General features: G+C 42.7%; 2 protein-coding genes across 2 annotated transcripts; both read left to right on the top strand.

Annotated features, from left to right (window-relative positions):
- The first annotated feature begins 77,578 nt into the window (after window positions 1–77,578).
- LOC115134707 (C-type lectin domain family 4 member M-like) lies at window positions 77,579–82,060 on the top strand. Its single transcript, XM_029668897.2, has 7 exons — window positions 77,579–77,761; window positions 78,076–78,169; window positions 78,947–79,048; window positions 79,138–79,464; window positions 79,587–79,729; window positions 79,814–79,923; window positions 80,026–82,060. Exons 1-7 carry the CDS (start codon window positions 77,630–77,632, stop codon window positions 80,162–80,164), a joined length of 1,047 nt encoding a protein of 348 aa, XP_029524757.1. The 5' UTR covers window positions 77,579–77,629; the 3' UTR covers window positions 80,165–82,060.
- Window positions 82,061–91,545: 9,485 nt separating this feature from the next.
- Window positions 91,546–257,320, top strand: LOC115134069 (protein O-mannosyl-transferase TMTC2-like). The gene is made up of 12 exons (XM_029667654.2): window positions 91,546–91,956; window positions 176,237–176,816; window positions 216,781–217,627; window positions 219,862–219,976; window positions 220,510–220,595; window positions 223,143–223,327; window positions 223,950–224,028; window positions 226,664–226,785; window positions 234,334–234,415; window positions 235,856–235,970; window positions 239,979–240,042; window positions 254,144–257,320. Exons 1-12 carry the CDS (start codon window positions 91,874–91,876, stop codon window positions 254,321–254,323), a joined length of 2,538 nt encoding a protein of 845 aa, XP_029523514.1. The 5' UTR covers window positions 91,546–91,873; the 3' UTR covers window positions 254,324–257,320.
- Window positions 257,321–288,358: the final 31,038 nt, after the last annotated feature.

Below are 288,358 nucleotides of genomic sequence, written 5' to 3'. Positions count from 1 at the left end.
ATGATTAACATGGTGACTTGTGAATGAAGTACCGTTGTGAACTTTTGACATGGAAATATTTTTATTGCCAAATATAATGTTTGATCTCTCACCCTCAATGTTGAGATGCTGCTGTACCCTGGCACTGTCTGCTTGTTGACCTGACTTGGATTTGGAATATGCCCAGTTTAATAGGTCTGCAGACAGTATCCCAACTCCCACAAAGTGCCCCTCAATGACATGCAGTTTGCCAGGATATACAGTATGCCAAGATGGAAGACCTAAGAAGTCAGATGATCCATTGATGGCGTGTTTAGTGTGTATAAAATGGAAATAGCTGAAATCAAGTACAGATTAATGAGAAATAACTGTAGCTATGTATCCCTCCTCCTGGACTATACAACTTGAAATGATTGTGTTTTTCCCTTGGAGTCAGCAGTATGTCAGTGTCTCTGTGCAGTTGACTTGGTTAACCAACCAAGATCTGAAAACCTCCCTCCTTAATAGGGTGTGGGTAAACACAGCTTTTAAAGCTTGTCATCTTTTGGTATTCAACGGTAAGAAATGAAAGGATGATTTATTCTACAGCCTTTAGCCCAAATAAGTAGTTTATTAGTTCCCCCAGATCTCAGTCTAAAATGTCCTGGGAACAGAATGGAGTGAACAGCGAAGCTCCGCTTCAGTGTTCCTGTGTGAGTGTAAAACATTTCCAGCATCAAAAGTACTGATTAAATAGTTTCGCTGGAAATACTGCACATGTAGAATTCTGTATGTGGATTTATCCTGTGTCAAGGTCTCGGGTCTGTTTAGGTATGCTTGAGAGGCCACGGAGCTATCCACTCAGAACAACATCTACTGATTTGAAATTGAGCTTGATTCAATTCACTCAAATGAAGACTGGAAAAAGCTACACAACAATTTCAAAATAGCTGTCCCATGTGCTAACTGGTTCTTATTTGTTATAGCCACATAATCCTCATATTCAAAGGATAAGTATATTGGAGATCAAACTACTTTCTGGCACTATAAATACTTCCTCCTGGAGCTATGGACCACCGTAACTCTCAAACACAGAGTTTTGTAACCAATTCCAAGTGCTTCAGTGTTCTTAACGACCTGGACTCTTTCTTTGCCTCACTATTCTTTCATAATGGAGCAGAGGAATGAATAGTAACTGCTGTTGAAGGAATCAATGCAGGGTAAGAGCACAAATGGTTATGAAAGCACCATTAGAAACTCTGGACTTACTCAGCCTTTAAGCCCTGTGGCTCCTTGTGGTGGAGGGGCCACAGACGACACTTATCCTCCACACAGGGTTTCAGGCTGCTTACTCCACCGGTTCCTGTCTCCTAGGCTCTCTCCACACCAGGTGTTTACTTACTCCACCGGTTCCTGTCTCCTAGGCTCTCTCCACACCAGGTGTTTACTTACTCCACCGGTTCCTGTCTCCTAGGCTCTCTCCACACTAGGTGTTTACTTACTCCACCGGTTCCTGTCTCCTAGGCTCTCTCCACACCAGGTGTTTACTTACTCCACCCGTTCCTGTCTCCTAGGCTCTCTCCACACCAGGTGTTTACTTACTCCACCGGTTCCTGTCTCCTAGGCTCTCTCCACACCAGGTGTTTACTTACTCCACCGGTTCCTGTCTCCTAGGTTCTCTCCACACCAGGTGTTTACTTACTCCACCGGTTCCTGTCTCCTAGGCTCTCTCCACACCAGGTGTTTACTTACTCCACCGGTTCCTGTCTCCTAGGTTCTCTCCACACCAGGTGTTTACTTACTCCACCGGTTCCTGTCTCCTAGGCTCTCTCCACACCAGGTGTTTACTTACTCCACCGGTTCCTGTCTCCTAGGCTCTCTCCACACCAGGTGTTTACTTACTCCACCGGTTCCTGTCTCCTAGGCTCTCTCCACACCAGGTTACTTAGTCCACCGGTTCCTGTCTCCTAGGCTGTCTCCACACCAGGTGTTTACTTACTCCACCGGTTCCTGTCTCCTAGGCTCTCTCCACACCAGATGTTTACTTACTCCACCGGTTCCTGTCTCCTAGGCTCTCTCCACACCAGGTGTTTACTTACTCCACCGGTTCCTGTCTCCTAGGCTCTCTCCACACCAGGTGTTTACTTACTCCACCGGTTCCTGTCTCCTAGGCTCTCTCCACACCAGGTGTTTACTTACTCCACCGGTTCCTGTCTCCTAGGCTCTCTCCACACCAGGTGTTTACTTACTCCACCGGTTCCTGTCTCCTAGGCTCTCTCCACACCAGGTGTTTACTTACTCCACCGGTTCCTGTCTCCTAGGCTCTCTCCACACCAGATGTTTACTTACTCCACCGGTTCCTGTCTCCTAGGCTCTCTCCACACCAGGTGTTTACTTACTCCACCGGTTCCTGTCTCCTAGGCTCTCTCCACACCAGGTGTTTACTTACTCCACCGGTTCCTGTCTCCTAGGCTCTCTCCACACCAGGTGTTTACTTACTCTACCGGTTCCTGTCTCCTAGGCTCTCTCCACACCAGGTGTTTACTTACTCCACCGGTTCCTGTCTCCTAGGCTCTCTCCACACCAGGTGTTTACTTACTCCACCGGTTCCTGTCTCCTAGGCTCTCTCCACACCAGATGTTTACTTACTCCACCGGTTCCTGTCTCCTAGGTTCTCTCCACACCAGGTGTTTACTTACTCCACCGGTTCCTGTCTCCTAGGCTCTCTCCACACCAGGTGTTTACTTACTCCACCGGTTCCTGTCTCCTAGGTTCTCTCCACACCAGGTGTTTACTTACTCCACCGGTTCCTGTCTCCTAGGCTCTCTCCACACCAGGTGTTTACTTACTCCACCGGTTCCTGTCTCCTAGGCTCTCTCCACACCAGGTGTTTACTTACTCCACCGGTTCCTGTCTCCTAGGCTCTCTCCACACCAGATGTTTACTTACTCCACCGGTTCCTGTCTCCTAGGTTCTCTCCACACCAGGTGTTTACTTACTCCACCGGTTCCTGTCTCCTAGGCTCTCTCCACACCAGGTGTTTACTTACTCCACCGGTTCCTGTCTCCTAGGTTCTCTCCACACCAGGTGTTTACTTACTCCACCGGTTCCTGTCTCCTAGGCTCTCTCCACACCAGGTGTTTACTTACTCCACCGGTTCCTGTCTCCTAGGCTCTCTCCACACCAGGTGTTTACTTACTCCACCGGTTCCTGTCTCCTAGGCTCTCTCCACACCAGGTTACTTAGTCCACCGGTTCCTGTCTCCTAGGCTCTCTCCACACCAGGTGTTTACTTACTCCACCGGTTCCTGTCTCCTAGGCTCTCTCCACACCAGATGTTTACTTACTCCACCGGTTCCTGTCTCCTAGGCTCTCTCCACACCAGGTGTTTACTTACTCCACCGGTTCCTGTCTCCTAGGCTCTCTCCACACCAGGTGTTTACTTACTCCACCGGTTCCTGTCTCTCCTAGGCTCTCTCCACACCAGGTGTTTACTTACTCCACCGGTTCCTGTCTCCTAGGCTCTCTCCACACCAGGTGTTTACTTACTCCACCGGTTCCTGTCTCCTAGGCTCTCTCCACACCAGGTGTTTACTTACTCCACCGGTTCCTGTCTCCTAGGCTCTCTCCACACCAGGTGTTTACTTACTCCACCGGTTCCTGTCTCCTAGGCTCTCTCCACACCAGGTGTTTACTTACTCCACCGGTTCCTGTCTCCTAGGCTCTCTCCACACCAGGTGTTTACTTACTCCACCGGTTCCTGTCTCCTAGGCTCTCTCCACACCAGGTGTTTACTTACTCCACCGGTTCCTGTCTCCTAGGCTCTCTCCACACCAGGTGTTTACTTACTCCACCGGTTCCTGTCTCCTAGGCTCTCTCCACACCAGGTGTTTACTTACTCCACCGGTTCCTGTCTCCTAGGCTCTCTCCACACCAGATGTTTACTTACTCCACCGGTTCCACCGGTTCCTGTCTCCTAGGCTCTCTCCACACCAGGTGTTTACTTACTCCACCGGTTCCTGTCTCCTAGGCTCTCTCCACACCAGGTGTTTACTTACTCCACCGGTTCCTGTCTCCTAGGTTCTCTCCACACCAGGTGTTTACTTACTCCACCGGTTCCTGTCTCCTAGGCGGTTCCTCTCCACACCAGGTGTTTACTTACTCCACCGGTTCCTGTCTCCTAGGCTCTCTCCACACCAGGTGTTTACTTACTCCACCGGTTCCTGTCTCCTAGGCTCTCTCCACACCAGGTGTTTACTTACTCCACCGGTTCCTGTCTCCTAGGCTCTCTCCACACCAGGTGTTTACTTACTCCACCGGTTCCTGTCTCCTAGGCTCTCTCCACACCAGGTGTTTACTTACTCCACCGGTTCCTGTCTCCTAGGTTCTCTCTCCACACCAGGTGTTTACTTACTCCACCGGTTCCTGTCTCCTAGGCTCTCTCCACACCAGGTGTTTACTTACTCCACCGGTTCCTGTCTCCTAGGCTCTCTCCACACCAGGTGTTTACTTACTCCACCGGTTCCTGTCTCCTAGGCTCTCTCCACACCAGGTGTTTACTTACTCCACCGGTTCCTGTCTCCTAGGCTCTCTCCACACCAGGTGTTTACTTACTCCACCGGTTCCTGTCTCCTAGGCTCTCTCCACACCAGGTGTTTACTTAATCCACCGGTTCCTGTCTCCTAGGCTCTCTCCACACCAGGTGTTTACTTACTCCACCGGTTCCTGTCTCCTAGGCTCTCTCCAGGTGTTTACTTACCAGGTGTTCCTAGGCTCTCTCCACACCCGGTTCGGTTCCTGTCTCCTAGGCTCTCTCCACACCAGTGTTTACTTACTCCACCGGTTCCTGTCTCCTAGGCTCTCTCCACACCAGGTGTTTACTTACTCCACCGGTTCCTGTCTCCTAGGCTCTCTCCACACCAGGTGTTTACTTACTCCACCGGTTCCTGTCTCCTAGGCTCTCTCCACACCAGGTGTTTACTTACTCCACCGGTTCCTGTCTCCTAGGCTCTCTCCACACCAGGTGTTTACTTACTCCACCGGTTCCTGTCTCCTAGGCTCTCTCCACACCACACTTACTCCACCGGTTCCTGTCTCCTAGTGCTTTCCACACCAGGTGTTTACTTACTCCACCGGTTCCTGTCTCCTAGGCTCTCTCCACACCAGGTGTTTACTTACTCCACCGGTTCCTGTCTCCTAGGCTCTCTCCACACCAGGTTACTTAGTCCACCGGTTCCTGTCTCCTAGGCTCTCTCCACCACCAGGTGTTTACCTTACTCCACCGGTTCCTGTCTCCTAGGCTCTCTCCACACCAGATGTTTACTTACTCCACCGGTTCCTGTCTCCTAGGCTCTCTCCACACCAGGTGTTTACTTACTCCACCGGTTCCTGTCTCCTAGGCTCTCTCCACACCAGATGTTTACTTACTCCACCGGTTCCTGTCTCCTAGGCTCTCTCCACACCAGGTGTTTACTTACTCCACCGGTTCCTGTCTCCTAGGCTCTCTCCACACCAGGTGTTTACTTACTCCACTGGTTCCTGTCTCCTAGGCTCTCTCCACACCAGATGTTTACTTACTCCACCGGTTCCTGTCTCCTAGGCTCTCTCCACACCAGGTGTTTACTTACTCCACCGGTTCCTGTCTCCTAGGCTCTCTCCACACCAGGTGTTTACTTACTCCACCGGTTCCTGTCTCCTAGGCTCTCTCCACACCAGATGTTTACTTACTCCACCGGTTCCTGTCTCCTAGGCTCTCTCCACACCAGATGTTTACTTACTCCACCGGTTCCTGTCTCCTAGGCTCTCTCCACACCAGGTGTTTACTTACTCCACCGGTTCCTGTCTCCTAGGCTCTCTCCACACCAGATGTTAACTTTCTCATTGGCAGTGGTTTCTCAGTTTCAACCTCACACTTACTGTAGGCTATTGACAATGACAGATTTGTTTATATAATGTAAATGATAAAGCTAACTCCTATACCATATGATGTTGGGAGAGGCCATATCTTATAGCGATAACAACTTCATTCATCAGTCATATGGGGGTGGGGAGGGTGAAACACTAAAGAAGTGATACAAGGTCATGGATACTGTTTTGGGGGATCTCCTGAATGTCTCATGTCTCTATAATGCATGAGTAAGTACAGGGTCAGGGAAGATGGCTTGTGCTGTTGAATTGTATACAATTACATAGATGATATGGTATCACGCTAAATAGGTATTTAGGCCTATGTTTTCTGATTTTAGAGAAGGCAGTCTATGTTGCCCTCAGCCTTGTTCTCTGGCTAGGCTGTATCATCAAAGTGGTTGCTTGCTTTGTTGGTATGTTAACATTAGCTTCATTAAAAGGGTTATGATGCTTTAGTACATTATTCACCTGGTATACACTTCAAAATGGCATTGTATGTCCATTTCAAAGTGTAATTCACCTGTGCAGCTGCACAGGCCTGTCAAATGATAGGCAACAGACTATAAATAACAGAAGGGTCTGTGGAAAATATTGTACATACCTTGAGTTGCACAATGAGATTTCTCTTTTAGTTTCCATGGTCCAAGTTCTAATGTAATCTGCCTCCTGTTGACCAGCAATAGCAGAGATGTCAGGGTATCAGAAGTTTAAAGGGTACTTTGGGTCAACGGTTTACTGTTTGGCTTGATAAGGGTTTTAGTTTCCATGGCAGTAGGGTTCAATGCAGTTCTGTATGCTACAGGCTGAGCAATTTTTTCAAAGTTATAACAGACAGAGACACCCTCTATAAAAAGATGGATGTAGGATCTTCATTTACTGTATGGTTTTTGTTACAATCCACTCACAATAGTTGTGCATGTCCCCAGTTCATAGGCATTTTTTTTGTGTTGTCATTGACCTTCACGATCGTGAAGACAATTGATGAATTTCCTACTTTTCTTCCTCATGGCAACCTATTGATGCCATTTTCCTTCACTGGTAAATCCCACTTTTGTTCTCCTCATGGAGATATAAAATGTTAGCTGGATTCCTTTTAGTCACAATAGGTTTAGTGTCAGGCTGAAAGCTAACAGAATGAGAGTATGGTGAGAACCATATCTCCCTCTGGGGAGCACAGGGCTTCGGTTCAAAACTACAGCTTCTTTTCTACAGCCAGCTTCAACTGATTATTTCCATTCCAGCCCACAGTCGCCACCTCTGCCAAAACACCAGCTTTTTCACATAGCGTATACTTACTGCACAGTGAATACTGCTCACATAGCACCCTCAGGGACCTTCAGTCTGTTGGAGGACAAAACAGCAACGTATTTAATGTTAGGGGTTGTTAGTTACTGGTAGATGGCTTATAGAGTGTAACGGTAAAGCATAGAGTGCTTTTTGAAAGTCATTTTACAGAGTGATAGGCAATGTATCTCTCAACACATTTACTGTGGGCATGACGGGCAGCCCCAAACTGCTCTCTCAACCACAATGGTGCCCTGCTTGGGTAAAGAGACCACCCACTGGTACGCTGAGTGGGCATTGCTGTCTCTATGGGTGGCATCCCTTGTAAGAATCGTTGACCTCACAGACAGACAGACCCACGTAACCCGGCCAATACTGTGTTTTGGTTGGTTAAGGCTCATGAAGGCCGAGACATCAGTCAGACAGGAACTTGAGAACACTCCCTATGATACAGTTCCAAACTAAATGGGAGGAGACCTAACCCAAGGCCAAATTGCTTAAAGGTTGATGTACAGGACTGCATAATGAGGGAAGACAGGGCATTTTCAACACCCTGTGTTCTGTTGAAAGATGTGAGGGTGCATAATTTTCTTGTTGGGTCTGTCAGCATGGATTGATGGGAGAATGGAGCTTTGTCATGCTGTTTATAAAACAGCAGGGTCGTTCCACCAATTCGGTGCCTTTTTAGATGTGTAACTTGGTGAACACATTTTAACATTCTGTCATAAAGAGCAAATGTTCAACAATAATAAAAAAACACATATCAAGAGGTAAAAAAAAATGACTATAGTAAGTTTCTGGGGGAATACCAACCTGTGTTAGTATATTTTACTAACTAATAGGGCTTTTGCTTTGAGTCTGAAATGGGAAATTGAATTTCAATGGTTTGAATAAGAATCTTAGTGATCTGTGTCCCCGCCACGGGACGGTTGGGCTAACGTAGGCTAATGTGATGACCATGAGGTTGTAAGTAACAAGAACATTTCCCAGGACATAGACACATCTGATATGGGCAGAAAGCTTAAATTCTTGTTAATGTAACTGCACTGTCCAATTTACAGTAGCTATTACAGTGAAATAATACCATGCTATTGTTTGAGGAGCTTGCACAGTTATTATCTTGAACATGTATTAATAAACCAATTAGGCACATTTGGGCAGTCTTGATACAATATTTTGAACAGAAATACAATGGTTCATTGAATCAGTCTAAAACTTTGCATATACACTGTTGCCATCTAGTGGCCAAAATCTAAATTGCGCCTAATTATAGCCTTTCTCTTGCATTTCAAAGATTATATATTTTACCATATCTAATGTGTTGTATTCTCCTACATTAATTTCACATTTCCACAAACTTCAAAGTGTTTCCTTTCAAATTGTATCAGGAATATGCATATCCTTGCTTCAGGTCCTGAGCTACAGGCAGTTTGATTTGGGTATGTCATTTTAGGCGAAAATGGAAGAAAAAAATGTCCGATTCCTAAAGAAAAGTCAAACTGAAAAAATGTATTGTGTGTCCTTTTTCTCCTGGTTAGCCTATTGTCTGCAAAGGTTGTCAGGTTGTAACTACAAAGTCATTTAAATGTCACTTGATTTCACATTAAGTTGCTTGCTCCTGGGTAAGTACATTGTAAATACATGTATATCCCTTGTAACAACATTGTAATTACAGAGTTGGTTGATAAAGATTGTTACATTGTAAGAAAAAGGTTTATACCTGTTGTCCTTTCTCATAATTTCTCCTCATTAACCTATTGTCTGCAAAGGTTGTTACATTGTAACTGCATAGTAATTACAAAGATTATACTCTACTGGGATTCACTTTATATCAAGTTGCTTGCTTCTGGGTAGGTACATGATAACTTCAAGTATTTCCTATGTAACTATATTGTTCTTACATTACATTTGATTTGGTATAGCCTTTGAGCCAGGTCATAGCATAGTAATAAATTAACTGAACATGGCTGGTAGTTAATGACAGGGTGTTCCTTGTTTTAATTGTTGTTAACCGGTCTAAGCCTATTTATAAACTCTGGTATTACATGTGGATTCAATGGTAGTGGCACCTTGTAGTAACATGTAACAAGGTCAGATTTTGGTTCAAGTTCAAGTTAATAACTGTAACCTGTAACCTGTGAATAACTGTAGTATTCACAGGTGACTTTATAATGTATAATTACAAAACATTATTAAATAGTGGAACAAGAAATATGTAGTAATATTAAGCAAGTGGATATGTAATTACACATTCCTTGTTACAATTGTGTAAAAACTGAAACAGCTACAACCGTATTAGTATGTAATTCCACTACTATGTCATTACTACAGTTATTACTTTGTAAATAAATAGTAATAGGGGCAACTTAATGTAAAGCATTTCCTAAAAAAAAATCAAGCATATCTAGCCTGTATATTTTTGGGTAACAGGGTTGTTATGCTCGACCCGTTCAGATTTCCACCCCCAAACACCAGAAAAAGGCCAAAACAGCTCAACTGCTTTTATGCTATGACTTGGCAATTCGATGTTCTTTGAAAAAATACATTTGAAAGTGAATGGTTTCACCATATTAAAACGAGAGTTCAGTTCATGTAACCGGGTTGACCTTAAAATGAAGGACAGGTTGTTGTTTTTACCTGAAAAGAATCACTAATAACATGAGCATTACAATAATGGTGAAAACCTGGATATATTTTGGTGGGTTAAAATCTTCCTGGAAGTCACAGAGGATGCACGGAGGGACATAACAAAATTAAGGATTTTGGCACTTTAGAAAGTCTTTATTAACATGGAAAATCTACATGTGGTCTGCAGTGCATTCGGAAAGTTCAGACCCCTTGACCTTTTCCAAATTTTGTTACGTTATTGCCTTATTCTAAAATTGATTAAATTGTCAATCTACACACAATACCCCATAATGACAAAGCAAAAACTGTTTTTAATAGATTTGAGCAAATGTATTAAAAATAAAGAACTGAAATATTGCATTTACATAAATAAGTATTTAGACGCTTTACTCCGTAATTCGTTGAAGCACCTTTGGCAGCAATTACTGCCTCGAGACTTCTTGGGTGTGACGCTACAAGCTTGGCACACTTGTATTTGGGGAGTTCTCCCATTTTTCTCTGCAGATCATCTCAAGCTTTGCCAGGTTGGATGGGGAGCATCCTTGCACATCTATTATCAGGTCTTTCCAAAGATGTTAGATTGTGTTCAAGTCTGGCCTCTGGCTGGGCATCTCAAGGATTCAGAGACTTGTACCGAAGCCACTCCTGTGCTGTCTTGGCTGTGTGCTTAGGGTCGTTATCCTGTTGGAAGGTGAACTTTTGTCCCAGTCTGAGGTCCTAAGCGCTCTGGAGCAGGTTTTCTTCAAGGATCTCTCTGTACTTTGCTGCTTTCATCTTTTCCCTCGATCCTGAATGGTCAAAAAAGTCTATGCAGCTGAAAAAGTTCCCCGCAGCATGATGCTGCCACCACCCTGCTTCACCGTAGGGATAGTGCCAGGTTGCCTCCAGACGTGACTAGGCATTCAGGCCAAAGAATTCAATCTTAGTTTCATTAGACCAGAGAATCTTGTTTCTCATAGTCTGAGAGTCCTTTAGGTGCCTTTCGGCAAACTCGAAGTGGGCTGTCATGAGCCATTTACTGAGGAGTGGCTTCCATCTGGCCACTCTACCATGAATCCCTGATTGGAGGGGTGCTGCAGAGATGGTTGTTCTTCTGGAAGGTTCTCCCATCTCCGCAGAGGAACTCTGGAGCTCTGTCAGAGTGACAATTGGGTTCGTGTTCACCTCCCTGACCAAGGCCCTTCTCCCCCGATTGCTCAGTTTGGCCGGACGGCCAGCTCTAGGAAGATTATTGGTGGTTCCGAACTTCTTCCATTTAAGAATGATGGAGGCCACTGTATTCTTGGGGACCTTCAATGCAGCAAAAATGTTTTGGTACCCTTCCTTAGATCTGTGCCTCGACACAATCCTGTCTCTGAGCTCTACGGACAATCTCTTCAACCTCATGGCTTGGTTTTTGCTCTGACAACTGTGAGACCTTGTATAGACAGATGTGTGCCATTCCAAATCATGTTCAATCAATTAAATTTACCACAGGTGGACTCCAATCAAGTTGTAGAAACATCTCAAGGATGATCAAGGGAGACAGGATGTACCTGAGCTCAATATCAAGTCTCATAGCAAAGAGTCTGAGTACTTATGTACAGTTGAAATCGGAAATGTACATACACTTAGGTTGGAGTCATTAAAACTCGTTTCTCAACCACTCCACAAATTTCTTGTCAACAAACTGTAGTTTTGGCAAGTCGGTTAGGACTTCTACTTTGCGCATGACACAAGTAATTTTTCCAACAATTATTTACAGACATTATTTCACAATAATTCACTGTATCACAATTCCAGTGGGTCAGAAGTTTACATACACCAAGTTGACTGTGCCTTTAAACAGCTTGGAAAATTCCAGAAAATGATTTTATGGCTTTAGAAGCTTCTGATAGGCTAATTGACATCATTTGAGTCAATTGGAGGTGTACTTGTGGATGTATTTCAAGGCCTACCTTCAAACTCAGTGCCTCTTTGCTTGACATCATGGGAAAATCAAAAGAAATCAGCCAAAACCTCAGAAAATAATTGTAGACCTCCACAAGTCTGGTTAATCCTTGGGAGCAATTTCCAAATGCCTGAAAGTACCACATTTATCTGTACAAACAATAGTACGCAAGTATAAACACCATGGGACCACACAGCCGTCATACCACTCAGGAAGGAGACACGCTCTGTCTTCTAGAGATGAACATACTTTGGTGCGAAAAGTGCAAATCAATCCCAGAACAACAGCAAAGGACCTTGTGAAGATACTGGAGGAAACACGTACAAAGGTATCAATATCTTTTTTGTTATGTCCTATATCGACATAACCTGAAAGGCCGCTCAGCAAGGAAGAAGACACTGCTCCAAAACCGCCATAAAAAAAACAGACTACAGTTTTCAACTGCACATGGGGACAAAGATCGTACATTTTGGAGAAATGTCTTCTGGTCTGATGAAACAAAAATAGAACTGTTTGGCCATAATGACCATCATTATGTTTGGAGGAAAAAGGGGGAGGCTTGCAAGCCAAAGAACACCATCCCAACCTTGAAGCACGGGGGTGGCTGCATTATGTTGTGGGGGTGCTTGGCTGCAAGAGGGACTGGTGCACTTCATAACATAGATGGCATCATGAGGAGGAAAATTATGTGGATATGTTGAAGCAACATCTCAAAACATCAGTCAGGAAGTTAAAGCTTGGTCGCAAATCTGTCTTCCAAATGGACAATGACCCCAAGCATACTTCCAAAGTTGTGGCAAAATGCCTTAAGGACAACAAAGTCAAAGTATTGGAGTGGCCATCACAAAGCCCTGACCTCAATTCCATAGAAAATGTGTGGGCAGAACTGAAAAAGCGTGTGCGAGCAAGGAGGCCTACAAACCTGACTCAGTTACATCAGCTCTGTCAGGAAGAATGTGCCAAAATTCACCCAACTTATTGTGGGAAGCTTGTGGAAGACAACCCGAAAAGTTTGACCCAAGTTATACAATCTAAAGGCAATGCTATCAAATACTAATTGAGTGCATGTAAACTTCTGACCCACTGGGAATGTGATGAAAGAAATCAAATCTGAAATAAATCATTCTCTTGTCACGTTCTGACCTTAGTTCTTTTGTTATGTCTTTGTTTTAGTATGGTCAGGGCGTGAGTTGGGTGGGTTGTCTATGTTCCTTTTTCTATGTTGTGTTTTTGTGTTTGGCCTGGTATGGTTCTCAATCAGAGGCAGGTGTCGTTCGTTGTCTCTGATTGAGAATCATACTTAGGTAGCCTTTTCCCACCTGTGTTTTGTGAGTGTTTGTTTTTTGTTGAGTGTTTGTATCTGCACCAGACAGAACTGTTTCGGTTTCATTCATTCACTTTGTTGTTTTTGTTCAGTGTTCTATTACTTTATTAAAAATATGGACACTTACCACCCTGCGCATTGGTCCTCACCTTCTTCCACCGCCAACGGCCATTACATCTCTCTACTATTATTCTGACATTTCACATTTTTAAAATAAAGTGTTTATCCTAACTGACCTAAGACAGGGAGTTTTAACTAGGATTAAAAGTCAGGAATTGTGAAAAACGGAGTTTAAATGTATTTGGCTAAGGTGTATGTAAACTTCCGACTTCAACTGTAAATGAGGTATTTCTGTAAAATAAATTGTAATTTTGCTTTGTCATTATGGGATATTGTGTGTGGATTAATGAGGTTGTAACGTAACATAATTTGGAAAAGGGAAGGGGCTGAATACTTTCTGAATGCACTGCATATTAAAGGGCACTTCATTGAATATAACATGCTTTTAAAATTCAATGCTGGTGCAAAATTTCTACTTAAAATATCAAATGGACGCAAAAGGCACTCATTTGGTGGAACGACCTAGCAGCTCAACCAGCAGATAAAGCCATTGTAATAATTCAATGCATTGAAAGAGTTTCGATTTAAGCATGCATTCACGTATGTAACTGTGCTTCATATTTCAGAAGTAGATTTGATATCACTATGATGCATATACAGTATCTATCAACCTCAGCAGTCCATGATATCCCTCTTTGTGGAAATGTCCTTCACCATGATCTTTCTGTTATTCACGTCAGTCATGATTTGTTACTGCCTCTTTGTCCTACTGAGAACTTTTAAGATAATTTAAATCAATTGGATCTATTAACTTTTGGCTTCCGGCGATACATTTTAATGTTGACCAATATGCCATAACTCACTAGATTTTCTGGATGAGCTTTGTGAAATCAGTATGTCATTTTATAGAGGAGAGAATTATACTGAATCCTACTCAGTTCTTACTGCGCCTTGGAGACACTGGCCATGAGATACTGGCTCTTCTCCTAGCTACCTTTGTGAGGTTACGGTAGTGGTTTGAGTTGGAAGTAGTAATGTGGTGATACTGTAGGAATGCCAGAGGGTGGCATACTTTTACTCCTCACAATCAACTGCTTCTCTGCCCTAGAAATAAGTCATATCAGAGTGGTGTCTTACCACTGGAAGAATTACAGTATATTTTAATATCAACTTTATTTGGCTTATTTGGTCATTTTAGTATTCAAGGCAGGTAGCCTAATGTGGTAGCTGTAACCTATAAATACCTAGTTGGTTGGTTGGACAACACGCTTTGGTGGTGTTTATATCCTTGATGATAAAAAAAAGATAAATATACTGTCACTAACTCTGTTAAATGGCTTTAACTGGAGTTGCAGTTGGCTGCAGGGCAGGATTACCGAACGGGCACGCAAGGCACGTGCCCCAGGGTCCCTAACCTCCATGGAGGTCGGAGAGGCCGCAGATAGTATATGAAAGGAAAATGTGTAGAATTGCAGGGATTTCGCTTTAAAACTGTTACATTTTCTCTCATGTTTATGGCAAAATCTGTAGAATAGCGGTAAATGACCTTTAAATCTGCTACATTTTCTCTCAGCCTCATGGCCAAATGTGAACAAAAGCATCAGATGAGCTATAAACCAGCAACAATAAAAAATATCTGCCCCATGGCAAAAAGTGTAAATTGCAGGAAATTAGCTTTAAATCTGCAACATTTTCTCTTAGCCTTGTAAAAAATCTTGAGAATATCATTACAAAACACATTTTTCTCACTGCACCATAGCAAAATGTTTTGAAATGCAATAACTTAATTGATTAGTCCAGACGTGGTTGGCTGAGGAGTATAGTTATTGGCAGACATGAATATTAGGAATATAAAAGTGGCTGCCTTCATGCCATGTAAGAGCCAATTCATGTACTGCTACAGGAGTTACATTGGAGTTACATTACTTCTGCGAGTTGTTTCGACCTATTTAACTTTATCAGATTTTCTTATAAATGATTTATGCTTCAATGACTTGAGCTCTCGACATTGGGCATCTCACTGCCATAATGAAAACATGTATATGCCACAGCACTGTAACCGTGCCACAGCTAGCGTAATATGTTTGAAATTTGGTCAATCAAGATATTTTATTGTTCCAGACATGTCAGGAATGACCAATTGTGACTCTTGGTCAAAACATGAGAAGTGCACTGGGAGCTGTCACAACTATATTTTTACAAACTAGGACACCGACCCTACATTTCAGTGTACCCAAACATAAATCTGTCCAAAGTGCCTAACAATGATGAGTATGTGGTATACTGTGGTACTGGTTTTGGAGCATTTGCTGTATAGCATTACATAACGTCAGTGTTGCAAGTGCGACAAGACAGTGTAAACAGATCAGGATATTATGTTCCATATTTTTTCATAAGCACATTTCAGTTGTCAGTGTCACACTCAAATGCAACGCATTGGGTTGAAACTCATTACAGTGAGTATGAGGATGCAGGATGCAGCCGAGTCTCCACTGTACAGTATGTATTCCCTCACGACGCCAGGACAGCGGAGTCAATCACCACCTTCCGGAGACACCTGAAACCCCACCTCTTTAAGGAATACCTAGGATAGGATAAAGTAATCCCTCTCACCCCTCCCTGAAAAGATTTGAGTATGTTCCACTGGAGGTCATAAGGTGAATGCACCAATTTGTAAGTCGCTCTGGATAAGAGCGTCTGCTAAATGACTTAAATGTAAATGTAAATGTAAATCACTCACACAGTGAACAATGAATATCTCTGACAATGACCTTTTCATCAGCACAAATGTATACATGTTTTCTGTTTAATGAAACCATAGGAACTTGTTCAGTCATAATAGATATGTTTTCTCTGCACAATATATTTTTAAGAGAACCACATCCTGCATTGCAGCCATCCACCCAACAGTAAAAACAAAGCAAGGACTTTCAGCTTTGGTTTATATGGATGCTCTATCCTGCATTCTGAGGAGCGTTGCAGCAAACACTTCTCGTTTAGCTTCAAAACAAGCTGCCACCATGTGTATATCATGAAGACCTACAACAACAACAACTAAAACGATTACACTGGCTGGATGTTACGCTTCCATTGACACGATTTTTAAAACATTGATTTGGACAGGCCACGGTTTATGTGATGTTGTCTTAAATATATAGATCAAACTGTGATTACATTTGCCCTAAAAATCTCACAGGAATTTAACATCGTTAACCTTGTTTCAAAATGGCCTTATGCTACCACTCAGCAGCAGTGGCAGCTATGACATTTGCTTTGGTTGATTTGTTTGCCAATCCGTCTGGTTCAATTATCCAGTGTTAGCAACAGCAAATTAAGTGCATTAAGTACCGTAACTGAGTTACCGTATCACAGTCATCATCTGTTGCCAATTGCATTTCCATGATTTTCTATGCTATGGTTTCACCTGCAGTTCTGCTGATGCATTCCTTAACTCAAGCAACCGCTCCAGAGTCTAGAGTACGAAAGGAGGCATTCAAAAACATACATCTGACCTTGAAATTCTATTAATGGAGTGAATCTAATGCATGTACTTGGGCAACTCAAAGAAATATGACAAACTATGCATATGTGAGCGGCGTGCACAACCTCCCAAGTAATCACCTTATATGAATTCAATTTTAATCTATGATGGATGGCATGTTCTTGACCGCAATTTCTGGTCCAGAAGTTGTGTTAAGGGCAGAGATGTGTGAGCGTTCTCTCTGTGTATTAATCATGTTGAGTGCTGTATGGAACAGCCTTTAAACAGGCTCTAGTCTTGGCAGATGAAGCACAAACTCCACAAGGAAGTACATCACAAGCAAAGCTCTGTTATTGGAGCTGGTGCAGAAGTCCTTTTGGACTCAATCAGCAGAAATAGGTTGTTTATATCAGAATCAGACTGCCAGACTGTTATTTGAAAAGCCACCATGACATCTTGGATGTGTGCAGGGTTCTGTCTTGGAATGGACTGAACTGACAGTACAGTGGTTTATATCTTATGCCTCATGCATTCCTTGAATTCCTCAGACATGGGTTTAGTGTACTCTGAGGCAGCACACTCTATTGTTCTCATTTATCTTCGTCACTGTTAACACTAACTGGACTTGTCCATTCATTCTCAATCTGATTGGCTTTGGATCCTTGTTTTCTCTCTTAGCATCCCAGAAGGCCCTGATACTAATGTGTAGGGAAACAAGGCTATTCCAAAGAGCATGTACTCTCTGTCTTAAGTTGAAAGCCAAATATTTGATAAAAATGTAAGCGGTAACATCCATTTCCTGCTGGATCTAGATTTTTAGTCAAGAGTGTTTTCTATCTGGCCCTGATGATACAAGCTAAGCTGTGAGTCGACATCGAATACATAATACGTGTGGTCTCTCAGACTATGTGAGTGACCACATTCAAGCACTTATGTCTAAGTGTTTGCAGTTGGACAGACTTGAGACATTTTCTACAGGTTTTTATTTGCCAATGATGTCACCACACCTGTTAAACTTCCCATGAAATCCTCCAGGCCTGGTACTCTGCACCTCACAAATGGTGTTTCCTGCCTGCCTCCGCATCACCATACATTCAGATGCCCCAGAGCAGAACAAAGCCTCCTCATATACTAAAACTTTCCATTTGCCTGTTTTAAAAGTTGTACCGTAAGCATCCAGATCTACTGGTCATTCAGGCATCTTCTACGGTGTTGCTGATATTAAATTCCTCTCCTTCGTCTTGCTTTTAGCCTCATATGCCTCGCCTCGATCATGGTAATGACTGTGCTGATTAAATTAAGAAAAGCGTACATTTTAAAACATATTCTCTTTGTGCTAGAGCTTGGAGAGCTCAGGCCATCTTGGTCGTGTTCCAGCCCACCATATGCTTCCAGTCTTTATGTTTTTGTCTTCAGTTTTATAAAATGAGGAATTCTGTAGAAAAAGATAAGACCCATCAAGGGCACTGAATAATCATGAATCAAGTTTCCTCCTCTCTAAGGTAGAAATGTGCGTTCCACATGGTCCATAAATTCCCCCTGTATGTACCTGGCTGGAGAGACCTTGGGTGACCTTACCTTTCTGCTGTCTCCTAATCCTTCTTTCTCCAGAAGAACAGGACAGCTGCCTCCCAAAAATGGTGTTCAATTGATTATTATTTCTTGAATGCTGTTTTTGTCCCTCGTTTTATATAATTCAGTGTATTCATCTTGCACAATGCACAATGCCAACACCCCCATGACCATACTATGCTTTATGTCTGGTATTTTTTATCTTTGCCAGACATAATTCTTCCTATTGTAGAATCCTTTCTATGTGATGTGATGAGTTCTGATACAGCACATGACGCTGTACCATGCATAGAGGACAATGCAAGTTTGTTATGCCATGGCTCAAATCACCTCATTAATGTTTGGTTGCTTTTGGAAGAACAAGTCACTATCCGTGTTGGTTTGCCAAGTTATTCAGTAAGTGAGTGAGGAAAAATCACTGATACTGTATGTTTGCTTTTTGATTAAGCTTCCCCAAATGAATCTCCACTTTGAATCTTTTTGAATCTCCTGCAGAGCTGTAATGGATTGGTCTTTGTCCTTTTGTTCTTTATCACAACGCAAGTAGTTTCAGAACTTTAACATTCTGACCCATCCCCACAATTTCTGCTTCTAGTTTATTTTTGCCCAAAGTGACCTCACCCAAGTCTCATGTCTGGAACATATGTAGGGATGTAGTACCTCGCCAAACATGTGCAAACATTGCTCTCTGATACTGTTTTTATTTCTTTCCAGAGACAACCTCCTGCTTTCTCCCCTGACTTCAGAAGTCCATTCATCACAGCAGTCTCTGTTTGTTTGATTTAGGTAACTATCCTGGTGTGAACACAATGTGCATTTATTAACGTTGGAGTGAATGCTTTAATCACATATTCCCAGTGCAATACTCCATTTAATCATTAAGCTACGTGTTTTAAACTACTTGTCACTCCTTGGTCTTAGTATTTTGTGTTTTCTTTAATTATTTGTTCAGGCCAGGGTGTGACATGGGGTTATTGTATTGTCTTATTGGGGTTTTTGTAGGCATTGGGATTGTGGTTGATTAGGGGTGTGTCTAGTATAGGCTTGGCTGCCTGAGGCGGTTCTCAATCAGAGTCAGGTGATTCTCGTTGTCTCGGATTGGGAACCGTATTTAGGTAGCCTGAGTTTCACTTTGTATTTCGTTGGTGATTGTTCCTGTCTCTGTGTAGTGTTCACCAGATAGGCTGTAATTATGTTTCATGTTCCGTTTGTTATTTTGTATCAGTTATTTCATGTATCGCGATCCTTCATTAAAGATCATGAGTAACCACCACGCTGCATTTCGGTCCTCTCTTTCGACAAACGAAGAACGCCGTTACACTACTCCAATAACAAGTGATAACTCTGAGAATACAGCATTGTTGGAGTAGTACTACGTTTGATTCTATAGCACGGTATCTATTGACTATGTACTCTTTTCAGTAAGATCTCAATTATTGTTTTTTTTTGTACAATTTAAAGGGAGCGTTGGCTGAAACAATTCCAGGTTGAACTCATCCATCAGCACACATATTATAGGAGAGGGGAAAGAATGTATTTGCCTAACTCCAAGTGACCTATGGAATGTCGAGCTTAAGCATGCTGTGCTTTATGCTGTTGAGCATTAAGGGCTGAAGATGTATTTGAAATGCGTCCAGAAAGACGTGATGAATGAGTGGTGAAAACATAAATCAAAATAGAACACTTGTATCCACTTAGAGAAATGCTTACCGCTACACAAGTTCAACTTACTGGCCTGAAGTGGTGTTTATTTTTTCCATGCCAACTGTATTAATGACCCAACTGGTACTTGGGAGACTTGACTAGGAAAAGTGTCTCTCTCGCTCTCTCTCTCTCTCTCTCAAAAAAAGTATTTGATCCCCTGCTGATTTTGTACGTTTGCCTACTGACAAAGAAATGATCAGTTCATAATTTTAATGGTAGGTTTATTTGAACAGTGAGAGACAGAATAACAACAAAATATATTTTTTTAAAGCATGTCAAAAATGTTATAAATTGATTTGCATTTTAATGAGGGAAATAAGTATTTGACCCCCTCTCAATCAGAAAGATTTCTGGCTCCCAGGTGACTTTTATACAGGTAACGAGCTGAGATTAGGAGCACACTCTTAAAGGGAGTGCTCCTAAGCTCAGTTGTTACCTGTATAAAAGACACCTGTCCACAGAAGCAAACAATCAGATTCCAAACTCTCCACCATGGCCAAGACCAAAGAGCTCTCCAAGGATGTCAGAGACAAGATTGTAGACCTACACAGGGCTGGAATGGGCTACAAGACCATCACCAAGCAGCTTGGTGAGAAGGTGACAACAGTTGGTGCGATTATTCGCAAATGGAAGAAACACAAAATAACTGTCAATCTCCCTCGGCCTGGGGCTCCATGCTAGATCTCACCTCGTGGAGTTGCAATGATCATGAGAACGGTGAGGAATCAGCCCAGAACTACACGGTAAGATATTGTCAATGATCTCAAGGCAGCTGGGACCATAGTCACCAAGAAAACAATTGGTAACACATTACGCCTTGAAGGACTGAAATCCTGCAGCGCCCGCAAGGTCCCCCTGCTCAGGCCTCCCGGGTGGCGCAGTGGTTAAGGGCTGTACTGCAGCGCCAGCTGTGCCATCAGAGTCCCTGGGTTTGCGCCCAGGCTCTGTCGTAACCGGCCGCAACCGGGAGGTCCGTGGGGCGACGCACAATTGGCCTAGCGTCGTCCGGGTTAGGGAGGGCTTGGTCGGTAGGGATGTCCTTGTCTCATCGCGCACCAGCGTCTCCTGTGGCGGGCCGGGCGCAGTGCGCGCTAACCAAGGTTGCCAGGTGCACGGTGTATCCTCCGACACATTGGTGCGGCTGGCTTCCGGGTTGGATGCGCGCTGTGTTAAGAAGCAGTACGGCTGGTTGGGTTGTGTATCGGAGGACGCATGACTTTCAACCTTCGTCTCTCCTGAGCTTGTACGGGAATTGTAGCGATGAGACAAGATAGTAGCTACTACAACAATTGGATACCACGCCACCAATTGGGGAGAAAAAGCGGTAAAATCCACCCCCCCCCAAAAAAGGTCCCCCTGCTCAAGAAAGCACATATACATGCCCGTCTGAAGTTTGCCAATGAACATCTGAATGATTCAGAGGATGACTGAGTGAAAGTGCTGTGGTCAGATGAGACCAAAATGGAGCTCTTTGGCATCAACTCAACTCACCGTGTTTGGAGGAGGAGGAATGCTGCTTATGACCCCAAGAACACCATCCCCACCATCAAACATGGAGGTGGAAACATTATGCTTTGGGTGTGTTTTTCTGCTAAGGGGACAGGACAACTTCACCGCATCAAAGGGACGATGGACAGGGCCATGTACCGTCAAATCTTGGGTGAGGACATCCTCCCCTCAGCCAGGGCATTGAAAATGGGTAGTGGATGTGTATTCCAGCATGACAATGACCCAAAACACACGGCCAAGGCAACAAAAGAGTGGCTCAAGAAGAAGCACATTAAGGTCCTGGAGTGGCCTAGGCAGTCTCCAGACCTTAATCCCATAGAAAAGGGGGGAGCTGAAGGTTTGAGTTGCCAAACGTCAGACTCGAAACCTTAATGGTTTGGAGAAGATCTGCAAAGAGGAGTGGGACAAAATCCCTTCTGATATGTGTGCAAACCTGGTGGCCAACTACAGGAAACGTCTGACCTCTGTGATTGCCAACAAGGGTTTTGCCACCAAGTTCTAAGTCATGTTTTGCCAAGGCGTGATGAGAATACATTCCTCTTTATTAAAGGAAGAACAGCTATAAACACTGGTGCTGACATAGGCAACTAATACATAGACACTAACCCACAAAATATGGCTACCTAAATATGGTCCCCAATCAGAGACAACGATTGATTGAGAACCTATTTTTTTTATTTTTTATTTTACCTTTATTTAACTAGGCAAGTCAGTTAAGAACAAATTCTTATTTTCAATGACGGCCTGGGTGGGTTAACTGCCTGTTCAGGGGCAGAAGGACAGATTTCTACCTTGTCAGCTCGGGGATTTGAACTTGCAACCTTTCGGTTACTAGTCCAACGCTCTAACCACTAGGCTACCCTGCCACCCCGGGGTCTGAGTTCCTCAATACAGGAACATAGACATCAAAACACCTAGACTAGACACAACCCCATAAACATACAAAAACCCTAGACAGGGCAAAACACATATATCACCCGTCACACCCTGACCTAACCAAAATAATAAAGAAAACAAAGAATACTAAGGTCAGGGCGTGACAGTACCCCCCCCCCCCACAAAGGTGCGGACTCCCAGCCGCAAACCTAAACATATGTGGGAGGGTATGGGTGGGCATCTAACCTTGGTGGCGGCTTAGGATCTGGACACCGCCCCCTTCTTTACACTGAGAGCTGGGGACCCTCGATGGAGACCCCGGGCTGGGGACCGTCGCTGGAGACCCCGGGCTGGGGACCGTCCCGGGGGTTTCCGATCTGTGGCCCGTCGTTGGAGGTTCCGGTCTGGGTACTGTCGCCGGACACTGTGGCCGGACACTCCTGACCCCTCCTGTCTCAGCCTCCAGTATTTATGCTGCATTAGTTTATGTGTCGGGGGGCTAGGGTCAGTTTGTTATATCTGGAGTACTTCTCCTGTCCTATTCGGTGTCCTGTGTGAATCTAAGTGTGCGTTCTCTAATTCTCTCCTTCTCTCTTTCTTTCTCTCTCTCGGAGGACCTGAGCCCTAGGACCATGCCCCAGGACTACCTGACATGATGACTCCTTGCTGTCCCCAGTCCACCTGGCCATGCTGCTGCTCCAGTTTCAACTGGCCTGGGCCCTAGGACCATGTCCCAGGACTACCTGACATGATGACTCCTTGCTGTCCCCAGTCCACCTGGCCATGCTGCTGCTCCAGTTTCAACTGTTCTGCCTTACTATTATTCAACCATGCTGGTCATTTATGAACATTTGAACATCTTGGCCACGTTCTGTTATAATCTCCACCCGGCACAGCCAGAAGAGGACTGGCCACCCCACATAGCCTGGTTCCTCTCTAGGTTTCTTCCTAGGTTTTGGCCTTTCTAGGGAGTTTTTCCTAGCCACCGTGCTTTTACACCTGCATTGTTTGCTGTTTGGGGTTTTAGGCTGGGTTTCTGTACAGCACTTTGAGATATCAGCTGATGTACGAAGGGCTATATAAATAAATTTGATTTGATTTGATTTGATTTGGTACTGTCACCGGATGCTCTGGACTAGGGACTGTCACCGGACGCTCTGGACTGGGTACTGTTGCCGGACGCCCTGGACTGGCGAGGCGCACTGTAGGCCTGGTGCGTGGTGCCGGCACTGGTGGTACCGGGCTGGGGACATGCACCTCATGGCGAGTGCGGGGAGGAGGAACAGGGAGTACTGGACCCTGGAGGCGCACTGGAGGCCTGGTGCGTGGTGCCGGAACTGGTGGTACCGGGCTGGGGACACGCACCTCAGGGCGAGTGCTGGGAAGAGGAACAGGATGTACTGGACTCTGGAGGCGAAGGTCATGTGGTCTGATGAGACAAAAATAGAGCTTTTTGGTCCAAACTCCACTCGCCGTGTTTGGAGGAAGAAGAAAGATGACTACAACCCCAAGAATCCCATCACAACCGTGAAGCATGGAGGTGGAAACATCATTCTTTGGGGATGCTTTTCTGCAAAGGGGACAGGACGACTGCACCGTATTAAGGGGGGGATAGATGGGGCCATGTATCGCGAGATCTTGGCCAACAACCTCCTTCCCTCAGTAAGAGCATTGAAGATGGGTCATGGCTGGGTCTTCCAGCATGACAATGACCCGAAACACACAGCCAGGGCAACTAAGGAGTGACTCCGTAAGAAGCTTCTCAAGGTCCTGGAGTGGCCTAGCCAGTCTCCAGACCTGAACCCAATAGAAAATCTTTGGAGGGAGCTGAAAGTCCGTATTGCCCAGCGACAGCCCCGAAACCTGAAGGATCTGGAGAAGGTCTGTATGGAGGAGTAGGCCAAAATCCCTGCTGCAGTGTGTGAATACCTGGTCAAGAACTACAGGAAACGTATGATCTCTGTAATTGCAAACAAAGGTTTCTGTACCAAATATTAAAGTCTGCTTTTCTGATGTATCAAATACTAATGTCATGCATTAAAATGCAAATGAATTACTTAAAATCATACAATGTGATTTTCTGGATTTTTGTTTTAGATTCCGTCTCTCATAGTTGAAGTGTACCTATGATAAAACCTGCAAAATCGGCAGTGTATCAAATACTTGTTCTCCCCACTGTATATACACACATATATAGTATAGCCCTAACTTTGGGAATCTTGTTAAGATTCAAAATCCATTATGTACCTAAGTAGATATGTATACTTACCTAGACTTATACTGAATTATACTGTACTTAGACTTCCAGACACAGATTATGAACTGTAAACAACGAAGTGTCTCAAAATGTCTGCTATAAAGGGAAAAATACAGAGGCAAAGACAGGAGCGTTTCGGTTAACAATGCTGAAACGCTGTGGCTTCCGCTGTGGCTTCCCCATTGCCGGTTCCTGTCATCTCCGCAGCCGGCAATGTTTAGGCTGGGTTTTATGCTCTTATGGCCCCGCTATGTGAACGACAACCAGGTGTTGTTGTTGTCTTGTCTTAAGGCTGTCATTACATGTTGCACAGATCATGTCTTACCCTGTCTTAAAGTCAAAAGCCACTGTATTATGACAGACTGTATACGTGTCTCCTGTGATATGTGTCCCAGTTCTGGTATTGATCCCAGCTGTAAGCATACATTATGTATCTTGATCAAAAGTTAAGTTTGGGATTATAAACTGCATGGTAGTAGAATATTTTAGGAATCTGTGTCTGTGTCAGCATTTCTCTTAAATTGCTGCCTGATTATATCACCAATGGCAACAATTTGATTTATTGTAGACGTATTCTTTCATCTATATAGAGGCCACTGCAGCCATGCTATTTGTCTTTGGTGCTCAGTGGCATTCAGTTTGATATAGCGTTGCCCATCAATTAGAACATTCTAACAGGTGTAGTCGATAGGCTTGCTGATGTGCATTAATGTAAAGTCCTTCGGTTGTGTTTGACTTTGGAATCTGATCTGTTTGCAAAGGTCCGCAAACCTTGGTACAGTGAAATGCTTAAAATGCAAGCCCTACCCAACAGTGCAGTATTCAATACCAAAATAGTATAACTAATAAATAAATAAAACAAACAAACATGAGAAATATGAAATAAGAGAAGAAGCTGAAAGGGTCAGTGCCATTACTAAATGTTCAATGTGCAGGGATACTGGAGTATTTGACGTAGATATGTACATGTAGGCAGGGATTAGGAGAAAGTGACTGGTAGCAGAATAATAATAGTAAACAGTATACTAATGGTAATGTATACATGCAAATAGGAGTAATAGTGACCAATCACAGAATAAATAGATAGATTAAGGTTAATGGTAATCAATAATCAATGAACAGCAGCATAGTGATAGTAATAAATCTAATCATTAATCATTTTAGCAGCAGAGAAGGTGTGAGGGGGAGCCGTTTTCTGACCTACTCTCTGTCTCCTCGCTGTTGGTGATTAGGCCTAGCACCGTCGTGTCGTCAGCAAACTTGATAATGGAGTTGGAGTTGTGCACGGCCACACAGTCATGGTTTAACAGGGAGTACAGGAGGGCTCTAAGCCACACCCCTGAGGGGCCCCCGTGTTGAGGGTCAGGGTGGCGGAGGTGTTGTTGCCTACTCTTACCACCTGGGTGTCGGCCCGTCAGGAAGTTCAGGATCCAGTTGCAGAGGGTGGTGTTCAGTCCCAGAGTGTTGATGTGTGCCATGGTCAACCATTCAAAGCACCTCATTTTTACAAATGTGAGTTCTTCAAGGGTGGTAGTCATTGTGGCAGGAATGATGGTAGCTTGAAATGTGGGGATTTACAGGCTGGGACATGGAGAGTTTGAAAATGTCAGTGAACGCCAACCAGCTGGTCTGCACATGCCCTGAGGACACGCCCTTGAATATAGTCTGGCCCTGCGACCTTACGAGTGTTGACCTTACTCACGTCAGCCTCAGAGAGCGAGATCACCCAGTCCTCCGGATCAGCGGGGGCCCTCATGCAGGGCTCTGTGTTGTTTTTGTCGAAGCGTGCATAAAAGGCATTGAGTTCCTCTAGTAGAGAGGCATCGTTGGGCAGATCACGCCTAGGGCTTCTTTTGTAATCCGTAATGTGCTGTAGCCCCTGTCACATGCATCGAGAGTCAGAGCCAGTATAATGTGATTCCGAAATTGTCCTTTTGACGGTTTGATGGCTCTATGGAGGTCATAGCGGGACTTCTTGTATGCATTCATGTCCGCTACGATAGCCTTGTGAGCGGTATCTCTGTCCTTTAGTTTAGTGTGCAACTCGTTTTAATCCAGGGCTTTTGATTGGGGAAGCAGCGAACCATCACTGTGGGGACGAAGTCGACGATGCTTTTCCCAATCAAGCCAGTGACGGTGGTTAGCTCGTCGGTGCTATCTACAGTAATTTTGTGTCTACCTACAGTATTTATATACATATATATATATATATATATATATATATATATATATATATCTGTCTATCTAGTGAGGTTCTGAAACAAAATATGATTTTCTGAGACCTACATGCCTGTTGAGATGATATAAGTTAGATATAAGATAGTAAGTGATTTGGTTATAATGAAAGATGAAAGGCAGATGGACTGAGTCAATGTCTTTACGTATCTGCCTATAATTTTTTTGCCATATTTTTTCAACTGTGTTCATTTCAAAGAGGTAGATTAATGATCATGCATAGCTACATGGTTTCTCGTGTCACTCAGTGATAGCCTCAGGACCAAGTGTTCTACCTCCTCTGCAGCTCTTTGACAACCTCATTCAGAGACACAGGACAATGATGAGGAAGATAGAAGACCTCCGTGTAATGCTATTCTCTCTCTGAATACTAACCTGTAAAGTCATTCCTTAGGGGTAAACCATCTGATACTGCCTTTGAAAGTAATCTCATAATTTGTAAAACCGGTATGTGCCTCAGTCTTTCTTAACTTTCTTAACCCTGCTTGCAGTCCAGTAGATAACAAAGCCTCAACTGATGTAGATAAATGCACATATTCCATATTCCTAGTTCAGACTCAGCCAAAGTAGTCTGTATTGATTGATCACATGCACACAGTTCTTTATGTTTCCTGGACAATGTTTATGGTTACAGGACTGTTATGGGTAAACAGTAAGATTAACGCAAGGGGAAAGATCTGTGTTACATCAAGATATGCGCTTTGGAAACGTGTGGAGCCAAAAGCACTAATCCTGTTCATGAGATCCATCAGCTGCTGATCTTTCAGATGAATACACTGTGTGGAGATGGATAGACTTACTGGAGAGCTCCAGATAACACACAGCCAGCTGTTTAGACAGTCTAGTGCATCTGTCAAGCTCCCCCAGTAACAGCGCTCTCCTCCAACGGGGCTATAATGCAAATGCAGATACAGTACTGGATTACGGTATGCATGCTCTTTGGGGTGATCTCACTACTTATGCAGCTTTTCACTGTGCCATTTGTAATTTGTTAGATGAAAGAATCGGCACCGTAAAGAAATAAGAGAAGAACACATGCAGATACATAATACTGTATAAGCCCCTAAGGCACTTGTGTTGGAAGAATTTCTTCTAAACACAGGAAATTGTGTTATTCGAGCTAGATTTAATACACACCAATCTACCGTGATTTATTGCACATAGCTAATGAGCTTTGGAACTAATGAATAAAATGAATATGTATTGCTCAGATGTAGGTGCAATAATCAGTGTTACACTATAGATTTGGACTGTACTGTATACTGACCTGTCTGCCTGCCTTTGTTAAAAGATTATGGGCCAAGTTCAATTTGTGGTAAGTTTAAGCAAAAATGTGAAAGGTTTGACCGCCCTTGTTTTCAATCGTCCCCTATTCTCAGAGGTAACCAGCTCCACATGCCCTTGGCTTGATTTAAAGTTAGATTACCTTGACTTTAAACATATCCCTCTGCCTTTGAAGATACAGTGCCTTCAGAAAGTATTCAGACCCCTTGATTTTTTTCTACATTTTGTTACGTTACAGCCTTATTCAAACATTTATTCAACCTACATACAATAATACCCCATAATGACAAAGCAAACACAGATTTTTAGAAATGTTTGCTAAATTATTAAAATTAATCAACTGAAATATCACATTTACATAAGTATTCAGACCCTTTACTGAGTACTTTGTTGAAGCCCCTTTGGCAGCGATTACAGCCTCGAGACTGGAGTATGACTACAAGCTTGGCACATCTATATTTGGGGAGTTTCTCCCATTCTTCTCTGCAGATCCTCTCAAGCTCTGTCAGGTTGGATGGGGAGCATTGCTGCACAGCTATTTCAAATCAAATGAAATCAAATGAAATTGTATTTGTCAGATGCACCGTATACAACAGGTGTTGATCTTATAGTGAAATGCTTACTTACAAGCCCTTAACCAACAGTGTAGACCTTACAGTGAAATGCTTACTTACAAGCCCTTAACCAACAACAAAGTTTTAAGAAGAAAAAAAAATGAATAAGTAAGAGATAAGACTAACAAATGTATTTATTTTATTTATTTATTTCACCTTTATTAAACCAGGTAGGCAAGTTGAGAACAAGTTCTCATTTACAATTGCGACCTGGCCAAGATAAAGCAAAGCAGTTCTACACATACAACAACACAGAGTTACACATGGAATAAACAAACATACAGTCAATAATATAGCAGAAAAATAAGTTTATATACAATGTGAGCAAATGAGGTGAGATAAGGGAGGTAAAGGCAAAAAAGGCCATGGTGGCGATGTAACTACAATATAGCAAGTAAAACACTGGAATGGTAGATTTGCAGTGAAAGAATGTGCAAAGTAGAGATAGAATAATATATTAAAGAGCAGCAGTAAATAACAATATAGTGGGGCTATATACAGGGGGTACCGGTACAGAGTCAATGTGTCGAGGTAATTGAGGTAATTATGTACATGTAGGTAGAGTTAGTGGCTATGCATAGATAATAACAATAGGGGGGGCAATGCAAATAGTCTGGGTAGCCATTTGATTAGTTGTTCAGCAGTCTTATGGTTTGGGGGTAGAAGCTGTTTAGAAGCCTCTTGGACCTAGACGTTGCACTCAGGTACTGCTTGCCATGTGGTAGCAGAAAGAACAGTCTATGACTAGGGTGGCTGGAGTCTTTGACAATTTGTGTGGCCTTCCTCTGACACTGCCTGGTATAGAGGTCCTGGGTGGCAGGAAGCTTGGCCCCAGTGATGTACTGGGCCGTACGCACTACCCTCTGCACTGCCTTGCAGTTGGAGGCTGAGCAGTTACCATACCAGGCAGTGATGCAACCGGTCAGGATGCTCTCGATGGTTCAGCTGGAAAACCTTTTGAGGATCTGAGGACCCATGCCAAATATTTTCAGTCTCCTGGAGGGGAAAGGTTTTGTTGTGTCCTTTTCACGACTGTCTTGGTGTGCTTGGACCATGTTAGTTTGTTGGTGATGTGGACGCCAAGGAACTTGAAGCTCTCAACTTTCCCCACTACAGCCTCGTCGATGAGAATGGGGGTGTGCTCGGTCCTCATTTTCCTGTAGTCCACAATCATCTCCTTTTTCTTGATCACGTTGAGGGAGAGGTTGTTGTCTTTGCATCACACGGTCAGGTCTCTGACCTCCTCCCTATAGGCTGTCTCATCATTGTCGGTGATCAGGCCTACCACTTTTGTGTCATCAGCAAATTTAATGATGGTGTTGGAGTCTTGCCTGGCCATGCAGTCATGAGTGAACAGGGAGTACAGGAGAGGACTGAGCACACACCCCTGAGGGGCCCCCGTGTTGAGCATCAGTATGGCGGATGTTGTTACTTACCCTTACCACCTGGGGGCGGCCCGTCAGGAAGTGCAAGATCCAGTTGCAGATGGAGATATTTAGTCCCAGGGTCCTTAGCTTAGTGATGAGCTTTGAGGTTACTATGGTGTTGAACGCTGAGGTGTAGTCAATGAATAGCATTCTGACATAGGTGTTCCTTTTGTCGAGGTAGGAAAGGGCAATGTGGAGTGCAATAGGGATTGCATAATCTGTGGATCTGTCGGTGCGGTATGCAAATTTGGGTTGGGTCTAGGGTTTCTGTGATAATTGTGTTGATGTGAGCCATGACCAGCCTTTCAAAGCATTTCATGGCTACAGACATGAGTGCTACGGGTCAGTAGTCATTTAGGCAGGTTACCTTAGTGTTCTTGGGCACAGCGACTATGGTGGTCTGCTTGAAACATGTTGGTATTACAGAATTTTGACCTGTTTAAAGATCTTATTCATATCAGCTGCTGAGATCGTGATCACATGGTCGTCCGGAACGGCTGATTCTCTCGTGGATATTTCAGTGTTACTTGCCTCGAAGCAAGCTTAGAAGTTATTTAGCTCGTCTGGTAGGCTCGTGTCACTGGGCAGCTCTCGGCTGTGCTTCCCTTTGTAGTCTGTAGTAGTTTGCAAGCCCTGCCACATCCAACGAGTGTCAGAGCCGGTGTAGTACGTTTCTATTTTAGTCCTGTATTGACGCTTTGCCTGTTTGATGGTTCGTTGGAGGGCATAGCGGGATTTCCTATTAGCTTACGGGTTAGAGTCCCGCTCCTTGAAAGCAGCAGCTCTACCATTTAGCTCAGTGCGAATGTTGCATGTAATCCATGGCTTCTGGTTAGGGTATGTACTACAGTCACTGTGGGGATAATGTCCTCGATGCACTTAAAACCAGTGACTGATGTGGTGTACTCATCAATGCCATTGGGAGGATCCTGGAACATATTCCAGTCTGTGCTAGCAAAACAGTCCTGTAGTTTAGCATCTGTTTCATCTGACCACTTTTTTATAGACAGAGTCACTGGTACTTCCTGTTTTAATTTTAGCTTGTAACGGGAATCAGGAGGATAGAGTTATGGTCAGATTTGCCAAATGGAGGGCTTTGTACACGTCTCTGTGTGTGGAGTAAAGGTGGTCTAGAATTTTTTTCCCTCTGGTTGCCCATTTAACATGCTGATAGAAATTAGGTAAAACTGATTTAAGTTTCTCTGCCACCTCTGGATCAGCGTGTTCCTGTTTGCTTATGGCAGAATACAGCTCCTTGAGTGTTTTTTTATTTATTTTACCTTTATTTAACTAGGCAAGTCAGTTAAGAACAAATTCTTATTTTCAATGACAGCCTAGGAACAGTGGGTGAACTGCCTGTTCAGGAGCAGAACGACAGATTTGTACCTTGTCAGCTCGGGGGTTTGAACTTGCAACCTTCCGGTTACTAGTCCAACGCTCTAACCACTAGTGTAGTTTTAGTGCCGTCCTCTTTCTGTGGTGGTATGTAGACAGCTATGAAAAAAAACAGATGAAAACTCTCTAGGTAGATAGTGTGATCTATCTTGGCCATGTTCTGTTATAATCTCCACCCGGCACCGCCAGAAGAGGACTGGCCACCCCTCATAGCCTGGTTCCTCTCTAGGTTTCTTCCTAGGGAGTTTTTCCTAGCCACTGTGCTTCTACACCTGCATTGTTTGGGGTTTTAGGCTGGGTTTCTGTACAGCACTTTGAGATATCAGCTGATGTACGAAGGGCTATATAAATAAATTTGATTTGATTTGATCTACAGCTTATCATGAGATACTCTACCTTAGGCGAGCAAAACCAAGATTTACTTAGATATCGTGCACCAGCTATTGTTTACAAATATGCAAAGGCCCCCGCCCTGCTGTTCTGTCCTGTCAATAGAGTTTATAACCCACCATCTGTATGGTCTTAATGTCATCGTTCAGCCACGACTCGGTGAAGAATAAGATATTACAGTTTTTAATGTCCCGTTGGCAGGAAACACTTGCTTTCAGTTTGTCCCATTTATTTTCCCAGCGATTGAACGTTAGCTAGCAGAACGGAAGACAAGGGCAGATTAGCCACTCGTCGCCTGATCCTCACAAGGCATCCTGATCTCTTTCCACGAAACCTATATTTCCTTTTCCAGCAAATCACGGGGATCTGGGCCTGGTTGGGAGTCTGTAGTATATCCCTCGCGTCCGACTCATTGAAGAAGAACTCCTCATCCAATTTGAGGTGAGTAAGCCCAGTTATAATGTTCAGAAACTCTTTTCAGTCATAAGAGACGTTAGCAGCCACATGAACAAAACAAGTTACGAACAACGAGAAAAACAAAAACAAAATAGCATGGTTGGTTAAGAGCCAATAAGACAGCAGAATTTCCCTCTTGCGCCATCTTGATACAAGATGCAATTTTCAGTTCTCTCCAAGTCCGGGCTCTGGCTGGGCCACTCAAGGACATTCAGAGAATTGTCCCGAAGCCACTACTGTATTGTCTTGACTGTGTGCTTAGGGTCATTGTCCTGTTGGAAGGTGAACCCTAGCCCCAGTCTGAGGTCCTGAGTGCTCTGCGAGCAGGTTTTCATCAAAGATCTCTCTGTACTTTTCTCCGTTCATCTTTGTCTCGATCCTGAATAGTCTCCCAGTCTCTACCACTGAAAAACATTCCCACAGCATGATGCTGCCACCACCATGCTTCACCGTAGGGATGGTGCCAGGTTTCCTCCAGACTTGATGCTTTGCATTCAGGCCAAAGAGTCCAATCAATTGAATTTACCACAAGTGGACTCCAATCAAGTTGTAGAAACATCTCAAGGATGGTCAATGGAAACAGGATGCACCTGAGCTCAATTTTGAGTCTCATAGAAAAGGGTCTGAATACTTATGTAAAAGGTATTTATGTTAAAAAATATATACAAATTAGCAAAAATGTCTAAAAACCTGTTTTCACTTTGTCATTATGGAGTATTATGTGTAGATTGCTGAGGAAAATGTGTTATTTAATCCATTTTAGAATAAGGCTGTAACGTAACAAAACCTGGAAAAAGTCAAGGGGTCTGAATACTTTCCGATGGCACTGTACATTACCATTACGCTACATCTTTGATCCTTACATTTAGATTGAATTCATATACTCTATCTGGATGCAGTCAGACACCAGGATCATGTATTCTGTTAACGATGGCAATAGGTACCTTTTTTTTAAATTTTATATTATGAACGTGCCATTATTTCTATTACAGTATATTGGATGACTGTCATTCATATTCCTTTCACCCAGCTCAATGTAACATCAATAGGTTTAGGCTACTACATGATTCTCAAATTTTCCCTGTACCCATCATGAGGTTGCTACAACCTAGCCTACGAATGAAAGTTTACAACGTATGTAGGTGCACAGGAGAGATTTTTTTTTGTCACATTCAATACCAGGTTGCACACTCTTGCCTGCATCTAGCTGATCTAGGGTGTAATCATTAGTCCAACAGTTGCAAACAATAGTTTCTATTGGACAATTTCAGATAAGTTTATTCCCATTTCGTTACGTTTAAGATATTCTTTTCAAAACAATCAGCACAATGAATACACCACTGATCGCATGCAAACACAGTTCACTTTCATAGCTCATTGTATATCTAGTATAATTCCTTCTCACATCTATCTATGTGGTCTCCTCCTCTCACCTTTCCCTTCGCTTGTAGACTTCAGTGCACAACACATCAGCTGTCTGTGACCAGGCGGGAAAATAAATCCAAGCCATACCTTAATTTCATGACTGCTAACGCTACACACAGCCTACATCGTTGTCATGTCATAGCCAACATAGCTACTAGAATGTGGATGTCGATTAAGGCAGGTGCGGGGGGCACCTCTCTAATTTAGAGGGGTTGGGTTAAATGCAGAAGACACATTTCAGTTGAAGGCATTCAGTTGTACAACTGACTAGGTAGCCCGCTTTACCTTAACACGTTAGTTAAGTAAACCCACAACAATCATACAGTACAGTGTATACACTGTACTGTATGCAGCAAGCAGTTTAGCTAACATAGCATCTCTCTCTGTTTGAGCCGGATGTATCAGGCTCAAACAGGCTAAACTAGCTAGCTACATTATATTATCTAAGTAAGTGAAAGTGAAAAAAGTAATATACATATAATATATATATATATATATATATATATCTTTCTCTCTCTCTCTTGCTTCTCTTGCTTCCTTTTCATTTTGGAAGAAATGTATTTGTTCTGAAAAAGTTCAACTATTGTGTTTCTCTCTTTGAGTCTCTCTTTGAGTCTTTGAGTCAACTACTCACCACATGTTATGCACTGCAGTGCTAGGTAACTGTAGCTTATGCTTTCAGTACTAGATTCCTTCCCATATCCTTTGATGTCAATTCATGTTGCAAGAGCTCTGATAGGTTGGAAGACATCCTCTGGAGGTTTTCATAATTACTGTGTAAGTATATGGAAAGGAGTGAGAACCATGATCCTCCTAGATTTTGTATTGAAGTCAACGTACCAAGAGGAGGACAGAAGCTAGCTGTCCTCAGGCTACACCATGGTGATACCCTACGGAGTGCTGATGAGGCTACGGTAGACCTTCATGGCGAAACAGTGTGTTTTAATCAATTATTTGGTGACATGAGAAAATATTTATGCTGAACAAAAATATAAATGCAACATGTAAAATGTTGGTCCCATCTTTCATGAGGTGAAATACAAGATCCCGGAAATGTTCCATACACACAACAAGCTTATTTCTCTTAAATTTCGTACAAATTTGTTTACATCCCTGTTAGTGAGCATTTCTCCATTGCCAAGATAATCCATTCACCTGACAGGTGTGGCATATCAAGAAGCTTAAACAGCATGATCATGACACAGGTGGTCCTTGTACTGGGGACATTAAAAGGTCACTCTAAATTGTGCAGTTTTGTCACACAACACAATGCCACAGATGTCTCAAGTTTTAGGGAGTGTGCAATTGTCATGCTGATGCAGGACTGTCCACCAGAGCTGTTGACAGAGAATTGAATGTTCATTTCTCTACCATAAGCCTCCTCCAACATTGTTTTAGGGAACTTGTCAGTACGTCCAACCGGCCTTACAACCGCAGACCACGTGTAACCACACCAGCTCAGGACCTCCACATTGTCTGAGACCAGCCACCCAGACATCTGGGGTTTACACAACCAAAGAATTTCTGCACAAACTGTCAGAAACCATTTCAGGGAAGCTCATCTGCATGCCCATCGTCCTCAACAGAGACTTGACCTGACCGTAGTTCACCGTATTCCAACTTCAGTGGGCAAACACTCACGGATGAATCCCGATTTCAACTGTACTGGGCAAATGGCAGACAGCGTTATTAAAAAACAACAACATTTATTTCACCTTTATTTAACCAGGTAGGCCAGTTGAGAACAAGTTCTCATTTACATCTGCGACCTGGCCAAAAAAAAGCAAAGCAGTGTGACAAAAACAACAACACGGAGTTACACATGGAATAAACAAACATACAGTCAATAACAGAATAGAACAATCTATATACAGTGTGTGCAAATGTAGAAAGGCAATAAATAGGCCATTGTGGTGAAATAATTTAAATTTAGCATTAACACTGGAGTGATAGATGTGCAGATGTTGATGTGCAAGTAGAGATACTAGGGTGCAAAAAAAAGAATAATAATAACAATATGGGGATGAGGTAGCTGGATGGGCTATTTACAGATGGGCTGTGTTCAGGTGCAGTGATCGGTAAGCTGCTCTGACAACTGATGCTTATAGTTAATTGCGCCTTCTTCACCACGCTGTCTGTGTGGGTGGAACATTTCAGTTTGTCTGTGACGGCTCAAAGCCCGTAACAAAGGGAGACAACGTGGAGATAAGGAGTAGCAAAACATATATTTATTAACTAAATAACTAAGTATAATATACAATGGTGTGTGTAATCAGTAATCAGTAGTGTAAGTGAGTGTTTTGCATGCATGAATGTGATAAAGCAGGGTGTTGAAAGGTGCCAAAGCAAACAAACAAAAGGCCACCAAGAACCACAACACAATCTACAAAGGTGTCTGCATGGAGAGAGTCTCCTCCATGAATGTGGAAGAGGTCTATTTATCCTGGGAGTCACCTGGCCCAGGTGTTTCCCATGTAGCTGACGACCCTCTGCACTCCGCCCACCGGCATCCTAATAAGGAAACAAGAACAAAGACAGACTACGGCAGACAAGAGTGGGAGGGTCGTCACATTCCCCCCCATAAAACCGGGGACCAACAAGGACCCCGGAACAACATACCAGCCTCCCGCGTCCCAAATTGACACAGGCCCCTGCGTCCCAAATTGACACAGGCCTCTGCGTCCCAAATTGACGAGGGGTTATGTGTTCACACCTCCACCTGCACCAACCAACCTCCTCCTCCCCAGACCTCAGCAACCTTTATGCATAGGAAGCAATATTTTAAGAGGAAAGAAGAACACAAGACCAGGAGGGAACAGACAGGAAAGATAGAACATGACAACCCGAAACAATGGTCAGTCACGTAAACATTCAGGAACATGGCACAAAAGACCAACAGCTACAAGCTCCAACGAAAAGAACATCAGGGTCCTTCTTAATTTTTACAACTCACAACGATTCATAGTCACTTCCAACGATTCATAGATTTCACGTGCCCTACTCGTCAGTGGCACCTGCCAATAGCCTTTTAACAGGTCAAATTTGCTCACAAACTTAGCTGCACCGACTTGATCAACACAGTCCTCCATCCGAGGAAGAGGAAATGAATCTGGCTTTGTGACACTGTTTACCTTACGGTAGTCCGTACAAAACGGTTTGTTCCATCCGGTTTCCTGATCAAGATACAGGAGAAGCCCAACTGGAGAAAGAAGGCTCTGCTATCTTACTCTCCAGCATGTACTTGACCTCAGCATCCAGACAACGTAGTTTCTCTGAAGAAACTCTATAGAACCGCTGACGAATGGGGTCAGCACCTCCAATGTCAATATCATGTTCTATTAAGTTTGTACGTGTAGGTGTATCAGAAAACAAACCTGGAAATCTCTGAATCAGACCAACCATCTCTTTCCGCCCATCAACAGGTAGGTGAGTGAGAAGACTGTCTAAAATATCCAGTGTTTCTGAATTTTTCAATCTACCCTGCAATATACAATCGTCAGGACCAGGAACATCTTCCTCCTCATGCACAGATCTAGCACGACAAGAACCCAAGGAAACAACGGTATCAGCCAAAAGAACAGGTTTACCGTCCTCTGTAGAATCCCACTGTTCAGTCTCAGAGGAACGTGCATAATAGGGTTTTAACAGATTTACATGGCACAGCTGGTGTGCTTTCCTCCGTTCTGGAGTGGCAACTAGATAATTTTGCTCAGTGTACTGGCGCACCACTGTATATGGACCTTGAAACTTGGCTTGAAAAGGAGAACCAACAATTGGCAGCAGAGCAAGAACCTGGTCACCTGGACTAAAGTGACGAGGCTCAGTTCGGCGATCAAATATGCCCTTCATCCTCTCCTGTGAAGATGATACCTTCTCTTTAGCCATTTCAGCGGCGTACAGCCGTCGCCGGAAATCACACACATATGATAACAGGGACTGAGGAGGCTCGGGAAACTTCCAGTCATCCTGGAGAACAGATAAAAGTCCACGCACCCTATGTCCAAACACAAGGTCATTTGGACTGAAACCTGTGCTCTCCTGTGAAACTTCCCTAGCGGCTAACAGTAAACAAGGCAACCCCTCCTCCCAATCCTTATCCATCTCAGTACAATAAGCTCTCAACAAAGACTTAAGTGTTTGATGGAAACGTTCCAGTGCTCCTTGACTTTGCGCGTGATAGGCGCTAGACAAATTGTGTTTAATATGGAGCTGTTGAAGAACCTGACCAAACAGATTAGAGGTAAAATTAGATCCTTGATCACTCTGAATGACCTTTGGGATTCCAAACAATGAGAGAAACTGAGTCAAAGCTTTTAACACCGATTTAGTCGTGATAGATCGGAGAGGATAGGCAGCAGGAAACCTAGTGGTCTGACACATCACAGTGAACAGGTAACTGCTACCCTTTTTAGAACGAGGCAGAGGACCCACACAGTCAATAATCAGATACTCAAAAGGTTGGCTGAGTACAGGAATAGGAAACAATGGTACTGTTTTAATAGCTTGATTAGGCTTACCAGTTAATTGACAGGTGTGACAAGTTTTGATAAAATCAGAAACATCCCTCTTTAATCTAGGCCAAAAGAAATGTCTTAATATGCGATTGTAGGTTTTCCTCACCCCCATATGTCCAGCAACGTCGCTGTGAGAAGTTTCCAACACCAACTCATGAAGCTTAACTGGTACAACAACCTGACTAATTGCCTCCCCCAGAAAAACACTATCATGAGACACCCACTTGTCACGAACCGGCTCAAAGCCCGTAACAAAGGGAGACAACGTGGAGATAAGGAGTAGCAAAACATATATTTATTAACTAAATAACTAAGTATAATATACAATGGTGTGTGTAATCAGTAATCAGTAGTGTAAGTGAGTGTTTTGCATGCATGAATGTGATAAAGCAGGGTGTTGAAAGGTGCCAAAGCAAACAAACAAAAGGCCACCAAGAACCACAACACAATCTACAAAGGTGTCTGCATGGAGAGAGTCTCCTCCATGAATGTGGAAGAGGTCTATTTATCCTGGGAGTCACCTGGCCCAGGTGTTTCCCATGTAGCTGACGACCCTCTGCACTCCGCCCACCGGCATCCTAATAAGGAAACAAGAACAAACACAGACTACGGCAGACAAGAGTGGGAGGGTCGTCACATGTACGCCGAGGAACTTAAAACTTTCCACCTTCTCCACTACTGTCCAGTCGATGTGGATAGGGGGGTGCTCCCTCTGCTGTTTCCTGAAGTCCACGATCATCTTCTTTATTTTGTTGACGTTAAGTGTGAGGTTGTTTTCCTGACACCACACTCCGAGAGCCCTCACCTCCACCCTGTAGGCCGTCTCGTCTTTGTGGGTAATCAAGCCTACCAGTGTAGTGTCGTCTGCAAACTTGATGATTGAGTTGGAGGCATGCATGGCCACGCTGTCATGGGTGACCAGGGAGTACAGGAGAGGGTTGAGAACGCACCCTTGTGGGGCCCCAGTGTTGAGGATCAGCGGGTTGGAGATGTTGTTTCCTACCCTCACCACCTGGGGGCTGCCCGTCAAAAAGTCCAGGACCCAGTTGCACAGGGCGGGGTCGAGACCCAGGGTCTCGAGCTTAATGACGAGTTTGGAGGGTACTATTGTGTTAAATGATGAACTGTAGTCAATGAACAGCATTCTTACATAGGTATTCCTCTTGTCCAGATGGGTAAGGGCAGTGTGCAGTGTGATTGCGATTGCGTCGGCTGTGGACCTGTTGGGGCGGTAAGCAAATTGGAGTTGGTCTAGGGTGTCAGGAAGGGTGGAGGTGATATGATCCTTGACTAGTCTCTCAAAGCACTTCATGATGACGGAAGTGAGTGCTACGGGGTAGTCATTTAGCTCAGTTACTTCAGCTTTCTTGAGAACAGCAACAATGGTGACCCTTTTGAAGCATGTGGGAACAGCAGACTGGGATAGGGATTGGTTGAATATGTCCGTAAACACACCAGCCAGCTGGTCTGCACATGCTCTGAGGACGCGGCTAGGGATGCCGTCTGGGCCAGCAGCCTTGCGAGGGTTAACACATTTAAATGTTCTACTCACGTTGGCTGCTGTGAAGGAGAGTCTGCTGGTTTTGGTTGCGGGCCGTGTCGGTGGCACTGTATTGTCCTCAAAGCGAGCAAAGAAGTTGTTTAGTTTGTCTGGGAACAAGACATCTGGGTCTGCGACAAGGCTGGTTTTCTTTTTGTTGTCCGTGATTGACTGTAGACATTGCCACATTCCTCTTGTGTCTGAGCTGTTGAATTGCGACTCTACCTTGTCTCTATACTGACGCTTAGCTTGTTTGATTGCCTTGCAGACGGAATAGCTACACTGTTTGTATTCGGTCATGTTTCCGGTCGCCTTGCCCTGATTAAAAGCAGTGGTTCGCGCTTTCAGTTTTGCACGAATGCTGCTATCAATCCATGGTTTCAGGTTGGGGAAGGTTTTTATAGTCGCTGTTGGTACAACGTCATCGATGCACTTGCTAATTAACTCGCTCACCGAATCAGCGAATACATCAATGTTGTTGTTCGACGCTATCCGGAACATATCTCTGTCCACGTAATCGAAGCAATCTTGAAGCGTGGAATCAGATTGGTCGGACCAGCGTTGAACAGACCTGAGCATGGGCATTTCCTGTTTTAGTTTCTGTCTATAGGCTGGGAGCAACAAAATGGAGTTGTTGTCAGATTTGCCGTAAGGAGGGCGAGGGATGGCTTTGTATGCGTCGCGGAAGTTAGAGTAATAATGATCTCAAATGGCCTCCTGTCTCAGCCTCCAGTATTTATGCTGCAGTAGTTTATGTGTCGGGGGGCTAGGGTCAGTTTGTTATATCTGGAGTACTTCTCCTGTCCTATCCTGTGTGAATCTAAGTGTGCGTTCTCTAATTCTCTCCTTCTCTCTTTCTTTCTCTCTCTCGGAGGACCAGAGCCCTAGGACCATGCCCCAGGACTACCTGACATGATGACTCCTTGCTGTCCCCAGTCCACCTGGCCATGCTGCTGCTCCAGTTTCAACTGACCTGAGCCCTAGGACCATGCCCCACGACTACCTGACATGATGACTCCTTGCTGTCCCCAGTCCACCTGGCCATGCTGCTGCTCCAGTTTCAACTGTTCTGCCTTACTATTATTCGACCATGCTGGTCATTTATTAACATTTGAACATCTTGGCCATGTTCTGTTATAAGCTCCAACCGGCACAGCCAGAAGAGGACTGGCCACCCCACATATGCTCTCTCTAATTCTCTCTTTCTTTCTCTCTCTCGGAGGACCTGAGCCCTAGGACCGTGTCCCAGGACTACCTGACATGATGACTCCTTGCTGTCCCCAGTCCACCTGACTGTGCTGCTGCTCCAGTTTCAACTGTTCTGCCTTATTATTATTCGACCATGCTGGTCATTTATGAACATTTGAACATCTTGGCCATGTTCTGTTATAATCTCCACCCGGCACAGCCAGAAGAGGACTGGCCACCCCACATAGCCTGGTTCCTCTCTAGGTTTCTTCCTAGGTTTTGGCCTTTCTAGGGAGTTTTTCCTAGCCACCGTGCTTCTACACCTGCATTGCTTGCTGTTTGGGGTTTTAGGCTGGGTTTCTGTACAGCACTTTGAGATATCTGCTGATGTACGAAGGGCTATATAAATACATTTGATTTGATTTGATCCAGAATTTTCCCAGCCCGCGTCGCACATTCTATATGCTGATAGAATTTAACGAGCCTTGTTTTCAGATTAGCCTTTTTAAAATCCCCAGCTACAATAAACACAGCCTCAGGATATGTGGTTTCTAGTTTACATGGAGTCATAACCGTCCAGGGTAGGGATGCTAGTCGGGCGGGCGGTTGCGGGCAGCAATCGGTTGAAGAGCATGCATTTAGTTTTACTTACTCTGATTTGACACACTGAACTCTATCTGAGAAGTAGTTGGTGAACCAGGCGAGGCAGTCATTTAAGAAGCCAAGGCTATTCCAAATAAAATAAAATAAAAGTTTATTTGTCACGTGCGCCGAATACAACAGGTCTACACCTTACAGTGAAATGCTTACTTACAGGCTCTAACCAATAGTGCGGAGGGGGCTAAAAAGAAAAAAGTGTGTGTGTGTGTGTGTGTGTGTGTGTGTGTGTGTGTGTGTGTGTGTGTGTGTGTGTGTGTGTGTGTGTGTGTGTGGGTAAGTAAAGAAATAAAACAACAGTAAAAAGACATTTGAAAATAAGAGTAGCAAGGCTATATACAGACACCGGTTAGTTAGGCTTATTGAGGTAGTACGAACATGTGGGTATGGTTAAAGTGACTATGCATATATGATGAACAGAGAATAGCAGAAGTGTAAAAAGAGGGGTTGGTGGGTGGTGGGACACAATGCAGATAGCCCGGTTAGCCACTGTGCAGGGGCACTGGTTGGTCGGGCCAATTGAGGTAGTATGTACATGAATGTATAGTTAAAGTAGCTATGCATATAAGATAAACAGAGAGTAGCAGCAGCGTAAAAGAGGGGTTGGGAGGGTCACACAATGCAAATAGTCTGGGTAACCATTTGGTTACCTGTTCAGGAGTCTTATGGCTTGGGGGTAAAAACTGTTGAGGAGCCTTTTTGTCCTAGACTTGGCACTCCGGTACCGCTTGCCATGCGTTTGTAGAGAGAACAGTCTATGACTAGGGTGGCTGGGGTCTTTGACAATTTTTAGGGCCTCCTTCTGACACGACCTGGTGTAGAGGTCATGGATGGCAGGCAGCTTTGCCCCAGTGATGTACTGGGCCGTACGCACTACCCTCTGTAGTGCCTTGCGATCGGAGGCCGAGCAATTGCCGTACCGGGCAGTGATGCAACTGGTCAGGATGCTCTCGATGTTGCAGCTGTAGAACCTTTTGAGGATCTCAGGACCCATGCCAAATCTTTTTAGTGTCCTGAGGGGGAATAGGCTTTGTCGTGCCCTCTTCACGACTGTCTTGGTGGGTTTGGACCATTCTAGTTTGTTGTTGATGTGGACACCAAGGGATTTTAAGCTCTCAACCTGCTCCACTACAGCCCCGTCGATGAGAATGGGGGCGTGCTCGGTCCTCCTTTTCATGTAGTAATCATCTCCTTTGTCTTGATCAAAACCCTAGTTTTAGACTGTTCTCTCTGTTACCGCACGGCAAGCGGTACCGGAGTGCCAAGTCTAGGTCCAAGAGGCTTTTAAACAGCTTCTACCCCCAAGTCATAAACATCTAAACTAATCATGAACATCTAATCAAATGGCTACCCAGACTATTTGCTTTGCCCCCCCCCCCCCACCCACTCTTTTACACCGCTGCTACTCTGTTATTATCTATGCAAAGTCATTTTAATAACTCTACCTACATGTACATATTACCTCAATTACCTCGACTAACCGGTGCCCCCACACATTGACTCTGTACATATACCACCTGTATATAGTCTCTTGTTATTTTACAGCTGCTCTTTACAGCTGCTCTTTATTCTTATTTTTTTTACTTGCTTTGTTGGTTAGGGGCTTGCAATTAAGCATTTCACCTGTTGTATTCAGCGCATGTGACTAATAACATTTGATTTGATTTGAACTCAGTAAAATCTTAGAAATTGTTGCATGTTGCTTTTATATTTTTGTTCAGTGTAGAATAGTTCTATCTAAAAAAGGATAACTTTGTTAATGGTTCACATTTTTTAAAATATATAATTCACTGAGGAGGATGGTCCTTCCCTTCCTCCTTTGAGGAGCCTTCACTGCCTGTTAAATATAAACTTGGATATGATCATTTTCTGATCACAACAGAGAAATGTTTCTCTCAGTGGGCTGGCAGGTAGCCTAGTGGTTAGAGTGTTGGGCCGGTAACTGAAAGGTTGCTGGATCGAATACCCTAGCTGACAAGGTAAAAAAAAATCTGCCCTTCTCCTCCTGAACAAGGCAGCTGACCCACTGTTCCCTGTTCTCATTGTAAAAAATATTTTTTTTCTTAATTAACTGACTTGCCAAGTTAAATAAAGGTGAAATAGAAAAATGGATGCCAGTGTTTCCTTTCACTGTGCTCATCCTTCACTGTGCTCATCCTTTCCACCACTGTTGTTAATTAATCTGGGTCATATGCAGAACAGATGTTTGGTTTAATTCGCTGTAACCACAAACAAAACATGTAATGTCTCTGTAACTTCTCCAGAATGTCTCGTGTCTGCAGCCTAAAAGCCAGCTCATATGAAAACATTACCTCAAGAATTCATATGAGAAGCTTGATTTCAGACCTGGTTTAAATATTTCAGAGCTGCTGTATATTGTGTTCATAGAAGCTAAGTCATGTCCTCTTTGAAGCTCAGAGAAAAAATGTGTCCGTTGGTGCTTTGTGTGTGCGTGCGTGTGTTTCTGTGTGTGCGGTGCCTGTGTATTCGTTGCTTTAACAGCATATATACGTATCCCTACTGCAACAAAAGGGCAAACATGCTTTTTGACAGTACAAAGATATAGAGGCAGTATTATAATTACATGTTTGTTTAAAAAAAAAAAAAAAAATAACCACATATTTGGATGTTGGCAAGTCATACTGCATGAAAAGCACAAGCCATCGTTTTTTTTTTTTTTAAGTGAACGTGTCTTTAGCTGTCCTATGGGGGTGACTTCACAGCCAGTAACTCTAAATCGAATAAACCTCTGCTCTATAACTTCATTGTATGTTTCTCCATATTTTACATGGATTTCTGGGCCTGTTAAATTGTCTTGATGAAAGATATGCAAGACAAGTCTGCTCACTGAAATCCAAGTGGACATTATGACAGTCCTCTTGGTTGCTATTTGTTATTTCTGAGCTTTTGCGGCCATCTACAGTTTTACCAGCCTGGAACATGAAACCATGATTCTACATTGCAGCCAGGAAGCTGGGTTTCATAGGCTGTTATATTGACTGGATACTATGGGACTATGCTATACTGGATCTGTGGATCTCTTATTAAGACAGGGTTCATTTGAAACTCTACTGGATGCAGGCAGCAATCAGATAGAGATGTAGGATCTTAATTTGATTACTCTTTTGTTGCTGAGAATGATCCTGCAGGAGGAAATACACATTTGGAGCAGATTCGAGGTTTAACATTGTATAATTAATTTCCTGTTGCTAAATGATTATTTTCCTGCTGTAGCAAACTGGCTCAAATTATGATCCTACATCTGAATGTCTCTGATATGATCTGAGTAATAGGCTACACTCGAAGGCCTACTGTAAAGTCGCTCTCTTCTCCCTAACATGAAGCCACTTCTTCTGTGGTAAGAAGCAATCACTATCATATTCCATTTTTTACTCAAGATGGTTGACAATGGAAATATAAAATGTACCACCACTTAAGCCTTCGCAATGTAGAGTAATTTACATTTCGATCTTTCTATTTTCATGGTATGGCATAACTATCTCCATATGCTAAAGTGGAATAGGCTGTTACAGTACTCCCCATTCAGGACTAGTGAAAAGTCAGATAAATTGACTAATGTTCATGTTCTCAAACGTTATTTTGCCAATCAAACAGAGATTGATCCATCTGTAGTGGAGGATTTGATCTGATCTGACCTCCATGTAGCCTCTTAGCGTTAGCTACATTAAACTATAAACCCTTCCCCCTGGGACACCAATGTTCCTGAAACACATTTGGATTCAATTTGCAGCAGAAATTCTTTGCTGTTAAAAAATGATGTTTTATTTTAAGGGGTTGTGCAGGGTGGTCGTGGCATTGTGGTGGAAAGTTAGCGTGGGGAGTGTTCACTGGGATCAGATAGCTGTGGATTTATGGTGCTCAGTTGCAGTGGGGCTTTGTCACAGCTCTTGTTTTAATTTCTACATCTTGTTTTGATGAATCTTGTTTTTAATGTCCCGGAAACACCACTCTCTTTTTTTGTCTTGTCACACTGCAGTAACTCATGTCTCTTCAGCCCCAGTGAGACTTTTAGGTCGTTCATTTTCAGCTGAATATTATCTTCAGCTTCATACTTTTCCGGCAATCACACAGAAATTGCAGCAGAGATGGAAAATTCTATGAAATGTTGCAGTGACATTACAGCATTGTTTCCTCGGCAGGAATATTTATATTCATATTTATTTGTTGATGCACATCACTTTTAGTGTTTCGCCTGTGTCTGCCTCATGTGTGGACACCACTGGTGTTGTATGTTGTTTCCAATCAGACATGTACAGATTACAGTATGTTACCTATACTTCAGATCCCATAACATCAGATGAGCTGTTTCGGAATATACAGTTGAAGTTGGAAGTTTACATACACCTTAACCAAATACATTTAAACTCAGTTTTTCACAATTCCTGACATGTAATCCTAGTAACAATTCCCTATCTTCGGTCAGTTAGGATCGCCACTTTATTTTAAGAATGTGAAATGTCAGAATAATAGTAGAGAGCTGTTATTTCTTTCATCACATTCTCGTGGGTCAGAAGTTTACATGAACTCAATTAGTATTTGGTAGCATTGCCTTTAAATTGTTTAACTTGGGTCAAACGTTTCAGGTAGCCTTTCACAAGCTTTCCACAACATGTTGGGTGAATTTTGTCCCATTGCTCCTGACAGAGCTGGTGTAACTGAGTCAGGTTTGTAGGCCTCCTTGCTCGCACATGCATTTTCAGTTTTGCCCAAAAATTTTCTATGGTATTGAGGTCAGGGCTTTGTCATGGCCACTCCAATACCTTGACTTTGTTGTCCTTAAGGAATTTTGCCACAACTTTGGAAGTATGCTTGGGGTCATTGACCATTTGGAAGACCCATTTGTGACCAAATTTTAACTTTTGCTGATTGATGTCTTGAGTTGCGTCAATATATCCACATCATTTTCCTACCTCATGTTGCCATCTATTTTATGAATGTGCACCAGTCCCTCTTGCAGCAAAGCACCCCCACAACATGATGCTGCCACCTGTGCTCTACGGTTGGGATGGTGTTCTTCGGCTTGCAAGCCTCCCCCTTTTTCCTCCAAATGTAACGATGGTCATTATGGACAAACAGTTCTATTTTTGTTTCATCAGACTAGAGGACATTTCTCCAAGAAATACGATCTTTGTCCCCATGTGTAGTTGCAAACTGTAATCTGGCTTTCTTTATGGCGGTTTTGGAGCAGTGGCTTCTTCCTTGCTGAGCAGCCTTTCAGGTTATGTCGATATAGGACTTGTTTTACTGTGGATATAGATACTTTTGTGCCTGTTTCCTCCAGCATCTTCACTCTGACAGCGCCGGACAGGCGGGCGACTCTGGCAGCGCCGGACAGGCGGGCGACTCTGGCAGCGCCGGACAGGCGGGCGGCTCTGGCAGCTCCTGACTGACGGGCGGCTCTGGCAGCTCCTGACTGACGGGCGGCTCTGGCAGTTCCTGACTGACGGGCGGCTCTGGCAGCTCCTGACTGAGGGGCGGCTCTGGCAGCTCCTGACTGACGGGCGGCTCTGTCAGCTCCTGACTGACGGGCGGCTCTGGCAGCTCCTGACTGACGGGCGGCTCTGGCAGCTCCTGACTGACGGGCGGCTCTGGCGGCTCCGGACAGACGGGCGGCTCTGGCGGCTCCGGACAGGAGGGAGACTCTGGAAGCGCCGGACAGGCGGGAGAACCTAGAGGGAGGAGACGGAGAGACAGCCTGGTGCATGGGGCTGCCACAGGACCCACCAGGCTGGGGAGACCTACAAGAGGCCTGGTGCGTGGAGGAGGCACCGGATGGACCGAGCTGTGGGGGAGCACTGGAGCTCTGGTGCACAGCCTTGGCACCACTCCTCCAGGCTGGATGACCACTTTAGCCCAGACCCTCCAGAGTGCAGGCTCAGGTTGCACCGGGCTGTGGGGGAGCACTGGAGAACTGGTGCATACCACTCGCACCTCTCCCTTAGGCTCAATGCCCACATTCGCCCAGCATAGGGCAAACTGCACCTTTCCAGCGCCCCGGAGACACAGCACGCAGAGCCGGCGCAGGATACCCTGGGCCGAAACGGCGTACCAGAGACCAAACACGCTGAGCTGGCACAACACGCCCTGGCTGGATGCCCACTCTTGCATGGCACTTGCGGGGGGCTGGCCTATAGCGCTCCGGGCTATGAGCGCACACTGGCAACACTGTGCGCTTCACCGCATAACACGGTGCCTGACCAGTACTACGCCTCTCCCGGTAAGCACGGGGAGTTGGCTCAGGTCTATCGCCTGACTCCGCCAATCCCCCCGTGTGCCTCCCCAAAACAATTTTGGGGGGCTGCCTCTCGTGCCTGTTGCGCTGCCTTACCTCATATCGCCGCCGCTCAGCTTTCGCTGCCTCCAGTTCTTCTTTGGGGCGGAGATATTCCCCAGCCTGACTCCAGGGTCACTTACCGTCTAGTATCTCCTCCCAAATCCAGGAGTTCAGAACCCTCTGCTCCTTGTTTTTTTTCACCTTTATTTATCCAGGTAGGCAAGTTGAGAACAAGTTCTCATTTACAATTGCGACCTGGCCAAGATAAAGCAAAGCAGTTTGACACATACAACGACACAGAGTTACACATGGAGTAAAACAAACATACAGTCAACAAGTCTATATACGATGTGAGCAACTGAGGTGAGATAAGGGAGGTAAAGGCAAAAAAAGGCCATGGTGGCAAAGTAAATACAATATAGCAAGTAAAACACTGGAATAGTAGATTTGCAGTGGAGGAATGTGCAAAGTAGAAATAAAAATAATGGGGTGCAAAGGAGCAAAATAAATATATACAATTTAAAAAATACAGTAGGGAAAGAGGTAGTTGTTTGGGCTAAATTATAGGTGGGCTATGTACAGGTGCAGTACTCTGTGAGCTGCTCTGACAGCTGGTGCTTAAAGCTAGTGAGGGAGATAAGTGTTTCCAGTTTCAGAGATGTTTGTAGTTTGTTCCAGTCATTGGCAGCAGAGAACTGGAAGGAGAGGCGGCCAAAGAAAGAATTGGTTTTGGGGGTGACCAGAGAGATATACCTTTGCTACAGGTGGGTGATGCTATGGTGACCAGCGATCTGAGATAAGGGGGGACTTTACCTAGCAGGGTCTTGTAGATGACTTGGAGCCAGTGGGTTTGGCGACGAGTATGAAGCGAGGGCCAGCCAACGAGAGCGTTCAGGTCGCAATTGTGGGTAGTATATGGGGCTTTGGTGACAAAACGGATGGCACTGTGATAGTCTGCATCCAATTTGTTGAGTAGGGTATTCCAAACGCCTGAAGGTACAACGTTCATCTGTACAAACAATAGTATGCAGGTATAAACACCATTGGTGTCACGTGCTGACCTTAGTTCCTTTTTAATGTCTCTATTTTGGGTATTGTTACCATGCTGCTTGGTCCTTTTTTGGTGGGTAGTTCTGTAACGATCTTCTTCTTCGTCTGATGAGGAGTAGGAAGGATCGGACCAAAATGCAGCGTTGTAAGTGTCCATGATAAATGTATTATATCAGAACACGAAAAATACAAAATAACAAAGTGAGGGAAAGAAATGAAAATCGAAACAGTTCTGTATGGTGAAAACACAGACACAGAAAACAACTACCCACAACCCATAGTGGGAAAACAGGCTGCCTAAGTATGGTTCTCAATCAGAGACAATGATTGACAGCTGCCTCTGATTGGGAACCCTACCAGGCCAAACACATAGAACTTTAACACACAGAACAAACATAGAATGCCCACCCCAACTCACACCCTGACCAAACTAAAATAGAGACATTAAAAAGGTACTAAGGTCAGGACGTGTTTATACCTGTGTACTATTGTTTGTACAGATGAACGTTGTACCGTCAGGCGTTTGGAAATTGCTGGATGAACCAGTCTTGTGGAGATCTACAATTTGTTTCTGAGGTCTTGGCTGATTTCTTTTGATTTTCACATCATGTCATGCAAAGGGGCACTGAGTTTGAAGGTAGGCCTTGAAATACATCCACAGGTACACCTCCAACTGACTCAAATGATGTCAATTAGCCTATCAGAAGCTTCTAAAGCCATGACATTATTTTCTGAAATGTTCTAAGCTGTTTAAAGGCACAGTCAACTTAGTGTATGTAAACTTCTGACCCACAGGAATTGTGATACAGTGAATTATAATTATATTAATTATAATTTAATCTGTCTGTAAACAATTTTTTGAAAAATTACTTGTGTCATGCAGAAGGTAGATGTCCTAACCGACTTGCCAAAACTATAGTTTGTTAACAAGAAATTTGTGGAGAGGTTGAAAAATGAGTTTTAACCAACCTAAGTGTATGAAAACTTCTGACTTCCGGCGCCGACAGAGATGGCCGCCTCGCTTCGCGTTCCTAGGAAACTATGCAGTTTTTTGTTTTTTTACGTGTTATTTCTTACATTAGTACCCCAGGTCATCTTAGGTTTCATTACATACAGTCGAGAAGAACTACTGAATATAAGATCAGCGTCAACTCACCATCAGTACGACCAAGAATATGTTTTCCGCGACGCGGATCCTGTGTTCTGCCTTACAAACAGGACAACGGAATGGATCGCATGCAGCGACCCAAGAAAACGACTCCGAAAAAGAGGGAAACGTAGCGGTCTTCTGGTCAGACTCCGGACAAGGGCACATCGCGCACCACTCCCCAGCATTCTTCTTGCCAATGTCCAGTCTCTTGACAACAAGGTTGATGAAATCCGAGCAAGGGTAGCATTCCAGAGGGACATCAGAGACTGCAATGTTCTCTGCTTCACGGAAACATGGCTTACTGGGAAGACGCTATCCGATGCGGTGCAGCCAACGGGTTTCTCCACGCATCGCGCGGACAGAAACAAACATCTTTCTGGTAAGAAGAGCGGCGGGGCGTATGCCTCATGACTAACAAGACATGGTGTGATGAAGGAAACATACAGGAACTCAAATCCTTCTGTTCACCTGATTTAGAATTCCTCACAATCAAATGTAGACCGCATTATCTTCCAAGAGAATTCTCTTCGATTATAATCACAGCCGTATATATCCCCCAAGCAGACACATCGATGGCTCTGAACGAACTTTATTTAACTCTTTGCAAACTGGAAACCATTTATCCGGAGGCTGCATTCATTGTAGCTGGGGATTTTAACAAAGCTAATCTGAAAACAAGACTCCCTAAATTTTATCAGCATATCGATTGCGCAACCAGGGGTGGTAAAACCTTGGATCATTGTTACTCTAACTTCCGCGACGCATATAAGGCCCTGCCCCGCCCCCCTTTCGGAAAAGCTGACCACGACTCCATTTTGTTGATCCCTGCCTACAGGCAGAAACTTAAACAAGAGGCTCCCACGCTGAGGTCTGTCCAACGCTGGTCAGACCAAGCTGACTCCACACTCCAAGACTGCTTCCATCACGTGGACTGGGACATGTTTCGTATTGCGTCAGATGAAAATATTGACGAATACGCTGATTCGGTGTGCGAGTTCATTAGAACGTGCGTCGAAGATGTCGTTCCCATAGCAACGATAAAAACATTCCCAAACCAGAAACCGTGGATTGATGGCAGCATTCACGTGAAACTGAAAGCGCGAACCACTGCTTTTAATCAGGGCAAGGTGTCTGGTAATATGTCCGAATATAAACAATGCAGCTATTCCCTCCGCAAGGCTATTAAACAAGCTAAGCGTCAGTACAGGGACAAAGTGGAATCTCAATTCAATGGCTCAGACACAAGAGGCATGTGGCAGGGTCTACAGTCAATCACGGACTACAAGAAGAAACCCAGCCCAGTCACGGACCAGGATGTCTTGCTCCCAGGCAGACTAAATAACTTTTTGCCCGCTTTGAGGACAATACAGTGCCACTGACACGGCCTGCAACGAAAACATGCGGTCTCTCCTTCACTGCAGCCGAGGTGAGTAAGACATTTAAACGTGTTAACCCTCGCAAGGCTGCAGGCCCAGACGGCATCCCCAGCCGCGCCCTCAGAGCATGCGCAGACCAGCTGGCCGGTGTGTTTACGGACATATTCAATCAATCCCTATACCAGTCTGCTGTTCCCACATGCTTCAAGAGGGCCACCATTGTTCCTGTTCCCAAGAAAGCTAAGGTAACTGAGCTAAACGACTACCGCCCCGTAGCACTCACTTCCGTCATCATGAAGTGCTTTGAGAGACTAGTCAAGGACCATATCACCTCCACCCTACCTGACACCCTAGACCCACTCCAATTTGCTTACCGCCCAAATAGGTCCACAGACGATGCAATCTCAACCACACTGCACACTGCCCTAACCCACCTGGACAAGAGGAATACCTATGTGAGAATGCTGTTCATCGACTACAGCTCGGCATTCAACACCATAGTACCCTCCAAGCTCGTCATCAAGCTCGAGACCCTGGGTCTCGACCCCGCCCTGTGCAACTGGGTACTGGACTTCCTGACGGGCCGCCCCCAGGTGGTGAGGGTAGGCAACAACATCTCCTCCCCGCTGATCCTCAACACGGGGGCCCCACAAGGGTGCGTTCTGAGCCCTCTCCTGTACTCCCTGTTCACCCACGACTGCGTGGCCACACACGCCTCCAACTCAATCATCAAGTTTGCGGACGACACAACAGTGGTAGGCTTGATTACCAACAACGACGAGACGGCCTACAGGGAGGAGGTGAGGGCCCTCGGAGTGTGGTGTCAGGAAAATAACCTCACACTCAACGTCAACAAAACTAAGGAGATGATTGTGGACTTCAGGAAACAGCAGAGGGAACACCCCCCTATCCACATCGATGGAACAGTAGTGGAGAGGATAGCAAGTTTTAAGTTCCTCGGCATACACATCACAGACAAACTGAATTGGTCCACTCACACTGACAGCGTCGTGAAGAAGGCGCAGCAGCGCCTCTTCAACCTCAGGAGGCTGAAGAAATTCGGCTTGTCACCAAAAGCACTCACGAACTTCTACAGATGCACAATCGAGAGCATCCTGGCGGGCTGTATCACCGCCTGGTACGGCAACTGCTCCGCCCTCAACCGTAAGGCTCTCCAGAGGGTAGTGAGGTCTGCACAACGCATCACCGGGGGCAAACTACCTGCCCTCCAGGACACCTACACCACCCGATGTTACAGGAAGGCCATAAAGATCATCAAGGACATCAACCACCGAACCACTGCCTGTTCACCCCGCTATCATCCAGAAGGCGAGGTCAGTACAGGTGCATCAAATCTGGGACTGAGAGACTGAAAAACAGCTTCTATCTCAAGGCTATCAGACTGTTAAACAGCCACCATTGAGTGGCTGCTGCCAACACTCTGTCATTGACACTGACCCAACTCCAGCCACTTTAATAATGGGAATTGATGGGAAATTATGTAAATATATCACTAGCCACTTTAAACAATGCTACCTTATATAATGTTACTTACCCTACATTATTCATCTCATATGCATACTGTACTCTACATCATCGACTGCATCCTTATGTAATACATGTATCACTAGCCACTTTAACTATGCCACTTTGTTTACTTTGTCTACATACTCATCTCATATGTATATACTGTACTCGATACCATCTACTGTATGCTGCTCTGTACCATCACTCACTCATATATCCTTATGTACATATTCTTTATCCCCTTACACTGTGTATAAGACAGTAGTTTTAGAATTGTTAGTTAGATTACTTGTTGGTTATCACTGCATTGTCGGAACTAGAAGCACAAGCATTTCGCTACACTCGCATTAACATCTGCTAACCATGTGTATGTGACAAATAAGATTTGATTTGATTTGATTTGATTTGATATACATGTTTGGCCTGAAAAGAGGGTCAGTGGTTGTTCTTTGTATTACTTATGTTGTGTAAGACACATTCAAAGTACAGTACAGTACAGTACAGTATCAGAGCGTACATTTCTGATAAGACTAGAGCTATATTGAGTTTCACCATATTATGATCAATATTGTGTTACAGTTTTATGAGTGAACAACTCCCATACTACACTACATATGCAATACAAACTAGACTGTCTTGATCCCATCAGAGCGAGGTCTCCAGCAGCGCAGGCCTCTAGTTGACTCAGGGCTATTTGGACAAGGGAGTTTCACTGTGTTTTACCATTATCGCTTCATAAACACTTACTACCCGAGAACTTACTTACCCGACAACCCATTGTACATTAATGATGATCATATGTCCTGAGATGGTCTGAGAGAAGGAGAGGGGAGGAGAGCTAGGAGGTGAAGAGCATTGTGCAACAGAGCTCCCCAGGGTATGCTTTTTAAGACGCCTCTTCAGTCTATGTTTTCAAATCCAAGAATCGTGTTACCGGAAGTGTGGCGGTTATGAATGTGGGTTGTGAACGATCATCATATTAAGAGCTAAGAGTTCTATGATGTACCACCACACACAGATAATGGCTTAATATTGATTTTCAGTCTGCTCATACTGTATATACTGAGTATACCAAACATTAGGACCACCTTTCTAATATTGAGTTGCACCCCACCCCCTGATTTTCCCCTCAGAACAGCCTCAATTTGTCAGGCATGAACTCTACAAGGTGTCGAAAGCCTTCCACAGGGATGCTGGCCCATGTTGACTCCAATGCTTCCCGCAGCTGTGTCATGTTGGCTGGATTTGGTGGACCATTCTTGATATACACTGGAAACTGTTGAGCGTGAAAAACAAACCGGTGCGCCTGGCCACCATACGTCGTTCAAAGGCACTTAAATATTTTGTCTTGCCCATTCAGCCTCTGAATGACACACCTTCACAATCCATGTCTCAATTGTCTCCAGGCTTAAAAATCGTTCTTTAACCTGTCTCCTCCCCTTCATCTACACGGATTGAAGTGGATTTATCAAGTGGCATCATTAAGGGATCATAACATTTACCAGGATTCACCTGGTCAGTCTATGTCATGGAAAGATGTTTTGTCCACTCAGTGTATATCGTAGTATAGAAGTGTGGAATTCCCGGGAATGTCCTGTAACTTTAGACCCAACAAAGTCAACACTTTCAATGATTTAAAAATATATATTTCCACAGACCACGTTTGTGCTTGACACACCTGCTAGTTAGATTTTCTGTTGTGTTTTGGTCATATATCTCTTTTACCTGCGTCCTGTGAGCACAATGGCCACACAGCTTCCAGTAATACAGTCCCACATGTTAAATTGGGCAGTACATCACTAGCATGGTGCTCCCAGAGTGAGGCCGTAGATGATAAAGTTATGTCTTACTGACACTCTATGTCCTTTCTGTCTAAACTTCAGTACTTGTATTCAGCTTACTACTAATGATCCTTTAGCTTCCGTGCTCTAATCAAGCACAGGCTACATCCTCTGCACAGCAGTCTAGTGTTTGATCTCTGCCTGATGAAAAATGTGGGGATGCTGGCTGCTGAGTCCAAGGTCGATTCATGCTCATTATTCCATACATCAGGCCACACCAATAAGCAGCACATTGGCTTCGTCTTCTTTATTGTTCACAGTTTATTCACTTTCTCATCTAATGGAGGGTAACTTCCATGCACATGTTCCTGTATGATGAGTCTATGTTATTATATACTCCTTTGTAATTGTTTAATTTCTGTGCCACCATCTGACAGAAAGGGAAGACATAGTGCTTTATAAAATGTCACAGAGAGAATGTATCTGTAAGGAAGAAACCTTTACCTGAGTAGATTTTAATGGCTTCTCTTCTGGCAATGGCCATCGTCAGGACAGTAAGGTCAGTTCACTTCAAGAGGCTTCATTCAGCCATCAACATCATTAGGATAAGCCTTGAATGGTGCAGAGCTAATCAGCACCCCCAACATATCAATGAGGAGGGAGGGTGGTGAGCTGCTAAATTAGGGATATTTATTATATACCGAAGAGAGAAGAAGAAGAAGAAGGAGGAGGAGGAGGAGAGGAGAAGAAGAAGAAGAAGGAGGAGGAGAAGAAAATTCTAAATCCAACGTTAGGGAAGGTGAATACTGTGAGGTGATGTATATTCCAGAGCCATTTTCAAAATAGCACCACCATTAACATTTTACCACAGACATCATCATATATACGATGTGAGCAAAAGCGTGGGTGTTGGAGTGATCTTTTTCTTCCTATTCGTCAGCACATACAGGTGTGAGCGGATGGAAGCCTTGATCCCGTTCGCAGTAACCTGTAAAGTAAAAGTCCAACTCATGGTTTATTTTGGTAGGGGGCCAGGAACAGCACCTGCTTTTATCTCATTGAAAATATGAGAAATTGATTTGTCGTCTTTCAAAGTGAAATCCAGTGGCAGTGTTTCCAAACCAAAATAAGCAAAGAGCTGCCTGAGACTGACAAATCCATGTCTCTTCAACACTATATTAGACCAAACTTACAAACCAACTACATCCCACTCTTCCAACATGCAGTAGGCCTAGGATAATGTTGCTCCCAGAGTCAATACTGAATAACCTTTAGAGCCCCTAGTTTAAATGCTGTTAATCTTGACAATTAAATATTCAGTCTGCCAGTTCATCAGAATAAGACTCCCTGTCATTCTGGGTCATCACCACAAGAAAGAAAGAACTCCACACAGAGGTCCCGTCCTCTGCATGTTGACATTAACATTCGTGATATAATGCACAATAGGCCTGTACATGGGCTGTGCTCGTTAGGTCAAAGTCTGTGAGGAGCCTGTATGTCAGTGTGGGGAGATGTGCGCCAGATGGCTGCAGATATATGGCCGAATGGTTGCTTTGTAATTTGAACGTGTGGGATGAGAGAGCGGGGACCTTGGAGCTGCACTGCTGTGATCCAGTCAGCCTGGCGGGCCTGCCACAGGTCTGGGCTCTATGTTAAGTGCCTGTTCCACGCAAACGTTCCAGCTTGAGCCTTAGAGGGAAAGGAGGAGGAGAGGAGCCACTGCTGGCAAGCACTCTAATCCCAATAAAAAAGCATCCTCCATATTTTCACAGGCACTCTGTTGGCTGTTATCTTCGGGGCATCTAATATCTCACTTGTGGCTGTGAGTGTTTACGTGTCAGTGTGGAACAGTGCTTCTCTCTGACCGATCCACAGGCTCACTCTCAGCCCGCAGAGCCACGGAGTCTTACTTACCTCTACATTGGAGACACACAAGCACACGTGTGCGCATACACACACACTCACAAACACACAGACACACAGAAATTCTCCAGTGCCACTCTTTTCATTCAGCAATTCATGTAGGTGGCGTCATTTCACCAGAGGTGGATGGCCTCCAGTCCTGCCCTACACATCACCTTCTATACCCGAGGGTAATGAGAGGAGTGAGCTGAGGATTAATTGGGATTTATGATGTATGGGTGGAGTATGTACAGCTGAGCCTCAGCCAGCCTGCCACTTCTGAGAGAGCGGCAACACAAATAACAGCCTTGATGAGATTAAGAGCTTCAAGATGTTCATTTAAGGCAAATAGCAAGAGAACCACTCATTGTGACTCCATTGTCACTTTTTGTTGTTTTGTCCTTGCCTCTCTCTCCCTCTCTTTTTCCCCCTCCCTTTCTCTCTCTCTCTCTCTCTCTCTCCCTCTCTTTTCCCCCTCCCTTTCTCTCTCTCTCCCTCTCTTTTCCCCCCTCCCTTTCTCTCTCTCTCTCTCTTTCTCTCTCCCTCTCTCTCCCTATCCTTTTCTGTCTCTCTCTCTCATTCATTCACTCAGTCACATCAGCAGCAGGAATGCTGTACCCACACCAACACTGCAATAAACAAACATTCAACGGAAAAGGAAAAAAGGGACATGCATGATATTGTGAAAGATGCACTTGAAGACATCTGCTGGCCTTAAAATAGAGGCTTCATGGAAAACAATTCTATCTCGCCTAGGTTCCTGGATAATCTTTTTACTGGCAGAGAGGAGCAAGTGGAGAACTCACAGCGAACATAGAGGAAAATGTGTCCTTCCTTAGAAGATTTCTGGCAGCTGTTTGTCTCACACACATTTGTTACCTATTCAAAAAAAAGTTTCCATTTGGGAAGCCAAAATGTGACAAGGCTTTGGCCTCTTCAATCCCGTTGCAAACCCTGAGTTATAACCCTAAACAAATTTTGTCTGAATAGTTAATTTTATACTTGCGCACGCACACACATCCCCGGCCCGGCTTGTCCTGGAGGAAGGCCCAGTGTCCTGATTTCTGAGCCGGAGCAGCTTTCTAATTTGGCCCCTGGTTTCCTCCATGTACACAAGTTCATCATTTTTTTTTCCAATCAAAAGGGAAAACAGTCTAATTTAAAAAGCAGCCCTGGAATAACCTTTCTGTGTTTTGTTTTTCATGGTGTTATCGCACACAGGGAGTGAAAATGGTCTGCGTTTGGAGAGCGTGCCACAGAGGGTCACAAGAACACACAGCTCTGTGAGTGGCAGGGCCTGCACAGCAGTAGAGAGCAGGGTCCACAGAGCACCGTAGTACTGATAAGACCAGAGGGAAGTGGAGGCCAGCTGATAATCAACAACCCAATGACAAACAACAGGTTAATGAAGGGCATCTGACATTGAAGCAACACCGATTTACGCTCTCTGTTACCTGTGTGAAATGATTTCACTGAGCTATTGGGTACACAGAGATCTTGCCCAAAGGGGCACATACTGGTTGAATCAAATCAATAGAAAATATTTAACAAGTAGGCTGAAATAAAAAGTAATAATAAAAAGTAACACAATAAGAAAAACTATAACGAGGCTATATACAGGGTGCACCGGTACCAAGTCAGTGTGCGGGGGTACAGACTAGTTGAGGTAGTCTGTACATGTAGGTGGGGGCGAAGTGACTATGCATAGGTAACAAACAAACAGCAAGTAGCAGCAGTGTACAAGATGGGGGTGTCAATGTAAATTGTCCTGGTGGCAATTTGTATGAATTGTTCAGCAGTCTAATGGCTAATGGGGAGCTGTTGAGGAGCTTTTTGGTCCTAGACTTGGCGCTCAAGTACCGCTTGCCGTGCGGTAGCAGAGAAAACAGTCTATAACTTGGGTGACTGGAGTCTCTGACAATTTTATGGGCTCTTCTCTGACAGATATAGGTCCTGGATGGCAGGAAGCTTGGCCCCAGTGATGTACTGGGCCGTTGGCACTACCCTCTGTAGATGTCGAGCAGTTGCCATACCAGGCGGTGATGCAACTGGTCAGGATGCTCTCGGTGGTGCAGCTGTAGAACCTTTTGAGGATCTGGGGACTCATGCCAAATCTTTTCAGTCTCCAGGGGGGAATAGGTTTTGTTGTGCCCCCTTCACGACTGTCTTGGTATGTTTGGACCATGATAGTTTGTTGGTGATGTGGACACCAAGGAACTTGAAACTCTCAACCCGCTCCACTACAGCCCTGTCGATGTCCACTACAGCCCTGCCTTTCTAAAATGAGGGTGCCACAGGGTTCAATTCTAGGGCCGACTCTTTTCTCTGTGTATATCAATGATGATTCTCTGATCCACCTCTACGCAGACAACACCATTCTGTATACATCTGGCCCTTCTTTGGACACTGTGTTAACAAACCTCCAAACTGGCTTCAATGCCATACAAAACTCCTTCCGTGGCCTCCAACTGCTTTTAAATGCAAGTAAAACTAAATACATGCTCCTCAACCGATTGCTGCCCGCACCCTCCCGCCTAGCATCACTACTCTGGACAGTTCTGACTTAGAATATGTGGACAACTACAAATACCTAGGTGTCTGGTTAGAATGTAAACTCTCCTTCCAGACTCACGTTAAGCATCTCCAATCCAAAGTTAAATCTAGAATCGGCTTCCTATTTCACAACAAAGCCTCCTTCACTCATGCTGCTAAACATACGCTTGTAAAACTGACTATCCTACAGATCCTTGACTTTGGCTATGTCATTTACAAAATAGCCTCCAACACTCTCCTCAGCAAACTGGATGTAGTCTATCACAGTGCCATCCGTTTTGTCACCAAAGCCCCATATACTACCCACCACTGCGACCTGTATGCTCTCGTTGGCTGGCTCTCACTACATATTCGTCACTCCGGGTCATCTATAAGTCTTTGCTAGGTAAAGCCCTGCCTTATCTCAGCTCAATGGTCACCATAGCAGCACCCACCTGTAGCACGCGCTCCAGCAGGTATATTTCACTGGTCATCCCCAAAGCCAACACTTCCTTTGGCCGCCTTTCCTTCCAGTTCTCCGCTGCCAATGAATTGCAAAAATCACTGAAGCTGGAGTCTTATATCACTCTCTCTAACTTTAAGCATCAGCTGTCAGAGCAGCTTATCGATCATTGCACCTGTAAACAGCCCATTTGTAAATAGCCCACCCAACTACCTCATCCCCATATTGTTAATTATTTTTTGCTCCTTTGCACCCCAGTGTCTCCACTTGCACATTCATCTTCTGCACATCTATCACTCCAGTGTTTAATTGCTAAACTGAAATTATTTCCCCACTATGGCCTATTTATTGCCTTACCTCCCTAATCTTACTACATTTGCACACACTGTATATAGATTTTTCTACTGTGTTATTGACTGTACGCTTATTTATTCCATGTGTAACTCTGTGTTGTTTGTGTCGCACTGCTTTGCTTTATCTTGGCCAGGTCGCAGTTGTAAATGAGAACTTGTTCTCAACTGGCCTACCTGGTTAAATAAAGGTGAAATAAAAATTTAAAATAAATAAATACAAATTTAAAAAACAAGAGCGGTCATGATGTGGACGATGGTCAAAATACCAATCCAAATATTTACCCTGAATCCTCCATTTCTCTCTCCACCCTATGTCCGCTGTGTTCCCAGTGTTGAAGTGCTGTCAAGATTAAGGCCTATTATAACCAGAGGGATATCTCTGATCACCAGGACTGTCTGGAAACCACAGAGCCTACAGTATGTAACCCTAGACAGTGTTATAAACAGTTTGAAATATTACCCAGAGCACAGAGGACAAAAAACATTCCTGTATGTTAGGACGTGTTTAGCTCACGGAGACCATTATTTTTTGATACAGTGCTGAACTATCTGAGGATTTCCTGTAATTTCATGCCGGGTTTTGAACTGAGCACTTTCTGCCCTTTTATCTACTTGACTTGCTGTCTCTGTAAGGGAAGGAAGCTGGGTCGCAGATAAGCAGACTCCTTTATAATGTTAAGTTGCTGATAATAAACTGTCGTTAAATGGACTCTTAGGAACCTCCTCTGTGTCTGTTAATTACATGGATACCCCTGCAAGTGTTTATAGTGCCTTATATTTCAAGAGGACATGAATGCTTAGTGGTAGAGCAGCGGTATAGAGTAAGGGCATTGGCCATGTGTGTACGAGAAGTGGGTGGATGTGACTACAGGTACTGTCTCAGCAGCACACAGAAAACTCTCATGATGTTGAATACTACCCTCCTTCAATGATAATTGAGAGGATATTGACTTTGTCTCCTTAGATGAAAAGTTCAACAGTCTTGGGTGGGCATGTCTATTAGTGGCTGCTGTATGTTTGGGTTATGTCATAAAGAAACATCCCAACATAAGCACTAAAACTGACAGGTTGTCAGGATGTTCACACTGTCCTGTCCTGACTCCTGACCATCTCCGGTGATGGAGTCCAGTTATTTCAGGGCAACAGACCCTCCTCCCCACTCCCATTATGTGCAATGGCCCAATGCACCATATTTCCCAGCAATACTGTACGTCATCATGACCTTGTCTAAATAATAGAACTGACTCAGAGACCCAATAACGGTCAATGCCCTTTGATCAATGCGTCACCTCATAGTGCAGTTCTACTGACAGCAATGTGGTGAGTTCACTCCGCTCCCCTCCACTCCTCTGGGTGGCAGGTACCCTAGTGGTTAGAGCGTTGGGCCAATAACCAAAAGGTTGCTAGATCAAATCCCCGAGCTGACAAGGTAAAAACAAGGCAGTTAACCCACTGTTCCTAGGCTGTCATTGTAAATAAGAATTTGTTCTTTACTTACTTGCCTAGATATATAAAAGTTTTAAAAAATGTTGAAGTGTCCTTACTCCAAAGTAACTGCTCTGTTGTTTTTCACAGCCATGTGGTTTCTATAGACTTTTCTGCTGGAATCACTAAGTCCCTCTCCCCAGTATTCTTTACAGTTCATTTTTTAGCAGCTTCTAGGAACTCTAGGAACTGCCGATCCTTGTGGTACTGAGTTAAACGCTACGGTATTATGGGCTCATGGGTCTTATGTCCTATCCATGTTAATTCAGTCTGATATCACAACCAACACATAGCTTCAGTGAGCCTCCTACCTGAGATGTGGCTTTCAACGTGCAATGGGAAGACAGAGGGAGGGAATCACTGGAGTCTTGATGGGAAAGACCTGTGTGTGTGTGTGTGTGTGTGTGTGTGTGTGTGTGTGTGTGTGTGTGTGTGTGTGTGTGTGTGTGTGTGTGTGTGTGTGTGTGTGTGTGTGTGTGTGTGTGTGTGTGTGTGTGTGTGTGTGTGTGTGTGTGTGTGTGTGTGTGTTGGAGGTGCCTGAACTGCCTGAACTGAACCATAATCTTAAAAATGTGACATTTGGAAGAACATAGAAATTTGACGTTTGTGGAACACGGATGAACGTCTAATTCTGACGTGAGACTGTGAGAGCTAGTTACTCTATGCATCCATAATATATGATGCTTATTGCATTTATATGCCAGAGAATATTTCTGAAATACATGTAGTCTCCACATGTATTGTAGACAAGGTGTGCACAAATACCTACAGTAAACACAGAGTGCTCTCTTGTATTACTGTTTCTTAATGATGACGATTGAATATTCATCACAATTATCACTCCTACCCTTTCAGACTTAGGCTACCTTTGTGCATGTTAACTCACTCAAATCATCTGTCCATAATTTGTAAACACGTTGCCTTTTGTCCTGGAATGCCTGACTCCAGTAGGCCACACACACCTCTTCGCTGTTAGCATAGCTGGTCCCTCAAGTCACTCTGATATAATGACATCAGCACAAAACAACATTCCTGGGAAGAAGCCTCGGACCCTGGTCTGTCCATATTCTCTACCTTCCCTCTATCAAAGGAAGGGAGGATGAGGGTAACAGGGGTAGGAATGGGAAGAGCAGTGGGTGAAGAGGATGAGGAGGATGACTCGGCTCTCCTCACGGCTCCTCTGCCGGACACATTCGCACAGATCAGCTGGGATTCTCATCAGAAGAGTTTAGAATTATTACCACATGCTATACATCAGGCCCAGTGCTGCTCAGGCATTAACACACACACCGCATTGAGATTCATCATCTGCACAGACTTCCAGGGTGGAGCTGGATAGTGTACGCTCATTAATGTAATCCCCACTCCTATCACACACAAGTACCAAGAAGTACCAAGATGGCGTAGCAGTGAAGACGTGTTTTGTTCATGTCTCGTGTACTTTTGCATTTTTCGTATTTTTTGTATATATATTTCAATTTTATTGTCAATCTCTTTTCGATTAATTATTCAATTATACCTTCCGGTAACCTGCCTCACCCAATGTGATAAGTTATCGCTATTACCTGTATCGGACTGTCTCTCCACAACAACGCCGGATTCCTGCCGTAATCCCTGGACCACTACTTCTGATCTTCACAGCTAGCTTGCAGCTAGCTAGCTCACAGCTTGCAGCTAGCTAGCTCACCGTCGCACCCAGTACCGAAGCTATCCCTGAGGCCCACCTCACGGCCTACTCAGCTGTTCACCCGAACCCCACTCATACACGGCTAGAGCCCGATACTCCACCGGATCCTTGCTATAAACTCTGGACCTTGGCACGCCACTGCCTCGAAGCTAGCACCAGTTAGCCGTGAGCCAGGAGCATCTCCCGGCCAGCAAACTAAATTCTACAATACCTCTTTCGCCATCTGGCTTGGATTCTCTGTCGACACGGCGCCCCGCCACACCACCACGACTGGTCTGTGGACGAATACTCCATCCGCTGTGCCTTCAACCGGCCTCCGTCGGAGGGCTACTAACTTTAAACGCCTTGTCGCCTGCTAACGAAGTGGCGGGTTCCCTGTTCCATCTACTGCTGCCCCCTGGACACTATGATCACCTGGCTACATAGCTGATGCCTGCTGGACTGTCCATTAATCACGGTACTCCATTCTGTTTATTTATGTTTTATCTGTCGGCCCCAGCTGCGAACTCAGGCTCTGTGTGTAGTTAATCCGATCCTCTCTGCCTAGTCATCGCCATTTTACCTGCTGTTGTTGTGTTTGCTGATTAGCTGTTGTTGTCTCACCTGTTGTTTTAGCTAGCTCTCCCAATCAACACCTGCGATTACTTTATGCCTCGCTGTATGTCTCTCTCAAATGTCAATATGCCTTGTATACTGTTGTTCAGGTTAGTTATCATTGTTTTAGTTTACAATGGAGCCCCTAGTTCCACTCTTCATACCTCTGATACCTCCTTTTGTCCCACCTCCCACACATGCCCATTACACCTCACCCATTACAACCAGCATGTCCAGAGATTCAACCTCTCTTATCATCACCCAGTGCCTGGGCTTACCTCCGCTGTACCATACCCCTGTCTGCGCATTATGCCCTGAATATATTCTACCATGCCCAGAATTCTGCTCCTTTTATTCTTTGTCCCCAACGCTCTAGGCGACCAGTTTTGATAGCCTTTAGCCGCACCCTCATACTACTCCTCCTCTGTTCCGCGGGTGATGTGGAGGTAAACCCAGGCCCTGCATGCCCCCAGGCACCCTCATTTGTTGACTTCTGTGATCGAAAAAGCCTTGGTTTCATAGATGTCAACATCAGAAGCCTTCTCCCTAAGTTTGTTACACTCACTGCTTTAGCACACTCTGCCAACCCTGATGTCCTTGCCGTGTCTGAATCCTGGCTTAGGAAGGCCACCAAAAATTCTGAGATTTCCATACCCAGCTATAACATTTTCTGTCAAGATAGAACTGCCAAAGGGGGAGGAGTTCCAGTCTACTGCAGAGATAGCCTGCAACGTAATGTCATACTTTCCAGGTCCATTCTCAAACAGTTCGAACTACTAATTTAAAAAAATATTCTCTCCAGAAATAAGTCTCTCACTGTTGCCGCCTGCTACCGACCCCCCTCAGCTCCCAGCTGTGCCCTGGACACCATTTGTAAATTGATCGCCCCCCATCTAGCTTCAGAGTTTGTTCTGTTAGGTGACCTAAACTGGGATATGCTTAATACCTCGGCAGTCCTACAATCTAAGCTAGATGCCGTCAATCTCACACAAATCATCAAGGAACCCACCAGGTACAACCCTAAATCTGTAAACAAGGGCACCCTCATAGATGTTATCCTGACCAACTGGCCCTCCAAATACACCTCCGCTGTCTTCAACCAGAATCTCAGTGATCACTGCCTCATTGCCTGTATCCGCTACGGGTCCGCAGTCAAACGACCACCCTTCATCACTGTCAAACGCTCCCTGAAACACTTTTGCGAGCAGGCCTTTCTAATCGACCTGGCCCGGGTATCCTGGAAGGATATTGACCTCATCCCGTCAGTTGAGGAAGCCTGGTCATTCTTTAAAAGTAACTTCCTCACCATCTTAGATACGCATGCTCAGTTCAAAAAATACAGAACTAAGAACAGATATAGCCCTTGGTTCACTCCAGACCTGACTGCCCTCGACCAGCACAAAAACATGCTGTGGCAGACTGCATCGAATAGTCCCCGCGATATGCAACTGTTCAGGGAATTCAGGAACCAATACACGCAGTCAGTCAGGAAAGCAAAGGCCAGCTTTTTCAAGCAGAAATTTGCATCCTGTAGCTCTAACTCCAAAAAGTTCTGGGACACTGTAAAGTCCATGGAGAACAAGAGCACCTCCTCCCAGCTGCCCAATGCACTGAGGCTAGGTAACATGGTCACCACCGATCAATCCGTTATAATCGAAAACTTCAACAAGAATTTCGTCATGCCGTCATGTCCCCCCCCTCCCCCCGCAGCTACTCGCCCAAGCCTCCCCAGCTTCTCCTTTACCCAAATCCAGTTAGCAGATGTTCTGAAAGAGCTGCAAAACCTGGACCCATACAAGTCAGTTGGGCTTGACAATCTGGACCCTCTATTTCTGAAACTATCCGCTGCCATTGTCGCAACCCCTATTACCTGCCTGTTCAACCTCTCTTTCATATCGTCTGAGATCCCCAAGGATTGGAAAGCTGCCGCAGTCCTTTTCAAAGGGGGAGAAACCTGGACCCAAACTGTTACAGACCTATATCCATCCTGCACTGCCTATCTAAGGTCTTCGAACGCCAAGTCAACAAACAGATCACTGACCATCTCGAATCCCACCGTACCTTCTCCGCTGTGCAATCTGGTTTCTGAGCCGGTCACGGGTGCACCTCAGCCACGCTCAAGGTACTAAACGATATCATAACCGCCATCGATAAAAGACAGTACTGTGCAGCCGTCTTCATCGACCTGGCCAAGGCTTTCGACTCTGTCAATCACCATATTCTTATCGGCACACTCAGTAGCCTCGGTTTTTCTAATGACTAACTTGCCTGGTTCACCAACTACTTTGCAGACAGAATTCAGTGTGTCAAATCGGAGGGCAAGTTGTCCGGTCCTCTGGCAGTCTCTATGGGGGTGCCATAGGGTTCAATTCTCAGGCCGACTCTTTTCTCTGTATATATCAATGATGTTGCTCTTGCTGCGGGCGATTCCCTGATCCACCTCTACGCAGACACCATTCTGTTTACTTCTGGCCCTTCCTTGGACACTGTGCTATTTAACCTCCAAATGAGCTTCAATGCCATACAACACTCGTTCCGTGGCCTCCAACTGCTCTTAAACGCTAGTAAAACCAAATGCATGCTTTTCAACCGTTCACTGCCTGCACCCGCACGCCCGACTAGCATCACCCTGGATGGTTCCGATCTAGAATATGTGGACATCTATAAGTACCTAGGTGTCTGGCTAGACTGTAAACTCTCCTTCCAGACTCATATCAAACATCTCCAATCTAAAATCAAATCTAGAGTCGGCTTTCTATTCCGCAACAAAGCCTCCTTCACTCACGCCACCAAACTTACCCTAGTAAAACTGACTATCCTACCTATCCTCGGCGATATCATCTACAAAATAACTTTCAATACTCTACTCAGCAAACTGGATGCAGTTTATCGCAGTGCCATCCGTTTTGTTACTAAAGCACCTTATACCACCCACTACTGCGACCTGTATGCTCTCGTCGGCTGGCCTTCGCTACACATTCGTCGCCAAACCCACTGGCTCCAGGTCATCTACAAGTCCATGCTAGGTAAATCTCCGCCTTATCTCAGTTCACTGGTCACGATGGCAACACCCACCCGTAGCACGCGCTCCAGCAGGTGTATCTCACTGATCATCCCTAAAGCCAACACCTCATTTGGCCGCCTTTCCTTCCAGTTCTCTGCTGCCTGTGACTGGAACGAATTGCAAAAATCGCTGAAGTTGGAGACTTTTATCTCCCTCATCTACTTTAAACATCTGCTATCTGAGCAGCTAACCGATCGCTGCAGCTGTACATAGTCCATCGGTAAATAGCCCACCCAATTTACCTACCTCATCCCCATATTGTTTTTATTTATTTACTTTTCTGCTCTTTTGCACACCAGTATCTCTGCTTGCACATGACCATCTGATTACATTTACATTTAAGTCATTTAGCAGACGCTCTTATCCAGAGCGACTTACAAATTGGTGCTTTCACCTTATGACATCCAGTGGAACAGCCACTTTACAATAGTGCATCTAGGTCTTTTAAGGGGGGGAGAAGGATTACTTTATCCTATCCTAGGTATTCCTTAAAGAGGTGGGGTTTCAGGTGTCTCCGGAAGGTGGTGATTGACTCCGCTGTCCTGGCGTCGTGAGGGAGTTTGTTCCACCATTGGGGGGCCAGAGCAGCGAACAGTTTTGACTGGGCTGAGCGGGAACTGTACTTCCTCAGTGGTAGGGAGGCGAGCAGGCCAGAGGTGGATGAACGCAGTGCCCTTGTTTGGGTGTAGGGCCTGATCAGAGCCTGGAGGTACTGAGGTGCCGTTCCCCTCACAGCTCCGTAGGCAAGCACCATGGTCTTGTAGCGGATGCGAGCTTCAACTGGAAGCCAGTGGAGAGAGCGGAGGAGCGGGGTGACGTGAGAGAACTTGGGAAGGTTGAACACCAGACGGGCTGCGGCGTTCTGGATGAGTTGTAGGGGTTTAATGGCACAGGCAGGGAGCCCAGCCAACAGCGAGTTGCAGTAATCCAGACGGGAGATGACAAGTGCCTGGATTAGGACCTGCGCCGCTTCCTGTGTGAGGCAGGGTCGTACTCTGCGGATGTTGTAGAGCATGAACCTACAGGAACGGGCCACCGCCTTGATGTTATTTGAGAACGACATGGTGTTGTCCAGGATCACGCCAAGGTTCTTAGCGCTCTGGGACGAGGACACAATGGAGTTGTCAACCGTGATGGCGAGATCATGGAATGGGCAGTCCTTCCCCGGGAGGAAGAGCAGCTCCGTCTTGCCGAGGTTCAGCTTGAGGTGATGATCCGTCATCCACACTGATATGTCTGACAGACATGCAGAGATGCGATTCGCCACCTGGTCGTCAGAAGGGGGAAAGGAGAAGATTAATTGTGTGTCGTCTGCATAGCAATGATAGGAGAGACCATGTGAGGTTATGACAGAGCCAAGTGACTTGGTGTATAGCGAGAATAGGAGAGGGCCTAGAACAGAGCCCTGGGGGACACCAGTGGTGAGAGCACGTGGTGAGGAGACGGATTCTCGCCATCTGATCATTTATCACTCCAGTGTTAATCTGCAAAATTGTAATTATTCGCCTACCTCCTCATGCCTTTTGCACACAATGTATATAGACTATTTTTTCTACTGTGTTATTGACTTGTTTATTGTTTACTCCATGTGTAACTGTGTTGTTGTCTGTTCACACTGCTATGCTTTATCTTGGCCAGGTCGCAGTTGTAAATGAGAACTTGTTCTCAACTAGCCTACCTGGTTAAATAAAGGTGAAATAAAAATAAAAAACTCCCATTTCCATGGCGTGGAAATATTCTTTCTGAGAAAGACATTCAAGTTGTTTTTCAATTATATCGTTAAACCACTTCAAGGATGTTGAAACATTGCAGGTGCTCAGACATTCCCCTATTTGCATGGGTATGGGGTTTGAGGGTTTTACTTTACAGAGGTTATCAACCTTCCTCTAACCATCTATATCCTGTGTGCAGCCAAACGTTCTCTCTGTCTCTCAAGCTCTATCTTCCTCCCTACACTTTCTTTCTGCTTTACCCTCTTCATTATTCCTCCTTCTCATCCCCCTCTTCTCAGTGTCCATTAAAAACCAATCTCAGCCATGTAAGCTGGTTGTGGAGGCATGTTGTGGCGGCCATGTTGGAGGCAGGATATGGCGGGCTATAGTGATCCAGTAAAACACTTCTTGTGTAACAACCTGAAATGTCTCCGCTTGAGTGGCATAATAGCTAGCTTTAGTGTGGTGCGCCTGGTTAATAAGAACGTTTTAGGAAGGCGGTCACGTGTGTTTGCGAGTTCCCGAGTTCTAGTCTCAGTGTGAGCTAGAGTAGGAGGAAGAGGTATGGCTAAGCAAGCAGGCTGATGTCCACTGTACTTACCTCAGAAGAACTGCCCCTGAGGTGGCTACGGAGGGAGTTTCAGGAGGATATGAGCAGTTACAGGAGGATATGAGGATAGTGTGAGATTTTGTTAATTCAACTAGCAGTTCCCATAGACTTCCAGGCATTGTGCTAATGCTAGTTAGCAATGGCTTGTGAAACTACCTTCGATTTCCTTCAAACTGCACACAGAGACATAAAAAATGCATCCATAAGCTGACAAAGATCTGGGTACGTAGGCAAAGGCATTAATTGCCAAAATATCGCACTATCCCTTTAAGATCAGAGTGACAAGTTACAACTATTTGTAGAAAACAGAGTGAACAGTGGAGTGAATGAGCCACTGCTTGCTCCTCATCATCTGTCACAACTTCTGCCAAAGTCGATGCCTCTCCTTGTTCGGGCGGTGATCGGCGGTCGACGTCTCTGGTCTTCTAGCCATCGCTGATCTATTTTTCATTTTCCATTTGTGTTGTCTTGTTTTCCCACACACCTGTTTTCATTTCCCTCATTATGTTTTGTGTATTTAGCCCTCTGTTTCCCACGTCTTTGTGCGTGATTGTTTATTGTTAGGTTGGTTCATTTCCAGCTGGTTTATTTCCTGGGTTCTGTTTTACCCGTGTTTAATGGCAACCGTTATTTTGTTCACACATTTGGGTTTGTTACTTTGTGCTATTGACTTTATTAAAGTGGGTTGTTTGCTTATCTCTGCTCTCCTGCGCCTGACTTCATGCACCAGCTACACCCACCGCCTGACATCCTTACAGTGCAGTGGCGTGCATCACTTATATTTCAGATGGTGTCAACCAATGTTAATTTTCATACATTTTGGAGTAGAAATTCCTCTCAAAAAGGACCCCCACCACTACCGTTGCCACCTCTTCTGAAAAAAAATCCTAGAGGAAACACTGTGAGACGTTGATTCAACCGTGGAGAAACTCTGGTGTAATTTCATTATGTAAATTAGTAAGAGTGCTCCTGTGCTTGAGTGTATGCTGAAAGGGACAGGGGCGCGTGTCTGGCAGGACGCGTGTGGACTGGCGTGCACCAACCTGACACTTGATGACTTGCAGTGATTCCCTTTCCTTGCTTTGCTTGAGAAAGAGAAAAAGGCATTTTGAGAAATCCGCAACATTCCTCCCGGAATGTCTATGTCTGTATAGAATAGATGTGAGGTATTGGCTGCATCAGTCCAGACAGATATAACCATAGGATTTCTTGTTTTACTTCTAAAAAGCAGTAGCTTTTGCAAGCTAATTCTACTAAGGATCCATTCAATCAGATGATGTTCATTGTCAGCAGTACATGCTGCTAATTATTAATTCATAATATAAATGCCTAGTTGGCAATGCATTTATATAAATAGTTTCTAAATAAATACATGCTTGTCCTTTCTGGCAGTTATTTACATTGTTCCTTGTCCTTTCTAGTTCCTCTCTGTGCTGTGTGAATAAACCGAGTGCTCCATCTTGTCCTGAAGTAACCTTGACCTCTTCTGTTGAGTTGCAAATGTGTACAGCTACCAGAGCGAAAAAGACTGATGCTTTGAGCTTCATGGGCATTGAAAACATTGCCCCCTGTCCCATAATAGGAAGTGACTCGTGGATATTGCCCAAACTGAGAATTCGTTCCCACTTTACATCACAAGTGCACATACCTGAATGGCCACGAGAACTGAGACAAGCTAAAAAAACTCAGTTCCCCAAAGAGATAGCGGAGGCAGATGCTGCAGCGTGGGTGCAGGAGAGGAAATATTAAAGTTATTTATCTGTGACTCATTCAATCCGGCTTCCACAAATTCTATCCCGGGAATATTGAGAATTAATCTCAGAACAACCCTTATGCTTGTAAAAAAAAAGGACACCTGTTACCCTCATAGCCAGAGTTCAAGACAGGCCTGCTCCCCTTAGACACGTGAAAAATACACAATGTATCCAGTGTCTTGTAGTCTGTCACAGTTAAAAGGCGAAGGCACTGAGGGCATTGACACCAGCACATGATGGACTAAGAAGAGTGAGGTTAGACTACTGGTCATCTCACTGTAGAACTGGAAGTGTGTTAACATAATGGGAGTCCATGCCCCTCTGGTTAAAGAACCTCTGACTTAGTCAAGTTCAGTCTAAGATAACATTGGAATTCCCTGATTATACAGGGAGCTTTCCACTTACTTTCCCACTCAGCATTTAATTGCTTTTTAAAATTGGATTGTCTCTCTCTCTTTGCATCATTACACTTGGCGAGAGCCGAAGTCATCGTAAATGATGGTTCCCCTAATTTTATATAGCCAGACAGCTGAAGAGTCCCAAGACGCTACTACCCTTCAGCAATGTTAAAGCCTGTACATGTTCTGAAACAGTACCACACATGCCTGTGTGAGAGACATCCACCCTCCCAGCCTCCTCATTATTAACAGGCCTGCTGCTGCTGTAGTAAAACTCTCTTCAGACTAACGCGGAGGGAAACAAATGATGTGGCACCATGGCACTGATTCTAGACCTATAATGAGTACATCGTCAATATCCTACTCCATCTAGCCATCAGCAGCCTGTCCCCCTATCAAGCCTGAAGTGACAACATTATTTATTTTGAAGACATCTATTTTGCTGCAGTGCAAGCCATGTGATAGGAGGAGTATTTTGAGCAATGATATAAAGCTAATGATCTCATGTTTTCCCTTATGGCTGTGAGGCTGCCCAATATGGAACTAGACCGCTGCACAGATTGGACAGCAGAAGGGAGGTTTGATGTCACAACAGGGAAGCACAATATGATCAACAATACAAGGTAGAGGAAATGAAGTAAAGAGAGGGAATAACATTACAGAACAAAGAACTGCTGATGGTGCTACAACAATGTTACTTTTGCCAGAGATAATGCATTCATATGCGATAATCCCACGTTTTATTTTTATTTTTTTATTTTTTTTATTTCACCTTTATTTAACCAGGTAGGCTAGTTGAGAACAAGTTCTCATTTGCAACTGCGACCTGGCCAAGATAAAGCATAGCAGTGTGAACAGACAGCAACACAGAGTTACACATGGAGTAAACAATTAACAAGTCAATAACACAGTAGAAAAAAAGGGGCAGTCTATATACATTGTGTGCAAAAGGCATGAGGAGGTAGGCGAATAATTACAATTTTGCAGATTAACACTGGAGTGATAAATGATCAGATGGTCATGTACAGGTAGAGATATTGGTGTGCAAGAGAGCAGAAAAGTAAGTAAATAAAAAACAGTATAAAAACAGTATGGGAATGAGGTAGGTGAAAATGGGTGGGCTATTTACCAATAGACTATGTACAGCTGCAGCGATCGGTTAGCTGCTCAGATAGCTGATGTTTGAAGTTGGTGAGGGAGATAAAAGTCTCCAACTTCAGCGATTTTTGCAGTTCGTTCCAGTCACAGGCAGCAGAGTACTGGAACGAAAGGCGGCCAAATGAGGTGTTGGCTTTAGGGATGATCAGTGAGATACACCTGCTGGAGCGCGTGCTACGGATGGGTGTTGCCATCGTGACCAGTGAACTGAGATAAGGCTGAGGTTTACCTAGCATGGACTTGTAGATGACCTGGAGCCAGTGGGTCTGGCGACGAATATGTAGCGAGGGCCAGCCGACTAGAGCATACAAGTCGCAGTGGATCCAGTTTGCTGAGTAGAGTGTTGGAAGCCATTTTGTAGATGACATCGCCGAAGTCGAGGATCGGTAGGATAGTCAGTTTTACTAGGGTAAGCTTGGCGGCGTGAGTGAAGGAGGCTTTGTTGCGGAATAGAAAGCCGACTCTTGATTTGATTTTCGATTGGAGATGTTTGATATGAGTCTGGAAGGAGAGTTTGCAGTCTAGCCAGACACCTAGGTACTTATAGATGTCCACATATTCAAGGTCGGAACCATCCAGGGTGGTGATGCTAGTCGGGCATGCGGGTGCAGGCAGCGATCGGTTGAAAAGCATGCATTTGGTTTTACTAGCGTTTAAGAGCAGTTGGAGGCCACGGAAGGAGTGCTGTATGGCATTGAAGCTCGTTTGAGGTTAGATAGCACAGTGTCCAATGACGGGCCGAAAGTATATAGAATGGTGTCGTCTGCGTAGAGGTGGATCAGGGAATCGCCCGCAGCAAGAGCAACATCATTGATATATACAGAGAAAAGAGTCGGCCCGAGAATTGAACCCTGTGGCACCCCATAGAGACTGCCAGAGGACCGGACAGCATGCCCTCCGATTTGACACACTGAACTCTGTCTGCAAAGTAATTGGTGAACCAGGCAAGGCAGTCATCCGAAAAACCGAGGCTACTGAGTCTGCCGATAAGAATATGGTGATTGACAGAGTCGAAAGCCTTGGCAAGGTCGATGAAGACGGCTGCACAGTACTGTCTTTTATCGATGGCGGTTATGATATCGTTTAGTACCTTGAGTGTGGCTGAGGTGCACCCGTGACCGGCTCGGAAACCAGATTGCACAGCGGAGAAGGTACGGTGGGATTCGAGATGGTCAGTGACCTGTTTGTTGACTTGGCTTTCGAAGACCTTAGATAGGCAGGGCAGGATGGATATAGGTCTATAACAGTTTGGGTCCAGGGTGTCTCCCCCTTTGAAGAGGGGGATGACTGCGGCAGCTTTCCAATCCTTAAACGTTACCTCATGCATCACCAACAGAATGATGATCTGTCTTCTGTTTCCAGCTTGTTTGTCTTTCTCCCTTTCCATTGGTATGGGTGAATGAATATACATATTCAGGTGGGCTTCATTGGGTTGCGGTAGTGTAATTGGGGAGAACGGGCTCGTGGTAATGGCTGGAGAGGAATGAGTGGAATGGTATCCAGTACATCAAAGACATGGTTCCCATTTGTTTGATGTCATTCCATTAGCTCTCTTCCAGACATTATTATGAGCCGTCCTCCCCTCAACAGCCTCCACTGATCTGGTTGGTTATCCCTGTATGTCTGTCCATCACCCTCATTATATTTTATGTGCCAGTCAAAGCGTATTACATGTGTATCCCTTCAAGAAGGGCCTGTACAGTAGATGCTACCATTGGAGTTCATACAATGTTACTCTCCACAGCCAACTTCAGTTGCTGTAAGTTCCACTTTTTACCACACTCACGTTTCTTCCACTTTTAAACTTCTTTCCAGACAGTACTTGTTTTACCCCCAGAAGTAGTCCTTAAAACCTGTTATTACCCAACAATCCCAGAGCAACGTCCCTGTACATCCTTGAATATGTAAGATCTGAGGATAGTTAGACAAAGCAAGACGGACACCTCACATGTGTCGGGGCTGAAGCTTTATGGACTCATCAACAGAATGAGAGTGCTCTGAAAGGGCAGCAGCAGGAGACTTTAGCTCAACCAAACCCAATAGCACAAGTGTTTTTCTTAGAATGGAGGGAAATGAGAAACCTTACTGTCCACCAGTCTTTAGTAGCACATCTGGAGCACAGAAAGAGTACAATGACAAAGAAAATGTCAATGGTTGGATGAATTGATTAAATCCAATTTTAGACATAAAATGACATTACCATTAAAACACTTAATTTATTGCAGTGGGCTAAATCAGGGTCAACCAGAATGATTCTTGGTAGTCTTAAACAAATCTACTTTGAAACAAAAGTATACACCTCGTGCACACATGGTTGTGGACTTAAAAAAGAAGACACCTGTACCATGTCAGATATTGAGTTGAAATATATTTAATTTTGGAGTTTGCACTCCAATATTTCATTTTACATACATCACATAAAACTGCACTATAACAAAACTGTTTGACATAGAAACATCGGATTTGTCAGGATTAAAGAAATAATCTTTATTAAATATGAAATTATGAGAAATATAAATAACATTCTACCCATGAGGCCAAAGAGGGCGCTTTTGGTCATTGACTGCAGGAAAGGGCTTACAACATACAAGAAAATCAGAAGAAGGTGTAACATTAATTTGCATAATAACAACCTGGATCAGGCAATGAATAGTGTAATAACTTCCCAATTTGTTAATTCCTATCAGAAGCACATTGAGAGACAAGTCTAGTGCATTGCATACTGAGACATTTAGTGGTCATTTAAGTGATAATGACAGAGAAACTTTTGTTTGGAGGATTTAATTGCCCGGGTGTTGTTAGGCTTCGTGGACATTATCACTTTTATGCAACCGGTTACCAACATATTCAAATAATGATTGACATATTTTCATTAAAACTTTATTTTGATGAACGTATTCATGCTATTTCATCCTTATAGTTCTGACACAGAGGTAGCGTTGCTACCCAAACCTGCTAGTCATTCGTTCTATTGGTTCAGTTGCCAGAGGTGTGACCCAGTCGTTTTGTTCTAAATCTATGGACGCGACCCAGGTGTTCGTTCTAAATGTTCCATTGCCATGATGGTGGGCAATGTTCTTATCCCTTGCTCACTAGCTAGCCAACTTTGGCTAACACAGTCACGTCAAACAGTACAGCCATAATAACAGCAAAGTACCTGCATTTGCGTTTGTTTAAACTGTTTTCTAGTGATTTTTTGGGGATACATCCATAACAATGAGCTAATGATGTGCAATTTCACCTGGCATAGAACATTTGCTCTCTCACCAGGCCACTGTTCAGAAGAGATAGCTAACACAATCACTTCAAACTGAAGCTGGAATGACACCAAACTAGCTGCCTTTTGTGCTTTTCTATTGACATTTCTTTGTAGATATCCATAACAATTATGCTGATTCATGACTTCGTCTGGCTGAGAAAAGCTGCCAGTCTGTCTCTCGTCCCGACTCCGACACGCTATAGATCCAATTTCAATATTGAAACAATGTTGCAAATGTCGGAGAGACAGACAGCAAGGTTATTTCAAATCCCTGCTGTTGAAAACTAAAGGCTAGTCTGAAGGAAATGGGAGATCTGATGACCAATTTACTCCTTTAACAAAGAGCACCTTTTATTTACCAACATCAATTATTGTGTACGAGGCAGCACTTCCCTGTCACGTTCTGACCATAGTTCTGTTATTTTATTCTTTGTTTTAGTATGGTCAGGGCGTGAGTTGGGGTGGGCAGTCTATGTTTGTTTTTCTATGTTGGTTTTTGTGTTCGGCCTAGTATGGTTCTCAATCAGAGGCAGGTGTCGCTAGTTGTCTAGCCGTTACATTCCCTTCTTTGTTCAAGAAAGTACAAATTCTTCATGATGTACAGTAAGCAGGGCGGCAGGGTAGCCTAGTGGTTAGAGCGTTGGACTAGTAACCAAAAGGTTGCAAGTTCGAATCCCTGACCTGACAAGGTACAAATCTGTCGTTCTTCCCCTGAACAGGCAGTTAACCCACTGTTCCTAGGCCGTCATTGAAAATACAAATTTGTTCTTAACTGACTTGCCCAGTAAAATGAAGATAAAAATTAAAAAAGCAAAAAGAGCAAACATAATGTATAAACATAAAACCTTATTTTATACAGTCACTTAAATTAATGTATAATTAACTCAACAGTGATTTATTGATCGCTGCTATTGAAGATATACATTATGTAAAATGTGCACACACTTTGTGTGTACGGGTGCCATTCTTCCACATCTAGTTCAGTGTATATTTCTTCAAGGGAGCATCTTTCGTCATTCCAATCCTCTGGTCTGTTGAATGGGGTACAAACTCCCCACAGTCCTGTTCTGTTTCTTTCCAGCTGTTAGGCTGTCCATCCCCCCCGCAACCTGCAGTTGAAACAACACATAGACTCAAACTATCAACTATATCAGAGCCTACTACTCCAGTCAGTGATTTCTTATAGACATATCCCTCTGATTGACCCTGATTCGGCCCACTGCAGTAAAATGTTAAACCAGAGATGTTTCTTGTCCTTCTAAACACCATGTTTTATTAACCTCACGTATCAAACCTTTTTTAAATAAATTATAGATGAAAATAGCTTATAGCAAGGAACAATTCTGAGAGGCATTTCAGGAGAGTGACTTGAGTCTGCTTATGGAGCATTTCCTTTTGATTTCACAATATCTGCATCTGCATAATAATGCAGAACGAAGAGAGAAAGAACAAGAAAGAGAGAGGGAAGTGAAACAATTAGAGTGAGAGTGAGAGAGGAGGAGAAGTGCCATTGACCAGTACAGCGCCATTGACCAGTACAGCGCCAGTACAGTAGAAAATATATCAGCTAAAGAATGTTGTTCTGTAAAATCTTCTTTCGATCATGAACTGCACCTCGTCTTCTAAAGAACTATGACCTCTCTTAAAGCCTATGCAGCACCTTTCCTGGGAAATCACATTATCTTGACTTCCACCTAACCATAAGGCCTTAGACAGATGGATAGTTTCTTACTAATCATCACATTTGATGGGTACGCCCAAATCAACCACAAGTTACAATGGTACATTATTACTTCATAACTGTTTGACCAAGTAACGGTATGATGACGTTGGCACAAAATGTACTGTACTTTGGACTATAAAACATGTTTGGTGACCAGGATGTTGCGTTTGGTGCTAGATCAATACATTTCAGTACAGTAGGTTCATCATATGACTTAAATCCACACAAGTGCAATATATTTGGATTCATCAATTTTCAAATGTCAAAGACCGTGGTAAGAATTATTTCCATTGCATTTGTTATTTTGTATTCATTGTCTGACTATTTTGTTGGCTAATGTGTCACTGAGGGTCTGAGAATCTGTCTGTTTATGTGTGCTTTTTTGGCATGCTAGTATATTTGACTTTTTTAGCTTCAGTGTTTTGGGTTATAGTGTTTTTGATAGACAAACTTTGCCAATACATACTGTACATACATACATACTGCGGCCATCAGATTTTCTGAATGTAGACCTAAAGTACTGCAAGGTACAGGCACAGTATCTGAACATATGTGTACAGATACCTGAGGAAATCTTTACAAACACAGGTAGAAGACAATGATTCCAGCACAATGAAGATATTGGATATTGATGACGACACACATAGCATGACCAGAACAAGAGATGGCGTTAAATATTCAGGTACCAACACACACACACACTAGTGGTGCGGGTCAGTTGTTTGTTCACCCGCACCCAACCGCATTTGTTAATAATCCATCTGCAACCGTCTGACTATTTGTGATAGTGAAAATCTGAGGACCGCACCCGACCGACCCTAACCCACTAATATACAAAATGTGTCATAGGCTATAGTCAGAGACAGCGGAAAGATTTTTTGACATGATTTGGATATGTTTCTGCTTATAATTTCTGACATTTTGGTAGGCTATTTCTTAGTCAACTTGTCTATAATTAGATACATGCAGCTTCTCTTCTGTCATTATACTGTATGTTGCCCTAGAACAGGGCTTCCCAAACTCGGTCATGTGGCCCCGTTGGGGGCAGGTTTTGGTTTTGCCCTAGCACTACACAGCTGATTCAAATAATCAACGCTTGATGGTGAGTTGGTTATTTAAATCAGCTGTGTAGTGCTAGGGCAAACACCAAAATGTGCACCAAGGGGAGGCCCCAGGACAGAGTTTGAGAAATCCTGTTCTAGAAGACTAAATAAACCCTTGCTCACCAGAGTAATGTCATACATCGATAGAATTAATACTTCCGTCTAGTTGGGATTGGTCAAGTTTTCTCTGTCAAACGTTTAGGGACCGGGGAGAAAATGCAATAATCGAAAAGAAGGGAAAGATTTTCTGTGCAAAAGATCCAAATGGCGTCAGTTTGACCAGTTGTAAGGAAATAGAATGCTGTGAAAATGACCCAATATGTTTCTAATAAGATTGATAATATCTTGTGATGTAGTACATTTTCAGTGGTGGAAGAGACCATACAAAGTTGCTGCATTGTGTCTGGGGCTGCTGTGTGTTCTCCTACTGGCTGGGATCATAGGCCTGGGTGTACACTGTAAGTTTAGTATGTTCTCACTAAAACATTGATCTTCTTCAGTGACATAATTATTGATAAATGTTTTCAATGTTTCACTGTTCTCCTAGTCACTGGTCAGCATTATTCTCCAGAGAGAGACCAGCTACAGACCAGTTTTAGTACTCTGACTAAAGAGAGAGACCAGCTACAGACCAGTTATAGCACCCTGACTAAAGAGAGAGACCAGCTACAGACCAATTATAGCACCCTGACTAAAGAGAGAGACCCGCTACAGACCAGTTTTAGTACTCTGACTAAAGAGAGAGACCAGCTACAGACCAGTTATAGCACCCTGACTAAAGAGAGAGACCAGCTACAGACCAATTATAGCACCCTGACTAAAGATAGAGACCAGCTACAGAGGGAGACAATCAGACTGAACAAGAAGCTCAAAGGTGAGTAAAATTACATTTGACTTCATTAGAAGTCCTTTCTGTGTCATGTTGTTTTCTTGCTACTTCATTCAATGAGAGTGGTATCAATCAATGATTGTAAATAAAGTAAGGAAAACTTCTAGGGAGACCTTGTCACGAAGGATGGATAAAGTTCGAAACCAGCTGTTACTTCTTCTCAACTGTGAATAAAACCTGGGAGGAGAGCAGAATGGACTGTATAAGGAGAGAAGCACATCTTGTGATCATAAACAACAGAGAGGAACAGGTGAGAGAGATAAAGACAGAGAGAGAGAGGTGGGAGATAGAGGATATGTATGAGCAATGTCTTTTTTCTGTGCCGCAATGACAGGTATTTATCAATGGGTTAAACGGAGCAAATAAACAAATTTGGATTGGTCTGACTGACACATTTGCTGAGGGAACCTGGAAATGGGTGGACGGCACACCACTGACTACCACGTAAGACATTTGAAGAGTTCTGTTTCTATTAGAAATCACTGACTGGAGTAGTAGGCTCTGATAGAGTTGACAGTTTGATTCTATGTGTTGTTTCTACTTCAGGTATTGGGGGGATGGACAGCCTAATAGCTGGAAAGAAACAGAGCAGGACTGTGGGGAGTTTGTACACCGTTCAACAGACCCAGGGGATTGGAATGACGATGGGTGTTCCGTTGAACAATACTGTGTCTGTGAGAAATAGGATTATCATAGATACTCTCTCTGCACTGTCATTCATTTAAAGGACCTCTCTATGTCCTATGTTACTCCTTTTAGTCTTATGTCTGAAGACAGATGTTATTTGGTGGAATGGTACTAGATGTGGGAGAATGCCACACGCTGACAAACACACACACATGTACAGTGCCAGTCAAAAGTTTGGACACACCAACTCATTCAAGGCTTTTTCTTTATTTTTACTATTTTCTACATTGTAGAGTAATCGTGAAGACATCAAAAAGATCAAATAACACATATGGAATCATATAGTAACCAAATAAGTGCTAAACAAATCTAAATATATTTTATCTTTGAGATTCTTCAAAGTAGCCACCGTTTGCCTTGATGGCAGCTTTGTACACTCTTGGCATTCTCTCAACCAGCTTCATGAGGAATGCTTTTCTGACAGTCTTGAAGGAGTTCCCACATATGCTGAGCACTTGTTGCCTGCTTTTCTTTCACTCCGCGGTCCAACTCATCCCAAACCATCTCAACTGGGTTGAGGTCGGGTGATTGTGGAGGCCAGGTCATCTGATGTAGGACTCCATCACTCTCCTTCGTAAAATATCCCTTACATGGCCTGGAGGTGTGTTGGGTCATTGTCCTGTTGAAAAACAAATGATAGTCCCATTAAGCACAAACCAGATGGGATGGTGTATCGCTGCAGAATGCTGTGGAAGCCATGCTGGTTAAGTGTGCCTTGAATTCTAAATAGATCACTGATAGTGTAACCAGCAAATCACCACCACACCATCACACCTCCTCCCCCATGCTTCACAGTGGGAATCACACATGCACAGATGGTCACGCCCTGACCGTAGATAGTCTTTTTATGTCTCTATTTGGTTTGGTCAGGGTGTGATTTGGGGTGGGCATTCTATGTTTTTGTTTTCTATGATTTTGTATTTCTATAATTTGGCCGGGTATGGTTCTCAATCAGGGACAGCTGTCTATTGTTGTCTCTGATTGGGAACCATACTTAGGTAGCCCTTTCCCTCCTTTCAGTGTGGGAAGTTAACTTTGTTTGTGGCACATAGCCCTTAAGCTTGTTTTGTATTGTTTATTGTTTTTGTCGGCGTCATCCTAAATGAAAGGAATATGTACGCTCACCATACTGCGCTTTGGTCCGCTTCTTTCGACGGCCTAGACAGAACTTCCCACCACAAAAGGACCAAGCAGCATGGTAAGGGGGACTCATGGACTTGGGAGGAAATCCTGGATGGTAAAGGACCCTGGAGGCAGGCTGGGGAATATCGCCATCCCAGGGAGGAGCTGGAGGCAGCAAAGGAGGAACGGCATCGTTACGAGGGAACATGGCTAGCAAGGAAGCCCGAGAGGCAGAAATTCGACAAATTAACTTTTAACATAGCACAACCGTTAATTGAAATGCATTCCAGGTGACTACCTAATGAAGCTGGTTGAGAGAATACCAAGAGTGTGCAAAGCTGTTATCAAGGCAAAGGGTGGCTACTTTGAAGAATCTCAAATATAAAATATATTTAGATTTGTTTAACACTTTTTTGGTTACTACATGATTCCATATGTGTTATTTCATAGTTTTGATGTCTTCACAATTACTCTACAATGTAGAAAATAGTACAATTCAAGAAAAACCCTTGAATGAGTTGGTGTGTCCAAATGTTTGACTTGTACTATACACACACAAATTGTGTACACATTTCACACAATGTACATCATTCAATAGCCACTGTCAATATGTAGTATCACTGGAAAATTTTAGTCATAGATTAAAGTGACTGTATAAAATTATGTTTCATGTTCTTACAGTATGTTTGCTGCTTTTGCTTACATTGTGCTGTACACTAGCAAGGCGTAATTTCTGCTTAGTCAATAAATCATTGAACCTCGATGACATTAAGGAGTTTAAGTCATTCCCTTATTGCTCTCTTACTCTCCTTTGTAATACAGTCGGTAGAGCATGGCGCTTGCAACTCCAGAGTTAGTGGGTTCGATTATGAAATTAAATTATGAAAAAAAGTATGAAAAAAGTATGAAAATGTATGCAATCACTATTGTAAGTCGCGCTGGATACAAGTGTCTGATAAATTACCAAAATGTGCTCCATATTGAGTTAATAGGGGGTGGCAGGTAGCCTAATGTTTACAGCATAGGACTAGTTGAATCCCCGAAGTGACAAGGTAAAAATCTGTCGTTCTTCCCCTGGCAGTTAACCCACTGTTCCTAGGCCGTCATTGAAAATAAGAATTTGTTCTTAACTGACTTGCCTAGTTAAATAAAGGTCAAATACATTTTTTAAAGAAATAGCAAGTAGAATTGGATTCTTTGGTCCCTGCCGAAAAAAGCCTTAGGTTTGAAAGTAACTATCTAGCTAACATAATTTACTACAAATACTACATATTTAAATGTCCTTGTTTTAACTATACTGCTTTCACTGTCAATGCAGAATATATTGCCTGATCACAGACATTCACTGGCAGATGGGTTACAGGCACATAAAGTTGAATTAATTCTTGAAATGTATTACATCATCGTCTCTTGCTGTTCAGTGAATGGCCACATTGATACCTTCCTTGCTAGATGGGGAACTCTATTCAAATAGCATTTCATCAATTGCCTTGGGTGCTTGACTTTGTCTGAAACTGGGATGCAAATATATATTTTTATACTGTTTCTTCACAGAGGGAATTAAATTTACTATTTTTCTGGTCCTGCTGCAATAAATTATATTGAACTTGAGTACTCCAATTAAAAAATATATGCATTTAAAAAAAAATCTAAAGCTCAGATGGTTTTTTTCTTCTTTTTTTCTCTCTTTTAATGATATGCCAACAGTGCTCAACAATGTCTAATGTATCATAACCATTACAGATAACAAATCATAATAGCTAAATTGCCCCATATATTCAGTCAATAAAAAAACAAGTGGCATTTATGATTGATGTATTGAAACTGTACTATTAACTGGTTATATTATATCGTGGAACACAATCTTCAAAAAGACAGCAACCTCAGCAGTGGCGCTTGCTTGTAGAAGCCTATGGCTGTGCAATGGCATAGCCTTATTTCATTAATGTAGCAGACAAGACCCTCTTATTTCCCAAACACTTATCACAGTCAAGACACTCCTATTTTATAGTAAAAAACATTATGTAATATAACATAATAAAATTGAAATGTTTTCTTTTTCCAAATAAAAAAAGTTGTAATTGCGAAGTGATGCGCATCTTGAGTCTAGAATAGTTATTTTCAAAGAGTGATCATTTGAAATGGGGCTCAATTTGGCAAATTGGTTACAAACCAAAATCTGTCTTCTTTTTGATACGTGGTAATGAATTATGGCCACAACATCTGTTTGGTGAGTCAGGCTTAATTATTCTGATGAAAATATGGTATTTGTCTTTATCAAAGCATATTTTCAGTGCGGAATCTGTCTATGTTCAGGGGGTGACATCCTAACCCTAGGCTAACCAATTCTTAAACGGTACTGACAGTTTGCAAAGTAGCTTAAGCGGAAAATACAGTGAATTCATAAAATCTTCACACCCCTTTGCTTTTTCAACTTACATTTTTGTTGTGTTACTGCCTGAATTTTAAATGGATTCAATTGAGATGGTTTGTCATTGGCCTACAAACAACACCCTATAATGTCAAGGTGGAATGGTGTATTTCGACATTTTTACAAATTTAGTAAAAATGAAAAGCTGAAAAGTCTTGAGTCAATAAGTATTCAAGCCCTTTGTCATGGCAGCCTAAATCAGTTCAGGTGTGAAAATGTGCTTAACAAGCCACATAATAACTTGCTATTATGTGTTTTTTCCCCGCGTTATTTGTAACTTATTTTGTACATAATGTTTCCTACATGTACATACTACCTCAATCAGCCTGACTAACCGGTGTCTGTATGTAGCCTCGCTACTTCTATAGCCTCGCTACTGTATATAGCCTGTCTTTTTACTGTTGTTTTTATTTCTTTACTTACCTATTGTTCACCTAATACATTTTTTGCACTATTGGTTAGAGCCAATAAGTAAGCATTTCACTGTAAGGTCTACCTACACCTGTTGTATTCAGCGCATGTGACGAATAAACTTTGATTTGATTTGATAACTTGAATGGGCTCATTCTGTGTGCAATAGTAATGTTAAACATGATTTTTGAATCATCTCTGTACCCCACACATACAGTTATCTGTAAGGTCTTTAAGGCAAGCAGCGGATTTCAAACAGATTCAACAAGCATTTTATTTGTCACATGCTCCGAATACAACAGGTAGACCTTACCGTGAAATGCTTGTGTGTGTGTTTTGTGTGTGTTTGTGTTGGAGTGTCAGTGTCAGTGTAGTACAGTATGTGTGAGTGTGTGGTTAGAGTTCAGTGAGTGTATATCAAGCCTGTGCCAGAGAGCCAGTTAAAAAAATTATAATAGATAAGAATAAAATAAGGGGGTAAATGTAAATAGTCCTGGTAGCCATTTGATTAACTGTTCAGCAGTCTTATGGCTTGGGGATAGAAGCTGTTAGAGAGCCTTTTGGTCCCAGACTTGGCTCTCTGGTACTGCTTGCCGTGCGGTGGCAGAGAGAACAGTGTGACTTGGGTGGCTGGAATGTTTGACCATTTTTTGTGCCTTCCTCTGATACAGCCTGCTATAGAGGTACCGTACACACTACCCTCTGTAGCTCCTTGCGGTCAGATGCCGAACAGTTGCCATACCAAACGGTGATGCTCTCAATGGTGCAGCTGTATAACTATTGTAGGATCTGAGGTCCCATTCCAAATCTTTTCAGCCTCCTAGGTGTTGTCGTGCCCTCTTCATGACTGTGTTGGTGTGTTTGGACCATGATAGGTCCTTAGTGATGTGGACACCAAGGCATTTGAAGCTCTCAACCCTCTCCACTACAGCCCCATCGATGTAAATGGGGGTATGCTCGAACCTCCTTTTCCTGTAGTCCACAATCAGCTTCTTTGTCTTGAACACATTTGAGGGAGAGGTTGTTGTCCAGGCACCACACTGCCAGGTCTTTGACCTCCTTCCTATAGACTGTCTCATCATCGTCGGTGATGAGGCCTACCAACGTCATGTCGTCGGCAAGCTTAATAGTGGTGTTTGAGTTGTGAGTGGCCACGCAGTTGTGGGTGAACAGAGAGTACAGGATGGGACTAAACACTCACACCCCTGAGGGGCCCCTGTGTTGATGGTCAGCGTGGTGAATGTGTTGTTGCCTACCCTCACCATGAGGTGTTCAGTTCCAGGTTACTTAGCTTAGAGATGAGCTTGGAGGGCACTATAGTGTAGAATGATGAGCTGTAGTCAATGAACAGCATTCTTACATATGTGTTCCTTTTCTTCAGGTGGGAAAGGGCATTGTGGAGTGCAATAGAAATTGGATCATCTGTGGATCTGTTGGGCAATATGCGAATTGGAGTAGGTCCAGGGTTTCTGGGATGATGGTGTTGATGTGAGCCATGACCAGCCTTTCAAAGCATTTCATGACTACAGATGTGAGTGCTACGGGGCGTCAGGTTATCTGGTGCTCTCAAACATGGTTCAGTGTTGCTTGCCTCGAAGCAAGCATAGAAGGCATTTAGCTCGACTGGTAGGCTCGCGTCACTGGGCAGCTCGCAGCTGGATTTCCCTTTGTAATCCGTGATGGTTTGCAAGCACTTCAACATCCGACAAGCCAGTATAGTAGGATTTGATCTTATTCCTGTATTGATGCTTTGCCTGTTTGATGGTTCATCAGAGAGCATAGCACGATTTCTTATAAGCGTCCGGATTAGTGTCCCGCTCCTATAAGTGTCCGGATTAGTGTCCCGCAGCTCTAGCCTATAGTTCAGTGCGGATTTTGCCTGTAATCGATGGCTTCTGGTTGCGATATGTACGTACGGTCACTTCCGGTAGATGGGTAAAAAAGCAGACATTACCTTTAATATCCCTTTGAGCATGGTGAAGTTATTAATTGCACTTTGGAAAGTGTATCAATACACCTAGCCACTACAAAGACAAAGGAGTCCTTCCTAACTCAATTGCCGGGGGGAGGAAACCGCTCAAGGATTTCACCATGAGGCCAATGGTGACTTTAAAACAGTTACAGAGTTGAATGGCTGTGATAGGAGAAAACAGAGGATGGATCAACAACATTGTAGTTACTCCACAATACTAACCTAATTGACAGAGTGAAAAGAAGGAAATGTACACAGAATAAAAAATATTCCAAAAGATGCATCCTGTTTGCAACAAGGTACTAAAGTAATACCGCAAAAAAATGCACTGCAAAGTAACTCGTTTTTTGTCCTGAATACAAAGTGTTATGTTTGGGGCAAATCTAATACAACACATTACTGAGTTCCACTCTCCATATTTTCAAGCATATTGGTGGCTGCATCATGTTATGGGTATGCTTGTAATCGTTAAGGACTGGGGAGATTTTTAGGATAAAAATTAAACGGAATAGAGCTAAGCACAGGGCAAATCCTAGAGGAAAACCAGGTTCAGTCTGCTTTCCACCAGACACTGGGAGATAAATGCACCTTTCAGCAGAAGAATAACCTTAAACATAAGGCCAAATCTACACTGCTTACCAAGAAGACAGTAAATGTTCCTGAGTGGTTGAGTTGCAGTTTTGACTAAAATCTGTTTGATAATCTATGGCAAGACTTGAAAATGATTGTCTAGCAATGATCAACAACTAATTTGACAGAGCTTGAAGAATTATGAAAATATGAATGGGCAAATATTGTACAATGCAGGTGTGCAAAGCTATTAGAGCTGTAATCGCTGCCAAAGGTGATTCTAACATGTATTGACTCAGGAGTGGGAATACTTATGTAAATTATTGTATTTTATTTTCACTAAATTTGCTAACATTTCTAAAAACATGTTTTCACTTTTTCGTTATGGGGTATTGTGTATAGATGGGTTATAACAATAATACATTTAATCCATTTTGAATTTAGGCTGTAACACAACAAAATGTGGAATAATTCCAGGGCTATGAATATTTTCTGATGGCACTGAACACAGGAATGCAACTATTCCAACACTGCAGCTCATTGTTGGAATATATGTGTGTTCACTCAAGAAATGTGTGTAGAGGGATCGGTAAGAATGCAGTTGAGTGAGTGAGACATGGAGGGGAAAGGGAATTTAGAGAGAAGAACTGTGTGATGCTTGGTTTGGTTTATTTTTTGTTGTGCTCCGCAAATGCCTGTCGGCAAATGCACATGTAGGCAAATGGTACACTAGAGACAAAGCAAATTAATGTTGTCTTCAAGATATAACATTTTAAAAAGTCAAAGCACATTCCACCAAATAGTTTGACAGTATTTAAAGAATAAAAATATTTCTGGTTAACACCACCCACAGTCAGTCTAAGGCACTACATCGCAGTGCTAGCTGTGTCACTACAGATCCTGGTTCGATTCCAGGCTGTGCCGCAGCCGGCCGTGACCAGAGACCCATGAGGTGGCGCACAATTGTCCCAGCATCGTCCGGGTTAGGGGAGTGTTTGGATGGCCTGGATGTCCTTGTACCATCGCGCTCTAGCGACTCCTGTGGCAGGCCGGGAGCATGCATGTTGACACAGTTGCCAGGTGTACAGTGTTTCCTCCTACAAATTGGTGTGGCTGGCTTCCGGGTTAAGTGGGAATTGTGTCAAGAAGCAGTGTGGCTTGGCGGAGTCGTGTTTCAGAGGACGCATGGCTCTCGACCTTTGACTCTCCTGAGTCCGTACGGGAGTTGCAGTGATGGTACAAGACTGTAACTACCAATTGGATACCACAAAATTGGGGAGAAAAAGAGGGGGAAAAAATATATATAATATGTATATATATATATATATATCAAAAATTATACTTTCAAAAAATAAAACACCCCCTACAGTCGATGTCCACGTCCCCGCAGAAATCAAATTACAATAATAAAAAATACCCCATCAAAATCCGTCAGTTTAAGCTAGAGATATCCGTTTTTTTTGCATTGGATGCGTCTCAATCAACCACATCCACCTATGTCACACTTCCGCATCTACTGTGAATGTTGACAGAGCTAGAGCAGTGTTTGTCAGACCATGAGACATCCCAAAAATCATTTTTCACACAAAATCATCTGCAGCATTCAAACGGTTTGGCCTAGAAACTATTTTGACCCCTCGATGGATAGTTGACTCTCACAAACAAGATGGTGTTCTCCTTTTTGCTCTACGACCCTCACAAGCATCTTGAGACTCATCTGAACTCAGTACAGCCGATCTTAAAACGTCTGTCTTCCACCTTCACACTAATATGACCCTTCTGTGCAAAGGTGAGACTCTTGTGAGGCCTGTAGGATGTAGGATGCCCACCGGCCTCACAAGATCCGTCTGAAGGTCCCCGTTACCGTTTGAAAAAGTTAATGGAAGTATATAAGGAGACTGTTCAGTGCCAAAAATAAGGGGTTAAATACATGTAACAAAATATATAATTACCTATAATAATAATTCCTTATCTTTCTTAAGAACAAACTTCCTTCAGATAATTTTTTGGTGACTATCTGTTGTTCCATGTAGTGCTTCTGTTATTCAATGCGTTTGTATGGGCTAGTAGCAGTAAGGCCAAATAACATTTTTCATCATAAAACTATTCTATATATTTTTTGATACTTCAAGGGATCTTAAAATTCCAAAATCAAATAGCAAAATATTCCTTGGTATGACCTTAAAACAATATATAGCTTAGTTATACGCATCCACTTAGCTAACTAATGTCAACATGACATCACCTACAAGTGTGATCAGAGATTTCTATTGGAGATGCAGTTCTAACCTATCTTCATACCAGTGGAGGCTACTGAGGGGAGGATGGCTCATAATAATGGCTGGAACGGAGCTTATGGAATGGCATCAAACACATGGAAGCCATATGATTGATTTATTTGATACCATTCCACCCATTCTTCTCCAGCCATTACCACAAGCTCGTCCTCCCCAATTAAGGTGCCACCAGCCTTCTGTGCTTCACACTGTACTGTCTTTGGTATATTCTTGCGAGCTACTCATTGACAGCCCGTGAGCTACCGGACATTCAGTTTTCTCCAAAGGTCCAACCTTTGGTAGGCTGATGGATGTCAGTGGCAGAATCTCAAATGCATACTCCTCGCATCCTCTCTCCTTCTCAAAACCCATTGGAGGAGAAAGCCAGATGTCCCTCCCCTCTGAGGCAAGGAGAGAGGACGCAAGCAATTGAGATTCTCCCAGAGGCTGCGATACAGTGAAGCCTAATCAGACATGCCTGTGCTCATCATGGTTCTTACAGGCAAAGTCAAATGACAAAATTTGCTTGTGGTGGACGCCTGTCAAATTATATGTAGGAACACCTTGAGTGCATTAGACATGAAACAACGATACAAATGTAACGGTACAACAAAATAGATGAACAATTTTCTTTTCCAGGTGTCTTTTCCTTTTCAACACCAATGGTACAACTAGTGCTTTTTAACTGCACTAAACCAAAACAGTGGTGTGTGGGAGGGAAGCAAAACTTTCCAGTGGGCTAAAGCATTCATCTTGAGGCGATGGGGGATGCAAAATGCAATCTGTTAATTATTATATCATATATAAAATGGACATATCAATTTTAATGCAGACTAGCTCAAAACATTACTAATCATTGAAAAGGGCAAATTACCCAATGGATCGTGATACTTTTTGGTTAAGAAAGTGGGAGTGCAAAAAAAAGACATTTGCACTTCTATTTTGAAAGTGGAGATGCTCTGTTATCTCCATTGCTCAAGCGCCTAAGTGCAGTGTACCATACTGGCCTCTTCGTCTATGGATCACACTATGGAGCACAGAGATTGATTCTGTTTTTAGTTTTTCTCATCTGTTCCCCCTACTTCATCTCAATCTTTCCATATCCAAACACTCAAATGGTTATATTATTCCAATAGTGCATATTGAAAACACTTGCTTTCGTGTAAAACACTTGATACAGTTGGAAGAATGACTGTGCTGCATTGCTTCAAAGTTTGACTCCCTGTTGCTGAGAACAGTCAGTGTTGCTCTTCTTGCTGTGTGAGCCCTCTACTGGATGTTTTCAAAGACCAATGGAAGCACTCTTCGTAGTAGCCTGCAATGGCCACAAAAGTAAATGATTGCTGTAAAGACACCCCGCCTGATTCATACTAAAGGAATGGATCTATTATAAGTGTTTTATAACCATGTTGTACATTATGGATAGTAATAGGTCATTCAGATATTACACCTACTTCCCCTGGAAATATATTCCCCCCCAGGCGGTCATATTATTTCTCTGCCGTAGATTTCTTTAACACAATTTAACTTCAAATGATCTCCTGAGGTAGCAGAATTAACTCCACTCCATGGTGAAGGACGTTTCTGATGTTGGTGGTTGTATTTGATTCATGTTTATTGAAAAAGTATGGAAATAAAGAAAGGCATGCAAATACTAAGGACGAACACAGGTACAAGGTTGGCGTTTCATAATTTACATTTTTAAAGTATTGATCTTGGGGAATCGATGTAGTCGGAGCTAGATTCCACAACGTCTTGTCTCTGCTCCACTCCGTTGGTAGAGTATTCTAATCAGAAACTTCGTTCAACATGGAGTGGAGTTTAGTCTGCTTAGAATATGGTTTGTTCTTTTTTTATTGGACTATTTTTTCTGCCTCAGGTTTATTGCAATTTAAGTGGAGTGTTTTGCCTCTGAAGACAAGCCTCAATGGAATATTTACTACAGGGTTAACGTGCCGTAACACTTTAGAGAAGACACCTGTCATTTCAGATTCTCATTTCTGACATACAATCCTTAGTCTCTAATCAAATGTCTGTTGATTGGTTATTTAAGAGTAATGAACAACAACCATTATGCCATTTCAGATTTTATAATCCAGTAATCAACAGACATTTGAAGCCTGAATAACTCATATTTTGTATCCTTGTAGGTCAGTAGTTCTATTCAATTAGTTTCAAATTATATTTATATAAAAAAAATGGTTTCAGCAGAGGGTAGATCAAACCTAGTGTTTGTATGCCTGGCGCAGTGTGGCCCTAACCAAGTACTGTTTATAGCCTACTGCTCGGTTTAAAACCAGATTATGCGACTATGCTGTGTATACAAAGAGCTCCCCAGAGGTTGGAAAAAACACGCGCGACCGGTGTCACTGTTCCTTTAAACCAAGAATGGCATATTCACACTCATAATGGGCTATATAATCACGGCTAGAATACACATAGAAGGCTACGGGGGATACCAGCGGTTCGCAATCAAGAGGTGTGCCATCACCATGCAGTCAAACCTAATCCTCAAGTCATTAGCATCCTTTCTTCTATTCACTGTTGGGAGGAGGGGCATCGCACATGCGCAGAATATCCTTTGAACCACACGCGGCTCAATCACGACGTTTATCCAGCGGACCACTCACTATGCATTATAGGAGCAGTCTTGTAGGAAAGGCGTGCAAATGCAGTTACAGAAACCGTAAATGCTGGCCGTTTTGCTCTATTTCGTGTCGGATCAAAACTGCCCTCCTCGAGCTCAAAATGGGTTAGAAGGAGGATGCCTGGATTATCCACTTTCAACACTTTGCGAGGATGGGGAATTGGAATTTCTGTTTTCGTAGAGACTTCTTGACAAAGACGGAGAGAGAGAATAGAGATCGGATTTGAGATCTATCTCCACTGTTCTTCGTTTTCTTTTCTTGTTTTCTTTTTTGAGAAATGATTGCAGAATTCGTGTGCAGCGCTGTGGCTTTGGTCCTCTATGTCAACACTCTGGGCGCTGATTTCTGCTACGATGACAGGTACATGATTGCATGACAGATGACGCCCGCCTCCGATGCCATTGCTGTTCTTGCCCATATTGTCATACAACACAATGGTTTTGCATAATGGTAGTTTATTGCTTGGCATAGTAGGAAACGTGTTCACATTTCTATACAACATTTCGCGGTAGCGTAAGGAATGGCGGGCCGAGGGAGGGTGACTTCTGTCAGCTCCGTGTTGGCGGCAAGGTCTTGGTAAACAGCAGGTATAGCTTGCCAGTACACAGTGTCACTGCATAAAGTTTGAATCCTGAGACGATAATACATTATTGCAGGCGAAATTAACCTAACGCTACAAAATGATTATGGGAGTAATTTGATACGTTGTATTCCATAATCACCATGTCCATGGCACGTCACTAAAATAAAACCGTTATCATGACCAAGTCTTTTCAAATTACGTGTGAACCAGTCGTATTTGTTAGGTGCTGTACCGTCCCGAGAAACAGGTGAATCATATTTAATGAATATCATTATTCTAACAGACAATATTGATTGATGATCCTAAACAAATTAAATAAGCCAACCCTGTTTTAAATAGGCAATAGGACGTCTTAAAAACAGCGTGCTTTATTAGGCAGATTAATACATTGATCAATTCTCAAGTGGTTCATGCTCCATTGAAAAGCAACGGTCTTAAAAGTAGAGATGCGTTCAGTTCAGTCTGGGCTGCACCGTGAAAATGTATCTGCCTCCAGGGAAACAATATTTCTCCCGGGCCTGAGAATGTATTGTGCCAAACAGATTTAAGTACCTGTAAGGAATGAAGATCTTAACACAAAACCTAAGCACTTTTCTTTTACCAACTTCTTACTGCTATAGACCTACTGCTGGGCATTTAACCCGCTATGGCCTCAGTATATTAGCTTGGTTGATTTATTAATTGATTGATTAATAATTTAAATATAATGTTTTAACTTGTAATGCCTGATGTCTAAATGTACACAAGATTTAAAACTAACCTGGTGGTCTATGATAAGCAAGTAATGCAGTGTACTACATAGGAGGCTTATACTGTAATGCGGATGCCAATGTATTACACTTCAATCATTTGGTCAATAGCCTAACTGCTTATAAAAGGTTTGATACATGCAGAATTAGAGCCATCATTGTTATGTATTTGGACAGCTATGGCCTATAGGAAATTAAGTTATTAGTATAAGTGCTACTGTTTCTATGGATGCATTGAGACCATTAAAATGTAGCCTGGGGATGCTGTTCAGTGAGCGTAAATCTACTGCACTCATGCCAAGTGGTGTGTTGATGTTTGTTTTTTAAATGTTTTTTTCCCCCACATACACCAGATAGGCCCACTGAAATGTGTTGTTTTACAGGGTCAGCCATAGTAGTGCGGCGCCACTGGAGCGAATTAGGGTTAAGTGCCTTGCTCAAGGGTACATCGGCAGATTTTTCACCTTGTTGGCTCGGGTATTCGAAACCAGCGGCCAAAGTTTCATTGTAATCTTATAGCCTACATTTTTGTGATGGAGTCATAAACTTATACAGGAGTATACGCCTTTGTACTTTGTGCTCAGGACACACCATCACTCATGTGACAGCAGTGGTGTTCAGTTTTCATAAATCTTCCTGGGAGTGGCTACAATGTGGAGAGGGTTAAGGCCACCACTGACTGCTGCAGGACCACTGAGATGTGTCAGTGTACACATTCTACATTTCAGCCTCCAGGTTGTAGTGTGTGTGTGCGTAGCACGCACCCCCATGTGAATATAATATCCTCAATTTTAAACTAATGGCCATTGTAATAATAGTCTATCTTATGACAAACCCACTCTTTTACTGTGCTGAAGCCCAAACCATATCAACTGCTATTTGTTTCTGAGATATCACATACTAACTATCCTATCTGTTTTTAGCGCTGGCGTTTTGTTCAGGCTTGTACAGTATGTAATTAGTAGTCATTAGTGAGGTGGTATCCTGACTTGTTAACATGTGATTTGCCTGGAGAAGAAGCTGATGTGGTATAATGATGGGGAAAGGGGCTTACTGATGGCTGATATCATATGTGTGAATAAGAAGCTTTATCTTTATCAAACCGTGAGCTCACTTTTTGGGGAGAACTGAATTTAAACCATAAACCTTAAAACTGTCTAATAAGGATCTTATCGGATTGGATACCACTCTTTAGAATAATATTTGAGGTAATTTCAATGCAAATTGGTTTGCACCTTCTAACATGACAATCTGTTATCTATACCTTTAGGCTACATGTAGTTGTGCACTTAACAACTGAATTTCTTAAATTCTAAATTGCAAGGAATCAAATATGGATATTTTGTCTCAATGTGTCATACATCCTCCTCTCGAAATTCAGAAAGCGATTTTGTACACGAGTTGAGAAACTGCTTTTATTTAAATATTGAATGATTAAAAGTTTAAATCCAATGTGGCAGTTGTGCATTGAGCATGATGGCCAGGAGCACCAAGGGTGGCTGACAGCATGCCACATGAGGATTTCACATCCATCTGCTCTTGGAGTCTTGTTGCTCAGGAATACATCATTATACTGTTCTTGTTACTTTCAGTTGTATTCTTGAGAAAATAGCGCCTACAAGAATGGAGTACTCTGCCTGCTTTAATGAATGTAGGGTTTTCTGAGTCAGATCTCTGTAGGAAAAACCTGATGAAAGGTCACTGGTTTTACTGGTTAATTTAAGTCACCTGCCACATACCAGTTGTTATTAATTGTAACTCGTCATGGTCTAAGTTAACAACACCGTAACTACACGTTTTGTGCAATGTGTTTGCTAGCCTAGCACCGAAGATACTTTTCTATGGAGGAATGGAGGGGCCTCACAAGGCTTTCTTCTGTCAATGCTTTCACCACCACCACCACACCCAACTCCCTGCACAAACAGCCCATCCTTGAGGAGTGGACAATTACTCTATTATGTGATGTCAGAATTACTTCTGGGAGTTCTCCATCTGGGCACGGTCATCATTATCACACAGAGCCTTGACACCTGGATGACAACATAGTGAGTCATATGTCATACGTGTTGTTCATATCTCTGTCTATCACTATAATCCTGAGACCTTTACCACCAATAGGAGTGAATAGGTTTGTGTCAGGAGAAAAATATTGCCCAATTTCATTCTCTGAATTGCTATGAACCTGTCCAGATGCGTTTGATGTATGACCCTGCAGAAAAACAAAGGGTCTGCACTCTGCAGGTTTTGTGAACATGGCTTTGGCATTAGCTGCATCATCAGCATTATTGTTGCTGATTTGGATTTATGTTGGAAAAACATCCGTGATTTTGTTTGGATGATCCTGAACTGAATCAAAGGGAAATGTGGAGGACAGGAGTAGGAAAATAAAACTGTTCTCCTGCGTCAGCCATGAGGGAGTTGATCAACTTAATGTCTTCTTAGAAAACAGATATAGAGATTTCTATTTTTCAGAAGTCCTAGGCCTACACCTACATGCTCTTCTCTGAAATATTGTTGACAATTTCATGATGAAATGAGAGCGTTGATCTGAAAGTACTATACCCTTATGGTACATAAGAGTTAGAGTATCACTATATTGTTTGAGTTACATTATCTTCGGAAAGTATTCAGACCCCGTGACTTGACCCCTTGACTTTTTCCCAAAAATTTTAACGTTACAAAACATCCTCAATCTACACACAATATCCTATAATGACTAAGAGAAAACAGGTTTTTAGACATTTCTGCAGAAAAACCTTATTTACATATACTACTGTTCAAAGGTTTGGGGTCACTTAGAATGTCTTTGGTTTTGAAAGAAAATACATTTTTTTGTCCATTAAAATAACATCAAATTGATCAGAAATACAGTGGATACATTGCTAATGTTTTAAATTACTATTGCAGCTGGAAACTAATTGAATATCTACATAGGCGTACAGAGGCCCATTATCAGCAACCATCACTCCTGTGTTCCAATGGCATGTTGTGTTAGGTAATCCAAGTTTATTATTTTAAAAGGCTAATTGATCATTAGAAAACCCTTTTGCAATTATGTTAGCACAGCTGAAAACTGTTGTTTTGATTAAAGAAGGAATAAAACTGTCCTTCTTTAGACTCGTGAGTATCTGGAGCATCAGCATTTGTGGGTTCGATTACAGGCTCAAAATGGACAGAAACGAAGAACTTTCTTCTGAAACTCGTCAGTCTATTCTTGTTCTGAGAAATGAAGGCTATTCCATGCAAGAAATTGCCAAGAAACTGAAGATCTCTTACAACGCTGTGTACTACTCCCGTCTCAGAACAGCGCAAACTGTCTCTAACCAGAATAGAAAGAGGAGTGGGAGGCCCCGGTGCACAACTGAGCAAGAGGACAAGTACATTAGAGTGTCTAGTTTGAGAACCAGACGCCTCACAAGTCCTCAACTGGCAGCTTCGTTAAATAGTACCCGCAAAACAGTGAAGAGGCGACTCCGGGATACTGGCCCAACAAAGTACTGAGCAAAGGGTCTGTTTTTCCTGTTTTTGCTTTGTCATTATGGGGTAATGTGTGCACATTGATGAGGGAAAAAAATATTTAATCAATTTAAGAATAAGGCTGTAACGTAACAAAATGTGGAAAAAGTCAAGGGGTCTGAATACTTTCCGAATGCATTGTATCTCTTGTCATGGCTAGTATGAAATGCCTTGCTCTTCTTCAACAATGCTGCATGGCACACTTCTCTTTCTCAGCTAAAATGTTATCTTGTTAGGATGGTGATGTATATAAATATGTGAATGACACACATAGTTTGTTATTGAGGACAGAGCCTTCCTGAGCGTTGCTGTGGCCTGACAGGGGGATGCAGTCAAAGCATGTAGCACTGCAGTTGGATGATGTGGTCTGGGACTTGATGGCCAGAGTGCCAAATGCTTCAGGTCATTGACACACAAGACTTCTTCGGTTGGGGAGAAGCAGTGGAATACCGAAATTCCTAGACTTTTTTATGATAAAGTAGGGATATGTGGAATATAATTAGAATCCTATTTTGACAGATATAAAGCACTGCTTAGAGGTAGGATGAATCATTTCTTCCCCCAACATGTTGTTACTTAATTAATGTTCAGAATGGATTCATGGTCCATAGTTCCTGCCTGCCTGTCCAGTAATCTGTTCTAAATAAACCTTGACATGGTTTCTTCCACGTATCGCATTAAGGAGTGGTTGAGTGGCTCAAACTATAATGAATCACTATGTTTGATGACACGTCATTATGTAGCTTTCTGTCAATTAACAACCTCTGCCTCTTATAGTGTAGTCAGAGTGCTGTGTGTATGTGTGTGTGTTTAAAGTTTTATTGTCATGTGCACAAGTACAGTGAAATGCCTTCCCAGCAATGCAGTAATCAATATCAGTAGTACTATAAAAAATGTAAAGTAGAACAAAAACACACCAGAAATAAGAAGAACACAAGTACACTATATACAGGGCCAGTAGCTACATACAGGGGCAGTTCCAGGGTCAGTAGCTATATACAGGGTCAGTTCCAGGGTCAGTTCTTTCAATGACGGCCTAGGAACAGTGGGTTAACTGCCTGTTCAGGGGCAGAATGACAGATTTGTACCTTGTCAGCTCAGGGATTTGAACTTGCAACCTTCCGGTTACTAATCCAAGACTTTAAGCACTAGGCTACCCTGCCACCCCAGCTATATACAGGGTCAGTTCCAGGGTCAGTAAACTATATACAGGGTCAGTAAGCTATATACAGGCGCAGTTCCAGGGTCAGTAAGCCATATACAGGGTCAGTAGCTAGGTTCAGTAAGCTATATACAGGTGCAGTTCCAAGTTCAGTAAGCTATATACAGGGGCAGTTCTAGGGTCAGTAAGCTATATACAGGGGCAGTTCTAGGGTCAGTAAGCTATATACAGGGGCAGTTCCAGGTTCAGTAAGCTATGTACAGGGGCAGTTCCAGGGTCAGTAAGCTATATACAGGGCCAGTTCTAGGGTCAGTAAGCTATATACAGGGGCAGTTCATGGGTCAGTAAGTTATATACAGGGTCAGTTCCAGGGTCAGTAAGCTATATACAGGGCCAGTTCTAGGGTCAGTAAGGTATATACAGGGTCAGTTCCAGGGTCAGTAAGCTATATACAGGGGCAGTTCTAGGGTCAGTAAGCTATATACAGGGTCAGTTCCAGGGTCAGTAAGCTATATAAAGGGTCAGTTCTAGGGTCAGTAAGCTATATACAGGGTCAGTTCCAGGTTCAGTAAGCTATATACAGGGTCAGTTCCAGGGTCAGTAAGCTATATACAGGGTCAGTAAGCTATATACAGACGCAGTTCCAGGGTCAGTAAGCTATATACAGACGCAGTTCCAGGGTCAGTAAGCTATATACAGGGTCAGTTCCAGGGTCAGTAAGCTATATACAGGGTCAGTTCCAGGGTCAGTAAGCTATATACAGGGTCAGTTCTAGGGTCAGTAAGCTATATACAGGGTCAGTTCCAGGGTCAGTAAGCTATATACAGGGTCAGTTCCAGGGTCAGTACGCTATATACAGGGTCAGTTCTAGGGTCAGTAAAGCTATATACAGGGTCAGTTCTAGGGTCAGTAAGCTATATACAGGTGCAGTTCCTGGTTCAGTAAGCTATATACAGGGGCAGTTCTAAGGTCAGTAAGCTGTATACAGGGGCAGAAAGCTATATACAGGTGCAGTTCCTGGTTCAGTAAGCTATATACAGGGTCAGTTCCAGGGTCAGTAAGCTATATACAGGGTCAGTTCCAGGGTCAGTAAGCTATATACAGGGTCAGTTCCAGGTTCAGTAAGCTATGTACAGGGTCAGTTCCAGGGTCAGTAAGCTATATACAGGGCCAGTTCTAGGTTCAGTAAGCTATGTACAGGGGCAGTTCTAGGGTCAGTAAGCTATATACAGGGCCAGTTCCAGGTTCTGTAAGCTATATACAGGGTCAGTTCCAGGGTCAGTAAGCTATATACAGGTGCAGTTCCAAGTTCAGTAAGCTATATACGGGGTCAGTTCTAGGGTCAGTAAGCTATATACAGGGTCAGTTCCAGGGTCAGTAAGCTATATACAGGTGCAGTTCCAAGTTCAGTAAGCTATATACGGGGTCAGTTCTAGGGTCAGTAAGCTATATACAGGTGCAGTTCCTGGTTCAGTAAGCTATATACAGGGGCAGTTCTAAGGTCAGTAAGCTGTATACAGGGGCAGAAAGCTATATACAGGTGCAGTTCCTGGTTCAGTAAGCTATATACAGGGTCAGTTCCAGGGTCAGTAAGCTATATACAGGGTCAGTTCCAGGGTCAGTAAGCTATATACAGGGTCAGTTCCAGGTTCAGTAAGCTATGTACAGGGGCAGTTCCAGGGTCAGTAAGCTATATACAGGGCCAGTTCTAGGGTCAGTAAGCTATATACAGGGTCAGTTCCAGGTTCTGTAAGCTATATACAGGGTCAGTTCCAGGGTCAGTAAGCTATATACAGGTGCAGTTCCAAGTTCAGTAAGCTATATACGGGGTCAGTTCTAGGGTCAGTAAGCTATATACAGGGTCAGTTCCAGGGTCAGTAAGCTATATATAGGGTCAGTAAGCTATATACAGGGTCAGTTCCTGGGTCAGTAAGCTATATACAGGGTCAGTTCCAGGGTCAGTAAGCTATATACAGGGTCAGTTCTAGAGTCAATAAGCTATTTACAGGTGCAGTTCCAGGTTCAGTAAGCTATATACAGGGGCAGTTCTAAGGTCAGTAAGCTGTATACAGGGGCAGTAAGCTATATACAGGTGCAGTTCCAGGGTCAGTAAGCTATATAAAGGGTCAGTTCTAGGGCCAGTAAGCTATATACAGGTGCAGTTCCAGGGTCAGTAAGCTATATACAGGTGCAGTTCCAGGGTCAGTAAGCTATATACAGGGTCAGTTCTAGGGTCAGTAAGCTATTTACAGGTGCAGTTCCAGGGTCAGTAAGCTATATACAGGGGCAGTTCTAGGGTCAGTAAGCTATATACAGGGTCAGTTCTAGGGTCAGTAAGCTATATACAGGGGCAGTTCTAGGGTCAGTAAGCTATATACAGGGTCAGTTCTAGGGTCAGTAAGCTATATACAGGTGCAGTTCCAGGGTCAGTAAGCTATATACAGGGTCAGTTCTAGAGTCAATAAGCTATTTACAGGTGCAGTTCCAGGTTCAGTAAGCTATATACAGGGGCAGTTCTAAGGTCAGTAAGCTGTATACAGGGGCAGTAAGCTATATACAGGTGCAGTTCCAGGGTCAGTAAGCTATATAAAGGGTCAGTTCTAGGGTCAGTAAGCTATATACAGGTGCAGTTCCAGGTTCAGTAAGCTATATACAGGGGCAGTTCTAAGGTCAGTAAGCTGTATACAGGGTCAGTTCTAGGGTCAGTAAGCTATATACAGGGTCAGTTCTAGGGTCAGTAAGCTATTTACAGGTGCAGTTCCAGGTTCAGTAAGCTATATACAGGGGCAGTTCTAGGGTCAGTAAGCTATATACAGGGTCAGTTCTAGGGTCAGTAAGCTATATACAGGGTCAGTTCTAGAGTCAATAAGCTATTTACAGGTGCAGTTCCAGGGTCAGTAAGCTATATACAGGGGCAGTTCTAAGGTCAGTAAGCTGTATACAGGGGCAGTAAGCTATATACAGGTGCAGTTCCAGGGTCAGTAAGCTATATACAGGTGCAGTTCCAGGGTCAGTAAGCTATATACAGAGGCAGTTCCAGAGTCAGTGCCAATACAATATTTACAATGTGCAGGGATACTGAAGTAGTAGGGGCAGATATGTATGGGGGTAAAGTGACTACTCATCAGGATATATGATAAACAGTAGCAGCAGCGTAAATTATGATTGTATGTTAGTGTGTGTGTAGACTCAGTATGAATATGTGTGCGTGTTATGTGTGTGTGAGAAAATGAAGTGTGTGTGTGTTGGTATCTGAGTGTGTGTAGTGTGCATAATGTCAGTGTAGAAATAAAAACTAAAACAGAAGGGTCAATGCAGATAGTTTTTGTAGAAATGTTGTTAGTCTGTGTGTGTGAGTATGACCTATGACCTATCTACTCTCCCCCTCTTGGGTTGTCTGTCCGTGTAAGGTTGCTTGAGCCCTGTAAATAGCCTTGGCTGGCCCTGGTTGGGTTTCTGTGGTACCGCTGTCTGGGCTCTGCTCTGCTTTGCTCCAGCCCTGCCTGTAGTGTCCATCTAGTGGGATAGAATGGACCAGCCCAACCCCAGCCCACCCCAGCCCCAGCACAGTGGTAATGTAACGAGCCCAAGAACCCAAGGGCGTCAACCTAACAGTCTGAGTATATCTCCCTCAGTCTCTCCCAGTGCCCTGTAATTAGTGGAAGCATCCAGAGTGGGGTGGATACACGGACGGCAGACAAGGCGTGCAGGACCTCCCGCTCTAATCTTCCGTTGGCCGCCGCCAGATGGTCACATTTGCGAAGCGTTGAGGGTTTTTCTCTCCTGTGCCCTCGGGTTTGAGGTGGAGTCAAGAGGAACATGTTCAGTGCAATCAGGATGGCGATGTCAGTGTTTGCCAGATGTCAGATAGTCTGAGCGATGAAGCCATCTAAGAGGTCCATGTGAGAGGAGGCCCTTGTATTGTTCACACATTGACACCTGTTATTTTTCCATGTGCTTTGAGATTTCTTTGGTCATTGAGACTGAAGAGTTTTGAAATGTTCTCTTATTTCAATGGTTTACCATACAATACAATGTCCTTCCATTCTATTATTATTACTATTATCTCTTGCGACTTCCAGTTATTGAGTTATGCAGTTATTGTTCCCTTAATGCAAATGCTTAAAGTTGGTTTCAATTGTGATCAGACATACGATTTCTCATCTACAGTCTAAAAAGATCAGCACAGTTCTGATCAAAGATACATGGGTTGACTTCACTTCATAACTGTATTTTCCAGCAGACATGAAGATGTTATTTTCACTCTCGCCACAAATGCGAGTCTAAAAAGCTTTCAATATTTGTTGCTAAAAATACTATTAATAAGAGGTTGCAGTATGTTGTGCATTGCTTCAGTTTCCCACAAACCCACATAATTACTTGAAACATTTTAGCCTTGGATACGATCAGTTCACTTTTAGGTCATGGGAAACAGTTGACTAGATACGATGCACATTTTCCTAACTGCCAATAACTTCTGAATACGATTTGAGGAGACCTTGGTATTTCACTTGACAAACTGACTTAATTTAAAGGCACTGGCCCTCAGTCCACATTTCCTGAGCTGTGGAAGCAAGAATAGCTCAAATACATGCAATGAGTTTCCATTGAAATGAACAATCGAATCGCATAACATGTGGAAACATTTGTTCAATATTCCAAGTTTGAACATGAGAATGTGTTGTGTTGATGCACTTTACAGCACATAATCAGGCTCAACGTGGAATGACAGGAAAGGAGGGAGGGTTTGGGGTTGCACGTCACACAGCAACACTGTTAACTAACTAAGGGGTATTTTTTACTGCCCTTCTTTTCTGGGTCACTGCCTCCCTCAGTGACTGTCAGCATTATTACATGTGATGGCAGCTCCCACTGGGTGATCTGGTGTGACCCTGCTGCGCTGAGGTGAACTTTCTCAGTCATAATCCCTCTGAGCTCTCACTGTCTAAGCACTGCTTCAGGTGATCAAAACTGGATTTGGTTTGAAAAATCAAGGGCGTTGTGAAGAGTAATAACCTTTTGGGGAGGTATCTGCTCTGTAATAACATATGATATATTTTTACATAACTTCAAAGTTACATATCCTTATATATCCTCTGTAACCTTACATATCCCAGTATCTCTACATTCATCTTCTGTACATATATCACTCCAGTGTTTAATTGCTAAATTGTAGATATTTCGCCACTATGGCCTATTTATTGCTTTACCTCCCTACACGTACTACATTTGCACACACTGTTTATAGACTTTTCTATTGTGTTATTGATTGTACGTTTGTTTATTCCATGTGTAACTCTGTGTTGTTTGTGTCGAACTGCTTTGCTCTATCTTGGCCAGGTCGCAGTTGTAAATGAGAACTTGTTCTCAACTGGCCTACCTGGTTAAATAAAGGTGAAATAAAATTAAAACATAAAAAAATGTATCACTGTAGGTTAATTCAAAACAGTAGTGCAACATGTCAAGTGCTTATCAATTGCAAGTAAATGATCTTTGGACTTTTAATTCATTATTGATGGCATGTAACATAATGAAGGTGTTGCAGAGATGCCAGCATATAGCCATAACCACCATGGTCCAGATGGTGTCTAGACGTAGGACTTAAGATAGAGGTCTTACCCTCCCTCTGTCTCCAGCTATTTGTGATGAGCTGCATCAGCATGGAGAAGGTGGAGAGGTTGAAGGAATCACTTTGATTGCTGGAGCTGACAGGTATCGGCCATGGGAGAAATTGGATAGACTTGGCCCATTCTGCTGCCTCTGTGATTGCCTTGGCAGATGATTGTCATGTGTGAGTTGCAGTAGGAACAGGGTGAGTGTGGGTTGGTCTGATCAGTCACTGCCCACCGGTTCATGAAAGACCCTGTGCAGAGACCGACAAAATAACAGTCAATGCTCCTAAATGAAGCAGGATGCTTTGTGATCATCCTACAGGCATCCACAGAAATGAGATGGGCCTTATGTAGTTGTCGGGTTTACTGCTCTGTGGTGGACAGCATTAAAGATGACCTTGAAACATGCTACACAAGAGTTTAATCTGCACCCTCTTTGCTTTTTTCCAATCTCTTTGCTGGCTATTTAATTATAGCCAACAGATTATCTCTCCAAATGTATCATGTGGTGCCCACACACACACACACACACACACACACACACACACACACACACACACACACACACACACACACACACACACACACACACACACACACACAGCCTACTCATAATCATTTTAGACATTTAAGATTGAACAGAAGATTTGATCAACCAACACGAAAATCCTTCACATGGGCAGCATTGCAAAAAATGCAATGGTGCGACACAGTAATGTGACATAAGTAATTAAGCTGCCAAAAGAACACATGAAGCTTGGTCAAAGAGTAGAACCCTTTTGCAGCACACTCTCCACAATATCTGAAGAGAGGCCCCCCGCATTAAAGGTTTGGTGTAGTGTAGGGATCATCAACAAGATTCAGTCGTGAGCTGATTTTTTTCTTTAGCAGATGGTAAGGGGGCCGGAACTTAATTGAAAATAATATGAAGACTGCAAATTGACCACAAGAACCTCAAACAGATATAACATTTGACTAAAACATAATCATTTTAAACCTTGCTTACATTTGTATAGAATCACATATACAGTTGAAGTCGGAAATGTACATACACTTAGATTGGAGTCATTAAAACTCGTTTTTCAAACACTCCACAAATTTCTTGATAACAAACCAAACTATAGTTTTGGCAAGTCGGTTAGGATATCTACTTTGTGCATGAAACAAGTAATTTTTCCAACAATTGTTTACAGACAGATTATTTCACTTATAATTCACTGTATCACAATTCCAGTGGGTCAGAGGTTTACATACACTAAGTTGACTTTGCCTTTAAACAGCTTGGAAAATTCCAGAAAATTATGTCATGGCTTTAGAAGCTTCTGATCGGCTAATTGACATTATATGAGTCAATTGGAGGTGTATCTGTGGATGTATTTCAAGGCCTACCTTTTCAAACTCAGTGCCTCTTTGCTTGACATCATGGGAAAATTAAAAGAAATCAGCCAAGACCTCAGAAAGAAAATGGTAGAACTCCACAAGTCTGGTTCATCCTTGGGAGCAACTTCCAAACGCCTGACGGTACCACGTTCATCTGTACAAACAATAGTACGCAAGTATAAACACTGTGGGACCACGCAGCCGCCATACCGCTCAGGAAGGACTCTGTCTCCTAGAGATTAATGTACTTTGGTGTGAAAAGTGCAAATCAATCCCAGAACAACAGCAAAGGATCTTGTGAAGATGCTGGAGGAAACAGGTACAAAAGTATCTATATCCACAGTAAAACAAGTCCTATATCGACATAATCTGAAAGGTCGCTCAGCAAGGAAGAAGCCACTGCTCCAAAACCGCCATAAAAAAGCCAGACTACGGTTTGTAACTGCACATGGGGACAAAGATCATACTTTTTGGAGAAATGTCCTCTGGTCTGATGAAACAAAAATAGAACTGTTTGGCCATAATAACCATTGTTATGTTTGGTGGAAAAAGGTGGAGGCTTGCAACCCGAAGAACACCATCCCAACTGTGAAGCACGGGGTGGCAGCATCATGTTGTGGGGGTGCTTTGCTGCAGGAGGGACTGGTGCAATTCACAAAATAGATGGCGTCATGAGGGAGGAAAATTATGTGGATGCATCTCAAGATATCAGTAAGGAAGTTAATGCTTGGTCGCAAATGGGTCTTCCAAATGGACAATGACCCCAAGCATACTTCCAAAGATGTGGCAACAACATGGCTTAAAGACAACAAAGTCAAGGTATTGGAGTGGCCATCACAAAGCCCTGGCCTCATCCTATAGACAATTTGTTGGCAGAACTGAAAAAGCGTGTGCGAGCAAGGAGGCCTACACACCTGACTTAGTTACACCAGCTCTTTCAGGAGAAATGGCCCAAAATGGCCCAAACCTATTGTGGGAAGCTTATGGAAGACTACCCGAAACATTTGACCCAAGTTAAACTATTTTAAGGCAATGCTACCAAATACTAATTGAGTGTATGTAAACTTCTGACCCACTGGGAATGTGATGAAAGAAATAAAAGTTGAAATAAATCAGTCAATCTACTATTATTCTGACATTTCACATTCTTAAAATAACGTGTTGATCCTAATTGACCTAAGACAGGGAACTTATACTGAGATTATATGTAAGGAATGGTGAAAAACTGGGTTTAAACGTGTTTGGCTAAGGTGATTGTAAACTTCCGACTTCAACTTTATCTCTCTATTATGCATAGGAATACTTCGGAACAGGTTTCCATAATTAAAATGACTTGGAGTTGATTTGAAATCTTCCTCTCTCATATACAGTGGGGCAAAAAAGTATTTAGTCAGCCACCAATTGTGCATGTTCTCCCACTTAAAAAGATGAGAGAGGCCTGTAATTTTCATCATAGGTACACTTCAAACTATGACAGACAAAATGAGAAAAATACATCCAGAAAGGATTTTTAATGAATTTATTTGCAAATTATGGTGGAAAATAAGTATTTGGTCACCTACAATCAAGCAAGATTTCTGTCTCTCACAGACCTGTAACTTCTTCTTTAAGAGGCTCCTCTGTCCTCCACTCGTTACCTGTATTAATGGCACCTGTTTGAACTTGTTATCAGTATAAAAGACACCTGTCAACATCCTCAAACAGTCACACTCCAAACTCCACTATGGCCAAGACCAAAGAGCTGTCAAAGGACACCAGAAACAAAATTGTAGACCTGCACCAGGCTGGGAAGACTGAATCTGCAATAGGTAAGCAGCTTGGTTTGAAGAAATCAACTGTGGGAGCAATTATTAGGAAATGGAAGACATACAAAACCACTGATAATCTCCCTCGATCTGGGGCTCCACGCAAGATCTCACCCCGTGGGGTCAAAATGATCACAAGAACGGTGAGCAAAAATCCCAGGGCCACACGGGGGGACCTAGTGAATGACCTGCAGAGAGCTGGGACCAAAGTAACAAAGCCTACCATCAGTAACATACTACGCCGCCAGGGACTCAAATCCTGCAGTGCCAGACGTGTCCCCCTGCTTAAGCCAGTACATGTCCAGCCCCGTCTGAAGTTTGCTAGAGAGCATTTGGATGATCCAGAAGAAGATTGGGAGAATGTCATATGGTCAGATGAAACCAAAATATAACTTTTTGGTAAAAACTCAACTCGTCGTGTTTGGAGGACAAAGAATGCTGAGTTGCATCCAAAGAACACCATACCTACTGTGAAGCATGGGGGTGGAAACATCATGCTTTGGGGCTGTTTTCCTGCAAAGGGACCAGGACGACTGATTCGTGTAAAGGAAAGAATGAATGGGGCCATGTATCATGAGATTTTGAGTGAAAACCTCCTTCCATCAGCAAGGGCATTGAAGATGAAACGTGGCTGGGTCTTTCAACATGACAATGATCCCAAACACACCACCTGGGCAACGAAGGAGTGGCTTCGTAAGAAGCATTTCAAGGTCCTGGAGTGGCCTAGCCAGTCTCCAGATCTCAACCCCATAGAAAATCTTTGGAGGGAGTTGAAAGTCCGTGTTGCCCAGCAACAGCCCCAAAACATCACTGCTCTAGAGGAGATCTGCATGGAGGAATGGGTCAAAATACCAGCAACAGTGTGTGAGAACCTTGTGAAGACTTACAGAAAACGTTTGACCTCTGTCATTGCCAACAAAGGGTATATAACAAATTATTGAGATAAACTTTTGTTATTGACAAATACTTATTTTCCACCATAATTTGCAAATAAATTCATTAAAAATCCTACAATGTGATTTTCTGGAGAAAAAAAAATCTAATTTTGTCTGTCATAGTTGAAGTGTACCTATGATGAAAATTACAGGCCTCTCTCATCTTTTTAAGTGGGAGAACTTGCACAATTGGTGGCTGACTAAATCTTTTTTTGCCCCACTGTACATATTCAGTACCAGTCAAAAGTTTGGACACACCTACTCATTCCAGTGTTTTTCTTTATTGTTACTATTTTCTACATTGTAGAGTAATGGTGAAGTCATCAAAACTATGAAATAACACATATGGAATCATGTAGTAACCAAAACAGATAGCCTAACATTCTCCTGCAAAATGTCTTGATTAACATGGAATTAATTTTTCCATCGACAATAGCAAGCTGTCCAGGCCCTGAGGCAGCAAAGCAGCCCCAAACCATGATGCTCCCTCCACCATACTTTACAGTTGGGATGAGGTTTTGATGTTGTTGTGCTGTGCCTTTTTTCCTCCACACATAGTGTTGTGTTCCTTCCAAACAACTCAACTGTAGTTTCACCTGTCCACATCCAGGTGCACTTTTGCAAACTTCAGATGTTTTTTTTGGACAGTAGTGGCTTCTGTGGTGTCCTACCATGAACACCATTCTTGTTTAGTGTTTTATGTATTGTAGACTCGTCAACAGAGATGTTAGCATATTCCAGAGATTCCTATAAGTCTTTAGCTGACACTCTAAGATTCTTATTAACCTCATTGAGCATTCTGCTCTGTGCTCTAGCAGTCATCTTTGCAGGACGGCCACTCCTAGAGAGAGTAGCAACAGTGCTGAACTTTCTCCATTTATAGACCATTTGTCTTACTGTGGACTGATGAACAGCAAGGCTTTTAGAGATACTTTTGTAACCCTTTCCAGCTGTATGCAAGTCAACAATTCTTCATCTTAGGTCTTGTGAGATCTCTTTTGTTCAAGGCGAATAGCAAACTCAAACGTTGCGAGTGTTTTTTATAGGGCAAGGCAGCTCTAACCAACATCTCCAATCTCGTCTCATTGATTGGACTCCAGGTTAGCTGACTCCTGACTCCAATTATCTTTTGGAGAAGTTATTAGCCTAGGGGTTCACATACTTTTTCCAACCTACACTGTGAATGTTTAAATTATGTATTCAATATAGACAAGAAAAATACAAAACTTTTTGTGTTATTCGTTTAAGCACACTATGTTTGTCTATTGTTGTGACAGATGAAGATCAGATTAAATTTGTTGACCAATTTATGCAGAAATCCAGGTAATTCCAAAGGGTTCACATACTTTTTTTTGCCACTGAATGTTTATATATATATATATATTGCTTAGACAACTTCGGGGGACAAATAAAGTCAACCGCGGGCCCCCAGTTGGGGAACCCTGGTGTAGTGTTCCCCCCCATCAATAGACATGGGTCTCACATCATTTGATTTCATGTGGGTGTATCAGTAATGGGTCTAGACAAGGCCTTGGATTCAGAGGGCCAGTGTTGGCTAATGGGTCTAATGCCGTGTTCCAGCACGGGTTGCCGAGCTCTCGTCATATTAATGGGATTAACGGGTTGTCGATGAAGGGGCGAGTAAAGAACCCAATCCATGAGAAACAAAAACTCCCTTGTTGCCTATATCGAACAAGGATGCTGTAGTTCGCCGTTTCAATAAAGGAGACACTTTTTTCAGTACCGCCATCTCGGTGGCCTTGTTTCCCCGTAACACGGGACATTGGCACATTGTGATAAGACTGTGACATATCCTGGTCCAGGCCTGTGCCTTTGTGCTATTGTAAAGGGACTGTGTGGGTCTCACTATTCTCCCTGGACCCAATGAAGGTCCTCATTTGTCACAGAATTAAGGCCCTGGTTGTGTCGGCTGTTGTTTTGGACGGACAGTGAAATAAGACCTCACTGTTGGGGCAGAGAAAAGATGCGGCACCTTTGTGGAACAACGGGTCAGCTCTTTGTGGGTGGATTGGGTGTACGTGCCTGGGTTAATGTAGCCTATTTAATGGGAGTTCAGTGTTGCGATGGCCAACTGAAGCTGTTCTGCTGTGTCCGCTCAGCAGTGGGTGGCATGGCTGTGGGATGGATGGGTGTCTGAAGAGTTGAGAAATAAAGTCACCTGTGATAAAATTGTAATCTATTTTACAAATCAACTTTTCTCAGTCAGTGAATGTTCTCTGTTGGAGATACACTCAGCTTTAGCCAGTGCTGCAAAATACAGGTGTTGGATTTCTTTGAGGTTCTGTTATTATTGTGGTCATTTTAAAACATGATGACTGTATCTTGTTTTTCCTAAATCTGGAGAGTGAGTCAGATGTGGGACAGGGGAAACTGCGGTTAGTTATATTTAGTTGCTGTAGTGTTGGCATACCAGGCTCTCTCCACAGATCCTTACTGTCTTACTGCTGAGGTCATATTGTTTTTTTTTCATTTTACCTGACAGATTTGTACCTTGTCAGCTTGGGGATTCGATCCAGCAACTTTTCAGTTACTGGCCCAACACTCTAACCACTAGGCTACAGACATGCATGGTTCTTTACAGCAGATGAGAAAGATCAGGCCAAGGTGTGTTTTGAATACTAAAGTCATTTGATGGTGATTTGTGGGTAGATAGGCTGTGTGGGAGGTGCCTGCACTGAGACCCAGAATATTAGTCCCAGTAGTGGGCCTGCGCTGTACCGTACTTTATGTCATCCAGGTTTGTGTGAGTACCCATCTCAGGTTGTCACAGTTCATCTCTAATTGTTACTGTAAAGGCAGAGCCCTCCCAACATAGTGCTTTGAATTCATGTCACTCTGCATCGTCTGGCAACCTTTGGGACCCTTTAGGACAGTGGCACGTATTAACATCCAGACGGTACAGTCTTTACTCTACAGTATATCATTTGTATCAAGTGGGTGAAGAACAGCTTGGAAGTGTGACCCCCAACCTTTCATCAAATTGCTACATTGAGAAAGGGGAAGTTGAATCCACTCCAACACTGTAATCTCAGCCCTCTGGGGCTTTTCACCAAGTGGTTGTGTGGGATATAGAATAATGAAACCTGAGATGTTGCAGGGTTAAGTCATGGCTATTGAAGCTGGAGTTAACTAACATCCCCCTACTTTTCATTCTTTGCTCAGTCTGACTCAAGCTGGCTGTTATTTTAACTTCTGCTGAGCAGTGAGGGTTTCATCAACCCTACTTCTGTTTTGGCAATAACTGTGTTTTTGTGTGCATGTTGGACGATTGCATATGGCATTATTTGCACAACAAGTAACAACTATGGTAATGAAATTGAGTGTGTAATGGATTTTATTCTAATTCCAGTTTTCCTGGCTCTGAGAGGAAGACAAGTCTGACATTTCTCCAGATGGAGAAAGACTCATGTTGTATTGTATTTCACATTTTCATCCAACTCTCTCTCTCTCTCTCTCTCTCGCACTCTGTCTGTCACCATCAAACTTCTTTCTGTTTAAACAGAAAGTATTTCATTAAGACTTCAACAGTGTGTCAGCGATAAACAGTGTCAGTCCACCCACTGTTGGAAACATTTCATTAAGACTTCAACAGTGAGTCAGCGATAGACAGTGTCAGTCCACCCACTGTTGGAAACATTTCATTAAGACTTCAACAGTGAGTCAGCGATAGACAGTGTCAGTCCACCCACTGTTGGAAACATTTCATTAAGACTTCAACAGTGAGTCAGCGATAGACAGTGTCAGTCCACCCACTGTTGGAAACATTTCATTAAGACTTCAACAGTGAGTCAGCGATAGACAGTGTCAGTCCACCCACTGTTGGAAACATTTCATTAAGACTTCAACAGTGAGTCAGCGATAGACAGTGTCAGTCCACCCACTGTTGGAAACATTTCATTAAGACTTCAACAGTGAGTCAGCGATAGACAGTGTCAGTCCACTTCCCACTGTTGGAAACATTTCATTAAGACTTCAACAGTGAGTCAGCGATAGACAGTGTCAGTCCACCTACTGTTGGAAACATTTCATTAAGACTTCAACAGTGAGTCAGTGATAGACAGTGTCAGTCCACCCACTGTTGGAAACATTTCATTAAGACTTCAACAGTGAGTCAGCGATAAACAGTGTCAGTCCACCCACTGTTGGAAACATTTCATTAAGACTTCAACAGTGAGTCAGCGATAGACAGTGTCAGTCCACCCACTGTTGGAAACATTTCATTAAGACTTCAACAGTGAGTCAGCGATAGACAGTGTCAGTCCACCCACTGTTGGAAACATTTTTAAGACTTCAACATTAAGACAGTGTCAGTCCACCCACTGTGAAACATTTCATTAAGACTTCAGTGAGTCGATAAACAGTGTCAGTCCACCCACTGTTGGAAACATTTCATTAAGACTTCAACAGTGAGTCAGCGATAGACAGTGTCAGTCCACCCACTGTTGGAAACATTTCATTAAGACTTCAACAGTGAGTCAGTGATAGACAGTGTAGTCCACAGTGACTTCAACAGTCCACCAGTACTGTTGGAAACATTTCATTAAGACTTCAACAGTGAGTCAGCGATAGACAGTGTCAGTCCACCTACTGTTGGAAACATTTCATTAAGACTTCAACAGTGAGTCAGCGATAGACAGTGTCAGTCCACCTACTGTTGGAAACATTTCATTAAGACTTCAACAGTGAGTCAGCGATAGACAGTGTCAGTCCACCTACTGTTGGAAACATTTCATTAAGACTTCAACAGTGAGTCAGCGATAGAGTGTCAGTCCACCCACTGTTGGAAACATTTCATTGACTTCAGTCCACCCACTGTTGGAAACATTTCATTAAGACTTCAACAGTGAGTCAGCGATAGACAGTGTCAGTCCACCCACTGTTGGAAACATTTCATTAAGACTTCAACAGTGAGTCAGCGATAGACAGTGTCAGTCCACCTACTGTTGGAAACATTTCATTAAGACTTCAACAGTGAGTCAGCGATAGACAGTGTCAGTCCACCTACTGTTGGAAACATTTCATTAAGACTTCAACAGTGAGTCAGCGATAGACAGTGTCAGTCCACCTACTGTTGGAAACATTTCATTAAGACTTCAACAGTGAGTCAGCGATAGACAGTGTCAGTCCACCCACTGTTGGAAACATTTCATTAAGACTTCAACAGTGAGTCAGCGATAGACAGTGTCAGTCCACCCACTGTTGGAAACATTTCATTAAGACTTCAACAGTGAGTCAGCGATAGACAGTGTCAGTCCACCCACTGTTGGAAACATTTCATTAAGACTTCAACAGTGAGTCAGCGATAGACAGTGTCAGTCCACCCACTGTTGGAAACATTTCATTAAGACTTCAACAGTGAGTCAGCGATAGACAGTGTCAGTCCACCCACTGTTGGAAACATTTCATTAAGACTTCAACAGTGAGTCAGCGATAGACAGTGTCAGTCCACCTGTTGGAAACATTTCATTAAGACTTCAACACTCAGTCCACCCACTGTTGGAAACATTTCATTAAGACTTCAACAGTGAGTCAGAAACATTTCATTAAGACAGTGTCAGTCCACCACTGTTGGAAACATTTCATTAAGACTTCAACAGTGAGTCAGCGATAGACAGTGTCAGTCCACCCACTGTTGGAAACATTTCATTAAGACTTCAACAGTGAGTCAGCGATAGACAGTGTCAGTCCACCTACTGTTGGAAACATTTCATTAAGACTTCAACAGTGAGTCAGCGATAGACAGTGTCAGTCCACCCACTGTTGGAAACATTTCATTAAGACTTCAACAGTGAGTCAGCGATAGACAGTGTCAGTCCACCCACTGTTGGAAACATTTCATTAAGACTGTTGGAAACCATTTCATTTTAAGACTTCAACAGTGAGTCAGCGATAGACAGTGTCAGTCCACCTACTGTTGGAAACATTTCATTAAGACTTCAACAGTGAGTCAGCGATAGACAGTGTCAGTCCACCTACTGTTGGAAACATTTCATTAAGACTTCAACAGTGAGTCAGCGATAGACAGTGTCAGTCCACCCACTGTTGGAAACATTTCATTAAGACTTCAACAGTGAGTCAGCGATAGACAGTGTCAGTCCACCCACTGTTGGAAACATTTCATTAAGACTTCAACAGTGAGTCAGCGATAGACAGTGTCAGTCCACCTACTGTTGGAAACATTTCATTAAGACTTCAACAGTGAGTCAGCGATAGACAGTGTCAGTCCACCCACTGTTGGAAACATTTCATTAAGACTTCAACAGTGAGTCAGCAGTGAGTCAGACAGTGTCAGTCCACCCACTGTTGGAAACATTTCATTAAGACTTCAACAGTGAGTCAGCGATAGACAGTGTCAGTCCACCCACTGTTGGAAACATTTCATTAAGACTTCAACAGTGAGTCAGCGATAGACAGTGTCAGTCCACCTACTGTTGGAAACATTTCATTAAGACTTCAACAGTGAGTCAGCGAGTGTCAGACACTGTAAGACTTCAACAGTGAGTCCAGTGTCCCACTGTTGGAAACATTTCATTAAGACTTCAACAGTGAGTCAGCGATAACAGTGTCAGTCCACCCACTGTTGGAAACATTTCATTAAGACTTCAACAGTGAGTCAGCGATAGACAGTGTCAGTCCACCCACTGTTGGAAACATTTCATTAAGACTTCAACAGTGAGTCAGCGATAAACAGTGTCAGTCCACCCACTGTTGGAAACATTTCATTAAGACTTCAACAGTGAGTCAGCGATAGACAGTGTCAGTCCACCTACTGTTGGAAACATTTCATTAAGACTTCAACAGTGAGTCAGCGATAGACAGTGTCAGTCCACCCACTGTTGGAAACATTTCATTAAGACTTCAACAGTGAGTGATAAACAGTGTCAGTCCACATTTCATTTCAGACTTCAACAGTGAGTCAGCGATAGACAGTGTCAGTCCACCTACTGTTGGAAACATTTCATTAAGACTTCAACAGTGAGTCAGCGATAGACAGTGTCAGTCCACCCACTGTTGGAAACATTTCATTAAGACTTCAACAGTGAGTCAGCGATAGACAGTGTCAGTCCACCTACTGTTGGAAACATTTCATTAAGACTTCAACAGTGAGTCAGCGATGTCAGACAGTGTCAGTCCACCTACTGTTGGAAACATTTCATTAAGACTTCAACAGTGAGTCAGCGATAGACAGTGTCAGTCCACCTACTGTTGGAAACATTTCATTAAGACTTCAACAGTGAGTCAGCGATAGACAGTGTCAGTCCACCCACTGTTGGAAACATTTCATTAAGACTTCAACAGTGAGTCAGCGATAGACAGTGTCAGTCCACCCACTGTTGGAAACATTTCATTAAGACTTCAACAGTGAGTCAGCGATAGACAGTGTCAGTCCACCCACTGTTGGAAACATTTCATTAAGACTTCAACAGTGAGTCAGCGATAGACAGTGTCAGTCCACCCACTGTTGGAAACATTTCATTAAGACTTCAACAGTGAGTCAGCGATAGACAGTGTCAGTCCACCCACTGTTGGAAACATTTCATTAAGACTTCAACAGTGAGTCAGCGATAAACAGTGTCAGTCCACCCACTGTTGGAAACATTTCATTAAGACTTCAACAGTGAGTCAGCGATAGACAGTGTCAGTCCACCCACTGTTGGAAACATTTCTACATTTGCTTCCCGTCGTTTATTTTGGCTGCGTGTTGACCCTTAGGATCGCAAACTTGGTATATATGATTTTCCCCCTCTGCCGATCAAGCCAAGTGAGGTCTTCCTCTCCTACGCAAGGAGGGTGCACGTGGTGTGTGACAGAGGTTATTTTTGGTCGGTGAGGAAGTTTGGGGTTCTGAGAGAGTGTGTGCAACTGTTTTTACTTCATGGGCCCTGAGGTTTGAGAAGCTGAAGTAGAGTGATGTTAGCTCATCTGACAGACTAATGAGACTTCCTAAATGTAATCTCTAGAAAAATAAAGGATTCAATCTGGAGGGGGAGAGACATTATGAAAAAGGCTGATCTCTGTCTGTTGGTTCATGCTGCTATGAAGGCATTGGGCTCTCTGTTCTGACCATAAACTCCTGCAGTCTATAAGGAATTAACTTAAAGGACTTTTACCTGATGGCGTCGACACCACCTCCATATTTAGCACAGTCAGCTCAGTCGCAAGTTAAAATCATCAGGCTGTCTAATTATGAGAAGTTTAAGTCAATTTATCCGAATACTGATTGGTGTTTTATGTTCTGCTTGTCTTTAGTGTGAGCGACTGGTGTAAAAGCCGGGGCTCCTCTTCAAGTTGTTCACATCTGAGCGAGAACTCTTGAAACAAATTGTCGCTCAAAAACTTCAAGGGCCCTTCTCTCTACCTCATCAGGGCTCATTTGGACCAACATTCCAGGATTGGTAATGTAGGGCGCCTGTCACTCTCTCTGATTGATGTGACTGAGTACTGGATGGATGCTAACTAGCGCAGCCCGGCATTCTCAGGTTGGTGCCATGTGTGCTCCCAGGCCCCCAGGCTCTTTGTTCGAACAGAATAGATTGACACCATTATCTGTCAGCTCCCTCAGGAATGCTCCCATGCAGCTCAGCTATTGTCAATTGCCTGACAATCATAGAGGCACTACAGGCTGACATTATGGGGTTATTGATTTCTGTTGATGAGTAAAATTGTAGGTCACAGTTTGGCAGTGAGACACCGATGGCTGGTCCTCTTTGGGAGATTTTTGACATTTTATTAATTCATCCCCAGTTTGACAATAAAGGGTATCCATAATGGAAAATAAAGGGTTTTAGCGTCTCTTGCCTGCAATGTCACAGAGCCATACTTTATGTATTATATATACACCCTGGGTCTGGAAACTGTCTCAAAATGGCGTGTGCACTTATTTATTGATGAATGGAGCCAAGAAGCCACTTTTTTGACTAGCACAAGGAAATGAAAATGCACTAAAAGGACTCTCCTATATCTTCTTAACGTCTGATCCATAGCATGTGGGGCCTGCTGACACACAGAGATCTGAGGTGTGTCTGGAGATGTGGTATATCTCACCCGCTGGGTGCTGTATTGGGAGAGGCGTCTGGGAGTAAACCATGGGAGTGATTGATACTGGGTGTCATGAAGAACAGATGAACTAGCAGAACCCATGCTCTGTGTTTGTCTGCTCAATGAGCTTTTAATTTTGCGGTAATGACTCAATGAACAAAGATGGGGGTCTCTGGTAATCAGAAGTCGTAGGAAATAATGCTACAAGGTTCTGTTTCCATTTCTCAGGGTGCACTGTTGTAACACGTGTCTGTTGTGTCTGATAGAATAATCTTGTGGTGAGAAAAGAGTTGAAATACGTGTTTGTTGGACATGGGTGAGACCCAATGAAATAAAAGCTTTCAAAAAGACAATCCGGTGACGTTTGTTTGTTTGTTTGTTTCAAGTTATAGTTTTTTTCATCGCAGTAGTGCCCCACCACTTTCATTTTGATGTCTTGCTTCCAGAAGTGATAGTAAGCTGTGCTTCCGAAGCGCTTGCTCTTTTCAAAAGCGAACAGAAAGTGAACACTAGGAGACATCTCGTCTGAAAATACCTAAATTACACAAGGCGAAATGACAGTCATCCTTGCTTGCTGGAACATTGGGCTCGTCTCCTTCAAAATCTAACAAAAGAAACCATGATTACAATGAATTTCTGTTACTCTGCACAACATCTCTGATTGATCAAAATCTTTCAAACAAAGCTGGGCTATATTTTAGCCCACCACTTTGTGTGATGCTATTCATGCAAATGTCACATCTGCAGCTTGATTGCGATACACTTATGTCAACTATTGTCGAGCCCAAATATTTTCTTGGTGTTTGACCAGGAGTCCGGTAGCAACTGGGTCTGTCTTTGGCAGCCTGTGTTTGAGTGAAACATTTGACTAATTACTGTTTTGGTCTCTGTATGCAGAATCTGGCCTGATGTGAAATACAACGAGGCTCAATAATGCACGGAAGACGAGTATTACGGTTGGAAGCTGCCAATGGTCGCTTGATTTAGCCACATCTGGGAAAGAGCTGTTAGACGTTAAACATTAGTTTACATGAATTATCCTCCCCTTTCTTTTTGGCCATTGCTGTTTTACCTTAGGTTTATTCTAGGACAATTGGCGGTTGGTTCCATGCAGGTTTGCATTTACACAACTTAAGATCTTGGCCCTCACCCTGCACAATTACAATCCCTCAGTTGTGTGCCGTGATTAGCTGTTCTTGCTCTCCATGACACACTCAACACTAGTCAAGGCCAGCTGTTCCATTAGCCTAAAACAATTCACTTGATCAAAAACCTTCTGTGCGAATACCACAATGCTGTTGTAGTTCTTGACCTTATGGTTCCACTGTGGATGATACCACTGTAGTGTCAGAGCTCATGCACTGATGGAGAGCATCTACAGCTCTGCTATAATCATCGTGAAGGTTCTCGTGTCAGTGAAGAGGGATTCTGCCTTGCTTCAGGAGGACTGTGCTGCTTTTCCTATTTCCGGCTTTGATTAATATTGGAAAGAGCTGTTTAAAATAACAGTTTCTCTTGGAATATATATCCTCGGAAGCCATCGGAGCTCATGGTTTTTCACAGTATAACATTTGCCCCCTTGTGGAATGGTTGTCAATGTTAAATATCAACTAGTTCAGCCCCATTACATTCCCTTTAATCATCATCTTGGGCAGGATAATCTCTTGTGTGGGACAAGGCAGTAAGGGCATGGCAGGCGGCATCTGCACTGGAAAATCGGAGCTTGGTTTGAGATTAGCCGTAGGTTCACTGCACTGCCGCATGTGCTCACTACAGTGTGTGTCTCAGCAATGATGCAGCCGCCCGTAATTAAAAGTAGATTTTGTGTGTTATGCAAGTCCTCTCCAAAACCCTTCTGATAAGGCTGGTGCCTTGTGGTGGATGTCATCTCACATGAAAGTTTTCATGTTCCTTTTTGTATTGAGCTTTTCTTCTCTCAAAGTGAAGAGCATGACACACAGACGATTTGGCATTCTGAAATGTTTTTCTCATTAAGGCATTTATTTCCTCTGTGTGCAAGTTCTGGAGATATTAAACAATGAACCCCACTGAAGCTTTAATTATTTGCAGATTTGTCTGACTTAGGAGACTTTGTGGGTAACTGTTAGGAGATTCACAGGGGATGAGGCAGCTGTTACAGAACTAGATCCCCACTAAACCAGATAAGGGGTTAAAACACTCTAGAGGCAGGGGTTGAGAAGCTCTTTATAACTCTCCTGTGGTGTGCATCTATTCTCTACAAAGGCCTATACAATACATTGGAGAACAAGGTACAGTAATTGCATTTCTATGAAACAGGAACATCACAAATCCTCATTATCATTCAACTCAGGGTTAGAATCCAGTTTTATCTGCAGGAACATGCCCATATGAATGACAGACGCCTGTTCTGCTGCCATGGCTCAAACCTGAGGATGAGCCTAAAAGGGTCAAAGAATCAATCCTCAGATCACTGGAACCAGAGGCAAAATGTTGCTCCACTTTCTAACAGTGTTCTATTTGGACACCCAGGTTGACCTAGCACAGGGAGGTGTACAAAGCTCTGACAGCGGCAGGAAAGGGCAGCCTTGACAGGTTCATCCATGGCTGTTTGAAAAATGGTCGTGGGATTTATTGAGATCACACAAAAGCAAGTCTGGCTGTACACATCTTTGCTGAGGACTTGCAAGGAGGACCATATATCAGGGCAGGTGTCCAATAAATAATAATTTTCAGGAGATTGCAGCTGCTGTCATGCTGCAAAAAAGTGAACACCTCTATAAATGGTAGGCCTAGACGCCAGGATTGTCAAACTCACTGCAAAAATAAGAAATATAGGCACCTCATAGAGCTACTGTGCTGTCGATCCAATGAACCGGTGATGATGGTGTGCATGTTGTAGGGTGAGGGGTAGCCCTTGGCTGTCTCGCTGGTTGTTGCAGGCCCAGCCAGCCCTGTGTAGCAGCCAGCTTCCTCTCTGCCCTTAGCTATGCGGTCAGCATCCACATCTACTATTATGGAAGTAACTGCTGGCAACAGTAGCAGGCATGGGCTTACACAGCTAGATGTGGCTTTATAAACATTGATACATTCAGCTAGTCTCCTCAGTATTTTTTTCTACACAAACACAAACGGCCTCTTTATGGGTGTTTCTGAGGTCTAACCAATCTTTATTAGCACAAGCATGTACAGTCGTGGCCAAAAGCTTTGAGAATGACACAAATATAAATATTCACAAAGTCTGCTGCCTCAGTTTGTATGATGACAATTTGCATATATTCCAGAATGTTATGAAGAGTGATCAGATGAATTACAATTAATTGCAAAGTCCCTCTTTGCCATGCAAATTAACTGAATCCCCCAAAAACATTTCCATTTCATTTCAGCCCTGCCACAAAAGGACCAGCTGACATCATGTCAGTGATTCTCTTGTTAACACAGGTGTGAGTTTTGACGAGGACAAGTCTGGAGGTCACTTTGTCATGCTGATTGAGTTCAAATAACAGACTGGAAGCTTCAAAAGGAGGGTGGTGCTTGGAATCATTGTTCTTCCTCTGCCAACCATGATTACCTGCAAGGAAACACGTGCCGTCATTGCTGCCAGTGAGATTGCACCTAAATCAACCATTTATCGGATCATCAAGAACTTCAAGGAGAGCGGTTCAATTGTTGTGAAGAAGGCTTCGGGGTGCCCAAGAAAGTCCAGCAAGTGCCTAAAGTTGATTCAGCTGTGGGATCGGGGCACCACCAGTACAGAGCTTGCTCAGGAATGGCAGCAGGCAGGTGTGAGTACATCTGCACGCACAGTGAGGTGAAGACTTTTGGAGGATGGCCTGGTGTCTAGAAGGGCAGCAAAGAAGCCACTTCTCTCCAGGAAAACCATCAGGGAGAGACTGATATTCTGCAAAAGGTACAGGGTTTGGACTGCTAAGGACTGGGGTAAAGTAATTCTCTCTGATTTTTTTTTTTTTCACCTTTATTTTACTAGGCAAGTCAGTTAAGAACAAATTCTTATTTTCAATGACGGCCTAGGAACAGTGGGTGAACTGCCTGTTCAGGGGCAGAACGACAGATTTGTACCTTGGCAGCTCGGGGGTTTGAACTTGCAACCTTCCGGTTACTAGTCCAACGCTCTAACCACTAGGCTACCCTGCCACCCCTGATGAATCCCCTTTCCGATTGTTTGGGGCATCCGGAAAAAAGCTTGTCCGGGGAGAAGACAAGGTGAGAGCTACCATCAGTCCTGTGTCATGCCAACATTAAAGCATCCTTAGACCATTCATGTGTGGGGTTGCTTCTCAGCCAAGGGAGTGGGCTCACTCACAATTTTGCCTAAGAACAAAGCCATTAATAAAGAATGGTACCAACACATCCTCCGAGAGCAAATTCTACCAACCATCCAGGAACAGTTTGGTGATGAACAATGCCGTTTCCAGCATGATGGAGCACCTTGCCATAAGGCAAAAGTGATAACTAAGTGGCTCGGGGAATAAAACATCAATATTTTGGATCCCATTGAGAACTTGTGGTCAATCCTCAAGAGGCGGGTGGACAAACAAAAAAAACTAAATTCTGACAAGCTCCAAGCATTGATTATGCAAGAATGGGCTGCCATCAGTGGCCCAGAAGTTAATTTACAGCATGCCAGGGCGGATTGCAGAGGTCTTGAAAAATAAGGGTCAACAATGCAAATATTGACTCTTTGCATCAACTTCATGTAATTGTCAATAAAATCCTTTGAAACAAAAAGTGACAAATTGCAGCTTTAAAGTGAAAATTGCCAAGTTTCATTTTCAAGGAAGTTTGACAGTGTGTATTTGCTTTGAGTTTACTTCAGTGTGTATTTCCATTTCAACATCAGCTGAGTTATTAGATCAGTGGTGGATGTGTTTATTTGCCTGTGTTTATTTTTCAGGGATTTAAGGCAGATTTGATTAGGATCAGAGCCTAAGATCAGTGTGTATTAGTAGTAGTAGTAGTAGTAGTAGTAGTAGTAGTAGTAGTAGTAGTAGTAGTAGTAGTAGTAGTAGTAATAGTAGTAGTAATAGTAGTAGTAGTAGTAGTAGTAGTAGTAGTAGTAGTAGTAGTAGTTACATAATACAGAGTAGTTAGATAATGCTGATATTCATGAGTTGAGTAAAAGCCCTACAGGTGCGGAAAGGGTTTTACATGGAACCCAAAAGAGTTCTACCTGGAACCAAAAAGGGTTCGACATTGAACCAAAAAGGGTTCTTCAAAGGGTCTTGGGGACCGCCGAAGAGCCCTTTTTGGAACCGTTTATGTGTAGTGTTGGAAGGTCTGCTTTAGCCTTTACATTGATGAAAGCAGGTTGTCTCTGCCCCTTTTCCCCATCGTCTAACGTTTTCTATTTGGCAGCATTGAATCAATAGCACCTGGCGTAGAATTGGCAGAAAGAGCCCTTTTCGATCCACTGTGTTTCCCTCTGATTGTAAGAGACATAAGGAGTACCACAGGCAGTCCACTAGGACTAAATCATTTAAACACTGTCTGTGTTCTAACACACTTTGGCCTAAGGCTGCCCATGGCTTGGAAAATGTTCACCACAAATGGTCCAAAAAAGACAACAGCGCATTCAGACGAGGGATACTACTGTATAACCTTCTTTGTGTGCCTTGGCAACACAATAACAAAATGGTGATAACTCAAGGATTACTGCTGTGGAAGATCAAATTAGTCTGAAGCATGACAGAACCCAACAGAAATGCATGTGATAATGTGCGCATTCAAACATACAGTATTCAAGCGTAGGTATTTTAGCTATTTTGTTTTTGTTTAATCATGTACGAATTGTGTCCTTGTTTTTTTTCTCCTCTGTGGTCCTCAACCTCTCCCTAACTCTGTGTTGCTGGCTCCTTATCAAAGGTAATGCAATCATGTTGATTTCTATATGCAATGCTGTGCTCTGCTTTGTTGTTAACATCAATGGTGTCTTTAAGTGGAAATTCCACCTATTCTAGATCAGTCCCAAACTGCCCTCTCTTCTCAATACTTTCACATTTCAAACTAAAGGATTCCAGTTTTTCTCAGTGATTTGAAGGAAAATAGGCATTCAGAGTATCTGGAAACAGGCAGCAATAGATCAGTCCAGTTCATTCCTATCAAGAGGAGAGAGCAGTGTCTGAGCTAACTAGACAGACTAAAGCCAGGATGGCTCCCCATCAGAGGCACCCAATAAGATTATGTTATTTGCTTAACTTGTCAGTGTTCCAAACAGGACATTATTCGTCTTTTTACCTAAGACAGTACTTGACTTGGGCAGGAGCTCACCGGAACTGAGTACCGGCACCTCACATGTTCTTCTGCTTGAGTTCCTGCACCTCCTGTAGAATATCAGCTCAAAAGAATTAAGGAGTTCCTGCACCTAAAAATAAATGGTACCGGCACCCAAAATGAGCACAGGAACCTATTTCAGTCCAAGTCAAGCACTGGCCTAAACATGCATACAGTACAGTGCCTTCGGGAAGTATTCAGACCCCTTGACTTTTTCCACATTTTGTTAGGTTACAGCTATACTCTAGAATTTATTAAATTGCCCCCCCCCTCATCAATCTACACACAATACCCAATAATGACAAAGCAATAACAGGTTTTTAGAAATGTTTGCTCATTTATTACAAATAAAAAACGGAAACATGACATTTCCATAAATATTCAGACCCTTCACTCAGTGCTATGTTGAAGCACCTTTGGCAGCGACTACAGCCTCGAGTCTTCTTGGGTATGATGCTACAAGCTTGACACACCTGTATTTGGGGAGTTTCTCCCATTCTCTGCAGATCCTCTCAATCTCTCAGGTTGGATGGGGAGCGTTGCTGCACAGCTATTTTCAGGTCTCTCCAGAGATGTTTGATCGGGTTCAATTCCAGGTTCTGGCTTGGTCACTCAAGGACATTCAGAGACTTGTACCGAAACCACTCCTGAGTTGTCTTGGCTGTGTGCTTAGGGTCATTGTCCTGTTGGAAGGTGAACCTTCGCCCCAGTCTGAAGTCCTATGTGCTTCAGAGCAGGTTTTCTTTAAGGATCTCTAAGTACTTTGCTCCGTTCATCTTTGCCTCAATCCTGACTAGTTTCCCAGTCCCTGCCGCTGAAAAACATGCCCACGGCATGATTCTGCCACAACCGTGCTTCACCGTAGGGATGGTGCCAGGTTTCCTCCAGACATGACTCTTTGCATTCAGGCCAAAGAGTCTTGGTTTCATCAGACAAAGAGTCTTGGTTTCATCAGACTAGAGAATCTTGTTTCTCATGGTCTGAGAGTCTTTAGGTGCCTTTTGGCAAACTATAAGCGGGCTGTCATGCACCTTTTACTGAGGAGTGTCTTCCGGAGTTGCTTCCGTCTATCCACTCTACCATAAAGGCCTGATTGGTGGAGTGCTACAGAGGTGTTTGTCCTTCTGGAAGGTTCTCCCATCTCCACAGAGGAACTCTAGAGCTCTGTCAGAGTGACCATCGGGTTCTTGGTCACCTCCCTGACCAAGGCCTTTCTCCCAACGATTGCTCAGTTTGGCCGGGCGGCCAGCTCTAGGAAGAGTCTTTGTGGTTCCAAACTTCATCGATTTAAGAATGAAGGAGGCCACTGTGTTCTTGGGGACCTTCGAAGCTGCAACAACTGACCTATTACCAGTGTTATCATATAGTCTAGCTTGAGATTCAACTTTTGAAATATAAGGGACTTTACGTTATTTATGATAAGGTGTAGGTCTACATGGAGAAAGACCTCTTATTATATATGAACATAGGCAAATGCATGAAAGAATATTTATTTTCAGTCAATGTAGTAGCCTATCACCATTGATCATTTGAATTGATATCAAACAATACATTGTCTGCGTACTTCATCTCCCGCGCCTAGCAGAGAATTACACTCTGCTTGCATTTTGACTCATGAAGTGATCTCTACTAAGAAAAGGTTGGTGACTATTGTGATTATTACTGTTATATCAAGGCATTATGTTCTAATCTCACAGTCTATTTATTATATGCCTATGGTTTGTTATGTGTAGGTTATGTAAGCGCTATGTTAAATTCTAGAGTCATGGCTTTACGTAGGCCGAGAAGACTATTTGGTCTGTAATGTTAGATGGTTTGTTGTGTGTGATTGATTACAGTAGGGCATAGGGTAGGTTATTCTTTTATGATCATTTAATGATGATTTGAGTGCCGAAATGTTGTCCCACCTACATTTTTGCTGGCCCTGCCAACAACTGATTTCTGCCTACGCCACTGCTTCCCACAGCAGTGTTACCGGTAATTGATTTGATGGAACTACCTGCTGAGGTGACAAGTCCAGAGGGGACAATGGGAGATGGGAGAGCCTGGTCAATGCTGCAGATTATAGGCTGTGCATGCTGCAGATTGTGGGCTGTGCATGCTGCAGATTGTGGGCTGTGCATGCTGCAGATTGTGGGCTGTGCATGCTACAGATTGTGGGCTGTGCATGCTGCAGATTGTGGGCTGTGCATGCTGCAGATTGTGGGCTGTGCATGCTGCAGATTGTGGGCTGTGCATGCTGCAGATTGTGGGCTGTGCATGCTGCAGATTGTGGGCTGTGCATGCTGCAGATTGTGGGCTGTGTATGCTGCAGATTGTGGGCTGTGCATGCTGCAAGGCCTTTGTTCCCAACTATCCCTCTCAGTTTTGAGATTACAAAAGGACCATATTTCTGCACAGCCCATTTGTTTTTATGGCCGTATATTGGACCCTGTGGTTTTCCATCGTACCACAGGCCAAAAATATTTATTTTTTCATTTTAAGAGATATCAAAGTCATAAAATGCAATATGAATCCCAACCAAGGGCTATTAATACGGCATGACATAGACATCCTGCTATGAAGGGATGTACACATTATTCACCCTTCTACTGAACTCAAGTGTGGTTTAATATCCCCTACAAGCCACAAGGAAGAGCAATAACCACAATTCCTTTCTATTAGAAATTTGGTGATATATAGTACAACAGCCAATGCACGACATTGAGAGTGCAGTAGATTCCAACAAAATCTGTCATTGGGGTTTGGAAGTTTGTGAGTACATTATGAATTTCACAGGGAAACATTTAATGACAAATTATTTATTTTAGTACTCCTAAACTCCAAAACCAGCTGTACCCATAGTTTAATTCATATGTTTTCATGCAACTGAACCTTACCTCACAGTACAGTACCTGCCAGCTTTGCCTTCCAGCAAAGCCTTTTGTAGCCAACAGACTTGGTCAATTGTACTGACACTTCTCAAATCGTAAAATTCCATATATGGTACATATTTTTTATTTAGGTTCACAATTCCATACTGTGAGTAGGAGAGGGGAAGAGAATAATACCCCACTTTGCACCTCATAAAAACCTGAGTGCACCCCTATTGTTGCAGCAGAGTGCTTTCTCTCCCCCTCTGGAGGGGCCTCAGTTGCACCCCTCCATGGGGGTGTCCCAGAGAAGAGTAATTTTAGGTGGTGAGGGAGGGTGTGTGAGGGCACTAACTGTCCTCATATTTAAAGTTGTGGAAATGTCTGACAATTGAGAGTGCTTCTCTGTCTCTGCTTCTCTCCCTCTCCTTATTTGCCAATGTTTGACAGTTTAGAGTGGAAGTTGATAGAACGCAGGAGGAGCCTGTGACTGGCTTCCACTTTGACCCTGCTGGCCCCTCTAGCCCACCGCGGCTGCCGGTTGACACTGCCGAGAAGTAAAATGATTATCCCCCTTTTTGTCGCAAATACAAACGTCTGGGCTGAGCTTTTGCCCACTGAGCTGAATCGAATGTATATACTGTGCGGTGTTTTAATCCAGTTTACACAATGGACATTTTTTATATCTGTTAAGATCCAGGAATGCATTCTGTTGCACTGAAATTGTTGGATGGGGGAGAACTACCCTCTCCCCAAGTGATTCAATTATTCTGCAACAGTTCACAAACACCCACCAATTAGTGCTCTCCCAAGCTCAAAATGGAGTATTGCCACAAATGTCGATGATAAAGGCAGTATCCCTTAAGGAGCAAGCCATCTTGAATGTGAATGAATGGGACGACAGGTAGCCTAGTGGTTAGAGCATTGGGCTAGTAACCGAAAGGTTGCAAGATCGAATCCCCAAGGTACACATCTGTCGTTCTGCCCCAGAACAAGGCAGTTAACCCACTGTTCCTAGGCCGTCATTGAAAATAAGTAGTTGTTCTTAACTGACTTGCTTAGTTAAATAAATGTTTAAAACATTTAAAAAATGTGTTGTTGGTTTGAAAGTAGTAACATTTCCATATCTGGAAGCTGTAGTATACAATTCTGATTCCCATGTAGTTCATTTAAAACTAAGAGAGGGGGACGAATGGGAGGGTATGCTCATAATAACACACTGGGTCATTATCCATGGAATGTCGTTATAGACTGGGAGATGGGTAGTGTTTGAGGAATGATTGATACTATCATTACAGAGGTATCACCAGAGCTTATCAAACCACTGCTCTGCTCATTACTACACAATGATTGTGATGTGTAACCTATATCAGACTGCTAGTATTTTGGAGCTGATATAATTTATTAGGCCAGAAAGATCAAGATAAAAGGACAATTATAGTCTAATTGATTGTCTGGGGGTGTCAAAAATAAGCAAGTAAATGTCTTCCCACGCTCTTCTCTGAAGTCGTTCATTATAGTATGCCACTCTGATCCAGATGAATGTGGTTCTTATGTCGGTGGATGATGTTCCACTAACTCTAAATAGCTAAACACCATTAAGAAATACTGGGGTATTTCTGTGGTAATTTGTTTCTGCACATAGAGTTAATTTGAAATGTGTCTAATTATCAGACTAGGTTGGAATATCATTTGAACTACAACTAATCAAATCAAATCAAATCAAATGTATTTATATAGCCCTTCGTACGTCAGCTGATATCTCAAAATGCTGTACAGAAACCCAGCCTAAAACCCCAAACAGCAAGCAATGCAGGTGTAGAAGCACGGTGGCTAGGAAAAACTCCCTAGAAAGGCCAAAACCTAGGAAGAAACCTAGAGAGGAACCAGGCTATGTGGGGTGGCCAGTCCTCTTCTGGCTGTGCCGGGTGGAGATTATAACAGAACATGGCCAAGATGTTCAAATGTTCATAAATGACCAGCATGGTCAAATAATAATAAGGCAGAACAGTTGAAACTGGAGCAGCAGCACGGCCAGGTGGACTGGGGACAGCAAGGAGTCATCATGTCAGGTAGTCCTGAGGCATGGTCCTAGGGTTCAGGTCCTCCGAGAGAGAGAAAGAAAGAGAGAAAGAGAGAATTAGAGAGAGGACACTTAAATTCACACAGGACACCGAATAGGACAGGAGAAGTACTCCAGATATAACAAACTGACCCTAGCCCCCCGACAGATAAACTACTGCAGCATAAATACTGGAGGCTGAGACAGGAGGGGTCAGGAGACACTGTGGCCCCATCCGAGGACACCCCCGGACAGGGCCAAACAGGAAGGATATAACCCCACCCACTTTGCCAAAGCACAGCCCCCACACCACTAGAGGGATATCTTCAACCACCAACTTACCATCCTGAGACAAGGCTGAGTATAGCCCACAAAGATCTCCGCCATGGCACAACCCAAGGTGGGGCCGCCAACCCAAACTAAGACTGTACAGTACTGTAACGTTTGAATTAATCTGTTCCTTCATTGACTTATCCCAGATAATGAGGCCTAAGCCTAACAATGGAAATTAGTGACCTGTTCTGAACTCTGTTATCAGGAAGAAGATCTCTTACTGGCAGGTTAAACCCAACCATGAGTATAATTCAACTCAATGCTTTAATGGGGGCTTTCTATCTACTATCTCTGTCTATCTCTCTCTCTCTCTCTCCCTCTCTCTCTTTCTCAGTCTCAGCATTCCTCATTTATTAAGCATACTGTTTGCTCCTAATTAAGTACATTAGTGCATTAAAGGACACACACACACACACACACACACACAGCACTCTAAGCCTGATGGAATTGATGGTGTATTATGATTTGCAGGGCACCTTTGCTCAGCATAGTGGAAGAGATTATTCATAGACATATTAGATATGTATTTTTAGAAAGTGCCATTACATACCACATTAAAAGTATGTTACCTGAATACCATTATGCTTTAGAAAATATGTTTAAATATAGGCAATGTGATCAATCAAATTCATTTCTAAAGCCCAAAATGCTTATACAGAAACCAAGCCTAAAACCCCAGAGAGCAAGCAATGCAGATGTAGAATCACCGTGGCTAGGAACAACTCCCTAGAAAATCTGGAACCTGAGAAGAAACCTAGAGAGGAACATGGCTCTGAGGGGTGGCCAGTCCTCTTCTGGCTGTGCCAGGTGGAGCTTATAAGAGTTCATGGCCATTAAGGCCAAATCGTTCTTCAAGATGTTGAAATGTTCACCAGCAGGGTCAAATAATAATCTGTGGTTATCAATTCAAATCAAACTTTATTTGTCACATGCGCCGAATACAAGAAGTGTAGACTTTAACGTGAAATGCTTACTTACAAGCCCATAACCAACAGTGCAGTTCAAGAAGAGTTAAGAAAACATTTACCAAATAGACTAAAATAAAAAGTAATCATAAAAAGTAGAACAATAAGAGTAACAATAACGAGGCCATGTACAGAGGGCACCGGAGTCAGTGTGTGGGATAACAGGTTAGTTGAGGTCATTTGTACATGTAGGTGGAAGTGAAGTGACTATGCATAGATAATAAACAGCAGTAAATTGTCAGGTGCCAATTTTATGAATTGTTCAGCAGTCTTATGGCCTGGGGGTAGAAGCTTTTGAGGAGCCTTTTGGTCCTAGACTTTGCGCTCCAGTACCGCTTACCGTGCTTTAGCATACAAAACAGTCTTTTAATGGGTGACTGGAGTCTCTGACAATTTTATGGGCTTTCCTCTGACACCGCCTATTATATAAGTCCTGGATGGCAGGAAGCTTGGCCCCAGTGGTGTACTGGGCCGTACGAACTACCCTCTCTAGCGTCTTACGGTCAGATGCCGAGCAGTTGCCATACCAGGCAGTGATGCAACCAGTCAGGAAGCTCTCGATGGTGCAGCTGTAGAACTTTTTGAGGATCTGGGGACCCATGCCAAATCTTTTCAGTCTCCTGAGGGGGAAAAGGTTTTGTCGTGCCCTCTTCACTACTGTCTTGGTGTGTTTGGACCATGTTAGTTCGTTGGTGATGTGGACACCAAGGAACTTGAAACTCTCGACCCGCTCCACTACAGCCCCATTGATGTTAATGGGGGCCTGTTCGGCCCGCCTTTTTTTGTAGTCCACGATCAGCTCCTTAGTCTTGCTCACGTTGAGGGAGAAGTTGTTGTCCTGGGCACCACACTGCCAGTACTCACACTGCCAGTACTCTCACCACACTGCCGTCTCATCGTTGTCGGTGATCAGACCTACCACTGTTGTGTCGTCAGCAAACTGAATGATGGTGTTGGATTCGTGTTAGGCCACTCAGTCGTGGGTGAACAGGGAATACAGGAGGGGACCAAGTACACACCCCTGAGTGGCCCCAGTGTTAAGGATCAGCGTGGCAGACGTCTTGTTGCCTACTCTTACCACCTGGGGTGGCCCGTCAGGAAGTCCAGGATCAAGTTGCAGAGAGAGGTGTTTAGTCCCAGAGTCCTTAGCTTAGTGATGAGCTTCGTGGGCACTATGGTGTTGAACGCTGAGCTGTAGTCGATAAACAGCATTCTCACATAGGTGTTCCTTTTGTCCAGGTGAGAAAGGGCAGTGTGGAGTGCGATTGAGATTGTGTCATCTGTGGATCTGTTGGGGTAGTATGCGAATTGGAGTGGGTCTAGGGTGTCCGGTGGGATGCTGTTGTTGTGAGCCATGACCAGTCTTTCAAAGAACTTCATGGCTACCGACATGAGTGCCACGGGGCGGTAATCATTTAGGCAGGTTACCTTCGCTTCCTTGGGCACAGACTCGGTCAGGGAGAGGTTGAAAATGTCAGTGAAGACACTTAACACTTGCTTTGAGTACACGTCCTGGTAATCCGTCTGGCCCAGCGGCTTTGTGAATGTTGACCTGTTTAAAGGTTTTGTTCGCATTGGCTTCCGAGAGCGTTATCACACAGTTATCCAGAACAGCTGGTGCTCTCATGCATGCTTCAGTGTTGCTTGCCTCGAAGTGAGCATAAAAGGCATTTAGCTCATTTGGTAGGCTCGTGTCACTGGGCAGCTCGCGTCTGGGTTTCTCTTTGTAGTCCGTAATAGTTTCAGATTTTTTTTTCTGGTTGCACATGTGACATGCTGGTAAAAAGTTGGTAAAACTGATTTAAGTTTTCCTGCATTAAAGTCCCCAGCCACTAGGAGCATTGCTTCTGGGTGAGCATTTTCTTCTTTGCTTATGGCCTTATAGAGTTGGTTGAGAGCGGTCTTAGTGCCAGATTCGTTCTGTGGTGGTAAATGGACGGCTACAAATAATATAGATGAGAACTCTCTTGGTAGATAGTGTGGTCTACAGCTTATCATAAGGTACTCTACCTCAGGCGAGCAATACCTTGAGTCTTTAATATTAAACATGGCGCACCAGCTGATATTGACAAAAAGACACACACCCCCATCCCTCGTCTTACCAGAGGCAGCGTCTCTGTTCTGCCGGAGCTTGGAAAATCCCGCTAGCTCTATATTGTCCGTATCGTTGTTCAGCCACGCCTCGGTGAAACATAAGATGTAACAGTTTTTAATGTCCCGTTGGTAGAATAATCTTAATCGTAGGTCATCAATTTTATTTTCCAATGATTGAACATTAGCAAGAAGAACAGATGGCAGTGGGAGTTTACTCACTCGCCTACGGATTCACAGAAGGCTGCCCGATCTGCGGCCCCTTTTCCTGCGTCTTTTCTTCACCCAAAAGGCAGGGATCTGGGCCTGTTCCAGTGAAAGGAAAATGTATCTTCCAGTTCTCTGTGAGTAATTGCTGTACTGATGTCCAGAATTTATTTTCGGTCATTAGAGACGGTAGCAGCAACATTATGTACACAATAAGTAAATAAATAATTTACACAAAAAGCAAAAGAACCAACAAAATAGCAAAATTGGTTGGGAGAATGTAAAACGTCAGTGACGTCAGCGCCTCAGCAGTAAATGTAATTTGGATTTTCATAGCCGAGGATTCAAAAGTTGAGACAGCAGGTGCAGTAGAGAGAGAGAGGGAGAGTCGAAACAGCAGGTCCGAGTCAAGGTAGCACGACCGGTGAACAGGTCAGGGTTCATAGCCGCAGACAGAACAGCAGAAACTGGATCAGCATTGAGAATAGATTCAAAAAAGCCTGGTACAACGTGATGCACCACTCCTGGAGATGGCATTACATTTACATTTAAGTCATTTAGCAGACGCTCTTATCCAGAGCGACTTACAAATTGGTGCGTTCACCTTATGACATCCAGTGGAACAGCCACTTTACAATAGTGCATCTAAATCTTTTAAGGGGGGGGGTGAGAAGGATTACTTTATCCTATCCTAGGTATTCCTTAAAGAGGTGGGGTTTCAGGTGTCTCCGGAAGGTGGTGATTGACTCCGCTGTCCTGGCATCGTGAGGGAGTTTGTTCCACCATTGGGGGGCCAGAGCAGCGAACAGTTTTGACTGGGCTGAGCGGGAACTGTACTTCCTCAGTGGTAGGGAGGCGAGCAGGCCAGAGGTGGATGAACGCAGTGCCCTTGTTTGGGTGTAGGGCCTGATCAGAGCCTGGAGGTACTGATCGTGTGGCATAGGAGAGTGTGTGCAAGCTAGCCCCTGAAATAGGGTCAGAAGCAGAGAGTGAGCGAGGGGAGACAGCCAGGCAGAGACAGCAAGAGTGGTTCATCACTCCAATGTCTTGCCGTTCACCTTCACAGCCCTGGGCTACACTCAATCATAGGACCCATTGAAGAGATGAAGACTTAAAGGTTGAAACAAGGCCTGCGTCTTGTGACCATAGCATACAGTACCAGTCAAAATGTTGGACAAGCCTACTCAATCCAGGGTTTTTCTTTATTTGTACTATTTTCTACATTGTAGAATAATAATGAAGACATCGAAGCTTTGAAATAAAACATATGGAATCATATAGTAACTAAAAAAGTGTTAAACAAATCAAAATATATGTTATATTTGAGATTCTTCAAAGTAGCCACCCTTTGCCTTGATAACAGCTTTGCACACTCTTGGAAAAGCATTCCTCACTGAGTTCCCTGAATTTCCATCGGAAGTCATCGGCCACTCTATCAGGTTTCAGGTAAGACCCAAGTGAGGACTGTTTTGAAGTAACAATGTTTATTGCAACAACAGGGGTAGGCAAACGACAGGTCAAAGCAGGCAGGGGTTGATAATCCAGAGTAGAGGGGCCAAGGTACAAGACGGCAGTCAGGCTCATGGTCAGGTCAGGCAGAGGTCGGTAATCCAGGCAGAGGTCGGCTACACCCCCGGGGGTCTTTTGGGGGTGTAGCCGCAGGACTATACCGGCGTGACCAGCGCATCCGGCTTAACCTCCTTGGGTAACGGTTGGTGTTTTGAAAGCAAAGTGGCCCAGGCCTTACTGAACCCTTCCCGGAGGTCCTGGTACTCCGCGGGAGTGGTGGAGAGGTTCTGGGAAATTTCCAAGCACCCGAGAAGATGTCCCAGGGCAGGCAGAGCTGATTTCAGGCCATGTGCGTGGCAGACCGGGCTCCAGCCCTCGATGCCACCAGTAGACCAGTCAATCGAGGAATTGTGTCGCTAGAGCCAAGAGAATCTCAATACCACAGGAACCTGTAGAGACTCAATTGGCAGGAATTGGATCGTCTCGCTGTTGTTCCCCAACACTTGTAGGTTGATGGGGGTGGTATGGTGGTTGACCTGGCGTATAGAGCACCCGTCCAGCACTCTAACATCCATGGGAATGGAGAGGGGTTGAGTTGGGGATGCCCAGCTCGGGCACCAGGGTAACGACCCTTGAGTCGATGAGTATCTGGAGAGACTTGGACTGGTCGCCCCACAGCAGGGTGGCATGGAGAGGGGGGCAAGTTGGGAGAGAAGCAACATTATCCTTAAGACCCACCAGAGTACTCATTCCTACCAATGAGCTAGGTCTCTTGAAGGGACAGGTAGACACAGGTAGATAATGACCGGCAGTACCGTGGTACAGACAACTCTGGGTGTTAAGTCTGTGTACGCGTTCGGCTGGAGACAGCCTAGCCCTGCCGAGCTGCATCGGCTCGGGAAGGGGCAAATTGGCAGTTTTTGGAGGCTCTTGGAGGAACTCGTGTAAGCATGGATACTCTTGGGGACTTCCGGGACGCAGAGGACTTCTGGAGTTCATCAGATGCAAGGTGGGATCCTTGAGTGAGCGATTGGGACTGCAATCAGACCACTTCTCCCTCCTACATTCCCGTAGCCGGCCATCGATTCTGCTGGTTAATGCGATAAGTGAGTCGAGATCCGTCGGTAGATCCCGGGCTGCAAGGTCGTCCTTTACTTCCTCCGATAATCCTTGAAGGAACTTGTCGAACAGCGCTTCCGGGTTCCAGGCTGCTAGCGTGCGGAAGACTACTGCATAGTCTGCCGCACTGAGGGAGTCCTGCCTAAGCTGGAGTATCTTCCGGGCAGCCTCTCTCCCGGACACCGGAGCCTCACTTTTCTCACCTCCACCACGAATACCTCCAGACTGAGGCAGATGGCGGATTGTTGCTCCCACACCACCGTGGCCCAGGTGAGTGCCCTCCCGGACATCAGCGTAATAATGTATGCTATCCTCGAGTGGTCCGATGGGAATAAAAAAGGCTGCAGCTCGAAAACGAGGTAGCACTGGGAGAGAAAGACCCGGCAGGTTCTGGAATCTCCATCGTGGCTCTCTGGGGGAGGTAAGCGGGGTTCCCAGGAAACTGGCGTGATGGCGCTGCTACCAGCTCGGTTACTGAGGGGCTGGGAGGTTACCATTGTGGTAGACTGCCTAGTAGGCAACCCACTGAATTACATCCCGCAAAGCGTACAATGCTAGCTCGTGACATTCGGCCACGTCCTGGAACCCTTCCATCAGACCATGAAGCAACTCCCCGTGTCTACCAATGAGGGCTCCTTGGGAGGAGATGGCGTTGCGGAGCTGGTCCAAGTCTGCTGGGTCAGTCAGAGCCAGATCATACTATCAGGTTTCAGGTAAGTCCAAGTGCAGACTGTGTTGAAGTAACTATTTTTATTGCAACAACAGGGGCAGGCAAACGACAGGTCAAGCAGGCAGGGGTCGATAATCCAGAGTAGTGGGGACAAGGTACAGGACGGCAGGCAGGCCCAGGGTTAGGTCAGGCAGAGGTCGGTAATCCAGAGTAGGGGCAAAAGCACAGGACGGCAGGCAGGTTCAGAGTCAGGACAGACAAGGGCCAAAACCATGAGGATGAGAAAAAGAGAGACTGGGGAAAAGCCGGAGCTGGTTGACTTGAACAAACAAGACGAACTTGCAACAGACAAACAGAGAACACAGGTATACGTACCCAGGGGATAATGGGGAAGATGGGTGACACCTGGAGGGGTGTGGAGACAAGCACAAGGACAGGTAAAACGGATCAGGGTGTGACACACTCAGGAACATTCACTGTGTTCTTGGTAAGCAACTCCAGTGTTGATTTGGCATGGTTTTAGGTTATTGTCCTGCTGAAAGGTGAATTTTAGGATTTTTCCTGTGCTTAGCTCCATTCTGTTTCTTTTTTATCCTGAAAATCTCCCCAGTCCTTAATGATTATAAGCGTACCCATGACATAATGCAGCCACCACAATGCTTAAAATATGGAGAGTGTTTCTCAGTGATGTGTTGTGTTGGATTTGCCCCAAACATAACACTTTGTATTCAGGATTTTTTAAAATCAGCATTACTTTAGTGCCCTGTTTAAACAGGATGCATGTTTTGGAATATGTTTTTTTCTTTACAAGGTCAAGGATGTGTGTTCCATCCTCAGTTTTCTTCAATCACAGCCATTAGACGTGTGTCTGTTTTAAAGTCACCATTGGCCTCATGGTGAAATCCCTGAGTGGTTTCCTTCCTCTCAAGGCAACTGAGTTAGGAAGGATGCCTGTTTCTTTGTAGTGACTGGGTGTATTGATACATCATTCAAAAAGTAATTAATGACTTCACTATGCCAAAAGGGATATTAAATGTCCGTTTTTTTTTTACCCATCTACCCATAGGTGCCTTTCTTTGCGAGGCAATGGAAAACCTCCCTGGTCTTTGTGATTGAGTCTTGTGTTTGAAATTCACTGCTCGACTGAGGGACCTTACAGATATTTGTATGTGTGGGATACAGAGATGAGGCAGTCATTCAAAAATCATGTTAAACACTATTATTGGATGCAGTGTGTCCACGCAAATTATTGTATGGCTTGTTAAGCAAATTTTTACTCCTGAACTTATTTAGGCTTGCCATAACAAATGGGTTGAATACTTATTGACTCAAGACATTTCAGCTTTTCATTTTTTATACATTTGTGAACATTTCTAAAAACATCATTCCACTTTGACATTACGGGGTATTCTGTGTAGGCCAGTGACAAAACAAATACATTGAATCAATGTTAAATCCAGGCTGTAACACAACAACAAGTCAAGTGGTGTGAAGGCACTGTATATAGTGAAAACAATAGTGGTGCTAGAACACCGAAACTTAACCATTGATTTGTCAGAGGATAAACCATCCATAGGGACAAACTGATATCTTTCCAACAAATAAGATCTAAACCACATGTGTACATCAAGTGTGTACATCAAGTACGGTTTCCAATCTGGCCAAAATAATCTGGTGACCGAAAGCGGTACTAACGTCTAGGAGCACAAGGACAGACGCAGAGCCCTGGTCTGTCGCCATTAAAAGGTAATTTACCGCTGAGTGCGGTCTCAGTACTATGATGGGGTCTAAAACCAGACTGGAGTGTTTTGTATACATTATTTGTCTTCAGGAAGACAGTGAGTTGCTAAGAAACAGCTTTTTTTTTTAATAAATCGAGAGGTATGGGAAATTCGATTTAGGCTAGTTAAAAAAACAAATCTGGGTCAAGGTTTGGCTTTTTCCGGAGAGGCTTTATTACTGCCATTTTTAGTGAGCACAGGAAGTAGCTCTTTCAGTAGTTTAGTTGGAATAGGGTTCAGTAGACAGCTGGAAGGTTTTGAGGCCATTACTATTCTTGTGAATGTGACAAGAGATACAGGATTTAAAAACTTGTGTCGCCATCGTCCTGGCAGTTCTGTACATTCAGAACATCTGAGTTTTGGAGAAATGTGCAGAGTCCGTAGTTTGTATTTTGCTGATTGTTAAAGAAGTGAAGGCCATCCTCAGTGGGAAATGCTGTTTTTTAGTTAGCCTTCCGACAGTATCAAAAATATATTTTGGATTGTTTTTAATTCTCCCCAATCAGGTTGAAACAGTAGGCTGATCGAGCAGCAGTGTGGGATTTTCAATATTGCACTGTACTGTCTTGCCAAGCTAGTCGGAAGACTTCCAATTTGGTGGAGCGCCATTTCCGTTCTAATTTTCTGGACTCTTACTGGAAGGTTTCTGTATACCAAGGAGCTACTTTCTTGTGACAAATTGTTTTTGTTTTTAGCATCTAGGCAAGATTAAGATTTTGTACTCCAACGTCCTTGGGTAGGTGGAGGGAGTCTGGAAGGGCATCTTTAGGTTGTCCAAGAATTTAAAGTGCGGCTTTTGATAATCCTTGGTTGGGGTCTAAGCATATAATTTTTTGCGATTGCAAACATAATACGATGGTGGTCTGATAGTCCATGATTATGAGCAAAAGCATTTAGATCCACAATATCTATTCTACTGGACAGAACTAGATCCAGGGTATGATTGTGGCAATGTGTAGGTACCAAGACATGTTGGACAAAACCCACTGAGTCAATGATGGCTTTGAAAGCCTTTTGGAGTAGGTCTATGGACTTCTCCATGTGAATCCCCAAAAAATGTAATATTATCTGCATGACTACAAGATGTCATGTTCTGACCTTAGTTCTTTTGTTATGTCTTTGTTTTAGTATGGTCAGGGCGTGAGTTGGGTGGGTAGTCTATGTTGTGGTTTTGTGTTTGGCCTGGTATGGTTCTCAATCAGAGGCAGGTGTCGTCCATTGTCTCTGATTGAGAATCATACTTAGGTAGCCTTTTCTCACCTGTGTGGCGTGGGGGATTATTTTCTGTTATGTGTATGTCACTTTACAGAACTGTTTCGTTTCGTTCTCCTTTGTTATTTTGTTTAGTGAACTCTGTTTAATAAATAATATGATGAACACTTACCACGCTGCGCTTTGGTCCGATCCTTGCTACTCCTCCTCAGATGAAGAGGAGGAAAGCCGTTAGACAAGATCCGATAGGAATTCAGGGAACTCAGTGAGGAACACTGTATATGACACAGGAGGCCTGTAGACAGTATCTGCTCTGTGCATCTCAAATCCTCTATACCATTTCAGATAAGACTTGTAGTCAATTCAATCAGGCTTTGAGTTTGTTTATTTGTTTGTCACTATGCTGTGTCTGCTTTTCTGATGTCAGAGATTTTGGATTTAAACCACATTATCAATATCGGTTTTAGTTCAATTTAATCTGCAGGTTGGGTCCTGTGAAATAAGAGAGCTATATGCATGCAAATATAAAATAGCATATAATTTCTTGGCATAAACCTGTTAGACTCAAGTCTCAACTCGTTAACGGTACGGTCTATCAACATGTTGTGTTTGAGGCTATATCATTTATAGTGTCCTGGTTAAAGTTTAGTTGACACAGTGAATATCAACTAATTTAATCAACTTTAATAGATAATGTTGTTTTTCTGCCTTTAGGGCCTTCAGTGCTGTACTGTTCTAGTCCATAGTAGATGATCATCACTCTTGGAAAACCTTCCATGTTAGAGAAACACTGCAGCCCATTCTCTAAGGATTCTAAACACCTTTCAACATGTGTCAAGGGAAGCAGTAGGTGTCATACCCTGCATGAGCTGGAATAGATGTAGTTTTTGTCTCCAAAGGAGATCAGGAAAGCATAGCACAACAGCAGAAGCTCAATGTCTGAAAACATCACCTCTCTTCGGGCTAATGAGAAGCATTGTGGGTCATTGAGGGAGACAGGGGGATTTAGACGATGATGTGATCAGCTCTCGAGGCTTTCTCCCCAGTAATCTGAACCAGTCTGTATGATCAGTGAAGAGAGACACTTTCTGACCTTTTGATTTACTGATACTCTGGGCCTTTGTTCAAAAAGCATCTCAGAGTCTAGGATCAGGTCCCCTCTGTCCATATAACCTTATTCGTTATGATATCAAAGAAAAAAAGTATATCAGAACTCTTTTGTCAATACGGGCCCTGAACTCAGCTCCTCTCCCCCTTCAGAGGATGGGCTTGGTGTGTGCTTACAGATGAAACCAGGAGTGAGTTCAAGTCTAAGCAGCTGTAATTTCATCACTGTTAACCAATAAACCCTGATGTCTGAGTGTTTCCAAAGGTCTTGGCTTCAAGGAATGTTTACATATCGGCCCTGTCCACATGATGAGAAAGTTATCGTTTTACACCGCAAACAGAAAGTTTATCTATCGACCCTGGAAGCCTCGACTGACATGCCGAAGCCACCAACCAGCCAACCTAACAAAAACCAAATCCCAGTCCAAGAGTGATAAATTCCTGTGAAATGATGATGATTGCCTCCATGTTCCTCCAAAAGCAGTTTACGCTTAGTCACTCACTGAGCCCAGTTTTTACGAGCTCGTATCTGTAATATCCCATAGAGAGTTTTACTACTAGATTCCTCTAGGATGAGTCCGACTGTTTCACTTCTCTACTGAACTCCAAATCTCCCAGTCTCTGGCTTCTTAATGAGCATCGCTCCTAACCGGTGGTCCCTCTGCTCTGGAAGGGCATGCGAGGAAGGATGTTTGCATGTGTAATATTTATTTGCCTTACTGAATATTATAGGCTATACTCTCATATTCCACAGTCGTCTTCTATGCAGCAAATGGTGATCCATAATGTTGGAATCACAATATACTGTATGTCCAAAGCCTAAAGAGAATGCAAGATCTTAAAGTGAATAAGTAATCATCCTGAATTTAAATATGTTGTTTTACTATGACGTAGTCATGGTGTAATAACTCCTAACATGAGGCTGCTGACGTTTCCTACACATTCTGCATTCCACAGTGAGTGAGCTGTATTGGAATCCCAATATAAAGGCGGCTCCATGTTACAGCACAGCTGGAATGAAAACAGCCATAAAACAGGTTATTGTTTCCAGTAGTTGCCTGTCCAGCATTTTGCTGGTTCACAGCAAGGAGTCTTACAACTTTTGTGAAACTGTATCTGTATATATTAAGGCCTTTATCTAGCCACTCCTTCTGCCCAGCCAATTTAGCAAGAGTTTTCATGCGGATTTTATCTCAGTATCAAATCATTTCTGGGTAACAATTAAGTACCTTACCTTTTTCAATTAAAATAATAGCAAAAATAGCTTCTTAGCAAAGAGCAAGGCCAAAACTCCATCCCACCACAAAACAGGCTGACATTTCAGGCATTCTTTTCAAACAGCTCATACACTAAAAGGGCATTATCATAATTTTCACAATTTCACAATATTTTTCCAACCTCACAGTGTCAAACTGTATATATAAAACACAGGAAAATCTTTTTTTTTAATGCACTGGGCCTTTCATCTGAAAACCTTCCCCATAACTATGTTTGTGTTTTACATATGCTGAGGGCTGAGGCAAGTTTATTTGTTTAAATGAAATACAACTTCATATTTGACTGGGAATTTAAGTACATACTCTTCCATTTACATATTTTACAAGATCCGAATTCTCTGTAATACTTTGCCATTTTTTCAAATGAGGAGAGTAGTGTTACTTTAGCTCTGCCAATTGTTACAGTCTATGGTTTTTCCATTTATATTTTAAGGTTGTACTTCAGCACGTATTGCTCGTTAATATGTAGGGTGCAACGATTGGTGTCACCTCGTTAGTCAGTATGTGTTACACCGGTGCTGGTTGACATCTCGTTAGTCAGTATGTGTTACACCGGTGCTGGTTGACATCTCGTTAGTCAGTATGTGTTACACCGGTGCTGGTTGACATCTCGTTAGTCAGTATGTGTTACACCGGTGCTGGTTGACATCTCGTTAGTCGGTGCTGGTTGACATCTCGTTAGTCAGTATGTGTTACACCGGTGCTGGTTGACATCTCGTTAGTCAGTATGTGTTACACCGGTGCTGGTTGACATCTCGTTAGTCAGTATGTGTTACACCGGTGCTGGTTGACATCTCGTTAGTCAGTATGTGTTACACCGGTGCTGGTTGACATCTCGTTAGTCAGTATGTGTTACACCGGTGCTGGTTGACATCTGCTAGTCAGTTGTGTTACACCGGTGCTGGTTGACATCTCGTTAGTCAGTATGTGTTACACGGTGCTGGTTGGTAGTCTGTGCTGGTTGACATCTCGTTAGTCAGTATGTGTTACACCGGTGCTGGTTGACATCTCGTTAGTCAGTATGTGTTACACCGGTGCTGGTTGACATCTCGTTAGTCAGTATGTGTTACACCGGTGCTGGTTGACATCTCGTTAGTCAGTATGTGTTACACCGGTGCTGGTTGACATCTCGTTAGTGGGAAGGTGTTTCACCTTGCTTGCCCTATTTTCATTTCTAGACAAGATATCCTTTTTCCGATTTCCCTGGTTGAGTTTTGCGCCACCTTTTTGTTTGCTTCCTGTCTTTAAGTTTGTTGTGGGTTTTTCTTTAGTTTTTCTCTTAGTGGGTAAATTTAGTGGGCACTCATTGTGGGTGTCTTTTAGGTCCCAGTTGTTGTTGCTATGCAACTTTCAGTGGACACCCATGAGTGTCTTTTAGAACCCCTCCTGAAACCCCACCTGTTTCATTTTGGTTGTTGTCAGTGACTCGTTGTTAGTTCCCCCTTCTGTTTGAACAACTTGCTGGGGAACGTAACACAATGCGTAACAGGAGCACTCCTGTGTTCTTCTCACTTTCATCTCTGCCTCACTTGTCACTGTGGTTTAGCCACCTGTTAGTTCCCCCTCTCCCATGCTACTCCCCCCATGGACATCCTCCACCCCACCCTCTCAACAGTCTTCACTCTGCCTCCATCCCAATGGACATTTATTTATTCATCACTGCCTCAGTTGTTATGGTGTATAAAGTGCTATTTCTATTGTTTTTTTATTGCCAATTTAATTATTTTATTTCGCTAGTACTGCATGTTGGAGCTTGAAGCCTAAATTCTTCACTGTACCCTGCAATCACACCTACAACCTGGTATATGTGACTATTAAACATTCTGAATCTCAATCCGAATCTGAAAGCTGTCCATATGAAAAGGAGTGCTGTGTTACTTGTAGTTGTCACTGCCATTAGAACATTGGAGAATGTTCTAATGAGTCACGCCAAATACATCTACTCCTGCAGTCCCATCGAACGTCTATTATTTAATGTACAAACTGTGGGTGAAAGATTAGTGGAATCTGTGTGGGTAGCTGGACAGGTAGGATGACTGACAATGAAGGTGAACAGGTGGTCACGTGTCAGGTGACAGAGGAATGGATGAGACTGAGGCAGGAATTCCTTTAACCATAAAGTGGTATATTTACTGAGTAGTCTGTGTTGCATCACAAAGGAAACAAATAACATGTATACAATCAAATTCATAATCAAAGATCAAATCATATCAGTCATTATTAACATAAGTTAGGGAATTCAACAGTCCAGTTCATTAAGAAGTCAATAGTAATCATCAGTCAAGGCTCACAACTATTTATCATAAATCATGAGAATACAAACAGTGAATGGTTATACAATCTATAATCCCCATGATCAAAGTCAATCAGTTAGCAAACAATGACGTTTCTCATTTCACGCTTTCAACAGTCTTCATGTGTACATATAATTAATTTCAATACACATGAACCATATCGATTGTGTAATTGGCCTATGAGGATCTGTAGAGCCGTGATCATTGACAATTCACATTACACAATATGTTTGAAGCTTGCGCTCCAAGCCGCGCTCCGCGTTAATAACTATTAACAGTAACTGAATGGCCCACTCTCCCGATCGCCACAGATAATTCAGAAAGGTAACATGAAAGGTAACAGAGTCGGTGGACTTACGTGGATTCATGGACGCACAGAACTTCTGGGTGAGATGGAGTTAAGGAAGAGAAAGCAGCGAGATCAGGCGATGGCAATTTCCTCCTTTTATGGAGTTGAGATCTGTCGGACATTTCCACCTGACCTAATTAAAGCGCCCCTGGCCCAGCTGAGTAAATGGCAATGAATTAAAGGAGTATTCCACCAACTCCATGGGCCTTTTCTACAGTGGGGGTGCAGTCCTAGAGAATAAAATAAACCACCTTTCATCTTTAGTCACTGGCAGTAACTTGGTTTTCATTTGATTACAAAATAAAAGTTTGACACTTGAAACAAACAAACTTTCTCACAGACTAACAACGTGCACTGTGCTCCCCAGCTGTCCTCTACGGAAACCAAATGAGTCCCACAAGACAAAACATTACTGAAGACTTATTTGATATACACTTTAATGTCAGTTTCAAAGGAACACATGTGGGTTGATACATGCTTCATCTGAACATCCCGCTGGGCACAGACATCAATTCACAATTCATTGAAATTATATGGAAACAACGTTGATTTAACCAGCTTGTGCCCAGTGCGATAAGTCTTTTTTTTTATATTGATAATTCATACTTATACAGTCTCATTGTCAGAAGAAATGAATGGTTTTGTAGTATTTTGGAACAAATGACTTATAAATGTTGCACTAATCCATTGTAAACTTTTCAGAAGATGAATAATCAGAGAACCAGTGCCGGCCGTGTGCCTGGACAGTTGTTTCCTTGGCAACCTAGACTTTTGGAAAGCTGCTTGCTTAGGCCTATGCCGACTGCCAAGTGGCGATTCCACATAAAAGCACCGATCTTCAACAATATCCGGGGAAAAAATGTGAAAATAGAGCTGTCATGGACATAGTTCAGAAAAGATTATGATGAATTAGATCAAGCTGTGTTTCTTTTTCCTTCTGGGTTGGGGATTCTTGGTCAGTGCTGAGCCGGCTAACCAGAGTGATGAAACAAAACAGGCCTGTCTGGCGAGCCCATGTCTTTGTCTCAGAAGTATAGCTCATTAGTTGATGATGGCTGCTCAGGGCATTCCTCTGCACTACAATGTTACTCCACAGGATCACTTCTGGCTGCAGCTGACTTTTAATAGAAATCGGATTTGAAGGTTGGTGAATAATTCCTTCGTGGGGGTATGGTTTTTAGGTCACTGTGCCATCGTTTGTCCCTGGTCTGTCTGAGGAGGAATGGCTTGGGGAGGGGTGACGGCCGCGGGGGAGAAGGAGAAGCCGGTGATGGTTTGTTCGCTTGTGTTGTCAAAGAATTTCAGCACGTCTTGCGCTGCACTGCTGTAGGTGGACTGGAAAATATCCCCAGCCTGATTGACCCAGAATTCCCCTCTCCACAGCAACAAAGGGATTAAAATCCAGATATAATTAATCTGTATCATGAATATACTTATTAAAAGCATTTTTAACACATGCAACTGATGAATTCCTAATCTGCATCATGAATATGCATGCATCATGAAAAGCTGCCTCTGTGGTAACTTTAATAGAACAAAGAAAAAACATTATATTGTTTACATACTAAATGTTTTTTATTCTTTAGTAGAGGTACTTTAAAGGAGGAGTGATGTTCAATAGAGTAATCTGCAATAACAAATTATTTTCCCATAAGTGATTAGAGAGCAAAACAAGAGTTGCAACGTGCATGCATTTGATTTAATTTAGATTATTTAGTAGTATATAGGTTGCACTTGAAATATTACTCATGGTGTTGCATGCAGTATTGCTCTCTATCAATGCACTTCTTTTTTATGAATAGGGTGCACAGACAAATATCTTTTCACATACCTGATATTGCAGTTCACTAATTGCAGTTCACAAATTCCTAGACAGATGTTCTCATGTCTCTATAATAAAATGGAACCAGCCAAACTAAAACAACTTTGATCTCCACTTTGTTTACATTATTGGTGTCATTCTTATCTATCTCTGTATGAATTAATGAATAAATTAAGTTGTATTTTCGTGTGAAATATCCAAGTTGCAAGCCGTCCCTTATGGGATTAATTGGCACATAAACAAACATTACAATAATTCACCATGGTTCATTAAATGATCATTCTTCTTCCGGTGTTCTCTGCATTGTGCATTGCATAAAGAGTGAAAAAGGAAGTAAGGTCAAAATCAATACATAAAAGTAAATTACATCCCCAGAGCAGTAAAATAATATACATACATACATATGTAACCGATGTGAAATGGCTAGCTAGTTAGCGGGGTGCGTGCTAATAGCGTTTCAATCGGTGACGTCACTCGCTCTGAGACGTTGAAGTAGTTGTTCCCCTTGCTCTGCAAGGGTCACGGCTTTTGTGGAGCGATGGGTAACGATGCTTCGAGGGTGGCTGATGTTGATGTGTGTAGAGGGTCCCTGGCTCGAGCCCAGGTAGGGGCGAGGAGAGGGACGGAAGCTACACTATTACATTGATGCTGTTGACCCGGATCACTGGTTGCTGAGGAAAAGGAGGAGGTCAAAAGGGTGGTGAGTGTAACCGATGTGAAATAGTTAGCGGGGTGTGCTCTAATAGCATTTCAATCTGTGACGTCACTCGCTCTAAGACCTTGAAGTAATTGTTCCCCTTGCTCTGCAAGGGTCACGGCTTTTGTGGAGCGATGGGTAACGATGCTTCGTGGGAGGCAGTTGTAGATGTGTGCAGAGGGTCCCTGGTTCGAGCCCAGGTAGGGGTGAGGAGTGTGACGGAAGCTATACTGTTACACATACATACAGTTAAAGTCGTAAGTTTACATACACTTAGGTTGGAGCCATTAAAACTCGTTTTTCAACCACTCCACAAATGTCTTGTTAACAAACTATAGTTTTGGCAAGTCGTTTAGGATTGTTGTTGTATGTGTCGAACTGCTTTGCTTTATCTTGGCCAGGTCACAGTTGTAAATGAGAACGTGTTCTCAACTAGCCTACCTGGTTAAATGAAGGTGAAATAAAAAAAATAGGACATCTGTTGTGTGCATTACACAAGTAATTTTTCAAACAATTGTTTCCAGACAGATTATTAGACAGATAATATCACTTATAATTCACTGTATCACAATTCCAGTGGGTCAGAAGTTTACATACACTAAGTTGACTGTGCCTTTAAACAGCTTGGAAAATTCCAGAAAATGATGTCATGGCTTTAGAAGCTTCTGATAGGCTAATTGACATCATTTGAGTCAAATGGAGGTGTACCTGTGGATGTATTTCAAGGCCTACCTTTAAACTCAGTGTGTCTTTGCTTGACATCATGGGAAAATTAAAAGAAATCAGCCAAGACCTCCACAAGTCTGGTTCATACTTCGGAGCAATTTCCAAATGCCTGAACGTACCATGTTCATCTGTACAAACAATAGTATGCAAGTATAAACACCATAGGACCACGCAGCCATCATACCGCTCAGGAAGGACACGCCTAGAGATGAACGTACTTTGTTGCGAAAAGTGCAAATTAAATCCCAGAACAACAACAAAGGACCTTGTGAAGATGCTGGAGGAAACAGGTACAGAAGTATCTATCACAATATCGACATAACCTGAAAGGCCACTCAGCAAGGAAGATGCCACTGCTCCAAAACGGCAATAAAAAAAGCCAGACTACGGTTTGCAACTGCACATGGGGACAAAGATCTTACTTTTTGGAGAAATGTCCTCTGGTCTGATGAAACAAAAATAGAACTGTTTGGCCATAATGACCATCGTTATGTTTGGAGGAGAAATGGGGAGGCTTGCAAGCCGAAGAACTCCACCATCCCAACCGTGAAGCATGGGGGTGGCAGCATCATGTTATGGGGGTGCTTTGCTGCAGGAGGGAATGGTGCACTTCACAAAATAAGTGGCATCATGAGGAAATAAAATTATGTGGATATATTAAAGCAACATCTCAAGACATCAGTCAGTTAAAGCTAAAGTTAAAGCTTGGTCGCAAATGGGTCTTTCAATTGGACAATGACCCCAAGCATACTTCCAAAGTTGTGACAAAATGCCTTAAGGACAACAAAGTCAAGGTATTGGAGTGGCCATCACAAAGCTCTGACCTCAATCCTATAGACAATTTGTGGGCAGAACTGAAAAAGCATTTGCGAGCAAGGAGGCCCACAAACCTGACTCAGTTACACCATCTCTCTCAGGAGGAATGGGCCAACATTTAATTTATTGTGGGAAGCTTGTGGAAGGCTACCTGAAACATTTGACCCAAGTTAAACAATTTAAAGGCAATGCTACCAAATACTAATTGAGTGTATGTAAACTTCTGACCCACTGGGAATGTGATGAAAGAAATAAAAGCTGAAATAAATAATTCTCTCTACTATTATTCTGACATTTCACATTCTTAGAATAAAGGGGTGATCCTAACTGACCTAAAACAGGGAATTTTTACTATGATTAAATGTCAGGAATTGTGAAACTGAGTTTAAATGTATTTGGCTAAGGTGTATGTAAACTTCTGACTTCAACTGTACATACACAATGTATACATACATAGATAAAATATACTGATGCATAAATACAGAAGTCACTTGAACCCAGTTTGGCACAAAGAGAAGATTCATAAAAAAACAAGCCTATACACAATCTATATACACACATGCCGTTAACCACATGTAAACTAAATATTTTTTTACAATTTAAATTATAGGTAGCCCTTTTTCTTTTTTTCCAGGCTTTATCTAAATATTCTGCAAATGGAAATACACATTGGACAAAAAAACATTTCAATTTCTCCTCATCACTCAGCCACATAATGCCAGGGTTTATCTGGTGGGCTTTCTGGAATTATAGCAAGCGTATATCATGGTAGAATGGGCAATAGAGGATAAAATGGGTTAGTTACATAGGCTTTCCTCTTCCATTTCACCACAATATGCATAATATATCTCTCACACACAAATTCACCCTTAATCAAACAGCAGGTTCTCAATTTGGGTTTATGATTAATCTCCTCCACCCATTCTTTTTCATATTGCATCAACATTTGTTTTTGAATCATATATATGTCTCCCTTAATTCGGTTTTTGTTCAGATGTTCACAGTCAGACTGTTGAAAAAAGTCAGACATTTCAGTTGCCAGGCTCCCCTTATGGATAGATTCCATTAAAAAATGTACTTTACTAGCTATTCTGTAAATGACCATGAGGTGGAGAGGTTTAGTTAGGCTGTAGTAGTCATCCTGTGTTTTCTTAGGTCACACATATGGAATAGAGCTGTGTTCCATTGTGGCTGGCTCTAGTTGTCTTGTTGAAAGTCTCTTACGTTTTGATAAGGCATATCCCAGGCTCTTACGTTTTGATAAGGCATATCCCAGGCTCATATGTTTTGATAAGGCATATCCCAGGCTCATACGTTTTGATAAGGCATATCCCAGGCTCATACGTTTTGATAAGGCATATCCCAGGCTCTTACGTTTTGATAAGGCATATCCCAGGCTCATACGTTTTGATAAGGCATATCCCAGGCTCATACGTTTTGAAAAGGCATATCACAGGCTCATACGTTTTGGTAAGGCATATCCCAGGCTCATACGTTTTGATAAGGCATATCCCAGGCTCTTACGTTTTGATAAGGCATATCCCAGGCTCATACGTTTTGATAAGGCATATCCCAGGCTCATACGTTTTGATAAGGCATATCCCAGGCTCATACGTTTTGATAAGGCATATCCCAGGCTCATACGTTTTGATAAGGCATATCCCAGGCTCTTACGTTTTGATAAGGCATATCCCAGGCTCATACGTTTTGATAAGGCATATCCCAGGCTCATACGTTTTGAAAAGGCATATCCCAGGCTCATACGTTTTGAAAAGGCATATCCCAGGCTCATACGTTTTGAAAAGGCATATCCCAGGCTCATACGTTTTATGAGATGAAGAAGGAGACAACAGATGTAGCCATTTTTCATAGAGGGTAGTTTCACAGCATGTTCATAATTCATGATAGTGATAACTACATTACTGTTTTAATTTACCAAGAGCATTTAATGATCTTCATTAATATCGGATCAATTCATCACACAATCCTTTATCAGTTTATCACACAGTCCTAATTGGTCAGATTGTGTTGCTTTGATGCCTGATGCTTCTCTGTCTCACATGGGATGTGTTTGACTTTGCATGTTGGGAGAACATGTGGGTCGTGTTACTCTGTGATGTATTGTTTGTCGTCATTTTTTCCACATTACCCCTTGATACCTGGGTGGTCATCCACCCATAATGTTGAACTATGCTGTTTTACTGCCCTTTTTTAAACTTATCCTCTTACAAGGGATCAAAGTGTTTACACAGTAGGACCGTTTTACTACAGGTACTTTTACTGGCTTACCTCACCAGCTCAGTACACATCACTCACACTTTACGTCGTGGGGGACGGATCCTAACGGGGATATTTCCAGATGTTCTCATGGTCAACTCACCACCCCTATTCTGAGACTTGTTGATTTTACATCTAGTTAAAGGGTCTAGTGAGAGCAGGGTCTTGATTTTGATTCAGTATTAAAACATTTTACTGTGTAAATTGTTAGATATTACTGTACTGTTGGAGCTAGGACAGAAGCATTTTGCTACACCTGCAATAACATCTGCTAAATATGTGTAAGATTTGATTTGATTTTGTTCCCAAAGATCTTGCATTTACTGCCACATCTTGGGACATGCACTCGCCTACAGTTGGGAGATTTTTCTCTTCTTCTGGTACAGTGTTGAGTTGCTTCTTTAACCTTATCTGAACCTTATCTGAACAATCCCATGTTCCATGGACCAGGAAATACTGTATGCCCTTCACACTTCCTCACTAAGCCCTCCGCACGTACTCCATGTGAATTCAAACGTCATGTCGTCACTCAGGCATCCGTCACCGGCTGTAACAAGTGGCTGTTCAAAGTATTTGTGTTTATGTGCTCAGCGTTGCAGGATCCTCTCTGACCCTTTAAGATACAGAATGCAGCAACATACCGCAGGCTGGGGTTGTGTGTCAGAGGGGGGTCCCCTTCGCTGACCCGCCCTCATCCTCTCTAAGCAGCAGATAAGATGGCACATAGCCTGTTGTGTAAGACCTGGCTGACTGGTCAGGGCAGGAGAGTGACGTCAGTGTCCTCCTGTTCTTTCCTGTGTTCCCTTGACCTCTTATCCTGTGCACTGGAAGAACACGGCAGACCCTATTTCCTTAAAGAAAGGTTTCCTGAAAAGAGCACTGTTAGGCTGTTACATGTCTTGGCAGGCTGATCTGGAAACAGTGAGAAGCGAGCTAATGCAGATACATCTGTATGTTTGGAGAGGCATAGACCTGGTCTGTTATGGCCGCTCCCATCCTTTGATGTGAGAAGGACATAGTTCCATCTGTTTCCTGCTGTGCTGTTATGTTCTCAGTATTTGGAGAAGACAGGATGAGGACAGATGAATGTGGAAGGGATGAGGTCTAATATTCATAGAGACACTTGAGTGCTTTAGTGTGATCGTTTAATCCGTTCAGATTATGCTTCGTAGAGATTCCAGATGGAACATGACTGAATAAACACCCGTCGTTCTCAGATGTATCCGTAGACAATAAAAACGTTTTAATGTGGTTTACCTGATAGGGTTCCATTGTTTGTCTTTTCTTAACAAGTTACACAAAATGCGAGACATCAATTCCGGCAGTGCTCTCATCAGAGAGCCAGTTGTTTTGTAGGAGTTTGCTTGTTCTGTTTGCTAACCAGTCATCTCCACACTGTGCCTTCTCTCTCTGTCCTCCTCCAGCGCCTGTCAGTGCCATTGTCCCCCCCTGAAGGAGAGGAAGCCCACGCAGTCATGCTCTTACGGCGGCCCCTAATCAATGGCCCTGGTTCTCTCTCACATTCAATGGCTGGGTGTGCTGGGTGTGGTAATGGACCACACATGGTTCTGCTCCAGTGGTTCTCTATGGCCGGGCCTCAGTGCATGGGCAATGGACCGGCTCTCCTTCTCCCTCCCTGATCGATGGACAGATCCACTCAGCTCTTTGTCTGGCTCATTCACAGAGCCAGCTTCTAGGCAGAGCTCTGCCTGTCTCTTTGTCCTCCTCGCTGGGGGCTTGTACCACTGTGTCCCCTGTCCCCTCCCTCTGCTTTATTCACTCCATCTACAATATGCCACCAGAAATTATTCCAGAAATGCAATGAATGCCAGTCCCTTTGTGAATTTGAATATGTTTAAGTGAAGTGTTGAGTAGGCCGGTCTGTGAATGTATTCGGGTATAAGGATGAACTAAATTCCAGAATTCCTTTCCTTTCTTATAAAAGCTAAAGAGGGTCCTTTACAGGGAGTCTTGCTCTTCTAAATTGGTATTTCTGCAGGGTATTTTGCTGCATAAAGGACTTCACATGTAATTGTGTAATTTTGTTAAGTCTATTTGAGTTAAAGGCAACGTGTTGCAAAATATTCCGAATGCTTTGGATTGAAACCCCATATATGGTCAACACTTCAGCAATACTGAACAGACATCACAACCACGCCACTGCTATTGAGTTGTTGAATCCCCTACAGTACTGACCACTAAACGTTTTAGTCAGTGTGGCAAGAAATGGGTGCTTGGGGTTTGATCAAGCTCAGTTCTGGAGACATTGGCTCTGCTGAAAGAAAGAGCCAAAAATGATCCTCAAAATCTGGATATCGTAAACACAAACGTCTGCAGGATAATATATTTTCCCCCGTTTCCTTCTAACATGGCTGGCATTGGACCCATAAATCCCCCTACATGTGAAATGTTGACTATGGGGCCTTTCTTTCAAGAAGGGGTGCTGTTTGATGTGTCACCCATATGTTGGAGGATTGTCTTTCTCCTTTTTCACGACGCAGGAGAGCTTGTTCATTTCAAAAACTTCTGTCGAGCCCCCCGGTGGTGCCCTACCTACTCTGATAAATTCACGAGTCACGTTTAGTAGAAATATGATGTCACCTTAATGATAACCCCAGACTTGATTAACTACAATTCATAGTAAACACACTGTAGTGATGAAAAGGAGGGGGCATTTCCAAATCCCTTGTGAAATGTTTTATATCTTGTTCACTCTCGTCGATATAACTGTCATGGCCAGAAAGACAGGGAAAAGTCAGTTCGGTGTGGCGATGGATTTTTCAGCAAATCCCATGATTTATCAAGACTGCCTTGCCGGCTGACACCAGCCATAGAAATAAACAGACTGACGTATTGCCTCTGTGGCTTGGGTTTATCCATGCTAACAGTATGTCCCCTGTTGTTCTGGTGCTAATCAGGAAAAATACTTTGTGCAGGGATTCTTTCCTTGAAAAAACACTTAAATGTTTGTTTTTTTGCTAGGCTATCTGTGCTGGGATCTGTGCTGGGATCTGTGCTGGGATCTGTGCTGGGATCTGTGCTGGGATCTGTGCTGGGATCTGTGCTGGGATCTGTGCTGGGATCTGTGCTGGGATCTGTGCTAGCAATGGCATAGTTTAATACATTGAGAGTGGATTATTTGAGCTATCATTGGGCATCCTATTATTATGCAAGGAATGGACTTGATTCTTGACTAGGTTACCAGACCCATGTGAAATTGCTGCTACTTTATTCCAACATTATTTTGCCTTTTTTTATGACTGTTTATTCTTCTCTGCTGCATCAGATCTAACTTCTGGTAAACTTTATAACCCATCATAAAGAAAATACGAGTACTTAAACCAGGAAATCCCCCCAGACCAATTGTGCGTAGTTATACAGCTCCTTCAGAAAGTATTCACACTCCTTGTCTAATACCACATTTTGATGTGTTACAGCCTGAATTTAAAAGGGATTACATTTTTTTCTCTACAAACAATACCCCATAAGTGAAAACATGTTTTTAGACATTTTTGCAAAACATTTTATACAGAAATGCCTCATTCACATACAGTACCAGTCAAAAGTTTGGACACACCGACTCATTCAAAGGTTTTCATTTTTTTAACCATTTTCTACATTGTAGAATAATAGTGAAGACATCAAAACTATGAAATAACACAGGGAATCATGTATTAACCGTGTTAAACAAATCAAAATATATTTATATGTTTCAAAATATCCACCCTTTGCCTTGATGACAGCTTTGAACATTTGGCATTCTCTCAACCAGCTTCACCTGGAATGCTTTTCCAACAGTCTTGAAGGAGTTCCCACATATGCTGAGCACTTGTTAGCTGCTTTTCCTTCACTCTGCGGTACAACTCATCCCAAACCATCTCAATTGTTTTGAGGTCTGGTGATTGTGGAGGCCAGGTCATCTGATGCAGCACATAGTACAACTAAGCGCACACCAGATGGGATGGCGTATCACTGCAGAATGGTGTGGTAGCCATGCTGGTTAAGTGTGCCTTGAATTCAAAATAAATCACTGACAGTGTCACCAGCAAAGCACCCCTTGATTCACGCAGTCTCCTCTGAACAGTTGATGTTGAAATGTGTTTGTTACTTGAACTCTGTGAATCATTAATTTGGGCTACAATTTCTGAGGCTGGTAACTAACAAACTTATCCTCTGCAGCAGAGGTAACTCTGGGTCTTCTTTTCCTGTGGTGGTCCTCTTGTGAGCCAGTTTTAACATAGTGCTTGATGGTTTTTACGACTGCACTTGAAGAAACTTTAAAAATTCTTGAAATTTTCTGAATTGATTGTCCTGGGGTGGCAGTTAGCCTAGTGGTTAGAGTGTTGGGCCAAGTTACCGAAAGGTTGCTGGGTCGAATCCACGAGCGGACAAGGTAAAAATCTGTCATTCTGTCCCTGAACAAGGCAGTTAATCCACTGTTCCCCAATAGCTGGGGAATCCACTGTTCCCCTGGCCTGGGTATCCTGGAATGATATTGACCTCATTCCCCAAAATTTTGGGACACTGTAAAGTTCATGGAGAATAAGAGCACCTCCTCCCAGCTGCCCACTGCACTGAGGCTAGGAAACACTGTCACCACCGATAAATCTATGATAATTGATAGTTTCAATAAGCATTTTTCTACGGCAGACCATGCTTTCCACCTGGCTACCCCTACCCCGGCCAACAGCACTGCACCCCATGCTGAAACTGGCCCAAGTCCCCCCCGCTTTTCCTTCACCCAAATCCAGACAGCTGATGTTATGAAAGAGCTGCAAAATCTGGATCCCTTCAAAGCAGCTGGGCTAGACAATCTGGACCCTCTCTTTCTAAAATTATCCACCCTAATTGTTGCAACCTTTCTTTCGTATCGTCTGAGATCCCCAAAGATTGGAAAGCTGCCGCGGTCATCCCCCTATTCAAAGGGGGAGACACTCTCGACCCAAACTAAAATCTTCGAAAGCCAAGTTATCAAACATATCACAGACTATTTCTAATCCCACCCTATCTTCTGGATGTAGTCTATCGCAGTGCATCCTTTTTGTCACCAAAACCCCATATACTACCCACCACTGCAACCTGTATGCTCTCATTTGCTGGCCCTCGCTACGTATTCGTCGCCAAACCCACTGGCTCCAGGTCATCTATAAGTCTTTGCTAGGTAAAGCCCCACCTTATCTCAGCTCACTGGTCATCATAGCAGCACCCACCCATAGCACGCGCTCCAGCAGGTATATTTCACTGGTCATCCCCATCCCCAACAGCTCCTTTGGCCTCTTTTCCTTCCAGTTCTCTGCTTCCAACGACTGGAACGAATTGCAAAAATCACTGAAGCTCGCTCTCTAACTTTAAGCATCAGCTGTCAGAGCAGCTTACCGATCACTGTACCTGTACACAGCCCATCTGTAAATAGCACACCCAACTACCTCAGCCCCATATTGTTATTGATTTAAAAAATATATATTTTGCACCCTAGTATCTCTACTTGCACATTATCATCTGCACATTCTATCACTCCAGTGTTAATGCTAAATTGTAATTATTTCGCCTCTATGTCCTATTTATTGCCTTACCTCCCTATTCTTACTACATTTTCACACACTGTATATAGATTTTTCTATTGTGTTATTGACTGTATGTTTGTTTATCCCATGTGTAACTCTGTGTTGTTTTTGTCGCATTGCTTTCCCTTATTTTGGCCACGTCGCAGTTGTAAATGAGAACTTGTTCTCAGCTGGCCTACCTGGTTAAATAAAGGTGAAATTAAAAATTAAAACAATTACATTTTTGGCCGATACCGATATCCAATATTTTCATTGCCCCCCAAAAATTATACCGATAACCAATATTAAATACATTTTAGCTGCCTTTAAGCATTATAGTAATAGTTAACACACACACATGGACGCAGCGGTCTAAGGCACTGCATCTCAGTGCAAGAGGCATCACCACAGTCCCTGGTTCAAATCCAGGCTGAATCACATCCGAAACGGGATTGGGAGTCCCGTAGTGCGGCGCATAATTGGCCCAGCGTCGTCCGGGTTTGGCCCGGGGTAGGCCGTCATTGTAAATAAGAATTTGTTCTTAACTGACTTGTCTAGTTATATAAAGGTTACACACACACACACACACACACACACACACACACACACACACACACACACCAAAAGTTATTTTGTTGGCATTTACATATGTCCCCATTACCATTCTCAACCAGGATTTCAGTGGAATACCGTCTGGGTCTTTCCCTGTCAAAAAGTATACTATTTAACACTCTTTGACGTGTCAAATGACACTATTTGACATGTCAAATAAGCTTGTTGACCATCAGGACCTGAATATGACTGCACGTCACATAATAAGTTAACGCATTCATTCATTTTTTACCTAGTTATTACACATTGATTACACTATCACTCGTATTTCATACATATATGTCACAACGATTCATCAATACATATGCTATGATGCAGGTAACTAGCTAGCTCATGGATGTAAACAATGTTCTTCCCCAAAGACATAGCATCCCTATTCTACAATGTAGAAAATAGTTAAAATAAAGAAAAACCCTTGAATGAGTTAGCTGTGTCCAAACTTTTGACTGGTACTGTAAGTATTCACACCCCTGAATCAATACATGTTAATCACCTTTGGCAGCGATTACAGCTGCGAGTCTTTCTGGGTACATCTCTAAGAGCTTTGCACGACTGGATTGTACAATATTTGCCCATTATTCTTTTGAAATTCTTCAAGCTCTGTCAAATTGGTTGTTGATCATTGCTAGACAACCCTTTTCAAGTCTTGCCATAGATTTTCAAGCAGATTTAAGTCAAAACTAACTTGCCCACTCAGGAACATTCACTGTCTTCTTGGTAACCAACTCCTGTGTAGATTTGGCCTTGTGTTTTAGGTTATTGTCCTGCTGAATGGTGAATTCATCTCACCGTGTGTGGTGGAATGCTGAACAAGGTTTTCCACTAGGATTTTGCCCATTATGTTTATTTTTTATCCTGAAAAACTCCCCAGTCCCTAATGATTACAAGCATACCCATAACATGATGCAGCCACCACTATGCTTGAAAATATGGAGAGTGGTACTCAGTAATAGTTTTATTCTTTACAGGCTTCCTTCTTTTCACTCTGTCAGTTAGGTTACTGTTGTTGAGTCACTACAATGTTGTTGATCCATTCAGACTGTAACACAACATGTGGAAAAAGTCAAAGGGTCGACTGAAAAGGGGTCGACCGAAAAAGTTAGAGGTCAACCGATTAATCGGCATGGCCGATTACTTAGGGCCGATTTCAAATTTTCATAGCAATCGGTAATCTGCCTTTTTGGACGCCGATTACATTACAATCCATGAGGGAACTGCGTGGCAGGCTGACCACCTGTTACGCGAGTGCAGCGTCAAAAGGACCTTGTGGCTGGAATGAGCCAAGGTAAGCTGCTAGCGAGCATTAAACATATCTTAAAGAAAACAATAAATCTTCACATAATCACTAGTTAAGTTAATCACTAGTTAACTACACATGGATGACTAGCTCATCCTGCGCTGTATATAATCAATCCGGTGCCTATTAATTTATCATCGGATCACAGCCTAATTCAACTTCGCCAAACAGGTGATGATTTAACAAAAGCGCATTTGCGAAAAAAGCACATTTGTTGTACAAATGTACCTAACCGTAAACATCAATGCCTTCTTAAAATCAATACACAGAAGTATATTTTTTTAAACCTGCATATTTAGTTCAAATAAATTCATGTTAGCAGGCAATATTAACGAGGGAAACTGTCACTTCTCTTGCGTTCAGTGCAAGCAGAGTCAGTTTGGGCCGCCTGGCTCGTTGCGAACTGTGTTTCTTCCTAACAAAGACCGTAATTAATTTGCTTGAATTTTTCATAATTATGACATAACATTGAAGGTTGTGCAATGTAACAGCAATATTTAGACATAGGGTTGCCACCCGTTCGACAAAATACAAAATGGTTCCATTTTGTTTTCTAAATGATAGATTCCGGATTTGACCACATTAATGACCAAAGGCTCGCATTTCTGTGTGTTTATTATATTATTAAGTCTATGATTTCATATTTGATAGAGCAGTCTGACTGAGCGGTTGTAGGCAGCAGCAGGCTCTAAAGAATTCATTCAAACAGCACTTTACTGCTTTTGCGAGCAGCTCTTAACATTGCTTGAAGCACAGCGCTGTTTATGACTTCAAGCCTATTAACTCCCGAGATTAGGCTGGCAATACTAAAGTGCCTATAAGAACATCCAATTGTCAAAGGTATATGAAATACAAATGGAATAGAGAGAAATAGTAGACACGGCATAATTCCTATGATAACTACAACCTAAAACTTCTTAACTTGGAATATTGAAGAACTGGGAATATTGAACCACCAGCTTTCATATGTTCTCATGTTCTGAGCAAGGAACTTAAATGTTAGCTTTTTTACATATATTGCACTTTTACTTTCTTCTCCAACACTGTGTTGTTGCATTATTTAAACCAAGTTGAACATGTTTCAATATTTATTTGAGACTAAATAGATTTTATTTATGTATTATATTAAGTTAAAATTAAAGGGTTCATTGTTCATTCAGTGTTGTTGTAATTGTAATTATTACAAATAAATATAAAAATTGTCCGGATTCGGTATTGGCTTTTTTTGGTCCTCCAATAATCGGTATCGGCGTTGAAAAATCATAATCTGTTGACCTCTAGTGTGAATACTTTCTGAAGGCACTGTATGTGCTACTCTTACAAAAGGTATTTGTATTTCTGATAGGTTTCCCTTCAGACCAGACCAGTGGCTTTTGCTTCCTGAATTGAGCTAATTTCACAGTTTGGAGTATTGAAGAGAAACACACAGTAAATCTTATTTAGGTCAAACGTGTACATTCTGGGAAAGATTGAGATGCAGAAAAGCTCCCAGCTTAAATCCCACAACACTGTTTTGGCTAGCTAATCAAGAGAAGCAGGTAGCCTAGTGGTTAGAATTTTGGACTTGTAACTGAAAGGTTGTAAGATCGAATCCCTGAGCTGACAAGGTACAAGTCTGCCATTCTGCCCCTGAACAAGGCAGCTAACCTACTGTTCCTAGGCTGTTATTGAAAATAAGAATTTGTTCTTAACCGACTTGCCTAGTGAAATAAAGATTTTTAAAAAGCAGCTGACATGTCTACCCACAGAACAGGGTTGTTTTTCCAATAATTAAATTCTCTTTCATCACAGCATGGAGAATACATCAGGCAAAGCACATTGATCATAGACTATTGATTCTGCTTAGTTTTTCCCAAGCTATTTCAATGCTAATTGGCATTTAGCTCTTCCCGTTTAAAACCCCTCAAATGGGATGTTGGCTTTCACAAGGAAAACAAGTGTGCACTACTTATGGAATGTCTTTTTTTATGGCACAAGAACCACATAGAGATAAATGAGCTGATGATTGCCTCTGTACTGTGGAATTGGTTTGCTGAATGGAATGTGCTGACTGTTGTAGTACATCTAGGTCTGTGATTCAATTGAGCCAGCTGAAGGAACTGAGGAAAAATGTTCTTTTTTTTATTCTCATGGAAGTGGATTAAAGAAAGTATCTCTTAATACCACAGTGATATAATAATGCAGACTATGTGAAGGGACCAGGAAACTGTCCGAGAGGTTGTCTTGGTTAACATCACTGTCTGTGTGGTTGCATTGAAACCGTATGACTTCTTTAGCCTGTTTGTAAGTGGCAATCCTGCTAAAAGTGTTGTTTTCCCCCAGATATCGATCGGTCTGTTTGATCAGTGGTTTTGCATGGTATGTGACCCATAATCTGACACTGTTAGACTGTGTGACGATTAAGCTCGCTTTGTTGTAGGTTTTCACCAATACTTTTCCATTATTCTATTTAAACAGCTTGTTTTTATTGGCCAGCAATCATTTGAACTAAGCCTATGGCAGACTTAAATAACCCGCCATGCCATCAACTGTCTGACCATGTTGTTTATTTGTGTTCATTTCTACATTGATGAATTCAGCGTTATGTAAATTAAAAAGTAAATGGTCAAATCTAAAGGCAGTAAAAGTACAACTGCTTACCAGGAAGTGCGGTTTTCGTTATTTGGTGGCCATAAAATTTGAAATACGTAAATGAGCTCCTTCACAGAAATGCAAATTGACACCATGTGGAAGACAAAAGCATTTCAAAACACGTAAGTGGCTGTTTGGGTTCCTCTTAGCCATGTTTATAGGATTACTAGACTCTGCAGTCTCACGCGAGAGTGGTGTCCTCGTTTGAATTGCATTAATGAAGGCCTGAAGGCCAATGAGATGGACCAGATCATGAATCCTCATTTCTTTATACATAGATTTATTTATTTTGATCTAACTGTTCATTTCAACCACACATTTCAGATTTTTTAAAATTCTATATTCTGATATTTGTGTTTATAAACCTGAACTATTACATAGTCTACTCTGGCTCACCAGTAAATACCCCATTATGTTTGATACCCGATTACTAGACCTTGACCAGATTACATTTCTCCTAGCGCATCGTGTTTGTTTTCCAGATCACAGCCTGTCATTGGTCTTGGCTATCTAAGAACAAACACTGAGTTAAAGGCTGCATTATCAGATGAAGCAGTTAGGCCGCATTGAAGACCATTGGAGAGCTACCTACTCCACTGTAGCACTGGGAGCCTTTGCTCAATATGGTCTCCTCCAATGGGGGCTCCATGCACATGTGCCTTCATTTAAGCCCGGAACCCTAATGGGGAAGTAATAAGCTGTACGGTTGGGTGGGAGGCATATGTGAACATAGGCCTGTTGTGATACTATCTAATGAGATCACACAGGGCCGCATCCTGCTCGAGACCGCCCTCATTTGAATAACGAATGTGTGCAGATGTGGATATGCAACATATGCCACCAGTCTGTGATGTTGATGCCTCGTGAAAAACAAGGGTTTCAAATGAGCAAATGTGTTAGTTAGTGTGTCATAGGATTTTGTTTTCCTTTACATAATTTAAACAGAGTTTGTATTTGAACTTGGTTATGGGCATCCATCCACATTACACTGATCATCACAATGTGCCAGCCCTGAAGTTGAAAAGGATAGCTGGGTTTTTTCACCTCTTGCTCATCTACATAAAGAGAAAATTGGGAATACAATCATGTAAAGCCCTAGTTCTCTCTCATGGCTCCTTGGCCTATTCTAATTGATTTGCTGTCATGGCTCTTATGTTGATAGATTGCACTGAGCTCTCAGAAAACGCTAGGTAATCACAATTGCTGCCGGAGTGACCAGTAGAGTGATAAGCCATGGCCTCATTATGTACTAACGCACCAGCAGAAGGACAATCGGCGGTAGTAGTACGATGAATAGAATTTAATGTTACTCCTACAGCTGTTTCGAATGTCACAGACTGAAATAAGACTTGCGCTTGCAGAGGTCAGATCACTAAAACCGTCCGCTCTTTCTTGGTCCACTGGCATTCTTTGTCAGTGGCTCTTCCTGCTACTTACGTTCCTTCTGTAAACTTCAGTGAACAGAGGAAGAGGGCGGGTCAGTGGTGGTGTGCCACGACCTAGCCCCTCCTGAGTGGGTCCACCACCCACCCACCCCACCACCCACCCCTCTTCCCTGCTACATGTGCAGCCTGCATGGGAGTCTAGAGCTCGGCATTCCACAGGCGCGCTCTCATTCATCTGGTGTCAGCCCTCTCTTTATATCTCCCGATCCCCTCCCTTTGCCCTCCTCCAGGTCAACAACCCTCAGCCAAAATGATTAAACAAACCCATGGTTAGCAGGATGGGACTCACATGCAAAAATAGCATGAGCAGATGAGTGAATGGGCCCCCATATTGATGTTCCAGTCCATGAGAGATGAGGGCTCTCCAAAACACAAGGGGAACAAAGTCGAAGGAATTGATTAAACCCTGTCCGAAAAGGTCAATGTTTGACAAAATCTCTCCTGTTGTGAGGAGCCCCCCAAAAACTAGAGAGAAACTATTGTTCCTCCGGAGCATTGGATAAAGCTTATTTGTCTGTCAGAGCTGCCTATCAGTAAAATTCTTAAGAGCTAAAAAGTTAAATGCATTTTTTTTTTTGACTAGGCAGGTCAGTAAACACTTCAAATTATCCAATTGAAAGATTGTTTGGCTTAATAGACTTAAAACTGTTTTTAAATATGTATTCCTCTGACTTCACGATCTGCACAGACGTTCAAGCCAGCAGCACATGTATGACCCCAAGACAGGCCTAGTTCCCTGTCTTGTATGACCATACTTTAGACCTGTGTACATGTCTCCCTACACCACAGTCTCATCATATGTCAACAGGGAGCTGTTTACCAGACAGGTGTTTGGGTCTGTGAGTGGAAGTCCTCACAGGAGGGCCTGCATGTTGAATTAAACCCTCAAGAAGTGGATTAACCCCTGAAAGAAACCATCTGAGACACAAAAGTGGAAACCACTGACTTTTGTCTACCCACAAAACTTCACCAAAGACAGAGGAGAGAGGTGGGATGGGATGGGGGCTATATGTAGAGGGGAAAGAAAAATAGAGAGAGAGAGGGACGGATAGAGAGTGCATGATGTTGTGTTGTCCCAACAGCCTCCTGTTTTCTATGCCGGAGTCAGGAGCTCGTTGACAGATTTATGGGATGTAATAATCTGGGTGTATATCACCCAGCCTGCTCTGCACTGGCAGGTTTGTAATTGGCTCTCACACCTTGCTGGGATTGGCTAGGCAAGGCTATAACCTACATACAACTTGAAAGTTAACCTTGGAAGAGGCACTACAAAAAAAGGATTGTTGTACTGAAGAACACCCTAACTTGGCTCAATAGAAGCAAAAGTGTTTTAGCTATAACTATCACTTTACAGAGGAAGTGCTACTGTACACTAAAAGGGTTGTTATAGCTTTCAGAAGAAGCTCAACTACACGATGCAGTTACAAAATGCAAGATTTCCATGTGTGAAAAGTTGAACTGCTCGCAGAACATGTATCGCCATCCGTGGCTCCTGTTTTACTAAACAGAGCTAAGCTGAGTACCGAACATTTCCTTAATTACTCCGTCCAACCCTGGACAGCGAAGCCAGACAGTGTTCTGTCATAGGGCTAGGGGCACTCCAACAGCCCTATCACTCACAGCCCTGCTGTGGCTCTGCTCTCGATGAGTCTGTTACAGTACCGCCAATGATGCAACAAACACCTCACCCCCAACAACCACCATTCCACCATGCATAGCTGCGTAACCAGGGCTGCCCTGTGCTTATTTCTCCATGGTTATCAGGATGCAGAGCACACCCCAATGGGACCGCCCCAGTCTAATACAAAGGACTGATCAGGATGCAGAGCACACCCCAATGGGACCGTCCCAGTCTAATACAAAGGACTGATCAGGATGCAGAGCACACCCCAATGGGACCGTCCCAGTCTAATACAAAGGACTGATCAGGATGCAGAGCACACCCCAATGGGACCGTCCCAGTCTAATACAAAGGACTGATCAGGATGCAGAGCACACCCCAATGGGACCGTCCCAGTCTAATACAAAGGACTGATCAGGATGCAGAGCACACCCCAATGGGACCGTCCCAGTCTAATACAAAGGACTGATCAGGATGCAGAGCACACCCCAATGGGACCGTCCCAGTCTAATACAAAGGACTTATCAGGATGCAGAGCACACCCCAATGGGACCGTCCCAGTCTAATACAAAGGACTGATCAGGATGCAGAGCACACCCCAATGGGACCGTCCCAGTCTAATACAAAGGACTGATCAGGATGCAGAGCACACCCCAATGGGACCATCCCAGTCTAATACAAAGGACTTATCAGGATGCAGAGCACACCCCAATGGGACCGTCCCAGTCTAATACAAAGGACTGATCAGGATGCAGAGCACACCCCAATGGGACCATCCCAGTCTAATACAAAGGACATCAGGATGCAGAGCACACCCCAATGGGACCGTCCCAGTCTAATACAAAGGACTGATCAGGATGCAGAGCACACCCCAATGGGACTGTCCCAGTCTAATACAAAGGACTGATCAGGATGCAGAGCACACCCCAATGGGACCATCCCAGTCTAATACAAAGGACTTATCAGGATGCAGAGCACACCCCAATGGGACCGTCCCAGTCTAATACAAAGGACTGATCAGGATGCAGAGCACACCCCAATGGGGCTGTCCCAGTCTAATACAAAGGACTGATCAGGATGCAGAGCACACCCCAATGGGACTGTCCCAGTCTAATACAAAGGACTGATCAGGATGCAGAGCACACCCCAATGGGACCGTCCCAGTCTAATACAAAGGACTGATCAGGATGCAGAGCACACCCCAATGGGACCATCCCAGTCTAATACAAAGGACTTATCAGGATGCAGAGCACACCCCAATGGGACTGTCCCAGTCTAATACAAAGGACTGATCAGGATGCAGAGCACACCCCAATGGGACCGTCCCAGTCTAATACAAAGGACTGATCGGGATGCTAGGGAGCAGGCGGTGTTGTCCATTGAACTAAAACAGCACAGCAATGCTGCCTGCTTGAGTCTGCTCCAGTTTCCTCCTGTTTGCTTATCTACTGTTGCATGAAATGGAGTGAGTCTGTGTTTGTACTGACGGAGCGTTGCAAATAACCCCTCGCAGGGGTAGACAGCTACTACTGTGTTAGAGCATGCTACAGTTATTAGGTACACAGTCAAAATTGTATTTGGGGTTTCTAGGAAAGAGAGGATGCTTATAAAAAAAATAATCAACCTACAGTATATTTTTCAGTTTTCTTGGAGGTTTATGCCACAGCATTGAGTTTCTGACCTAAGGATATGGAATAAGGTGAATATGAGTATATAGCCTAAATGGGAGAAGAAGGAAATTCATAGAGGTTGAGCATTGCTCTTGTTGACTTTGGCCCTGTGGTCTATAGGTGTCCATGTCCTGTATCTTGACCCTCCGGTCTCTAATCCTCCATTAATGACTTTGATGTAGGATTGCACAGGAGTCATTTACCCTTGTCTGGGGAGAGACATGTAACACCCAGCACTTAATTTGTGTAGCTGGTGGTTCTCGCTACATCGTGGTATGTAGAAGATGTCACATAAAATTGTGAGTCTTCTTTAACCTGTATTTTAGGAATTTAGCTGTGTGTAATTCATGTAAATATGTTTTTTTCCCATCAAACAATGGATGCATTGAAAGGGATCCTGATTTGTATAACACTCACGCTTCTCAAGGCTGGTTTTGTCTGAGGCTTCTATTATAATCTCACTAATCATACGTGTCAAAGAGTGGAGGAACTATTCATCCCTGACAATGGGGATTTAACGGTGGCCACAGTGGTTGTGTGCTGGCTACAATGAGCTACACCACAATAACCTTCTCTGTTTGTCCGGGGTGACTCTACTCTACTCCACTGGCTGTATAGCCTGGTGGTCCTGACTGACTGGCTGACTGGCGGGGTGACTCTACTCTACTCCACTGATTGTATAGCCTGGTGGTCTTGGCTGACTGGCGGGGTGACTCTACTCTACTCCACTGACTGTATAGCCTGGTGGTCCTGACTGACTGGCGGGGTGACTCTACTCTAGTCCACTGGCTGTATAGCCTGGTGGTCCTGACTGACTGGCGGGGTGACTCTACTCTACTCCACTGGCTGTATAGCCTGGTGGTCCTGACTGACTGGCGGGGTGACTCTACTCTAGTCCACTGGCTGTATAGCCTGGTGGTCCTGGCTGACTGCCGGGGTGACTCGATTCTACTCCACTGACTGTATAGCCTGGTGGTCCTGGCTGACTGGCGGGGTGACTCGACTCTACTCCACTGACTGTATTGCCTGGTATTCCTGGCTGACTGGCGGGGTGACTCGACTCTACTCCACTGACTGTATAGCCTGGTGGTCCTGGCTGACTGGCGGGGTGACTCGACTCTACTCCACTGGCTGTATAGCCTGGTGGTCCTGACTGACTGGCAGGGTGACTCTACTCTACTCCACTGGCTGTATAGCCTGGTGGTCCTGACTGACTGGCTGACTGGCGGGGTGATTCTACTCTACTCCACTGACTGTATTGCCTGGTGTTCCTGACTGACTGGCGGGGTGACTCTACTCTGCTCCACTGACTGTATATGGGGAGCAGCAATGAGTGAAATAAAAACAGTACAAATTATAATAAAATAATCTATAATATACATATTGAGCAACAGTGATGAATGTTGTTGGGGTGGGGGCAGAGTAAAAGTCAGTTGTGGGGGTGGAAATGTCCATAGGAGGAGCAGCTGTTAAAGTATGTGACTGTTGAAGGGGTGGGAATGTCCCCAGGGGGAGCAGCAGGTATGGTAAGTGACTGTTGAGGTAGTGTGTGGGGGAAATGTCCATGGGGAAAACTATTGGCCAGTCACCCAATGTTGTGTTCGGCTGCACGTATCACCCTCTGAAGTGCCTTGCGGTCCGCAACGGTGGAGTTGCCATACCAAGCTGTGATGCAGCCCGACAGTATGCTCTCGATGGTGCTCCTGTAGAACACTCTGAGGGCCCTCTGGGACAGACCTAAATTTCTTCGCTGTCGTGCCTTCTTCATCACAGCTTCCTTGAGATGTGTATGTCAAGGAATTTGAAATTATTTACCATCTCCACGGTGGCCCCATTGATGATATTTTTTTCCCACCTTTATTTAACCAGTTAGGCTAGTTGAGAACAAGTTCTCATTTACAATTGCGACCTGGCCAAGATAAAGCAAAGCAGTTCGACACATACAACAACACAGAGTTACACATGGAGTAAAACAAACATACAGTCAATAATACAGTAGAAAAATAAGTCTATATAAAATGTGAGCAAGTGAGGTGAGATAAGGGAGGTAAAGGCAAACAAAGGCCATGGTGGCGAAGTACATACAATATAGCAATTAAAACACTGGAATGGTTGATTTGCAGTGGAAGAATGTGCAAAGTAGAGATATAAATAATGGGGTGCAAAGGAGCAAAATAAATAAGTAACTACAGTAGGGAAAGAGGTAGTTGTTAGGGCTAAATTATAGATGGGCTGTGTACAGGTGCAGTAATCTGTGAGCTGCTCTGACAGCGGGTGCTTAAAGCTAGTTAGGGAGATAAGTGTTTCCAGTTTTAGAGATTTTTGTAGTTCGTTCCAGTCATTGGCAGCAGAGAACTGGAAGGAGAGTCGGCCAAAGGAAGAATTGGTTTTGGGGGTGACCAGAGAGATATTCCTGCTGGAGCATGTGCTACAGGTGGGAGATGCCATGGTGACCAGCGAGCTGAGATAAGGGGGGCCTTTACCTAGCAGGGTCTTGTAGATGACCTGGAGACAGTGGGTTTGGCGACGAGTATGAAGCGAGGGCCAGCCAACGAGAGCGTACAGGTCGAAGTGGTGGGTAGTATATGGGGCTTTGGTGACAAAATGGATGGCACTGTGATTGACTGCATCCAATTTATTGAGTAGGGTATTGGAGGCTATTTTGTAAATGACATCGCCGAAGTCAAGGATTGGTAGGATGATCAGTTTTACAAGGGTATGTTTGGCAGCATGGGTGAAGGATGCTTTGTTGCGAAATAGGAAGCCAATTCTAGATTTAACTTTTGATTGGATATGTTTGATGTGAGTCTGGAAGTAGAGTTTACAGTTTAACCAGACACCTAGGTATTTGTAGTTGTCCACATATTCTAAGTCAGAGCCGTCCAGAGTAGTGATGTTGGACAGTGGGGCAGGTGCAGGCAGCGATCGGTTGAAGAGCATGCATTTAGTCTGTCAACTGTTTGTTAACTTGGCTTTCGAAGACCTTAGAAAGGCAGGGTAGGATAGATATAGGTCTGTAGCAGTTTGGGTCAAGAGTGTCCCCCCCTTTGAAGAGGGGGATGACCGCAGCTGCTTTCCAATCTTTGGGAATCTCAGACGACACGTTGAGAGGTTGAACAGGCTAGTAATAGGGATGGCAACAATTTCTGCAGATAATTTTAGAAAGAAAGGGTCCAGATTGTCTAGCCTGGCTGATTTGTAGGGGTCCAGATTTTGCAGCTCTTTCAGAACATCAGCTGACTGGATTTTGGAGAAGGGGAAGGCTTGGGCGAATTGCTGTGTGGAGTGCAGTGCTGTTGACCGGGGTAGGGGTAGCCAGGTGGAAAACATGGCCAGCCATAGAAAAATGCTTATTGAAATTCTCAATTATAGTGGATTTATCGGTGGTGACAGTGTTTCCTATCTTCAGTGCAGTGGGCAGCTGGGAGGAGGTGTTCTTATTCTCCATGAACTTTACAGTGTCCCAGAACTTTTTTGAGTTTGTTTTGCAGAAAGCAAATTTCTGCTTGAAAAAGCTAGCCTTAGTTTTCGAACTGCCTGTGTATATTGGTTTCTAGCTTCCCTGAAAAGTTGCATATCACAGGGGCTGTTCGAAGCTAATGCAGAATGCCATAGGATGTTTTTGTGTTGGTTAATGGGAGTCAGGTCTGGAGAGAACCAAGGGCTATATCTGTTCCTGGTTCTACATTTCTTGAATGGGGCATGCTTATTTAAGATGGTGAGGAAGGCATTTAAAAAAAATAACCAAGCATCCTCAACTGACGGGATGAGATCAATATCCTTCCAGGATACCCCGGCCAGGTCGATTAGAAAGGCCTGCTCGCTGAAGTGTTTCAGGGAGCGTTTGACAGTGATGAGTGGAGGTCGTTTGACTGCTGACCCATTACATATGATGATGATGATGATGATGATGATGAGAGCGTGTTCAGCCTTGTTCCTCCTCAAGTCCACAATCAGCTCCTTTGTTTTGCTGACTCTGAGGGAGAGGTTGTTTACCTGGCGTCACACCGTCAGAGTTACTACCTTCTCCCTCTAGGCAGTCTCATTGTTGTTGGTAATCAGGCCTACTACTGTCGTGCCGTCAGCGAACTTGATGATGGAGTTGGAACTATTGTGTGAGACCACGCAGTCGTGGGTATACAGGGAATACAGGAGGGGACTGAGGACGCACCCTTGTGGGGCCCCCGTGTTGAGTATCAGTGTCGAGGAGGTAATGTTGCCTACTTTTACCACCTGGGGGCGGCCCAACAGGAAGTCCAGGACCCAGTTGCATAGAGAGGAGTTCAGAGTTCAGCGTGAATTCTGATTGGTCGGACCAACACTGTACAGACCTGACCACTGGAACTTCCCTCTTTAATTTTTGTTTGTAAGCAGGGTGAAGCAGGATGGAGTCATGGTTGGATTTGCCGAAAGGAGGACGGGAGAGGTTCGTGTAGCAGGGGTCGAAAATATAATTTCTGCAAGTTAGACAGTCGATGTGTTGGTAATAATTTGGGAGCACTGTTCTCAAGTTACATTTGTTAAATTCCACTGTAATAATGAACAATGCCTCCGGGAATGCGGTATCCAGTTTGTTCAGTGTCCAATGAAGATCTTTGAAAGGCTTTTTGGTGTCGGCTTGGGGATGAATGTACACAGCCATGGCGATAATCCTTGAGATCCCTCTCAGAAGGTAATAAGGGTGACATTTGATGACTAAGTATTCCAAGTCGTGGGGAGCAGAACCTCGCAAGTTCCTGTACGTTTCCTCCGTCCCACCATGTGCTGTTGGTCATAAAGCAGAGCTCACCACCTTTGCTCTTGCCAGAGAGACCACCTCCTATCTGCTCCAAAAACGGAAAACCCGCTGGTTGTGTGTAATCCAGTTGGATGTTGGAGGAATGCCAAATCTCAGAAAAACAGTATGTTGCAGGATCTGATGTCCTTCTGGAAGGAGATCCTCATTCTGAGTTTGTCAAGTTTGTTCATTAATGATTGAAAATTGGCGAGTAGTATGCTCAGTAATTGAGGACGGGTTGCCCGGTGTCTTAAACTCACTAAGACCCCACCACGTCTACCTATCTTTTGGCGTCTTTGCTTCCTACTCTCCAGTAGGACTCCCAAGCAGCTAGGCGCCTTACCGAAGAAGCTATTCCGTTGTTCCGCCTTCTCAGTGTGTATGTGGAAGTCATGTGGACAGTGAGTACTAAGCGATTCGTATTCCAATAGTTCTACCTGTGTACGTAGTAATGCACGAAACAAACTGATTAAGAACATTTGAGAAAAACACTAGAAAACCTGCAATGTTTTAACAGAGCTCAAGGCGAGGCCATCTTAACCAGTTAAACTGCACAAGATGGCACATACAGTGGGGCAAATAAGTATTTAGTCAGTCACCAATTGTGCAAATTCTCCCACTTAAAAATATGAGAGAGGCCTGTAATTTTCATCATAGGTACACATCAACTATGACAGACAAAAAAATGACAGACAAAAAAAATTCAGAAAATCACATTGTAGGATTTTTAATGAATTTATTTGCAAATTATGGTGGAAAATAAGTATTTGGTCAATAACAAAAGTTTATCTCAATACTTTGTTATATACCCTTTGTTGGCAATGACAGAGGTCAAACGTTTTCTGTAAGTCTTCACAAGGTTTTCACACACTGCTGGTATTTTGGCCCATTCCTCCATGCAGATCTCCTCTAGAGCAGTGATGTTTTGGGGCTGTTTGCTGTGCAACACGGACTTTCAACTCGCTCCAAAGATTTTCTATGGGAGATCTGTTGAGATCTGGAGACTGGCTAGGCCACTCCAGGACCTTGAAATGCTTCTTACGAAGCCACTCCTTCGTTGCCCGGGCGGTGTGTTTGGGATCATTGTCATGCTGAAAGACCCAGCCACGTTTCATCTTCAATGCCCTTGCCGATGGAAGGAGGTTTTCACTCAAAATCTCACGATACATGGCCCCATTCATTCTTTCCTTTACACGGATCAGTCGTCCTGGTCCCTTTGCAGAAAAACAGCCCCAAAGCATGATGTTTCCACCCCCATGCTTCCCAGTAGGTATGGTGTTCTTTGGATGCAACTCAGCATTCTTTGTCCTCCAAACACGACTAGTTGAGTTTTTAACCAAAAAGTTATATTTTGGTTTCATCTAACCATATTACATTCTCCCAATCTTCTTCTGGATCATCCAAATGCTCTCTAGCAAACTTCAGACGGGCCTGGACATGTACTGGCTTAAGCAGGGGGACACGTCTGGCACTGCAGGATTTCAGTCCCTGGCGGCGTAGTATGTTACTGATGGTAGGCTTTGTTAGTTTGGTCCCAGCTCTCTGCCGGTCATTCACTAGGTCCCCTCGTGTGGTTCTGGGATTTTTGCTCACCGTTCTTGCGATCATTTTGACCACACGGGGTGAGATCTTGCGTGGAGCCCCAGATCGAGGGAGATTATCAGTGGTCTTGTATGTCTTCCATTTCCTAATAATTGCTCCCACAGTTGATTTCTTCAAACCAAGCTGCTTACCTATTGCAGATTCAGTCTTCCCAGCCTGGTGCAGGTCTACAATTTTGTTTCTGGTGTCCTTTGATAGCTCTTTGGTCTTGGCCATATTGGAGTTTGGAGTGTGACTGTTTGAGGTTGTGAACAGGTGTCTTTTATACTGATAACAAGTTCAAACAAGTGCCATTAATACAGGTAACGAGTGGAGGACAGAGGAGCCTCTTATAAAGAGGAAGTTACAGGTCTGTGAGAGCCAGAAATCTTGCTTGTTTGTAGGTGACCAAATACTTATTTTCCACCATAATTTGCAAATAAATTCATTAAAGATCCTACAATGTGATTTTCTGGATTTTTTTTTCTCATTTTGTCTGTCATAGTTGAAGTGTACCTATGATGAAAATTACAGGCCTCTCTCATCTTTTTAAGTGGGAGAACTTGCACAATTGGTGGCTGACTAAATACTTTTTTGCCCCACTGTATCTGAGACCGGGCTACTTATAGGCCTACGAAACTCAATTATAAAAATGGCTGACATTTATTCTAGTCAGCTGCCAGCGGGCCATATACATTTAAAAATAATAATAATTGGGGTTTAGCTGGGTGGGGCAGAAATGAATGGTAGTGATAACTCAGGAGATTTTCTTGTTGATCAAGGTGTCTGTTGACAAAGAGATCTGTTCGATTGTTGTCTGAATATGAATGGGACGCAAACCAGCTGTTTCTCAGAGAAGTATTTAATAGCGCTGAGACATTATTTTGAAAATTTGGCATATTATTTTCCAGACATGTCCCATTAATAGTGTGTTTCTCTAAGAAGTGATTTGTAACAATGACACAAAGGAGTAGGTTTTTCTCTCTCTATGCAAATCTTTCTCTAGGCAAATTACCCCTGTGACTGACTTTGAGCTTTTTATTTTTCCCTGAGTGAAAGAGACTTCTACATTTTAACATCTTCAATCAGATAGATGACTTTCACTGTAGCATCTATGTTCTCTGATGTTCTTATATAATAACATAATTTTCATGTTCCACTTCCTTAACAGATATTGTATGTATTGTCAGGATTTTACAAACAGAATCAGTTTTCAAAAGCACTCAATAGTACAAAATGAATTACATTTGTGTTGTTATCAAAAGAGAGTAAGATTGCCAACCTTGAGAAATCATTCAAATTGGCACCATGAGGGTATTCTACTATTCTGTTATTGACCTGCTAGCATGCCCATGGGAAGAAACATTAGACAAAGGAGCTGGTAGAAAAGCTGAGTGGACAACCCTGAAGCCTCAGTAGGCATTCGCAAAATATGGCTGTGTTCCTTTCAGATATTGAACCATAGTGATGACACGTACTTGGCATAGATGACATCACTTTTCCCAACTGCCAGAGCTGTTTTCCTTTATTTCACATGCTGGCATAAATAGAAAAATATGTTTTATTGTTCTGAGAAATGTCACTTTCTTCGGTCCTTGCTCTCCCTCTCTACAATTGTCTCTCTGATAGCATGCTGCATGATTAAAGTTACATTTATGTAGGCTATTTAAGTGTTTTACCTAGTAGTTCTTTCCATTCTTTTAATCTTAACATTTCCTGTCAAAGACGATGTGTAGTTGTTTTGATGTGAAACCCTCCATTCATGCTTCTCAACTGTCATTTATTAGAGGAAGGAAGGAAACACACTGTAAAAATTAGCATAGTCATTCATCTGTTTCTTTAGGCTTTGGAAGACTATCTGTCCTCATATCTGGCTTCTGCTCTCAGAATGATCTGATTCACCATACCATCCCAAATGGCTAATGGTACTGTCAAAGGAAGATGTGGATTTATATTCCTCTGGCTTTCAATCACAACTCTATTATCTCATCTCATCTCTGTCTCTGTCCGCTCCTGGGCCTTTTCTGCCCCTATTCCTCCCAGAGAGGAGATGGAAAAGTCAATCAATTCTCAGTTTCAGATGGTCTTTTAATGTGGGTTTCTGTTGTCATGGGAATGGTGTAAGCCCTATTTATTTAACCCCAACTGATGTATTCACATGTCAAGCTCTTCTAGGAATACTGAATGATACTGAATGCTAGTTACCATTGTGACCATGTCGTCTGGATGAGGACACTGAAGGTCCTGTAGACAACTTCCTACAGCAAAGCTGCATCAGTATCTGTCAACAACGAGAGATAATATTTAATATCACAATATTTCATTACTGACAGAGTAAAAACAACCATTTTGTAGACTTTTTTTGCAAAAATACAGTTAGAAAATACATTGAGTGTACAAAACATTAAGAAAACCTGCTCTTTCCATGACATAGACTGACCAGGTGAAAGCTATGATCCCTGATTGGTGTCACTTGTTAAAACCACTTGAATCAGTGTAGATGAAGGGGCGGAGACAGGTTAAAGAAGGATTTTAAGCTTTGAGGCAATTGAGAGATGGATTATGTATGTGTGCCATTCAGAGGGTACATTTTGTTTTTAAATGGGTGCAACTGAATATTAGGAAGGTTTTCCTAATGTTTAGTATAGTCAGTGTATGAAGCTGTGGTAGCCATGCTTTCTGTTGTTGTCTCTTTAATGTTGAGCCTGTATGAAGGGAAAGTGATCCTCCTCATTGAAAGAATTTGGAAGTTGTGAGGAGGGTTAGTCACTACTTTGATATAAGCACCATACACTTTACTGGGTTTGTTTTTCTTTCTGGGTGAATCACTTGCCTTTATTTCAATGCACTATTCTGGTCAAAACACTGGGGTGGCGAGCTGCTGTCAACACTGCTGCATTTGGGTTTTGTCTAGATCCACCGTAGTAATCACTATGAGTACCATCTTATCTGGAGGATTCAGTTATCTACATACTAGATCCACCGTAGTAATCACTATGAGTACCATCTTGTCTGGAGGATTCAGTTATCTACATACTAAGCCTACATAAAGTTGATATTGTTTCCTCTTTGAGCTTACACCCTTTATAGTTGATGTTTATCTGACTTGCCTGCCCTGTCTGTATCTCTTGAGCTTTAGACGAACCCTCCTTTTGAAACGGAAGTTTCACTACAAATATTTAGTACATAAAAAATGCACCACTCTGCGCAAATACTTTGACAAGGCAGAGTGATAAGGAAACAAATATCTGACCGATTGAGTCACATGATACTCTTCCTAGAGATTGGGTGCAGACATGACTTGGCTAGGACAGAGTTGAAGTCTTCGATGGTGATGGGAGTGGGAGGTAGTGCTTTTCGGGTTTAGCTTGTTAGCGGTCACATGATACCGCCGTTCCTCTGGGAGTCGCCACGCAGGCAGGCGGATAAAGCGTGGTGTTGGCGGAAGGAATGCGCTCCCGGCAGGAAAAGGTTTGCAGTGCACAGAGAGGTCCTGCTACCGCCAGCTTCCCAGAAATATGGGGCCCAGCCACAGAAACCCAATCTTCCACTCCACCAGGCAGGCAGGCCCTGTAGCCAGAGCTGAATGGGGCTGGATGCGCTGTGGTGATCAGGACCCACGCAGCCATGCAGGATTAATGAATGAATGGCCTTGGATTGCATTGGACACATCGTCATGCAAATTTGTTGACATCCACTTGGAACAGTGGTGGCAAAGGAGACATGAGTTAGACGACCCCTTCTCTTTCCCCCCTCTCACTCTTTCCACATTCTTCTATCCTCTCCCCCTAGAGTGCCTGTCAACCCCAGTGGTGTAGGTGCTCGCCTGCCTCTCTAATATTCAAGAAGAAGGCAATCTGAGAGCTGAACATTTGCGTTGTGATTCATTTATGACTGCTTCAGAGAGACTGGCATTAGTTTCTGGCCTTCTATTTTGGTGCCAGAGCTGGAGTTGGTTTTGAAGCAATATATATTGTATCTGTCCTTTCTGTCTCCACGGCAATGTGCAATGGAAAAAAGGCACACTTGTCATCCAAATGGTTTAAAGATGTAATTGAACCATAACACCGCTGATGTGAGCCTTTTGTGGTGGAGTGAAGATCTCACTTGACAAATGGGCCAGAGAAAATAAACTGGCATATAGTCATGAACCAAAGAGAGAGGCCTAACCCTGCCAGTGATGAGCTGCCTGGAGCCCCACAAAAACCCATCAGATCTATGTTTAAATATTATTTGAAAACTATCAAATACTTTCAGCGTTTGCTTTAGCCTGTTTGGAGGTCCAGATGGGCAGGGTTGGCACTTTTGCAACCATTCTATTGGTTCCATTGCACCAGGCAAGCTCAATCAAGCCCAGCTTAAGTATATGAAATGATTTAAATAGTTTTGAACCCAGGTCTGAAACCTAATGATCTGCTTACTGACATGTCAGGCATTTCTATAGGCTGATTCTCTTTGCCTCTCCACTTCCACATAGGCCAGGTTAGTTAGTTTCCCCCCAGATCTATCATAAGGCGGGCGATTTCTCCTCGCCCTGTCAGAAGTCCTTTATTTGGTCATTTGTTGTGGGTTGCAATCTCCACACCCTTTCCAACAAACCCATCTGCTTTCTGGTAAAGCCATATTAAGGGTCAGTGCAAGATGGTTGCTATTGGCGGCTACACTATTCAATAGGACAATGTCAGGTAAAAGTTCTAGGTTTCAGAGCAACACAAATGCTGCGGTAGTAAGACAAGTAAATTATTTTTATGATTTCAACAAAAACAAGGGACCCATAGATCAATTTCAGCTTGATTCATCTGCCGCCGTGGCCTCTTTCTTTGAATTTCTTGTTTGTCTCAGTCTGTGTTGTGCAGTGCGTGCCTGTTTTCTCCCTCTCCTCGCTCGACAACTAATTGCGTGTGCTAATTGGGCGTGCCATGGGGACTGATTACAACCTGGAGCTCTCTGTGTGTTATCACACGTGTCATATCCCATCCATCACTTTTTTAAATGATGCATTCTATGTTATAATGCATCTCCTCCTCTCTAAAGAGACTCATTACATTGCCATCACCTCCCTTTTTGCTCCCCCTGCCTCCCATACACCAGGGTCAAGGCCTTGTCTCACTGCCAGAGCCAGACAACACCTCAGAGCTGGGTGACAAATATCCAGATACTCTCTGCTCCGGTAGGGGGCAAATAGCACACCCTTCCACCCCTCACACAGCTTGGGGCTGATGTATGACCACCAGGGTCAAACACCCAGACTCGACCCCAGCCATGGGGAGAGGGGATAGTACAGTACCCAGGCCAGGGCTGCCCTGTGGTGGGGTAACTACATACATAACTACATACAGAAATGCACAGACAGCATGGGCGTTCCATGGCCCCTCAACACTGATTATCCATGGCCTTAACACTGCTTTCTAGTTTGCTCTCTAGTCCTGTTTTGTTCTCCCCCCCCAGTGTGGTGTGTCTGTGTCTGAGATACCCGGTAGTCAGCGGTTGGTAGACACAAGGCTAGCTGTGATTGACAGGTCCCTGGCTCCCCACGCTCCATTACGCCAACATGGCATTCCCCCTCTATATCTCGTTTGCTTTATTTGTTTTTGGTCAAGGGTGTGGTGCATGCTCCTCCCTGGCCCCTGAGTCCACACAGTAAGATCTCAGAGGAACTCTCAGAGGAGTTTTACACAACTTTAAAGCTACAGTACTTGTATGCGCCAAAGTATACTACAATGCATAGCCTACTACTTATGTTTAGGTCTCCAAAACATCTAAAAAGGAGACAATACATCCATAGTTTATCAGGAGAAAGGACACACACTGCCTGTGGCCTTTGGTCTTGTTGGTATAAATGGATTGAGGCCCCAAGTGGTCAAATTGGAGAAGCTGAGAAGGTCACTCAGAGGTTTGATCACACATCCTTACATGTACCTCATCTCTCACTGTGATTGGTTGTGTCTCTGTCGAGCATGACAGTTCAAGGTGAGCTGATTTCTTTCTGAAGCTCTTTTCTTTGGGGCATGATAAATGACCACTTCTGAGTTTAATAGAAATCTAGACATGTATTTCAGTCCTTGCAGTTCTACTGAATGTCATAGTACAGTGAAGACTGAATTGATTGAATTGACTGAAAAGACCCAAGTACTATGGTGGCGTTGCTCTTGATCAGGTTATCCATAAGCATGAGGATCATTACACATACACCTTCTAACCCCTCTGTTGTCCTTCTCTCCACAGCCGTGCGATCAAAACCAACCAGGACCTGCTCCCAGAGACCCCGTGGATCAACATCTTCTACGATGACTTCTGGGGCACCCTGCTCACCCACAGCGGCAGCCACAAGTCTTACCGGCCCCTGTGTACCCTCTCCTTCCGCCTCAACCATGCCCTGGGCGGCTTGGAGCCCTGGGGCTACCACCTAGTCAATGTGGGCCTCCATGGGGCAGTCACAGCCCTCTTCACCTGGTTGGCCCGCATGCTGCTTGGAGGGGGCCTGTGGAGCCTCCTAGCTGGGTTATTGTTTGCCTCGCACCCCATTCACACAGAGGCAGTGGCGGGCGTGGTTGGCCGGGCCGACGTGGGCTCTGCTCTGTTCTTCCTGCTGTCGCTGCTGTGCTACGTACGTCACTGCACCCTGCGAGGGGGCTCTGCGGGGCCCTGCAGGCTGGGGGCCTGGCTCCTGGGCAGCCTGGGCTGCGCCGCCTGCAGCATGCTGTGGAAGGAGCAGGGGGTGACGGTGCTGGCCGTGTCGGCCCTCTACGACGTCTGTGTTTTCCACCGGCTCAAATTGCGTCAGGTCATCATGCTGGTTTACAAGGTAAACAGTTTGTCCTTGCCCTGCGGTGTTGTTTTTTCCCATGTATCTCATTTCCTCCTCTCTCTCCCCTTGGCAAAAGCCTGGCAAACCGCAAAGTGGAAAGCTGATCTGTTCACATGGGTCTTGCTATGTGGAAGTATTCCTGTGTGTTGTTTGTTTTCATTAGGATGTCATTTAAATTGTAAAAATTCATGTATGTACAGCTGTGTGATCTGGAATGAGCTGTTGTTTTGTCCTCTGAATGCAAGGAAAATATACAAGTGGGGAAAGAAAACAAAGGGGACACTATTTATCCTGTTTCTTCATGGAAATTGTTTATATACCCATAGAAACACACAGAAACACACATCCATACATGAATGTCAGAGCAGTGACTAGCACTCCAAACCCTTCTTATTATCCCTTGGGTGGTTTTCAGTGGTTAGCTTTGCCCACGGTTGGCTGCGCATGAACTACCATTCCGACGCTGTGTTCAAACGTTTAGAAACGGCAATAATCATTGCTTGCGAAACGGTTTTCGAAACATACGCTGATATTCCACTTATCTTTCATATCAGTCTGATAGAATCACTCAAATAAAAAAGATATTCTTACTGTAGCAGTTTGGCACAGATCCACAAGCTGTGTGCCTCCAGCTGACGAACCACACTTCCTCCCATGTTGCGCTTACAAACAGGTGTTCAGAGCATGCTAGATAGCTAATTAGCACGGGTGGCTGCCTATCTTCCGTGTGTTTTCCATAACAAGCGATGTAACATGGCCGTGTGGGAACAATAACCCTAACCCCATAAAGGTGTGTAGTAATTGAACCTTTTGTTTTTTGGGAAATTATTTCTTGCTGAAATTAAAAATACGTTCCTTATGTTTCCAAAACCATAACGGAAGTGATGCGTTTTTACGTTCAGAATGAGCTTTGGGGATCTTAACAAAACGCCCTCAGCCAGATGATACTATCGTCAATAGACACTAAAGCAGTTGGCATCTATGAATGGGTTATGCAGTGACATGAGTTAGGGAACCATATTATTATGGAATTGGGGTCATGGGAGGCTGCTAGAGAGTTTTGTCAGTTGAATTTGAATTCCCATCGTGCCTACATCATTACATTATCCTTAAACAGTGTCATTATCATTATGCATCATTGCCTTCCCTTGCAACATGATTTGTTAGCAAACCCCAATTAGAAAACGCTTTAGTAATAAGTAAACCATTGACCCAAACTCAGTTTGTTAATGATTTGTTAATTACTCGTCCGTCACCATAATGTAGTGCATGTTATTGAGACGAATGATACTGGTAATGTAACATAATGATGATGAGGAGCTATTTTGTTTACATGAAATGCATAACATTGACATTAATCTTCTGTGTGTGTGTGTGTGTGTGTGTGTGTGTGTGTGTGTGTGTGTGTGTGTGTGTGTGTGTGTGTGTGTTAACTGCTTGCTTGTGTTAACTGCGCCTTGTCAAGTGCTTACTGTCTGCTGTCTAGTCAATGTCACTTCCACCAGTCTTTGCGCATCAGGCCAAGTTGAAAAAGACGTGCACAAATGTGACAAAAGGGATCCAAGAAGAGTCGATGGCACTCTAGGATGCTGACGCATACATGCGAAGGATGAAGGGTGTTTCTGGGAGCGGGAGAGTTGGTGGAGGGGGGTGGGCGGGGGACAGGGGAGAGTGAATGAACAGAAAGAAAAGAGGGAGAGAATCCAGCTTCTCCGTTTTAGTGCTCATCACAGTGTGAAAAAGTGAGTGAGGGCCCTTGCTGTCTTTGTCTCCATGCTAGCCTCTCTCTCTTGATTTAAGCCTTATCTGAGGTTTGGTGTCCTCTGGTGTACTGCCCATTCGTGACAGAGGCATACAGGCCTGCTAATAGTGTGTCAGGGCTGGCTGGGAGAATGCAGTGCTAGGAGGACTGAAAGAAAGTATACCTCATATCTGACAGCTTCTCGACATTTGATTGGAAATCCACCGTACCAACACATCTCCCCTGATAACCCTTCCCTGAGACGAGAGTCGCAGATCTACTTACACAATGTTCGCATGGATGGACCCGAGCCTATGGATTTCTGTCATGCTTTGCCATGGTGTTGATGAATGGTCTTGGCAGACACCCGTGGGCCATAAGCTATGCATACCCATTTCTAGTGTGCAGCTTTGAGGTGGCAGTTGTCCGTTTCACAGACGCACTGCATATCCTTGATCCCCAGCACAGAAGAAACAAGCAGGGAATGTTGAGTGATGTTAAGGCTGGCAGGTCTCATGCATTCCTTGTTAATTATAAGGTTACAGTATGTCTCTTTCTGTGATCACAACACCAAATCACCTGAATTAATTCTACTTTGTTATTATATTGGGACCAGCGTTCTCTCTCTCTCTCTCTCTCTCTCTCTCTCTCTCTCTCTCTCTCTCTTTCTCTCTCTCTCTAAATTTAAATGTAAGGGCTTTATTGGCATGAGAAACATATGTTTACATTGCCAAAGCAAGTGAAATAGATTTTTAAAAACACAGTGAACTTACAAAAGTTCCAAAGGATTAAAGACATTTCAAATGTCATATTATGTCTATATACAGTGTTGTAATGATCTCTCTCTCTCTCTGTGTCTCTCAATTCAATTTAAATGTAAATGTAAGGGCTTTATTGGCATGAGTAACATGTGTTTACATTGCCAAAGCAAGTGAAATAGATAATAAACACTTAGTGAAATAAACATTAAACATTACACCCACAAAAGTTCCAAAAGAAAAAAGACATTTCAAATGTCTATATACAGTGTTGCAACAATGTGCAAATAGTTAAAGTACAAAAGGGAAAATAAATAAACATACATATGGGTTGTATTTACAATTGTGTTTGTTCTTCGCTGGTTGCCAACAGGTCACAAATCTTGCTGCTGTGATTGCACCCAGCAGATATGGGAGTTTATCAAGATTGGATTTGTTTTCAAATTCTTTGTCGGTCTGTGTAATCTTAGGGAAATGTGTCTCTAATATTGTTAGGAAGTGCAGCTCAGTTTCCACCTCATTTTGTGGGCAGTGTGCACATAGCATAGCCTGTCTTCTCTTGAGAGCCAGGTCTACCTACGGTGGCTTTTCTCAATAGCAATGCTATGCTCACTGAGTCTGTACATAGTCAAAGCTTTCCTTAATTTTGGGTCAGTCACAGTGGTCAGGTATTCTGCCACTGTGTACTCTCTGTTTAGGGCCAAATAGCATTCTAGTTTGCTCTGTATTTTTATAAATTCTTTCCAATGTGTCAAGTAATTATATTTTTGTTTTCTCATGATTTGGTTGGGTCTAATTGTGTTGCTGTCCTGGGGCATTGTTATGGAAGTTTGGGAATTTTGCTCTGCATGCATTATTTGGTGTTTTCCGTTGTACATGGAGGATATTTTTGCAGAATTATGCATGCAGAGTCTCAATTTGGTGTTTGTCACCTTTTGTGAATTCTTGGTTGGTTAGTGGATCCCATACCTCACAACCATAAAGGATAATGGGTTCTATAACTGATTCAAGTATTTTTGGCCAGATCCTAATTGGTATGTCGAGTTTTATGTTCCTTTTGATGGCATAGAAGGCCCTTCTTGCCTTGTCTCTTAGATCGTTCACAGCTTTGTGGAAGTTACATGTGGCGCTGATGTTTAGGCCGAGTGCTCCAGGGCAGGTATTCCCAAACTGGGGTATTCAAGTATTCCCCAGGGGTACACGCAATGCCGTCGGACGCCAAATAAAAATGTGATTCACATTAATATATATATATATATATATATATTTTTTTAAAAACATTTTCTAACAGTCCATTTATATTTTTACAGGGCGGCCTATACATTTGGGTGAGGTTTTTTTCTCGCCTGAGTAGCCTTGTTTCACTGCCAAAAATAAAATTAAACCATCTAGTGTTCAGCGAAATTACAACACAATGTCAAATACAGGTAGCCTAGTCAAATAATTAACATCAAATCACTTTAACCGTTACTCTCTCGCGGGAATTCCACTAACGGTCCGTATGTAGCCAAACGTAGCTGCTGCTCATGATGGTATCTGTACTGATGGCGTAAAAGTCATGACAGGGAGACATAGTGGAGTAGTAACACACATGCAAGCAGTTGCTCCCGACACCACTTGAGTACACTGCAGCATCCACCGAGAGGCTCTTGCTGCCAAGGGAATGCCTGACAGCGTGAAAGACGTTTTGAACATTACAGTGAAAATGGTTCACTTTGTTAAAGCAAGGCCTCTGAACTCTCATGTATTTTCTGCACTATGCAATGACATGGGCAGCGACCATGTAACGCTTTTACAACATACAGAAGTGCGCTGGTTATCAATGGGCAAAGTATTGACACATTTTTTTAAATTGAGAGACGAGTTTAAAGTTTTCTTTACTGACCATAATTTTCACTTGTCTGACCGCTTGCATGATGACGAGTTTCTCACACGACTGGCCTATCTGGGTGACGTTTTTTCTCGCCTGAATGATCTGAATCTACGTTTATAGGTGACCAAATACTTATTTTCCACTATAATTTGCAAATACATTCATTAAAAATCCTACAATATGATTTTCTGGATTTTTTTTCTAATTTTGTCTGTCATAGTTTAAGTGTACCTATGATGAAAATTACAGGCCTCACTCATCTTTTTAAGTGGGAGAACTTGCACAATTGGTGGCTGACTAAATACTTTTTTTGCCCCACTGTACTTGCTGGAACGTGTGCTACGGGTGGGTGTTGTTATCGTGACCAGTGAACTGAGATAAGGAGGAGCTTTACCTAGCATAGACTTATAGATGACCTGGAGCCAGTGGGTCTGGCAACGAATATGTAGCGAGGGCCAGCCGACTAGAGCATACAGGTCGCAGTGGTGGGTGGTATAAGTGTGATTTGGTCGTGGAGAACATCCCATTGTTAAGTTTGTGAACAGGCCGTCGGTGGAGGGATACAACATTTAGGAAGGGAGGCTTCATATTGTTTGATTGGAGAGAAACAAGGCATTAAAGGTAGACTCATCGAAATGACATTGCCACGAGCAGCACCGCAGATATTGAGATGAGACAAGTTCTCATTTACAACTGCGACCTGGCCAAGATAAAGCAAAGAGGTGCGACAAAAACAACAACACAGAGTTACACATGGGATAAACAAATGTACAATAACACCATAGAAAAATCTGTATACAGTGTGTGCAATTGAAATAAGGAGGTAAGGCAATAAATAGGCCAATATTGGCAAAGTAATACAAATGTAGCAATTTACACTGGAGTGATATATGTGCAGATGAGGATGTGCAAGTAGAAATACTGGTGTGCAAAAGAGCAGAAAAACAAAAACAAATATGGGGATGAGGTAGGTAGTTGGTTGGATGGGCTGTTTACAGATGGGCTATGTACAGCTGCAGCGATTGGTAAGCTGCTCTGACAGCTGACGCTTAAAGTTAGTGAGGGAAATAAAAGTCTCCAACTTCAGTGATTTTTGCAATTCGTTCCAGTCATTGACAGCAGAGAACTGGAAGGAAAGGAGGCCAAAGACATGTTGGCTTTGGGGATGACCAGTGAAATATACCTGCTGGAGCACATGTTATGGGTGGGTGTTGCTATGGTGACCAGTGAGCTGAGATAAGGCAGAGCTATACCTAGCAAAGACTTATAGATGACCTGGAGCCAGTGAGTTTGGCGACGAATATGTGGCGAGGACCACCCAACAAGAGCAGTCAGGTCGCAGTGGTGGGTAGTATATTTGGCTTTGGTGACAAAACTGATGGCACTATGATAGACTGCATCCAATTTGCTCAGTAGAGTGTTGGAGGCTAATTTGTAAATGACATCGCCGAAGTCAAGGATAGTCAGTTTTATGAGGGTAAGTTTGGCAGCATGTGTGAAGGAGGCTTTGTTGCAAAATAGGAAGCAGATTCTAGATTTAACTTTGGATTGGTGATGCTTAATGTGAGTCTGGAAGGAGAGTTTACAGTCTAGCCAGACACCTAGGTATTTATAGTTGTCCACATATTCTAAGTCAGAACCTTCCAGTCGGGCGGGCGGGTGTGGGCAGCGATCGGTTGAAGAGCATGCATTTAGTTTTACTAGCATTTAAGAGCAGTTGGAGGCCACGGAAGGAGTCTTGTATGGCATTGAAGCTCATTTGGAGGTTTGTTAACACAGTGTCCAAAGAAGGGCCAGATGTGTACAGAATGTTGTCGTCTTCGTAGAGGTGGATCAAAGAATCACCCACAGCAAGAGCGACATCATTGATATATACAGAGAAAAGAATTGGCCCGAGAATTTAACCCTGTGGCACCCCCATAGAAACTGCCAGAGTTCCGGACAACAGGCCCTCCGATTTGACACACTGAACTCTGTCAGAGAAGTAGTTGGTGAACCAAGGGGCAGTCATTAGAGAAACCAAGGCTGTTGAGTCTGCCGATAAGAATACGGTGAGTCAATGGCCAGGTCGATGGCCAGGTCGATGAAGACAGCTGCACAGTATTGTCTTTTATCGATGGCGGTTATGATATCTTTTAGGACCTTGAGCGTGGCTGAGGTGCACACGTGACCAGCTCGGAAACCAGATTGCATGGAGAAGGTATGGTGGGATTCAAAATGGTCGGTGATCTGTTTGTTAACTTGGCTTTTGAAGACTTTAGAAAGGCGGGGCAGGATAGATATAGGTCTGTAACAGTTTGTGTTCAAATAGGGTGTCACCCCATTTGTAGAGGGGGATGACCGCGGCCGCATTCCAATCTTTAGGAATCTCAGACGATACGAAAGAGAGTTTGAACAGACTAGTAATAGGGGTTGCAACAATGGCGGCAGATAATTTTAGGAAGAGAGGTTCCAGATTATCTAGCCCAGCTGATTTGTAGGGGTCCAGATTTAGCATCTCTTTCAGAACATCAGCTGTCTGGATTTGGGTGAAGGGGAAGCGGGGGGGGGGACTTGAGCCAGTTGATGTGGTTGATGCAGAGCTTTCGGGGTAGCCAGGTGGAAAGCATGGCCAGCCGTTGAGAAATGCTTATTGAAATTCTCTATTACTGTGGAATTATCGGTGGTGACAGTGTTTCTTAGTCTCAGTGCAGTTGGCAGCTGGGAGTAGGTACTCTTATTCCCCATGGACTTTACAGTGTCCCAAAACCTTTTGGAATTAGTGCTGCAGGATGCAAATTTATGTTTGAAAAAGCTAACCTTTGCTTTCCTGACTGACTGTGTGTATTGGTTCCTGACTTCCCTGAAAATGTGCATATTGCGGGGACACAACAACTCTGTGTTTTTGTGCTGGTCAAGGACAGTCAAGTCTGGAGTAAACCAAGGGCTATATCTGTTCTTAGTTCTACGTTTTTTGAAAGGGGAACGCTTATTTAAGATGGTGAGGAAAGCACTTTTAAAGATCAACCAGGCATTCTCTACTGACGGGATGAGGTCAATATCCTTCCAGGATACCCAGGCCAGGTTGATTAGAAAGGCCTGCTCGCAGAACTGTTTTAAGGAGCATTTGACAGTGATGAGGGGTGGTCGTTTGACCACTGTCCCGTACGAATTTCTGTCGGTTGACATTTCCAGAACTGTGTTCTAGGATATTGAAATGGGATCCTTATGTGATTGTGGCTTTCAGTCTATTACTTTATCATTTTATATCCACTGCAAATCTCCCATTGTGTTATTATGGGTTCGTTTTGTGATTTCAAAAATCTTGACAGTTAAGAGCTAGGGGCTTGAGAGTTATTATGTGAAAGCAGAGTCATTCTGGGAAGTCAGTGCAATAGTATATTATTCAGTCCAAATTCTCCAGTAAGAGGGGATTTCTATGCAACATGTTAATTTGGATAGCCACTCTAGCTTTGCCATCGTGTGTGTTAGCAAGCTAGCAAGCAGGCTAGTTAGTGCTAGGTATCAACAGCCAATCCAGTAGGGGCTGGATTCTATAGTGAGCTTTGATTGGGCAATAGCGTTGTGATACAGCAGAATATTTGCATAAAGTTCACATTTTCCCCAACTTTGGTCCCGCCCTGTTCACGCTCCAGCACCCGTGCTCACATAGGAAAGAATGGGGAATGTGCACGGCTCGCTCTCTCTGTATATCCCAGTTTCAGCTGGCCCACTCTCCAAGAACACAAACCACTGGCGTACACTGTACCAGGCACACGTCCACACAGTAATCACTGGACAATGTGAAAATCCCTGCATATTTCATCCCGTTTTATTGGAGTAGTGTTGTTGTTTCACCCCTCCCATTCCATATGTATGAGCCTTGGCCCCTTCCAAGTGCTGCTTTATCTGGGCCTAATTTATTACAGCTTCTATTTACATGCTAATGTCCTTTGTCTCTGCCAGTATCTGATGGCTGCTGTCCATGTCTTTTCATACCTCGGAAGGCTCGCAACTGATTGGTCGGTTATGAAGCCCTATCACACACATGCAGGGGAGAAAGCCTGTTGTTGAACTAAAGACAGAGAGGTCAATCACCCCAATTTAGCATGTGCAATTTCCGGGGAAATTACATGATTATTTTCAGACCATTTTTGTATGCAATCTATTGATAGCACTGAGAATAAATGAATAGAATTATATTTTTCTATGCCTTGTCTCAAAAGAAGGATAGAATTTATATTACCCTCTTTGGAGGAGGGTCACATCAAGTGTGTCTCTGCTGTCAACCTGAAACAGCCGCCTTTTGTATTTTGTGTTTAGCCGTGCTGAAAGAACGTTACTTTCCACTGGGCACAGATGTCAATTCATCGTCTGTTCCATGTTGATTCAATATCATTATGTTGAAACAACATTTATCCAACCAGTGTTTGCCCAGTGGGTTATATTTCAAATGTCATTGGTTTCAATGATTGTTGGTGCTGGAGGGTGGTCACATCAAATGTGTCTCTGTTGTCAGCCTGAGACAGCCACTATTTGGATTTGTGTTGAAAGATAGGTGTTCTGAAAGAAAGATGCTTATATTTCAAATGTCTTTGGTTTCAAAGATTGTTGGTGTATTACAGGCATGTGGATTTTCATAGGTAAGCATGCTGAAACACCAGTCTGACTGACGGTAAACATGTCATTAATTTGCTAAAAAATGTCTTGTATGTATTACAGTATGTAGCTAGTCTGTGTATGGACCCTAAAACGTCTGGTATAAATATTAGTTCAGAACCTATCTATGAACCTAAGCTATCATAGTTGTTGTATCAACTTCAAGTCTGAATGGCATTAATGAAGCCTATGGATTGAGTAGAATATAATAACTTTATTGTGCCAAGGATGCAAGTCCTATATACATGTAGTTAGTACCACGCATGAGATCCCCACGTTGTAGCCTGTACATTGAATATATTCACTGATCGTGTTCTCTTCCTTGACAAATAAAGGTGCGGTTCTATTCTTTGAATGATGCTGTGTCTGCATGTATGTATTACAATTATACACTTCAACAGTGTTTACCACTCCTGCTCCTGGGACATCAATGACTACACATTGTAACTATGCAATAGACTAGAAACATGATTTAAGTAAAGGCTGATTTGTAATTCATATATACAGAAAAAAAACAGTACACTACACTTCGTATTCGTGTCTAACTCCCTTCATCTGCATTCATCTGAGGACACAGGATATAGGTGTAGTATTTCAATGAGAACTTCATTTCAACCACTGGAGGATGTGAAACACTTTTTTGAACGTTCATTATCCAGGTGTTATAAATGCATAATAAATGCATTATGAATATTATAATTGTAATATTATATTATAAATATAAGTTCAATCTGTACTTCAATGCACATATGGTGTGCATAAAAAAAGAGGCAGAAAGACGAGGTGGGTAGAGATGTAGAAGACAGAAAGGGAAAGAGGTAACAGAGGAGCAGGGAAGACAGCATATGATTAATGAATTACAGTGCTACCCTAATATTCTCTCACTTCATCACAATTACATAGTGTCTCTAGCGGTGTCTCCTAACCAGCCTTGGGCTCCCAGTGGTGATGACGGGACTGGCTTCCTCTCTCACATCAAAACATACCTGCAGACGAGAGACAGATGGATATAGAGAGAGCATGATTAAGCCTTGTTTTTTTATTCTAACACGGTCAGTCATCATAATCATCAGGAGGTGAAATGCAAAACGGACCTTGGATAATTAACTCTTGGACTACTACATCTCTATGTGTATTTCAATGTAAAGCATCTCTTTAATAACAGTTCCTGTTGATCCGACCAAGTGTCATCTCAACTATGATGATGCTGTGTCAGCCAGTTCAGATGCGGGAGGGGTTCACCAACACAGCTGATATAACCTAGAGGAGAAAATTGAGAAAATAAGGTAGTTAGAAAGACTGTTCAACAGGAATCTGTGTGTGTGTAGTCTCATGCTGAAAAACAGACACATGAAGATAAATAGACATTTACATTACCAGATCATTGTGAATTACTAAAGTATAATATCCCTTATAACAAATCATGATAACTGTCACGATCCTCTTCCTGGAAATGACTGGACCAAAGCGCAGCGTGATGAGCGTACTTTTTATTTTAAATGAATGTCGCCAACAAAACAAGGAAACCACCGTGAAGCTTAACTTGGGCAATATTGCCACTAACAAAGATAACTACCCACAAATGCGAAAGGAAAAAGGCTGCCTAAGTATGATTCCCAATCAAAAACAACAATAGACAGCTGCCTCTGATTGAGAACCACACCCGGCCAAACACAAAGAAATAGAAAACAAAGAAACTAGAATGCCCACTCTAGTCACAATAGCATTGGATAGATAGGTACATGTGCATGTGTAGCATGTGACAATAGCAGGATCATATCAAGGATATCGTCACAAATGAATACATAAATACCACTTGAAGCTTGATGATAACTTGATCATTTGAATCAGCTGTGTAGTCAAATCAAATCAGATGTATTTATATAGCCCTTCGTACATCAGCTGATATCTCGAAGTGCTGTACAGAAACCCAGCCTAAAACCCCAAACAGCAAGCAATGCAGGTGTAGAAGCACGGTGGCTAGGAAAAACTCCCTAGAAAGGCCAAAACCTAGGAAGAAACCTAGAGAGGAACCAGGCTATGTGGGGTGGCCAGTCCTCTTCTGGCTGTGCCGGGTGGAGATTATAACAGAACATGGCCAAGATGTTCAAATGTTCATAAATGACCAGCATGGTCAAATAATAATAAGGCAGAACAGTTGAAACTGGAGCAGCAGCACAGCCAGGTGGACTGGGGACAGCAAGGAGTCATCATGTCAGGTAGTCCTGAGGCATGGTCCTACGGCTCAGGTCCTCCGAGAGAGAGAAAGAAAGAGAGAAAGAGAGAATTAGAGAGAGGACACTTAAATTCACACAGGACACCGAATAGGACAGGAGAAGTACTCCAGATATAACAAACTGACCCTAGCCCCCCGACAGATAAACTACTGCAGCATAAATACTGGAGGCTGAGACAGGAGGGGTCAGGAGACACTGTGGCCCCATCCGAGGACACCCCCGGACAGGGCCAAACAGGAAGGATATAACCCCACCCACTTTGACAAAGCACAGCCCCCACACCACTAGAGGGATATCTTCAACAACCAACTTACCATCCTGAGACAAGGCCAAGTATAGCCCACAAAGATCTCCGCCACGGCACAACCCAAGCGGGGGCGCCAACCCAGACAGGAAGATCACATCAGTGACTCAACCCACTCAAGTGACGCACCCCTCCTAGGGACGGTATGAAAGAGCCCCAGTAAGTGCAGTGTAGTGCGAAGGCAAAACAAAAATATGCACCCCTGTGAGTCCCCAGGGCCACTACTGAGAACCGCTGCTCTTCATTGGGACCTCTTAATCTGCAGACAGGCTTTCACAGCTCTCTGTATCTGAAGACAGAAAACCACAAGAAATAGACTTTATTATACTCAAATTAAACTTGAGTATAATGAATATGATCACTGAATATGATCTCTGTCCTCACTTCTAAGGACTGAAACTACACAAAAGTACCTGCTCTATCCAGAATAGCCTACTCTCTCACTTTGACAGCTGGGCCTGCAATCCTTTCACCCTCCCCCATGGCTGTTAGCTAGCTACCTAGATTCTCCCAGCCATCTGGACGATTGAAAACACGGCAGCAAAGTTTGTTTGTCACCAGAGAGGTTTAGAGCTTATTACTATTTGCCTGTGAATAATCAGACCTTCATACAAACTTGCTATGCTGAATTCTAGACGCACAATCGAAGGTGCTGCCATATCATGCCAGCACGCCCACAAGCGAGCCACTCAGGCGGAGAATGACACAGGGAAGAGGGCGAGGAACAAGATGGGAGTTACAATCCAGGCTATTTAACAAGTGGAAAGGGGGAAATTATTATTATTAACCCCGCAAATTAATTATATAAAAGCCCCTTAGATATTCTGTGTTTCGACAGCTGGAGGCATTTTGTTTTTCACAAGTGTCCTGTAACAGGCTGTGAATTCTGCAAACAATGTTTCTAGGATGGGCTTTTAGCTGAACTGTAACGTCTGCTCCTCCCCTCCAGCGTACGACGTCGCCAGAGCACTAACCACCGGTCCTGGGATTCATCATTATGCACACCTGCCACTCATCATTACGCGCACCTGTGAATCATTATGATCATTATGATTCACAGCTGGACTCCATTACCTTCATAATTTCCTCCCCTTTTTATGTCACTCTCCCAGGTTCACTCACCAGTTAGTATTGTTCTTGTGTATCGGTGTACTGCCTTTTGTTAGTGTCGTGTTCTTGGTTTTGTTGTTTTATTAAAACGTTTCACCTGCACCTACTTACGACTCACCGCCCATCATTACATGAACAATAGACTATTCAACCTTTACTACAGAATTGTCTAATAGCCGACCTAGGTGTGAAAACCCCCTCTCCCCAACTCGCAACATATAATTTGTATCGACCTTTCTAAGGCACTGCATCTCAGTGCAATAGGCATTACTACAGTCCCTGATTCGAATACAGGCTGTATCACATCCGACTGTGATTCCGAGTGCCATAAGGCGGTGCACAATTGGCCCAACGTCATCCGGGTTTGGCCAGGCTAGGCCGTCATTATAAATAAGAATTTGTTCTTACCTGACTTGCCTAGTTAAATAAAGGTTGAATTTGAAAAATTACTGCCATCAACCGCAGCGCAAATCAATAGGAGGTGAACAGTGGCTGGTGCTTAAAATATAGCTAACTTGTTATGCAAATGTTGCACCCTAACAGATGGAGAAAACCTACACCAGTCGAGCAATTCATTTCAACAATAATCTTCATTTTAATTTGACTTTACAAACAACAAGGTTTAATTGGAGTCTATTTCTTCAGAGCCTAGACCTATACAAAATAACTTGACTGGCTGATGATGCAGGTTCATAACTTAACTGGCTGATGCAGGTTCGATACCCGTGCCAGCCTCCACCGGGAGCCCTATGAGGTGGCTTTTGGTTTTAATCCTCCAATCCTCGAAATGTAATTATTGGCGGAGTGTGGCGTCATATTTTTCGATAAACTATAGGCCTACCGTAGATGACATGAGTCTCACTAGTATTGAGTAAAGTGCTGTTAAAAGTTGTTTAGGTCTTTATTTAAAGGGCATATTGAAGTTAGAAGCAATAGTGTTATACTGTTATAATCTCCACCCGGCACAGCCAGAAGAGGACTGGCCACCCCTCACAGCCTTTTCCCTCTCTAGATTTCTTCCAAGGTTCCGGCCTTTCTAGGGAGTTTTTCCTAGCCACCGTGCTTCTACATCTGCATTGCTTGCTGTTTGGGGTTTTAGGCTGAGTTTCTGTACAGCACTTTGTGACATCAGCTAATGTAAAAAGGGCTTTATAAATAAATTTGATTGATTGATTGAATAGGATTTGAAGCAAAAGCCTGCAACTATTTTAGCACTGTTTTGAGCTGCTCTGAGACATGCATGGGGACTGGTCTTGATAAATCGATTACATTTTTATTTTCACTTAATCTCCGTATTAAGTGAAAATAAAATCTCCGTATCGCCGGTATTGGTTAGAGTAGAATAAAAACATTTGGGTGCAGAAATGTTATGCTCTTAGTGTAACATTTATTTAACTAGACAAGTCAGTTAAGAAACAATACTTACTTACAAGGGAATTGAGGGAATTGAACCCCGGTCTCACATGTGCCCTGCCTCTTTAGCTAAATAGCCCATTACTGTACTGCAGACCGCCACTTAGAGTGCCATATTTTCTGTTCCATCCTAACGGAAACACAGAGGGTTTTTAGTTTTTCTTGGAATAAAAGCACCTTAATATTAATCAAATGAATTAAGCAAGTATCAGACAAAAGTTTGGACACACCTACACATTCCAGGATTTTTCTTAATTTTTACTATTTTCTACATTGTAGAATAATAGTGAAGACATCACAACTAACACATTTGGAATCAGTTAAGAACAAATTCTTATTTACAAGGACAGCCTACTCCTTCCTCCCCGTCTGGGAATTGAACCCCGGTCTCCCATGTGCCCGTATTCTCTAGTACAGCCATTATTGAAGGTACTTGAGGTCACCAAGAAAGTCAGGACATGGCCTGCTCTCCCTTATGTAAGGAATTAGGCACCTTCCTATGTTTACTACAGTATGTATTGTAGGCTATGTTTACTTGTCAGACTGCACAGTAGCCTAATAAACAAATGCAGGTAGCTTATATCTTCAAAATACTTTAAATGCTTTATTATCCAAATGTAAAGTATATACTGTACAGTACTGTATTTCTTCATCAGCATCTTTATGCTTTCGTTAATAAAATAATGATAAAAATACTCTTTCAAAATGCAGATGTTGATATAGTTATGGATCCATAACGAATTACTATGTGAGTAAATATCACTGAATTACAGAAATATTGGAACAAAGTTGTCTAATGAAGGCAAACAAATGGTTGCTTACTGGAAATTATGGCTATTGGCAGGGCTATATTTTGGCCTTTATTCAGATTACAATCGCTCACTGTCATTTTTTTAAATGAAATAATCTCCAAAATATCATTATATACAGCCTTCCAGCTGTGGACGTCTATTTCAGCACCGTTCCAGATTGTGACATCTGCTAAATAATCAAGTTAGGTTTCTCTAGAAATAAATCATTCTAAATAACAAACTGGATTTATTTACAAATTAGTGGTGAATGTCTCACACCATGTTCAAGAATGGCCTTTTTCTTCACTCACTCTAGGTTAAATGAAAACAAAATCTCCAAAATACCGTTACTTTTTAAACAAAGCCATCATTATTATTATTTATTTATTTATTTATTATTAATTAATTTAGAATTATATAAAATCCCCTTAGATATTCTCAGATTTTCTCACAGATCCTAATGGAAAATGCCCCTAAGATATTAATTAAATCTACCAATCCTCTAAATGTAATTATTGGCGGAGAGTCACGTCATTGAAAAAAATATTTTGGGATATAGTGTAGGCCTACCATAGGCGAAATGAGTCTTGGTTACACTACAATTAGGGTGTGGAAATGTTATGCTGTAGCCTACTCCCGACCGTCACGTTGTACAGCACAATATTATCCATTCCATCCGAGCAGAAACTGAGGGTTTCGATTTTCATTTTTCTCAGAATAGAAACACCATAATATTAATCAAACCAAATTTCTTAAAATCAATCCCATGTACTATGTTATTTCAAAAAATGTTTTAATTCTCTAGTAATGCCAATATGGGAGACTATCAAATGCTTCTCAAAGATGCCCTCTTGTGGTTAAACAAGCACTAACTCCCATTAACGTAAAAAAATGTCTGACAATTAAATAACATACCATAGAATGCTGCAGCAGCCCGCAAGGTGTGCTGCAGTGTGACGCAACTTTTAAAGGAGGAACCACTGTATGTGCTTGTTGGAATGGTAAATGTAATCTCATCAGCATGAAGTATAATCAGCGTCAAATATGCTGATGTTCAGTATTTCCCGATCCTTACAAAGGCAAGCAATGAAGAGGTGTGCGTGTGTGAGAGGTGATTAAACGTGTGTGTGCGTCCAAGAACGAAAAAGAGGATGAGAGTAAGTGAATAAACACATGTTGGGTTAACAGAGAGAAAGAGAGAGAGATGTTGGAGGCTGAGTCTAGTGAGTTCTTGGCAGCCTCTCCTCCCTAGTTCTCTGGGGTGAGTTTTATTGAGAGACCTGGTAGAACTCTTGGTTGCTTTTGGTTGCTGTTCACTTTATAAAAAAAATCCAAAACACACTGTACTCCTCCAGCCAATCACAGTCACCCATCACTAAGCTCAAAGAGCTGTTTTTAATTACCATGCAGACTTTTTGTACATCTAGTATTAACGTCTTTATGACTAACGAACAAACCATGGTATATCCTACTGCAAACATTACTACTATCACGCTACACTGTATGGGAGTTGGGCCCAATGTTTACAGTAGGGATATCACATTCTGCACTATTTCCAACAGGTCAGGATTAGACTCTTTTTCAATAATAGACTACAGCCAAGACATGTAGTCGATAGGGATGGGAGTACTTTTCTACACTGTCAGTTTGTTTATTCAAGTCCCCCTTCTCTACGTGGATATTCGTAATGTCGCCTTTGTGAGTGTTGTAGCATTTATGGAAGGATAGCATGCTAGCCTGTATGTACGCCTACCAAAAACTTTATTAGCATCCAAATATAACATGGCTGGCAGCACTTACGTTTGTGGTCGAACCGATTTATCTTTATGTGGAAAAATGTTTTTTTATGAGCTAATTTTGTGCGTGGAACTGGTTAATAGGCTCATTTTCAATAACAGATACTGAAGTAAGATACAATTAGTACACCTACCTTGGCCAACGTTAGCATTGCTTTTCAGTATGAGCTCTTCATTAGCAATATGCAGTAAAATGTCTTTCCTTAGGACTTGGCTTTTGCAATGTTTTTCCACCATGCAAATTGCTTTGTTGGTTGGCTATTAAAGTAAATGTTTGGACAACTGTGTGACAAAGAGTTTTGTCTACTCGGGAGCATTAAAAATGAGAAAAGAGAGGATATATAAATGTTTACCCCATGCTTTTGGATAAACATTTTATAATGTCTGTAATTAAAATAGTTCCCTTTTGATGTGTGGTTAAAATGTTGTTTAAATGGACTGGGAGTGAATGCCCATTTGTTCCTCTGTTTGTGACTGTGGACAGTTGTGCCCACATAATAGTACATCCTGCCATAATATCTCAAACAGGGGGAAAAACAGAGCACCTCTTGCATCATGTGTACTTTTTATGTTGGGAAAAAGACAGTGGTGGTTGTTGATGTTGCTTTAACTCATATGGTCTTATGTCCCTAAGGGGTTGTCAGTCATTCTTTACCATATCATGCCTCCCATACTCTGTGAATACACAATGCTGAAACACGATACATTACAACTATCAGCTGGATAAAGAGGACTCCTGGTGTGATGTCATGACACCTCATGTGACTAACACTAAGGTTAGGTCATCCTCAGCGTCACCCCCAAGCTAGTCCTACACCCACCTCTACCCAAACAGTCTCACTCCTGTTCAAGTTCATATGGCTGCAGAGAAACCTGAGAGCAATCTGCAGAGGTCATTTATCCCTCGTCAACATTTAGAAATCAACCATTACACGCATATTTCCCTAAACAAAATTAGATTGGGTGTCAAGCATATTCGTGACATCTCACACCAACTCACGTTATCCCCACTTCACATGACATTTGATGCATAGATATAGAACCCTGATATATTGTTGAAGGATGTACTCTCCTCAGACTGCTGCTATTAAGGACATTGTTTCTTTGTTCAGGACTGAGCATGCCCAGTGTAACCAGCCTGGCTCAGGTGTTGTGGAACTGCCGAGGGCTTGGCCTCTCTGTCTGAGAAGAGGGCACTATCTGGGTGTGTTAGGCTTGGGCAGTATACCGTATATACCGTTTACCGGGGTATTTGAAATTAGCCATGGGATGCTTTTTTAAACTATTTATTTGAAGTTTTTCAATACATTTGAATATTTGTAGGTATTTTTAAGTAAATACCTACAGTCAACTTGTGCAATGCATTAGGAGATAAAGCAGGTCTCGTTCTTATTTCACCTGTCACATTATTTTACATTATGAAGCTTACTTAGTTCTCCAGCACAGTTGAGCCAGTTAAGTTTGCGTTTTTTAAATAGCACAACAGGAGTTCAGCTGTGTATTGACAGGAGTTCTACAGTATATTGAAAGCCAACAGTGTATTTTTTGCTTCAATATAATGATCAAATAACTATAATTGCAACTATAATTTTCCTTCACAAAACAAACATTAGTGCAACACATTTGGCATAAAATATCTTTATTTTCATCAGATGACAAAAGAAGTGCAACACTATTTTGATGGTAGCCACACAAGTAAATGAGCTTACAATGCATTGCCATCATATTTCTAATGTTTAGGCCTATCACAGAAATAATGTTGCCAGCTACATCTCCTAATGTTTTGCTTAAAGTTAATCTTGCATTTTACTAGAGAAAAATAGACTGACTACACCGAGAAAAGTAGCCTACCAGAGAAAAGTAGCTTCACATCAGTCAGAGCGCTGTCTACTGATAGATTGTGTTTTGTCTGGCTTGAAAACGCAGAATTATACGTAAACACAACCCATAGTTTAACTTGCTATCTAAGTAAGTAGCTGAATTAATAAGATGATGGTGCATCTTATGGTGATAGCTTTATGCCGTGTTTGAGAGGGCAAAGCCCTTTGGATGAGTCATCTGTACAGCTGCCACTGCTATCTTGATTTCCTTGCATTTTTTCTCTTCTATGTTCTAGTAAGTCTTCTCCTCCCCCCTCTTCTCTGAGCAGAGCAGGCAGGCCCGTTACCCTAGCGACTCCACACAGACACAGCTTGTAGACATACTGCTGGAGAGCCAGTACTGCATGTATCAAAACTGTGTTCATTTGTACATTTCACATTCACTTGTCATTGTCGAAACTCATCAAAAATGACGGTAGCTCCTACCTATCTACACTACCAGTCAAAAGTTTGGACACACCTACTAATTGCAGGGTTTTTCTTTATTTTTATTATTTCTACATTGTAAAATAATGCGAAGACATCAAAACTATGAAATAACACATGGAATCATGTAGTATCCAGAAAAGTGTTAAACAAATCAAAATAGATTTGAGATTCTTCCAAGTGTGCTAAGCTGCCTTGATGACAGTTTTGCACACTCTTGGCATTCTCTCAACCAGCTTCATGAGGTAGTCACCTGGAATTACATTCCAATTAGCAGGTGTGCCTTGTTAAAAGTACATTTGTGGAATTGATTTCCTTCTTAATGCGTTTGTGCCAATCAGTTGTGTTGCGACAAGGTACGGGTGGTATACAGAAGGTAGCCCTAGTACATATTATGGCACCAGCCTCAGAAATTGCAGACCAAATAAATGCTTCACAGAGTTCAAGTAACAGACACATCTCAACATCAACTGTTCAGAGGAGACTGCATGAGTCAGGCCTTCATGGTCAAATTGCTGACACCAATAAGAAGAAGAGACTTGCTTGGGCAAGAAATATTAGCAATGGACATTAGACCAGTGAAAATCTGTCCTTTGGTCTAATGAGTCCAATTTTGAGATTTTTGGTTCCAACCGCCGTATCTTTGTGAGACGCAGTGTAGGTGAACGGATGATCTCCGCATTTATGTTTCCCACCATGAAGCATGGAGGAGGAGGTGTGATGGTGTGGGGGTGCTTTGCTGGTGACACTGTCAGTGATTTATTTAGAATTCAAGGCACACTTAATCAGCATGGCTACCACAGCATTCTGCAGCAATACGCCATCCCATCTGGTTTGCGCTTAGTGGGACTATAATTTGTTTTTCAACAGGACAATGACCCAACACACTTTCAGGCTGTGTAAGTTGAGATGTGTCTGTTACTTGAACTCTGTGAAGCATTTATTTGGCCTGCAATTTCTGAGTCTGCTAAATCCAATGAACTTATCCGCTGCAGCAGAGGTAATTCTGGGTCTTCATTTCTGTGGCGGTCCTCATGAGAGCCAGTTTCATCCTAGTGCATCCTTGCGACTGCACTTGAAGAAACTTTCAAAGTTCTTAACATTTTCCGTATTGACTGACCTTCATGTATTATAGTAATGATGGACTGTTGTTTCTTTTTGCTTATTTGAGTTGTTCTTGCCATAATATGGACTTGGTATTTCACCAAATAGGGCTATCTATTGTATACCACCCCTACCTAGTCACAACACAACTGATTGGCTCAAACGCATTAAGAACAAAATAAATTCCACAAATGACCTTTTATCAAGGCACACCTGTTAATTGGAATGTTTTCCAGGTGACTACCTCATGAAACTTGTTGAGAGAATGCCAAGAGTGTCCAAAGCTGTCATCAAGGCAAAGGGTGGCTACTTTGAAGAATATAAAATGTATTTGGATTTGTTAACACTTTTTTTTGGTTACTGCATGATTCCATATGTGTTATTTCATAGTTTGATATCTTATTCTACAATGTAGAAAATGGTAAAAATGAAGAAAAATCCTTGAATGAGTAGGTGTGTCCAAGCTTTTTACTGGTACTGTATGTATAGCTTTATGAGCTGGATTGCCTTTCTTTGCAATTTGTTTATTTTCTGGATACCACCCAACCCTAGTGTGTAGCCTCTCCGGGGGCGGTGAGAACCAGAGGCGGCCAGGTGTGTGTGAGGGCACGTGAGTTGTTGTCACTGCATGTAGACTTGACATGTCCTTGGCATTTCATTTTCTACTGTGAGACCGTTCAGGGTCTTATATCTTGGGCTCCACAGATGGCTTATGCATGCTCTAATGGCTGCTGTCACCGTATGATGGAGTGAGCATGGTGGAGGTAGCCAGTATCCCCTGCCCTCACCCACCTACCTCCCAACTGGGGATGGCTACACTCTAGTGGACCTCGCATGACTGAGCAGACCTATAGGCAGACGGTTCAGGTCAAATGCATCTGTCTTTGGAGAGAGCTACTGTTCTGGGTATTTAAAAATTAAGCAGATATTTTCCACATAAGAGTAGACAAAGTTCATTCTATTTAGGTTGGTCACATGGTTAACAATAAGGCTTTGTTCTCAGTGCTTTTTCTCATTCTACAGATGCTAATATCAAGTAACAGTATAATAATGTGTAGAAATTCCATCTGATGCTGAAGGAACAGATCTTTCAGTGCATCCAGAGTTTCTCCCATAATGTCCTCCACAGCTCCAGAAAATGTGGCTACAGTAGTGGGCCTGTGCTGATAGAAAGTGACTGGATTAGGAAGCTCTTGATCTCTCTCTCTCTCTCTCTGGCCTACCACTCATCAGGGATAAGAGGAGCTGACACACATCGTGTCGGAGACAGCCAAAGCTCTGACCCTGGTTCTCCCTGTGGCGAGAGAGAGAAACCAAGAGAGTGTGAGCGTGAGAGTGAGAGAACCCGAGAGAGTGAGAGAAACCGAGAGAGTAAGAGAAAAAGAGAGAGTGAAACAGAGAGAGAGGGAAACAGACTACACTCACTAAGCAGAAAGGAACATTACATCTCTTCGATAACAAAGACCAATCCGTTCGCTAGCTGCTCCAAATATCTTACAGCCACTTTCACTCTCTCCGTCTCTTATTCTCGCTCTTCTTTATTTATCACCAGTCTGTTCCCACCTTCAGCATTGGCAAGCAGTGTCAGAACTTCTTCCTTTGATTCTCTGTTAATTTTCCCCCAGAGCTGCACGTTACAGAAAGAGTGAGAAGTGTCATGCAGCACCCGCTTTAGGTTAAATATAGATTCTGTGGTTGGTGAGTCTGTCTGTTCCATGATCATTGAGGCTTTCACTGAGCATGTTTGATTTATACGCTGGGCTGGAAATAACCCTGGTCACAGATACAGTTGAGAAATAATATGAAGCTCATGTCTTCGTCAGTGCAGTGTCTTGGAATGCCTATTTTCATGCAGAGCTAATTCAATTCATTTGGTTGTTGTACATTTTACGTTTTTTTTTTTACTTTCACTTTTTACCCATTTTTATGAGTGTTTTTATTGAAATCACTCTTGATTTGTTTTGACTGCTGATGTATTTTATTTTAAATATACATATTTTTAATTTCACCTTTATTTAACCAGGTAGGCCAGTTGAGAACAAGTTCTCATTTACAACTGCGACCTGGCCAAGATAAAGCAAAGCAGTGCGACACAAACAACACATAGTTACACATGGGATAAACAAACTTACAGTCAATAACACAATGGAAAGGTATATATATAGTGTGTGCAAATGGAGTAAGATTAGGGAGGTAAGGCAATAAATAGGCCATAGTGGCGAAATAATTACAATTTAGCAATTGAACACCGGAGTGATAGATGTGCAGAAGATGAATGTGCAAGTAGAGATACTGGGGTGCAAAGGAGCAAAAAATAATAATAACAATATGGGGATAAGGTAGTTGGGTGGGCTATTTAGAGATGGTCTATGTACAGGTGCAATGATCGGTAACCTGCTCTGGCAGCTAATGCTTAAAGTTAGTGAGGGAGATATGTCTCCAGCTTCAGTGATTTTTGCAATTCATTCCAGTCATTGGCAGCGGAGAACTGGAAGGAAAGGTGGCCAAAGGAAGAGTTGGCTTTGGGGGTGACCAGTGAAATATAGCTGCTGGAACGTGTGCTACGGGTGGGTGCTGCTATGGTGACCAGTGAGCTGAGATAAGGCGGGGCTTTACCTAGCAAACTTATAGATGACCTGGAGCCAGTGGGTTTGGCGACGAATATGTAGCGAGGGCCAGCCAACGAGAGCATACAGGTCGCAGTGGTGGGTAGTATATGGGGCTTTGGTGACAAAACGGATGGCAGTGTGATAGACTACATCCAGTTTGCTGAGGAGAGTGTTGGAGGCTACTTTGTAAACGACATCGCCGAAGTCGAGGATCGGTAGGATAGTCAGTTTTACGAGGGTATTTTTGGCAGCATGAGTGAAGGATGCTTTGTTGTGAAATAGGAAGCCGATTCTAAGATTTCATTTTTGATTGTAGATGCTTAATGTGAGTCAGGAAGGAGAGTTTACAGTCTAACCAGACACCTAGGTATTAGTAGTTGTCCACATATTCTAAATCAGAGCCGTCCAGAGTAGTGATGCTAGATGGGCGGGCGGTGTGCAGGCAGCGAACGGTTGAAGAGCATGCATTTAGTTTTGCTTGCATTTAAGAGCAGTTGGAGGCCACGGAAGGAGTGTTGTATGGCATTGAAGCTTGTCTGGAGGTTTGTTAACACAGTGTCCAAAGAAGGGCCAGAAGTATACAGAATGGTGTCGTCTGCGTAAAGGTGGATCAGAGAATCACCAGCAGCAGGAGCGACATCATTGATGTTTACAGAGAAAAGCGTTGGCCCGAGAGACTGCCAGAGGTCCGGACAACAGGCCCTCCGATTTGACACACTGAACTCTATCTGATAAGTCGTTTGTGAACCAGGCGAGGCAGTCATTAGAGAAACCAAGGCTGTTGATTCTGCCGATAAGAATGCGGTGATTGACAGAGTCGAAAGCCTTGGCCAGGTCGATGAAGACGGCTGTACAGTATTGTCTTTTATCAATGGCTGTTATGATATTGTTTAGGACCTTGAGCGTGGCTGAGGTGCACCCATGACCAGCTCAGAAACCAGATTGCATAGCGGAGAAGGTACGGTGGGATTCGAAATGGTCGGTGATCTGTTTGTTAACTTGGCTTTTGAAGACTTTAGAAAGGCAGTGTAGGATAGATATACAGTGCCTTGCGAAAGTATTTGGCCCCCTTGAACTTTGCGACCTTTTGCCACATTTCAGGCTTCAAACATAAAGATATAAAACTGTATTTTTTTGTGAAGAATCAACAACAAGTGGGACACAATCATGAAGTGGAACGACATTTATTGGATATTTCAAACTTTTTTAACAAAACAAAAACGGAAAAATTGGGCGTGCAAAATTATTCAGCCCCTTTACTTTCAGTGCAGCAAACTCTCTCCAGAAGTTCAGTGAGGATCTCTGAATGATCCAATGTTGACCTAAATGACTAATGATGATAAATACAATCCACCTGTGTGTAATCAAGTCTCCGTATAAATGCACCTGCACTGTGATAGTGTCAGAGGTCCGTTAAAAGCGCAGAGAGCATCATGAAGAACAAGGAACACACCAGGCAGGTCCGAGATACTGTTGTGAAGATGTTTAAAGCCGGATTTGGATACAAAAAGATTTCCCAAGCTTTAAACATCCCAAGGAGCACTGTGCAAACGATAATATTGAAATGGAAGGAGTATCAGACCACTGCAAATCTATCAAGACCTGGCCGTCCCTCTAAACTTTCAGCTCATACAAGGAGAAGACTGATCAGAGATGCAGCCAAGAGGCCCATGATCACTCTGGATGAACTGCAGAGATCTACAGCTGAGGTGGGACACTCTGTCCATAGGACAACAATCAGTCGTATATTGCACAAATCTGGCCTTTATGGAAGAGTGGCAAGAAGAAAGCCATTTCTTAAAGATATCCATAAAAAGTGTCGTTTAAAGTTTGCCACAAGCCACCTGGGATACACACCAAACATGTGGAAGAAGGTGCTCTGGTCAGATGAAACCAAAATTGAACTTTTTGGCAACAATGCAAAACGTTATGTTTGGCGTAAAAGCAACACAGCTCATCACCCTTAACACACCATCCCCACTGTCAAACATGGTGGTGGCAGCATCATGGTTTGGGCCTGCTTTTCTTCAGCAGGGACAGGGAAGATGGTTCAAATTGATGGGAAGATGGATGGAGCCAAATACAGGACCATTCTGGAAGAAAACCTGATGGAGTCTGCAAAAGACCTGAGACTGGGACGGAGATTTGTCTTCCAACAAGACAATGATCCAAAACATAAAGCAAAATCTACAATGGAATGGTTCAAAAATAAACATATCCAGGTGTTAGAATGGCCAAGTCAAAGTCCAGACCTGAATCCAATCGAGAATCTGTGGAAAGAACTGAAAACTGCTGTTCACAAATGCTCTCCATCCAACCTCACTGAGCTCGAGCTGTTTTGCAAGGAGGGATGGGAAAAAAATTCAGTCTCTCGATGTGCAAAACTGATAGAGACATACCCCAAGCGACTTACAGCTGTAATCGCAGCAAAAGGTGGCGCTACAAAGTATTAACTTAAGGGGGCTGAATAATTTTGCACGCCCAATTTTTCAGTTTTTGATTTGTTAAAAAAGTTTGAAATATCCAATAAATGTCGTTCCACTTCATGATTGTGTCCCACTTGTTGTTGATTCTTCAGAAAAAAATACAGTTTTATATCTTTATGTTTGAAGCCTGAAATGTGGCAAAAGGTCGCAAAGTTCAAGGGGGCCGAATACTTTCGCAAGGCACTGTAGGTCTGTAACAGTTTGGGTCTAGAGTGTCACCCCGTTTGAAGAGGAGGATGACTGCTGCAGCTTTCCAATCTTTAGGAATCTCAGACGATAATAAAGTGAGGTTGAACAGGCTAGTCATAGGGGTTGCAACGTTTGTGGCAGATCATTTTAGAAAGAGAGTGTCCAGATTGTCTAGCCCAGCTGATTTGTAGGGGTCCAGATTTTGCAGCTCTTTCAGAACATCAGCTATCATGATTTAGGTGAAGGAGAAGTGTGGGGAGGCTTGGGCCAGTTGCTGTGGGGGGTGCAGAGCTGTTGGCCGGGGTAGGGGTAGCCAGGTGGAAAGCATGGCCAGTTGAAGAAAAATGCTTGTTGAAATTCTCGATTATCGTAGATTTATCGGTGGTGACAGTGTTTCCTAGCCTCAGTGCAGTGGGCAGCTGGGAAGAGGTGCTCTTATTCTCCATGGAATTTGCAGTGACCCAGAACTTTTTGGAATTTGTGCTACAGGATGCAAATTTCTGTTTGAAAAAGCTAGCCTTGGCTTTCCTAACTGCCTGTGTATATTGGTTCCTAACTTCCCTGAAAAGTTGCATATCGCGGGGTTCTACATTTTTTAAATTGTGCATGTTTATTTAAGATGGTGAGGAAAGCACTTTTAAAGAATAACCAGTCATCCTCTACTGACGGAATGAGGTCAATATCCTTCCAGGATACCCGGGCCAGGTCGATTAGAAAGGCCTCCTTGCTGAAGTGTTTTAGGGAGCGTTTGACAGTGATGAGGGGTGGTCGTTTGACAGCGGACCCATTACGATGCAGGCAATGAGGCTCTGATCGCTGAGATCCTGGTTGAAGACAGCAGAGGTGTATTTAGAGGGCACGTTGGTCAGAATGATAGCTATGAGGGTGCCCATGTTTACCTATTTAGGGTTGTACCTGGTAGGTTCCATGATAATTTGTGTGAGATTGAGGGCATCTAGCTTAGATTATAGGACGGCCTGGGTGTTAAGCATATCCCAGTTTAGGTCACCTAACAGTACTAACTCTGAAGATAGATGGGGGGCAATTAATTCACATATGGTGTCCAGGGCACAGCAGGGGGCTGAGTATGGTCTGTAACAAGCGGCAACAGTGAGAGTCTTATTCCTAGAAAGGTGGATTTTTAAAAGTAGAAGCTTGAACTCTTTGGGTACATACCTGGTTTGTAAGACAGAACTCTGCAGGCTATCTCTGCAGTAGATTGCAACTCCACCCCTTTTCGCAGTTGTATCTTGGCGGAAAATGTTGTAGTTGGGGATGGAAATTTCTACATTTTCGGTGGCCTTTCTAAGCCAGGATTCAGACACGGCTAGGACATCAGGGTTGGTGGAGTATGTTAAAGCAGTGAATAAAACATATTTAGGGAGTAGGCTTCTGATGTTGACATGCATGAAACCAAGGCTTTACGATTACAGAAGTCAACAAATGATAGCGCCTGTTGGGTAGGAGCGGAACTGGGGGCTTCAGGGCCTGGCTTCACCTCTACATCACCAGAGGAACAGAGGAGGAGTAGGATAAGGGTACGGCTAAAGGCTATATGAACTGGCCGTCTAGTGTGTTGGGGACAGAATAGAATGAGCAGATTTCTGGGCGTGGTAGAATAGATTCAAGGCATAATGTACAGACAAGGGTATGGTAGGATGTGAGTACAGTGGAGGTAAACCTAGGCGTTGAGTGACGATGAGAGAGGTTTAGTCTCTGGTGGGACAAGTTAAGCCAGGTGAGGTCTTCACGTGTGTGTGTTTGGACGAAAGGGCTATCTAAGGCATTTTGAGCGGGACTGAAGGCACTACGGTGAAATAAAACAGTAAAAACTAGCCAAGACAGCAGCAGACAATGTATATTGACATTAGAGAGAGGCATAAAGCAATCACAGGTGTTGATCAGGAAAGCTACGACAACAACGGGTAAATGGCGATGAATGGGCAGAGCGGGTCAGTTAGGTACATACAGGACCTGAGTTCGAGGTTGGGGCCGACAGGTAAACAGAATGTGGCACCGTGTTATTGAAACAGTCCAGGGGGCATTAGCTGTGTAGTCGAGTGATCATAGGGTCAAAACAGAAAACGCCTTAAGGTTCATTAATATTTTTCTAACTGTGATTGTAATGTCGCAAACCACTCTTTTGGAACTCAAAGCAAATCATATTTTTCTCATTGAACAACTATTTCAGCCTTGATTCAATTACTAAACCACAATCTCTGTTGTATCTGCCTCCTTTTGTGGCTCGCCCAATAAAGAGACATGTCAAGTCATTCAGCCAGAACCAGCTAATTTGGGAGTATAAGTGAGGATGGTATTGTAGTTGCTGTGATGTGCCCATTACAGCCTGAAAATACTGCTTTATTAACCACAATGTGTTATCTGTTATCCTCTACGATCAAATATTTTTTATCCACTTTCATTACATTGTGTCTTGTGGGGTGGTCAGTAATATACTCTAATAAAGGCCTACCGCTTGCTTTTTTTGCATTTACATCTGAACCCAAGAAAGGCAGAGAAAATAGGAATGTATATTTGTCAGAGCTCTCCTGCATGTTGTCCTATAACATCAATATAATTTATTCTGAGCTCATCCAGAGCAGAGTTGTGGTTTCATTTTTACCTGCGTTAATTGGTTAGCTTTATGATGATTGGCTAGCTGTCTGGTGATTGGCTAGCTGTCTGCTATGGTTATGTGTCAGGGCTGTGATCACTCTCTGAGCACAGCAGCCAAGGCCAGTAGACTACTGCCCACCTACATCTTCCTGCTGCCAAGGCTTCTGGAGATGAGAAGGAGGGAAAGAGAGGAGAGGGAGGGAGGGAGGGAAGAAAGGAAGAAGGAAGAATGGAGAGTGAGAGAGGAATGAAGTAAAGAGAGAGAGGGAGAGTGATGGGCAGAGAGAGAGTGAGAGAGAAAGATATACAGAAAGAGATGATGGAGAGAGAAATAGGAAGAGAAAAATAAAGACAAAGATGGAGGCTCTGGATGGAACATTCTCAAAGAGCAATGTTCCATCTGAAGTCCTTCACTCAGAGCTTTTTAAATAGCTGTTAAAAAATAAAATAATAATAAAGTTATTCCTAAATGTCTTCTTTATATTTTCTGATTAAGTGTAAAAAATAATGGAGCAAAATAATGTTTACTCTTGATTATTAATGGTCTTTGTCACCAGTACAATAAATTTTTCAGTATCTTTTGTCAATATTTCTGTGACCTTATTTGAGGGGGGTTTCTATTGAGTGCTCTGTAATGAGCCAGAGAAAATGGCTCTGATATTCTACCACACACTCTCTCACACACACACACACACACACACACACACACACACACACACACACACACACACACACACACACTGTCCCTGACAAGCTAATTATTATCTGTTTTGTCATTCATTTGTGAAACCTGCAAGGTTTTTATCCTTCACTTTACCTTGCGGTGTGATCGTGTGATCGTGTGATTGTTTGTGTGGGAGGGGTTGTCATATATTTATATGTTCATATATTATTTTTGTGTATAGACAATTTAATTCACTCTCATATTTATAACAAAAATAGCGATTATGAATGTCAAATTGCTTATTATCGGGTGGGATTTGATCTTAAAACCAATATAAAACATTTTATTATAATTTTTGTGTATTTTTTAGTCCCGAATGTTGTGATATCCAATTGGTAGTTAGTCTTGTCCCATCGCTGCAACTCCCGTACGGACTGGGGAGAGGCAAAGGTCGAGAGCCATGCGTCCTCCGAAACAAGACCCCACTTAACCGCTCTGCTTCTTGGCACAACACTCCCTTAACCCGGAAATCAGCCACACCAATGCATCAGAGGAAACACCGTACAGCTGGCGACCGTAGTCAGCATGCATGCGCCCGGCCCGTCACAAGGAGTCGCTAGAGCGCAATGGAGCAAGGTCATCCCGGCCGGCCAAACCCTCCCCTAACCCAGACGAAACTGGGCCAATTGTGCGCCGCCTCATGGGTCTCCCGGACCTGCGGCCAGCAGCGACACAGCCTGGGATCAATCCAGGGTCTATAGTGACACCTCTAGCACTGCAATACAGTGCCTTAGACCACTGTGCCACTCGGGAGGCCTTCAAACCAATATTACGCACTAAATGCTCCCTATAAACCTGCGTCAGCAATTCATTGTCACAACACAAGTCATCACTTTGTCTTTATTGAAGTGTGGCCAATAGAAACAGTGCTAATGTTACGTTGTCACTGAGATGCGGTGAAGCTTAACAAGACAAAACAACACAACAATGTTCAGTGAAACCCACTCTATGAAATGACCCCTCTGAGAGAAGTGAAAGCGATTTGCTTCTGACAGCACTATGACAGCAGATCTTCTTGGCTTAGATAATCAGAGCTCTTGTCTGCCTCCAAGCATAATCTGTGAAGAGGCTTACAGTGGTCTGATCTGCCAAACGGCATGGTAATGAGTGGGAATCCCAGGCAGAGGGCAAAGCTCTTTCAAATATTCAACAAGTGTTGTCAACCAACAGGCGACTGGGAATAGACAGCATGTGGCTCTGTAGAAATCCCAAATCCATGCAGTTTTTGTGGATCGTGCAGAATTATCATCAAACTCCAGGACCTCTGTCCTCTGTCTTTCCTCCCCCCTGCAAGCAAACTTGAATCAGCATCTTGTCTCAGCAGATTAGACATGTATTTCTCACACAGCCAAGCAGGACTCACACAGCCAAGCGGACAAGATAAATAGATAGGGAAACCGGAGGACTAGCATATAGGAGCTGTCACTGGTTAGATTTCAGGCCCTTACTTGTGGTTTCACTCAATAAATATTTCCAATTAAATGTTTTGACTTGTGTTTTCTGTTGTCATTACAGTGTTTTCATTTGGTCTCCATTACCCTTTCTCATCTTCTGCGAACGGTTTTGGCTAATATTGGTTACTAATGAAGACACATATTCAAATGTATTTCCGTTGGCCTGGTAATAAGGCACTTGAATGAATTGATATTGATTTAATTCTGATTCCACTGTTGATGGATGAGGAGCTAATGTGAGGTAACAACTCTATGAAGTCAGCACATTTTCAGGTGAGCATGACCTTTTGACCTGTTGGACCCTCTCAATCAAGTGTTGTACTGGCCTATGATTGGCATCTTCATGGCAAACACCGTATCAGCTCGGTTTACGATATTCACTCAAACTCAACACCGTAAGGATCTCCCATTGATGGACTGTTTATGTTTCTTAAGGCTTTCGGGTTGGTGTTAAACCACCTCCATCATACTTCAGGGAGAGAAACTGTAGCGCTCCAGCTAACGCAGCACATTCTCTACCCAGCGTTGTTCTACACAGCGATCCGCTTACCCGACACTAGAAGTTCACATTTCATCCATTCAAGAGCCTCTCTCCAGTTGGGGTGAGGGAAACATGTCGTTTTTACACTTTGAATTAGGCTCTTCAGGTTGCCATTAATTATTGTTAATGATGAGGGGCATTAATTGGCTCTAATTAAGGCACAAGGGGACAACATGGGAAAGGGGAGCCTCACTGACCCTCAAACCAGGGTCATCTGTCTTTGGCACAAAAAGGAACCATTTCCACAGGAGTGTGTGTGATTGTGGTTTCCTCAGAAGGAGCAGAGCAGATTATTGGAACATCAAATGAGAGTGTGCTAAAGAGGTGAAGTTTGAGAGCGGGGGAGACGGGGAGAGAGGAAGAGAGGTGCTGGAATGTAGCATTCTGTAAGGGGTCCTCTGTTGATTTTGTGATTATGGTTAATAAAGGCTGACCAACAGAACATAATCTGGCGTAACTCAAGGCATTTCAGTTTGAACAGTTTCCGGGGAAAAAACAGGAAAGGGGTCGGTGCATATGTATTCACATGTTTTGCTATGCAGCCCCTAAATAAGATATGGTGCAACCAATTACCTTCAGAAGTCGCATAATTAGTTAAATAAAGTCCACCTGTGTGCAATCTAAGTGTCACATGATCTGTCACATGATCTCAGTATATATACACCTGTTCTGAAAGGCCCCAGAGTCTGCAACACCACTAAGCAAGGGGCACTTGGCACCATGAAGACCAAAGAGCTCTTCAAACAGGTCAGGGACTAGGTTGTGGAGAAGTACAGATCAGGGCTGGGTTATAAAACAAAATATCCGAAACTTTGAACATCCCACGGAGCACCATTAAATCTATTATTAAAAAATGGAAAGAATATGACACCCCAACAAACCTGTCAAGAGAGGGTAGCCCATCCAAACTCACAGACCAGGCAAGAAGGGCATTAATCAGAGAGGCAACAAAGACACGAAAAATAACCCTGAAGGAACTGCAAAGCTCCACAGCAGAGTACCACACCAGCCATACATTCCACAGAATGTGGAATGTTTTAAGGAAGAGTGGCCAGAAAAAAAGGCTTTGCTTAAAGATAAAATTAAGCAAACACGTTTGGTCTTTGCCAAAAGGCATGTGGGAGACTCCCCAAACATATGGAAGAAGGTACCCTGGTCAGATGAGACTAAAATTGAGCTTTTTGGCCATCAAGGAAAATGCTATGTCTAGCCCAAACTCAACACCTCTCATCACCTAAATACAGGGAAATTCTTGAGGGAAACCTGTTTCAGTCTTCCAGACATTTGAGACTGGGACAGAGGTTCACCTTCCAGCAGGACAATGACCCTAATCATACTGCTAAAGCAACACTCGAGTGGTTTAAGGGGAAACTTTTAAATGTCTTGGAATGGCCTAGTCAAAGCTCAGACCTCAGTCCAATTGAGAACCTGTGGTATGACTGAAAGATTGCTGTACACCAGCTGAACCCATCCATCTTTAAGGAGCTGGAGCAGTTTTAGCTTGAAGAATGGGCAAAACTCCCAGTGGCTAGATGTGCCAAGCTTATAGAGACATACCCCAAGAGACTTGCAGCTGTAATTGCTGCAGAAGGTGGCTCTAGAAAGTATTGACTTTCGAGGGGTGAATAGTTATGCACGCTCAAGTTTTCAGTTTTTTTGTCTTATTTGTTTGTTTCACAAGAAAAAATATATTGCATCTTCAAAGTGGTAGGCATGTTGTGTAAATCAAATGATATAAACCCCCCCCCCCCCCCAAAAAAAATCAATTTTAATTCCAGGTTGTAAGGCAACAACATAGGAAAAATGCCAAGGGGGTGAACCCGTTCGCAAGCCACTGTAGGCTGAAATACTAATCAATATTAGTATAGAAAGGAAATAAAGTGCTTTTAAAGTTCAGCAGTGAGTACTTCATGTCATTTAATATTTTACCCAGATAACCATGGATGATGAATGTTGTAAGTCTCATGCAGAGTTATACTCTTTGATAGGTAATGTCCTGTCATGTGAAGTGATGCCGTGCCATCCTCTCTCATCTTCCCCTCTTCCTGGCCTTTGCCGCTCTGCTGGAAGCCCCCATGTTTTTATCTTCAATGTTTCACAGTCAATAAATGTCAGATTTTATCTCAACCAGATTCCTACCTCATCTCTAGTCCATTCCCAGAGTCTCCTGCGGGTTTCTCCATGACTGTCTCTTGGCAGATTCCATTTGCTCCCAAGTAATGGTGACGAAGGGGGTTCCATACCTTCCATACCAGGACCACCTGACGCTGTGGGTTGTGTCTGGACTGTAAGGAGGTTCAGCCATGATAAATGCTTTGATCTAGGCCACTGCTGTGGCTGACCCACTGAAGGTTTGAAAGTTTGACCCTGTAACCCCTCGGACCCTATGGCCTATGGTCACAACATGACTGCCCCAGCGTTGTATCTCGATACAACGATACCAGATTTTCCTTGGCAAAAAATAAAATGCAAAGCAGACTCAACTCTATGGTCCTTGTAAAACCTACTGTATTTAAAATAATGTGTGCTACAGCTTGCAAAATAAACAAATGTGCCTCTGGGTGATAATATAAGACTGTTTTTGCCAACATTGGGACCGTTTTCCTAAAGAAATCGTGACCGCTTCATGTTTTGTTTCCTTTGCTTCCTTACTTCCTAGCATTACGATACTAGTATCATTATAACACTACTGCCTAACATGCGAAACCATCGAGGAAACCTTGACCTGCTGTTGGTAGTCCACAACACATTTTATGGAAGTAAAATAGCCAGCCTCTTATCTTGTCATGGCTGCAAACAATCAGTGTTTTACTCACCAGGGTTCCATGCTTACTGAAAGCCAAAGACCAGAAGAAATCCGTCAGATAAGAAGAGAGAACACAGATTATCCAATAGTACATGACAGGCCAAAAAAGGGCTTTTGCATGTGCGGCATGCTAAAGGTTTTGGAGGTCATTCTGTGGTTTAAAGCGGTTGGTTCATATGGTTGGAGTTGTCTCCAATCTATTTGTGTGAAGGAAATCCATGATGAAAGTCCCCCGTTGGACGATCGATCTGGCTAGCGATGAAGATGAGAGAGAGGTCAGTCACGCCACTTCTCATTTCAAAGGATTGGTTCTATGGGGGGGTTGATCTGTCAGGCTGACTGGATCTGGCAGTGCCCCCAACTACAAACCAGTTGGGAGATTGGCTTCAGATGAATTTGTTAGGTGTTACATGTAGTAGATGGTACTCAAAGTAATGTTGAACGATGGTAGGTTCTAAATGACATATTCAGAAGTAAATGTGTGTGGGTTTTGAAAACCGGATTTTTCAAATGTTTTTAACGCTGCCTATTCCGGTCACCAAGCATAATCAATGGCACAGCACCTATCAATTCAGTGGCAGCACTCAAGAATCCTTTCTGGATTTAATTTTCTTACCGGTAGTTTCCACCCCAAGTGTTGAGAAGAAAGGCATTCAAAGCACCAGAAAATACTTTGTGTAAATTGGTCTATTTTGCACTTCATCTCAAAGGATATTTTCTTCACATGCCTGCCTCATAAAAGCAAAATTGTTTCAGTTCTGAACTGATTGAGCCTGAAATACAAAAGAAAAGCCCCATGCAACCTACCGGGTTGTGCTAAACCACTTATTTCAAGCTAAACTGGATTATAGACAAACGAGACAAAGCTGGAATTCCTTGGCTCGCATCATAATGGGGTTGTGGCAATCGGGTACCCCTCGCCGGGCCCCTATTTGAACTTGTGCTTTTGAAAAGGCGGACATTTTAACTGGAGGCATATTAGGGAGACGCACATGTTTGTTTACTTGTGAGATAATAGTGATGGTCCTCTAGTTATCCACCGCCGAAAGGTTAACCCTTGAGAGTTTTATTAGCAGGCTCTAATGCATTTCCAGTATGTTCAACTGATATCCTGTTTTGCAGGCAGTGAGGTTAGTCCATATACAAAAGATTTCAGAGGTCACAAATGTGTCAATATCATTAAAGGCTTTTTTCATGTCTGCCGTACTGCCCTAAGGTATTGGCCTGTACTTAACAGAGAAACATCAGAACATATACACACGTGAATAAAGAAAACTCCAACAAACATATGGATGTGGTTAGCGTGCTGGTGTTTGACAGTGTGCACCAAGGCTGGGGAGTGAGTTAGAGAGAGTTAGCATGACATACATTTGTGCCTGAGCCAGGTAGTTCACATGTGTTGGCCCTGGGCTAGAAAGCCATCAGCAGCACACAGGCAGCAGGAAAGACTCCCTGCCCTTCTGGAGGGTGGTCCCATCACAACAGGGATAAATCTGCCTGGCAGAGCCAGAGGCAGCCGTGCACAGCGAGCTCAGTCCTGCATAGTGGGGTGGTTGCGTGGCGTTCGTTACGTGGCTACAGTACCTCTTACTCTGGCTCCCTGCCAGCATCCTACAGCAGCTTCAGGCCGGGGTCTCCGTCTACATCCACATCATCTTATTTACAGTTTCTCCCGCTTGTTTCAATTTGAGAAGTGGCGGAGCTACTTTGCACTGTAATCTTTTTTCGAGTTGGATTTAGTGTGTGTAAAGCCCATGGTGAGATTTGTGGAGTTTTTCAAGCGGACAGCCGACAGGTTCCCGAGAAGTTTATAAGACAAAACTGTGGGACCTAACGGCAGGGTGATCTGGGATGTAGGGTGGCCACCAACAATACTGCTGATTTATATCTGTTGAAAAGCATGAAATGTCCCCGTCACCGCTATCCTTCTTTTATGCACGTCATATTTCAATCCAAAGCTGTGCCTCTTCTCTGTTACTTCATCCCCAAACTAAACCACATGAGAGACATATTTTAGGCTTTTAACTTCCCTTAAACATAGCAGGAACTCCTACAGCTGTTTACTTCTCAAATTCTTCCTTTTGAAAGATTATGAATTAAGAATTGAATTCGGGTACATCACTATCATCATTAGATGTGCAGTAGACCTGTTATAATAACCCTGTTTGTTCTATCCATTGCCTGTCATAAGAGCGTCCCAATGTTATCCTGCTCCCAGATCTGGTTATGCTGTCTTGCCAACTCCTGTGGTCATCTGGGACCAGGCTATCCAAAGGTCAGATCATCTTTAAAGTGAAAGCTCTACAGTAAGATATATTATTTGCTGAATACAAGCCCCAATGTAAAGGGGTGATGACATTGACCATAATCCCCTTCTTTCATCTGTTTATTTTAGTCATAAGCATGGCGAGTCCTTTGAACCGACCCAATGGCTAATCCTGTGGTCAGCTAAAACATACAGTACATGCCACATTCATCTGTCACTCACTCTTCCTTTATAGTCCTATGATACATAGCTGTGCTATTCACCTCGGTTCCAGGGGAAGTGGGCCCTTATTTCTTCCTGTCCTATAAGGCTGCTAACCTACTTTCCGTCTCTCTATGCCTCTGCTTACACATCAGCCCCTCTGTCTTAGAGTTTGTCCTTTCACAGACTCCTGACACAGATACCTTCAATTCGCCACAGCAAATAACACAGTGATATTGGTGTGGTGTTTATCAAGAGATGTAATACTGTAGTCAGTAATGCTGTAGGGAGGGTTTGACAGTGAAGAGGGGTGGTTGTTTGACCGCGGACCCATAACGGACACAGGCAATGATGCAGTGATCACTGAGTTCCTGGTTGAAAACAGCAGAGGTGTATTTGGAGGGCAAGTTGGTCAGGATGATATTTATGAGGGTGCCCATGTTTACGGATTTGGGGTTGTATCTGGTAGGTTCCTTGATCATTTGTGTGAGATTGAGGGCATCTAGTTTAGATTGTAGAACGGACGGGGTGTTAAGCATATCCCAGTGTAGGTCACCTAACATTACGAACTCTGAAGATAGATGGGGGGCAATTAATTCACATATTGATTGCCCCCCACATGAGCCTTTTGACAGTTGGTTTCGAATTAGCAAGAAACGTGGGATATGGATTGAACTGGTGACCTATCTGTTGCCAAGCAACATATTAACCTCTAGAACGGTGGTGGATTGTCTTCCTTTGGATATCATGTCCTGATTTGTCAAAAGTTTTGTTGTGGTTTTGATAGTGTTGCCCTTACACATTGTTTTAATAGGGATGATTCCCCTGAGCGAGGGAGTCTAAGGTAAAGGAATCTTGCTCTGGAGCTGTATGGTAGCATAGCCTACATCAACAGGCTTACTCGCAAAATTAGTACCACATGGCTGAATACATGTTTAATACATGTCTTTTAAATCTCTGGAACTGTCTCTATTTTCCCCCAGCATATGCGGCTTGGCATAATCAACAGCATTTTCCAAGAAGCATTGTGAATAAATTTAGCTCCAACATACCGAAGGCCTATTTCAAGGCAATGACTAGGAAAGCATTGTTGCTGAACAATTTGTGCCTTCACTGAAGAATGGCTGAAAGGCCTAAGAGAGGAAGAGTCTCGGGCTGGCTCTGTCTTTCTCTTCCGTCATTATTTTCCTCTCAGCGTCTGTAGCCTGCCACTGGGTACACAGTTAAACTACCAGGTCCTTCTGACATGAGGCCTACTCCATGGGGGCCTAGCCGGCCCACAAAACCATACCAGGGGAAAAGGAAAGAGACTAAATGCCGGAATCCATCAAGATTTGATCACTGTCAATAGTCCTACATCTATTGATCCGATGATCATCTCGTAGCTACTCTGACACCACGCCAGTTTATATTTGGTAGCAGAATCTCAACTCCATGTTTATTCGAAGAATTATGACGTCTTCAACATGTAGATTTGCAACATTTATTTCTGTAATTTACTAGATACAGTTCATAAATAAAGTCGCTATACTAACTACACATTTGGAATGAAGTGATGTTATGTTATAAAGCTACCAATCGGGTTATGGTTGATACGATGATACGATATACTTTATTGTCTATTTACATGGAAATTCATTTTGTGATGTCAGCAATCAAGTACACAAACACAACATATTACCTTCAGTACGGAAAACTGGAAAGTTAGTACACAAGTCACACATTTACATTTTCACATATTCAAAGTTTCTGCGGCCTACTGTCCGACCGTGTGTTTGGCCTGCATCTGTCCTATATCCCACTGTTCAGCAGTCTGGTAGCTGATGGAATGAAACTTGCCTTGTTCCTTTTCTTACTGAACAGTGGGACCCTTAATCTCCTTCCGGAGGGGCAGCAAGCTTGTGCGTGGGGTCTTCTATGATGCGCTTGGCCTTGTCCCTTGCCCATTTCTCATAGAAGCCCTGAAGCCCCCTGCACTGCAACCGGCACAGCTAGGACCCCATGTTCACAGTCCGACTGAGGATACTCTTATTAGCCACTGTGATCTATTTGGCACGGAAAGATGGAAGAGGGGACATCAAATGGACTTAACAGGATTTTCAGCTATACACTAGCCATGGCTATTCATTTAATGGTAAAGAAGGGTTGTGTGTATATTACCAAAGGAATAATGTACAGCACATGGGGAATAAATACTCAATTATGTGTAAGCCTGTAATCTTGAGATCTGTAAGGAATGATATGAATTAAAGACAATTGCAATGATTTTGCCTTTTGGTGGGCCGTCATTGTAAATAAGAATTAGTTCTTAACTGATTTGTCTAGTTAAATAAAGGTTAAATACATGAAATAAATGAAAACGTTGCAGGGCTTTTTGCTGGACAGTTAATCAAATGGCGATGCGGAAAATGTAGATGGACCCCTTTATTATTTATTTATCTGAATTATTTTGTACTGGCTCGATGCACTCTCACTAGACTACCCATACACTCACACATACTACACTGACACTCCAACACACACACACACACACACTACATACTGTACGCTCTCACACACACAAAACACACATGCATGTTGATGCCACACACACCCAAACTCACACATAGAAACACTGTCACACACCAAAAACGCTGCTGCTACTCTGTTTATTATTTATCCTGATTGCCTGATTATCCCGCTACCTACATGTACATGTACATACTGTACTACCTCAACTACCTCGTACCCCTGCACATTGACTTGGTACTGGTGCTCCTTGTATGTATCCTGTTAATAGTTTTTTTCCCTTTTTTTATTTTGCATATATTTGTCCATATTTTTAACTCTGCACTGTTGGGAATGGGCTCATAAGTAAGCATTTCACTGTAAAGTCTACATATGTTGTATTCGGCGCATGTGACCAATAACATTTGATTTGATTTGCTTCATAATGTCCCTATCCTCTACATTGAATCTCTATGGGGAAATCAGTCAATTGCTCGGACATGAAATGCATGTACTGAATGCTAGCCTCATTGTTGTGTACTGTACCAGTATGAGATCATCCTCTCTTGAATACAGAGCACCACTGCAGGGCACAAATGGATGTTGCCCTGCATGTATTAGCTGACAATATTTTGGAAGGGAAGCCATAAAGATTTCTTAGCAGGAGTGTGACTTCCAAAATAAACCCCATAAGAAAGACTAGTTGATCCTACAGCAGGAACAGTTCTATTGGGAACAATATAGGCCAGGTTTTTTTCTGCACTCCCACCAACGTGCACAAGTTTCAAACACTCAATACTTCATAATCATTTCCATGCAGGAGTTTCAGAAAGTGTTTAATATCGAGCCTGCATTATGATGAATAGGACTGTCTATTGGCCTGTATTCTGGTGTTTATTTAGTCATGTCTAAGGCCAGGTGCGTGAGGAGAAAGATAACACAGAATAAGGGAATGCTATGATGTAAGACCACATTTGCTCAGCAACAGTCAATGAATCCAGTATAGCCGTGATTATTTTGGCTTGAATCAAAGACAAAGTCACAGGGCATTTTTCCCCTTTCTTTTTGGATTTGTTTGGTTTATAAGCCCCAGCAACAAAGGCATTCACGGTTAACTGATATCTTCCTGTTCATGGGTATTCAAAACCCCACATCACAGCCAAAACATAACAATAAAATCAATTGTAGTTGACTTTCCTTGCAATGCATTCTAAATCTGCAGTCTAACACTTGGCTGGACAAATAGTGCATGAACACAGCTTTTGTTCCAGACAACGTTACATAACAGACTCTTGCGTTTTTTTCTTCTAAATTACATTAAATCTTATGCTCGATTTACCAACATGGCCTGGATCAAAGTCAAATGCCAAGAGTCAGAAAAATCACCAACCAACCAGAAAACTACTTTGGCCCTAGCGTCTCATAATATTTTTTCTTGCCTTTGCTGCTAGCTTTCCAGTCGATTGCCGTTCCTCCTAGTTTCAGCTCTGTTGTTGTTTTCTCTCTTCTAGAGGAGGAACGTCCACCTGCTGTTGAGTGTGTTGCTGTTGGCTGCCTGGGGGGCTGTTCTGCTGGCCTACCGCCTCTACTGGATGGGCAACAAACCGCCCAACTTCTCCAACTCAGACAACCCAGCGGGGGACTCCCCATCCCTCCTCACTCGGACTCTAACCTTCCTCTATCTGCCCGCCGTCAACATGTGGCTTCTCTTGTGCCCAAACACCCTGAGCTTCGATTGGTCCATGGACGCCCTGCCTCTGATCAGAAGCATCGCCGATTGGAGGAACCTTCATACTTTGGCCTTCTATGTGGGACTGCTCCTTCTGGCTTGGTTTGGGCTTCGCACCCGCCAGGTCAAGGGCAAGGAGACCAACGGAAAAGCCCATCATGTAACCAACGGGAACGGGAGGTCCCACACCAATGGACACAGTTGCCACCACCCCGATGTTCCCAACCACACAAACTCTGAAACAGAGCCTCACACTGCAAGTGCACAGAACGGTACCAAAAAGCACTACGTCACCAGGACTCCACTGCCCACCACTGAAAACGTAGTGGTGTTCTCCTTGGGCCTATTGGCCGTCCCTTTCCTCCCTGCCACCAACCTGTTCTTCTACGTGGGCTTTGTGATAGCAGAGAGGGTACTGTACATCCCCAGTATGGGCTTCTGTCTGCTGCTGGCGGTGGGGCTGAGGGCCCTGTACGTACGGCTGAGGTGGAGCTCCTCCAGGACTGTGGTGGTGTACTGTAGCGTTACCCTGGTCCTACTGTTTGGGGTTAAAACAGTGCTGAGGAACCAAGACTGGCAGAACGAGGAGATGCTCTACAAGTCAGGAATATACTTTAACCCTGCTAAAGGTAATACACAGACAGATCGACACATAGAGACACACTCACACACTCACACAACATCTCAGACTGTGACGTTTGCATAGCCTGAGTGTGCTTTAAAAGGTGTTCAACAGGCTAGTGTGTGTCATGTCAGATGAGCTTTCATGACTTCTGCACTGAATAATGTAGCTTAGAGCTGCCTGAAAAAGATCCTACTTAGACAACCTTCTTCACTTTAACATTCTCACATAATATATTTACAGGTTGACTGTATGACCTAAAGTAGCATCACGTTAAGTGATAGCTACTTCCTGGGATTGAACGAAAGTGTGATTTTCAAGATGTACCCTGAGATGTAATACAAAAAGAAAAACATAAGTCAGTTAAGAACAAATTCTTATTTACAATGACGGCCTACCCCGGACAATGCTGGGCCAATTGTGTGCTGCACTATGGGATTCCCAATCACGGCCAGTTGTGAATTGAACCAGGGTCTGTAGTGACACCTCTTGCACTGAGATGCAGTGCCTTAGACTGCTGCACCACTCGGGAGCTCATGAGGAATCATGAGTGTTAAGCGCTACCTGTTAAATTGTTTACAGTATGTCTACTTCCAGACAGTTTATCCTCTCCAGGCAGTATATCATGGCTGAAGGACCTTTCAACACAAGGCCTCCATTGTAAACCTACTAAATCCCTCACTATGGGCAGACTACAGTTTCTCTCCTTTTTACTTTTGGACGGCATCTTCACTGACATCCCTGCTTGACTGGCAATGAGGGGAAACTAGAATACTTGAATATTCAAACATTCAAATTGAGGTTCATCCAAAGATAATACTGAATAACTGGTAGTGTACTAGTGTTATTCTTGAGATAGTGATCCCGGGCTAGGGACAGAGGTAACGGCAGGACATGTTGCGGCAGAGCTGGGACATGACAGCTGTTGATCCTGCCAACACAGAGCAGAGCAGCAGCTACGTTCCTTCCCTGGCACACTGTCCTCATACCATTTGTGAGTCTGAAATAGTGACACGCTCGTTAACCATTGAGAATGAGTTCTGTGAGAAAACACAGTAAAAGAGACCTAACAAATTCACAGTGGATGGTAACACCACTTAGAGCATTTTCTGTTCTAGCATATTTATTTTAAAATGTTTAATATTGTGTTTACAATAAAGTTCTTGTCTTTTTTTCTCTGCATGGCTTTGCTAATATTGAATTTGAGACTTTTGGGATATCTGGCTCAGACGCCTTAACTAATAAATAATGCACAGCTCAAAGGAGCCTTTGGCATATGTGAGCACTCGATACATTTGAATGAAATGCTACACAGGTAACCCGGTAACTACTATAAGCTCTATTTGACTTTCCCCTCCTATACAGCCATCAGGAGAACAAGAAGAAACCGTGTCTAAGGGGATGATTCTTCTCTGTCAGGCCTGTTCACAGTGCTCATACTGTTGCCCCAGTGTGCCCTGGCTTCAGCTGTACTGTATGTAGACACAGTTAAATAGTGTATAAGAGCATAAGCCCATATGTATACATGATGGATTCCAACTGCCCATACTAAGCTGTATGGATTTAGTTTTCAAGCTAAAATATTGAAGGGAAACACTATTCAGTCAATTTGGTTGTCAGGCTATGTGCATTTTCCTCTATATGTGAGTTAAAGCAGTAATCGATGTAGATGTATTTCCCAAGGAAAATAGAATATACAATTACCACTTGACAACTGAAAATTGCCTACCAGATTCATTCCTATAATTTTCACTATTATGACATTTCAAGACCCAATTTACCTGTCAATTAATCTGCAATCCATTTTACAGTATTGCCATTAATCTACTATGGAGTGTCAGGGGGAGCCATTGTTTTCTTCCTTTTCTGTTAGGGAATAATTGGGCTCTTTGACACACTAACTCCCAGGTGCGCCATCAACTCTCTCTGTCCTCACTCTAAGCCCAATAGTTCAGTAGCAGCAGATATACCCTCTGTTTTAGCCTGCACAATGTCCTCTGAGGAGGGTCAAAACCAGCCTGGTCCCAGATCAGTTTGTACTGTCTTACCAACTCTATACATAGCCTATGTTCATTGTTTGACTTGACATTTGACGTGACCAGGCAAGACAGTACAAATAGATCTGGGACCAGGCTCGATAACAAACCGTAAACCCAGGAAGTGATAGTGTGTCCAAAAGGGACGGGCAGCCATGTTGGTTGACCATGTTAACCTTAATGACTTTATTCCTCCCTCTATCAGCATGGGGCAACCTTGGGAATGTCCTGAAGAACCAGGGCAAGATGGCGGAGGCAGAGCAGGCATACAGGAATGCCCTCTACTACCGTAGGAACATGGCAGACATGCTGTATAACCTGTGAGTGTCTATAGACTCTGTATGCATACATGAGCAGGACTGTCTCTCCTTACACACACACACACACACCAGATGGGATGGTCCATTTTTTGCCTCGAGGGGGAAGAAAGGGCCCGATGTGTTAGAAATACAGGGCCGATTTCTGGTCCCAGTCTGTCCCGGCACACACGACTGTCTAATGATCAGTGGTCTTCACAGAGAGGTAATGGTGCTTTGTATTCCCCCGGGTGCTGTTTCTGTGACAGTAGGTTATTAATCATGCTGTGTCAGCCTGAGGGGAGGACAACAGGAAGCACACAGTCAATACTCAACACTAGCCCCAAGGGCTTTAGATGTTACTCAACAGATCCATTTACAGAATTAGATTGTTTAGAACAGAACTAGAGATTTGGTAGCACTTCATTTTACAGTACTGTATTTACTAGGAAACTGTATTACATTTAGTTGTCTTATGTTGTGTTATTCAGTCTTAACAGACACACACTTCTGTTGAGATTTGTAGCCATGAGAGTCCCTAACTTTCTCTGTTACAGTGGTTTGCTGCTACAAGAAAACAACAAGTTCTCTGAGGCGCTCCACTACTATAAACTGGCCATTGGGAGCAGGCCAACTCTGGCTTGTAAGTACCGCTCCTCTTTTTATTGACCATTTCAAACTCTTGTGTTTGCACAGCGCAGGTGTCCAGACATCTGCCAATGGGTGAGGGAGGGCACAGACAAGCTTGCTCCATTACTGGATGAATGATTGAGTGTTCAAGGACCACTCATGTCAATAGATTCAATTATTACACAATTGGATTTATTATGAATCCCTCTCTCCCTCTCCCCTTTCTCCATCTCTCCCTTTCTCCCTCTCTCCTCTCTCCCTATCTCTCCCTTTCTCCCTCTCTCCCTTTCTCCATCTCTCCCTTTCTCCCTCTCTCCCTTTCTCCCTCTCTCCTCTTTCCCTCTCCCCCTTTCTCCCTCTCTCCCTTTCTCCCTCTCTCCTCTTTCCCTCTCCCCCTTTCTCCCTCTCTCCCTTTCTCCATCTTTCCCTTTCTCCCTCCCTCTTCTCTCCCTCTCTCCATCTCCCTTTCTCCCTCTCTCCTCTCTCCCTTTCTCCCTCTCCCCCTTTCTCCATCTCTCCCTTTCTCCCTCTCTCCCTCTCTCCCTCTCCATCTCCCTTTCTCCCCCTTTCTCCATCTCTCCCTTTCTCCCTCTCTCCTCTCTCCCTTTCTCCCTCTCTCCCTTTCTCCCCTCTCTCCCTTTCTCCATCTCTCCCTTTCTCCCTCTCTCCTCTCTCCCTTTCTCCCGCTCTCCCTTTCTCCCTCTCCCCCTTTCTCCATCTCTCCCTTTCTCCCTCTCTCCCTCTCTCCCTCTCTCCCTCTCCCCCTTTCTCCATCTCTCCCTTTCTCCCTCTCTCCTCTCTCCCTTTCTCCTCTCTCCCTTTCTCCATCTCTCCCTTTCTCCCTCTCTCCCTTTCTCCCTCTCTCCCTTTCTCCCTCTCCCCCTTTCTCCCTCTCTCCTTTTCTCCATCTCTCCCTCTCTCCCTTTCTCCCTCTCCCCCTTTCTCCCTCTCTCCCTTTCTCCATCTCTCCCTTTCTCCCTCTCTCCCTTTCTCCCTCTCCCCCTTTCTCCCTCTCCCTTTCTCCCTGTCTCCTCTCTCCCTTTCTCCATCTCTCCCTTTCTCCCTCTCTCCCTCTCTCCCTCTCCCCCTTTCTCCTTCTCTCCCTTTCTCCCTCTCTCCCTTTCTCCATCTCTCCCTTTCTCCCTCTCTCCCTCTCCCCCTCTCTCCCTTTCTCCCTCTCTCCCTCTCTCCCTTTCTCCATCTCTCCCTTTCTCCCTCTCTCCCTCTCCCCTTTCTCCATCTCTCCCTTTCTCCCTCTCTCCTCTCTCCCTTTCTCCCTCTCTCCCTTTCTCCCTCTCTCCCTTTCTCCCTCTCTCCCTTTCTCCCTTTCTCCCTCTCCCCCTTTCTCCCTCTCTCCCTTTCTCCATCTCTCCCTTTCTCCCTCTCTCCCTTTCTCCCTTTCTCCCTCTCCCCCTTTCTCCATCTCTCCCTTTCTCCCTCTCTCCTTTCTCCCTCTCCCCCTTTCTCCATCTCTCCCTCTCTCCTCTCCCCCTTTCTCCATCTCTCCCTTTCCCCCTCTCTCCATTTCTCCCTCTCTCCTCTCTCCTCTCTCCCTTTCTCCCTCTCTCCATTTCTCCATTTCTCCCTCTCTCCCCTTCTCTCCTTATCCCCTAATGGTGGTAGTTTTTTCTTGAGTCTTACCTTGAGGAAACTCTTTCAAACATGCTTCCTGCTAGCTCATTACTGTATCAGTAAGGTTCAGCTGTCACACTGCCTGGTTAGCAGAAGTCACTCTCATCCTCCACTGGTCATGTGCTAAATTATTCCCCTATAGTTTTCTATATTAACCGATCACCGCCAAGCGGTGGAGACCTTTCCTTTGTCTCCCAAAGTGTAATTAATAATTATGAATGTAATCAGATGATGATCACACTTTGTAGTTCTCGTTCATTATGCAATGATCCTATCTGTTACTGCCGATAACTAAATTAATGAGTTACCTAAAGCGGTGGTGGGGGGTATTGGAGGTGAAGGTATGAGAATCAGTCAGATAATAAAAGTCATTTGTCAAGGTTGTACCATAATTCAATGTGTTTAGCTGGCAGCTGGTACAACGTAGAATCTGTTCATGAACAATTCCAAAGTGGCAGCTTCATGATGATACTCTAATGATATCCAGTTCCATTCCTACTGTTCTCTCTTTCAGACACACATCCTTTATGGAAACTGTCTTCAGAAACACTCTAGCCAGGGGGATATATGCAATTTATTCCTACAAAAGGATTGTTGATTAGAGCAGTTCACTTTGGATGGATGAAGGACAGAGAGAACTGAGGATAGGGACTAGGTCGAACTTTAGTCTAGCATACAGTTCATCTTGGCATGCCGATGTATACAGTATTGGTGGAGCCACGACCACCCCATACACTCCCTTCCACGAGTGTTGAATATGTATTGTTACCCCATGGATGTGGCAGCCAATTGATCATCAGTGGCTAGCCAATTTATTCAGAAATAATTTTCATAATGACTAGTTTCAGCCCCATAGAGCCTAATTACTCTCTGGCTGCATGTTGATCACGTAATGGATCACCTATATGTCTCTCGTTCCCCCCTGCAGCCGCCTACTTGAACACTGGGATTGTCCTGATGAACCAGGGGCGACTGGACGAAGCCAAGAGGACCTTCCTAACCTGCGCCGAAATCCCTGACGAGAACCTGAAGGACCCCCACACACACAAGAGCTCTGTCACCAGCTGCCTGTACAACCTGGGAAAGCTGCTCCATGAGCAGGGGCACCAGGAGGTAGGATAGGGGAGCAGACAGGGGTGCACATACACACACACACACACACACACACATACACAGGGAGACACACACCAAACGTATTCACAGGAACACACACACTAATCATATACAAGCAGGTCGAAAAGTGCATCCGTTCTGAGATTGTGGAAATTGTCAGGAGAAAAGCTCCACCACCCACTGACCTTCTACACTAGTATACCCACTAATTAACCGAACGTAGCAGGCGTAAAAGAAAACGCCTGAGTGGAGTTCCTGAATCTGGTTTTCAGCAGATGAGGAAGCTAGGTTGAATTAGTTGTATCCCTGAAAACCGGATGCATCCGGTTGTTGGCAACTCCGCTAAGCCTACCCACTAACAGAGCCTAAAGGGAATCACTGCCTTGGGCTTTAGCGAGAGACAGGCTGTGTGACACTGCACTAGCTCTCTGACTGGCCATGTCATGGAGAGGATAGATCCTTTCTCCTCCACCAAGTCTTAACCACCTCTTAGTGACCTCTGATTCCATGCTTCCATTCAGCTTGTGAGGGCCCAGGCTGCAGTAGACAAATGACTTGTGGCCCTGGCATGTTTGGCTCCTCGTGCCTAACGGATGGTTCCTTTTGTTTTATTCATTCATAGGAGGCCCTCTCCGTGTATAAAGAAGCAATACAGAAAATGCCAAGACAATTTGCACCTCAGAGCCTCTATAACATGATGGGTAAGTGGCAATTATCTTTCTCTCAAACTAAACACACAAGCTTAGCTTAGGAGAAAAAGGAATGAAATAGAAGATTGGTAGATTGGAGGTGTGGGGGGTACATTTGTAATCATTGTGTCAGCTGTTGGTTGTCAGCTTGGGTCCATGCACTTCTGGCTGAGTTTGTTGAACTTTATTCCACCTGAAGGGGGTCACAGGATTGAGTTGCATTGATTGTGGCCAGGGACTTGAGCTCGTCAGCTGAGCTATGCTTACAGTAAGCATTACACATTAGCCCGTTTTTGTGTAGCAGAGTGTAGACTCTGCTTAAGGCCGTTGGTTTTAGAGGTGCTTATGTTTTCATAACGTCTTATAAATCTCAAGCCAGTATTGGACGTGTAAATCAGCATCAAAGTCGGGCGTGTGGCTCCAGCTCAACGCTCCCATTGAGGCCCCGATGTTGAGGTTTCCACAGCGTGTTAACGATAATAACTACGCTCCTCGTGTTACAGTCATGTGAAAGCAGCTGCAGACTAAATTGCGACTTTTGATTTCAAAATGCAATAATTTTCCATTTCAAGTAACCCCTGATTCCACTAGCACTCTTGTCACTCAATGGGCCTTCTGACATGCCTTTGTCCTTCTCTGTGGCTCTCCCATGTTGTTCCTCTGTCTCTCTTTCACTCTTTTACTCACTCTTTCTCTCTTTCTGTCACTCTCTGTCTTCTCTCTCTCCCTCTCTTTTTTTCTTCTTCTCAGTCTCTCTTTGCCTCCCTCCCTCTCTTGCTCTCACTCTTCATCTTGTTGAATTCCAGCAACCCCCCTTAGTACAGTACATTCACCAGTGGAGTCAAATTCAGCTTGACGGAGGTGCTGAGAAATCATTAGTAAATCGCCTCCCTCAGTTTGAAAGCTGTAAGGGCATTAGCAGGGTGGATGTTGCGGCATTTTCCCATATTTCTTGCAGCTGATCTTTACATTACATTACTGAGGAGCTCGTTTAAATGTTTGGTGCACCTGCTCCTATCTATTTACAGTCCAATTCACTTGGGTGCTGCCATTGTGTTTGTCATTCTCAAGAGGGGGAACTTTCGTCAGTGTACATGGCAGTCTGGGTCAAAGTTGGGTCTTTATCTGCCAAAACCCCCCTCCGCTCAAATGGGCAATGGAATGTTCCACTAGATGTGATTTTCAACTCCTTGGAAATTGTGTCGCTAAGTATTTCATGTCCATGTCTGTGCTTCCTCATAGACCTCCATCTGAATCTGATGGTAGACCAGAGAGGCACAAAGCCTGTTTCACCACACTCAGTCTTCTGCTGTTACTAGCTCTGCGTTACACCATGTCTGACAAATATGTAGATAAAGCGACTCATGTTGCCCTTATCATAATCATAACAGTCAATGTACAGTATTATATTAGCTGCTGGAAAGGAAATAAATGAAGTCTAGGTATTCTGTAACCCAACTAGGACATACAGTAAATGCTGCTGCTTATGCAGAACCATTTGAAAGATATCTACTCCAACATAAAGCTGGCTTTCCTTGGATACTTTATATACTTGCTTACAAAAGACTGCAGGAACTCTGATCCTTATCATGAGCAAAAATGGAATTGGGGTCTTATATTTGATACCACTACATGCTTGAGTACCTTGTATTTAGAGGTATATTAAAAGGTCTATTACAGGCCATTGCTAATGAAGAACAGGGGGGACGGGACATCTGTTGATCGTCTCAGAGGTCAGCAGGTCAACATTCATCACCAGCCACCTGTTGTTTCTCTCCTGTTTCTTATCAGTGGAAATGATTCGTCATAATCCCCAATTTATAATCTAGCTTCAATTAGCCCTCCTCTCAAAAACAAAAAAAAAATATATAAGACCCCTGTTACAAGTTCATGTGAAACTTATTGCAGTCACGTCCCCTATCCCAGTATTATTCCTGTGATCATTACATTTAAAGCATTGTTTTGGTTTGTGTTTCCCCAATTACCCGACTATGTCGTGAAATGCAGTTATAATACGTGTCAGGGGCAGGAGAGAGAAAGAAAGAGGGACTGTTTGTTCAGGTGGGGCGTAAAGTCTTCAAGGCTGGAAGAGGTAACACTGTCTGAAGAATCAGGAAGGGTGTTTCTACACATGTCATCAGCAACATATCACACAATCAGCTCAGGCCAGTCATATTAAAGGATTGAGTCAGGCCCATGTCTGTTCTCCTACTCTGACTTTAGACTTACTTTAGACATCCCATAGAACTCCATCCAACTAACACATGGGGGATCTGAAAATACACCTTAGTTCCATGACTATTTTTATAGGATTGTTGCTGAGCAGGTATTAGGAGTTTGTTATAGGATAGAGGATATTAATAAAACATATTGTGATCCGATCTAGGCTTTTAGTGGGACACTATTCAACTGATGCAGACAAATTCAAAAGCCGTCCTTTACTTTGCGATTTTGTTATTATCCTAGTAAAAGGTCCTTTAGCTAATAAAACACCCGTTTGGTATCGGGTTTCAAAGTGTACTGAAGTGATGGCAGGCCTTTCTGCATGACTTCCCTAGCTGTCATTTGATTCCTTAGTAAGACAATGGGAAGACGTGTGGTTCCTTAACCTCTGAACCTTGACCTGATGCCTCACTTCCCCTCACAGGAGAGGCCTACATGAGACTGAACAAGCTGACCGAGGCCGAGCACTGGTACAGAGAGTCCCTGAGAGCCAAGCCAGACCACATCCCCGCACACTTGACCTATGGCAAACTCCTGGCCCTCACGGTAACTTCTTCACCGTCATCATCTTCCTCCTCCTCCTTCTCTTCTTGGCTTTCTTATTCTTATTCCGCTCTGCAAGTAGCCTGAGAGTGTGCATGCAGATCATCAATGGCCTGTGTGTGCGTGTGTGTGTGTGTGGGGGGGGGTGATCACATTGAGTTTCGCAAGGTGCCCCGTCGTCCTGTGGGGATAGCTTCCTGATTGAAACTGATGTCACGGCTGCCCTGTGTGTTTTTAAAATCTGTTACCAAATCCCGGGAGTGATTCTATACAACTGCCTAAACCGGCTCTCCATATTGACCCCTTATCAGTTTCACTAATACAGGTTGCACATGGCTCCAGCTAACGAAACCAGCCCCTGCAACACATTAGCCCTGAGGGACTGATCTGATGTGGATCCTCCTCGAACTCCGGACCCTACTGCCTTCTGGGCCTCCAGGGCCTTCCGACTACTCAGATGCTGTTCACCAAGGTCACGTAGTTGACCTGGGTTGGACTAAGAGAAGAACGGCTGATTTGTGTGCTAGGGGTAATTCACTCCACAGGGTCCCAGACAAAGACAAAGAGCACATTTATCTTTGTCAATCACTCGTTTACCTTTCTAGAGAATAATGGCTGTAGATGAACATGATCTTTCTCCATATTGACCAACTTGCCAGATGTATTTCCCTGTCTGTAGTAAGTGAGTGGTGGTAAGTTTAACAAACAACTTAGCAGGCATAGCAGGGAAAAGCTGACATGAACTGGTCTCTTATCAAGAGCCATTAGATACAATCTCTGAAACGTAGATTTGTCTCATCATACACCAGGGGAACAACAATATACAATAGAAGAAGAAAAACTTCCCTTGAGTGAGCAGGCAAGGGAAAACACACTGTTGTTTTAGTAAAGAAAGGGGTATTGATTTAGAGAAACGTTCCGAGCTCATGCCTGTATTCCTCTCAATCATCCCCGGAACACAAGTGACGTCATCAGAGTGTGCGGCTCAACACTATGCAGGAAACACTCGTTTTGTTATTTTTCACTAAAACATAACCAATATTCATTAAATATAAATACTGAACTTGTTTTTGCATGTATTCCATGACGCGGTAAGCTTTTAACAGCTGGGACCTCTATTTCTTGTCCCGGAATCTCTGTTAACAGAGCCGCTAAGCTGCTAGCCATCAAGCTAATGAAGTTAGTCCCAGATGAGTTTTGCAATTGGAAATAAATGAACGTTTCCAGCACTGTAGATACAGATACAAACAACGAGTAGTTTCGCCGTCCTGGAGCCTGATCTTCCTACACTTTCGTCGCTGGGGGTACTTGTGTCTGCGGCCGGAGTGCCTACTACTACGATTTCGAAGTCGACGTTGGCAACCTTCCGTCCCTGCTCTGGATTGAGTGGGGATTCTCCATTTGTCGGAGGCCTGCACCAGTCCCGGGAGCAATGGGCTCAAGTTATCCTGCCTCTCATCCGTGCAGAAAGGGTTCTCTAAATCCTGTGAATGAAACGTGGGAGTGGACAGATTTCCTCGTCCTTCTCGCCAGCCATGATTTTGGGCAGCTCCATGGTTAGAAATATGACTGTTCCTGGTGCAAAAACAATGTCCTGTCCCGGAGCTCAAGTAAATGACATCACTAAACTGCTCCCGAATGTACTACGTCAGGACATGGAAATCGATTCTATCATAGTCCATGTGGGTTTTAATGACACTATGAAGGGCAGTTGAAACTGGATTTTAGAGCTGACTAACTCCCTGCTAGACACTAATAAAAGACCCATCATATCTGGCCCTGTGCCCTCTCTGAATTGTGGCATTGAGCGCTTTAGCAGGATTCTTTCTCTTCACAACTGGCTAAGTGATTATTGCAGCTCAATGGGTATAACTTTTTTTTGACAATTTCAATACCTTTTGGAAACAAAACACATTTTATAAGGAGGATGAGATCCACCCAAATCATTTGGGTTCCTGGATCCTTTCACAGTATTATAAAGCTGCATTGAGACAATGGCTTATCAATGACCCAAGCCCAGCTCAGTTAATCTCTACCATTGTGACACTGAGTTGTCATAATGTTTCAGCAAATGTACATTATACCAGGTGCATTGGTAGACACAATGTAAGTAACCTAATTTATGTTCCTCCAACTAACCTCTGCTGATCCTACAGCTATTGTATGCAGTAATCATGTGCCTATAAACCGGATGTATACTGTTAGCATTGAGGCGGTGTGCCCTAGTAGGAAGTCCACAGTGTGCAGCTCACCCTGCACAAACATACATAAGATGTGAATATCTACTTCTGCTAAGCTTCCCAGTAAAGCAATGAAAACATGTAAGCATCCCAGAAGAAAAGTTCTCAAAATAGCCCACGTTAACATATGTAGGTTCATGAAATCAATCATTTGCTAGGAACAGATGACAATCTCTAGAAATCACTTAGATAATACTTTATATATTCACTTTATATATTCACTTTGTATGTTGTCTACCTCACTTGCTTTGGCAATGTTAACACATGTTTCCCATGCCAATAAAGCCCTTGAATTGAATTGAATTGAATTAATACCTTTCATGATACAGTGGTAGCAATAAAAGGTTATAAAATGTACAGAAAATACAGAAATGGCAATGGGGAGATGTTGCTGTTTTATATTCAGAACCACATTTCTGTAAAGCTTAGAGAGGATCTCATGTTAAATACTTTTGAAGTAATATGGCTACAGGTTCATCTGCCTCACCTAAAGCCCATTCTTGTGGGAAGCTGCTATAGACCACCATGTGCTAACAGTCAGTATCTGGATAATATTTGTGAAATGATTGATAATGTATGTGATAGCAACAGAGAGCTGTATTTTCTAGGTGATTTAAATATTCACTGGCTTTTGTCAGGCTGCCCACTCAAGATAAAGCCTCAATCCGTAACCAGTGCCTGTAACCTAGTTCAGGTTATCAGTCAACCTACCAGGGTAGTTACCAACAGCACATGAGTGAAGTCATCATCATGTATTGATCACATCTTTACTAATGCTGCAGAAATGTGCTTGAAAGCAGTATCCAGATCCATCGGATGTAGTGTCACAATATAGTAGCCATATCTAGGGAAACCAAAGTTCCAAAGGCTGGGCCTAATATAGTGTATAAGGGGTCATACAATACATTTGTTAGCGATTCCTATGTTGATGTAAAGAATATTTGTTGGCCCGCGGTGTGTAATGATGAGCAAACAGACGCTGCACTTGACACATTTATGAAATTGCTTATTCCAGTTACTAATAAGCATGCACCCATTAAGAAAGTGACTGTAAAAACTGTTAAATCCCTGTGGATTGATGAGGAATTGAAAAGTTGTATGGTTGAGAGGGATGAAGTAAAGGAATAGCAAATAAGTCTGGCTGCCCAACCGATTGGCAAACGTATTGCAAATTGAGAAATCATGTGACGAAATGTAATAAAAAAGAAGAAGAAAAAACTACACTATGAAACAAAGGTAAATGACAAAAAGAATGATAGTAAAAAGCTTTGGAACACCTTAAATTACATTTTGGGAAATAAGGCAAACTCAGCTCCATCATTCATTGAATGAGATGGCTCATTGATCACAGCACTGACTGATATTGACAACTACTGTAATGATTTTTTCAAAGGCAAGATTAGCAAACTTAGGCATGACATGCCAGCAACAAACGCTGACACTACACATCCAAGTATATCTGACCAATTCATGAAAGACAAGCGTTGTAATTTTTAATTCCGTAAAGTAAGTGTGGAAGAGGTTGTTTTTTTGTTGTCTATCAACAATGACAAGCCACCGGGGTCTGACAACTTGGATGGAAAATTACTGAGGATAATAGCGGACGATATTGCCACTCCTATTTGCCATATTTTCAATTTAAACCAATGTGAAAGTGTGTCCCCAGGCCAGGAGGGAGGCAAAAGTAATTCCACTACCTAAGAATAGTAAAGCCCCCTTTACTGGCTCAAATAGCTGACCAATCAGTCTGTTACCAAACCTTAGTAAAGTTTTGGGAAAAATTGTGTTTCACCAGAAACAATGCTATTTTATAGCAAACAATTTGACAACAGACTTTCAGCACACTTGTAGGAAAGCACATTCAACAAGCACAACACACAAATAAGGAATTGATGACAAAAAAGACTGTTTTGTTTGACTTCAGTGCGGGTTTTGACATTATCACATATAGCAGCTTACGGGGATCCATAATAAATACAAATATCAATACAAATCTCAGGCAGAGATCAACAATGGTTTACCTGGGCTTTATTTCTCCTCTGTGTGTAAATGATGCAACCTCAGGGATAAGGAGAGGAGAGAGCTGTCAGACTTACAGACTCAATAGCCTTGAGATGGTTTTCAAAGAACAGAGTGTAGTGCGAAATGCAGTGGCTCAACCAGTTCTAGCACACATTTGTATCTATGAGGGCCCAGGTGTGTAAGTTGGTAAGAGCTACCTTGAAGATGTTCACTTCACCTTCTACCTCCATCAGCCCCATCGTGACCTCCGGCCTTCCACCATACCACTACCTCTACTGTCTCTTCACTGACGACTGAGTTTAGTCTTGATCAGATACCACACCAGGAAAGTGACCCCCACCTCCAATCCCATACCCTTTACCCCCACTGTGAGTGATGAGGAAATAGCCTTCCTGTCAAGGGTCCTAAGTTCAGATCCTGGCAGGGGATCGTCGTTTGGGGGAGGGGTTGCGCGCATTGGGGGACAGGGTTTGGCGTCGTTCTCCTGCTGGGCTGACCCCTGTGCACCACACCCGGGACCCCCTGCGGGGAGGGGTGTAGCTGAGGGTGGAGATGTGTACCATGGTGGTGGGTGTTATTGAACTCAGTCATTCACAAGGCATTTCCGGGCCTAATCAGATGCAGGCTCCATTCATAATCACCTTGATGGCTGCCAGAGTGGAAGTACACATCTGTTCCACGTCTGATGTCACTGGGAGATTAGGGGGTCAACGCTAACAATAAGCGCAGTATGTGTGAAAACCGGAGATTTCACCTCCATAATGAGTTGATATTGAATAGGAAGTGGATATGGGTGGTGGGAGACAGACAGACAGACAGACAGACAGACACACACACACACAGATAGAAAGACAGACAGACAGACACACAGACAGACACACAGACACACACAGATAGAAAGACAGACAGAGCTGTTTCTTCCATCGATTCCAGTCCATTCAAAAACTGCAGGCTGTCAGGCCATCTATCAGCATCGATCACACATAGTTAATAAGAATCTCTCTCTGCTGCTGTTGCTGTGGGCCGATGCGCTGCACAGCCAGTTTAAGAACCTACTAGGATGCATACAAACCGCCACTTTCCCCTCACACACTAAATAATGTTTTGATCTGGATACCTGACAGTTGTGAGGGGGAAAGCTAATGAGCTCTAATGTTGAAATTATGATGTTCGTTAGCAGTCTAGACATGAAACTGGATTTCATTGAACAAGCCACTCAGGAATAAAACTCCTCTAAGCCTGATAATGCCAAAATTGGATTCAAAAGATGAGAACATCAACAGGGGCTCATGGGACATATTATTTTCACATTCTGCAAAGATTTCTTGACAACTTTTCTCCAGTAAAGAGAGTTTCCTCACTTCTCAGTCAAATCTGCAAAGTACAAGTAACTGCCAAAATAATGGAAACACCTGAGTAAATGAGGGAAACAAAGTGTATTGAAACAGGTGCTTCCACACAGTTGTGGTACCTAAGGTAATTAAGCAATTAACATTCCATTATGCTTAGGGTCATGTATGAAAATCCTGGGCAGGCCATTATTTTGGTTACCATGGCTATGCCCCCATAGAATGGCAATGCCCCAATCCACAGAACACAAGAAGTCACTGAATGGTTTGATGAGCATGAAAACGATATAGTCCTCTCAGTCACCAGATCTAAACCCAATTGACTACTTATGGGAGATTCTGGAGCAGTGTCTGAGAGTGTTTCTTTCACCACCAAACAAAACACAGAATTATGGATTTTTTTGTGGGAGAATGGTGTCACATCCCTTCAATAGAGTTCCAGACAGTTGTAGAATCTATGCCAAGGTGCATTGAAGCTGTTCTGGCTCGTGGCCCAACGCCCTATTAAGACGCTTTATGTTGGTGTTTCCTTTATTTTGGCAGTTACCTGTATGTACCACATGATTCAAATCCACACAAACAATGAGAGCCAGTGCATTAAATCGTCATAACGTGGTTTCCTGACAGGCTTTTTGTTTGAACTTCAATAAATAGAAATGCTGATGTTATGACTATTCCAGCTGCTCCTCAGCTGAGCACTCTGTACTATTTGTGAATTTGAGAGCATTAAACATATAATTCAATATTCCATCTCGTCAATGGAGAATAAACTCTAATATTTACACTTGGAAATTTTGAGTACTTTTTGAGTTATTGAAGGTAAACCCGGTGAAAAATGTATGAGGCACGGAATCTTCCAAATCTGATTTCAGTGTTTGGATAAAGGTGTTTTGTTCAAAGCCTTTGCAATTCAAATTAATGAATTGTGTTCATTCTATATAGTGTATTTAGTAAACATAATTTATTCTGGTTAGTGGTTTATGTAATATTAAGGGAGCTCTTTCCTCTTTTTGTTCATTATGTGAAATGCTGTGGCATTTCATATATTTAGGTTTCTATAGGCTTTAATTGATTAGTTGAACCTCTATTGTGATCTTCATCTCCATCAGAGTGCATCTGATACACAGATAAGATCTGCGTTGTGTGTGTGTGTGTGTGTGTGTGTGTGTGTGTGTGTGTGTGTGTGTGTGTGTGTGTGTGTGTGTGTGTGTGTGTGTGTGAGACAGAGAGAGGCAGCTGTGTTGGCTGGAGCCTTTGTGTGTTAGTTGTAATCTGATCCTGCTCTCTGAGGCCCCCGGGGCACTGGCTCCTCTGGGCTCCACTGGGCCCCAATCTGTCACTGCTGCTGCTGCCCCTCATCAGGCTCCAGTCACCCTGTCTGTCACTCCTTGTGTGACGTAACCCGGAACGACTCTACGCACCCTATCTCAACCTCTGTGTGTGTGTGCACACATTTCTCTCTCTCCCTCTTGTTTATCTCTCTCTCTTTGTGTGTCTGTTTGTCTCTCTCTCTTTGTGTGTCTGTTTGTCTCTCTCTCTTTGTGTGTCTGTTTGTCTCTCTTGTCTCTCTCTCTCTTTGTGTGTCTGTTTGTCTCTCTCTCTTTGTGTGTCTGTTTGTCTCTCTTGTCTCTCTCTCTTTGTGTGTCTGTTTGTCTCTCTCTCAGCTGCAGTGGATTAGTCACAGCCTCTGTGTACAGATATATTTGTACAGATATAAGTGTGTTATTATTAAATGCTCAGACCAGGCAGTCAGCTGTGCCAAGCATGACATTGTGTACTTTCAGGGTAAATCTTTTTTAGGATGACACAAGGTGTCATATTACGATTTAATGTTACATTAAGTTTGTGGCTTAGCAAAATCATTATGTATTATAATAAAATGAAAAGCATCTCAACGGCAACAAATACTGACAATTTATTTAATTCCTCTCCCTTCGTAGGGTCAGAAGACTGAAGCAGAGAGGTTCTTTCTGAAGGCCATCCAACTAGACCCCACTAAAGGAAATTGCTATATGCATTACGGTAAGTACTGCCATTCTGGGTCAGTTTCTTTTGATTCACCAACATTATATTAAGGTTACAAATTAAGAAATGATCATGGTCAACACACATCAACACAGTCGTGAAGAGGGCACGACAATGCCTCTTCTCCCTCAGGAGGCTGAAAAGATTTGGCATGGGCCCTCAGATCCTCAAAAAGTTCTACAGCTGCAGCTTTGAGAGCATCTTGACTGGCTGCATCACCACTGGGTATGGCAGCTGCTTGGCATCCGACCACAAGGCGCTACAGAGGGTAGTGCACACGGCCCAGTACATCACTGGGGCCGAACCCCCTGTCAACCAGGACCTCTATACCAGGCGGTGTCAGAGGAAGGCCCTAAAAATTGTCCGACTCTAGCCACCCAAGTCATAGACTGTTCTCTCTGCTACTGCACAGCAAGCAGTACCGATGCACCAAGTCTGGAACCAACAGGACCCTGAACAGCTTCTAAGACTGCTAAATAGTTAGATAAATAGTTTACACTTTTTTCACTAATCTCTTTTGACTCATCACATATGCTGTTGCTACTGTTTATTGTCTATCCCGTTGGTTAGTCACTTTATCCCTACCTATATGTACATTTCTACCTTAATTAAGCATATGACAAATCACATTTGATTTTATTTGATACTAAGTCACTTCAACTTTCCTCTTTGAAATGTGCGTTTGAGAGGGAGTGCCAGTAAAATAATTTGTGGTTACATACATTTTGATCGATCATTCGTAAAATGAAATCATTTTTTTCATTTCTTGATATTTGAAGGAACTGCTCTTACATATTCTTAACCACTCCAATAAAATAAGAGTTGACATATTGAAATCTATCCCTTGCCATTGCAGTGTTTCTAAGCTGTAGGTGCAATACATTGGTAATCAGTCAGGGGCGAATCAGTCTTTCCTTCACATATGGCTTGTAGCAAGGTCTACATTCACAGCAATTTAGGAAAATAGACTTGGTTTCACCCAGTGGTTTGGAAGCATGGTACAGTAGTGGAGCCCAACAAAATCAACAGACTATTAATTCCTCCCAGTTCGTGGCTCCTTCAGGGGTCCACACTCTAGCGTTATTAGGGAGGTCTACAAAGGGCCTGCTCTACATTTCAGCTGCACCTCAGACGTACAGAACTCAGATCCCCAGCCAGGCCTGACGCACATGTAAGAGAAACATTCCTATCACAAACCTACTAATTGGACAAATGGGCCTGAGTGATGGCCAAAGAGTGATGGTACGCTCCACTCGTATCTTGTGTTTCAGCAAATCACTCTTAGGGCTGACAGAGGCTTGCCTATCTCCCCTGGCCAAAGGCAATATTCCCAGCCACTATTCATCCCTCTCTAGGAATACATCCACACACTGCGTTTTAACATGGTGTTCCTGTTCTCTCTCCTTCCCTTTCCTTTCCCCCTCTGGCTGCTCCCAGGTCAGTTTTTGTTGGAGGAGTCTCGTCTGCTGGAAGCGGCTGAGATGGCGGAGAAGGCAGCTCGTCTGGACAGCGGGGAGTTTGATGTGGTCTTCAGCGCAGCCCACATGCTCAGGTGAGTGTTGGATGGGACAGACACACTGAGAGGGAGGGGACAAGGGCTGGAGGAGGGAGGAGACAAGGGCTGGAGGAGGTAGGAGACAAGGGCTGGGGGAAGGAGGGAGAGCATCTACTGTCTCTATGCTTTATTCTAGGGCTTACAGCTCTCCTCTGCCAGTGTGATTTACTTGACCAGCTTCTGTAATCCCCTTCTCTACTGCAGCGAGCGGTAGCCAGGGAGCTGCCGTCTTAGTGCGGCGTGCGGCTACGTGCCTGCCTCGTCGCTCCCTCTGCTGTTTCTGTCTTATTCATGCGGAGCCAGTTCCAAACCAGAGCAAAGTTCAGCAGCGCGGCGTCTGTCTCACAGCTCTCCTGGAAGCTGCAAGGTGCTGTGTTTCAAGGCACAAGGCGCGAGTGCAAATTTGTAAATAGAGGAACATGCCAATTTAGAATATGCCACATGGACTGAGAGAGGATTACTAGAGCCAACAATATTATATTTCCTTTGTTAGGACTTACCATGGTTAATCAGGGGTTTTCTGTGTGAGGATTACTACTGCTGGCTGTGGGAAATTACGACTACTAAAACAGTTAATGCGATGTCTTGAATCATTGTGCTTCGGGTTCACTTTCTTGACCAAAGACAGAAAGAGGCCATGTCATGCAGCTGTGTATAATGTCTTTATCCAGCTGGTTTTCACAAGGTGTCCCACTGCACATCACTATGATCCAGGGGGATGTGCACCACCAGCATCCCAGCCGTCCATGCTTTACAGAGCCTCTTCCAGGGTCAGGACCCCTGGCTGTTAAAGAGGGTCTCAGGCTGGGCTCATTGAGGGACTCCCCACCGCCACGCTGGCATGGGGTCACTCTCCTCTGAAACTCATGTTCTTTATGTGTTTGTCTTGGAACCAAGACGTGGAAGGCCCTCGGTTGGTGGGGGATACTAGTGAATCTGAACAGGGGAGGGAGAGGGTGGGGAGGAGTCGACGTTAAGATGTACAAACCTTCTCTTATTGCTCTCTGGGGCTCTTGGTCTTTGACAAGTTTACTTCCTTGCTATCCATTACCCCCGGTCTTCTTTAAACAATCAGCACGTTATTCCAAACCTTCGTCCGGGTCTACAGATCAGTGGCAGCAGCCAACAGACGAGGCGAGGCGAAGGAAAGGGAGAGGAAGGTTGGCTGACTGCTAGCTCCCAGGGGAATGTGCTAATGCTGCCCTTTAAGTGCTCAAATCCCTCTGCAAGCCAGGCTGTGTGGTGTCACATCACTGTTCTGGAAACCCAGATCTGTTTGACAGAAGGAACAAGGAACAATTGAGTAACATTTGTGTAACAAGTGTGTCTTGTTGCACGAGACAGATGGGCTAGATGTCGTTAGTACACAGATCGTACACTGGCGGTTGTTGCTGGAACAATGAGTTAATTAAGTCATCTGTATTTTTTAAATTAAGTAATGTGTAGTGTCAGCCGTGTGATTTGTGTGTCTGTGCGTCTGCACCGGGGTTAATAAAGCACATTTAGATGACCGACGATATCAAGGCTCGTTTCATCCAGGGAGTTATTTATTTTCGTTCACTCATTATCCCTATTTTCCCTCTCTCTTCCTCTCCGGGCTCTTCTGGTTCTCCTCTCTCACCAACAGCTGTATCTCAGTGGACGGGTCTAACCGAAGGCAGAAGTTTAGGTTGTTTTCTCCCATTGTGCTTGTTGTGCTTTCACAACCCACTATCCACAGGCAATCCTTTGCCACTCACATTAAAGATCTTGTTTGTCTGGTGACAATGATGTGGCAGTTCTCCAGTCTGATAATGATGTGTTTATAGACCTGAAAATGACATAGAATTAGATTCATTCTTGAGACAATATTCTATTCTGAATATGATTGCAACACATGGTTACGGTCACAGTTAGACAACAAACCCATCTTTGTCATTACTGTACATTTTATGGAACTTAATATTCTTGGGCTCTGCTTCCTGGAGTTGAATTAAGACAAGGTGTTTGAGGTTTCGTTGTGAGGACACACACCAGTTCCCACACCTTCTACACAAAGGCCTTGAACTAAAGCGTATCACTAATTCTTTGAGTGAGGCAGTGCTCTCTGCACTGAGTAATGATTCTGAATGAGTCTCAGTGATTCTCCACCCTCATTAGAGCTGGAGACACAGTATGACTGATGCAGGAGACAAACTGTGATCCTATACATCAGTCATTCTTCTTGAGTTTGATCATGTCGTGTCCGTCCAAAACATATATCATATCAGTTCACACCATAGAGACTCATTCACCCCACCACTGGTGTTACCTCATAGGGAAAGCATCCACTCCCCATGTCTGTTGGCCAGCCATTACCACTGTGGCCTAACAGCGATGTTGGTCACATATGGAGCTTAATGGTCTGTTTGTTTTGAAACGAGCCACAAGGGTATCAAGTGTTGTTTCTTGGAGTCATTTGTTTTTGTATGTATATTTAGTTTAGTTTAACCGTCCTAAGAATACACAATGACCCATTCTCTTACCTTATGAAGTACAAACCGTTTTAGCATCTCAAATGTGATTGACTGATTTGGCAGAATTAACATTTCATGAGGGGAAAGCCCTACAGCTGAAATTGGGGTGATTTAAATGTCATTGTCGGATGCTGGATAGAACTGTTTTTGCTAATATTAGAATCACATGCTGTATGCTAGTAATGTAAACTGACATAAGATTAAGATAGCACGTTTACCAAAACGGCTTCTCGTGCCTCAATCATGTCATATTGTGATGACAGTTCCACGGGAATAGGACAGCACTCATGCGCTACGGTATGACATGTAGCTCAGGTATTAGCTCTATTGACACCCTATGAGATTTCGTTCTGGGTTTAGAGACTACTCAGGTGTGGTGTTGTCATGCTAGTTGTGGAATATGAAAATGTCTGTATATGCCGTATGGAGGAGGATACCATATGGAGGAGGATACCATATGGAGGAGGATACCATATGGAGGAGGATACCATATGGAGGAGGATACCTTAATAAGATCAGACAGACTTAATGGAAGCCCAGTTCAGTTCAGATGGTCTCGCTTTCATCATTACGACTCAGGGCTCCGGAGCCAGCCGTCCTTGACTCCGTCCTTGACTGTGTCAAAGTTAAACTGTTTGCAATGAGACAATTGCTACCATCAGTGAAATGCAGCTGCAGGTTGTAAAAATGATTCCTGGTTTATAGGAATATGAATAAACGGAAAAGCTCTTGGCCAAAGGGAAAGAGTCACACAGTCAGGTACGATGGTAATCTAAGCGCACTGGCGTGGTGTATTGTACACGGAGATGAGCATATGGAAGACATTCTTGTTTTGACTGGATTTTTTATTGGAGCGTCTACAGACTTTAAATACTTGAAGTCTTCTGGGATTCTCAGGAGGACATCTGTCTAGAGGTGCCTTTACCTTAAAATATGTTTTTCACTGTCTTTCATTGTATGATTTGTTGTATTTGTGGCGTCCTTTACAATTTCATTAGATATGATAATCGTATGTGTCCAATGTTTTTGTAAGAAATACTTTAAACGTGCAAATTATTTGACATGGATTTTGTGACGATCTTCTTCCTAGGCCTCAAATCCTCCCAACCCCACTGACCTTCAGTACCAAAAACAACAGATATGTTTTACACAGAAGACAGGAGACTCGCCTTTGAAGTTATGTTTGTTCTTACTAAGGCAGTGGTTGATGAGAAGCCTATTTTAATGACACACAGGTCAAAGCTCATGACATAAAGGTCACAACCCCGGATATAATGGAAACAACCAGGGCATGCTGTACACCACTCAGCATGGGGTGCTGTCTGCTGAAAGGCCTGGAAACAAACTGCCTTTTTCATTGACTCCTCTAATTTCGACACGGCATTCTCTCCTCAGCCTGTCCTCACTGACCCCGGAGCAGCAGTAAACAGACAGAGGTCAAGGTCTCCTCTGAACCCTCTGAAGTTCGAAGAAATAATTGATGATTGTTTTTTTTTGCCTTCCTTTGCAGACAAGCCAGTCTCAATGACGCAGCCGAGAAGTATTACGGACGGGCAGCCAGCATAAGACCCAACGTGAGTATATCAACCTTTAATCACCCTTTATTACTCAACATGATGGACACTGTCTGAATCACTGGCTGGGTGGCTCTCTGGCCAGTGGCTCTTTGGTCAATCACTGGCTGGGTGGCTGTTTGGCCAGTCACTGGTTGGGTGTCTCTCTGGACAATCACTGGCTATATGGCTCTCTGGCCAATCACTGTCTTGCCTGTTTCCTCATAATGGCCTTTATTGTCAAAAGAGTCATCAGAGTTTTGAGAAAGACATGGGTTAAGTTGTCCTCGGCTGTAAAGGTTTGTGTGTGCAGCATCAATCAGGGACTTCAAAGGAGGGGCCAGGGCCATTTTAGGGTGGTCAGATTGAAAGGAATAATGATAATAACACTTAGTCACAGGGCTTTGGTGTGTGGATAATGAATAGACCCAGATAGTTGAGTAGGTTATCGTTTGACAACACAGATGTTTGAACTGCAGTGGGGGAAAGAATGTTTGGCTTCTGTGGTCTTAATGTTAGTTCCTGATTGGAAGAATTCACTTGTCAAGGAACAACCAAAGTGTGTCTGGATAGTGTCAACCGACATTGATGTTTGATTCAGCCAACTGAAATGTTTCCTGTAGATACAAACGTACAAAATACACAATTTACACGGTTTACCCACTATGTTTATGTAATGGTAGTGAGTAAAAACGTTGATCATTTGTTTGAATACATTCAAATATCTGTCTGGCTTCAATGGACTATCTTGTATTTATGAGTCAAACTCCCACCCTCTTAGAGCAGCACAATCCTCATTATTGTCATAGTTCAACTAAATGCATTGATAGAGACCGTACACCAAAGAGGTGAAGGTAAAGTGTGAAACTCATTTCCATAACTCAGTGCTACTAATAGTATAGACCCCCAGACAGTCCCCACTGTGAAGACGCTGTGATTGTTCTATACTAACACAGTTATTCTGTTCATTTTTTATTTTATTTAACCTTTATTTAACCAGGCATGTCAATTAGCAACTCATTCATATTCACAATGATGTCCTACCACAGCAAACTGGAAAAAGGAAAGAGCATAATGTATTTGGTGTTGGAGCGATGCAAGCTATCCAACCTTACTGTTAAAAATACTATCTCCAATTAGAATAGTTCTTGTTTGTGCTGCTTGAAGTGTGAGAACCACAATAAGGTCAGAACATTGGCTGAGATCAGAGCAATATATTTAGAGAGTTAGGCCACATTTGAGAATATTGTTCTGATTCTATACATTCAGTTACATAGCATTGTTTAAATATTCCCCATGTAATGTTAATGGGGAGCTAACATGGCTGCCATAGAAAGTTGTAGTGTCATGTAAATATTTCATGCAGAAACAACATTGGCCCAACTGTCTAAATAGGTTGTTATCAATAAAAGGTCACAATAAGGTGCACAGTGTTTTGCCTGCTGGGGGGCAAGCTGGGGGGCTATCTAGCTAATAACAGATCACGTCAATACGGCAAGTTAACAAGCTGACTTTCAGAGGATAAACTACATGGCTATATGGCTAAAATATTGTTTGATTTGCTTGCCATCTAGTGGTAATGACATTAGTCCGATTGACAACTTTACCAGGACGAGGACTTGCCGATGTCAAGCTCTGTCCAAAAGCCTAATCTCTAATGAAGCAAGCTAAATGACACATGTTGCTTAGCTACATGGATAGGCTACCATCACGTATCTAATACATGATCAGTTGATGTTTAGTGATCATAAAAAGCATGCAGTTACTTGCTGTATAACTCTGATGATAGAGCTAAATGTGGAATGCTCTTCAAGATATTATGATATTAAAACCAAATAGTCATAACTTTTATTTAACAATCCCTTGAAAACGGTATGTACAGTTGTCAATGATTTGAGTTGAGCTGGGGGTTTCCTTGCCCCCCAGCAGCCAAATTGAACGCTCTGCACCCGTATTGTTACATTTTATTGATAATATATATACGTGGCTCTGGCTATATTTTTGCCCTCGGAGCAGCAAGATGATTGGCTTTCCTATGTACTTGTCTATTTCAGGAACAGATCATCATTATAATATTTACATTTTAGTCTCTTGGCATCCACAAATATGTAAACATGCATTCGATGTATCCAAGTTTCAGCCCAATGCGGTCACATTGTTGGGATGCCTCCATTGTCATTTCGCTTGCTTACAGTGGAGGCTAGGTAATGATTGAGGATGTTCATCCATCTTCCCCAGTATTACCCTTTGTTCTCTCGAAAAATGTTCCTGTCTATCTTCATTTGTGATTGCTATGCTTCAACTCCTGTATATCTTGACTTTCAAGCACTGGCATTTTCATATTATATTAAGTCCACTTGTCCGATCACTTTACTTACTTAGGACTGGACAATTGGCTTAACTCAATGGCTTTGGTGCCTCAACCCTCCCCTTCTCCTTCTGTCCAGAGACCAGCCTATCAGAAGCCGGCTTTGGTCACCATAAAATTACAGCATCTGTAGTCTTTACGTTTGCCAGTCCAATTAGATATGGTCCCTATGCTTTCTATTTACAGTGGCATAAAGTAGGTTTATGGCCAGTCGTTGCTCCCTCCTCATCATACTCCCATGGTTTTAAGCAGCTGTTTCTTCTGAGGTCCAGCTAATAGACTCCACATCTGGTGACGCTTCCATTACAACTACATGCCAGAGGAAAGGTTTGGAGGGTGTGGAGGATCGCTGGGGCGGGGATCTTTTGAAGCTCGACTGGAGAAGGACCAAAAGGAAAAGCAGGAAGAGAACGAAGAGCAGTAGAATCCCTACCCAGGAGTCCTTGCACACCATTATCTCTCATGTGTAAGTGTCTGAGGCTGAGGATATAAAGGCCTAGCCTGTGATGGTATTTCATTGTGTTCAGTCCAAGGAGCCAGAGGTGTTCTCCTCCAGGGGTCTCAGCTTTTACTTCCCCTGATTATTTCTTCCCAGACAGCTGGGTTCAATTAGTCTTCCTCAAGACAGTTTGATTAAATCAATCCCTAAAACATGTTTACACACTGTCGCACCCCCCTTCTCTCTCCCTCTCGCGCTCTCTCGTTCTTGCTCTCACTCTTTCATTCTCTCTCTGTCACACACACATGCACCACACACCCAAATATTATGGTAAAGTACAGAATTGCAAATCAGACAACCAACTAGGCTTGGGCATTATACAGATTTTCATATCGTCATACCGGCCGTCACTCATCCCAGGATTCACGGTATTACCGGCATATCACACAAGGGGTCGCTAAAAACACAAGAAAAGCCCATCAGGCCTCTATTATCATGCCCATCAGGCCTCTAATCAATGCTAACCAAATTTGCACAAACTAATAGAGAAATCACATAGACGCTGTTAGCTAAATGCTAATGAGCGAAAAATAACGAAGCTCATTGCAAAGACAGGCAAATCCAGCTCATAAAGTTATACAAGCATAGCTAGTAGCTACCGAATGTCATTTTCAGTGAGTGTAGACATTTACAAGCGAAAGTGAATGAGAGAAATTGTGCAAATGGACAAAGTTGTGATGCATGCTTTTCTGAAAGAAGAGCAGCATACAGTATATCACAAAAGTGATTACACCCCTCACATTTTTGTAAATATTTGAGTATATCTTTTCATGTGACAACACTGAAGAAAGGACACTTTGCTACAATGTAAAGTAGTGAGTGTACAGCTTGTAAAACTTTGTAAATTTGCTGTCCCCTCAAAATAACTCAACACACAGCCATTAATGTCTAAACCGCTGGTAACAAAAGTGAGTACACCCCTAAGTGAAAATGTCCAAATTGGGCCAAAAGTGTCAATATTTTGTGTGGCCACCATCATTTTCCAGCACTGCCTAACCCTCTTGGGCATGGAGTTCACCAGAGCTTCACAGGTTGACACTGGAGTCCTCTTCCACTCCTCCATGACGACATCACGGAGCTGGTGGATGGTAGAGACCTTGCACTCCTCCACCTTCCGTTTGAGGATGCCCCACAGATGCTCAATAGGGTTTAGGTCTGGAGACATGCTTGGCCAGTCCATCACCTTTAACCTCAGCTTCTTTAGCAAGGCAGTGGTCGCCCTTGGATGTGTGTTTGGGGTCGTTATCATGTTGGAATACTGCCCTGCGGCCCAGTCTCTGAAGGGAGGGGATCATGATCTGCTTCAGTATGTCACAGTACATGTTGGCATTCATTTTTCCCTCAATGAACTGTAGCTCCCCAGTGCCGGCAGCACTCATGCAGCCCCAGACCATGACACTCCCACCACCATGCTTGACTGTAGGCAAGACACACTTGTCTTTGGACTCCTCACCTGGTTGCCGCCACACACGCTTGATACCATCTGAACCAAATAAGTTTATCTTGGTCTCATCAGACCACAGGACATGGTTCCAGTAATCCATGTCCTTAGTCTGCTTGTTTTCAGCAAACTGTTTGTGGGCTTTCTTGTGCATCATCTTTAGAAGAGGCTTCCTTCTGGGACGACAGCTATGCAGACCAATTTGATGCAGTGTACGGCGTATGGTCTGAGCACTGACAGGCTGACCCCCCACCCCTTCAACCTCTGCAGCAATGCTGTCAGCCCTCATACGTCTATTTCCCAAAGACAACCTCTGGATATGACGCTGAGCACGTGCACTCAACTTCTTTGGTCGACCATGGCGAGGCCTGTTCTGAGTGGAACCTGTCCAGTTAATCCGCTGTATGGTATTGGCCACCGTGCTGCAGCTCAGTTTCAGGGTCTTGGCAATGTTCTTATAGCCCAGGCCATCTTTATGTAGAGCAACAATTATTTTTTTCAGATCCTCAGAGAGTTCTTTGCCATGAGATGCCATATTGAACTTCCAGTGACCAGTCAGTATGAGGGAATGTGAGAGCGATGACACCAAATTTAACACACCTGCTCCCCATTCACACCTGAGACCTTGTAACACTAACGAGCCACATGACACCGGGGAGGGAAAATGGCTGATTGGGGCTAATTCCACCTCACACACAATCAGACCACTACAACACCACAGAAGAACAATAACATACATGTAGCCGGTATTTCACCACTACCAACGTGTGGCCCTTTCATATCAGATATATTTAAAAATAAAAACTAAGCAAGTCAGTTAAGTACAAATTTTTATTTACAATGACGGCCTACCCTGGCCAAACCCAGACGACGCTGGACCAAATGTTCGCCGCCTTATGGGACTCCCAATCACAGCCAGATGTGATACAACCTGGATTCAAACCAGGGACTGTAGTGACGTCTCTTGCACCTGGATGCAGTGCCATAGGCTGCTGCGCCACTCAGGAGACCATCTATGTGCTTTCTTTTTAAAGGAGTTACATTTCGTTGTGGTCAGTTATGGTTATTATTTTCTGTGTTCTAGTTCAAATGCTCCGTCCTGCAAATTGGTTCCTAAAATCTTATCCCGCGCTTTGACCCATCAATTGCAGGGTCAAATACAGGGTAATTTATTACTTAAGCCAGTAAAAAAAGTACCATGACCGTTTAACCATGAAATCTGGCTTCTCATGTGATTTAAACGTATAGAAATGTTTTTACTTCTTCTGCTAGAGGATATTGCTTTAGCTACAAAAGTACCAGTCCCGCAGTCTGTGGTTACCGAAGCACTTCTAAGATGAAATCACAAATTATTATTTTTTCTGGCAATTAAACGCTTTAACACATTGGAGAAAGCGGGAGTGGGAATTCCTGGTCAGGCCAGCCTTTACTTTGGCCCCAGCCACTGTAGCCAATGTGTTTTCTTACATCTGTTAAGGGATACGCGGGGCTCTCTAAGGGACAATGAGATTATTCCACAGGCAAGTTTGATTTATTTATCAATTTAATTCCCCCTATGAGAGAAGAGGCGATATTGGACATATTGTTCCCATCGAAATGCTCATGCATGGAGCATCACTCATCTAACCTTGACACTGGAAAAACAGAGATGATGAGTGTCTGAGACCAGAGCAGAACAGAGCAGAGCAAAGCACAGCTGAACACGACTTCTACTGCAGGTATCACAGCTCAGATTACTGTGAACAAAGCAAGACAAATGGCCAGACAATGGGAGAGCGTCTGTGGTTTTATGTCCACAGACTTTATGTCATTCATGACTAGATGACCAAAAATGCCTGAATTGTAGTTCACTGTCACCATGACATAAGAAGTATTTTAGGTTGCATACCTTCAGAGTAACGCTTCTAGGGCCAAGGGTTAAGGGGTCAGACATACAGGTAACTGCCAAAATAAATAAAACACTTGAGTAAATGAGGGATACTAAGTATTTAAAGCAGGTGCTTCCACACAGGTGTGGTTCCTGATTTAATTAAGCATTAATTATCCCATCAAATCAAATGAAAATACAACAGGTGTAGACCTTACAGTGAAATGCTTACTTACAACCCCCTAACCAACAATGCAGTTTAAAAAAAATATGGATAAGAGTAAGAAATAAAAGTAACAAGTCATTATAGAGCAGCAGTAAAATAACAATAGCTAGACTATATACAGGGGGGTACCGGTGCAGTGTCAATGTGCGGCGTCACCGGTTAGTTGAGGTAATATGTATATGTACAGTGGTTCCTCCATTAATAGTCGCGAGCTTAAAAAAAATATGGATAAGAGTAAGAAATACTTAGATGACTTAGATGTCATTTGTGGTTTAGTACGGTACCCTGTGTCACCTCTTATTGCTCCTGGCCAGCGCAAGTGGGAGTTCTTTATTTTTTTTATTTAACCAGGAAGGGCTCATTGAGATTAGAATCTCTTTTTCAAGAGCGCCCTGGCCAAGATAGGCAGCACCAAGTCATTACAAAAAAATTACAGACAGACAACAGGAAAAACTACAAGTAATCTAGTAAAAACCATTGAATTCACAAGAGTATAAAATAGCAGATAAAAACATTGACAGGTCAGGGAATCAGCCTCAAAATCCTTCATCAGTGATTTAAAAACACCAATCGGGACAGGTTCTTCCAGTTTAAAAGTATTTTGTAAGGTGTTCCAAGACGATGGCGCAGAGTACATAAAAGCCCTTTTACCAAATTTAGTTTGGACATTTGGAACAGTTAGCAGGAAGTCCAGCGAACGAAGAGAGTACCCACCACATTACCCAAAAGGTAGTAAACCCAAAATGGCTATGTAAATAAAAGTATACCAGTGACTGAGCCTACGAGTGACTAGAGAAGGCCAGCCAACCCTGGTATACAAAGTGCAGTGGTGCGTAAGGGTTTTGCAGTTTTAAAAAATCTCAAAGTGCCATGGTAAAGAGTGTCAATTGATCTCAAACACTGAGCGGAAACATTCATCTATAAAATATCCCCATAGTCTAGTGAAGGCATAAATGTAGCTGACACTAGCCTCCTTCTGGCTTCAAAATAAAAACAGGCCTTATTCCTAAAATAAAATCCCAATTTCAGCTTATTTTCTTTTGCTAAATTGTTGAATATGCAATTTAAAAGAGAGGCCGTCATCAATTAAAATTCCAAGATATTTACATGAGGTTACAGCCTCAATCTCCTTGCCCTGACAGGTAGTAATAGGTGAAAGGTTCAGAGGTCTATTTCTTGCATTAGAAAACACCATTAGTTTAGTTTTGTCAGTATTGAGGATAAGCTTCAATTGACACAAGGTATGTTGAACAGTATAAAAAGCAGTTTGCATGTTCTGGAAAGCTTTTGTAAGAGACGAGGCACAACAGTAAATAACAGTATCATCAGCATAAAAATTAAGTTGTGCATTTTGGACATTTTTGTCTAAATCATTTATATAAATAGTGAATAAGAGAGGACCAAGTACAGAGCCTTGGGGCACACCATTCAAGACAGACAATTTAACTTCTTGCGTCGAGCCATCCCGGATCCGGGATCGTGACTACAGCCTCAAGCCCATTACCATGACGCAACGTTAACTATTCATGAAAATCGCAAATGAAATGAAATAAATATGCTAGCTCTCAAGCTTAGCCTTTTGTTAACAACACTGTCATCTCAGATTTTCAAAATATGCTTCTCAACCATAGCAAAACAAGCATTTGTGTAACAGTATTGATAGCTAGCGTAGCATTTAGCGTTAGCATTCAGCAGGCAACATTTTCACAAAAACCAGAAAAGCATTCAAATAAAATAATTTACCTTTGAAGAACTTCGGATGTTTTCAATGAGGAGACTCTCAGTTAGATAGCAAATGTTCAGTTTTTCCTGAAAGATTATTTGTTTAGGAGAAATCGCTCCGTTTTGTTCATCACGTTTAGCTACGAAAAAAACCTGTATCCAGGAGTGTAATTCCATTCGCAAGCTCATTAGCATAACACAACGTTAACTATTCATGATAAATCGCAAATGAAATGAAATAAATGTGCTAGCTCTCAAGCCTAGCCTTTTGTTAAGTCGACCCTCTACTTTTTCGAACATTCTGTTAAAAATCGCGCAACATTTCAGCGCCCTGCTACTCATGCCAGGAATATAGTATATGCATATGATTAGTATGTGTGGATAGAAAACACTCAGACGTTTATAAAACTGGTTAAATCACGGCTGTGACTATAACAGAACGTGCGTTTCATCGAAAAGCGCAGGAAAATCTGATCACTGAAAATGGAAATAAATATCCTTGCGCTACTTTCAGGATTGTTCAAAGTGAACCGAATTAAATGAGGCCGAGGTTGCAGTGCCTACAGCTTCCACACGATGTCTAGAGTCTTGTCATTTGATTCTGCTTTGATTCTTGGTCAAACCGACACAAGGGAACCGATTCCCTCCGGTCTCCGACCGGATGTTTTGGTCGAGCTCTCTCCAAGACATTTTTTCGAGACGGACATCTATAGAATTTACATCGCCTCCTGATGAATTTTATCGCTTATTAACGTGTACTAATACCTAAAGTTGCATTACAAAAGTATTTCGAAGTGTTTTGTGAAAGTTTATCGTCGACTTTTTGAATTTTAAAAAATGATGTTACGTTATGAAACGCTATTTTTTCCCGTTTATCACACAGTCTACATAGAACGATATCTAGGCTATATATGGACCGATTTAATCGAAAAAAAGACCCAATAGTGATTATGGGACATCTAGGAGTGCCAACCAAGAAGATGGTCAAAGGTAATGAATGTTTTATATTTTATTGTGCGGTTTGTGTAGCGCCGAATATGCTAATTATTTTGTTTACGTCCCCTGCGGGTTTTTTGGGGTGTTACATGCTAAAATGCCGAAAAGCATTTTAAAAATCTGACTTGTTGCCTGGATTCACAACGAGTGTAGCTTTAATTCACTACCCTGCATGTGTATTTTAATGAACGTTTGAGTTTTAACTAATACTATTAGCATTTAGCGTAGCGCATTTGCATTTCCAGAGCTCTAGATGGGACGCCTGCGTGCCAGGTAGGAGCAAGAGGTTAAGAGGTTAACAACACTGTCATCTCAGATTTTCAAAATATGCTTTTCAACCATAGCTACACAAGCATTTGTGTAAGAGTATTGATAGCTAGCATAGCATTAAGCCTAGCATTCAGCAGGCAACATTTTCACAAAAACAAGAAAAGCATTCAAATAAAATAATTTACCTTTGAAGAACTTCGGATGTTTTCAATGAGGAGACTCTCAGTTAGATAGCAAATGTTCAGTTTTTCCAAAAAGATTCTTTGTGTAGGAGAAATCGCTCCGTTTTGTTCATCACGTTTGGCTAAGAAAACCCCCCGAAATTACAACGCCAAACTTTTTTCCAAATTAACTCCATAATATTGACAGAAACATGGCAAACGTTGTTTAGAATCAATCCTCAAGGTGTTTTTCACATATCTATTCGATGATAAATCGTTCGTGGAAGTGTGCTTTCTCCTATGCATATAATTTTGAGAGCTAGCACATTTTCTTTCATTTCATTTGCGATTTTCATGAATAGTTAACGTTGCGTTATGGTAATGAGCTTTAGGCTATTATTACGCTCCCGAATACGGGATTGCTCGACGCAAGAAGTTAATAGCCTTCCAAAACTTTCTAGGGTGATTCAGGTTATCAGTGGTAACAGACATAAAATATTCAGACTTGGCCTTCCTGAGAAGAAAAGAACACTTGTTTCGTAACTGCCTAAAAATAAGCCAATCATCATCAGAACATGATTTCCTTGCTTTAGGCCAGGCTAGATTACGGTCGTGAATAATACAAGACAGCTCAGAAGAAAACCATGGATTATCCCGCCCTTTTCTCACTATCTTAGCTACTGTTGTATCAACATGTTTTGACCATGACAGTTTACAATCCAGGGTTACTCCAAGCAGTTTAGTCTCCTCAACACGCTCAATTTCCACATGATTTATTACAAGATTTAGTTGAGGTTTAGGGTTTAGTGGATGATTTGTTCCAAATACAATTCTTTTAGTTTTTTTTAATATTTAAGACTAACTTATTTATTGCCACTCGTTTTGAAGCTGACTGCAGCTCTTTGTTAAGTGTTGCAGTGATTTCACTCGCTGTAGTAGCTGATGTGTATAATGTTGAGTGACGCAGGTCATTAGTAAAGATTGAACAAAAAGTAAGGGGCCTAGACAACTACTGTCATGGAAATTCTAACCAGAAAAGAAGAGAGACTGTAGATTCTTCAAACAACAACTTTTATTAAAGAATTGCAATTCTGGAGTGGTTAACAATCTCTCAAAAGGTTTTTATTATAAAAGTACAACCCCCCTTTGGGTGGTGTGACAACCAAACAGAACAATAGCCATGAGGAAGCACTGGTTGGTGACCCCAATGTACAGCCAAAGGACTATGAGAAGCTGCGGTTGCCTGTGGTGAGGTCTTGTTGATAAATGTCACGCAATTTCTAAATGCTCATTGTCTCGACACTGTTTCAAAAAGGAACCGAAACCATTTGTCTTGCTCGTCTCTCAGAGCTTAGTCCAGTCTACTGCTAAATTTGGCCTTAAGTCCAGAACCATGAGTCAGTCACTTAGACAAAGGGGAGTGTTCTAGTAGAGGGAGCAAGTCACATTCGTACATTGTGACTTTAGTTAAATGCATAGATACACTGGATAAATGTTATAACAGCAATTTTGCCACCATCCTGCCCTGGGGAATGCCTGATTCTGCCTGGATTATGTTGGCAAGGCTACCATTAAAGAAACACTCTGTGTTCTGTTAGAAAGGTAACTCTCAATCCACAGTATAGCAGTAAAGCCATAACATGTACATTTTTCCAGCAGCATACTATGGTTGATAATGTCAAAAGCCGCACTGAAGTCTAACAAAACAGCTCCCACAATCTTTTTATTATCAATTTCTCTCAGCCAATCATCGGTCATTTGTCTGAGTGCCATGCATGTTGAATGCCCTTCCCTATAAAATGTGCTTTTATTTACTGTAAAATAACATTGTATCCGGTCAAACCATTTTTTTCTCCAAAAGTTTACTAGGGGTTGGTAACAGGCTGATTGGTTGGCTATTTCAGCCAATAAAAGGTGCTTTACTACTCTTGAGTAGCGGAATGACTTTTGCTTCCTTCCAGGCCTGAGGACACACACTTTACTGTAGGCTTAGATTGAAGAGATGGCAAATAGGAGTGGCAATATTGTCCGCTATCATCCTCAGTCATTTTCCATCTAAGTTGTCAGACCCAGGTGACTTGTCATTGTTGATAGACAATAATAATTTTTTCACCTCTTCCACACTCTGAATTCAAGATTATGGAATTCAAAATTACAATGCTTGGATGTGTAGGTTCGGCATTTGTTGCTGGCATGTCATGCCTAAGTTTGCTAATCTTGGGAGCAACGTGAGGGAGCAACGTGACCAGCGACGACGTCATGAATATAAAATATATTTGGCTGTGTGTGTGTGTGTGTGTGTGTGTGTGTGCGTGCGTGCATGCGTGCCTGCGTGTGTGTGTGTGTGACTCAGTCACCAGATCTCAACCCAATTGGGACATTTTGGAGCAGCACCTGAGACAGCATCAACAAAACACCAAATTATGGAATTGCTCGTGGAAGAATGGTGACACATTCCAGACACTTGTAGAATCTATACCAAGGCGCATTGAAGCTGTTCTGGTGTCTCGTGGTGGCCCAACGCCCTATTAGGACATTTTCTGTTGGGTGTTTCCTTTATTTTGGCAGTTACAGTACCTGTATCTATTATTAGCTAGCACACAACATGATTTGGAATTACTAGTCCAGTTTCTATTTGTTCCACACAGTTGATGTTGTTTCATCAATTACAACATGCAAGGTGAAAAATATTTTTGTTTTAAGGACGTGAATTGAGTCCAGAGATTTAAGTTCTTCATGTCAACTTTTAATATATCACCAAGACGCTGTTGTTTATACTAATGTGCATAGTGGGGTCCATTTAGAAATTTGTAAACCTTTGCCACGCAGCATTTCCCATTCCGTTCATAGACACTTTTCCCCTGCCATGCTACAGTATTGGCAGCAGTATTACTCCACAGTGGTCTATGGTCTGAGGGGAAGAAATTAAGTATTTTATAAACTTTTGGTGAAATTTGTGAAAATGTCAAACCATGATGACATAAACACATGGCGTTTCATGAGACAAATACCTATGTGTGTTAATTACTTATAAGTCACCAAAACAGCAGAATTATATTCTATGACTTTACAAACTGTTATTGTTATTTTTTATTGATACAGATTACATTTGACAAATAGCAAATCAGAAAAAACTATCAGAAAAAAACCATGCATGTGCAGTTCAGCAACTCACCCAGTATGTGTCATTATTTAGTTAGGATTATTTTGATCTCTCTCATGACATGCTCTGAACTTTACATTCAAAACAGTCATTAATTAACCATAATATAATGCTGTGTGTTATTACTCTGTAACAGTTGCGTAACTGTACACAAGTACAATGAATTATCTTCCAAATGAATATGAGACGTGAGACACTTCCTTGGTCTCACGTCTCTCTGGATTGTTTTGATTTAGATTGGGATCTAAACACCACTCTCTTATGATCCCGTGTGACACATCCCTTGAACTGACTCTGGTATTTTACCTCATGGCATCAGCAGGAAAATGCATTAAAAGACATTAATCCATGTGTCCCACTTCAAAGAGATGGGTTCAGATATGGAGCCCCAAACAGAGGGACATTGAGAAGTCCTGACACCACCCCCTGAGAAGGGCACTATGGCCTGGGCGGTCTAGATGGCTGGTCCAACAGCATATCACTACTGTCACAGTATGCTGTTTAACTTTGGCGATTGGTCCTGTTAACTGAGACTGATTTAGTTTAAGGTCCGAAAAATGACTACTATATCCTATTGGCTGACTGAATTAACCTACAGTATCATGACATTTGTCCTCATGTTTTGGCAATCAGACTTTATTGTAATAGGTCAACTGAAAGCATGTTGAGTAGGCCTGTATGATAAAGAGGAATGAGTATTCTGTATTGAGGTAGAGCTTGGTTTTAGGCAATAAAATGCCTCCATTCTAGTCAAACAACCCCACCAATTTCTATGTGATTAAAAAATACTTTATTTCAACTTTAATCGTTGTCCTATCAATATTTTCTCAGGACTTGTTAGTGGACTGTCATGCCGTCTCTTTCGAGAAGTGCTTTTCTTATTAAATAATGTATCCGACCAAGTCTAGATTCATAAAATGAGTAGATATGACATAACTTGCATTATTTATATCCAAACATCTTTTTATGGCTGTCAGCCTTGGGATGTTGTAACATTATATATGATCTATGCAATTAATTCCACAGTGAAAACAGAGGCTGTTAGTGGGAGGTTACTAAAGTGTTTTAATGAGCTGACAGCTCTGGGGGGGTCTGACTGAGTTGTACTGTAGGAGACTGTTACTCTCCTGCCACGTCTGCTACTGCCTCAATAGGCCTGACTGTGCTCTCAGCACTCTACTCCACTCCCAACCACATACTCACTCCCCTTCATATCCATCTCTGACTGTTAGTGTCTGCGATTACTGAAGACACCATTCAGAGTGACATTTGAACAAAGATTTTCTATACTGCTAGAAGAAATGGTGCTATAAAGAACCAAAGATAACCATTATTTGAAGTAGTGTTGCCTTCTGTGAGATGTGATTCTGAGAATGACTGAACTGAACTGTCCTGTTCTTGTGTTCCAGTACCCAGCAGCCCTGATGAACCTAGGGGCCATTCTCCATCTCAACGGGAAGCTGCGGGAGGCGGAGACCAACTACCTGCGAGCTCTGCAGCTGAAACCAGACGACACCATCACCCAGTCCAACCTGCGCAAGCTGTGGAACATCATGGAGAAACAGGGCCTCAGGACCATGGGGCTGTGAGTTAGCTCTCCAGCCAGCAAGCCATCTGTGCAGCAAGACTGGGGAAGAAGTCACCCTCAGAGGAGAGAGGGAGGAGAGACTGGGAAGGTGAGGAAGGGGGAGGACAGCAGAACGCTCCTCGTGACTGTCTGTTGTGAGGAGCACTACATTGGATGATGACATTCTGGAACTTTGTCCAAAAAGGGTGCTCTCCCAGGATCTGTGATTCTTGAACAGAGCACTTAACTTGAAGTGGGCCATATTTTGTGGTTAATTAGGTTTTGAATTAGTTATAGATTCTTAAAAAATATTTAAGGACAACGTTTGTCCTGGGACAGTGCAAGATTAAAAGTGTGTGCGAGTGACAGGAAAAAAAACTTCCCAAGGCGCTGCCCTCTGAGGCAGGAGCAGTGGAGTAGAAGTTACTTTTACTCACCGTCTAATTATGTTCTTCGTCTGAAGTCAGTTCATTGGCTTCTGTGTATATCAGTGGAACTCGTGGCATGGTATTGGAGTTTACAGCTTTATCAGTTGTAAACAGCTTTATCAGTTGTTCTCAAATGTAACACTCCCACTGGGTACAGACAGCAGTTCAACATCTAGTTTTGATTTACATTTGGTTGAGTTTTCAACTAACATGAATTCAATGTTAAATCAACAACAACAAAATCACCATGTTATTGGATTTAAGTAAAAAGTTGAGTGAAAATAAGACAATTGCCTTACGTTAACTATTTTCAAATCCAATCTGTTTTCCACGTTGGTTCAACGTCATCGCGTAGAATTTGGGGGTGGAAATTACATGAAAACAACCTTGACTCAACCGGCTTTTGCCCAGTAGGCAACTAGTGGAGGTCAGGGTTGATTAATTATTGATTCCGAATGCCTATGAGATTTCACTGATTTGACATGTTGTTGGACATTGAGACCTACAGCACCATGCCTGCAAACGATATGTAGCAGATTGTTGAGCATCATGGAGTGATAAAAAGGGAACCCGTCATTGAAAATAAGAATTTGTTCTTAACTGACTTGTCTAGTTAAATAAAGGTAAAATAAAATTGTTGCCAAAAAACACAGTGGTAGTTGTGAAATAATACATCTGTCAGATGGAAAGGTGAAATGACTTTGAACTAAAAGAAATGTCTGTCATTATTTGCAAACTCTATTATACCTTTCTAATTGAAGGTGTGAACCTATTCCATGTAAATGTAGCAGATCATTTCACATTCCTTCAATAAGCTTGTTGTTTCATAGAGAGACATCACATGGCTCCTGTGTAGGCTACTCATGTGTCCTTGGATATTTGTCTTATAGGACAGTAATGTGTTATGAAAGGAAATGGCCAACTACCTTCCGATGGTACTAACATTAGCCCCTCTAATTTGGCATGCTAGCTAGAGGTTTGGACATTACCAGAGAACTGAGGACTTCCTCTTCCTTCGTGATTCATACTGATGACCTGTCTTCAGACATGATTAGAGGACAGTTGGAAGCCATTACTGATGACTGAAATCTCCTAACCAAAATAGCGGTCTAATCGATGCACTCCTTTACATAACAATGCACAGCTATAGTTTGTCTGAGGGAATCTTTTTATGTAATATTGCTTTGAAAACGTAAATGTTATTTTATTTGTATGTATACATGAAGTTTAATATATACAGTAAAAAGCCACATACATTATAATGGAGACAATAGTCTGACTTGCAAGGGAAGGTCAGTGCCCAGCAGGTTCAGTACCTGTAAGATATGAAGGATTTTCCATAGTATCAACACATCATGTTCTCTCACTCTTTTCGGTCTTAAACGTCCATTTTGTATATATTATGTGTAATTAACATCTACTTGGTGCTTGTCATTAAAACATTTACCACCGTTTATCAACTTACATTTGGAAGGAAGAAAAAGTATTTTGGAGATGATCCCGCTATGACATTTATGTTTATGGTAAAGAAGCCCACAGCCACCGGGCGGTTTAATATTTGTAAGTTATTTCTTTGTGTTATCTTGGCATATAAACCAGCTGGTACTGTGTTAGCTTTTTAAATGTATGTTGAAGGAAGTTCGTAAGATAAATATTGATCCATTTCCCTTCAAGAAATGTGATATACCTGTACACGTTTGTCTGGAAGACTTTGCCTTGCATTATGACTGAACAAAAGTATTATACAGCTATTTGATTCTCAACCCCATTTTCTGACAGGTGTATCTTGATTATGCTAAGATATTGCATTTGATGAAAAAAACTAAGTTCATCATAGACAATAAATTCAATGGCTAGCAAAAAGTCAAAAGTATTCAAATATTGCCATTTCTTTTGCTGTTCTTTTGCTGTCTCTGCAGTCACCCCATCCATCCGAGGTCATATCCAGTGCTTTATGACGTTAGTAGTCTGATAGTTGCCTTGTTCTTTCTTGAACAAAAAAAATGATAGTTGCCCTGTTCCACTCTGTACGTAACCTCTGTTCTCATGTCCTGCTGCCGGTATTGGAGTCACAGCATGGCACTGTGTCTGGCTGGAGCTGGATGGTCTTACTGGTTGTTACAGTGCTGACGATTGTGATCGTCTTGACCATACAGCACAACACTGTACAACACTGTGTTGTATATAGCTATGGTCACCATGTCTATCTATCTGTTATAGTGAAATGTTGAACTAGGTTATCACAATAAACTATTCTACCTTCACACCTTCCACCCCACTCCTACAACCCCCATCACAAGTTGTGCTAATTTCTCTTGTGGATAAATTGTTTATGAACAAATTATAGTATGAATGAAGATGGAAATAAGTGTTTCATTCTGTCTCTCTGCTCAGGGATTTCAAGCGGTGGGTTGTATTGCTGAATCATACTCACGGAGCACTCGGAGAGTTTACTAAATTAAAGTTTTATTTTTTGAAAGTTGTTGTATTTGTATAAATTATCAAGATTTGTAGCCTTTGCTTAAACGATGCGCCAGTATAAACTTTCCCAATGTTGCTTTTTTTCCACAATAAAGTAATGGTGTTCTGCTTTCATTGTCTGTCTGGGTATTTTAGGGAGATAGTTTTGGAGAGTTTATTTTACATTTACAGTACTTTAACATGTCGCACTTAGCCTCAAAAACAACATTCCCATGACGTCCTTCTATATACTGATATACAGTGCATTCGGAAAATAATTTTTCCACGTTTTCTTACGTTACAGCTTTATTATAAAATTGATTAAATTGTTTTTTCCCCACATCAATCTACACACAATACCCCATAATGACAAAGCAAAAATACGTTTTTACAAATGTGTGCAAATGTATTAAATATAAAAAACTGAAAATATCACATTTGTATAAGTATTCACACCCTTTACTCAATACTTTGTTGAAGCACCTTTGGCAGTGATTACAGCCTCAAGTCTTCTTGGGTATGACGCTACAAGCTTGGCAGACCTGTATGTGGGGAGTTTCTCCCATTCTTCTCTGCAGATCATCTCAAGCTCTGCCGGGGTGGATGGGGAGCTTCGCTGCACAGCTATTTTCAGATCTCTCCAGATATGTTAGATCGGGTTGAAGTCCAGGCTCTGGCTGGGCCACTCAAGCACATTGAGACTTGTCCCGAAGCCACTCCTGCATTGTCTTGGCTGTCTGCAACAGGGTCGTTGTCCTGTTGGAAGGTAAACCTTCACCCCATTCTGAGGTCCTGAGCGCTCTGGAGCAGGTTTTCATCAAGGATCTCTTTGTACTTTGCTTCGTTCATCTTTGCCTCGATCCTTACAAGTGTCCCAGTCCCTGCCTCTGAAAAACATCCCCACAGCATGATGCTGCCACCACCATGCTTCACCGTAGAGATGGTCCCAGGTTTCCTCCAGATGTGGCGCTTAAGCATTCAGGCCAAAGAGTTCAATCTTGGTTTCATCAAACCAGAGAATCTTGTTTCTCATTGTCTGGGAGTCTTTAATTGCCTTTTGGCAAACTCCAAGCGGGCTGTCATGTGCCTTTTACTGAAGAGTGGCTTCCATCTGGCCACTCTACCATAAAGGCCTGATCGGGTTCTTGGTCACCTCCCTGAACAAGGCCCTTCTCCCCGCTCAGTTTGGCCAGGCAGTCAGCTCTAGGAAGAGTCTTGGTGGTTCCAAACTTCTTCCATTTAAGAATGATGGTGCCCACTGTGTTCTTGGGGACCTTCAATGTTGCAGCTATTTTTTGATACCCTACCTCAGATCTGTGCCTCGACACAATCCTGTCTGAGCGCTACGGACAATTCACGGACAATTCAACCTCATGGCTTGGTTTTTGCACGGTCAACTGTGGGACCTTATATAGACAGGTGTGTGCCTTACCAAATCATGTCCAATCAATTTAATTTACCACAGGTTGGTAAATCAAGTTGTAGAAACATCTCAATCAAGTTGTCAAAACATTTCAAGGATGATCAATGATAACAGTATGCACCTGAGCTCAATTCCGAGTCTCATAGCAAAGGGTCTGAATACTTATGTAAATAAGGTATTTCTGTTTTTTATTTGTAATAAATTAGCAATAATTTTTAAAAACCTGTTTTCGCGTTGTCATTATGGGGGTATTGTGTGTAGATTTCTGAGGATTTTTATTTATTTAATCAATTTTAGAATAAGGCTGTAATGTAACAAAATGTGGAAAAAGTCAAGGGGTCTGAATACTTTCCGAAGGCACTGTGTACAGTCCGTAGGCATAAGGCATATTTACCTCCTATTCACAAAGGGTATCAGACATAATGGGGTGGTCTTGCAGGCTACGGAAAAAGGTTTTTGAAGGCATTTGAAGTTCCCCTGCAAATTTGTTAAAATGTGTCATACAATCAGCTCAAACTGATCTCCTGCTTTCATCTTTGTACAACACAAAGGGGAAGTAAACATTCCCATATGGATAGGAAGGGTGGATAACACAGTGTCTACATGTGGCCTGCCTGTCTTGCCCCCTCCTTCCCCGCCCCATACCCCGCACCCCGCTGACAAGCAGAAGTCCTACCCAGTAACCCTCTAGACATGGGAGGCAGTCTTGTGGTGTTTCTCATGTGTGAGCCTGAAGGCTACTCGCATGATGTGAACACCCCATGGTGACCAGGGTTCCTTATTGATTCATTCAAAATGTCATGTGCAAAGGCCATTGTCATTGTCTGTTCCATTTTGGAACTGTATTCTCCCAATGCAGGTGTGCTCTTATCATAACAAATCATGATCAAACATGTCAGAAAGCAGGGCTGTGGACATTCCCTTTCAGATGCTAACCATATGCTATGGTTGACTTGGACACCATTCCATAAATGCACAAGCAGTTAAAATACATTCTGTGCATGTGTGGTGACTGCCGTTAGAGTGGAAGCCTATGTTGCGCAATGCCAGTTCAAATCCATTTTTATTTGTCACTATTTTCTATTGTGGCTAATGCTTTCTCCATTTGCTCCACTCACGTCTCCAAATTAATTAAAACGTTAATCCGTCTCCTCGTTGCCAAAAAGTGAGGTAATAGTTCTGAAATGAGAGAAACAGGCACACATGTAAAGGGTGTTCACGCAGAATATCTCCACATCATAATATTTCTTATTTTGCCTAGCTATATACAGTTGAGCAAAAAAGTATTTAGTCAGCCACCAATTGTGCAAGGTCTCCCACTTAAAAAGATGAGAGAGGCCTGTAATTTTCATCATAGGTACACTTCAACTATGACAGAGAAAATGAGAAAAAAAAACAGAAAATCACATTGTAGGATTTTTAATGAATTTATTTGCAAATTATGGTGGAAAATAAGTATTTGATCAATAACAAAAGTTTATCTCAATACTTTGTTATATACCCTTTGTTGGCAATGACAGAGGTCAGAGTGTTCTTTGACAGCTCTTTGGTCTTGGCCATAGTGGAGTTTGGAGTGTGACTGTTTGAGGTTGTGGACAGGTGTCTTTTATACTGATAACAAGTTCAAACAGGTGCCATTAATACTGGTAACGAGTGGAGGACAGAACCTCTTAACCTCTTGGAACTACCCATTCCGGAGAATTGTCATCAACTGACACTAATTAGCATAACGCAACGGACAAAAAATATTACTAGAAAATATTCATGAAATCACAAGTAAAATATATTGAAACACAGTTTAGCCTTTTGTTAATCACCCTGTCATCTCATATTTTGAAATTATGCTTGACAGCTAAAGCAAGACAAGCATTTGTGTAAGTTTATCGATAGCCTAGCATAGCATTATGCCTAGCTAGCAGCAGGCAGCTTGGTCACGAAAATCAGAAAAGCAATCAAATTAAATCGTTTACCTTTGATGAGCTTCGGATGTTTTCACTCACGAGACTCCCAGTTAGATAGCAAATGTTCCTTTTTTCCATATAGATTATTTTTCTAGCCGAAATAGCTCCGTTTGTTCTTCATGGTTGGCTGAGAAATCGACCGGAAATTGCGGTCACGACAACACCGAAAAATATTCCAAATTAGATCCATAATATCGACAGAAACATGGCAAACGTTGTTTATAATCAACCCTCAAGGTGTTTTTCAAATACTGTATCTATTCGATAATATATCAACCGGGACAGTTGTATTCTTAGTAGGAGCGACAGAAACAATGGCCGCATTTGTCTATTACGCACAAATCACTATGAGAGCCACCACCCGACCACTGACGCAATGTTGTCGTTCACGCTCATTTTTCAAAATAAAATCCTGAAACTATGTCTTGTGACACTAGACACATTAAGTAAGCCATAGAAAAAGGAATCTCGTTGATATCCCAGTCACTGCTCAATAGGGACGCATAGAAGGGACTCTTATTTAGAAACCGCTGCGTTCCTGATTGGATTTTTCTCAGGCTTTCGCCTGCAATATCAGTTCTGTTATACTCACAGACAATATTTTTACAGTTTTGGAAACTTTAGTGTGTTTTCTATCCTAAGCTGTCAATTATATGCATATTCTATTTTCTGGTCCTGAAAAATAGGCCGTTGACTTTGGGAACGTTATTTTTCCAAAAATAAAAAAAGTGCCCCCTAGTTTCAAGAGGTTAAAGAAGGTCTGTGAGAGCCAGAAATCTTGCTTGTTTGTAGGTGACCAAATACTTATTTTCCACCATAATTTGCAAATTAAAAAATCCTACAATGTGATTTTCTGGATTTTTTTTCTCATTTTGTTTGTCATAGTTGAAGTGTACCTATGATGAAAATTACAGGCCTCTCTCATCTTTTTAAGTGGGAGAACTTGCACAATTGGTGGCTGACTAAATACTTTTTTGCCCCGCTGTACCTATCAGCATTACAGGTATTTATGTACCACTAATAACTCCATCAGGCATTATTAGCATGCCATAAGGATGTTATGGTCAATAATAGTAAGTATAGTCACTAACTAGGAGAGCAGTGATGCGCTTGGCCATTTTTCATAATACATGTATTGTTCGCTGCTGCCAGATGGGAGCTTTTGTATGCACACCTACATGACAGAGCAGATTGAGAACCTTGTATTCTAGCCATGTAAGATGACCACGACGACGCTTTAAACGTTATAATGAAAAAGGTCTGAACTCACTAAAAAACGTTCCATCTCTGAGGAGCACATCTCATGCGATCTGATATCCTGCTTCTCTATCAATAAATGCACATTTTCATCAGGGCATTAAGCATTAAGTCATGGATTCCCTGTGTCCAGCACCCAAGGAAATACATCACATCTGTCTTCCATTTTCATGACCTACTTCATCACGTTACGATATTGCCTTTTGCATCCAGAGGAGTCCGAGCTGGAAGAGAGGGGCTTACCATTTCCTTATGAGGGTCTTTTTCTTATTATGTTGTTATATGGCAAATCTGCCAGCTGTTATCAAGCAAATATTTTGCGGAATGCGCCGGTGACCTATCGGGGCTTTGATCTGAGCGGCATGGGCCAGCCGCTCGGAGCGAACATGCGGCGTCTTTAGAGCGGATCGCTGTGCGTGACGCATGGAAGTCTTTCCCTCTGGACCCAATAGCCATTGTTATTGCTTAACAGAAGAAGCATTAGAACGAGGATTAGGCACGAAATGCTTGACTCAACAATAAGGTATCTTAAGGTATCTCTCCAAGACACTGCTTCATATTATTGAAGGGTCTTTTTTAGCTTCAGGAAATTGCATTTATTTTTGCATTTCTGTGGAAATACTCCTCTCAATGCTCTCTGATCCAGAGCTTGCAGAGGTACATTATCAGTTGAGAAAACATTTTCAGGCCCTGGGGATCAAAGATGCTGGAATGATGGTAGGCCCTCTCTTCCTCTGCTTTGTAGACAATGTCTGAGCTAGGGTTGCAAAATTCCATGAACTTTAAATACATTTCCTGGTTTTCCAGAAATCCTGGTATTTGCAACCATAGACTGACTCAGAACTAACTCAGGGAAACCAACAGAGAAAACCATCCATTTTGAACGATTAAACCATTCCATAAATAGTAGTTATTGTCCTAAATGCTTGTGAAGATAGTCTTTACTGAAGTCACATGAATCTGTGGATTAATACCAAACACTGCGGCAAATGTACCTATAGCTAAATGTAGTCTACTTTTGAAATTTCACATGCCACAATCTGCCTACATACTTCCCTTATGTCAAATAAATCATCTTAGCTGAGAGTAGAGGACAAGTAAGTCTTTCCGTAGTAGGGCCTGCAGAATCATCTCTGACATACTATATTGTATGGTTTATATATTTGTAAATTTTTTATTTAAACTTTATTTAACTAGGCAAGTCAGTTGTCTTAAAGGGTGAGATACCGTTTTTAAACATTCCTTTTATTGAATTCCAAAATATTTCGTACAACCTTTAAGACATGTTTGAATTAAGTAACCCATTTGAATAATATTTATTTGTTTTATGTAAAAATAAAAATAAACCTTGGATGCAGGTCTTTGTACATTATTACAAACTTTAATAAAACATAATGTTCATAACATACCCAATGTAGGAATAGACTATAAAATAATACATGTTTTTTTTCAGATCTTACAGTTGTCTGCGCCAGACCCTAGCTTGAGAGAAAAGAGCGCTACCCTTAGTTAAATGGGGGGGGTATACATTTTCAAAAATTAACACCTACATTTTAACACACGTTATAATAATTCAGTAATATAATTCAACATTTATTTTAACTATTTCTTACAGATATATGGGGTCCTGTTAGCCCTGAACATTATCCGTTTCCAATTCCCCATCACAAAGTCTTTTCCGCGCTCCGTCGAAGCTCTGTCCACTTTCCTGCCAGGGAAAGATCCGCCTTCGAACTTGTTGTTGTTCCGGGGTATGTCTCAACGATAACCTAGGCCATCGCCGTAATTGTTCACGATTTTCGAAAAGACTGTCCAGCTTATTCATCAGGGTTCGGAAAATGTGGTAATTGCGCCATTTAAAACTGAACATTATTTGAAAAAAATTTACATCCTTGCATGCTTTGGAGGATACATATGGACTGACCGTTTTCATAGCATTTGACCTGTCAAATTGTTCACATGCTAAAATTGTCACTCTGGAGTCCGGGGTATACCCCATGGAAGTGACTCTCAGGGCCATTAGATCCTGGCGTCCACAGAATTGTTCTTCCAACGCATATCCTGGCAGCCTTGAAGCACTCATGGCACGTTCCATTTGACACAAAGCTAGCCTTATTTTAAGCCATTCTCGCATCCTTAGCGCTAGAGAAAAAGGCTCGGGTTCTGCACGATAAAAGGGTTGGGACACGCTGTCTGTGAATATCTTAACCGTAGATTCCTCCGGGTTGAATATGTACGAAATATGGCCCTCGCTTGTACACAGAAATCCGTTAAAACATTCGGGAGCCTCTACCAAAATATCCTCCAAGCTTTTGGCGTTGGGTTCGTGACATGAGCTACAGAGCACTCAGAGAATTCCCCTTGTAGACATATTTTTAGATGCTTAATATTCAGGTCTTAAAAAATGGCTTGTTCTGGACATTTATATAATGCTGAGGCCCCAGCGCTATCTATAGCCCCAGACATTCCTGCTTCATAGATAACAACCATAAGGGAGATAAAACTGGGGGGGCATGGGCCCCAAAAGTTCAAACACCCTCTAACACATGACCACACGAACAGGGGGGGGGGGGCACATATTCTGTACATGTCATCAGGTCATAAGGTCAGCAATCAATCAATTTTGACACATGCCGTATCCTATTACTCTCTTGTGTGTGTGTGTGTTGGAGTGTCAGTGTGAGTGTGTGTGAGTTAGTGTGTAGAGTCCTGTGAGTATGCATAGAGTCTGTGCAGCTGTTTCGTTAGCTATTTAGCAGTCTTATGGCTTGGGGATAGAATCTGTTCAGGAGCCTTCAGACTTGTTGCTCCGGTACCTCGTGCCATGTAGAAGCAGAGAGAACAGTCTAGGGCTTTGGTAGCTGTAGCGCATGCAATCGAGGGCGGTTCAGATGCAATAACAAGCTGTGATGCAGCCGGTCAAGATGCTCTTAATGGTGCAGCTTTTTGAGGATTTGAGGGCCCATGCCAAAATCGTTTCAACCTCAGTGAAGTAGTGAAATAAGCTGTAGCAAACTTAATTACAATATAAATATAGAAAACAATAAACAGTACAATGAACAAAACGGAACATAAACTGGACAGAACTAAATAATAAGTAAAGAAGTGTAAACCATGAGGACATGGGGACATGTTGCTACATGGCTCTTTCTTATCAGGCATTATTGAGGCCTGGGTTTAAGTCTTGGTTTAGACTTCTTGCTGAGCAGGGGAACACAACTATGTACTTGAGCATTACTGGGGAACTTTTTGACCTGACCACTAGTGTCCGCTCATTATAAACCCAGAGGTTTAGATGGCAAATTGGCTTGCATTTAAAAGCCAGAGCATTAGCCTACATAGCCTATAGTAGGCCTAGGTCTGAACCTGAATCCTGCATAGATAAACAGCTTGCTTGTCTTTGTGGCACCGTGTTAACAAACATTGTCTCATTAGTTCACAACAGGAGGCCCAACATGTGTGAATGACAGTGAATCAAACAAAATAATTGCATTCCTGCTGTTTTGTCACCTGCTGAGATGCATAAACAGACTTTGTTATATGACTGACCTTCATTCTGGACTTAGTCTTCTATGAATAAATGTGAAAGTATATCCCGGTTAGTCACACATTTGAACAATAGTCACTGTACCAGACCAAACTCCTGAATAAAGGAGGATTATTAAGGAAATATTGAACGTTTGTTTTTCATGTCTAATTTAGGAACCAGGGATTTTACCAAATTGAACACCTTCAATTTACCAGTCTGGGCAGTTAATAGGTTAATAGAATGCATTAAACCCTACAAAAATCCACATAGTTCTCATCTCCTGTTGGTGAAGGATCATTTTCCTGATGTAGCAAACTGGCTCTAATGAATATCCCACATCTATAGTTCACATTGTTGTGCTATACATGTTTATTTCATCGTAACACAAGGAAAAAGTGTAATCACTTGTTTTCTCACTACAAAATGCAATCCTAACTTTCTGTTTTTCCTTTTTAATGCATTTGCAAAAATGTCTAAACAACTTTTTTCGCTTTGTCATTATGGGGTATTGCGTGTACATTGCTGAGGAACACAATTAAATGTAATACATTTTAGAATAAGGCTGTAACCTAACAAAATGTGGAAAAAGTCAAGGGGTCTAAATACTTTTCAAAGGCCCTGTATATTCATGTGAAACGTTGAGAGATATGTCAAAACTAAGCTGTAGAAAAATAGAGATTGGGGATTTTTGATCCTGCGGTTAAACCAAGGCAATCTTAGTGATTCATCATTGTTGCAGAGGAAATGTGCTTCTTAATTCCAATAAAAGCCAGCCATTTCTAATAATATTCACAGCAAATGTTACATTTCTAATACATAAAGCAAACACAACTGACACTGTTATCATGTAAAAATATTCCACTCATCTCCTCTGCCAGCATCCTTTTATCACTTCATAACTCCTTTAACAAGACACTGCTTAAGACCCCAATAAGAGTAAACATATTTCTCCTCCTCCCCACTCATGACTCCTTTATGTAGGAGAGGTAGAGCCCACTCAAATGACAATGCATTTATCAACATGGCACATGGTTATGCTTTCAGTAATTCATTTATGTTTCAACATGTAGACACGTGGCGGTGTTATATAATACCCCACTGATGTGACTGTGTGATAAAAGTAATGAGGTGTGTGTGTGTGTCAGTCACTGATACTGCCCAGGGAATGTAATTACATAGGGTGGTCCTCCATTATCCTTGTGTAAAAGTTTCCTCTGCATTTCCTCATGGCATTGTCTTCTTGTATCAACCCTGGTGTGTTCCATTTTTACCTTGGAACACTCACTGCTACATTGAAAACAGGGAAACCTATTCAAACATGTTCTATTTCCATTTTCTATATTTGGTAAAGAATAAGGAAGGTCATTATCAACATAATCCATTTAACTTACACAGTCGATATCCTGATTGAGAAAAAAGAGATCATACTGAGAGTTTTTGTTGTCATTTTTCTCCCCAGTTTCATGAATACGATCTTGTTTCATCGCTGCATCTCCCTAACAGGCTCAGGAGAGGCGAAGGTCGTGTTATGAGTCCTCCGAAAAATGACCCACCAAACCGCACTTCTAAACACCCACTCGCTTAACCTGAAAGCACCAATGTGTCGAAGGAAACACTGTTCAACTGACGTCCGTAGTCAGCCTGCAGGCGCCTGGCCCGCCTCAAGGAGTCGATAGAGCAAGATAAAAATAAAAAAACAGAGCCAAACTCTCCCCTAATCCGGACAATGCTGGGATAGTTGTGCGCCGCCCAATAATAACACAGCTTGGGAACGAACCCCAGGCTGTAGTGATGATGCAATATTGCAATGCGGTGCCTTAGACTGCTGCGCCACTCAGGAGGGCCCTGAGAGAGAGTTTTTAACATGAATCAACAAACACGTTACACTCTACCACTACAGTCAACCTCAGGATAACCTCTGTGGAGCCTGGTCTGGCCTCAGATCACCTCTAAGCTTTATTCTCCCAGTGCCCCGGGCCCAGCCTGCCATGGCAAACCGCGCGTGTGAAACGAGGAGCCAGTGATAGAACCCAGAACCGTGTTGTGTCAAAATGGCAGCTTTCGAGGATTTACAGAGCACTTACAGCCAAGGCCCATGGGCCTCGTAAACTCCCTATCATTTGCCAGCATCTGAGTGACCAAGTCCTTTATTCAGGAAATTACCCTTTTTCTCTCTCGGGGAGGACAGGACACAGTTTGTCTTCTGCCAGTCCTCACCAGTCTGGCGCCATGGGCAGCCATTCCCATAGTGTTCCCAGCCTGTGTTGAGTTTGTCTATGCATTCTATGCATTACTGTATACTGTGAGAGCAGCAGGTGTGGCCAGAGTGCGGGGTCAGGTTTGATTAGTTCCAGAGAGGGAGACGGATGTGAAGGATCCAGCAGGGTATGTCAAAACGAGAGACACTCCTCCAGATTCCTAGACAGCTGGAGTTCCATTCAAGATGAGGGAATATGGAGCAGGGAACATGGGAGGTGGGGAGCTATCCATGGGACAGCAATAGTTTTTTGCCCAGCAGGAGACAGACGCTCCATACACAATAATCATGGGCTATTAAGCATCTGGGCTACATCTGGGCAGGTTTCCCACTTGTCAGTCCCTCTCTCAGGGCAGGGGTGACTGTGGTCAGTGGGCTTCTATCCACTACTACATACAGGTGGATTAGGGAAGAACATCTGTGGCTATGGAGCATGTCTGTGATGACAGAACTAGAGCATGAACACTACATAGAAAATTATATGGAGAGCTGCATTAGAGAAAATGTAGTCCAAGCTATCTTTAGTCTTCCCAATAGCCAGATCATTAATGCACATTTTCATAGCTGCATGACTGTCAAAAATAAAACATTCTACTGTCTTGTCCGCATCATCACCCTGAGTCATGTTTTGTACCCATAGAGATACACATAGGTGTTGATCTTTATCGCTTACATAATCCACATCTGTTCTTGCCAAAATCAGCACCAAGAGTGCATAGCAAATTCAAAACTACCCGTCACAGATAGCAATTAGCCTAAATTGTATGGCAAAATGTGCTAAGAGAATCAAAATGATATCCCTCAATATAAGTTAGAATAGAGAATGATTACTGTTTATGTGACGTAATCACATCAGATTCACAAAAAGCACTACAAATTTCTGTTGGTAAATCCAATGGCCCTCTCTTTTCCTCAGGATTGTTGAGAGGAAAACAAAACCATATTCTGTTCAGGATAGAGCTACATTTTCACATTCCAATGTAACACTAGATACTGCCTGGCAACCTATAATAGTTTTTTCTCCCTTGCTCTAAGCTCAAACATCAGAACTAGAAAGCAGCTTGGCAACACTCTGTACCTATTACAATTCCTACAGATATGCTATCTTAATTTGATCACTCTGTTGTCGCAGACAATTTCCCTGCACAGTAGGAAATGCAAATTGTAGTGTATTCAAGGTTTAATAAAGCTTTTAAAGTTTGTAATTTCTCCTTTAAAATGTCAACCTTGATTTGCCCTAATGAGAAATGTATCATCCTCTACAAAAATGACCATTCATTCTGATCCACATAATAATTGACATTTCCTGTTGCTACTGTGAGATACAGGGACAGTTAATATAGCGCAATTTAATAGATATTTTATTCTATTTTTGTTTTCTCTCTGTCAGTTTACTTAGTGGAATTAGTGCCCTAACTTTTCAATATGGTCATTAGCTGCTCTCTTTGTTTCACCAGCCCAGTTAGCATCTACATTTCTTCATCCCAGATATTGTTGATTTTAATGATTGATTTCATTAATGCAGCTTCTTGGGAATTATAACCTGTGGAAGTTGCCATTATTGTCGGCTGCACTGGCCTTTTAGTTTTCAAACGTCTGTTAAGGGAAATTCCTTAGTATTTCATTGAGATTTAAGGCTGTATCAAATCAACTCTTAATTTATTTTATAAAGCCCTTTTTACATCAGCAGTTCTCAAAACCCCAAAAGAGCAAGCAATGCAGAGGCAGAAACAAAGTGGCTAGGAAAAAGTCCCTGGAAAGCAGGAACCTAGGAAGAAACCTAGAGGGAAACCAGGCTCCAAGGGGTGGCCAGTCCTGTTCTGGCTGGACCGGTTAGAGATTTGAGAGTACACCTCTGTAGCCATTTTGACTTAATAGTACCAAAAAGTTCTATGTTCCAAATGTTCATAGTGTATTTATTCAAACCATACGGCTGTATATCTATCACAATCAGACCCAGCCAGCACTGTCCATCCGTTCCAAAACAGTACATTTCCGTGCCCTAAGTAGATTTTTATTAAGAGGTCTTGTCAGTGTAATGCTTAACACTTCAAAAAGGAGACAGCTTCCAGTGAACATAAACATTACAGTGGAGTTAAACTCACGGCTCACAAAGCAAGAGAAACTGTCTAGGGCTCATGCATGTGGTTCGACCGGGAGCCAGCACACCTTATGCTACCCTTCATCATGGATTTAGAAACGTTGTGAATTCACACAAATGGACAGATAGGCCATGATTTGGGAAATATGAACATATTTTAGTAGTGTGCAACTCCTGTTCTCTGCCTTCACTCCACATTAGGATCATTATCCGAAAAATGCTATTATTGACATTTTCTCAGGGTGCCGTGCCGCTGGTTTCCTTCCTGGTCCCTGTTGGACCCCCGGAGCAGAATCCTCCCACTCGTTATTTATCTGGAGCACAGCGGGAATGGCTGATTGTGCTCCTTAGAGACCTATTAGAACAGACAACCTGACCCAGCCAGACACTGCTCTCATCCATCATATAAATCTGGAACATGGACACCGTGCGCAAATCCACTAACGTCTGCTTTATTACACCCGTGTGTCAGGAGAGAACCCAAAGTTTTGCTAATAACTCTGGACACCAGGATAGAAAAACACAAATAGAGAAATGGAACACCAGCGGTTGGGTGGGTGGGAAGAGGTGCAACAGGCCTTATATCAGTGAGGATTCTGTTACCCAGCTTTGACACTCCTTGGCTCCCCACCTCTCCCCACGTCTGCCCTGTGCAGTAGCTGTCCCAGGTACTCCTTGAATGGAGAGCAGACTGTTATTCTATCCTCCTCTCTGGTGAAGGAGGTCATTTGCAAATAGGCTTCAGAATGTCGAGCACCAGGGTTTCGGAGGCCCTTGACACTTCTGATATGAATTCCAATGGAAAACTCTTAGAGTTGTGGTTTGGAAATGGACCAGTGTCTGTTCTGGATTGATATAAACCGTGTGTTTTCCTCATATTTAGGATGTCAGAGAATCCGCTTGTGCTGATATATACAAATAATTGTGATGAAGAGTGTGTGTGATGTGACTTAACTTATTTTCCAAGAAACGATACGCTTCATAACCTTTACTGTGACTCACTCTGTGGGAAATGACCCATTGAAAGTGGAATCAACTATGCTCTTTTATCTACTACTATAATCATCTCAACTTTGCTTCAGTTAGCAGCAGCTCATATTTGAAAGGCTTGGGGTTGCATTTCTATTGATATAGGAGCATATGCAAACCATTTGGTCTTCAAAACTAAAGCCAAGATATTAATATTGCTGAGGAGGCTGAGGGTCTTGCCGGTTCCTACTGGGCCATTTACTATATATTCATATTCTTATCTTTTATTATTTCTTGATGTTGTTGCATTGTTGAGAAAGAACCTGCGAGTAAGCACTTCGTTGTACGGTGTATACCATGTGTATCTTGTACATACCACTAATAAAACTTGAAACTGTGTTTGCTATGTGACAGTGATGTAGCATTAATATATTCTGAACTGTTAAAGCTAATTATTGAGCTGTGTTTAATTTTCTGGCAAGTTATTGCAATTTTTTCTAAATGTTGAAAAAACATAAAAGCAATATTAACAAACTTGTGCACTCCTTGCACAAATCATGCAAATGTGTCTTTCCTCAAAACAGTTTATTCAGCTAAAGGACTGAGGCAGTGTTTCCAAGTCATTTCTACTTTAAACAATCCTGATAGTTTCCACACACTCCTGATTGTAATCAATCCCTTTGGAGCAGATGATTGTCTCAAGCGTTGATATCAGCAGCACATTCCTACAAAAAGGAGTTGAGAAGCTTCCTCATAATATGGCTAAATGTACCAAACATTATACAGTGCGCTACTTTTGACCAGAGCCCTATGGGAATAGGGTGCCATTTTGGATGCATACCGTATAGCCTACTAATACTGCTCTCTATCAAGAAGCCTGTACGGTAACAACTCTACTACTGCAAAACGAGACTGGTGTGATTGAATAGCTACTAGTTTGAGGGAAAAGAGCTGCAGACTGAAAAGGAAAATAACTGTTTTATTGACAACATTGTATACCGAAGTGGACATGGCTTTAAACGTCTTTCCACCTTTCCACCGAAAACATGTCATGGTTTGTCATGTTCAATTTATGTAGAGGGCTGAACCATATAATTGGTTTATTCAAATGTTTTTCCTAAAATACACACAAGATACAGCTGGTATCAACAGTCATGTTACACAATATGTTAATATTCAGCTCTTGAAATCTCTAAAACTAGAGTTCTCAAAACTAGGTGTTGATTTAATTTATTATTGGAAGTAACCAGCCTTTTAATGGACACCTATTAAGTACATTTTGTCCCATAAATAAAATGGCCATGTATTTCAGCCATGCCACTAGGTAACATACTACTCTTTGTAAACCCAGAGGTAGCCTAAGTGTTTTTCATTTATCAGTAGTCATTTAAATGGGTTCACTGTATCATTCCATTATCTAGAGAAAGAGCAAAGAGCAGATCTGGAAGCAATCATATTATGTTTATATATTTTCCAATATAATATTCAGTTGACTCTCTGTATAAAATGGCATTGTGGTGCTGAATGTGGACTGGCAGTGGGTTAACTCATTACTAACCCAGCTATTAAGCTGTCAGTGTAAAACCGGACATATTTCTTGATTCGTTTGAGAATCCCAGAGTACTTTACAGGGTTTAAAGACATTTTAACCAACATGAGCGACCAGCCCTTAATGTGTTCTTATTTGTTATTTTAATTATAATTTTATATTTACCCTTTTTTCTCCCCAATTTCATGGTATCCAATTGGCAGTTACAGTCTTGTCTCATCGCTGCAACTCCTGTACGGAGGCGAAGGTTGAGAGGCGTGCGCCCTCCTAAACACAACCCAGCCAAGCCGCACTGCTTCTTGACACAATGCCCACTAAACCCAGAAGCCTGCCACACTGTCATACCCTGATCTGTTTCACCTGTCTTTGTGACCCCCCTGCAGGTGTCGCCCATCTATGCCTCATTATCCCCTGTGTATTTGTACCTGTGTTCTCTGTTTGTCTGTTCCCAGTTCATATTGTTTCGTCAAGCCTACTAGCATTTTCTCCTCTGTTCCTGTCTATTGATTGTTCCTTTTTTTTCCCGGTTTTGACCTTTTCTGTCCGCCCTGACCCTGAGCCTGCCTGCCATCCTGTACTTTTGCCACACAACTCAGGATTATCGACCCATGCCTGCCATTGACCTGTCGTTTGCCTGCCCATAATCTCTAGTGACACAGCCTTAGACCACTGCGCCACTCAGGAGGCCTAACATTTGAGTTTACCTAGCTACAGTTCATGATAAACTACATTAAAACCAGCACTAAAGTCTAACAACACTGCACCCACTAACCTCCTGTCATTCATACTCTTTAGCTATCATTTGCATTACTTGTGGAATGCCCTTCTCTGTGTGCATGCTGGAAACCCGTTATCAGACCATTACATAATAACTATTATTGGATTTGTACAGATACCATTTTTTCCAATAATTTACTTAACACAGCTTATAGGACTACTATTTGGATCAATGAGGGTGGATTGTTTTATCCATAGGTAGTGGAATAACCTTTGACTCTTTCAACACCCCACATACTTCTGGGCACACCCCACACATCAAGCACCTATGAAAAAATATGACAAATTGGGGTGGATATGTGGTTGGCTGTAACTCTAAGAAATTTGCTTACCTGATGCTCCAGGTCTTCTGTCTAAACGCTTACTCCGACTTCCCAAGGCTTGACATTTTACCAATAGTATTGAGATTGAAATTGAAATGCACAGTATCCGTCCACTTCTCCCCTGCTTCTGGAATAGGCTACACTGATGCTATTGTCATACTTGAGGCGCTGAATGTATTACAGCAGATATAAATTATTTCTCCAGATCAAAAAATCTAAGCATTCCATGTAGTCCTATTGGTCACATTAACTTTGGGATAAGCTCAAACAAAATATTTAATTCAGTATTTGTGGTTGCCCTTTAATATCCAGGGCAACCTACCTTAAACAGAGTGAAACTGTGGGACTACTTATAAATGCCTTTCAGGAACATAATGATGACTGACATGTAAAGGAAGGCGGTAGAGCCAGAGTTCTGCAATGAAATGACACAATGTATGATAAAATGTCCACTCTGGAATAAGTATAAAATCGTAAACAGTGCAGATTATGTGGACATCCTTAACTTAATGTGAATCAACAGGTATTTGGCAAGGTTAGGGAAATTAAGTGAACGGGCAGGTGATTACATCTAAAATAAAGGGATTGAGGTGTTCAGTGTCAGGGATCCCATGGGAGTAGTGCACCAAATCATTACCGGTTAGACATGGAAGGGGATTTCCTGTAGATATGCAAAATAAACAGAAAAAGTGCATGTTCCATAGGGGGAACAGAGCACACAAGAGGCCAAACACATCTTGACTTAACTGGGAAAGACTAAAGATCACGTGACGATAGCAATGTTATCTTTGAATTGATCAATGATAATACAAGGAGTCATAGTAAGTTGTGACTGAAATACAGTATAATAATGTTAGGAGAGCCTCTCTCTACTGCAGATTCTTTACATGAATTGTAAATTTTTAAACCTAAAACAGTTTATTTAAGATCCTCTTCTGAGAAGGTATAACAGCGATCAATCCGTTACAATTACATTTAATCTCCTTTTGAAACAACTGCATTTCGCCTTCAGATATAGGCTAGCAATTCTATTCTCATCAAGCAGCTGCTTCTAGATAAAACATACAAAAACAGTCTTCTTTTATGTTGAAAATTGAATCAGAACACAAATAAATTCATCCCGAGCCGTGAGCTCTGTTGGTGATAACATAACGCTTGTTTAGCCATCTCAGCAGGATCCATTTGACTCTGCCCACTGCAATTGCCGGACATCACAAAGGAGGCACACTGTTCTAATATTGGCTGCCTGCTCCTGAGGTGGTTCTTTTCATGTTTTCTGTCAACATACAGTTCTTCATCTACCACAGGATTTCTGGATAGTATATCAGTATATCAGCCACAGGGATGGTGTGCTGGGCATGTGGCTCTGTTTCATATTTTTTTGTCTGACATGTCCTTTGTTGACTGTATTATTTAACTTAGACAGCAAATTGAGAAAGTCAAGGATACATAGTCATCTTTTATTTGACAATTCTTGGTAACCTTCAAATAACAACAACCATAGGTACTTCAAAATGCAATTTAGCTAATGGCATTGTAAACATTTGCTGAGAATTTTACAAGGTGATACATTTAGATATTTATGGAGGTGAAAAAGCATGTTCTTAGTTATTGCACTGAACGTATTAAAGACTGTTTTAGGTAGAACGTGCCATTTACACAGACCATGCCTTTGACCTTTACATCCACACCTGGATGAAAGAAACACAGTGAAAAGTATAGAGGTGCAGCAGCAGCAGCAAGACTGGCCTGGTCTGTTTGGATCAAAGGCTTTCATTCGCTCCCTTTGTCTGTGCACATGTGCGCAACCACAGCCAATTACTCAGGTTCTACCTAAACAATGCATGTGAAAGACCGATTCACCATTCACAGTCATGCCCCACATGCTCACATACTCTAAACATGAACATCCCCTACAGTTTTAGCCATTCCACCATAATTCCCATATTTCAATTGACTCACAGGGTGTGTTTGTCCACACCAGTATTGTAGATCAAACTTGTAGCAGAGGATTAATAATTTGTGAGGATTTAAGTACTATACCAGTTGCTTTACCTCTGACCTAAGAAAGAATGTTCAGTGAGTATCAGTAAGGAAAGAGCGGGAAAAATGTTCCTCCTAATTATGTACGCCCCACACTTCCTGCATGTCCCCAAAGATCGTAAATCGTTGTTGGGTCAGTTAGCTAAAACACTTGAGTTAGCTAATACAACATCAACAGCAAATTACCCTTAGAATGAACATCTGTGTACCATAGCGGATATACTTCCTATTAGGACCACGAGCTGGAGAACACATGTGGAGGCACCTATGTTATTCAAGACTGACAAGAACAGAGCCATGTGAATAGCAGATAGAAAGAGCTGAGGTAGGATCCCTAAATCTGGTTTGGATATGTGTTGACTTTCAAAATCATTGGAATATGTGGAGACAAAACATTGAAATGAACAGTGACCTATGCTAATTTGGCCATTGTACATATATGTACTGATCCCTATCCAATTCCAATGCCTTCATTTATACTTAACATTATCCTGAATAAATGATACTGTATATTATCCTAAATAAATACTACTGTAAAATATCCTGAATAAAAGCTTCCTGTAAATGATCCTGAATAAATTATACTGTAAATCACCAGGGTAAACATTAACAATCAGAGATATAGCTGCCTTCTTGCTTGGCATATGTGAAATATGGGTCCTGGAGGAGATTAGAGGAGAGGAGGGGCAGGGCAGGGAGAGGAGAGGAGAGGCAAAGGACATACACTGAGCATGTGAATCGCATCCATCTGCCCCAACCAACCAACCACAGCCTCACCACCAGATGTGGCTGAGGTCTGGACGACAAATAAACCAATCAAAATGAGATGATCTAACAAGGACGTTTTGGAAACTTTGCTTGGGAACATCTGAAGGCTTTGTTTTGGATGGCTGATCAAGCACGGGTTTGTTTCATGTCAGACTCTAAGCCTGGGCAGATTGATTTTGTGTGTGTGCGCACGTGATAATAGATTTTCAAAATGTAATCATTTCATCTAATCACACCGAAATATACATCATACTTACAGTCAATTACATAGATTATTTTTGTCATGGGTTGAATTCTGAAATGCATGTTTATAAGAATGAAACACAAGCGTGGGTTTTGTTTATGGGTTGCAGAGGCACTTTAAACATTGACCCAGATGGAGGAGTGATCTGAGCACAGATCAGGGAGGTCAATATTGCCTGGGTGGTTTAAAGACTGCTCTTCTCCTCCTCATATGATGGGTACACTCTGTTGGGTTTATATGCAGGGATGGTTCTAGGCATCAGCGACATAAGCGGTCTCTCAGGAACTCAGTCGGTGTCTTAACTTACTATTGAGAGTAAGAAAAGTAAGCATAGTAGTTGATGTTTAGTGATCATGAAAATCATGCAGTTACTAGCTGTATAACTCATATGATAGAGCTAAATGTGGAATAATCTGACATTTTGTAGTTCTGACTATGCTCTTCAAGAGGTGATGATATTAAAACCAAATATTTAAAACATTTATTTAACAATCCCTTGAAAACTGCATGCAGTTGTCAATGGTTTTGCCTCCCAGCAGGCAAATGGAACACTCTGCACCTATATAAAACACAGGAAAATCACCTTGACTGCACTGGACCTTTAAAACGGCCACATTTTCTCTACACCCCATGGAACATTTTAGGAATTGTAGGAAATTAACTTAAACTTAAATGTTTCTCTCCACTGTCAAGAGGGGAGCCTCTGAAAGATTTTTCCACAAGGTGGGGGGCCCCCCAACCAAATCTGGCTCCCCCAAAAGGCTACAGCCCTGTTGATATGTGATTGCTCCTCTCCTCCTCATGTAATAGGTACAACCCTGTTGGGTTTATATTTGTTCCATGTTATAAATATGAAGAGAGCCTCTGAAAATCCTTTCCTTTGAATCCATACAAGCACAATCACTAAGGCAGCAAACAGAAATAAGAGCAAATTAAATGAAAATAAGAGTAAACAGAAATAAGAGCAAATTCAAAAATCTAGTTCAGCCATTACCTACCTCGACAAATGCCTAATCATATATTAAAAGACAGGGAACAGAGCTTTCAAAAGCATCACTCCACATCACAATGAAATCTTGACTGTTTTTTCTCACTTTTCCCAAGAACCCTAGAACCAAATGTTTTGTGTTAGTTTGGGATGTTTGTGAGATTAACTGTTACTTCACCTTGAGAAATTTTGTGATCCATTTTCTGACAAATAAGTAGAAGATTATAGCCTTATGAGTCAGTCACATATCCAATGTGTGATCTATTTCCTGGCTTGCTATATAATACATTAATCAAACGTAATGAGTGTTCTCACAGCCAGAGGCCAAGCGGTGTCTTTTAGTTCCTCATCGAACTGACTGACATCATCTCAAAACAAGTGAGAATACGATGCATCTGTGTTTTTATCATCATCTCCCATCTCTCATCTTCTCCCCCCAGATAACTCCTTTCACGAGTCATCATTTTTTCGATAGAAAATCTGGAGGCGGGGGGGGGAGTGGAGACACAGACAAAGGTTCTGGTTTAACCATCAGGTTTAACAGATGTCCAGAACAAGCCCAGAGTTCAGGAAATAAATGCAGCTTATCACTTTAAAGGCCCTGAGTGGTATGGAAGCTCCAGTTCTTATAAACAAGAAATAGCTGGAAGGAGTCTCATGGCATAGGAACAGACATCCATCAGGACATGGTATTGCTGTGAGACAGCACTGGCCATCTGAGTGGATGTGATAGATCTTTTTATTCCATGACTTCAACACTTGCCAAGACTTTGGTTTGGAAGTGTACACCTGAAGAAAGAATACATTCTGAGGCATGTGTTATTTTGTACTATATATGTTGAACGAATCTGAAACATTAGTTCAAGTCAGACTCATATCAAGACCACACGAACACCAACATGTAATTGTATTTGGGATGGGTAATGTATACCATCCCTTTAATACACACACGGGTAGAACTCTGCAGAACTAAAAGCACATTGGTGAACAAGTAGTGTTCATGATTAGGGCTTGGATCAACCTGACAAGCAAAAACTCCCGAGCCCTAGTTTTTCTTTTTTTCCTGGCCAGGTCACAAGCTCATGCAGGAACAGCTCTTTGCCCTATTGATAAGATTTATAATCCCATATTGAACTCTTGTCCTCTATAAGAGAAGCAGCTGATGAGGATATGAGCTGGCTAGAATGGAATGGACTGGAGAGAGGACTGTGACTGCAGATAATGACTGGCTGTAGTCAGACTAATCTGGAGAGTCCACAATGGAGACCCCAGTCCCCAGGCTCCCACATAATCACAGCCAATCCAAACATTTAGATGTGTCCGCCACTTATTCATTGCAGTAAATAGCTTGGACCTTAGCCCTGGTCAAAAAGTGACATTAACATTATGTTGGGTACATCTGCACTAGACTGGAATGTTCTAGTCTGATGGCCGTTATTTAACTTCTAGTCATTTACTGTAGGCCAACAAGAGTTAAAGTAGGTTATAACTGTGCCATGACTAGTGTGACACACATTGTACTGCTCAGGTCACACTTGTACTTGGCCCTACTTATTACTGAAGTTTTGAATGTAGTTTATTTTATAGTTTTTTTTATTATTACCCTCCTCCCTGTTAAATGACAAATCACTGTAAAATGACTGTAAAATTACAAAAATGAATCCTCGAAACTATCAAAGTAGTTGGCCACATTCTCTCCAATATAAACGTTTATAGATGTGGCCATTGGCCCTGCTATCCCAGTTTGCTGTGGTGAGGTAATTGACGCTGCACAAAGTAACGTTTCCCAAGTGGCCCTGACATATCATCACTTTCATTTTTAGAAAATAGGACTTGGCAGATAGTTTTAACACGCAAAAGAAAAACAACAAGCCACACTGTCACAACGTCCAACAATTTATTTAGAGATAACAAGCGAAATGAGAGAAAGACCAGGAAGACCATCCAACTATAATAATATAACTCCATCTAAGGATCTGATGTTTTGGAAGTTAATACAGTCAATGAACAACGTTCTTCCTCTGAGAGCACTATATCGTACCTGACTACTTGGATCAAAACAAAGACGTCACTCACAGTGATGACAAAAAATGTATGATTGCTCAATAAGATCTCAAAGTTCAGCAAAGGGCAAAAACATATCATTTTAGTACAGGAGAATTTAGAGACACGTTTGTTAGTTTACACCTGGGTGGTTTACATATCATAATTCATATGTCATTCATCAGAGAGTCTGCAGTCCAACATAAGCACAACCAAGAGCTTTTAGTGTTTGGTTTTCCGTAACTTTTAAAATAAAATTCCCTGGTAACTTAGTTCATTATAAATAGTGTTGTGCACTTAAAGCAAATACTTTCTGGTTCTGTTGTGTGAGATTGTTCAGAAGTCAATGTTGCTGTGCAGTCAGGGTGAAATGTTTTAGCAAGAGAATCAAATGTATCTCTCGGCCCCAAACGGTTTAAATATAAGCTTTATGAATATGGCATGTCATATTTCCAATAGAAATACTTTAAATTATGCTTTTCTCTGCCAAACTGCTTTCAAATTTGACCCATTGAGTGCCACCAAATTAAGTTGTGTTATTCAATACTTGCAATCCATGTATGAGGGCATATCCTGTTATGAAACTGTTCCCCACCTTATAAGCTTTCAGCACTATCAGTAGGCCTATAGTGCATTCTAACATTTTTGTCAGTGGTTCATTTTTGGTCAGTGAATGTGGTTCCGTTAAATATTTTGGATATTTCTGTAACTGATATCTATCCCGTATAATACAAGAGGCTCAAAATGTTAGCTTTCTCATAATAAATCATGAAATGTTAATAAATAAATAAATATATGGTTGTCACATATTTGTCTTTGAAAAAATCTAAATTGCATAGCAGAATCTGGACAGGAACTTTAATCCACATAATAAATCAGAATGACAGAAATAAATATAGATAAACCTCAATCATTCTGAATCTGAGTCATTTAACAAATTAGTTTTGGAAAACAAGATAATCATTTCTTTGGCTTCTAATAGTATGGTTTGTGGTTGATTCCATTATTTGCCACTCAAACTTGGAGCACATGTGCTGCTACTGTTTTACATACTTTATTTGCTGTCATCCTTCTCTCAAATAACACTGGCTGAATGTAAAAGCAACACTTAGTTAGACCCAGTGGTTATTGAAAGTATTCTCAAATGTTTTCAACCCAGACCATCAATTTCACTGTACGTTTGTTTACGTGTAACTCTGTGTTGTTATTTTTGTCGCACTGCTTTGCTTTATCTTGGTCAGGTCGCAGTTGTAAATGAGAACTTGTTCTCAACTGGCCTACCGGGTTAAATAAAGGTGAAATAAAATAATTAAAATCAATTCACTTGAGAATGCTATTTATTTTCCTTGAATCACTGTACCTTTTTCACCTCCAGCGCTTATACAATTCTGCTCCTGAACTGAATGTCTTGCATTGTATCCTTCTTGATTTGGGTGAATGCACTTTGAGGAGGAGTTTCTCCATCGACAAAATTATACCGTATGTTACGATATTATATTCCATAAAATCATAATTTAAGCCAAGCTCTGAAAAAACAAATGACTAGTTACAACTCCATTAAAGTCTACTATTTAACATGCAGCCAAATGAATACTGGTGGCATGTTTTCATCTGGGAGTGATCATCCATTTTAACTTTGGCCTGTTGACTAGCCAGACGATGATGATAATTAGCCACTCACTCTTTGATTTCCCCTCGTCTCAGTGCTTTTCTACTGCCCCATGTCACAACAGTATAAACTTGAACTTGCCATGGTGAGAATGACTCATATATTTGACAATGCTGTTGCCTTCAGCTCAATACACATAACCATTATTACGCTGTTCACAGATATTCTCTCTAAACTATATAGACGTTGCCTCTACTGATGTAGATAACAAAGAATTTCACAAATAAATGTCAAGAGAGAAGAGCATCATTCTCTTCACGAAAAACCTTGAAAGATTAAATGAAAAGACCACAAGAATCGAGAGCACAGTACTATTTAGCAGTAAAATGTTACGTTTAATTAAAGTAAAAACTGAAGTTTCTTAAGCAGGCATTCATGGAATGAGGAAACCCTATGTTTTTTTGTGGAAGCAGTCAACCCAGGCCTTGATGACTCATTCATCCTCAATAGGACTCTTTGGTCCAAAATATAAATCCTCAGAGACGCTCTGGTCTCCCTCATTCCTGGGATAAATCAGGACCAGTCCTACTCCGCTGATTACACACTCATTCATCTCACTTGACACACTCGCTGTCATTTTATTTTCAGTATTCTCCATGAATTGGAATGCTCTATGATCTTACCAGGATTCCACTTTATGGGAAGAAGACATGCACATACACAGTGTCCAAATCAAGAGAGCACCAGCACTCAGTTTCTCTTTTTCTGTACTTTTACAAAAATGATATTTTGGATACAAGTGTAAATCTGATACACGTGTTAATTTGTCAGAACACGGTTGTTGTGGACAGCTCTTGAACTGAAGTTTGGTTGCTACTCATGAAGATACAATCGAGCCAAGTGTCAAAGTGGTTAAAACACCAGACCAGAATTATGCAGCTCTGAGTCTTGGGAATCCTCACCTGAATGGCCCCTCTCTGGTAAAAAGCAGAGCCAGTCATTCACACAGGCGTTAGCAATCTCCTCATTCAGAGCAGCAGGCCTGTAGGATTCCCTTAATGAGACTGGGTGCATGTCTTTGGCCAGCTCTGAAGTGCTATGCGTGGCTGCCATTCTCATGAAGAGAGGCCGCATCCCATACCAGCAGCTATTTTTCAAAGTGAAAGGAATTCCCAATTAATGACGGAATTATGCTAATCGTATTGTTGAGCTGCTTGCTTGCATCCACTCCTCCAAAGTATCAGTCCCATTGAGGAATGTGTACAAGTGAAAGAATGGCCAATTTGACCTCGGATTGAGCATTCATCCATACATCTGGGCCTGAGGGGGATAATACAAAGCTGGAGGAGCAGAGGAGAGTCTCAGGGCAGCAAAAGTTCTTAGAAAACAAGTTGTCTGGGAACCGACACAATTACCATTTTCATCAGTCAACTTTCTATAACCTGTGTGTTTAATTACTTACAGTAAGTCTATTGCTGAAAGACATGAAAGACATGTACGTGTATGAATAGACTCCATATGGGCCACTACTAGGTACACAAAATATCTTGCGCATACTATGCTGTAGATCTGCAGAATGTCACAGATGTGGAGCTGACACAACCCTGTACATGCTCATGTATCAATTCCATGTATGTCATTCAGGTGCCTTTTTAAATATGTCTGTCAAACAGCATAGACTGTTATCCAAAGTAATTTACAGCTAAGTGAGTGCATTCATGTTTAGCATGTGATCCTTATAGGACTTGAACCCACAACCTTAGTGTAGTCAACACCACAGTCTTAACAACTGAGCCACAATAAAGTCTTTGCATTCACACACTACATTGTACTGGCTGTTTTGCAGGACGATGGGCAATTTGTGCAGTTTCATTATCTTGTCAGTCAGTTGGACCAGTTTGGACACACTCAGTTGAGTATTCATTTGTATTTAGATTGAGTACACCAAAACTGTATCTTCTTGACTATACAGCAGACTACAATAAATCTGGAGTACTGCTAAAATGGCATAATATAAACATAATTTTAATCCATGGTGACAAATAAGTATTTCATGAATGGAGGACCTAATTGCGCTTGCATACTCACTCCTACAGTTGCCACAACAGTGGCCACACTGTAAAACCAAGGAAGACTGATGTATTTTTGTTGGCTTTGCCACTATCTTTTAATAGAGGCTTGACTGTTTCTCTAACACAATGCATGGTTTCCATTCGGAACCTTCATTCACTCTGTCACGCTCTGTTCTTCATTCACTCTGTCACGCTCTGTTCTTCATTCACTCTGTCACGCTCTGTTCTTCATTCACTCTGTCACGCTCTGTTCTTCATTCACTCTGTCACGCTCTGTTCTTCATTCACTCTGTCACGCTCTGTTCTTCATTCACTCTGTCACGCTCTGTTCTTCATTCACTCTGTCACGCTCTGTTCTTCATTCACTCTGTCACGCTCTGTTCTTCATTCACTCTGTCACGCTCTGTTCTTCATTCACTCTGTCACGCTCTGTTCTTAATTCACCATGCTCCATGCCAATTCCAACAGGCGATTTTTTTAATACCACCTGAAACCACCAACTACAGAATCTATTGACTCAGCAGGTCTGTATTTATCTATGGTTATGCTTGTAAAATAAGTCAAATCTAAACCTGTTCTGTTCTAGCATACCGACTATTATCAATGTGTTTTGGCATGTGTTTTGAGATGTTCAGTAATAGATTACAAGGATATTCTTCATACCCTATTCATGAGAAGGATCCAATGTCAGTACCCTTTGTTGAAAGGTTAAAAATGAATATCAGCAGACCAGATTTGACCCTACACATATCCAGTATAATGTTTTAATGTGCCCAGTTAACAAATGAAATGCAGTCTAACATGTATCAACACATGAATAATTAATCATGCCTCTCCAAGCCTGTTCTTCGAAAGATGCTGTTTATCAATGAATATTGCTTGGATCCAGCACAACAATGACTTTTTATATTTATTCAACACTGTTGTGATGAAACTGAGATCCAGACTTCAGACAGGTCAGTTGCAATAGTCCCATCACGCTATACAACTTTGCTATACTCTGGGGTTGTTTGGTTTGAATTAAAATAGGAGCAGCAATTACTGGCAACGTTACACCTGTAATTACATTATTCCCCATGTTTAAAACTTTCATTTATATTTTCGACAGGGGTTCCAGGGGAAAAAAATATTTGAGTAAGGATATTGCTTTAATGTCCTCAGGTACACCCAATGATAAACACACATTTAAACTTGAATCTTGAAAAGCATGATAAAATATACTTTACTGTCCATCCTGTACTGTGCTGTGCAACCTACTGTACATGTCTCTCATGGAATTGATTATTGGTGTGAGAACAAACATATAGCTGGAAATGTCATTGCTGTAAAAGATTACCATTGGATACTCACAAGCCATATTTCATTCATTACACATCTCTGGCTGGCACATTGCCACAACCCAGTCCACCTCTCTGACAATCAATGACAGTGAGCTGTGCATCTAAAGGCATGTACTAGGAACAACCCTAAAGAGGACCTACAATGGCTACCCAGAGTGTGACAGTCTGCCGGTGGAAGAAATTAATACTAACTACTAGTAGACAATCCCGCCTGTATGTGTGAGGGTTGTGAACTGGGGGGAAATTCTGCTGATGGTTCCGGAGACTTCTGTCTGAGACAATAAAAGGGCTGGCTCAATGTTTAGTCTTGTCAGTCACTGGCCAGATGACTACAGAGAGAAGCAGCACTCCCAGCCAGCCAAGACTCTGAGACTCCTCTTCTCATCACTAGTCTCAGCCATGGAGACAGTGATGCAAGCTGGAGTTGGAGAAGGATTTTCTTCTGGATTTACTAAATAACCAAGTGTTGTGCCAATGGAACACTCACATTGCCTGTGTTAGCATTGTATGCTTTTTTCACTTTTGTATTGAATGCTTTAATAATGTAGGATACGTTAGATAGAATACTGCTCCTCTAAGCTTATCTTGCCTAAAAAAAAATATGAAACTACATACAAATGTAGGCCACTGTAAGATCTTAAATTAAGCTGGTTTGGTACAGCAGGGAAATAATCACGCACCAACAGGAAATATTAATTATTATGTGGATTATACTGTAGTTGATGGACATTTTATGTTGGGGTTGATACATTTTTTTCATAAGGTGAAATGCAAGTCTGAAATTTCAAATGGGAAATTTCACACTTTAGAAGCCTTTTTAAACCTCAAATACACTACAAGTTTGACATGTTTTGCATAGCAGGAAAGCTCCAATTCAAAAGGGTGATTCCATTAATATCCTGCATCTGTACATTCTATAATGCAATAGCAGTGGTTTTCAAAAGATTCCATGATTTATCTGTAGATTATATTTTTTATCAAATGAACTGAGTGGCCCAAATACTGTATATTCTGAATTAGCCTTCAGATCTTGCAACGTGTCCCTGAACCCTCAAAGAATAACAGTACAGCACTGATTTCTAGAGTATTATCCATCAGAGTGGAAAGTGTAACAGCACACAGACGATTTATCCCAATTCCACCAGATTATATTATATTTCTTAGATTCAGTTTCCACACATGGAATACTTTTATAGGGATACTCTCTTGATTTATGTTAGCCTCACCATGGTTCATTATTTTACAATTAATATCTCTGACATTGGTTGATCACACACTCATTACCACATGTGAGAATAACACTCCAGTGAGCTCCTAAAAATGAATTGGCTATTTCTTCAAAGAACATTTTAGGAGAAATGTATAGGCCTAGTGCAAGTAGATTTTCCAGATCATGTGACCTGATCAGGAAAAACTCTGAGGTCTACTTGTGTTAAGACTACAGACCCAGAGTTTTTCTGGTCTGTACATGTGGTCAGTCATCAGGAAAAACTCTTGATACTAGTTTGATCTTGCAATAAAGCAACAAAAGCCTCTAGACCTTCACCCACACATGTCCATCTGTATCCTGCATGGATTATGGCCATCATGGACTTCACATCTAGGACCATGGAGAGGAAACAGCTTATGAGAAAGTCTGATGAGGACATCGTAAAATGAAACAATGAACTTGTATGATTAGACAGATTACAGTTAAATCCATTATAATACAATGATTAGACTAGTTGCATGTAATGACTTGACAATACACCATTAAACATGTAGATAGGGATATTATGTGCTCAAATTCTGATTAATTGAATTCTCTCAATGCTCTCAATTTATTACATTTTTCCTCTTAGACATTGATGGTGGTTGTTTCTTAATGTTTGTTCCTTTACGTATTATTGGATGTGCCCAATATGAGGTAGGCCTATCTAGTGACTAAATCAAGAAGCCAGAAGTCATTCCTACACTTGGTGTGTGAAGAACAGCCTGCCTGTTGTATCCATTAGAGTAGGAAAACCTGCACATAACAGCTCATTTCCCTCACGCAGGGATTTCCTCTCAGCATGGTCCAATGGTACCTCCTCTACACAGGACACCACACGGGTCACCTCCAACTAAACTCAATGGAGATTGTTTTCACGGCACATCTACACAACAGCATGAAGTGCATCATAAAAAAACGCCACAAAAAAGCACGTTGGTTCTCAGTTACAAACAAAATAGGAACATTTAGTGCATACCGACATTCATTCAAAAATGTTACAGCTAAGACCTCCAGAATTCTTTAAGCTTTTATGTTACAAAAAATAAAGTTAGAATGCAATAAACGCTGGAATGCCCTTTTCTCAGTTGGTTATTGCCCTTTTACTGAGGCAGGGTTAACCAGTTGTTTGATAACACTACAAGTTGTTATTGTTATGCCCTCCTCAACATATGCAGTATATTTGGAAGTCCTAAAACATCATCTCCTGTGTACAGATATTGCCCTCCTGGGGCTTGCTGGAAATGCTGGCTGCGTGGTCCAAATCAGTCCAATTCCTTATTCGCCAGCTGGAGTACAATCATCAACATTTCTTTGCTACTGAAATTATGCAACGTATACAATGCTCCAACCAAGTATTTGTCTTTTAACTGTAGTCAAGAAGGATTTCACTTTGTTTACGAATCATAGGTTCCTCTGATTAAATGGAAATTACAGTTGAGGGAAGAGACAGGGCTCTGGACACTCTCCTATTAGAATTCTTCTTCTCATGAAATCATTACCTTGTCATTAAATCAAATCAAACTGTATGTGTCACATGCGCCAAATACAATAAGTGTAGACAACATGAAATGCTTACTTACAAGCCCTTAACCAACAGTGCAGTTCAAGAAGAGTTCAGAAAATAGTTGCCTAAAAAAACTAAAGTAAAAAATAATAAATAGTAGCAAAATGAAAATAACAAAGCTATATACAGAGGGTACCGGTACCGAGTCAGTGTGCGGGCGTACAGGTGTCAATGTAAATAGGCCGGTGGCCATTTGAGAAATTGTTCAGCAGTCTTATAGCTTGGGGGTAGAATCTGTAAAGGAGCCTTTTGGTCCTAGACTTGGCGCTCCGGTACCGCTTGCCATGCGGTACCAGAGAAAACCATCTATGAATTGGGTGACGGGAGTCTCTGACAATTTTATAGGCTTTCCTCTGACACCGCCAATTACAGTGCCTTGCGAAAGTATTCGGCCCCCTTGAACTTTGCGACCTTTTGCCACATTTCAGGCTTCAAATATAAAGATATAAAACTGTATTTTTTTGTGAAGAATCAACAACAAGTGGGACACAATCATGAAGTGGAACGACATTTATTGTATATTTCAAACTTTTTTAACAAATCAAAAACTGAAAAATTGGGCGTTGTTACGGATACAGTTATCCTGTGTGTGTGTGTATCCTGTGTGTGTGTTTCTTTTCTCTCCTTCTCCCCTCACAGGTGAAAATCATCACTCCCCAATCAGTCAACAATCAATCATCAATCAGAAGACACACCTCCTCCTATTTCCTACCCTATCACAGTTCCTTCCCTATGGTTTAAAAACCCCATCATTTGTTTGTTCTAGAGCTCAATCTCTAGCTCAATCTCTCGCTCAATCTCTCTGTAAATGCCATGTCTGTAGGTCTCTGTGTTTCACTCTCGCTTTGTGTCTTAACCTCTCTTTTGTTTAAGCATCTCCATAGCACTTTGTCATCACCTGTGAGTATTGTTTTTGGTTATGGTGTTTGTTTGTTGCTGGTGGGAAAAGGGGGAAACCAAGACAAGTCGCCCATGGGCATACACTACCCGTAGGTGAACTTTGTTAAATACACTAGTTAGAACTGGGCGGACCACCCACTGTATTTTTGGTTAGTTAGTTAGCTGTTGTTAAAGTAGGCTAGTCTAGCTTAGGGGTGTTT

Source organism: Oncorhynchus nerka, linkage group LG9a (genome assembly GCF_034236695.1).
Source record: "Oncorhynchus nerka isolate Pitt River linkage group LG9a, Oner_Uvic_2.0, whole genome shotgun sequence".
Lineage (NCBI taxonomy): Eukaryota > Metazoa > Chordata > Actinopteri > Salmoniformes > Salmonidae > Oncorhynchus > Oncorhynchus nerka.
The sequence above is the reverse complement of the archived record's forward strand: the minus strand, read 5'-3'. Positions and strand labels throughout refer to the sequence as shown.

Bases quoted from the DNA above. Each gene is read 5' to 3' on its own strand.
- LOC115134707 (XM_029668897.2), top strand. From the start codon at position 77,630: ATGTTTGGTGACCAGGATGTTGCGTTTGGTGCTAGATCAATACATTTC. The intron at 79,049-79,137 runs GTAAGTTTAGTA...CTGTTCTCCTAG, and splicing joins CATAGGCCTGGGTGTACACT to TCACTGGTCAGCATTATTCT. The intron at 79,465-79,586 runs GTGAGTAAAATT...GAAAACTTCTAG, and splicing joins ACTGAACAAGAAGCTCAAAG to GGAGACCTTGTCACGAAGGA.
- LOC115134069 (XM_029667654.2), top strand. From the start codon at position 91,874: ATGATTGCAGAATTCGTGTGCAGCGCTGTGGCTTTGGTCCTCTATGTC. The intron at 91,957-176,236 runs GTACATGATTGC...TTCTCTCCACAG, and splicing joins GATTTCTGCTACGATGACAG to CCGTGCGATCAAAACCAACC. The intron at 220,596-223,142 runs GTAAGTACCGCT...TCCCCCCTGCAG, and splicing joins GAGCAGGCCAACTCTGGCTT to CCGCCTACTTGAACACTGGG.